Genomic DNA, 288,358 nt, shown 5'->3' with positions numbered 1-288,358 from the left:
ATGAAAGTTAAGGATGCTAAGTAAAGAAGATGGAGATGGAATCGAAGGAAACACAAAAATGCATTGAACACATAATGTATTAATTCCTTAATCACAAAACGTAATACAATACAATAAAAGAAAAGAAGAGAAAATGAAATGACCAACTGGAAGTAATGTTTTGCTTCCAGTAGATGTATGTCAAGGCTGTCGGTGGTGCCAGGATGGGCGGTGGAGCTGATTCTCTCGAGATCTAACTCCAGCGAAGGCTTCGATCGTCACTCGGAATGGATGAGGGAGATGAAGGACTCTCAATCTTTCTTCTAACGCATTTGTCTGGATCACAAGGATCCGCCCGAAGGCCAAAACTTGGATACTTTGAAATTATGCTCGGCGACTTCTATTTATAGAGCTTGATCATCGAAGCATTAATGTACCTACTCTGATTTGACATTAGCGGTGCGTTGGCCTTTTCTGAGTCTCTTTTGCTAACGGCGTGGTAGGTGAAATGTCAACATCATCTTTTGATTTTCTCGAGAGAGATGCGTTGATGCATTCATTCCACCAACCTTGCAGTGATCCCTCTATTATGCGTTATCGTGTAGCCGTAATCGTGTAGTGACCACATTCACTTAATACCCCAACTTCTACACGATGACCCCAATCACTTAACGATCGCAACTCCTATGCGATGGACGCATGCAATTGACTACTGCAACGCCCATACATTGATCGTATGCGTTCGCCTCTGTGATGGAGAGTTTCTCCGCATGCGGTCGTCTATATACTAGTCCGGCTTCCGCGTTTGCGTCCACTTCCTGCGTTAGCTACAAAAATAGACAATTCAATGCATAATGACGCATAATAATGGGTTAGTCGAGATTCTCAATGCTGAACAACGCAACTCATTTTCTCATGAATTCCCAACATAATTGCCACATATTCTGCTTAACAACCCTCATAATTCTAAATAAAAGGCCTAAGATAACATGCATTTCTGCATGTCATCAATATAATTACTTTGAATGTAAACCAATCTATACTTCCTATGACCCTAATGTTAAGTTCTTCAAGAACACTGGTGACAGTGTTAATCAAATTGAGTATGTGAGCATCATAGGCAGTCTCAGATACATTGCTGATTGCACTAGACCTGATATAGCTTATGTTGTAGGATTACTTTGTAGATTTACAAGCAGAGCTAGTATAGAGCATTGGAATTCTATAAAAAAGGGTTATGAGGAACATGAAGAAAAACCAAAACCTAGGATTACATTATTTTAAGTTTCTCGCTGTCCTAGAAAGATTCAGTGATGCGATCTAGAACTCCCTCTTGGATGGTTCAAAGGCTACAAGTAGCTATATCTTTAATATAGCAGGCGGAGCTATCTCTTCGAAGTCCAAGAAATAGACTATTTTAGGTCAATCTACGATGGAGTAAGAAATGATAGCACTAGCAGCAGCTAATGAAGAAGTAGGCTGACTTAGAAGTCTACTATTAGAGATTCCCTCATGGAAAAAGCCGGTACCAGCCATATTGATCCATTACGATAGTACTGCAATAATTATAAAAGTTCAGAACTGTTACTACAACGGAAAGAGACGACAAATACGTTTTAAGCACAGTACCATTAGAGAGTTCCTCACTATTGATGCAGTTAGAATGGATCATATACAAACTGATTAAAACTTGATAGATCCTTTGATGAAAGGACTAGCCAGAAAGAAGGTTTTTAAAACCTCAAAAAGGATGGGACTCATGCTTATAAATAGATGAATCACCTGTAAGAAAAACCCACCTATAGATGGGAGATCCCAAGAAACCAATTCAGTGGGTAATAATTGATCACAAGTTCTATGAAGTGAATCATGCTAAAAAGAAAATAGAGTTCCCTTCTTATGACCTAGAGTCTGAGCATGATATCCTGAAGTGTAAGAAAGGTTTATAGTTCTTAATGAGATTTATACTTGATGTCAAGTGGGGTACTTTGCTACAGAAGTACTCCTGATAAACTCACCTATGTGAATGTGGAAGTAAGGGGCCGCTTCATATGGAGTTTTTGGAAAACTCTCTAGAGCATCCATTAAACCGGAATACACATGTCAGGCCTTAAAGCACAGACTTTTTGAACTACACCCTAATGATGTTGTATGTGAGATGTTGTTAGAGATAGAGTTCAAAACCAAGAGTTTCTCTAGTATATTCTAAATCATCTACACTACATAAAGGTTCAAGTCGTAAGACAACTTTGCTTATGCACAGTATTGTATAGATTGATATTGCTCGATGAAAAATTCTTTTCTTATGATTTTAAATTTTCAAGTGGGGGATTATTAGTGAAAATTTAACTTTTAAATGAAAAAAGGCTTGTTTGAGAATCTCATATTGCTAAGATTGGGAAGTGAGACCTCATTTATATACTCCCACCTTGAATTGTGGATTTGGGCCCCAAGGGGTACCCATGTTTTAGAGGGAGTGAGAAGATAGGCTAATGTGGGTATGGTGGACACCCCACATACATGCTATCACTGTCCATCTGATTGGTTAGGTGTGGCATGGCGTGGCAAAGTGCGTGTGTGCGATTATTTTTTTATAAAAAATAATTATTATTTATTTATTTTTATTTTCTCCCTATTAGTTTTGTGTCGCAGTTAGTCCTCGAGACCTATAAAAAGCACGAGCCTTTCATAAGTTTTCACAACATATTTTCACAGAATTCTTCTTCTCTCTCGATTCTTATTCTTTCATCACATGTAGTTTTCCGAGCATATCAATCTTAAAGAGTGTGAGTTTTTCAATTGGTTACTACCATGCAACTCCGATCGAGATAATTTTTTTTCTAAGCTGTTTTATCCTAGAGACAACGTAGCAATTTTGTAGAATTGCTTGCGTATTTGGGCAAAACCGCAAAAATTCTTAAAAAGAGCGAAATCTGCAACTCAGCTTGTAACAAATTTCTTTTTTGTAGGTTCTAATTTCTGATGACTGTCGTTCGTGACTGTTCGTTGCTATCATATTCTATCCATCAGAGGGTAGCAGTTCCAACAATGCTTGATCTCACTCTCTTTCACACTTGATTTCACTCTCACTCATGCTTCACTTCCTCTCTCGAATTTAAGTTCCAATTAATCTGTGATTTCATCGATCAACTCATTTCTCACTCTACATCCCACTCTCGCTCATACTTAATCTTGCTCTTGCCTAAAACTAGACAAGTTGGGTACTTCTTGATCTGGTTTAAAACTGCACATCAAGTTTATTGTTTTTTAAACAAAAAAGAACATATTATCGAGTATATAGATTTTATACAATTAAAGGTTTTGTTTATATATAAACATCTAAACTTTTAATTACTAAATTAAATAAAAAATGAAAAAGTACAACAAAAAATAACATGACATCATAAAATTAATTAAAAACATAAAAGGATATTCCGGTAATTATTCAAATTTTACTCCTATTACATAGAAAAGTAAATACCATGAAACGTAGTTTGATTACTATTGCAATCCATTCCTTTACAATGCAATCCAATTAGGATTGCACCCTCCAAACAAATTGGTTATAGGACCCCTAAGTTTAAAGGTATTTTGAAACTTTTGAAAGTTGACATTTTTGTAACAAAACACTCATGGTTTCCATTCAAAACCAACCGTAAGAGTATTTTTGAACTATTTGAAAGTGTAACTTTTTTCTAAAAAAAATTTAAGGCTCCATTTGGTAAACATTTCGTTTTTTATTTTTGGTTTTTGAAAATTATATATATTTCCTCCTCATTCTTACAGTGATTTGTATCTTTCATAAATATAATAGTTGAATTTTTAACAAAATTCCAAAAACAAAAATAAATTTTTAAAAACCACTTTTTCAGTCTTCAAATTTTGAGTTTTTTTTTTTTAAAAATAATTGGTAAAAAAGAGATAACAAATGAAGAAATTTGGAGGTACAAAATAGTATCTATAGGTTTAATTTTCAAAAAAAAAAAAAAAAAATGAAATAGTTACCCGAACCTATAATTTCAACTTTTTTTTTTGTTTACATAAACTCCAAAATATAAAGGCATTTTTATAATGTAGCCATTGTTTTACGAAAGAATTGCACAGAAGGCCCCTTTATAGGTGCCCAAATGAAAATTAAACTTAATTTTAAAAACCAATGAATTTTGGCCATTTGTTTATGTTAACACCATCAAAATTGCCACTTTAACCCCTAATGCATGTCTTCTTTCTTCTTCGTATTATAGCTGGTCGATCTGAAGGAAAAAAAATATGCGTTTGTCTTCTCTTTCTCTTCTGCAAGCTTGTTCTTCTGCTTCTTCTTCTTCTTTCTCTTCTGCATTCTTGTTCTTCTTGTTCTTCGTCTTCTTCCTCGTCGTCTTCGTCATCTCCGTCCTTTTTGTCCTCCTCCCCTTCTTCCTCTTCATCCTCCCCTTCTTTCTCTTCTTCTTCCTCATCCTCGTCTTTTTCCTTTCTTCCTCGTCCTCGTCCTTGTTTTCGTCTTTGTCTTCATCGTCGTCATCGTCCTCCTCTTCTTCTTCTTCATTGTCATCTTCGTCTTCCTTTTCCTCTTCCTCTTCCTCGTCCTCATCTTCTTCTTCCTCTTCTTCTTCTTTGTTTCGCCGTCGTCGTCTTCGTTATCTTCGTCTTTATCATCATCATCGTCGTCCTCTTCGTCCCTTCCTCCTCCTCAAAAGAAAAATTACAATTGTGTCTGATGAGGAACAAGAAGATCGAGAAACGAGATGAAAGGGCAATAAGTGAGAGGTAGGAGTGTGAAGCGAGAGGAAGAATATGAACAAAGGAAAAAAAAACCAAAGAAAAAAGTTGCAGTTGTGTTTGATAAGGAACAAAAGGAATGAGTGAAAAGTGAGAGCAAGAAACGAGCCGTTTGAGCACCAGACCCTTGCACACAATTTGGGAACAAGATGATACTTTCACACAAGACTGATTTAAGAAAAATTTCATTTTCGAGTAAATTTGAATCTTGGGCCAAATTCCATTTGGGTCGATCTTCTATAAAAAACGGGTAATACTTGGGTGCATCCCAAACATCACCCATCTTTGTGCATCCTTTCTCACCAACATAAAAAAATATTAAAATATTACAAAAAAGAGAAAAGATAAAATTTGTCATATGATAAGTTATGATTGAATCATTTAGTGAAATGTACAAAGATAGGTATTGTCCGATATAAATATAAGTATTTTTTCAAGGTCCTCATTTTACCCATTCTTTCATGTAATATTGGGCCGAAGTCAAACCGACTCGTCCCTCGCAGAGAAACGACATCGTTTAAGGTAGCTTCAACCAACAGATTGATTGGAGAAAGGAGAATCAAAAAATGGTCAGCGGAACTGCAGGAATGAAAATGGCGGGTCATGTAGCCGAGCCATCATGGAGCAACAATTTCACATACACATTCACTCACGACCCTTGGAACTATCCTAGAGCCAGCCACCATCATCCTCATCCTTCATTTCCCAATAATTTATTCCACTTTCTCGATTTCATTATATAACTACCGCTGTCGCTCTCACCAATTTCCATGTCCTCAGGTTTGCACTCTTCACTGAATCGCGGTTCGAATTTTTCTGATTTATCTTTCATCGCCGATCGCTCTCTGTTTTACACGACCTTTTGTAGTGCGTAGATTCATGATGGCGGCTGCATCGAACTCTATTTCGCTAAAGCACGGGCTTTCTTTCTGCTGCCCGCACTCTGGTTCCTTTTCCGGACATCAGCGGTCTTCTTCTGTTGCGTTCAGAGGGTTCCGGAGAAGCTACGTTGCTGCCTCCACGGATTTCGCCAACGAGAATAGAGAGTCCGTGTTTTTTCATTTCTTTTTCCTTTTAAATTTTGCTGGATCTTGCGGAGTGGATGATGAATTTTTGTGGTTTTTGGTTTCTTAGGTTTGTGATTGTTGGTGGTGGAAATGCTGCTGGTTATGCGGCTCGTACTTTCGTCGAGCACGGCATGGCGGATGGACGGCTTTGTATAGTATCTAAGGAGGTAATTCGGTTTTATAGTTTCTTGGTAGCATAAATTCTATAATTTAGACGATGAAGGTATTGAATTAGATTGTTTTCCCTTTTTCGAATTGTGAACTTATCATTCAGTACCTTCTTCGGACTGATTCTATTGCAGGCATTTGCGCCGTACGAGCGTCCGGCTCTGACAAAAGGTTACTTGTTTCCTCTTGATAAAAAACCAGCTCGCTTGCCTGTAAGATATAATTGCTCTTCGAGATGATTGCAGTTTACATTTGCCGTCATGATTTGCTATTTCATTGTTTCTATATTGTTAGTTTGGTCATTGAGTGAGTTCTGGAATTTATTAAGGGCAGATAGTTAAACTGAACTTTACGCTTCCGTGTTTGGATTATGTAACTTAAATCCAATCTTAAGTGCATTCGATTTTGCTTTCGTTCATAGGGGTTTCATACTTGTGTTGGATCTGGTGGGGAAAGGCAAACTCCAGAATGGTACAAGGATAAAGGTATTGAGGTAATTTTCATTTTCTGTTTTAATGTTTACGTGTCGAGTACCTTTCAATTATATATTTTGTAGATTCCGTTATAAATTTTACAGAAACTCTGGAACAATAGATTTAAATGTTGTCTTGTCACTATATTATTATAGCTAATAATATTATTATAACTGTTGTGAAATATCATTGTGAATGATTTTGTATTGTTTTTGAATGATTAGGTTGTTCTTGACTACCAAAATGAGCTTAGCCCATTATTGTAGCATAGTGGTAATTGACATGTATTATTTCCCTTGAGGTTGGAGGTTCATTGTTTTACTAAAAAAATGGCTGTTGTCGACTTCTATTGCTGTTAATGATATATTGCCAACTGCATTATTCTCTTGCCAGATATGAAATATGGCAGTTGCCAAACTAGGGTTATTATAGAGTTATCTTTAGACTTATTTTCTGGAATTGTAGGAACGAACTGAGTAAAAGTTATACTTGTATATGATTAGCGTATGTTTTTGTTCATATGTAATATGAAGTTTCGGCTGGTTTTTTCAAGTTGCAAAGCTTGCAATTAAAAGTTTTCTTCTCTTTTTAAAATTGCGTCTCCAAGACAGTCCACTGTGTAGTAAATGCTTTGTGTACCCAATCTTATTTGCCTTTCAGACGTTTTATCAAGATCCAGTGACGGGTATTGATATAAAAAACCAAACCCTGAGAACTACTTCAGGCAAACTGCTCAAGTATGGAGCCCTTTTAATAGCAACAGGATGTACAGCCTCAAGGTCCTTCAATTCTTTCCTTTTCAATAACTGCTCTTTTAGAACATATTGTTCTTGATAAGTGCTATTACTATACAAATAGGTAGGTAAAAGCTCCACTATCTCTTCTCTCTTGTTCTCAGATTTCCAGATAAGATCGGCGGTGGGCTACCTGGTGTTCACTACATCCGAGATGTTGCAGATGCAGATTCACTTATTTCCTCGTTGGTAATTCACCTTTTCTACATGCAGTGCCCATTCACTTATACACTGCTCGCTTGTGTAAATTCTTTTCTCCAGAAGTTACAGCTTACTTTTTGCAACACCAATTGACTTCCATTTCCTTTCCAGGAGAAAGCAAAAAAGGTGGCGGTTGTTGGTGGCGGATATATTGGTATGGAGGTCGCTGCAGCAGCTGTTGGTTGGAACCTTGATACAACAGTATGGACTAATTAAATCCTTTATAGCTTGAATTTTTTTGCTCTTCTGGCCAGGGTACCTAATTAGATCCTCATCTGTTGTAGCACCATTCTTTCATTTGATTGAAGTGATATGAGTGATACAGACGTAGGTTATTTTGTTTTGAGACAGAATGATTAGTATTTGACTTACTCTTATCTTATGACTTGTCCGGTTCAAAGTATCATGAGATGCTGCAAAAACTTGAGCCTAAAAATGAGGCGGTGAGGACAAAGATTTGTCTGAATATATACATGATAATCTCAAAGTGAAATATTTGACAATGCCAGATATAGTAGAATTTGTGCATGAGGGCATGAACTTGACAAAAAGCTAAGAGGTCATGAGTTCAATCCATGGGTGCCACCCACCTAAGATTTAACATTCTACGAGTTTTTTGACACTCAAATGTTGTAAGGTCAGATGGTTTTTTTTTTTTAAAAAAAAAAAGAAAAAGAAAAAGAAGAACTATAATTTCTGCATTGAAATTTTTTGAAATCACTTGACAATTAAAACATTCATTAAATAATTTACTAATAAACATAATAATAGCCTAAAATTTTATATGAAATTAACTTCCATAGACTATATCAAATATTCTGAAAATCCCTTGTTTGTAGAAAAGTGGCGTGAAGTAAATAAAAGATATGATGGTACAAAAAAGAAAGAAGTAACCTCAACTACTCCTGTGTCTGGAAATCGAGGCATCAAATAACCTATGTAGGCTTGTTCATAGACACATAGACATCTGTTTCCAGTGAAATATGCTAAACCTTGAGATAAAAACTAAAAAGGGTAGCTGAAATTCACACATTCATTCTAGAAATTTGGTCCAACAATTGGCTCTTCAAGCTTTTTGTAATTGTTTCTCCGAATGGGCAAATACCTTATCTGACATTATACAAATTTGTAAACTATTTTGCTTGATAGTACTTGATCTTAATGTTTAATTGTTATATCCCACAATGTCATACCCTTTGTCTGTGTCTCAAAGTACTCAGGTGGGCATAGAGAACCATGCATGGCCTAAATTTTTGCCAGTGTCCTAGTTGTTATTAGTTTGGAATCGTGCTGACTGTAAAGTTTCAGTCTAGAGTTCTATCTTAGATAGCTCTTTCCTATTTCCCTGCTTAAAACTTCAGATTCTCAATTGGTTAACTTGCTTAACATTTGTCAAGGTATTTTAGTATCTCATTAAGGGTAAAGTATTGATGTATATCATGTAATTACTTGCATTAGAAAATTATTTTCTAACATTTGTAGTTTGGGTTTTTGATGAAAAACTGAAGTTTAATTCACTGGTTCCAATTCAAGCCAGGACCTATACATGTCTTTATTGTCAAGCCAAATATTCCAACAAGATTTTGCCCCCAATACAGTAGCTATACTGGGATTTGAAATGTCCAGCACCATATAATCCTAGTATCTTCTGCATTTCAGTGGAAATGATCACATAACTACGCAACATTGTGAATAATGAAACTATATCAAGAACTGTGAATGAGTTCTCCCCGATGGACATATATATGTTCATGATTTATTTTACTTCTCTTTCTTAAAATTTAATCATCAATCTCTCTTAGGGGGTCAAATTTTTAATATTTTTGATGTCTTCTTTAACCTCTCTCCACCTGGTTTTGAAACACTGTAGATCATATTTCCGGAGAATCATCTATTACAAAGACTTTTTACTCCTTCGTTGGCCAGGAAATATGAAGAATTTTACCAGGAGAATGGTGTCAAATTCGTAAAGGTTTCTATCTCTCTCTCTCATGTATCACTGCTACAACCTTGCAAACTTTAAATAATTTATTGTCTTTATTTCTATATTTAACCATTAATCAGGGGGCCTCCATAAAAAATTTGGAAGCTGGTGCAAATGGTCGGGTCACTTCTGTTAGACTTGAGGATGGATCTTCCATTGAAGCAGACACGGTATTTATGTTTGTTTGATTTTTCTCTTTACTATCTATTCTCAACTTCAAGCGGGGATAGCCTACCACCATTTACCCTATCATTTGCTATGAATCTCTGAGACTCTAGACCTCTACCTTTAAGCAAAATGCTGCAATCAATCTGTTTTCTCATGGTATAAATAAGACGTGGACTTTTTTATTCCTACTTAGCGAGTCATATACGCAATTGGAGAAAATGAAAAGCAGACTACAATGGAAAGATTTCCTCATTATTGAGTTTTCTCCTATCATTTCTAGTAACCAGTAGGCTAGGCTATTCATCCAAAATACTTTAGTGGTATTTATCTCTCAATGTCCACGCGTTAGATTAATTCTGAAAGTTCAGTTTTGCAGCTTTTAACTTCACGTGTTAATTAGGAAACACTGGTGCATTGATATAGTCGTATTTCATTTAACATTTTTTCAGGTAGTAATAGGCATTGGTGCAAAGCCTGCTGTCGGCCCGTTTGAGCAAGTGGGATTGAATAGTACTGTTGGCGGAATACAGGTAAACTCCCCCCTCCACCCTCCCCCAGCATTTTATATTGTACTACGGCAATTGTTACTTAAGTAAGCTAGATTTTGTACCAAATAGAAAATGCCATCCTATGGTGTTAGGAAGGGATGACTTTGTCCCACACTGATTAGAATGGGATGATCAATATGGTACTTAAGTGGCTTGACTCTCCCACTCCAATAGCTAGCTTTTGGGGTGTGGTTCTCCAAGGTGCTTAAGTAACAATGGTATCAGAGCTAGTTGTTGACGTTCTGGAGTGGAACCGGCAGAGGGTTCTGACTGGGTGTGGTCGAGTAAAGTACCGCCGGGATGTTGGCTTTTTGAGGATGGGGTATTGTTAGGAACCAAGGTAGTATGGGATGTTTTTGTCCTACATTGGTTAGAATGCAATGACCAATGTGGTACTTAAGTGGCTTGGCTCTCCCATCCCAATAACTAGCTTTTGGGGTGTGGTTCTCCAAGGTGTTTAAGTACCTAACATATGCTGATTTTGATAGGGTTGGGATAACTATTTTCCCCCTAGGTAAGAGATACTTCCATTAGCACTGTCTCTCGCTAAGCCATTAGGGGCGGGTTAGGGATATCACTTTGGTTTGTATATCATATTCAGCTTTGTTCATTCTTTTACTCTCACGTGAGGTTACGACAACTTTCTAGAACTTAATTGTGGACAATGTTACCCTGTAATCAACAATAACAAATTGTTTCATAATCATGAAAATATCCAAGGAAATGATTTATTTTCCAGGTAAAAAGAAGCTAAGATATTCATTGTTTACTAGGTTGATGGCCTGTTCAGAACAAAAGTTCCAGGAATCTTTGCAGTGGGAGATGTGGCAGCATTTCCATTAAAGGTTGTTTTTGCCTTTTCTTTTTCTTTTCCCCCTCAAGTGTCTTTATTCTTACATCTTTTTAACTGGATAATCACTGTAATTCAAATAAAACAGCTGTATGATCGTGTAGCTCGGGTCGAACATGTGGATCATGCCCGTCGATCGGCTCAGCATTGTGTCAAAACATTACTAACTGCTCAAACTCACACGTAAAGTGGACAATTTTCTCTGACTGGCATTTGATTATTAAACGGTTCCTTTTATTCACTAAGTCATTCAATAATGTTCTCATCCCTTACATTATCTTACAGATATGACTATCTTCCATACTTCTACTCAAGGGTGTTTGAATACGAAGGGAGCCCTAGGAAAATATGGTGGCAATTTTTTGGGGATAATGGTATGATGCTTCCCCCTAAAGTATGGAGTTGTCTTTCCTATATCATTATGTCTTCTGACTTTTAATCCCTCGCTTCACAGTTGGTGAGACAGTTGAAATTGGGAACTTTGATCCTAAGATCGCTACGTTTTGGATTGATTCTGGTAAATTATATTGCATCCATTCTACCTATATACCTTCCTTTTTCCTCTATAATTTGAACATCACGTTGATGACAAGGCTACTCTATCTGGCCCACAGGTAAATTAAAAGGGGTTCTTCTTGAAAGCGGAAGTCCTGAGGTAATTTCACTATGAAGTTTTAACTTCTAGGTTTTATATATTTTCTTTTTTGAATGACCATGTCAGTTTATTTCCTCACCTTCTTATTATTTTTTAAAATTAAGTTTAGCTTTCAACTTTAATTCATATTAAGTTTTGGTCAATGTGATTGAACTATCAAATGTCGTTATAATACAAGTACAAGAAAACAGGTCAATAAAACAAGAGTTGTTACTCGTTAGACCAAAAGACTCGGTTTAAAATGGATTTGTCTACTTACCTTAATGATTTTTATGGCCAAATGTATTCTTATTTTATCTACTCAATATACTTTTTGGTTTCGAGTCAAAACAAATCATATTGGTTAGTTTAATTGACGTGTTGTGTCAAACATTTAATTAATAGAATTAACCTCATGAACCTTTTTTTTTGGATAAAAACTAAAACTAAAACTAAAACTTATTTTAAGCGTGACTGAAAAGTTTCATGGTTCATAGAAACAGAGGAATAACAGAGTTTGAAGAATTTTGTTATACCATCTTGCCTTTGTGTCTTACGCAGAACGTTTTACCTTATCAAAGTAACCTTTAAGCTATATTTTGATTGTAGGAATTTGAACTGCTTCCTAAACTCGCAAGGTTCCAGCCTTCGGTTGATAAAGCTAAACTTCAAAGTGCATCTTCAGTTGAGGAAGCACTGGACATTGCCCGAGCATCTTTGCAGCAGGTTGGAGCTGCGGTTTAATTTTAGAATAAAAGTGTTTCAACTTTGCAGTTCAATCAGCAATAAAACGTTTTCGGTTATTGAATTTTCATTTTTCCATAAGATATTTTGGTTATTCTCTTTCCTTCAATCGATTTTGATCACTATTTTATTTCTCCTAATCGTGTTATTTTCTCAAGATGCTTATTATAAGGCCAAGGGGTAACAACCTCGGGATTTAGTTCCTGGGAAAAGTATAAGCTTATTGCTTTTTTCTATCATCTTTACTAGGGCTGCAAGATTTTGGTTTGAGTTGATTTTTTAAACTAAAACTAGAATATCAAAATTAAGATATCATTCGGTAACCATTTGACTTTGCGACTATTAAAAACTATTTCTCGAACTTCAAAGATTAAAAAAGACCAAATCTCTATTTTACCATAGATTTTTCAAATATAAAAGGCTAAAAATTGTATGATTCACTTTTTTAGAGACATACGTTTGTTAAGGGTGTTCATTGGTTAGTCGACCATCCGCGTCAGTTTTTGGGTTCACACCAATGTCAGATTATCGACTGGTTGGTTTTTGTTGGTTTGTTTTTAACGGTTTTGGAGCTGTAGGGTACACTAACCGACCAATTATGTCGGCGGTTGATTGGTTTTGTGAATGTAGTGATGTAAAAAAAAACTATTTAAATCTTATTTTAGTTCTTGAATTTTATACGATATTCTATTTTGATCCCTATTCTTTAAAAAATGTCCATTTTAGTTCTTGAATTTTTAATAATGTTTATTTTGGTCCTTATATTTTTTAGAATTATTCATTTTAGTCCTTAAACATTTAAAAAATGCTTTTGGTCCCTACTATATTAAGATTTTCTTAACTCTTTAACAAAATGACGAGATGGTTTGTATTTTTAGATGACTAGACTACCAAATAGTTTAGTCACTAAGAAAAATCTAAAGTTTCAATTTTGAATAAGATGACAAAGTGAAAGAATTTAAAAGATATTTTTAGTTCAAGATTTTGGTCCTTCAATATTTTTGTGTTGGTCGTTGACATTTTACATTATCTTCATCTTGCTCAATATATCTAGAACATAGTCATCCAAAAATACAAGCTCTCTCAAATTTCTATTGAATAGATAACATAATTTTAATAGTAGGACTAAAATAAACACTTTTTAAAAGTTTAGGGACTAAAATGAATGTTTTTTAAAGTTTAGAGACTAGAATAAAACAAGATCTAAAGTTCAGGGACTAAAATGGGATTTAAACCTAAAAAACACTAAATTTTTGAAGGAATAAAGAAAAGAAATAGAATAAGACGCAAAACAAGTCCGTCGGATGGATGACCCAAAAATTAGGTTGAAAAATGTGAAATGATCCCCTTTTTAGGAAAAAAAAATTTGAATGACCTTTTGTTAATGTCAAAATTGGGGGAAATTATTACTAAAATATACTCGCGTGTATGCGGAAAAGCAGTCTCGCTCTCACTCTCGCTCGTCTCACTCTCTTTGTTTTCATACTCATAAAATTACTCATCTCTCTTGCTCTTGCCCACTGGAGTTGGTCGTGTCGGAACTGTTTGCGTGGAGTCATCGTGTCGGAGAAGAAGAAGAAGACGTACAGAGCAGAAGAAGAAGACGACGTGTAGAGGAAGATTTCTTACATCGGAGAAGAAGAGGAAAAAGAAAAAAAACGGTAATATGGTAACTTCACCTGATCATGATATCAACAAAAAGACATTTGACATTTGATAATGAAGATATGGCGGCTAACAACCAGTATAGAGATTTCAGAACTGAAACGGACGATGAGTTGGATTTCGATGGTCGTGAACATGAGTTACTTTCAGATACATTCAATAAGTTATTTTGCATACTTTGCCCAATTTCACATAGGTGAGTGGTATCAGGGTGATGAGACAATTCGGTTTTCAACAGGATGTCCTATCGCCTTATAATACTGAACCCCTACGACATGATATCAACTTAAGGACGGTAAATTGATAAAAAAAAGTTGCACTCTAGAGATTTGAGTTTTGTTCCAATTTGATCTCTAAGTTTTAAGATTTTACATTTTTAATCTTAATATTTCATTAAATACTCACTTTCAATCATTAATGTCAATTTCTATTAATTAGTTGAAATTAATTATGAAGTGAAATTTTAAATTTAATTCTAAAAGTGATAAAAATAGTGAAACTTAATTAATTATAATTCTTTTAACGATTGTTAATTGGTTAACATAACTTAACTCTAAAGTTAGAAAGAGTGTATTTAGTGAAAAATCAAGATTAAAATTGTAAATATTGAAACATAGGGATCAAATTGAAGCAAAACTCAAATGTCAAGGGTAAAATTATACCATTTTGAAACTTAGAGACTAAAATAAAATAAAAATCAAACTTAAGGACTAAATGCGTGATATTTTGAAACCTAGAGACTAAATAGAAACTAGACCAAAAACCTAAGAATAAAAAATGTATTTTTCCCTACAATTTATTGAAAGTATAGAGACTAAAATTAGACATTTAAAAATACAATGACTAAAATTAAACAAATATGAAAGTATAGGGATCAAAATGATATTTTTAAGTAATAAATTATTGTTATTATCATTACAGAAGAGATTGAAAATCCATTAAAAATAAAATCAACTCACGCTTTTCCATCCCACTTCCAATTATTGACCCAGAAGAATATTCCACCCAACAAAACTTTTTCAAGAGAGAAGAAGGAAAAGGACTCGAAAGATACCATGGAAGAAAAGTAAACACAAATGAGATGTTTAGGGCATTGAATTATTATAATAATCAATGATTACTATAATACATATGTTATAATAGTCTGTGTTTGAAAAAGAAATGATGAGTAAGAAAAATGAAGACCAAGATGAATTTAAAATAATAATATTGTAGTTAATTAAAGTCTCTATAACAAATGTACTTAAACTACTTAAGTTTTGGGGTCAGACACTCCAAAAACTGTAGAATTTTAGAAGAAAAACTACAGTAGTAGATACTATGGTGTGATAAGTCATAAATGTGTAGCCTTTATTTTGTTTGTTTCAAAGTCTTCATTTTATAATTGAAAAGTTCAAGTCAAAGTCATGGATCTCTTTGATTAATTTTTTTTTTTTTTTTAAAAAAAATAAATCTGTAAAACGGACAAGGCACAGACGTGTATGTAAACGCGGTTTGATCCCTGTTCACTGTTCACATTACTTTTAATTTACCAAATCCATTAATATTCTTTTTAAATTAATTACTCAATGCCTCTGTTTAATAAAGATAAAAAAGAGAATTACTTTGGATAATAATGAGTTTTTTTTTTTTTTTTTTTTTTTTTTTTTTTTTTTTTTTTGTAAAAGATGGAAAATGTTTGATAAAAATTTCTTCTTTCCTTTTCTTTAAAAAATTATAGATTAAAAATGCAAACAATTTTGCATGAAATTAAAATGAGTTTTAAAATTTAAATATCGATTTTGTTTTTAGATATTTTTTACACATTTTAGAATTAAAAAATAGGTTAAAATTCTATTTGGTTGATGTACTTTCAATATTAATATATTTTTTTTAATTCTCAATGTTAGTTCATTTGGGTCTCTTTTCTTAAAACGTGAAAATTATGATCTCTAAAAATTAAAATAAATAAAAATGAAACGTCCAAAATAATTCATTTTGTAAAGTCATTTTATAAGTATAGGATTTAAAATGAACCAAAGAAATATTAAAAATGTATATATATATATATATATATAATTGAGTTGTTAAAATCTTTTTTGAAAAAAGTTTGAATTTCTTTTACTCATTTGTACTCAGAACGAACGTTCATGATTCCCACCAAGATCAAGATAAAAAGTACACTTTTTTGCTTTGTGATGTAATGTAAAGTTCATTGCATTTTCCCAGAAACTAATCTAATTCCAATTCCTAATAGCTCCCTTCTTTTCCTTCTCTATAAATTAAACACTTTCCCTTCCTCTCTCTCTATCTTCCAACTTCCACTTTCTCATTCCTCTTTTGATCTTCAACAATTCTTCACCCACACTGAATATTTACACATCCAAACTCCTAACTAATCCTTCCTTTAACGATAATCGACATATACTTCGTCTTTCGAGATCGAAAGTTTAATCTCCCATTTCTGTGATCGTTGTTTGCAACTCCTCCATAGTTCTTTCAAAACCCTAACCTTTCCCAACAAAAATGATGGTAAGTATTAATTATTTTTTAATGTTAAAATACATGTGGGTTTACCAGGTTTAAAATTAATAACGTTCGGATAATATTAAATTTACCTTTTTAAGTCAATGGTGATTTAACGACTAATGATTAATGGAATTCTTTTTAAATCTGCAGAAAGTTGTGCTGAAAGTTGAAATATGTGATGCAAAGACAAAGAGAAAGGTGATGGGTACTGTTTCTGGACTTTTAGGTAACCTCAACAAACTCCCTCTTCTAAATTTAGTTTCTATGGCTGATTTATTGTCGTTTTTTATTTTACCAATTTAAAATATTTTTCATAAATATTCACCGTCATCAACATTATATCGATATTTCCATCAATATTTTTGTAAATTCAAATTTACATTAATATTTTTTTTCTGAACCATATATTGATTGAACTTGCAGGTATTGTATCAGTGGCAGCAGACACAAAAGAGAACAAAATCACAGTGATTGGAACTGCAGACCCAATTAAAATTGTTAAGAAAGTAAGAAAGGTTTGGCCATCAGCTTACCTTATTAGTGTTGGACCAGAGAAAGAAGAAGCAAAGAAACCAGACCCAAAGAAAGAAGAAGCTCAACCCAAAATTGATCAAATTGATTGGGTTAAGGCTTGCAATGCCTTCCATTCTTACCCCACAACTCATTACTATTATCCATATCAAGAACAATACAACCCAAATACTTGTGTTATCTCTTGAATTTGATAAGTTATTCGAGAAGTCGGATCTTTGATAATTTTCCACCGTTGAAAAATATGACGAGAGAGAAACTGAAGAAGTACTCCGAAGTTGTATCTGGTGGCCAGTGATTGTTAGGAGACAAACAGAGATTTTTAAATATTATATTCCTTTTCAAGATCTTTTTCTTGAATATTTGTGTCTATGTACGTTATGAATTTATTTGAATTAATTAATTGTGAGGTGGTTTTCTTTTGGTATATATATTAAGAGCTATTTGTTTATGTTTAAGTTAATGGTTAATAGAGGATATGAATTAGTATATGTGAAAAAAAAAATCACTTTTAAAATTTTTTAATAAAATATGTGTTACTTTTGAGGGAAAACGAAACAAGCTAATTATTCTATTCAATTGTCAATTTGAGTAAAATATCATAAAAATAGCGAGTAAATAAATAACTAAAAACATTACAAAATTAGTTAATACGTGTGCATATATCTAACATATTATTATACAAAAATAGAATTTAAAATGCCTCCAGACATATATTCACTAAACTCAGTAAATTTGAAAATATAAAACAGAATCCAAATTGTGAACCAAATAGAGTCTTAGATTTTTAATCCTTTAGATTGTGAAATTATGTCATTAAACAAAAAAAAAAAAAAAAAAAAAAAAAAATTAGTGTAGCCCATACTGTACACACCATTAAAAATCTATCAGATTTTTTTTTCTTTTAAAAAATGAATTATTTTTATTCTTTTAATATGCAAGAAAAATGGGATGCATGAACACTGCAGTTAACCATTGCCCCTTAGAAAAAGTACCTTTAAAAATTTGTCCATTAAACCATTGAATGGATTTTCTTTTGTGATATCAGCTTAAAGTTTCTGGTTGATGTGGGGATAAGTATTCCTTCAACCCCAATTACAAATTCTGAAAGTTGAGCATATAACTCGATCGTCATTGGTATGTACTAATATTTTAAAGTATTCAGTATCATAAAAAATTTATAAAATTTCAATTTAAATCACGAATTTATCAATTCTAATCGTAAACTTTCAATATCATTCATTTAAACTTCAAACTTAAATAAATACATCAATTATCTATTACATGTTTTAGATATATATATTAAAAAGGTTGTTGAAAAAACTTATAGTATATCAGCAGTAGTACGATGCTTTTTTCATGTCATCAATTTAGAAATTTTTTATTTTTTGATAAGATTCTACTTGGTCCATTAGTTTTTGGTAGAAGCAAAGTTTTTTTACACCAAATTTTGTTGGATTAAACACTATATCTTTCGGATAAATTATTCCACTCTAATGTGAATCTTACAGAATACTAATCAACTAGAAACAATAATAATAATAAAATAAGGATACAAGAAATTTTAACGTGAAAAATTCCCTCAACGTGAGGAGTAAATAAACATGGACAAAGATCAAAATCTCATATAATCAATAACGTGTTACCATGAGTTCTTCCTAGTCACAACTAGAGGCATACATAAAGTACAACTCAAGATTAACCATCTCGACAACAATAAAGAAGAAATAATTAGAAAGATCTCACTTGATGTTGGCAACCAATTACCAAATATATCTGACTGTAGGTAGCTCCAAACAATATCTTCACCTTCCAGATTGAAGACCCTTGTGTCAAGAACATGTCGTCAAAATTTCAACTCAATCGGACCACGAATCCATCCCCAAATGACTATAAATGTTGCTAGTCCGAATGAACTTTTCTTCAATTTTCTCTTATCGTTTTTACTGTAGTCTTGATCTGCACGTGCATTTCTCTATCCAAAAGCCGGTAGTGGCGAGTTATTTAAATAAAATTAATTTTTTGCCCTAGTGGCCCTTAATGTGGGCCTTTTACTTAAAGTAAAATAAATCCAACGAATCTCCCCCTATTTCACTTTGTGGAGGAATTTGTCATTCACGCGGCGGAACGACAAAATTCAAACTTCGCTCTTGGTATATTTTTCGTCAAATATTTGATCCATTATGATCAATATGTATCTTTTCAAGCTCAAATAATTCATCATTCAAAGCATCTCTCATCCAATGGTACCTCACATCTATATGCTTCGTTCTAGAATGAAATGTAGTATTCTTACCAAGATGAATAACATTCTGATTATCACAGTATATGACATATCTTTGTTGCTTGAAGCCAAGCTCCTGTATAAAGTGCTTTATCTATAACATCTCTTTACAAGCCTCTATTGTTGCAATATACTCTACTTCAGTAGTAGAAAGTGCAACACACTTCTGCAACCTTGACTGCCAAGATACTGCACCACCTACATACGTCATCAAGTAATCGGAAGTAGACTTTCGATTATCTAGATCTCCTGCCATATGTGAATCAATGAAACTGGAAAGTACTGATTTGCCACTGTCAAATGTGAGCTTCAAATTGGAAGTGTCTCTCAAATATCTCATGATGCACTTGATTATCTCCTAATGTTGTTTTCCTGGATTGGATATAAAATGACTAACAACACCAACGACATGAGCAATATCAGGTCTAATACATACCATGACATACATCAAGCTCTCAACTGCTAAAGCATAAAGGATCTTGCTCATATCTTCCTTCTCTTTATATGTAGAAGGACTCTGTTTGCTACTTAGTTTGAAGTGACTAGATAAAGAAGAACTGACCGATTTCTCTTTACTCATATTGAATCGCGGAAGCACCTTCTCTAAGTATTGCTCCTGTGACATATATAACTTCTTAGAAGTTTTGTCTCGAACTATTCGAATTCCAAGAAATTTTTTTGCTGGCTCCAAATCCTTCATGGCAAAGGATTTGCTCAACTTTTCTTCAATCTGTCAATTCTCGAAACACTCCTACCAACAATCAAAATGTCATCAACATAAAGCAATAACATACTAAAATCATTGTCATAATTATTATTTTTTTTTTAACAAAAACGCAATGATCAGGAGTAGTATTTTTGTAGTTTGCTCCTCCATAACTGACTCAAACTTCTTGTACTACTGCCTCGATGTCTGTTTCAACCCATAAAGTCTTTTCTTTAATTTACATACCAGATGGTTTTGGCCTTTCTCCTCAAAACCTTCTGGCTATTCCATGTATATTTCTTTATTTAAATCCTCATGAAGAATGCAGTCTTAACATCCATCTGCTTAACCTCTAAGTCAAGACTAGCTGTCAAACCTAAAACTAACATATAGAAGACATCTTGACAACTGGAGCAAAAATATCATCAAAGTTGACACCTTTCTTCCGATTGAACCATTTGACAACGAATCTCACTTTGTAATGCGGATTTTAGATTTGTTCTTCATGTTTCACTCTATAAACTCACTTATTGTGTCGTTTTTCCATTAGATAATTTCACAAGCTCAAAAGTGTGGTTTTTATGTAAAGACTCCATCTCATCCTTCATTTCATCAATCCACTTTCTTTTATACTCATCTTTTATGGCCTCTTCATAACTCTCAGGTTCTTCCTATTCAGTCAATAATAAACATTCATTAGCTGAATATCTTATTGGCAGTCATCGATTTCTGACAGATCTCCTAAGTGAAACATCTGTACGAACTTCTATTTTCGACAATTGTTCCTGAACACTGTCATCTGCCTCAATCTCTTCAGAACCCTCATTTGTATCAACAAACTGATCATCTTGAACCTTATTTTCTATCTGTTTATAAAGTTGTGTCAAAGAAACTGAACTCAAATTATTTAGATTATCATTATGCTTAGACTTTGTTTTATTTATCTTCTCAATCTCTAGTATTGTTTGGCCTTTTATGAACACAATATCTCGACTTCTTATGAGCTTTTTCTGAACTGGATCAAACAATTTGTAACTAAACTCTTTTGGGCCATAACATACACACGGTCTAATCTTTGTATCAACCTTTGATATCTCATCTTTAGAAACATGAATGAAAGTTTTACAACCAAAGACACGTAGGTGATCATAAGATATATTTTTATTTGACCATATTTTGTTCGAAACTTCTGATCCCAAAGGAACACATGGTGTGATATTCAAAACATGTACAACTATATTTAATGTTTCACATTAGAACGATTGTGATAATTGTGACTTAGAGAGCAAGCATCTCGCTCTATCAACGGGTGTTCCGTTCAATCTCTCAGCTATCCCATTTAACTGAGGAGTCTTAGGAGGTGTCTTTTGATTCGAATACCATGATTTCTGTAATATTCATAAAAAAAGGTCCACAATATTCCCCTTTATTATCAATCCTAATGCATTTCAACTTTTTAGTTTCTTTCTCAATAAGGGCATGAAACTGTTTAAACATTTGTAACACCTGATCTTTAGTCTTCAAAGTATAGATCCATGTTTTCCCTGAATGATCATCAATAAACGTCACAAAATATGATGCACCACCAAGTGTTTTTATTATCATAGGATCACACATATCAGAATGTATCAAGTCTATTACATTTGGTTTCCTTGAATGCTGAGGTGACTTAAAAGTAACTCTTGTTTGCTTTTCTGCCAAACAACGAGGACACCTTTTTAGGGATGCACTCTTTATGTTAGGAATATGATTTTTCTTGGCTAATATCTTCAAACCCTTTTCACTCATGTAATTTAGTATTTTATGCCAAAGCTTAAACTCGTTTCATCATTCACTATATTTATATCACAATTAGTGATCTTAGCCTCCATATAATATAATGAGGAATACTTCCTTCCCTTAACTACCACCATAGAGCCTTTAGTAAACTTCCATTTGCCATTATAGAAGGTATTGTAAAAACTTTCTTCATCAAGCTTACCTGTAGAAATAAAATTCATGCGAATATCAGGAATGTGTTTCAGATTCTTAAAAATGAACCTAGAACAATTCTTGTTCTCCAAGTATACATCTCCGGTGCCAACTACTTTTGTTGATCCGTCATTACCCATCTTAACATTGCTGAAATCACCAGGTATAGGATGCAAAGAAATCCTTCTTTGATGTAGCATGAACTGAGGCAACACTATCACTCAACTGCCCTATTTTGCAACAAGATATATAACATCACCACCGGATAAGATGTAAAAATATTTGATGGCTACAGTAATTATGTCTGCATCACTGCCATTGTCATTCTTCTTTTCCTTGCCTTTATCATTTTCATTGTCCTTTTAAATTCTCGAAAATGCTTCTTTATTTGCCCTTTCACATGGCAATAATGGCACTTAACATTTGCAAACCGATCACTTTTACTTTTGCTTCTATCTTTATCCCTCAAGTCTTTGCTCTTACTCCTCCCCCTTCTTTTAGTAACGAGAACATATGATTATGAAGAAAGCTCTATAACTTTTTTCTCATCTCCCTGTTCAATAAACTACTTTTTACGAAGTCCATACTTAGTACACCATGGGGCTGAGTTCGATAAGAAAGTTCTAGATATCCTCCACGAGTCCAGCAATGTACCAAGGACCCATAATCTATGTATCGCATCTTCAAACTTGATATTCATTCTAGATAACCAATTCATGATACCTTGGAATGTATTCGAGTGATCGAACTATTGGGGTTGAGGCCCTAAATCTCGTGGTCTTGTAGGTTGTAATTGTATTTGTATAAATAATTTATTTATCTAATAAAATAAGAGGTATTTTATTCGACATTTAGTTGCATTAACCCAAAAACTAATTAACTAAGTTCTAAGATTATTTGTTGTAACTTAAACATATATATAGAGACATACAGATGGATCATGTTTAAGTGATAACCTGAACAGTCTATAGTCATTTTTAAGTGATAACCTGAACAATCTATAGTAGATAAATAGATTGGGTACCTTATTCTGGTTGACACTACGAATACGACCCGTTTTCTTGTTGTTACAATTGTTGTAAAGTCTACAAATGATTTGATCCTAATCATTCATGTGGCGACATATGAGCGAGGTATTTTATACAAAGAGTATATATAAGACTAGACTACGAAATTAATAGTCTCTCTACATATGAGCGGGGGTATTTTATATAACGTCGTTGCTAGTAGAGACTTACATTTCCCCAGGATGACCATAGGTAACTCGACCTGAATCCTGAGTGAGTTGTGAACTCCTACCTATGATTTGTATGGGTGAGAGTGGCCAGGTTTGTCAACTTAATATGCCTACTATTTTGGGGATTCGTCTGATTAGGAAGCTGGGAACGCAACTATACAAGAAGAAATTCACTCCTTCCTCAGTGTTAGGTTAAGTAGAGAAATTTTTCCCTTAAGGGTTGATTTTGGGGCTTGAACAATGTGGCGTCACACCCTCTCCTAGCCCGAGAGGGATTCAATTATAGTTGGACTATAACTAATTACCATTAAAAGGATCATTAGGTTAAACTTCTTGAAGTAATGATTATATACGATGGTCTTGAGAATATTTCTGAAAAATTTAAACTGAATGCAGAATGTCCAAATAGAACACATAATCAACAGATAAATTAAAAGCAATAAAGAATAGGACTAACACAAAGATATATAGAGGTCCGACCAATTTGGTCTACATCCACTTTGAGAACCAGTTGGAATCAATTTTATTAAAAGAAATAGAGATTACAAATTAAAGAAAAGTAACAAATATCAACATTTTGTAATTTATGATGGCAAACCACGATTAATCGACCTCTTTATCGATTAATCACTGAGTAAAATAATGCCAAACCCGACTATACTACTGGCCAAAGTACCTACTGATATCGAGAGATTCACAGAAAATATTGCCTCTAAAATCGATACCAACGCGTCGAAAATAGCTCTTAAAATCGAAGCCAACATGCTGGACGAAACCTCCTCAATAAAAAAACCTTGCACGATGAATTCACATGCAGACTGGAAGACCCACGCTAAAACAACCCACTTGTTGAATCAAATGCCTAACGATGAAGATCCACGTGCGTCGAACAGTTACCTCTGACTAACGACCCACTTATGTCTGAAACTTCGACGAACCGGAGACACCTCACGACGACTCTCTCTCTTCACATCGTCTCCCTCCTCTGCAGCAGTCTCTCTCTAAGGTGATGTATATCTTTCTCTCTAATGGCAACCCATTTTTTTCTTCTTCATATGGCTTGCAAGATGGAGCCATAAAAGTGAAGAATATTCATTTAATTTCAGAAATGTCACCAACCCTTAATTACAAGTTTGCCATTGGGCCTTTAATTCCATCAATTTCCTAATAAAAGCTCACTTAAACAATGCTTATTATTTTCTACAAATGTCCTTCATAACAAGAATATTTAAGTGTCAAGCCGATTCTCCAATCTCTCTATCATCCGAGTTTAATATTCAGCTTATCTAACAAGTATTTAAACCTATGAGCTAGAAAAACCTTGGTTAACATATTTGACAAATTCTCAAATGTATGAACCTTGACCACTTTAACATCTTTCTGAGAAACAACTTCTCTGATAAAATGAAATTTGATATCAATATGCTTAAATTGTTCGTGATGAGATGGATTCTTTGCAAGATGAATAGCACTCTGGCTATCACAATAGACGATAAGAACAAACTAGGGTTGACAAAAATCCCTACGGGGTCGGGTCCTCAATCCAATCGAGGCGAAGAATCCCCGAGTTGACCAGGGATGGAATTCAAATCAGGGACAAAAATGGGTCCCTAACCAGGGACGGGGACGGTATCCTCGCCCCGTCCCCGTCCCCAACCACAGCCTGAATATTTTTTTTAAATAATTTTTAATAATAATAACATTAATAAATAAATAAATAAATATGCTACTGTGTTATTCTTTTAACCTATTTTTTTTTTTACATTTTTAAATTTATTTCATAATATAATTATATTAAACTTTTTATTAAATCTACAATGTTTTTAATTATTAATTTAAATAAATAAAATAATAATAATACTACTTTATTATATTAAATATTTAAAATTTGAATATAAATACCAAAATTTAATTGATTTTAAATAAATAAATAATTAAAAATAAAAATATAAAAGGGAAAATTTTTTTCCATGGGGACTCGATCACCGAATGAGGATTCCTCAACCCCGACCCCAACTCTCCAAAATGGGGAATGGAGTGGGAACGATATTATAAATCCCCACGAGGACGGGGACGGGGAGTGATGAAGGATCTCATTGAAGAGAGCCTTGAGCGGAAGCGAGATCGTCCCAAATTCCATTCTTTTAGAGAAACAATTTTTACAGAATAGATAAATAGATTATGAAATTATGAAATTAATTACAATATGCTTAAATAAACAATAATTAGGGTTTAGAAATATACTCTGACTCAGTAGTAGACAAAGTAACAACTAACCATAGAGCAACCTTCTAAATGACTACATTGCCAAACAAACAAAAAATGTGACTTGATAACGATCTTCTTTTGTCAAGGTCAAGGTCTGCAGCATAATCTACATCTGTGAAGTCGTCCAACAATGCTGATTTATCACAATCTCTGCTAAAACACGGTAATTTTGGCCCAACTGTACTTACGAGAAATTTGTGAAGGGTCAACAAATTATTGATTGGTTATATCCAATGGACTCAGAAATATATCTATAATGCGAAGAGTGCAACTGTCGGTTTTTAGTGGAGTGACTGACAGTTAATGAAAATTGATTAATATTATTAAAGAGTTTATTTAATTAATCAAGTACCAGTGAAGCTTTAATCTATAGATTCATAAGACCTCCTTATTAGCTCATTAAGGATTAATGAGAATTGAATTAATTTTTGAATTAATTTGAATTGTTCAAATTAATTAAATGGAATTAATTATATGAGATATAATTAGTATGTGATACATTATCATATAAAGTTATAACGAGAGAAATAAATATTTGAATGATTCAAATATTAATTATATGAATGTGCTTCATATAAAAACAAATTAATATGAATATAATTCATATTAATTCTATACGTTATATGAGAGATAATAAATCATAGGTTATATCATATGTGATATAATATAAACTATAAATTATGTATTATATTTGATATAACATATGGTTTTTAATTATATTTATTTTTTTTCAAATTTTTGAAATTTAAATTATGGAGAGGGAGTTAACTCCCTCAACTCACTCTCATATACCAATGTGAAGTTGGTTTTCAAAAGACAAGAATAATAATCTTCTTAGTTTTTGGATTTCAAGTTTTTGCTCTCTGTGTTCTCTCTGTTTTGCTCTCAAAAGAAAATTCTTCCCTTCCAAAATTATGAGCCCACAACTTTTAGCGATTTTCTACCTAGAATAACGAGGATTTTCTTGTTGTGGTGTCCGATTTCTTGAGTTCCATTGCTGTGTTTGTAAGTTCGAGGAAGAGTTTGAATTTTTTTATGATCGAGAGAGAATTCGTGAAGAATTTGGCAAAAAGGTAAGCGATCCTCTAATCCCTTCATCGTCTTTAATTTTTCTGTGAAATGCTTAATTAGGACTATTTAATCAGCTTTTGTCCTCTACATTATTCATGTCCTTTAAAATTAAAATTAGGACACGATCCTTCCGTTGTGGATAATTACCACTTTCAACCTATATCACGCTTCTCCTTGATTTTTTTCATTTTTAAACGTCAATTATACCCTTCGAAAATCTTCCATAAGAGTTCAACATCTTATTATTCAACTTTCTAAAAGTATCGGGTCAAAGAAGCATGAGTCCCAATTGTGTGTGTATATATATTATATTCATAATCAATTTAAAGCTCTTTAATAGGTACAAAGACAAACAACGAAAGTGACTAGACATTACAAAAAAGAAAGAGGAATCGTGTGGAATTATATATTAGAAAAAATAATTTGGGTGGTCCCTTGGATGCACCTATCTTTATGTATCTCAAGTATTGCTTAATAAAATTTTATCATGTGACATTTTTATTTTTTCAAAAGATAATTTTTTTTTCTAATTCTATTTTTATGTGGCTAATAAATAAGGAATATAAGAATTTTACACCGTTTGTTTTATTTTTTTTTCCACTTATCTTCTTGAGTTCATAAATGAAGTAATATTGGAATGAAATAGTAAAAACATATAGGTATCATGAATTGCTGGCTAAATATATATTCTAGTCCTTGATGTTTTTTTTAAGGTTATAAATTATAAATTTAGTTACTAAACTTTAAAATTCATTTTTTATAAAAACTTTGAAAATTTATGTTTATGTGGTCGCTTGTAAATTATATTTCTTTAATAAAATCTTTTAAATTATAAATTCAGTACATTTTTTTAATTCCTTAATCTACTTAACACAAAATTTAAAATTTAGAATTTTATTAAACATTAAGTTCAAGTTTATACCTTATATATTAATTAATTTTTAAGGATTTTGAATTTGTCAAAAACCAATTAAATATAAAATTAAAACTTTAGAGATTTATCAAATATAAATTGAAAGTTCAAAGACTAAATAGACACAACACCTGATCAAAATTCATTGACAAAATTTGCAATTTTATTTTTTATTTATTACAGTTGGTCCCTTCTATTTAAAAATAAAGTCAGGAGAAAAAAGAAAATGTGGAGAACTTTCGTCACTCATTGATAACTGTTACGTAATTAGAATTTAAAGAACGCAAAAAACGTAAAAGAATCAACACACAGATATATGTATTTTATTAACGATGTGTTAGCTACGTCCACTGGGCAGAGGGAGAATAGTATTATTAGAGAGAATGTTTTCTGAATACATCAACGACGCCTCTAGGGTTAGAGAGTTTATGTCATGCATTACTCTAAAGCCTAGGATCATAATCGAAATAATTACAACGAAGCCAACACGCTGGACGAAACCCCCTCAATCAAAAACCATGCACGACGAATTCACATGCAGACTGGAAGACTCACGTTAAAACAACCCACTAGCTGAATCAAATGCCCAGCGATCTGTTGAGGTAAATGCCCTAAAATCTCGCGTCCGGTAGTTTGTAAATAGTTTGTACGAACGCTTGTGTTGTATAATATATGATATTTACTTCACATCTTGATTTTACTCAGTTGTATGCTTTATTTGTTTTACCACAAACCAATAAACATAAAATCCCTGGTTATCTGTATGTAACTTAAGCATGTATGTGGTGACATACAAGTGGATCATGTCTTGAGTGATAACCAAAATGGTCTGTAGTATATGGATATAGGAGGCAAACCTTATACCGGTAATGCTACGGATGCGGCCCGCTTTCTGGAATGGTCACAAGTGTTGTGACTTGTCACAGATGGTCTGATCCTGATCATTCGTGTAGGGGACATGCGAGCGGGTGCGTCCTATACAAAGAGTTTGTATAAGACCTGACCACGAAGTGTTAACGTCTCGTTATATGACACAGTTTATGATAGAGACTTCACTTCACTAGGAAGACCATAGGTAACATGACCTCAATCCTGAGTGAGTTGGGAACTTCTGCCATTGAGGGTGGTCCTTTGATTTGTATGGATGCGAGTAGCTAGGTCACCGATTCAAACCTACCATTTTAGGGATTCGTCTGATTTGAGAGCTGGGAACTCAGCTACACAAGATGGAATTCACTCCTTCCTCGAAGCAGGGGCAAGTAGATACATATCTCCCTTAAGGGCTGATTCCAGGGCTTGAACGATGTAGTGCCACACACCTTCTTTTGGCTTGAGTTGTGTTCATACATAGTTGGACTATGTTGTATTGTTTATTAGAGAAATTAGTGGTACTTAAGGAGTGAGATGTAACTACAGGGGTAAAATGGTAAATTGGCCAGCTATACTTACGAGCATTTGTGGGGTCATCGTACTCATGATTGGTTATATCTAATGGACACATAAATATATCTGTGGTAAGAAGAGTTCAGTTGTTGGTCTTTAGTGGAATACCTGACAGTTAACGGATGGTGGATCTCGTGGCTAAAGAGTTTAGTTAGCTATTCACGTACCGTTAGAGCTTCGAGCCATAGGTTCATTAGGTCCCCTAGGTAGCTTGGATAAAGTCGAGAATCAGTGTTTGGGTCAGTTTGAAATGTTCAAATTAACAAGAGGGAGTTTGATTATATATGATATAATTGAAATGGTTAATTATATATGATATAATTGGCTAAATGTATGAGATACATTATTTTGGAGGAAATTAGATATAAATATGATTTATATCAAATGGAGGAGAAATTACTATAGTAGATATGTAATATCAAACTATAGGATAAGAATATAATATGATTATATTCATTTATTATTAAATTGGTTAATTATGAGATAATTGGCCGTATTATTCTCCTCAATCGTGCATTAGTGGGAGCAGCCGCATTTGGTTATGGTAACTGACGAATAAAATGAAAATTTGTTTCATTTGGCAAAAAGTTCGAAAATTCGCAATCGGTGTGGAAAAGTAAACGATCACCTAGCTCGAGAGCATATACGATAGTATCTCATTGACTAAACGATCGCATACCAGCATCTAAACGATCACACGCCTTTTCTTAAACGATCGTTTAGCTTTCCTAAACGATCGCATAGCATGCCGCGTTTTCTAAATGATCATCTACCTTTTATCAAACGATCTCTTAGTAAAACCTACACGATCGTGCTGCTTCATTTAAACGATAAACATCCCTGCTATACGATAGCTCTTTCTCTCCCACTTGCTTATCGTCTACACGATCTGTCTTTTCTTCTACCTCTACCAAATTCACCAAAGACCACACTTTGGATTCTCACTCCGAGAATACTAAGGTCTCCAACTGATGGTGTCGTCCCCGTTGTTTACTTGTTTGTGCTTGTTCGAGTTGCTGCTGTTCGTGTAGACAATCGTTCTGCCGTAGCCGACTGATTATTTGGGCGATAAAATTCGCGTAGAGGTTCTTCCGCTGCTTTTGAGTTCGACGTTTGAAGAGAGTCTTCAACTAGTATGAGAACTCTTTCTCTTGTATTTTATTTATCGAAGCATGCCATTAATTGATGTTTATTTGCATAACTATCTGTTGGAATGTATTTGTTGTATATCGGTCACAATGAAATTAGAAAGATCCGAATGCGCTCATGGATGCTCTTCGTTAAGAGTTCCTTCACGATGAAGATCCATGTGCGTCGAAAACTTACCTCTGACTAGCAACCCACCTACGCATGAAACCTCCGCGAACTGGAGACACCTCATGACGACTCCCTCTCTTCACATCGTCTTCCTCCTCTGCAACGTCTCTCTCTAAAGTGGTGTATATCTTTCTCTCTAACGGAAACCCATTTTTTTCTTCTTCATATGGCTTGCAAGATGGAGCCCTAAAAAGTGAAGAATATTCATTTAATTTCAGAAATGTCACCAACCCTTAATTACAAGTTTACCATTGGGCCTTTAATTCCACCAATTTCCTAATAAAAGCCCACTTAAACATTGTTTATTATTTCCTACAAATGTCCTTCATAACAAGAATATTTAAGTGTCAAGCTGATTCTTCAATCTCTCTATCATTCGAATTTAATATTTAGCTCATCTAACAAGTATTTAAACCTATGAGCTAGAAAAACCTTAGTTAACATATTTGACAAATTCTCAACTGTATGAACCTTGACCACTTCAACATTTTTCTAAGAAACAATTTCTTTGATAAAATGAAATTTGACATCGATATGCTTAAACTGTTCGTGATGAGATGGATTCATTGCAAGATGAATAGCACTCTGTCTATCACAATGGACGATAAGAATAAACTAGGGTTGACAAAAATCCCCACGGGGTCGGGTCCTCGCCCCAATCGAGGAGAAGAATCCTCGGGTTGACTAGGGATGGGAGGCAAACCATGGACAAAAAAGGGTCCCCGATTAGGGATGGGGAAGGTATCAAAATTTAATTTATTTTAAATAAATAAATAATTAAAAATATAAATATAAACGGGAAATTTTTCCCCGGGGACTCAATCACCGAATGGGGATTCCTCGTCTTCGATTTCAACTCCCCAAAATGGGGAATGGGGTGGGGACGGGGATCATAAATCCCCACGAGGATAGGGACGAGGAGTGTTGAAGAATCTCATTGAAGAGAGCCTTGAGTGGAAGCGAGATCATCCCAAATTCTATTCTTTTAAAGAAAGCAATTTTTATAGAATAGACAAATAGATTATGAAACTATAAAATTAATTAGAACATACTTAGATAAATAATAATTGAGGTTTTAGAAATATACTCGGACTTAGTAGTAGACAAAGGAACAACTAACTATAGAACAACCTTCCAACTGATCACATTACCAAACAAACAAAAAATTTGATTTGATAACGACCTTCTTTTGTCAAGGTCATGGTCTGCAACATAATCTACACCTGTAAAGTCGTCCAACAGTGCTGATTTATCACAATCACTGCTAAAATATAGTAATTTTAGCCAAATTGTACTTACGAGAAATTTGTGAAGGATCAACAAAGTATTGATTGGTTATATCTAATGAACTCAGAAATATATCTATAGTGCAAACAGTGCAACTGTCGGTCTTTAATGGAGTGACCGACAGTTAATGAAAATTGATTAATTTGATTAAAGAGTTTAATTAATTAATCAAGTATCATTGGAGCTTCAATCTATAGGTCCATAAAATCTCCTTATTAGCTCATTAAGGATTAATGAGAATCAAATTAATCTTTGAATTAATTTGAATTGTTTAAATTAATTAAACGGAATTAATTATATGAGATATAATTAGTATATGATATATTATAATATAAAGTTTTAATGAGGGAAATAAATATTTGAATGATTCAAATATTAATTATATAAATGTGCTTCATATAAAAACAAATTAATATGAATATGATTCATATTAATTCTATAGGTTATATGAGAGATAATAAACTATAGGTTATATTATATGTGATATAATATAAACTATAAGTTATGTATTATATTTGATATAACATATGGTTTTTAATTATATTTATTTTTTTGAATTTTTGAAATTTAAATTATGGATAGGGAGTTATTAACTCCCTCAACCCACTCTCTCATATACCAATTTGGAGTTGGTTTTCAAAAGACAAGAATAATAATCTTCTTAGTTTTTGGATCCCAAGTTTTTGCTTTCTGTGTTCTCTCAGTTTTGCTCTCAAAAGAAAACTCTTCCCATCCAAAATTACGAGCCCACAATTTTTAGCAATTTTCTACCTAGAATAACGAGGATTTTCTTGTGGTGGTATCCGATTTTTTGAGTTTCATCGCTTTGTTCCTAAGTTCGAGGAAGAGTTTGAATTTGTTTGTGACCGAGAGAGGATTCATGAAGAACTTGGCAAAAAGGTAAGTGATCCTCTAATCCCTTCATCCTCTCTAATGTTTCTGTGAAATGCTTAATTAGGACTGTTTAATCCTAGCTTTTATCCTCTACATTATTCATGTCCTTTAAAATTAAAATTACCGCTATGGATAATCACCACTTTCAACTTATATCATGCTTCTCCTTGATTTTTCCGTTTTTAAATGTCAATTATACTCTTCGAAAATCACCCATAAGAGTTCAGCATCTTATTATTCAACTTTCTAAAAGTATTGGGTCAAAGAAGCATGGGTCCCAATTGTGTGTGTATATATATTATATTCATAATCAATTTAAAGCTCTTTAATAGGTACAAAGGCAAACAAGAAAGTGACTAGACATTACAAAAAAGGAAGGAGGAATCGTGTGGAATTATATATCACCCAAAATAATTTGGGTGATCCTTGGATGCACCTATCTTTATGTATCCCAAATATTGTTTAATAAAATTTTATCATGTGGCATTTTTATTTCTTTAAAAGATAATTTTTTTTTCTAATTCTATTTTCATGTGGCTAATAAGGGAGGAATATAAGAGTCTTAGACTGTACCTAATCATTACTCATATACTAGATTGTTTATTTTTTTTTCCACTTATCTTCTTGAGTTCATAAATGAAGCAATATTGTAATGAAATAGTAAAAACACATAGGTATCATGAATTGCTGGCTAAATATATATTTTAGTTCCTGATGTTTTTGTTTTTGTTTTTAGGTTATAAATTATAAATTTAGTTACAAACTTTAAAATTTTTAATTTAATTTTTACAAAAACTTTGAAATTTTATGTTGATGTGGTCGTGTAGCTCGTAATTATATTTCTTTAATAAAATCTTTTCAATTATAAATTCAATGCATTTTTTTAATTCCTTAATCTACTTAACACAAAATTTAGAATTTAGAATTTTATTAAACATCAAGTTCAAGTTTATACTTTATATATTAATTAATTTTTAAGGATTTTGAATTAATCAAAAACCAATTAAATATAAAATTAAGACTTTAGAGACTTATCAAATATAAATTGAAAGTTCAAAGATTAAATAAACACAACACCTGATCAAAATTCATTAACAAAATTTGTAATTTTATTTTTTATTTATTACAATTGGTCCCTTCTATTTAAAAGAGAAAATGTGGAGAACTTTCGTCACTCATTGATAACTGTTACATTATCAGAAATTAAATAATACAAAAAACGTAAAAGAATCAACATCCAGATATATGTGTTTCATTAACGGTGTGTTAGCTATGTCCATGAGGCAGAGGGAGAATAGTATTATTAGAGAGAATGTTTTTTGAATACATCAACGACGTCTCTAGGGTTAGAAGGTTTATATCGTGCACTATTCTAAACCCTAGGATCGTAATCGTAAATAATTACAAATAAATAAATATGCTATATGTGCATTCTGAATAAGTTAACAAATTCAAGGCATTCCAACAATAACTATTGATGTTCTAGCTAGTTATTATTTGTCATGGAAAACTAATGTTTAAAAGTTTTGACACCAGAAAAAACTTCAAAATTCATAGTAGGGGTGGAAACGGTTCGTTTCGGTTTGGTTTGGTGGTCAAATTGAATCGAACCAAATTTTCTAATATGTGAAACAAAACCGCATATATGCGGTTCATTTCGGTTTCAAATTCAGTTTTGGCATTTTTAAAACATCTATTTTATATTTTTTAATTAAAAACGGTTTGGTTTAGTTCGGTTTTAAATTCAGTTTTGTTCTATAAATTAAAAATAGTTCGATTTTAAATTCAATTTTACTCTTTTTTTAATATATATATATATATATTAGTTAAAAATGGTTTGGTTCGGTTTCAAATTCGGTTTTTGAAATTGAAACAGAACCGAACCAAATTAATTCGGTTTCAAAATTTTTTCAAACCTGACCAATTCACATTTTTTGGTTTTACTTAGTTTTGGTTCGATTTGGTTCGATTTTTAAAAACAGTTCAATTTTTGTGATTGAATGACCATCCCTAATTCATAGACCAATCTTGCCTTCAACATTTTTTTAAAAAAATAATTTGATCCCTACTATTTAAAATTAAAATTGGCAAAAACAAAACTTGGGAACTTCCATCTCCCGATTGACATCTGCGAACGTTTCCAACTAGTTATTTCTCATCGAAAGATGCTAATGATATTTTATTCATAAATCGGATGGTTTACATTAATACTATCAATATATTTAATAATAATACTCATAACACATAAAAAAAAGTCACATTGGTTCCTCAACTTTCATTAAAGTAATAATTTAGTCTCTCAATTTCTATTGGTAATGATTTAGCCTTTGTACTTTCAAATTTATAACAATTCAGTTCTTGAATTGTAATGAGTATTGGTCTCTATACTTTGCAATTTATAATGAATTAGTTCTTGAATTGTAATAAGTATCGAGCTCCTAGCTCTACATCCCAAAGAATGCAATCAATGATTTAAACTTTGTATGTTCTTAAATGTATTAAACTTTGAGGCTATTTGAGGTGGAATGTAATCAGGATTACTAAAAATTAAATAAATATTTGAATGAATGAGAGATTGAGGACATAACGGTAATAAGATCGTGAAGCGTGAAAATTGTGAGAAAAAAAGTTGGACTGAGAATGATAGAAATGGAATGAGTTTGATATTATAAATTGGACCCAAAACGCTCAATCCAAACATAGATTTTAGATTACATTACATTACAAACTCATTCCATTACTCCAAAAAACTCCTTTTATGTCCTTGATTCGTTTTAACATGTGCTTTTTATTTATTGTAAGCCAATATTTCTAGTTAATTGTAAACTTCTGATTTGTTTGTGGTGAACTTGTGCTTTAAATTTGTTGATCATATTTATTTGCAATTGGTTGGTTTGAATGTCATTAGATGGAAGACCACCATATTATCCCTGGACCATATGATCTATCTGTGTTGCACCTTCAACTTCAAGCCAATCATAGATCAGAGATGGTCTGGAAGGATGAATATACGGGTGTTATGCTTTGCAGGCGTCGAGAAGTTGTTATACATAGACATATGCGCATCTAGATGACTATATCAAGCCATATTTACATGTGTTTGGATTCTATGTTATATTGTGTATAGGGTTCATTCAAATAGATTGGCATCTAATTACTGTTTTAGTGGAGTGATGATAACTGGAGACACACGCGTTCCATCTACTGCATGGAGAGTGTATTGTAACGTTGCAAGACATAGCCATCCAATTTGGATTACCTGTTGATGGTACAACTTTGACAGGATCAATGGATCATAATTGGAGACAACTCTGTCATGAACTATTAGGAGTTATGCCAAATGATTGAGTTCTAAAATGAGGTCGTCTTAGCCTCATATGGTTAGCTGAACAATTCAACCATTTTGCCCATCTACCAAAGAATGTAGAGAATGAACATATCCAATTCTATGCTAGAGCATATATTCTTATGCTTATTGGAGGCATCGCAATTTTTGATAAGTCGAATATAGTTGGGGTGATGGATGCATATACAACTTTGCAAAGGTAGTGCAAGTAATCAATAACAAGGATTTGGCAGGTCCATTTTTACTGTTACAGATTTGGACATAAGATCGATTTCCCTTTTTGGCACCTAGACAAATGTATCAATACGAGAATGATTTAGGAGATAAACCACTTGCATACGGTATGATCTTTTAACTATATTTTTTTTTTTTAGAAAAAGATCATATTCTCCTTTTTATTGTCTATATATATTTTTTTTAGGTGGAATGATGCTAAATGTATCACCACAACACCTACACATTTGCTTATCCGATTTAGATTCATATTGGATACTGTGACCCGTCATCTATGAAGAAGTTTATTTTATGTTCTTTTATATTACTAAATAATAAACATTTTTTTGTCTCTAAAGTTCAACATAAACTTTGTAGATTATTTGGGCGCCTTATAGTGATTTAGTTAGAAGATTGCTAGCATATTGTCTCAATGGACATGAAATATGGTCAAGTAAAGCTCCCCTAATTTATTGTTGTTTTTTTTTTGTAGTAGAGTGGCAATTTCCAAATCCTTTGACGCTCCAATTTGGTTGGGTGCAACCAATTCCCGCACAGTACTTTATAGATATGCGACTACACTCTTACTACTTACGTGGTAATTATGAACAAGATTGGGTAAGTTGTTTGGATTCTGAAATAGGAATGTGGGAAAATTGACGACATTCTATTATTGAGGGAGAATTTATCAAGGGGATGGAAATGTTGGACCTGGATACAAACAATGGTATTCCATCCATCATCAACAGACGATACTTTACTCACATTGGATTCAAGGATCTCATACCGAGAGTTCCATGAGCGGGTTTAGATTGCTCCGATTTCACAGTGACCGAAATCCAAACGACATACATTCAACACATACAGTTATGCATATAATCTAATTATCGGCATGCTTAGAATACAGTAAAATCATGGAAAGGGTTCATACCAGATGAAGACACTCTTCGAACATCTGAACCCTAAGCAGCGGAAACCTCCAACGGATCTACCAGCACCCGACGAATATGTCGACTGTAACAGCACGATCAGAATGCACATGAACATTGCAGCGGGGACGACATTACCACAAGAGAAACCCGGGTATCCTCGGTGTAAAAAACCCAAAGAGTGGGCTTTGGTGAGTTTGGTAGAGGACGAAGGAGAAGGCGTTGTGTAGACGATAAGAAAGTGGGAGATGAAACTCTACTATCGTATAGCCGAAATGGTTATCGTATAGTAGAGCTACACGATCGTGTAGGAAAGACTGAACGATCGTTTAGGTAAAACGTATATGATTGTTTAGTGAAAATGTGAGATAGACGATCGTTTAGACGAGCAAGCTTCTATCGTATAGGCTCTCATGATTGCTTTCACGGATTCTTTTGGGCGCGGGCGATAATACGAATGCACGAATGATCAAAATGAAAACGATTTTCATTATTTTCATCCGCCGGTTACTATAACCATCACAACCCCACTTCCCACGTCCGAATGTGGATAAATCCATTAATTATCAAATAATTAATCAATTAATTTAATTAATAAATATAATCATATTATATTTATATCCTATAGTTTGATATCATATATCTACTATAGCATTTTCTCCTCTACTTGATTTATAATGTATCTCATACATTTAGCCAATTATATCATATATAATTAACCATATATAATTGAACTTCCTTTTGTTAATTTGAACATTTCAAATTAACTCAAACATTGGTTCTCGACTTTATCCAAGCTACCCAGGTGACCTAATGGACCTATGGCTCGAAGCTCCAATGGTACGTGAATAGCTGACTAAACTCTTTAGCCACGAGATCCACCATCCGTTAACTGTCAGTGATTCCAATAAAGACCAACAGCTGAACTCTTTTTACCACAGATATATTTATGTGTCCATTGGATATAACAAATCATGAGTATGATGACCTTTCACATATGCTTGTAAGTACAGTTGGGCCAATTTACCGTTTTGTCCTTGTAATTACATCTCACTCCTTAAGTGCCACTGATTTCTCTAATGAACAATACAACATAGTCCAACTATGTGTGAACACCTCTCGGGCCAAGAGAAGGTGTGTGGCGCCACATCGTTCAAGCCTCGGAATCAGTTCTTAAGAGAGCCATCTATCTAATTACCTCTGCCTCGGGGAAGGAGTGAATTCCATCATGTGTAGCTGAGTTCCCAGCTCCCAAATTAGACGAATCCCCAAAATGATAGGTTTGAATCAGCGACCTGGCCACTCACACCCATACAAATCAAAAGACCGCCCTCAATGGCAGGAGTTCTTAACTCACTCAGGATTGAGGTCATGTTACCTATGGTCATCCTAGCGAAGTGAAGTCTCTATCATGAACGGTGTTATATAAAAAGACATTAACACTTCGTGGTCAGGTCTTATACAAACTCTTTATATAGGACGCCCCTGCTCACATGTCCCCAACGCGAATGATCAGGATCAGACCATCTATGACAAGTCACAACAGTTGTGACAATTCCACAAAGCGGGCCGCGTCTGTAGCGCTACCAGGATAAGGTTTCCCTCGTTTATCCATTTACTACAGACCATTTTGGTTATCACTCAAGACATGATCCACTTGCATGTCACCACATACATGTTTGAGTCACATACAGATAACAAGGGATTTTATGTTTATTGGTTTGTGGTAAAGCAAATAAAACAAATAATCGAGCAAAACAACAAGATGTGAAGTAAATATCACATATTAACAATCACAGTTGTTCGTATATACTATTTACAAACTACAGGATACGAGACTTTAGGGCATCAACCCCAATAATCTCCCAGTTGTCCTAAAGCGAAGTGGGGTGTACAAAAACTTAGTATAAAACAATAAACTAGGGCATAAAAGCCGAGTACAATAAAATCTTCCACTTGCCCTAGTTCAGCCGTGAGTGATCCTGTAGACCCATGCTCTGTAGGTGACCCTCAAACACTATAGTCGTGAGAGCCTTCGTAAACGGGTTAGAAACATTGTGCTCCGAAGCAATCTGCATGACGATTACGTCCCCTCGATGCACTATCTCGTGGATCAGATGATACTTCCGCTCTATGTGTTTTTCGCGCCGGTGACTCCTTGGCTCTTCTGTGTTTGCCACTGCCCCACTATTATCACAATAAAGGGTAATGGGTCTAGACATATCTGGAACAACTTCTAGGTCTGTCAAGAACTTCTTGAGCTAGATGACCTTCTTAGCAGCTTCGCAAGCCGCTATGTACTTTGCCTCCATAATGGAGTTTACGATGCACCCCTGTTTAGTGCTTCACCACACTACAGCTCCTCCGTTAAAATTAAAGACTGACCCTGATGTGGACTTACGAGAGTCCTTATTAGTCTGACAGTTAGAATTCGTGTATCCTGTAAGGATCAAATCCTTCGAACCATACACGAGCATGTAGTCCCTCATTCTTCGAAGATACTTAAGGATGTTCTTCATTGCGGTCGAGTGACCCTGGCCTGGATTAGACTGATACCTACTAACTATGGCCACAACGTAGACGACATAGAGCATTACGTACATCAAATTGCCAACGACAGATGCATATGGGACCCATCTCATCTTCTCAACCTCTTGAGGCGTCTTAGGACACATTTTCTTAGACAAAGTGACTCCATGCTTGAACGGAAGTAGGCCCTTCTTGGAGTCCTGCATTGAATACTTGAGCAACATCTTGTCAATATACGATGTCTGAGATAGTGCTAGCACTTTATTCTTGTGATCCCGAAAGATCTGTATACATAGAACAAACTGAGTCTCTCCCAAATCTTTCATTTGGAATTGGGTCGCTAGCCAGTTCTTAACTGCAGTCAGTAGACCTACATCATTTCCAATGAGTAGGATATCGTCTACATACAACACTAAGAAGACTACTGAAGCGTTGATGATCTTTTTGTAGACACAAGGTTCATCAACATTTTGGTCAAAGCCATACAACCTGATCGCAGTTCGTATGTTCCAAGATTGAGACGCCTGCTTCAGTCCATAAATGGACCGATTCAGTTTGAAAACCTTTTGCTCTTGATCTTGGGCTATGAATCCCTCAGGCTGCACCATATCAATGGTCTCCTCAAGATTGCCATTCAAAAAGACTGTCTTGACGTCCATTTGCCAGATCTCATAATTATAAAAAGTTGCAATGACCAGGAGGATGCAGATCAACTTTAACATGGCAACAGGCGATAAAGTCTCTTCATAGTCGATTCCCTCTATCTGGGTATAACTCTTTGCCACAAGTCGAGCCTTGAGGATCTGTACCTTCCCATCAGCACCTCGTTTGCGCTTGTAGATTCATTTACAACCTATAGGGTGAACCCTAATAGGCAGATCTACAAGATCCCATACTGAGTTGAAGTATATTGACTCCATCTCGAGATCCATGGCCTTGACCCATTCATCCCAGTAAACATCCTCCACTGCCTTCTTATAAGACAACAGATCCTCAACGTCGCCATCTTCTACCATAGCAAGGATTTCTATGAACCCCAGATAGCGAACGGGTGGGTTCACAACCCTCCCACTACGTCAAGGTTCCCTCAACTCTTGAGGTGGAACCAACTATTGGATGAACTCCCATCAATAAATTTTGTTCATGTAGTAGACTCTTCAACAACTCTTATTGAAGTTTCAACAGTTTCATTGGAAAGCTCACGCAACACGAATTTGCTTCGTGGACTGTGCTCCCTTATATGATCCTCTTCCAGGAGAGTAGTGTTTATTGAAACAAACACCCTATTTTCTGTTGGATCATAAAAATAACCCCCTCGTGTATCTTTGGGTAGCCTATAAAGAGGCATAACCTCGACCGTGGTTTTAACTTCTTGGGATTAGCCTCAAGCACATGTGCAGGGCAAGCCCAAATACGGAAATGATGTAAGCTAGCTTTACGCCCGTTCCACAACTCCAGAGGTGTTCTTACAACACTCTTGGAGGGAACACAGTTGAGTATGTACGCCGCAGTCTCCACTGTGAAACCCCTAAACGAGTTCGGTAAGGAAGCATAACTCATAATCGAGTGAACCATGTCTAACAAGGTCCTATTTCTCCTCTCTGCCACACCATTCTGCTGAGGTGTACCCGACGCTGAGAGTTGGGAAATGATTCCATGTTCTATCAAATAGTCCTGGAATGCGGAGTCCAAAAACTCTCCACCTCGATCTGATCGAAGTATTTAATCTGTCTATCTAATGCATTTTCAACTTCGGCCTTGAACTCTTTGAACTTTTCAAAGGATTCAGACTTCCGTTGCAAAAGATAAACATATTCGTACCTGGAGTAATCATTAGTAAAACTGATAAAATACTCATAGCCACCTCGGACTCGGACATTCATAGGACCACAAAGATCAGAATGTACTAACTCAAGAGTCTCCTTGGCTCTAGAACCTTTTCCAGTAAAAGGTCGTTTAGTCATCTTACCTTCAAGGAAAGATTCGCACACGGGTCAAGAATTTCCTTCTAACTCACTTAGAAGTTCATTCTTCACCAACTCTCAATTCTATTGAGATTTATGTGCTCTAAACGTAGATGCCAAAGTTGGACATTTTCTTTTAGAGAAATTTGTTGACGTTTTAAATGAGTTATGACAGTTCTGAACATTTCAATATTATTGAGGGAATTAATGGCTAACGGCTTTAGCACATATAAATTCAATTCCAGATTTGTTGTGCAAATAAAGACACCATCTTTATGAATAAGCGCTTTATTCAAATTGAAAGAAAGGTGTATTTACATTGCAATAAACACTTTACAGAAATAAGGTTCCTTTTTAGTTCAGGAATAATATATATATCATTTAAAATTAGAAACCTATTCTATAAAGCTAACTGGAGTCCTCCCACTGCCACAGCTGAGACGACGTACTCGGTGCCTACTCGCATCGTCATTTCACCAGGCTTCAACTATCAGAACAAACATGGTTAGTGGCGCCTGAATCAATTATCCAGGCATAATCATCATTCTCCACTAAATAAGTTTCGAGCACAAGTAAATCACATTTACCTTTATCTGCCTTAGCCTTAGCCTTGGCTGCTTTTTTCTCCTTCAGATACCGAGGACAGTTCCTCTTCCAATATCCATCTTGGTTTCAATGGAAACATTTTCCCTTAGGGTTAGCAGGTACCTTCCCTTTGCCTCCTCGGGGCGACAAGCAATGGGTTAGCAGGTGCCTTCCCTTTTCCTTTACCACCATTTTTCTTCTTCCCCTTTGCAGAGTTAGAAGTAGAAGGTGCAGACTTCGTTCCTGAAGTCGAACTTTTATGGAACATCCTTGAGGATGAAGCAATATTGGCCTCACCTTTCTGCCTCTCCTTACTTTTCAGTAAAGATTGGTATGTTTGTAACTCGTTGAGGAGAGTTGTAAGGTTATATTTCACTTTGTTAAGAATCACATTGCTAACAAAGTGTCGGAAGCTCTCTGGTAAAAAATGCAGGATTATGCTAACCTGGCTACCCTTATCGATGGTAGACCCATTCAACTCCGCCACATTGAAGTGGACCATTATGTTTAGCACATGTTAACGAACAGAGGTGCCTTCTTGCATTTTGGAGTTGAATATGTATTTAAGAGCCTCATGCATAAGCTGTTGAGATGGTTGTCCAAACATCCCCTAGAGAGACTCCATGATCTCACGGGCTGAAACCATAAACTCATGCTTTGTAACGACTCGACCCCCTAGGACTTAAGTTAGGCCGTTACTAAATAGATACAGGCATGGAACTCAAAATGACACTCAGTTATGGCAAAATAAATGCTAATTAAATAAGGTAAGTTCAAAAGACTTTCATTAAATTCAAATACTAAAACAATAGTAGGGTACCTATAATCATAAAGGATAGTAAATGAGTCTGAAAAACGATTCTTAAAGTAAGTTTTAAACATCAAAACTAAAAGTTAAGAGAAGCAAGAAAATAACTCTAAATTTCATGATGCAGAAGCGTAAAAACTAGTCCCAGTGGCTCGATCACGAATTTCGCTTGTTCATCGCCAGTGCATCTTTACCATTATCTAAAACAACAATATGAGAAAGAATGAGTATAAAATACTCAGTAAGTAACCCCATTACTGGGGTCAGGCTGGGCATCTATGTCCTCTAAATACCCACCACTAGTAAAACATATAAACTACTCTAGTCGTCATGAGACACATATGCATCTGAAACAAGAAGAAGACTGAGTCCTATCCTACTATAGTTAAGTATGCTCACTACCTCTGGTGAATCCCGAAGGAGACATAAACTGGTGAATCCTGAAGGAGATACAAACTGGTGAATCCCGAAGGAGACACAAACTGGTGAATCCCGAAGGAGACAAAAACTGGTGAATCCTGAAGGAAACACAAACTGGTGAATCCCGAATGAAGCACAAAATCTAATGGGCATCTAACTAATCAGTAAGGACATTTGCATAGTCTCAACATCATAATTATCACGATATGAATCTATGACATACATATATACCTCAACATCATGGCTCTACAACTTACACATATACCTCAACATTATCTGATCAAATATAACCATATGGAATCACATACCATCTCATACTAGCATTCAAGTGTCTATGTGCACAAATAAATATTTCAGATCTCATGCTAGAACATACTTTGGTTATATTATACTATCAGTCTTTCGTGCTGTCATTCTATCATAACATTCATTTATCATGCTAGCATACATCTAATGCCTGCACTGGAAGCAATTCGAGCTTTAATGTCGGTTTTAAACCAACATTAAAGATAGTGTTATTAAAGCCCTTTATCTTTAATGTCAGTTTTAAACCGACATTAAAAGGCTTCAATAACACCAATAACACAACCTTTAATGTTAGTTGCAACCGACATTGAAGACCATTAATGTCGGTTGCAACCGACATTAAAGGTCTTTATTGATTAAAGCCTGTCGGTTGCAACCGACATTAAAGCATTTTTTTTTATTATTATTAACCGACATTGAAGCTCGAATTTGTCCGTTTTATCAACTATTGTCCGTTTTTTAAAGTTCCTTTGCCAAATCCATTTTTTTCGGTAAAAAAGTATAACATGACACATCATCATCGAATGTTGTAAATCTATTACATTTAATCCGTAAATTCTGCTATAGAATTATAATTTAAAAGGCGTAAAATAATTTAGGCCTTGAAAACACAAATTACAAATAATACAAAGATTATGATTTTATAAGGGCAAAAAAATCTTCCGTGTAAGTTTCATTAGCCAAAGCTTTATCTGCTATGAGTTTCTTGTAACTAGAGCTCAAGCCACCCTACTCCAGAATTCATTAAGAAAATTATGGTTATCTGTGTCTCTCAAGGACCCTCTCAGTTCCACATCAGAACCTTGTAAAAGAAACTACAACGTGATTCTAATCAAAATAGATGGTTTAAGAAAGAAGTTTTATAAGACTACCACCTTGAGCACCCCACAAAAGGTTGAAAGAGGGCAATAAATTAGGGTGGCTCTTTGCGTTGAAATATACAACCTTGCCAAAAGAAAAAAAGCATATGATAAGGAAATTCCCAAAGATAGAAACTATTTATCACGTATACTTTATGTTTATGGTACCTAAACAGGCCTCCCTTTCAGCGAGTTGGACATTGTATTCGTCAACCGTGTAGCCATCTTTTGATCTTCCTGAGGTTTGAAATAATAGAAAATTGTTTAACAGCAATAAACAAATACATTTATGTACAAATGCACTTAAATATGTCATGATATGAAAATGTAAGGAATGACGAAACATCCCTACACTTGTTTACAAGCAATTATTCTTTTACAAGAATCAAGAGTACTTTCATTAGATCAAGGAAACCATCTTCCATTATTCTCTTTCTTAGAGAATCAGCACTATTATTCAACTGAATTGGCAAGTGTACCACCACATTCCAAGTTTAAGTATATAACTTACAATAGTTAGATTTTCTCAAAATAAATCCTAAATGCTAAATAACCTCGATGCTATCCTTTCCAAACTAAGAGCACAAGAAATAATCTTCTTTCATCTCACCAGAGTGGTAGGTGTAAAGAATGATGTAGCAGCCTCCACTATAAAATTACACGTGGTAATTTCGTAAGGAGCTCTGAGATTTAGGGGAAATACTCTGAAGCATACATCTGAGAAGAAAGAAAGGTCGAACGTCGTTAGATAGCCAGTTGAGAAGTCTACTAAGGTGACTGCAATCATTAGAACTTTCTCGAGGAGAGGAGAGCAAAGCTTGTGATAAGAATAAGTTACTTCATTTTAAGAGAGTTTTTCCAAACTTATAAGAATAATGATTTTCACCAAATAAGTAAAATAGTGTTTCAAGATGGGTTATAACACTGTGTAAAAGCATAAAAGAATTCCCTTTATTATCATTATTATTTGTTGGGGGCAGTATGTACCATCTAAGAGAAACTACCTGTAATTCTGAACGTTCATTGTCAGTTCCTTGAATGACTAAATGGTCAACTGTTGGGTCAATGACTCGATTCCAAGGTTTCATAGTAAGAATTCCAGCAATCAATGCATAAAGATCTTTCCCAGCACCCAATTTCTTACTGTTTTCCTTTATTGAATCAACATTAGAAAATATTAAAGCCTAACAGTAAGGGAGAGAAATAACATTAAATGGCAAGTGAAGACAGAGACATGCTAGCAATAAGAATACATTGAGACGGTAAAGGACAGACAAGCAAGTGAAGATAGATGGATATCTCAAGAAGTTGTCTATAGGTTTTTTAACAAATAAATCGATCATTTAGTAAGAGTTCACCAAAGAGGCTCCTTCTATTAGAAGGTAAGGGATGGACAAGCAAGTTTGCAGCATAAGGGTCACAGTGCACAAATCCAAGCTTATATATCATCTTAGTAAATGTATGACTAACTTGTATAATAAGTTCGAGGTAATTTTATCAGAAAGTGACGTAAAACACATATCATTGATTCATAATATGGTTAAGCAAGCAATTTAAAAATATTTTAAAATAACATCTCAATGAATTGTCTGAATTCCTAAACTTGTAAAACTTTTTCTGGCTAGTCAGATACAACTGTAAATAAATAAATAAAAGTTTACAAACCACTTGTGCATATAGGACTATCAAGTGGGTAAAGAAAGGAACACTCAATGAACGAAGACAAAATATAAATAATGCTCATAAATAAACCTAATTTTCTTGAACAAACAAAATGTGTGGTCTTACTAATTTTGCAACTTCTGATGGTTGAACCCCAAGTTTCTGAATGGCCTTAACATCATTTATTTGAGCACCATCCATAAACTCCATGGTCAATAACTTTGAGGTACTTAAGTTCCAAAACAGTGACTGAAATACCAATTTTAGGACAGAACCCCTCATTTTCTAACCAAAGTAATTTGTGTTTGTTCGAAACAATTCCAATATTCTCATAGAATCTCTGATATTCTAATATAAAATAAGAGATCACCATGAACAGATAGCTTACAAGTGGAATAGAAAGGGGGGGAAATCCAGTTAAGTTACTAACCTTAAAAAAAACCTTAATAACATGAGCATTGAGGAGAAGAAAATCAGATTCAATGTTGTGCAAAATAGAAAAGGCTCATAATTTCATATTATTTTAAGCCCAGCGAATTTGCCTATTAGAGATCAGTTTATGAAAGAACTTGGGAAAACACGTTGAATAAGATCTCAAGGGTTCTCAAGAATACATCTTCAGAAGGAAATCTACCTGATTTAGAATGAGAAGACTAACATGCAATCTAGCATTAAAGCATAATGGTAAGAGCAATCTGGAACAATCAAATTTTCAGGGGCTTAAATTCATGACCAGAAGCTAGCAAATAGGACATTGAAAATCCCGTAGTTTCTTAAGTATGGAGTTGAAAATCCCATAGCAAATAGGACATTGAAAATCCCATTGTAAAGTCAGCAATTAAACAACTTGGGGAAAAAAGGAGGAAAATTCATTGACATCCATGTGAATATGGAAGAATCGTGAGAGAGAATTTCTCATGACATAAAAAGAGTACATATAATCAAAGCAAAAGAAGTGTAGGAGAAAGGGCATACAAACTGAAAGGAGTGTAGGAGACAGAGAGGAAAACCTACCTTTGGCAAACTTTCACTAACCTCATCAACCAACCACCTAAATCAAAAAAAAAAAAAAACATTCTTCATCGTAAGAGATCATATATCACCAAAAGTCTATGGAACAATATTATTGTTGCAGAACATTTTTCAAGATAGAGCAGAACTTTTCTTCATTCAGAGTATATAGATGCATGATTTATATGGGTTTTATATGGACAGAATGCATTCATCAACAAACCCTTAACAAGGTCATAAGATGTTCTAGAACATTACCTATAATCAACAGAAGGAAAAAATCGATATAGGGTGATCACAATTAATGCAACACCAGCATGATCTGCAGCTGCAGTATCAGACATATGAGTGTGCTGCACCTGAATATAAAGGGACCATAGGTAAACAAAATTGACCCTCAAAAGTCAAATCAATATAAGTACATGTGAATTCAAGTTCAAATTTATTGAGTACAATAAGACCTTTGCAGCAACTTTTTGCGCATCATGGGTATGAGCAACATGCACTTGTGCAAGGGAAGCGCTGGCTATTGGATCAGGATTAAATTCAGAAAAGATCTGCACATGAGAAGGCTTGCTTCATGAGACAAATTTCTTTTACAATAAAATAATGGTATTAAATCAATAACAATGAGATTATACGAAAAAGGATATAGAAAACAGAAGTGCCAACTCATATGCAACAGTAACACAATCAAGATAACCAGCTTCTATCAGATTGCAAAAGTAATCTCCATTCAATAGAATGAATGCATAATCTGATTATATGAAACGGGTTAGCCAAGTAAATATACCTTATCCGATGTCATGCCAAGCTCTCTCTTGAACACTTCACACACTTGGTTGTACGGGGATACTGGATATTTGTTCAACATATATTCTCTCATTATCTGGACATATTCTTAGGGCACCAAATACTCCTGCATGAGAAACAAGGTAAGGCAAATTAAGGACTGCAGGCCCATCTTTTTTTTCATCACATGATCAGAGATGTGGATAGAAGGCATACCAACTGACCAATATGTTGACCAAGCTTGATATATATTCCTCCATTTTTGAAGCATAATTCTTGAATTCTACGTGCAGATCTAAGGTGAAATTCATGCTTAACTTTTTCCCTCTCATCACTCCCTTTGGGCAATCTCCACAGTGAATATTCGTAATCTAAAAAGAGAAGAGTGATGCCGATTTAAAAAAATAGATTCAGGGATCTGGTCATTCGTATAAATCTAAATTTTACGTCTCCGAACACATTGGAATTCAACCCTTGAACAAACTACTCAAATCTCACGAAGTCAATGCCAATAATTGACAGAAATAGCCAATTTCAACATATTCTTCCAAGAAAAACAAATAGATCTCAAGAGTTGATATCAATAAATATAGCCAATTACATATTTCCAGCTCTTCTAACTTCATATAAGCCATCTCTCTTAGTTTTATACTTTGTAATAACTTGAGATTCTCACTTCTTTCCAAACATATTCTTGTAGTGAAACAACAACAATTGTTGAATCATATGGTTTCAATTCCCTCTATTGCATTATTTTCAACCGGAAAAGAGGGGATTTTTTTTAGGGAATTAATACATATTTGGCTTTAGAATGAAAATAAAAAACTCATTAAAAAAAATAAAATAAATAATAAATAAACGCAAAAGATTAGCTTGTAATGATAATCAAGATCTAATCAAAGCCAAAATAACTTACTATTTTCATGTCATCACTGAAACCTCTCTCTGAAACAACTGATCTAACAAAACCATCGAATGTGTGGCGTGAAGGTTGCACTCCGAGTTCATGCATCTTCAAAGACGTGGTTCCTAGTGTCGTTAATACACATGAAACACTAAACTAAATGAAGGTTAAAAATATGAACGAGGTATAATGCATAACATAACACATTATTTCAAGAACATGAAAATCCGAATAACTTAAAGTGGCAACTATTTAAAGCATTTGAAACCCATTATTTAATGAAAAAAAATATTTATAGAATAAAAGTTTTTGGTAATAAGAGATGTCATTTTGAAAAATATTATCTTAACTCAAGATTTCTGGTACCAATTGGCTATATCATTAAATAAAATCGATCTCAAAGGAATGAAATAAAACCTATTGCATTAGCTGCTCTGCAAGACCACAGTTCCTACTACGTGCACATGCTTGTATCACATCATTGAACGACCATCTCAATACCTTCATAACAGAACTGCTTGTGATTGTTTGGCAAAGTCAATGGATAACTTTCAACTTCTCCACATTTCATACCGTTGACAAAATTTTTCCCTACCTCACCACTGTAGGGGACCAATTTCTTATAGAATAACTCATCAGTAGAAGGTCCATTTTCCTCAAAAGTAAAATTGTTACTGTAGGATCTAATGGCAACACTAGAGGGGGGTGAATAGGGTTGACTACTAAATTTTTTTTTTCAAATAATTTTATCTTCAAACAATGCTCAATAGAGTTAACTCACTAATTTGATTAAAGAAAATTTATGCAAGAAAAAACTTAAATCATGCAAGCTATGATAACTTCAAATTTAAAGACAATTTAATCAAGAATAAATTTAAATAACACACTAAAAATTAAATCATGCAATTGGGAAAGATTAAAAAAAAATAACTAAGACAAGAAGTAAAAAATTTGAACACAAGAAATAAAAGAGAGAGAGGAAAAGAAAACACCGAGAATTATAGTGGTTCGACAAATTGCCTACTCCACTCTCCAAGACTCCTTCTTAGGTATTTCACTAAGTGATCCTCTTGCAGGTGAGGACCAAACTGACACACAACCCTATTTTTCCTAGGCTAAAGAGAAACCCAAGATCCTTTTTACTGGTTCAGGATCAAACCAATTCCTTTTTCTCACAACCCAAGGTGTACCCAGACCTTAATACAATTCCCAAAAAAAAAAAAAAAAAAAAGAAAAACCTCACAATATTACCTCTTGAAGGCTAAATACACAAGTTGAGCACTAAAAAAACTCGCAAAAATAACTCTAGGCCAATTTAGGAGCAAGGAGGACAAGAATTTGAGAGGAGAGAGAATTGAGAGCTTGAGACTTGATAGCTTTTAGTATGTCAATGAAGAGTAAAATCAAGTCGAATTTATAGGCGAGAGGGATAAATTTTGGCCATTGGATATGATTGCAAATGAAGGGTGAAGATTGAATAAAAATAGAAAAGGAAAGGATTTGAAAAGAAATTTTGAAAAATTGGAAATATTGAGATTTGGAGAATAAAAAGAATTTGAAGGATGAAAATTTAGGAAGGAAATCAAATTTGAAAAGGCTGAAATTTGGTGCGAATTTGGAGAAAATTGGATCAGGAAATTAAAGGAAAATAAGAAAATAAAAATGAAAATAAAAAATAGCCGGATGATATGAGCACCACGGGCACAGGGGAGGAGATTGAGCATCATGCACCACATTGTGTGAAGAAATCGCAGGCACGTGTAGCACACGCGTGCGTCCGCGGGTGAAGTTAGGGTGACCGCCACTTGTCATTATCTCATTCGTCCACAATCGCCACGTCAGCAGAAAGTGACTGGAGTGAGCGCCATGTCATCCACCACATCAGCTACCACGTCATCCATATTGATCATTTGTATGCCACGTCAGCCGCCACGTCGGATGCCACGTCAGCAAGGTGTCACGTGGTACTGCCACATTGGATTTTCTCTCCAATCTTCTTTTGCTTATAACTTTCTCGTTTGAACTCCGATTTGAACGATTCAAATTGCGTTGGAATCGTCTTTCCGAGCTCTACAAGATAGCGACTCTGAAACACTGAAAATGTTAGTACAAAAAATATGAGTTTGTTATCATCAAAATACTTAGTTTGATTGAAGTTCTAAAGCTAGCATTCTTGAAGGTATAGGAATGTCCAATTTTAAAGAGGGTGACTTTCCTCCTGTGGCTCCAGTGGTCAAAGCCACCATCTTTTGCAGTGCAGTATAAAGTATTGTTTGATGAATCCTATCCATAACTTTAATTACTTAAAATTTTGGCACAGAAGGTTACCTCAGCTACTTGGATTGTTGCTTTTCGCTCCTCTACTTGCATCACTCTTCAACCCAAACAAATACCACAGTCTAGGAGATAACACTTATTATTTTCCAGTATGCTTAGGCTAATAACTACCCACATCCAAATTGCTAGATTTCTCCTAACTACAGCAGCAAACTTCCAGTACACAGTAAAAACACATCCAAATGAGATATACCAAATCAAAGTAAAAATTACCTTCTCAAGTGTCTCCTTAATTGCTTCATCATTCAGTTTCTCACTCCTACCTTTCTTAAGGATGTTATCACAAAATGTAACAAGTAATTATGCACTAGAACTTCAAGTAATTCAACAAATGTATCATATACAACAAAACCACTAATCAAATCAAATTTCAAAGGCCATAGACACATGAAAAGGCCAAAATCAAGGAGCAGAGAGACATATTGGAGTGAAACCATAGCTCACTTTCATTGAGACATTTACACAAACAGTTGAGAGGCAAAAACATAAGAACAAAAATTTTATGCCAAAACACATAAAGTAACAACGTACCTCCAACATTTAGACATTTCTTTACAAGTTCACAAGGTTCTCAACCCCCTTCTCACAAAATATCACCAATGCATGATTTCTACCATATAATCCTAAACCATATCTCATCGTCAGAAAAATCACTTCCAAATGACTTTACCAAAATTTTTCAATAACCAAAATTAATCCACAAGAGGGTAATCAAAACATCAAACTTAACAAAACTGCTAAAACAAACTCCAACTTCACTGAACAACACCTTAATACCTTCACAAACTTGAATCCAAAGTTGAAACACAATGGGTATCAACCAATTGATGCCGAAAGTAAATGAGTATTCAAGAATCAATCGAAAACAAACCCAAACGGCAGAAATCGTACCCAAATTGATAGATCCAGTGACGGAAAAGACGAAATACGCTTGAGCAGTGGTGGACGGAGGTCATGAAAATGAAACTAACGCGGTGGCTTTGAGCGGCATCGGACAGGCTCACGAACATGAGGAAGAAAAGGGGGGTGGGGTTTGACATTTTATAAAAAAAAACAAAAAAGGAAATAAATATAATTACATTTAATTTCTTTTCATTTTATACTATTAAATTCCTTTCCGTTTTCAAAATCAAATTAATTCTTGCCATTAATTTTCAATTTGAATAATTTCACGCCAACAATTAAATTCCCGCACTTACACTTGAAGTCAAAAATTCCAAAAAATGTCCTCCAACTAATAATAATTACTGAAATTCTAAATAATAAAGTTACTGAAATTACATTATTACTAAAAAATGTGTAGGGTGTTACGTTCTTCCTTCCTCAGAGAACTTTCGTCCTTGAAAGTTCATTCTTGAAAAAAAAAAAGCCTCCGGGGGTGTTACATTCTTCCCTCCTCAAAGAACTTTCGTCCTTGAAAGTTCATTCTTGAAAAAAAAAAAAGCCTCCGGGGGTGTTACATTCTTCCCTCCTCAAAGAACTTTCGTCCTCGAAATTTCATTCTTGACAAAGCTCTGGGTACTAGGCCTTCATCTCAACTGCTCGCTCCCAGGTAGCCTCTTTGAACTGGTGATTCTGCCACAGGACTTTCACAAAAGCAATTTCCCGGCGGTGCAATGTTTTTACCTCTCTGACGAGGATCTCTATAGGCTTCTCCTCGTAGCTTAAGTTGTCATTCAACTGTAAGAGCTCGTAGTCAACTACATGGGATGGTTCTGTTATATACTTCTTTATCATCGAAACGTGGAAGACATTATGAACTGAGGACAGTGTTAGGGGCAATTCCAAATGGTAAGCTATGGGGCCAACTCGTTTCAGGACTTCGAAAGGTCTAACTAATCTCAGACTCAACTTTCCCTTCCTGTCAAACCTCAGAATACTTTTCTAGGTGCCACTTTTAAGAACACTTTCACACCAGTCTCAAATTTCAGATCCTTACGACTTACATCGGCGTAACTCTTCTGTCTGCTCTGAGCTGGTTGCATACGAGCTCTGATCTTCTATATTGTCTCATTCGTGGTCTACATTAGCTCAGGACCTAGCAACTTTCTCTCACCAACCTCACCCCGACATACTAGAGACTTGCAACTCTTTCCATATAGGGCCTCAAATGGAAATGTGCCAGTGGCAGTCTGATAGCTATTATTATATACAAATTCCATTAAATGCAGGTGAGAGTCCCAACTCTCTGAAAATTCTAGTGCACAAGTGCACAACATATCTTCTAATATCTGGTTCAGATGTTCTATTTGACCATCAGTTTATGGGTGAAAAATTGTACCAAAATCCAATCGAGTACCCAATGCTAACTGGAGACTCTTAGAAAAAAACTAGATTCAAAATGAGGGTCATCGTTTGACATAGCTAAAACTAGTAACAAAAGAGGTGTAATAACCCCTTCCATAAATAACTATGAAACTTAAGATGTTGAAAATAAGCAACACTTCTACACATCCGAGCTGAGAACTGTGAAAACGGTCATGAAATTAAGAAAGTCTTATATATTAAAAACATATATCTGAGCCTACCATGTCACAGGGAAAACTTTATATGTGCAGTGAAGAAACTGGTCATACTATATAATGCGTCATCTGAAGATACGTATCAGAACAAATCTAGTCAACTGAAAACTGCTTCTACTCTAGAAGCGCCAATTGTGATGTCTTTCCTAGGGTCTACATGTCTGAGAATGACTCTATCTAATTAAGTCTCACATTCATGAGAAACTCATTATGAGGCTCTATGCTGTCATGAGCTATAAAACTTGCTTGAGCTATCCTCATATTATTCTTTAGGCTTGAAACAATCACATATCATTACTTAGACCCCACTGCGAACGACTCTAGAATTCCCCCCCGAAAATGAGGTTTTCAAGTCCCTGGATGCTAAAACATAAGTCAATTGATAACACATTTTCATAACCTCGTAATAACCACAATTGATCCTTGAAGTCATTTTTTTTAACGATAAAACCTTCTTGATTCATAAGTCCTAGCTTGGATTACTTGTACTCCCTAAAGCTAGTTAACTCATTGCCCATGCAAGAGAATACATATTATCTTGTAATGCTCTAAACCCACTTTTAGTAACTTCTTATTATCAACTCAACTTTATTGCCAAGTCTATCCCTTATATCAATATTTATATTGGAAGATCCAACTTACTTACTTTTGTGCATATACCATTATTGTCTACCTCGAGTTTGATTATTTTATTTTCTCAATCAAATTAATGGTCTTGCTAGTTCATGTTTTCAACACTTGCACACAAAGTCACAATCTCTTAAATCTTACTAATGCCCTCAATGTTTTACGTCTTAACTAATGAAGCCTCAATATACCATATCAATAGTTCTCGAACATCTACTATTACTAGTAACTCCATTTTAACTTATCCCTTCTTAACCATCTATTTCGGTAACAGATTCTTGTTTACCAATCACCTACATAAGCTATCTTTCCATCTAACACATACTGTCCTAAAGTTCCACATGATGATGAGGTATTTTTCTTTTACACCAAAACAAATATCTTGTAACCCCTCTTATCAAGCCTTCAAACCATACTTAACTAGGAGTTTCAAACACATTAAATTTCTTTCTCTTTCCAAAAGAGTAAACTTTCTTGGATACTTTTCTCTCATTCACACTTATCTCTGATAAAACCACTAAATTCAAGACACCTCCTTTTTTTTTCCACTTTCCATGTGGAACATAATCTCTTTACTAAAGTATATTTTAATTAACTCCTCCATAAATCTTATCTCTCTCACTAAGAATTTCTATCTTGTAGAGTTCCTCTTTGCCAATTTTCACACGTTTAAACTCCAAAAGACTTTTGTTTCTTCAAATCTGTCTAACTTGGATCTCCTAAACACAATAAGGCTCTGGGTTTAGTCTAGGTATACTAAAATAATCCTTCAACCTAAACAAATAACACCTTACTTTAATCCCTTTAAGTCCAAGGTCATGTCCAACTATTTTAGTTTCTTTAATGATATCTACCTAGCTAGATATTCCAAAAGAATTCTTTATATCATTACACATACTTTACCTAGTTCATCAAGTCATAGTATTACCCAAATGATTATGACTTATGAATTCTTTCTAAAATTCTTCTCGAAATATTAGGTTTTTAATATCTCAAAACCTTTAATAAATCTATAGACTCTTCTTCTTTTCCTCCTTATTCATAAAACAACTTTTAACCTTATACTTGAGTCTGGCCTGTGTATTTATACTACCACCGATTGCACTATCCAACACAAAAATATAACACTAGTCCTTGATCAATTATTGTCTCAACAATTTTATTTATTGGCTTAAACATTTAAATACCTTCATTCCTAAATTGTCATAACTCTACATAGTTTCATCAACCTTTAACATTGCTGAATTGAGGTATATATTTTTTTTGTTTCTAACATAATTTTCATGAGATAAACTAGTGTCAAGTGACCTCATAATTTACTCTATTTTATTTTTCTCCTTTTGTAGTGTCGTACTTGATAATCCTCTTATAATAACTTCTAACGAGTCACTGACCTAGCATTAGAACATAACTGGTGCATTTAAGCTAAACAAATATTTTAATGCACAACTATCATAAAACTTATAATTGATAAGACGTATCTGGCGATGACGAGGAATCCGTTACTGGGCCACAGGGACTATCTAGACTTACATAGTAAGTCAGTGTACAGAACCCAAAACATGAGCTCTGATACCAATTGTAACAACCCTACCCCCAAGGACTTAAGTTAGGCCGTTACTAAATACATGCATGCATGGAACTCAAAACGACACTCGGTTATGACGAAATAAATGCTAATTAAATAAGGTAAGTTCAAAAGACATTCATTAAATTCAAATACTAAAACAATAGTACGGTACCCATAAATCATAAAGGATAGTAAATGAGTCTGAAAAATGATTCTTAAAGTAAGTTTTAAACATCAAAACTAAAAGTTAAGAGAAGCATGAGAAGAACTTTAAATTTCATGATGCGGAAGGTAAAAACTAGTCCCAGTGGCTCGATCACGAATTCCACTTGTCCATTGCCAGTGCATCTCTACCCTTACATGAAACAACAACATGAGAAAGAATGAGTATAAAATACTCAGTAAGTAACCCACTACTGGGGTTAGGCTGGGCATGTATATCCTCTAGATACCCACCTCTGATGAAACATATAAACTGCTCTAGTTCTAATGGGACACATATGCACATGAAACAAGAAGGAGACTGAGTCCTATCCTACTATAGTTAAGTATGCCCACTACCTCTGGTGAATCCCGAAGGAGACACAAACTGGTGAATCCCGAAGGAGATACAAACTGGTGAATCCCGAAGGAAACTCAAACTGGTGAATCCCGAAGGAAATACAAACTAGTGAATCTTGAAGGAAACACAAAATCTAATGGGCATCTAACTAATCAGTAAGGACACTTGCACAGTCTCAACATCATAATTATCACTATATAAATCTATGACATACATATATACCTCAACATCATTGCTCTACAACATACACATATACCTCAACATCATGGCTTTACAACTTACACATATACCTCAACATCATCCGATCAAATATAATCATTTGGAATCACATACCATCTCATACTAGCATTCAAGTGTCTATGTGCCCAAATAAATATTTCAGATCTCGTGTCAGAACATACTTTGGTCATATTGTACTATCAGTCTATCATGCTTTCATTCTGCCATAATATTCATTTATCATGCTAGCATACATCTAATGTCTAGCCCGTGTGCAGTTCCAGTAGTAAGATTACTTACCTTGATATTAGGTCGAACCAAAAAGTAATTGAATCTTTGTGAAATTTTTTAATCCTTAATCAAGCCTAAACATAAACCAGGCTTTAAAATTAAAAGTAAGACCAAATTCCAAACACTCAAATATTACAAAATATTTCCAGATAACCTTGCCCAAGGTGTGGTCCAATTCGAATTCACCTTCCAAACCTCCAATTTTTAGCCGAAATAATTAGCAAACCAAACTCTTCTTCATCTTGAATGAAATTCTTGAATCAACCCCCTAATCATAATTTGAAATTAGGCTTACATGATTAAAGCTTGAATCAAATACATATTTCACTACCAATGTCTCAAATAAATTATCCATATGTAGCTTCGTCAGAAAAATCACTTCCAAATGACTTTATCAAAATTTCTCAACAACCAAAATTAATCCACAAGAGGGTAATCAAAGCATAAAACTTATCAAAACTCGCTAAAACAAACTCCAACTTCACTAAACAATCAATACCTTCACAAACTTGAATCCAAAGTTGAAACACAATGGGTATCAACCAATTGATGCCAAAAGTAAATGAATATTCAAGAATCAACCAAAAACAAACCCAAACGGCAAAAATCTTACCCAAATAGATAGATCCAGTGACGGAAAAAGCGAACGACGCTTGAGCAGTGGTGGACGGAGGTTATGAAGAAGAAACTGACACGGCGACTTTGGGCGGCGTCGAACAGGCTCACGAACGTGAGGAAGAAAAGGGGGGTGGGGTTTGACTTTTTATAAAAATAATAATAATAATAATAAAACAAAAAAGGAAATAAATATAATTACATTTAATTCCTTTCCGTTTTCAAAAGAAAATTAATTCTTGCCATTAATTTCCAATTTGAATAATTTAACGCCAACAATTAAATTCCCGCACTTACACTTGAAGTCCAAAATTCCAAAAAATGCCCTCCAACTAATAACAATTACTGAAATTCCAAATAATAAAGTTACTGAAATTACATTATTACTAAAAAATGTGCGGGGTGTTACATTATTCCCTCCTCAAAGAACTTTCGTCCTCGAAAGTTCATTCTTGAAAAAGCTCTGGATACTGGGCCTTCATTTCAACCTCTTGCTCCCTGGTAGCCTCCTTGAACTGGTGATCTTGCCACAAATCTTTATTAGAATTTGCTAAACCACTTTAAACCCATTTGTTTTGCAAAACAGTTTCAAGTACCCTAAGTTATAGACTACTATTTTGCAATGATGTCCCAGGAAGTTAGGACAAATGCCACCGATGGGGTGATTAGTTGCCCCTTCACTGGGATGAGACATTGCCATTAGGCAAAACTAACTCTTGGAACGGAACCTAACAACCACAATTTTTTCGATCCAGAATCTAACCCTTAACTATTCCGTGTAAGTGTAACCTCTCGTTTCCGATGCCAAAGTCCCGCTTTAATGCGCTTACCATAGGGAAAAGACAGATTACGACAAGAGACTAAGTTACTTTATCCTCTTACAGGAGATCAAATAAAGAAACGCGCAAAACTGCCATCCTTTAGGGGGACACTCCCAAGGTGCCTCGAGGCGATGCGCAGAAACTTTATTCAACCTAACAAAGGAGACTTAGGGATATGTTGTCGCACTTCCCGCTCCCACTTACTATGAACATTCTCTCCATCCACCTTGATATTGACCTACCTAAACACCATCCGTTGGGGGGACACGCAAAAGGTGTCGCGAGGCTGATGATAGATCTCACGGTGTGGACTTTAGGAGAAAAATGAAGGGTTTAAGTGAAACATCTTATACCCCATGTACCTCCCCCTTAATGTTCTACCTAGGGATTCATTAACCTAAACAATCTGGTTACTGATTTTAGTCTAAGTGGTCTTTTTAAAGCCTGCTCAAAAACAACTTTTGTTTATGAAATATAAACAAGTTCAAGTAGTCACATTAAACACTTTAATGGACTGTCCTTAACTTGCATGCATGCATCAAATCTATCTAATTCATCTTTCTAGGTAAGTTCCTAGGTAGGTGTGTTACGTTTCCGTCAACTTAAATACCCCAGCCTAGACAAAACCCGCCTTAGACAAAAGGTACCTTATAGATAGATTTGTTACATTTTAACCTTTTATTAGCCAATTTAATCCTATAATCATATTAGAACCGTGATCTTAGGTCTATATGATCCAAGTTTTAAACATTTTAAAACCATGAATTAAACCTAAGTGAGCATGCATGTCTTGCTGATTTCTTTTAGTTCTAATTTCTCTTTAACTCTTAAAAAGAAACAACTAAAAAACATTGCGTATAACGAGGCGATTATAACAATTATAAAACAACCTATGTATCATGCTTCATGCAATGTCCGGTCATTACTATATAACTTTTATATTACGCGTAATAACCAAGCAAACATGCTATCATTTACCCTTATACTATAACAATTATAATATAAAGATGATGCATGTCAATGCTTTCTAAGCATGCATAAATATAACTCTTATATTATATGATGCATGAGCATGCACTTACATAATTAAAAATCACGCTTCTCTAAATTATAACAATTATAATAAAGAGATGATGCATGATCATTGCATAACCTAAGGTGGGATTTACTATATGTGCATACCATATGACATATAAAACATACATCGCATGTATTAAACAAAGAGATTAATGGACTGGGATAAGCCTTTAAACCAAAAAACCAAAATGAAAACCTTATCTATTACATTTTTCATCGAGCAAACCAGTTCACAGGTGAACCGGGTCTAGAACTGCCAGGAGGGCTTCATCGTGTAGCAAACTCCAGCAGGTAGACAATAGTTCAGTGCGCACTAGAAGATAGGAACATTAGCAAACGATCGCGTAGACGACGACGAGGCTGCGAAGCCTGATTGTCTATGTGATCGTTTAACGTGACGATAGGTAAATGATTTACCTTGAGTTACTAAGCGATGAAGCTTACTGACCTAAACGATCGTCTAGCGTGCTTTAAACGATACGCAAGCGTCTCATCGTCTAACCGATGTGTGAACCTTGGTAAACGATTTACCTTGCGATGCTAAGCGATTTTTTAGTTAGTTACTAAGCGATGAAGCTTGCTGACCTAAACGATCGTCTAGCTCGTATGCGCATTAAACGATACTCAGCGATCGCATGCCCGATCATTAACCCAATACGACTAACTCTTGATTGCATACCCCATCGTTTAACCGATGCGTTCAACCGCAATCACTTACTTCTTCATCTTCACGATGCGATGGATAGCGATCGCATAGAATCTCTTATGCACGATGCGATCAACCCTAGATCATCTCCTTCCTCGAAGAGTCGCAACCTTTTCCCAAAACTTCGACGAACGACTCAATTCAAACATTTTTTAATACAGACTTGATTACGATTATTTATGCCCAAAAATGAAGGGGCCTTTACAAACAACTGCAAATTTAAAAGGAATTAAACAAACCGAGGCAATTCATCTCGAAAACATCCATTAATCCGACACATCCACAGCAGAATTAACATTTAAAACAACGTAGAAATGCACCCACCATGAATGTATATGTTATTTCATTGCAACAAATGAAATCGAAGTATCAGTAACCTGGCTCTTATACCAATTCAAGGATCTCATATCGAGAGTTCCATGAGTGGGTTTAGATCACTCCGATTTCACAGTAACCGAAACACAAACGACATACATTCAACACTTACAGTTATACATATAATCTAATTATCGGCATGCTCAGAATACAGTAAAATCATGGAAAGGGTTCATACCAAATGAAGACACTCTTCGAACGTCTGAACCCTAAGCAGCGGAAACCTCCAATGGATCTACCAACACCCGATGAGTATGTCGACTACAACAGCACGATCAGAATGCAGACAAACACTGCAGCGGGGATGACACTACCACAAGAGAAATCTGGGTATTCTCGGCATAAAAAACCCAAAGAGTGGGCTTTGCTAAGTTTGGTAGAAGACAGAGGAGAAGGTGTCATGTAGACGATAAGCAAGTAGGAGATGAAACTCTAATATCGTACAGTAGAGCTACACGATCGTGTAGGAAAGATTGAACGATCGTTTAGGTAAAATGTATACGATCGTTTAGTGAAAACGTGAGGCAGACAATCGTTTAGACGAACGAGCTTCTATCGTATAGGCTCTCGTGATCGCTTTCACAGATTCTTTTAGGTGCAGGCAATAATATGAGTGCATGAATGATCAAAATAAAAACGATTTTCATTGTTTTAATCCGCCAGTTACCATAACCATCGCAGCTCTACTTTCCACGTCCGAATGTGGATAAATCCGTTAATTTTCAAATAATTAAACAATTAATTTAATTAATAAATATAATCATATTATATTTATATTCTATAGTTTGATATCATATATCTACTATAACATTTTCTCCTCTACTTGATATTAATCATGTTTATATTTAATTTCCTAAAAAAATAATATATCTCATACATTTAGCCAATTATATCATATATAATTAACCAGTCCAATTATATCATATATAATTGAACTTCCTCTTGCTAATTTGAATATTTCAAATTAACCCAAGCACTGGTTCTCGACTTTATCCAAGCTACCCAAGTGACCTAATGCACCTGTGGCCCGAAGCTCCAACGGTACGTGAATAGTTGACTAAACTCTTTAGCCACGAGATCTACCATCCATTAGCTGTTAGTGATTCCACTAAAGACCAACAGCTGAACTCTTCTTACCACAGATATATTTCTGTGTCCATCGGATATAACCAATCATGAGTACGATGACTCTTCACAGATGCTCGTAAGTACAACTGGGCCAATTTACCGTTTTGCCCCGTAGTTATATCTCACTCCTTAAGTACCACTAATTTCTCTAATGAACAGTACAACATAGTCCAACTATATGTGAACACCTCTCGGGTCAAGAGAAGGTGTGTGGTGCCACATCTTCAAGCCCCGGAATCAGCCCTTAAGGGAGTCATTTATCTACTTACCCTTACCTCAGGGAATGAGTAAATTTCATCTTGTGTAGTTGAGTTCTCAGCTCCCAAATCAGACGAATCCCTAAAATGGTAGGTTTGAATCGGCGACCTGGCCACTAGCACCCATAAAAATCAAAGAACCGCCCTCAATGGCAGGAGTTCCCAACTCACTTAGGATTGAGGTCATGTTACCTATGGTCATCCTAGTGAAGTGAAGTCTATGTAATGAACGGTGTTATATAACGAGACATTAACACTTTGTGGTCAGGTCTTATACAAACTCTTTGTATAGGATGCCCCCACTCACATCTCCCCAACACGAATGATCAGGATCAGACCATCTGTGACAAGTCACAACACTTGTGACCATTCCCCAAAGCGGACCGCATCTGTAGCGTTACCAGGATAAGGTTTCAATCCTTTATCAATTTATTACAGACCATTTTGGTTATCACTCAAGACATGATCCACTTGTATGTCACCATATACATGCTTGATCACATATAGATAACCATGGATTTTATTTTTATTGGTTTGTGGTAAAGCAAATAAAACAAATAACCGAGCAAAACAACAAGATGTGAAGTAAATATCATATACTAACAATCACAGGTGTTCGTATATACTGTTTACAAACTACAGAACACGAGACTTTAGGGCATCGACCCCAACAGTTGGAGCATCATATCATCATTTGGTCAGAATTATTTGTTATGTTTGAAATTAAATTTAATTATACATCCTAATTTTGTTTCCATTTTGTTTATAGTACAATTCACCAAACTTGAGTACAGTTGACAAAAGGTGTTTAGAAATCCTCATAGTCATATATACCGAATCCGACATTTAGATTGAGGTCAACCAATTGAATAAGAAGATATGGTCTAGTTCAAGAAAAACAACTATCCTTTTCAGTATCATGATGATTTAGCTGAAAATGCAACTGTAAAATGAAGTTCTAATATTTACTGAACTATGTGTACACTTGATGATGCAAACTCCCACGATGGTTGGTTCATTTCCAATACTTCATTTCACTACAAGAATTTTGGCCTTTAATGTCGGTTGAAAAAAGTGAAATCGGATGTATAATGTCGGTTTTGTTTTTTTTTTTTTAAAGTGGATCTTTAATGTTGGTTTTAAACTGACATTGTAGAGGTACCTTTAATGTCGGTTTTAAACCGACATTAAAGACCCACTTAATTTTTCCTTTTCACTCTCCCCCTATTTTCTTTTTCCTCTCATTCTCACACTTCCCTCTTCAAACCCTCTTCTTTCTCAATTCTCTCTCCCAAACCCTTGCCAATGGGTAGCATAACTCGTGCCACTATGCAACTCGTGCAGGTCTATTCATCGTGCAACCCGCGCCGCACCCAATCACTCGGATGTGAAGTCAGATCTGAAGTCGTCTGGATCTGTGTGCCGTCGTTCGTCATTCGATCTGAAGTTCACCGTTCGTTGTTCCTCTAGATCAGTATGATCTTCTTCTCTTTCCTTTCTTAAATCACAGCAATTTTTGTTCTTATTTTATGCCTCTCAACTGTTTGCGTAAATGTCTCAATGTTTCGCCCCTCAAATTTTCTCTCAACACAAGACGATTGTGTAGATATGCGTGGGCGCAAGACAATCATGTAGGCGGGCGCTGGACGATGTCGATCATGTAGGTGGGTGCTGGACAATCGTATAGCAGATGCGCGGGTGTTGGACGATCGTATAACAGATGCGCGGGCGCTAAGCGATAGACTACATGATGGCGCCACTCGATGGGCATGAGCGCTGGACGATAGCCGTGCTGCGCTAGACGATGAGCAGACACGGTGATCCGTGTGATGCATTTCGTCGTTCGTCAATCGTCCAGATCAATATGCACTTCTCTTTTCTCTCTTAAACTCATGGCAATTTTTGTTCTTATGTTACGCCTCTCAACTTTTTGTGTAAATGTCTCAATGAAAGCCAGTTGCGATTCCACTTCAATATGTCTCTCTGCTCCTAGATTTGGGCCTACTTTTTATGTGTCTATGGCCTTTGAAATTCGTTTGATTAATGGTTTTTTTTTGTATATGATACATTTGTTGATGGCAAGAGGCGTTGCCAAGAGTTGCTCCTGCGTTGGGTATGTGTGAGCAAGAGCAGTGAAAGCGAAATGTTAAGCGCAAGGCGTTGAGTAGACGATTGTGTAGCAAATGGGTAGCGTTACACAATGAGGTAGGTGATTGTGTAGGTGGGCGTTGGACGATCGTGTAGCGATGTGGGGAGCTAAACGATGAGGTAGACGATAGTATAGCAGATGCACGAAACTAAGCGATGTGCGAGACGATCGTGTAGATATACGAGGTTGCTGAACAATTATGTAGGCGGGCGCTGGACAATCATATAGCAGATGCACGGGCGCTGGACGATCGTATAGCAGATGCACAGGCGCTAAGCGATAGACTACACGATGGCGCTACCCGATGTGCATGAGTGCTAGACGATAGTCGTGCTACGCTAAGCGATGAGCAGACGCGCTACACGATAGGCGGAATGCTAAGCGATAGGTGATGACGTTAAGCGATAGGCGAATGCATTAGACGATAAGGCATCAGTGCTAAACGATGGGCGCGGTAGCTAAACGATAGCCTATGCGCGAGATCGTTTAATAAACGATTAAGCTACACGATGGGTCACTGGAGCTAAGCGATAGATGCAGGAACTAAACGATTGATTGGCTTGAGAACATGTGCATTATGCTAATTAAATATACTAAAAGAATATTTGACTCACAGTTTTAATAAATTTTAGTTGATGACTCACAATTCTAAAAAGAAGATTCTCTCATTTATTCAATTATTGAGTTTTCTTGTTTTGCAGGTGCAACAAAGGAAGTATAGATTTGGTATCGCAACCTCTTTATGCTTTTTCTTGGGGAACTCTAGTAAAGAATTTTTCCTTGAATGTACCATTTATACACATTCCAATAAACACAGTTAGTTGAATATGAATTCTGATTACATTTTCACTTTCAGTCATTTGTCTTAAACCTTTTTTATTTGTGATCCTTTGAACAACAGTGGTCAGACAAATATGCCTATAACCAGACACTACTGAAGCTGGGGGGGTCTGTTCAAGAAGAATTATGAAGGGATTCATACTTACCAAGTGGAGAGGGACAGTAAACTCATAATGTTTATAAAATCATAATGTTTGTATTACTTGTAATTTGTGTTTTTAAGAGCTGAATTATTGTACGACCTTTTAAATTATAATTTTATAGCAGAATTTGTAGATTAAATGTAATAGATTTGCAATCCATACATAAATAATATGTCATAGCCACAACGTTCGATGATGATGTGTCATGTTATACTTTTTTACCAAAAAAATGGATTCAGCAACGAAATTTTTAAAAAAAAAAACAGACAGATTCAGGCTTCAATGTCGGTTAAGAATTTTTTTTTAAAAAAACAGTCTTTAATGTCGGTTGGAAATTTCACCTGAAGGCCTTTAATGTCGGTTGCAACCAACATTGAAGGCTGTGTTATTGAAGTCCTTTAATGTTGGTTTAAAACTGATATTAAAGGGCTTTAATAACATTATCTTTAATGTCGGTTTAAAACCGACATTAAAGCCCAAATTTCTTCTAGTTTTGATAATCCATATGAAAATAATTACTATGCATGTATGTCATTCCTCACACACCTTACGTATGCTTAATGCGCTCTACATATGCTCTCTAAATTCTTTAGTTCTTTAAATGTCACTAGCATGATAGCATCAAGATGACAAAATTGAACATCATGAGCTAAAATGCTATGAAATATTTGTAGAGAAATTTGTAATATTCAGGAGACCATGCAGTTGCTTATATAATATAGTTAATCATTTGGATGCAAGCTACCATATATTGTGTGTCTAAGCCTATCATAAACATAGACACGACAAAATTTGAGTGCATACCTCAAAAGGGTTTGACTAGTATATCCTGGTGATCCAAAAGTTCAAATAGATCTTGTGATGGACAGTGTAAAGATGGTTACTTAAAACCAAGCACCTACAAAAAGTACAAGAGAAATTGTTACACAAAGATAGTACTAAATTGAGCTTTATTCAACTCATAACAACCCCAAAAGACTAGAGAAAACAAGTTCAATATGAAAGTGGACACAGGCTTTAATAAATTCCGGACCACCTAATCATTATATATTAATTAGATAATTTAATCCTAACATGTTCAGATTAGGAAAATAAAAACTCATATTCTAATCTTGTGAGAATGAAGATGAACCTCATGACAATGTTACTATAAATACATCATTATATAAATGCATAATTATAGTTCTATACCCGCTTCTGACTTTTCTTTTCATTTTACAACTTTTCAATCAAAGTTGTTTTTTTTTTCTTGCTCTCCAAATCAAATTTATTCTAATCTAAATTTTGGCAAAGTTAACTCAAATTAGCATTAAAAAAATATCTATATTTCAAACCTCCAATTTCCTCTCTCCTCTCTCCTTATTTAAAACTTGTCCACCCATCTTCCATATTCCTCCTCCACAAACAATATTCTCCTTCTTCTGCATAAAATTTCCTCCACCTCTCAACTTCCTTTCACTACCCAACTGAAGCAGCCCATATTGAAATTCTAATTCCAAACTCAAAATGAGAGTGAGTTTTCTTACCTTATATTTTACTATTTACTATTTGATTTCCAATAGCAAAATTAAAGCGATTGTGCAAAAAATTGTACAAGAGAAAAAATTATTCAATGAGAACGAAATAGTCTTCTAATAATCGTTGGATGTATATTTGAAAATCTCCCCTCAAAAGACTTCTTACATATGGGTTGGGAATTAGAATGAGTTTACTTCCTTTTTCTTCTTTTCTTTGCAGCTTTCCTTGGAGGATATTTGATTTTAAGTAACAAAATAATCTTCTGTGTGCAGAAAGTGGTATTGAAATTGGACTTACATGATGATAGAGGAAAGCAAAAGGCTTTGAAAGTAGTATCTGTTCTTCAAGGTAATTAATTACCTATAACCCTCTTACAAATTTTCACCAAAATTTACCCTCCCCTTTGGACAGCGGAGAAATCGATATCTGACTTCGAGATTGATAATACAAGTATCATGTTCAATTTTTTTTTTCGTTCTCTGAAGATGAAGGTAAAAAATTTTCCACCTTTATTTCAATGGCAGGAATTGAATCAATCGCCATGGACATGAAAGACAAAAAGTTGACGGTGATTGGGGATGTAGACCCTGTTGATGTCATCACTAAGATTCGAAAGCATTGGCCGAACGCCGACGTTGTCAGCATCGGCCCTGCAAAGGAAGAGAAGAAGGAAGAGCTGAAGAACCAAAATGAAAAGATGGAAGAGCTGCTTAAATTGTATAAAAACTATGATCATCATAGTTATGCTCATAATTATGATGTGTATGGTGAAGAGGAGAATCCAAACTCTTGTGTCATAAGTTAACATTTCAATTAAGTATAGTTGAACTGGTTACAATATTATATATGTCCTTAATTAAGAGGATTGATACTTTAATCGTCTCAAATTCTACATTGTGGTTGGTTGATTCTATTAGTTGTATTAATAGAATTTAGACTATTTTAAACTTGTATTGATTGATTGGAAATTGTGACTTTGAGAATCAACTTCCATCAGCTTTTGGAGCAATTACGGAAAAGAATGGTTTAATTAATAGTTTCTTTATAATTTTATAAGTTATAACTTAATTCTTAAAGTTAGATCAAACTTTTCTCAATGATTTGACAAAATTTTTATATATTTTTCTACCGTAGATCATTTATGAGGATGATATCAAATTACAGAGACTAAATGCTAATGATAAACCATAGAGACTAAATTTACAATTTAACCAATAAGAATTAACCATAAAATAGGTTGCTTTGGGACACCCTAGACGTGCCAACAATTTTATATGGTTATTTAAGGACAATTAAAACTTACTTAAGTATTAGAGAGACAATTATAAAAAAGAAATTAATCAAGGTTGTTTTGATTAAAGATTTTTTTTTAATACAATCAGAGTAAAAATTCAAATCACAAACCTCGTAGTTTCTAACATATTTGAATGCTAGTTCAACTATGTTCGATTTGATAGTTAAGAGTTAATTAAGGTGTGTATATATATATATAATAGAATATAAACTCAATCATTAAAGTGTGTCTATAGTCTCCAAAGGGATCCATCAACTCAATAATTTTTTATATATAATTTTCTTTGGAGGTCATATTATAAGAAAGACAATTTCGTTACGAAAAAAAAAAGTCGTAAAGAAGACAAAATTTAAGGGGATTTGAGTGTCCAATTGACTAACAAAATAGGACAATTTTTAGAAGATATATAAATATATATATATAGATATTATTAGAACATCAATTATTGAAAAAACAGGGAAATTGGTTGTTTATTCATTCACATATGACATTCTTTCTACACCTTTAAATTATGATAAGGTTTAAAGGTTGTCCTTAAGAGGATAAAGCCAAAACAAAATAAAAATATATTAGCACATCAATTATTGGAAAAATAGTAAAGTGTCTACCACAAAAATATTTTCAAAAGAAAAAAAGGAAGAAAAAAGAAAATAGTGTGCTTTTTTCTATTATTTCTTTTGTGTAGTCCATCATTCTATATGAGTTGACAATAAATTCATCTCACAAACTCCTTTTTAATAACAATAATTATGAATATTATTTTTTTAGTTTAATAGTAGGCAGTATGAGATACTCAAACTTTTACATAGTACATGAACTAAATAGTTTAAAAGTTAATTTTTATAAATTACACATGTCAATATAAAAATGTCATAATTAGGAAAAAAATTTCCTCTTTTCCCTTTCTTTTATGGAAAAAAAAATATATATAGAGCCATTATATTAAAAGCTTTATATCTTTGTTGTCAAAAGTCTAAAGGGAATTTAAAGTGGTGCTTAATCATCGATAAATCAAGTGGAATTCATGGACGTGACATAGATATTTTGCAAATAAAAGGGCTTGTTTGAATTAAGGTGTGAAACAGAGTTTTAAAAAAAAACTCATTTTTTAATATTTTTATAAAAAAAATATTAAAATATATTTAAAAAACTATTTTAAGTGGTTGTCAAACACTCCAATTTCTTTCAAAATAATTTATTTTTTTTAAATTAAATATTTGAAAATGTATTCCAAACACTTATATTCTTTTGGGTATAATCTTTTTTGCCATTTCAAAAGGGATTGGAATTAGAGATGTCCACGGGATGGGACGGGACCGGGGATGCCATTTCCGATCCCCATCTCGTGAAATTTTTCACTGGGATAGGGACGAGAATTCCCCACGGAGAATTCGCGGGGATCGGGTTCCCCGTGGAGAATTTTTTCTCATTACCTTTTTTTTTTTTTTTTTTTTTGTAAAAAATCAATAGATTTAAATTACTAATATGAGAAAATTGTAATTAAATAATTAACTTTATCACTAAATTGGTTATTATGGTTAATTTTATATGACAATTTGAATCTAAAGATAAATTACTCAAATTTTGGCCTAAAAAAACTAATTAAATTTTTTTAGTAGAAAGAAATAAATATAAATCAAATTATTCACATATATAATCTCAATTTAAACATATTCATTATCTTTCCCAATAAATAATCAAATTTGAAATTTAAACGTAGTATTTATATAATAAAAATAATAATAACATAACATTAGATAACTCTACTAAATAAATATATAGAAGCTAATCGGAGTGGGGACGAGAAACGGGGCGGGGACGAGGGCAGGAGCGGAGACGGAGAATGCATTCTCCGTCTTCGTCCCTGTTTAACTCACGGAGAATTTTTTTCCTCATTTCCTGCTTAATCGGGGAATCCCTGCCCCGAACAAAACGGGGCTCCGAATAAATTAGACATCTCTAATTGGAATCCAACTTTTCGTCGTGTTGGCTTTCAGAGGTTTTTCGAAAGTTAATTCCATGCAGTTCTCAAATTTTCCTTCGTAGGTGTTTGGTTGCAAGCAAGATACCCGTATTTTTTTTTTGTTAAGAATTAGGACAAATATCCAAAATTTAGAGGCTTTTTAGAAATTTCTTAAAATATATAGACAAAAAAGAACTCTAAAATTTTTTAGAACCATTAATCAACATTTTAAAGTTCATGCATTAAACATATATAATTGTAAGAGTTTATGTGAAAAATATAAGAGTTAAATAATTAATGTTAGGAATTTATACTTACAATCATAAAATTATCAAATAATAAAGAATAGGAAAAAAGAGAACGACATCGAAAAATATACCAGTTCGCTCCAAACTCGACACTGCGTCCAGCCTTATGCAACTGCAGGTTCTACCCTAAATAGTCCAACACGTACTATTGGACACTCCTATACCACAACTCGGTATCTTAGAATTAATAATAAAAGAGGAATCCAAAAATTAAGAGAACACTATCTCAAAATATCCTCGTTGTCGCACACACAAACGGAAAGGAAATGTGACATCCCAAGTTTTCAAAAAATTTAGGATAATTATCTCGAATTATTGAATTTCAGTTTTCTTTAATTTTAGTAATTCGCAAATTGAGATAATGATAAAGCTTTGATAGTTAATTTAAATTTAATTGATTATAGAACTGAATTGATTATCTTAGAAAAATATTGAGTTTTATCTCTATTAATGTTAGAGATAATTGAATTATTTAGATTTAATTGATATTTTAATTTTGGCTTTTCGTGGATTAAAGATTTGATCTTGAGAAGGAAAAGGAGAAGGATTTGTGTTTTGGAAAAGACTTTAGTTTGGAATTGGAATTTAATAAGGAAAAGGTATACACATATATATGGAGTTTATTTTTCCTCTTGTTCCACCCCTCAGCTAGCCGTTCTCCGCTGGCGCCCAGCTACCGTTAGCCGCCCACCATCACTCATTTGGACCTTCCACGCCAATCTCTGTTCATGCCGAATCCAAGTCGTACGCATGATGAAGTTCATCGTCACTCCAGTCCGCGGACGCTGTGCCACCTGTCGTCGTTTTGCATGTCGTTCATGGAGCTGTCCTGTTGCGCTAGACCCGTTGTCCGCGCTGTCTAGCCACCGCCATCCTGTGCGTCGTCAACCTCTTTTGCTCGTCACATTATTTGGATTCTGGTAAGTAAGGTCTTCTTATTCGAGATTTGATAAATTTCATTGAGATCTAAGTTAGTTTTGAATGCATATCAAGTTTTGGCATGCATTTTGATGTTACCCACAATGTTTTAGAGGTTGGATTGAAATTCTAAGATGTTTAAGTCAAGGGTATAAAAGATGTCTTAGCTGTATTTTCTCTCTTAATCTCAACAATGTGTACATTTTACATTTGTATATATTTGTAACTCACTGGAGTATTAAGACTTGCGATTCTGTTATAAGACTTGCGATCCATAAATCCTGGAAATATATTCTATTTATCAATAAAAATATTATTGAACTGTTTATTCAATAAATTATTATTGATATTGCATTCTGTTACAAAAATCCAACAAACAAATTCATGGCTATAATATGAATACTAAAATCCAATAAACAAATTCATGGCTATAATATGAATACTTTAATTTTATGTGGAGATATAAAAGTGGATCAAATTTTAGTATATAGCCATGGTCTCTAAGTATATGGATGAGATTGAGTACCTCATCTTGGTAACACTATTAGATGCGGTTCACTTTGTATATTGATACAAAATCATTCATGTGGAGACATGCTAGTGGAGGCATCCTATTGAAAGGATGTTTGCATAAGATTGGACCTCGAAATAGTCATTTTTCTTTATAACAACCGTTTACTATTAAAACTGACTGTTTCAAATTCGATGACTTAGGGTATCTCGATTCTTAATCCTGAGCTAACTATGAACTCCTGATTCGGGATTATCCTTTGATCTGCATAGGTGAGGATAGTCCAATAGCACTACTCAATAGGCCTCCCATTTTGGGGATAAGGCTGGATAGATAGCTGGAAACATAGTCCCGCAAGATGAAATTCGCTCTTCCCCGACTTAGGGTTAGCAGATATGTTGTTCTCTTAAGTACTGATACCTAGTCTTGAACAACTGGGTCCCACCCTTTCATGATCAAGAGAGCCATGGTTTATTAGTTGAACTATAAACCAATTATTTAATAAAGGTCCAGTGGGAGTTTAAGGAGCAAAATGTATTTACAGGGATAAAACGGTAATTTTGACATGGCTATAAATATGAACAACCTGTGAATGGTGAAAGTGGATAAAAATTTATCTACGGTGAGGATAGTGCAACTATCAAGCTATAGTGGTTTGTCTCGGTAGTTAACGATTATTGATTAATTCAAAGAGTTTAGCCAATTAATCTCAAATCGTTGAAATTCATGATTTGTAGGTCCATAAGGTCCCTCTACTAGTTCGTAAAATTATATCTTGGATTAGTGAATTGAGATGATTTGAAAGTTCAAATTGAAATTAGGATTTTTGAATTCGAAGTGTTCAAATTCAAACTAGGGTTTGATTAATTTTATTCAATATAATCAAAACGTTTAATTTTTTCAAAATTGAATGAAATCGGAGAGATTAAAATATTTAAATATTGATTTAAATATTGAATTACATGAATATGATTCATGTATAAATTAGGTGTTTGATTAATCTAATATTTGATATTGAATTATTGAATTAATTATTTATTTAAATAAATAATTTATTTAATTTTAAAAAAATCAAATTGAGATTTGATTTTTTATATTTGAATTTAATTTTAATGAAAATTAAATTAAAATTTAGAAAATTGAATGTTTTCATCTTTAATTGAAATGGTTTATTCCTAATTAAACACCTAGCCCACTTTGGATATGTTCTTTGAGGTATCATAGAACTGAAGCTCAATTATTTGCATGTTATTCATGGTTAAATGCTTTAGATTTTCAAAGTGGAAGAGATTCATGCAAGTTTGAAACCTGAAGTTCTAGTTTTTCTTTCCAAAACCCACTACTTTCTCAACCTAATTGACCTCAATTCAGTGTTTCCACCACACAACCCGAGTTAGAAAATAGTAGAGAAGATCTTTATGGTGATTTAATGTGAATTCGAAGATCCAATTCGTAGTGAAGAGCAAGATTTTGAAGAAGATTCATCAAAGGCAATATATTCTTGAAACCCCCTTTTTTTTTAAATCTATGTTCTTGCATGCTTTTAAACTCAAATTAAGTGTGATAAGAGTGCTTATTAATTTTGATTACTTTCGTTGCATGCTTTTATGTTCCATCATTAAGGTCGTAGCCCAACAAGATTGAAGCATTTTGGCACGTTTTTTGTATGTAAGGTTTAAAAACCATTCAATCTCGTCAGTAATTATTGAAATTTGGGGATTTTGATTCTTAGTTTTATTGTTGGTTTAATTTTAATTTTAGGAGATTGAAGTTGAGATTTTGAGACGTTTCTAGCAAGCTGTCCATCACTTTAAGAGTGATTTTGGCAAGATTTGGGCAAGTGATTTGGAGATCATTGGAAAGAATCTCTATGTGTTTTGGAATTGGTCCCAAAAGTTGAAATTGAATGTTGTGTTTTGCATTAGGAATCTTGATCCAAGATTTTCAAGCCAAGAAGGGAATTATCTTTTTGTCTGTTATTTGAGCTTAAGCTTTGAAGTAAGTGATACTATTACTAGTGTCTTCGTGCCAAACGCCTTAGTTTAGAGTTATCACGTTATTTATTGGATTATTGGTAGTGTGAATTGGATTATGTAATACTCATTTGATGCATGAAATTGATGCATGTTGCAATTATGTACTATATTATGTTCTATTTGTGGGACCTCCTATGAGTTTTTGTATATGATGCATGTTAGACTAGAAGGGCTGATAAACCACCTCGCTTGATGCATTTTTTGATATAGGAGACCGATGGGTCTAGTTCCATGTTTATTTGTTGGCGTGCCATTAAGCCACTAGGCATGCGTGAACGGATAGGCTCATTAGCTTGCTACGACTTCATAAATCGACTGTTTCACTATCATGTTTTACTTGATGGTATGTCATAAAGCCACTTGACATGCATGTTAAGGCGAGAGACGTTATCCCCTTAGTTAGCCATTCTGGAACAGTTATAGTATGATTGTCCCACTAATCCAGGCATTCACTATGTACGAAGGCATAGCCTGATCCTGGTAATGGGGTTACTTACTGGGTATTTTATACTCATTCTTTATGTTTACATGTTTTTTAGGTAAGGAAAAGGACACTTGGACAATTGACAAGAGGAATACGTGACAGTGCCAATGGGACTAGAAAATGTTTCCGCATTTGAGTTCATATGTTTTGTCATGTTTAGACAGTCTTCTTTTCGTGAACTTGTTTTTTTTTTTTTTTTTTTACAGAATTTAGATGTTAGAGATTTTCATTTTCAGTTAATTTCCCTTATCTTAAAATTTATGTTTTAGAAGTACCCCGAACTAAACTGTATGGAATCTTGAGATGAAATTTTGTTTAAATTTTTTATTTAATAAAATAGTCCATTTTGTCTTATTTTCAATGTAAATTATTTATGCATGCATATAATAATGGTTCTATGAGATGTATTAGAAAGTCGGATCGTTACAGGAAAAACTTCACGAAATGAAGTTGTTGCCGATCACTTCAATTTGGCACATATGAAAGACTTTATAAATTAATCGATTAGGTTTTAAAAGTTTTATATAGTACATTAAAAAAATTTATATATTACAAATTTACTCTTTCTTCTTCCTAATCAGCGCTTTCTTCCTTCTTTTCTTCTTTTTTTTCTTCTTTTCTTATCTTTTCTTTCTTCCTTCTTCAGTTTCCTTCTTTCTTCTTCTTCTTTTTCCTTTTGATTTCCTCTTAGTTCTCTACTTTCTTATCTCAACATGTGTGAGGTCGAAGGAGAAAGATGTGCGAAGAGAGAAAATAGGGGTTGGGACGGGCAAAGACATTATATGGCAGAACGGTATTAGAGTGTCGGCAATAAGGGTGGACGGCGTGTGTGAAGAGACTGTCAGTTCAACCACCAGTGATGACACTGTTTGCAGAGGGAGAGAGAGCCTGATTGGAGGATGAAGAGAGAGGAAATGTAAAAAATTTGGGGTTGACTTAGGACTAATAATATATTATTGGGACACAAGAATATTGATAAATAATTAGTACTATTAGTGATAGAAGCTATTATTGATAGAAAGACATCAATGATAGACATTATCACTGATAAGAAAGGTTTGAGGAATGATAGAAAAAAAAGTTATCAATGATAGAGGCTCTCACCGATAACATCACATCGATAACAAATAGAATGTTATTATGATAGAAGGTATGTTTTAAAAAATTATCATTAATAGTAGTTGTCACTGATAGCATGTTATCAATGCTTGAAGCTATCATTGATATCATTGATAACCACCATTTTGAAATCAACGATGAAACAAGGTGAAGACATTTTATTGTCTATAATTTCTAAAAGAAAATTTATAACAAACGGCCAAAACTATTAGAGGTAGCACATTTCTCAAATCGAAAGCTATCACTAATAGTCGCCTGAAATAGTGGCTGGGTGTGGGCTTTTTAGTCTTTTGCCAATTTTTGTTCTATATTTGTAATTAATTTTCCCTTATTCTATAAATTTTAATATTTATGGATTGATGGCTATCTATGAGATGTTCAATTTCCCCATGGGGATAGGCCCCATGGGGCTCGCCCCGTCGATTAGGCGGGGAATGGGGAGGGAGTGGGAAAAAAATTCTCCATGAGTTAAACGGGGACGGGGAATGTTCCCCGTCCCCGCCCCTACCCTCGCCCCCGCCCTGAGTAGCTTCTACCTATTTATTTCATATAGTTATCTAATGTTATGCTATTATTATTATATAAATATTACATTTAAATTTCAAATTTGATTATTTATTGGGAAAACTAATGAATATGTATAAATTGAATATTTAAATTTAGATTATATATGTGAATAATTTGATTTATAATTTATTCTTTCTACTAAAAGAATAATTAGTTTTTTTAAGCCAAAAATTGTGTAATTTATCTTTAAATTCAAATTTTCATGTAAAAATAATTATAATAAACAATTTAGTGATAGAGTTAATTATTTAATTAAAATTTACTCACATTAGTGATTTAAGTTAATTGGTTTCTTACAAAAAAAAAAAAAAAAAGAGTAAAAATTTTCCGTGGGGAATCCCCACCCCAATCCCCACGAATTTCCTGCGGGGAATTCCTGCTCCGATCCCCGTGGAAAATTTCACCGAGATGGGGAATGAAATGGGGAGTAGGGATGGGGATGGGGAATAACATCCCGGCCCCGCCCCGCCCCGCGTACATCTCTACAAGCAACCAAAAGAATATAAAGGAAAGTAGGTCCAATAACGTGACATTTAAAAATAACTAGTGTTTTAGTGTTTATATTTAAAAAAAATTAAAATAGTTTTTTTTTTTATAGTTTGGATAAAATATTATTTAGTAGATTTATAGAAATATAGTCATTTTATTCTCTCGCCTAATAATAATAATAACTTTTGATATACCAAAATTTTAATATGTTATATTAAATATAATTAGATAAAAATTTGTTAAATCAATAATTAATTTATTCTAACTTTTTACATTCTATTCATTTAATCTTCCTAGGTTTATTAAAATTATATTAATTTATCTCATACCACATTTTTAGTGGATTTGAGATTACACTTTATTGTTTTTAATGTAAATTTTTTTAAAAAATAGAGGTCTTATCATCATTTTTTAGAAAAACTTATTTCTTCCCAATTCGAAACCATTAATTTTTCTAATCAACCTTTTAAACTCAATGAAATTAATATACTAATTTGATTTATTTAGTATTACTAATTTGATTTTAACTATAAATAAAGCTACTTCTAATAATAACTAAAGAAAAATTCTTTGTAAATGAAGGAATAAAACGTTTTATGTCCTATCCTTTTAATTTTTAATAATTACGACAACTTTTTTTGTTAATATATTATTGATAATCGATTTACTATTTATAATTGATTGAAAAATATGTATAAGGTTACATAATTTTTTATTCAACAAAAAGAACATAAGCATGTGATAGATTAATCTATTGTATTTTAGTTATCATTTGAAATAAAATAGTAATATACAAATTATAAGAAAAAACAACGAAGGACAAGTAACAAAGAAAATTCAAGACCTCAGTTATACACATTCGTCAAAAGAGATAAATCATTTATTTTTTTTATTTTTTCAACAAATATCTAAATCATACAGTGATTATAAAAAAAATTAAAAAAATAGTAACAAAAAAGAGTGCTCATTTCTTCATAACAATGGGTAGACAAAACACTCCTATTCAACTTCATCAAAATTGAAGTGTAACATCACAATCTTAAGATTCAAGTTGTAGATGTAAGACATGTTTTCTTTGCAACTTGAATGTATCGACATCTTGAGATGTTTTGAAAATTGAAAAGACTTGAAAAACAATTTATTGAGAGAACGAAAAGAAGAAGAAGAAGAATGAAGCTTTTAGGTGTTAGTGAAAAAGGTGATCAAGAAAACTCATTTTTACAATAGTAGAAGTTGGAAGTTAGAACTTCTCGAATTTTAAAGTCACTTATTATTTATAATTAATAATTAATTAATTTTGTATTATATTAATATCTAATAATTTATTATCTATTTACTATTTATAGTGAATCTAATTTAATGAAGAAGAAACTTTTTACCTTCTAATCTTTAAATTTATATTACACTTACTATTGATCATTAATAATAAATTAATTATGTATTATATTGATAACTAATAATTTATTATTTATTTACTATTTATAATTAACTTTTAATGGCATATTTGTAAATTAGTAAATTGAAGAAATGACAAAAGTGTTCAAAAAAAGTTTTTCCTACATCCTCACTTTTTAATATACTAGTTTTTTAGCACATGTACTGAGATTTTTTTTAAATAATATTATTTTAATAATTATTAACAAAAATAGAGTTGGATGGATAATATTGACAAAATAGATATTTTAATCGTATACCCAGTACATGATTAGAATTAAATCGTGTACCCAGTACATGAGTCCCTGTGATCTGACACGCGCAGACGGCCAATGTGGCAGTCATGCAGCGTTGATTGAGATAATCGTGGACCCCTGTACACGACTTAGTAGTACCTTAAACGGCTGCAACCCCTTCTTCTTCCCCCATCCAAGATCTTTTTCTCTTTTCTTCCTCCCTATTACCGCTGGTCGCCAAATCCACTATCGTCCGCCGTCTTCATGATTACCTTTTTCTCCTCTCTTGTTGTTATCGTCGTGAGTCAATCTACCACCTGCTGTCTCCAATCTCTGTCTTCGTCCGCCTTAGGTAAAGTTTTTTTCTTTAATTTTTTCCAATATATGTATTTGTTTATAAAAATGAGGATCAAGTTCGAAAATGAAGATTGCTTCATATATATATATATCATTTTGTTTGCATTTGGGTTGAACTAAATGTATAGTTTATGGATCCATGATTTAAATGTATAATTTTTAGATATATGTTAAACTTAGAAATTGGATTTTGTTGGGTAGAAATTGGATTTTGTTGGGCTTTTTTTTGGATGATTTTGTTGGCCTATTTTTTGTGTTAATTTAAGAAAATATATGTATTTGTTTATAAAAATGAATATTGCTTCATATATATATCATTTTGTTTGCATTTGAGTTTGACTTAGTTTATGGATCCATGATTTAAATGTATAATCTTTAGATATATGTTGAACTTAGAAATTGAATTTTGTTGGGCTAATTTTGTTGGCTATTTTTTTGGATGATTTTGTTGGCTTATTTGGTGGGTTGATTTAAGAAAATATATATATTTGTTTATAAAAATGACGATTGCTTCATATATATATCATTTTATATCTACTTGGCTGAACTAGATGTCACTACAAGAAAAAGGAGTTCTCCCGACGCCTAAATAGAGTGTCGAGAGTTAGGTCGTTGAGAGAGACAGTCTCTCTCGACGACGTAAATGCTCGTCGGGAGTTCTCGGGAACTCTCGACGGATCTCCCGTCGCCCGTCGGGCAGCGTCGGGAGAGGGGTTTGGTTTAAACCAGATCCCTTCTTCTTTCCCACTCCCCCATTTTTTCCCCATTTTCCTAAAACCCTAACCCCAATCTCCCCCCTCCCCCAACCAGCGCCGCCCCCATTTTCTTCCTCTCCCTCTGAAATTTTTCCCTCCTTCTCCCATTTTCCTCATTTTTCTTCACCATTCTCCCTCCCTCTCCCCATTTTCCCATTCTTTTACACTTTACCTCCCATTTTCTCCATTTTTCCCATCCAATTTTTCTTTCATTTTTCCCATCCAATTTTTCTTTCATTTTTCCCATCCAATTTTTCTTTCATTTTTCCCATCCTATATTTCTCCCATTTCTCCCTTTACAATATAAAAAGTGTTTTTCCACCAATTCCTTTCCCTCCCTCTCCCATTTTTCTCCCATTTTTCATCCATTTTTCGTCCGCCGCTGCCGCTCCTCCCTTTGGTCAGCAGCTGCAATCAACTGCCTACCGCCACCGTCGTCTCCTCGCTGGTAATTTTCTCATTTTATTTTATCTTGTATATTTATTTAAATCATATGTGAAATGCCCATTAAAATGTGTTTCAATATTGTATTTGCTTTTGTTAATTCTCTGAAATTGTTGTACAAATCATATCCATTAATATCATGCCCATTAAAATGTGTTTCAATATTGTATTCGCTTTTGTTAATTCTCTGAAATTGTTGTACAAATCATGTCCATTAAAATCATGCCCATTAAAATTTTCTCTGAATTTTTTTTTTTTTGTACAAATCATGCCCATTAATATCTCGTCAATTTTGCAGAATATATTTGTTTTACAATTCTCTGAAATTGTTGAGAGTAATTTTATAACAAACATGTCATATGTTGTTGGTTATTTGGAGCCTAAGGATGCATGATTCAACATTTCGAAGATGTTGAATAAATGAAAGGCCTATATTAATCTAAAAAATATAAAATAAATCTTTAAACCTCCAATTTGGTACTTAACACATTTAATATTTTAAAAAAGTTTAAAGAATCTACTAGACATAAAACTAAATTTTGTGTCTAATAGAAAATTGAACTTTAAATTTTGTGTCCAATAGGCTTGTAAATTTTAGAAGATGTTAAATAGATGAAAGGCCTATATTAAACACAAAATTGAAAGCTTGGAGACGTATTAAATAAAACATTTGAAAGTTGTTAAGACAATTTAAACGGTCTAGGGACCTATGCGTTTATTTTTCCTTAAAAAATGAAAATTATGGAACTCAATGCTTAATAATACTTTGTACTTTGTCCTCTAATCCAGGTTATTGTTTTGGATTACAAGTTGATCAGAAAATATTTATTTTTAAGGATGAAAAAAGAATGGATTAAACTAAGGAATAAGTTATCAGTGGAGTATAGAGAAGGAGTATCACAGTTCTTAGATATGGCAAGGTTTCAAGTTAATGATTCCGGACGAATAAGATGTTCATGCAAGAATTGTATGAATTCAATTTGGGAAAAGATAAATATTATGGAACGACATCTATTAACATATGGAATATCTCCCTTTATATTGTGAATGAGTATATCATGGAGAACCAATAAACTTATCTAGAAGTCATACAAGTCATTCAATACAAGATGTTGAAGTAGATAGTATAAAGAGTAATGTTGTCGAAGAAAATGAGATGTTGAATCTTATAAAAGATTTATAAGTTCCAATTGAAAACGAAAATTCAAATGAAGGAAGGATTGAGAATGAAAAGTCCTTTAATGGTCAAGAAAGAGATACCACGAACTTATTCGAGGATTTAATGACCGAAGCATGTAATGAATTATACCCTAGGTGTTCGCAATTTTCATCCTTGAACTTTTTAGTGCAGTTGATGCATATCAAAGTTTTGAACGGCTGGAGTAACAAATCGTTTGACATGTTGCTGGGATTGTTAAAAGCAATGTTTCCAGCTGGCATCTCTATACCTACTTCCTTTTACGAAGCCAAGAAAAAATTACGTGATTTAGGCCTAGCTTATGAGTCTATTCATGCGTGCAAATATGATCGTATACTGTATTGGAAAGAGTTTGCAGATTTGCAACAATGCCCTGTCTGTGGTGAATCTCGGTACAAAGTTAATGATGGCAAGGGTAAAAAAATACCACATAAGGTATTGCATCATTTTCCATTGATACCGAGATTAAAACGATTGTTTGCATCAAAAGAAGGCGCTTCTGACATGAGATGGCATAAAGATAAGCGAGTTGAAACGGATGATGTATTGCGACATCCAGCTGATGCGGAGGGGTGGAAACATTTTGATCGTGAATTCCCTCATTTCGCTTTAGATCCTCGAAATGTTTGTTTGGGATTAGCTTCAGATGGCTTCAATCCGTTTGGAAATATAAGCACTTCTTATAGTATGTGGCCTGTGGTGATAATTCCTTATATTTGCCCCCTTGGAAATGCATGAATGAAACAAACTTCTTCATGTCTTTGCTCATACCTGGTCCAAAATCTCCTGAAAAGGAAATTGATGTTTACTTGTAACCGTTGATTGAAGAGTTGAAAGAGTTGTGAACAATTGGTGTGTGAACTTATGATTCTGTTGCTGGTGAGTTTTTTCAACTATATGCTACCTTATTATGGATGATTAATGACTTCCCTACGTACGGTGACTTATTTGGGTGGAGTACAAAAGTTTATCAAGCATGTCCAATATGTAAAGAAGATAACTCGTCCTTCGAGATAAAAGAAAAAATATCATTTATAGGACATCGACGTTATCTTCCAAAGAATCATAGTTGGCATCGAAGTAGACAACATGATGGAAAAGTTGAACGTAGACCTCCACTAGTCGTAATGAATGGAGAAGAGATATTACAACAAATAAATACGCTAAACTTTTCTGTGCTTAGCAAACATCCATCGAAGCAAGATAAAAAAAAAAAAACGAATTCTAAACTGGACTAAAAAAAGTATTTTTTTCCAACTTCTATATTGGTCCAGACTATTGTTGCGACATAAATTAGATGTAATGCATATTGAAAAAAACATATGCGACAATTTGGTGGGCACATTGTTAAATATTGAAGGAAAGACAAATGATACAACGAACGCTCAAGTAGACTTACAAGATTTGAAGATAAGAAAGGACCTACACTTGATACAAGTCGATAACAGATATGTAAAACCACACGCAGCATACACATTAACAAATGGTGAACGGATTTCGTTTTGTAAGTATTTGAAATCAGTGAAATTCCCTGATGGATTCATATCTAACATATCACGATGTGTCAATGATAAAGATGGAAAAATATCGGGGTTGAAAACACACGACTGTCATGTATTGCTTCACAGACTACTCCCTATTGGTATTTGAGCATACCTACCGAAGAACGTATCCACTGCTATTTTTGAGTTGTGTACATTCTTTCGTGACTTATATACAAAGACAATATGTATAAGTGATTTGAACAGACTACAAGCAGACATCATAGTCATACTTTGTAAATTGGAGAGAATATTCCCACCTACCTTTTTCGATGTAATGGTACACCTTGCAGTTCATCTACCATATGAAACCAAAGTGGTGGGTCCAGTTAGTTACAATTGGATGTATCCTATTGAAAGAAGTTTACGAACATTAGAACAATTTGTACGGAACAAAGCACGTCCCGAGGGGTCTATAGCGGAAGCATATGCAATGAATGAATCATGGAACTTCTGCTCGCGATATATAAGTGGGATTGAAACGAGATTCAATAGAGATGAACGAAATGATGATAACATTCCCGATCACGAGATATTTGGTTGAATTATTTAGGCAGAGGGTACGACCATTAGGGGCGTCAACTTTAGGGACGCTATCAGCGGAGGAAAAGCGTATTGCACATTGGTACATTCTCAACAATTGTAAAGAAATAACAGACTATCGCAAGTACGTTTCAAACTTTTTCCTTTTCTAAATTCTAGGGTATCTCCTTTGATATAACATTTAAATGATCAATTTTGTAGGCAACATTCAAGGTTAATTTGTCGTGAAGCTCAAAGCGCCTCTGACTTATATATAAAACATCAACGCAAATTTTCTGATTGGTTCAAATCTCAGGTATACATAGTCATTTTGTAGACAACAGTTGAGGGATGATTCATTTTTTGTAGTCATTTTTAATGTATAATTAATTATCAGGTTCTACAACGACACGAGAAAGAAGATATCTCCGATGATTTCTTTTCACTTGTAATGGGACTTCGTCTGAGGTGCGCTCTTACAATGGATGCATTGTTAATGGGGTACGATTTCATATTGTAGAGCGTGATAATCGTCGAGCTACACAAAATAGTGGAGTCCTAGTGGCCGGGGAGATCAGTGAGAACACAAGTGTGGATAACAATTTCTACGGTGTTGTAGACAAAGTATTAGATTTCCAATATGCAAATAGAAGACGCGTTTTCTTGTTGAAGTGTAGATGGTTTGACACAGATAACAACAAAAGTAATAGGACACATGTGGATTTAGGATACAAATCGATCAATACATCACACTTTTGGTATGTCGATGAACCTTTCATCTTTGCTATCCAAGCACAATAAGTCTTTTACATTGATGCCATCAAACATGGTAGCAATTGGAAAGTTGTTCAAGTAGTCCAAAATAAACGAATGTGGGATGTACTGAAGTGGATGATGTTGAAAACGCACAACTAGATTTACTAGAAATTGTTGGTGGCGTCCGAGTGGATGAAACCATTGAGGAGGTCACTTTATGCAGAGTAGACGTTGATCCTATAGTTGTGGAAAGACCAATTATTGTACATGGCGATCATGACTTCATAAACGATGATGATGAAGAACAATTATCTCCCAATAACAGTTCAAGTGCTGATGAATAATTTGAATTAGATTACGATGATGAGTAATGATGTATCTACTCAATTCTCTTTTTCTCTAGCTTACACGTATTTATTGTTAATTTAATATTGTTTTCTCTTTTTTCACTAGAAGAAATTCGGGCTTTAATGTCGGTTGGCAACCGATATAAAAGATAGTGTTATTAGAGCCCCTTAATGTCGATTGCCTTTAATGTCAGTTGCAAACGATATTAAAGGTCTTTAGTGATTAAAGCCTGGTGGTTGCAACCGACATTAAAGACATTTAATGTCGGTTGCAAACAACATTAAAGCCTTTTTTTTTTAATTCTTAACCGACATTGAACAAGTCTCATATAATAAATGGTAAGATCCAGAATACCAACTCCTTCAATTCCAAAAGCTAACCTTGAAGTTACCATTTAGCTTACAAATAATTGCAAAGAACAAAAACATATCGACAATTCCAGTATCAAATAATACATACCTCTTTATTTTTTCTTAATCTATCATTAGCTGAAGACAAACTAACAAATGCAATTGCAAGCAAACCCAAGGTGGTAAATTCCAAAGCTTCGATGTATCCCATTGACAGAGCATGAATTGAAAACCGCAAGACATAAATTGGATCATATTGTTCAGGTTCGGAACCATGATAATGACCCTGCATCAGTGCATTAGAGTATTAATTTGGAACAGAAAAGTATGAACAAATTGTAAAAAGAAGCCTGCATCAGTGCATTCGTCTTTTTCTCAAACTTTTCAAATCATAACAGCTCGTAATCTAAATGCTTCAAATACTAAATACGAACCTCTTTACAAACCGGGCATTTAGACTCCTGGCTGGCAGCCTTCGGTCCATCACAAATCATCACTGAAGCAGCTAAACAAACACATGATTTGCAGAAGAGATGCCCACAACCCAAAGCATATGGATCAAATAATGTTTCCTGTAACATCAACATAATTCAAAGTCTTATCCAATAAACTACAAATAGAGTCACTTGAAAACACTTAGAAACTGTGCTTAAAACTGCAAGCATTCAAAAATGCACTTACCAGGAACAATTTTTATGTGAATTCCTTGATGTGCAAGAAATCCATCTCCTCCCCATCCCTTCCAAACACCTAAAAAACACACAAACAACACCATTAAAAGTATATGGTAGAGGAAGAGATTGAGAGAATACAAATATGAGGCAACTTCAATCAACATGATTAAAAAGAAGACAGAAGTAGCAAACTCAAGTTTGTAGGATACTAACTATTTAAATCGGATGTTAAAGAACGCTAGTAGATACTAACTATTTAAATCGGAGAATCTATATGATATTTGATGATATATGCATGAACCTGCTTCCCGAATTCGATAGATTGCAAAGAACAACAAGCATTCAACACGATTTCAAGCGTATAGTTTGTAGGATAAGCTCCCGCTTCCAACATTCTATGAACACTCGAAAAGCAACAAAGATCAAGAAAACTCTGTAATAAATAAGTAATTGGAAGACCTGATGTTTTTGTATGTTCTTATCATTGTGCTTGAGTTCCTGGAAGACAAATCACAATACAAAATGCAGTACAACTTGGTGATTTGAACTGACATGGTTGACGCAATGTTTTTGAGTTGAAGACAAAGATTTAACGATAGATGGAAGCCGAATGGGATAGATATTTCATCCAGTTTACGAGCATCGATTGATAGATATCTCGTTTGACTCTTATATAAGTCAAACGAGAGGGTGCGAGAGTGAGAGTGGAGGTATGAGTGAGAGCTTTCAATACTGTGAAGATTTCAATATCCGGTATGAGCGAGAGTGGAGGTATGAGCAAGAGCGATAGTAGCGAGAATGGAGGGACGAGTGAGAGGGCTGCGCTGCAGAGACTATTAGCGAGAGCGAGAGCGGATGGACTTTATGAGCGAGAGCTAGGGATTTAAGCGAGGGCGAGGGCGAGGGTGAGAGCGAGAGCGAGAGGGCTGCGCTGCAGAGACTATTAGCGAGAGCGAGAGCAGATGGATTTTATGAGCGAGAGCGGATGGACTTTATGAGCGAGAGCTAGGGATTTGGGCGAGAGGGGAGGGATTTGGGCAAGAGCCAAGAGGGGAGGGATTTGGGCGAGAACTTTGTAGTTTTTTTAGCTGGTTTATATTCAAAAACACTAAAATGTAGCCAAATAGCATTACCTCAGAAACAGATTCAAATCCTTCATATTACCTCAAAAACAGATTCAAATCCTTCATGTGACAATCTGCAAGGAAAAAGCTCAAACCTAGATTAAAATTGACGCGAAAAAGATCTAAAAAGGGGGAATGAAATTGCAGATTGAATTACCTCAGAAACAGATTCAAATCCTTCATATCTCTACCGATCTCTCTATTCTTTCTTCAATTTATTTTTTCAATCATCATTGGAATCTTCTCAAAGCATCGACTATGACTCTCGCTGCTTGTTTATCAATGGCATCGGGAGTACGAAAAGATGCAAAATCGATTTCAAATCGGTACTACATGGATCGACATTGTCGACCTATCTATGAGTTCTGCCATTTCTCGTCACATATCTCTTACTTCTCTACCTCAGAAACAAATTCATCGAGTAGGTGTTTGAGGGAGTGATGATCCAAGAGATTGGCTTTTTTGGCATTTTTGGTCGCCATTTTTTTTTATAGCTTTCGGTTTCAGTTCTCTTTGTCGTCTATGAAGGTTTGTCTGAAATCTGAGAGAGAAAGGAGAGAAACAAAATGTAACCTAATATCATTTTCGTAAGAAACAAAAATGGGGGGGACTAAGGAGGAGGTGGTTGATGGGGAAAATAGGGTTTAGAAAAGGGATAGATAGGATAGATAGGGATAGAAGCGGGAAATGAAAAAAATGGGGGGAATGGGTTTTGTTTTTTTAAGGAAAAAAAGAAAACCGGATCTTTAATGTCGGTTTTAAACCGACATTAAATGTATACCTACAATGTCGGTTTAAAATCGACATTAAAGATCCGTTTTTTTTAGAAAAAAAAACCGACATTATACATCCGATTTCACTTTTTCCAACCGATATTAAAGCCCAAAATTCTTGTAGTGTTTGTGTTTGTATAGATACAATGTCAACCCCTAATAGGCAACGAGAGGCTGATGAAGAATTCCAGGAGATATATCTAGGCAACACAGTATCTTCTGTGGGTGATACTTCAGGTTAGTATATTTTGAAATATATTTTGTTACTGAAATACATCATAAACTATTTTAAATTTTTTATTCTTCAGATAGTAGCTCAGCATCCAATCAGAAGAAAGGAGAGCATTCGCGGAACATTGAGTTGGAAAAATACTTCAAAAAACATGGGAGAATTACAATCGTGATAAATGAGAGGGAGACGAAACCGATATCTCAACATTCGGTACGATTTAGTAATGCGATCGGCGTCGCCGTGAGATCTGCATTTCCAGTACGTTGTTGTACTTTTGCTGAGGTTCCAAACGAGTTCATAGAATTGGCTAAAAGTCAATTATTGGTAAGTAATTATAAGTTTATTCTTTTACAGTCATGAACATCATCTATGCTAATTCTTCCCTCCCTCTTTTGTAGGCTCATTTCGAACTTGATCTGTCCAGTCAACGACTTAACCGTTTTATAGAACATCAAATGCAAAACTCCTTCAAAGAATTTAGAGTAGATTTGTATATAATTTACAGAAAATGTGGAGATCCTCAGCAAGCACGTGCTAATTTGCCTAGTTGGCTTAAAAATAGGCCAGAAGATTGGTACTTTTTGTGTGAACGCTTTGAGAGTGAAGCGTTTCAGGTAGAATATTTATGGCGTGTATCACACTATTGACATATTTTTTTTCTTCAAATGTAAGAAATGTGTGACGAACAGGAAAAATAGAGAGAAATTACCATTCGACCACGTAGGTGGATCGAAGTCATTCCTGAAAATTCAGGTAGAGTTGCAGACAAAGGAGGGTTAAGAAATAGGACGTGTTTACCTATTTAGGGAAACACACTATAAAGGTGGCAAGTTTGTGAACGAGACAACTGAAAATGCACATGTAACATTTTTTGCTTTACTATCGTGTTTTGTTTTTCACTTTTAACTTTAATCGCTCGTTCTTACCCATTTAATCATTATGTCTAGCATCAAATATTGGAATTACAATCCAGCCCCACTCTAGAAGGTTCTCAACTACTAACAGGGGATGAAATCTGTGAGACGGTTTTGGGTAGACGACCCGGATATTCAAAAGGCCTAGGTTGGGGCCCTAAGCATAAGTCAAGAAGGAGTAGTATCTCATCAAGCTCGTCATCTACTCAAAGAATGGAGGCGGGAATAGAGGAATTGAGAGCCAATTTCCAACAGTCTCAGTCGAGGATTAAGGAACTTGAAGACGTTAAAAACCTGCAAGAGGATCATGCAAGACAAATGGAAGAAATGAAAAAAATGATTGAAGACGTGGTACGATCACATAAAGGAGACCCATCAAATTAGGTATGATTACTACATTATTTAGTTATCTAATATGTTGCTATCCTGCAGTTATGGTAGCAAAGTATAGTTATGTCTTAAGTAGCTTTATGATAATTAAAGAATTTTGGCTATCCTGCAGTTATGGTAGACAAACAACTGGATTTTGATATGTTTTTTGTTGGCTATCTTATGTATTTATGAATGTTTACAAAGTTTAATGTGGTGGGGGGAGGGGAGGAGATTGAGATTGGGTTAAACTATTTTGGGGACAAATTTGAGTTTTATGTGTGTTGGTCATTATTTACTCATTTTGTACGTTTTTTATGTTCAGGAGGTTCCATGTTTGTCGTGGGGGGTGGGTAGAGTTTCATTACACCCGTCTTGTCCTTGAAATTGGCTATCTTGTGTATTTATGAATGTTTAAGATGTTTAATGTGTTGTGGTGTGTGGAGGGGAGGGGGGATTGGGATAAACCATTTTGGGGACAAATTTGAGTTTTATGTGTGTTGGTCATTATTTACTCGTTTTGTGTGTTTTTGATGTTCGGGAGGTTCCGTGTTTGTCGTGGAGGGTGGGTAGAGTTTCATTACATCCGTCTTGTCCTTGAAATTGGCTATTTTGTGTATTTATGAATGTTTACAAAGTTTAAAGTGTTGTGAGGGAGGGGAGTTGAGATTGGGTTAAACTATTTTGGGGACGAATTTGAGTTTTATGTGTGTTGGTCATTATTTACTCATTTTGTGTATTTTTTATGTTTGGGAGGTTCCATGTTTGTCGTGGGGGGTGGGTAGAGTTTCATTACACCCGTTTTGTCCTTAAACTTAGCTATCTTGTGTATTTATGAATGTTTACGAAGTTTAATGTGTTGTAGTGATGGTGGGAGGGGGGTTGAGATAAACCATTTCGGGGACGAATTTAAGTTTTATGTGTGTTGGTCATTGTTTACTCGTTTTGTGTGTTTTTTATGTTCAGGAGGTTCTATGTTTGTCGTGGGGGGTGGGTAGAGTTTCATTACACCTGTCTTGTCTTTGAACTTGGCTATCTTGTATATTTATGAATGTTTACGAAGTTTAATGTGTTGTGGTGGGGGGATTCAAATAAACCATTTTGGGGACAAATTTGACTTTTATGTGTGTTGGTTATTCTTGAGACTTTTTGTGTGTTTTTTATTTCGGGAGCTTACATGTTTGTCGTGGGGGTGGGTAGAGTTTCATTACCACCAGTATTGAAGTTTGAACGTGTTGTGGATGTTTATCGATATAACATTTCAATGTTTTTGTTTTATTATAGAATGCTGTTCGGAGATGAGCTGGGACAATTGTTGAAGATGCTATGTTCGAGAAGTTTTCTAGATGTTGTTTTGATTTTACTTCTTTTATGTATTTGTGATATGAATGTTTATCGACTTCATTTGGATATTATAATTTTTTATTTACTTGTTATAATATGGACTTCATTTTCGTTTTTTAGTTATGTGAATCTTTATTTGGTTTAATATGTTTTACAGGTTTTCAAATCAAATTTTAAAAAATTACAAACGATATATTAAAATTGACGTTATAGGGGAACTCCCGACGCCTCTAGGGGTCGGGAGTTAGTGGGAACACCCGACGCACGACATGTGCATTGGGAGTTCCCCCATAACTCCCGATGCCGTTTAATAGTGCGTCAAGAGATCCTCTCCCGACGGATTTCTCTCGACCAAACTCCCGACGACCGTTTATGCATTGGGAGAGGCTCTCCTGACGAATTTTTCACACTTTCTCGACGAAATGTGACGTCGGGAGAAGTCAGATTTCTTGTAGTGTGTATGATTCATGGATATACTATTTTGTTTTTATTTGAGCAGATTTAAATGTATAGTTTATGAATCTTAGATTTGGGTTGATTTAAATGTATAATCTTTAGATCTTATATGTTGAACTTATAAATTGAATTTTGTGCACAACGAGAAATAACAAATGGGTCAGTTGTATCAGATGACTACTTTTGTACGATGCAAGAGAATTTATCGCACCTGACAACGCTTACTATTACTGCATGGTAAGAGATCTAAAATCAGAAAATTTTCAAATATATGATATGAATATGGTTTAATATTTATTTATTTTCATCGTACAGAATAATTTTATTGGAGATTTACATCAATATTCTATACAACACAATTTATCATAATTGGATTCAATGTGTCACCAAACATTGGTCAACATAGAAAGTATTATTCAGCAAACAACTGACACTGATGGAAGACTTATTCGCCGTAGACGATAACGACAATAGGGTGAAGCTAATTTAGAGGCACACGAAGACAACTCCATATGGGGTAAGGGTCAGGGGGTCATCTTTAAATTTCATGTAAACTTCTTTTCAAATTAAAGAACTAATTGTATATCTTCTTTAGTATCATGACATTTTTTTTTAATATAAGTGCAGAATAATTATGTTTTCATTGTAGATTAAATATATGATTAAGTTAAATAATGAAGGAATTTGTGAACCTAGTCCACGAATCTTAATATTGTTATACATCTCTAATTAAAAAAATAATAATTAGTCAATCGATCTTTAAAAAAAAAAAAAAAAGAAAAAAAATCGTGGACTCAGTCCACGAGTCTCTCTTCGACCGGTTTCACCAACTGAGTCGATTCAAACTAAGTGAAGAGTCGGGATCGATTTCAAAACATAAAAACTTGTAGAGGCAATTGTAACGTAATAAATTAGTTAATATATGAAGTTATGAAAACTATTTTTTACATCAATTTATAGATTTTTTTTGTTGAACTTGTACATATAGTGCCCCTATATAAAATTCTTCGTTCCACCACGATTTAAGAGAGCACCCAAATTATTCACCAATATGAAAACTTCACAAAATTGTCATTGCAATATTAATTAGTCTTAAAATTTCACAAAATTGTCATTGCAATATTAATTAGTCTTAAAATATTTCACATAACTATCATTTATTCTTTACCCCCACAATAGAATACAACCTACATTTATTTTAAGTTGAATTAATACTATTTTTACTCATTGATTTTTTTTTTCGTTTTTTTATTTACTTTTTAAGAGTATTCTCAAAACACAGGTTAATTTTTTTAAAACTGCAAAAAATAATTTTTAAAAATATAATTTTATTTTTAGAATTTGACTAAAAATTTAAATGTTTACTAATTATAAAAAAATAAAATATAAAAACCATGGCATTACAATAGTAAGAAAACCAACACAATTTTCAAACATAAAAAACCAAATACTAAATGGTTGTTAAACAGGAACTTACTCTTTGAAATTTAGTTTGTAACAATTTAGACCCCGTTTGATAACAATTTGGTTTTTAGTTTTTGTTTTTGAAAATTAAGCTTATTTTATCCACATTTTTTACAATGATTTGCATCATTCTTAAGTAAAATGGTTGAATTCTTAAACAAATTTCAAAAACAAAAACAACTTTTTGAAAGTTAATTTTTTTAGTTCTCAAAATTTTCCTTAGTTTTTTAAACTATTGATGAAAAATAAATAATAAAAAAAGAAATTTAGATGTGAAAATACTGTTCATAGGCTTAATTTTTTTTTTAAAAAAAAAATAATAAATAAAATGATTACCAAATGGAGCCTTTGTTTTTAAAATTTGTAACAATTTAATATTATAATGAAAAATTACACTATATTTTCTTCATAGAATTAAATTATTAACAAATTTTGAAATCTAAAAACTAAATCATGATATATTAAAGTTCAGACTTATTACAAATTTAAAGGCATAAAAAAGTAAAACTAAAATTTAGAAACCAAATTATTTTTAAATAATAAAATAAAGTATGAGAATATAAACCTCTTATCCTAAGAAAAGAAATATATCGATTATGGAAAAATTCTTAACACCAAAAGTGTGCTACTCAATTTGTTCACATATAAATTTCATCGTCATAAAGTTTGTAACCCCATATTAATATCATTGGGTCCTCTATGTTCGAAGTGTATTTTTTAACCTCAAAATCCAAACATATTCCTTTCTTTCTATTTCCTTTCAAAATCCAAACATTCCCCTTTTGCTTTATCTTCTTATTTAAACCATTCTACTTCTTCAACAATCATATTTCTAAGCTTCAAATCATATATACCTCCAAATATTTAAAGAGTTAAAAATACTTCCTCTAATAATGGAGATCGATAATTATTTGACCATTAATTTTAAATTTTGTGAAAATTAAACTTATAAACACTATTTCTATTTATTGGTTTATTTATTTTTTGTTATTTGCTTCTTAAAAGTATTCTCAAAACACAAGAAAAATATTGGAAACTCTAAAAAGCAGTTTCTAAAAACATAAGTTTGCTTTTAAAATTTGGCATTAAATGTATACTAATTATGAAACAATAAATAAAATAAAAAAAAATATGGCAATAAAATTGTAAGAATATCAACACACTTTTCAAAAATGAAAAATAAAAAACTAAAAGATTATTAAACGGAATCTTACTTTTAAAATTTATAACAAATTAGTATTATAGTGGAAACTTACCTGATATATTTTCATAGAATTAAATTGTTTACCAATTTTAAAGTCTAGAAAGTAAAGTGATCATACACTGAATGGCCACAAAGTTAAAATTATAAAAATTCAATTTTTACCAACTAAAGTTTAGAAACAAATTATTTTATAAATACAGTAAATGGAATATGAGAATTTGACAATCCTAAGGAAAAAAAATATATCAATTACAAAAAGAATTCTTAGTACTACACAAATGTACTCCATTCTTTTACACTGTAAATTTGTTTTTCGTAAATTTCAGTATACCTACATTAATTTCGGGGTCCTCATGATTTTGAAAAGTATTTTCTTACCACAAACAATAATAATAATAATAAGTCTTGAAACGACGACTTGGTTAGGGTAGACCTGACTTTTGGTTTGGCTGTGTCATTGAACCGTGGCCTTCAAGGAATCACAATAATGGCGTCCTTTCTATTTCCTATTAAAATCCAAACGTTACCCTTTTGCCTTATTTTCTTATTTAAGCCATTCTTCTTCTTCTTCTTCTTCAACAATTCAAATTCTCAGACCCATCTCAATATGAGGGTGAGTTTCAATTCACTTCACTTTGTTTCTTTTTTGCTCTGTTTTTTCTTGTTTATTCATGGGTTTTCTTTATCTCTCTGTTTTCTTAACTCAATTCCTCTCTTTTGATCTTACTAACAAAACAATTTTCCTTGTGCAGAAAGTTGTGTTGAAGTTGGACATACATGGTGACAAAGGAAAACGAAAGGCTTTGAAAGCAGTCTCTGTTCTTCAAGGTAATCAATTACTCAACAACCCTTTGCGATTTCTTCTATTTTTCTTTTCTTTTCTGAGAGATGATCTGAGCTAAAATGTTTGTTCTTTGAAGGAATTGAATCGATTGCCATGGACATGAAGGAGAAGAAGCTAACAGTAATAGGGGAAGTTGATCCGGTTGACGTAGTTGCAAAGGTTCGAAAGCATTGGCCGAACGCCGATATCGTCAGCGTCGGCCCAGCGAAGGAAGAGAAGCCTGCAGCAAAAGGAGGAGAGAAGCAAACAGGAAAGATTGAAAGTGAAGCAATTGAAGAGATGGTTAAATTGCACCAATGCTATGGTTATACTGGTTATGGAGGTCCTCATTATCGTGTATATAGTGTAGAGGAGAATCCTCATTCTTGTACCATATCTTGAATAGTATCGATTAGTTCTTAGATTGAGTATCAAATTGTTAGTGGCAAATTAAATATGTATACCTCAACTACCATTTATAATATTTTATATAATGTTCTTCTTTGGTCCCATCTCCATTTTCAAAATTTCTCATGATAGAAATGATTTTAGAATGATAGTATTAAAGTTTTCATTCTCCCATTTCAAGATGATTACAATCTTATATCTTCGTTTTGTTAGTTGCTTTTTTTTAATAGAATTAAGTTGTTGTCGTATAGCCATTCACTAGACATTGAAGTCTTGTAGACGATACTCTAAAGTTTTTGAATAGATATAAATATCTAAAATACACAGAAAGGATACACATGTGAACATAATATGGACAATTATTAAAAAAAAATCAAATTATACATAATTAACTATGAAATAGAGTAGAACATTAACTTTAATACTATGGTTGGGGATTAAAAGAAATTTAATTCTACTCTTTTAAAAAAATTGATACATTAATATAAAAGGGGTTATGAGAGATGAAATTCTTTATCTTCCTATTTTATCCTTAATTTTTAAATAAATATGTATTATATCTTCAATTTTAATTGTTTGCATCTTTTCTTCTTATTTATGTGGGCTATTTTACGTTTCATTTTTTACGTGTCTTTTCCTAAGAAAAAATAACGAAAGAGGGATTGTTGGATAGCAGGGAGAGGAGAGAACAATGGGGCATGTGTACATTTTTTTGTATGGTAGATAGTAAATTTAATTATGAACTCATGCACAATTTTTTAAATCAATTTTATAAAACATATTCCCATTTTATTGTCTCTATAAATCAACCTATTTCGAGAAGTGACCAAATAAATATTTATCTACTTTATAATTTTTTCTCTTTCTTTGCTTTTATTGATGTGGAATATTTAAAATTTAAACTTAGTTACAAATACATTCATTCAAAAATCTTATATCTGCATTGAAAATTATGTTTCAAAATTTTCTACCATAGCTTTGTTATTTATATATATTTTTTAAATGATGAAGAAATAGATGTATTTAATTTTCAACAGTTTGATATTTGATTTAAAAAGTGGAATCGTTATCAAATCACGATTGTTATACATATTAGATTATTATGGTTATTTTTACCTTTCAATTTTATTGAGTCAATGATTCAAACTTATATTATTTCTAAATTAAAATAAAAATCTTAGAAAAATTCGAAATTACATAATATAATTTTTAATAAGTTTAAGTACGATAAACAATAAATATATAGTTTTACATTCACAGTAAATATATAATTTATTTGATAACAACTATTTACTAATGGAACTTCACAGAAATATAAAGTCTCAATCAAAATTTAAATTTTATAAAAAAAAAAAAATTGTCATAAACTTTTTAAATCCTGTGTATCTCACACGTGTCTCTATTTAGTTAGTTTAAAAGGAAAGAAAATGGAAAATTGCAAAAATCATCTAGTATGGTGGTAGTTGTGATATACCCTAAAACTTACCCAATTATAGAAATTTTAGTAATTGTATACATTTGAGGGTTCAATTTTTATTAGTTGGGGGTCCAAATTCTATAACCATTGCAAGTTTGTGAGTCCAATTTTAATATGTATAAGTTTGAGGGTTCAGTTTTTACAATTGAAATTTTAAGTGTGTAATTACAATTACTACCATGATGTTATTTTTGCGACTTGTAAAAAAAAAAAAAAAAAAAAAAAAAAACTATTACTAAAATTGAAAATTTGATCTTTAGAGGATGAAAGAAGGACCTTGGTATAATAAAATAGACTTCTTCCATCCAAACAAGGAAGAAGAATAAGGGAGGACACATTTTTTGCTTATAGGAGGAAAGTTCAAATGGCATAAAATGTTAATTTGTTGATCTTCTTCAACTGATTTAATGGTTTTGATAACATTAAAGTAGCTAAGTTTTATACCATTTTAAAAAGTTTCATAGGTACGTGGATATAAAACATTGAAGGATCTCTTACCGAAGAGTTCCATGAGCGTGTTCGGATCACTCTGATCTCACAGTGACCGAAATACAACAATATACATTCAACTGTATAGTTATGCAAACAAATCTTAATTAACGGCATGTTATGAACAACAAAATAACAAGGGAATGAGTTGCCATACTAGTTGAAGACAATCTTCAATCTTCGGAACTCAACGCAGTGGAACCCTCAAAGCAATCTACCAATGCCCAGCAACAGCGTCAACAACAGCAGCACGAACAACCGCACGAACACGAACGTTGTGGGGACGACACCACCAGAAAAGAGCCCTAGGTATTCTCGGAGTGAAAACCCAAAGCGTGGTCTTTGGTGAATTTAGTAGAGGAAGGAGAAAGCACGGATCGTGTAGACGATAAGCAAGTGGGAGGGAAAAAGGCACTATCGCATAGCATGATACTTATCGTTTAGGAGAAGCTACATGATCGTGTAGGTTTACTGAACGATCGTTTAGGAAATGGTATACGATCGTTTAGTAAAATCGCCACACACTACGATCATTTAGAGAAGCTATGCGATCTTGTAGGAACAAGTGTGCGATCGTTTAGGCGCGAGGTAGACGATCGTTTAGGCAGAAAGGTACTATCACATAGGCTCTCGAAATGCTTAAGCGATCGATTAGCTTTTCACCAATGCGTGCCTGTGAATTCTTTTGGACGATCGATTGAACGATTCAAAATTAAACAATTTCATTTTTATTTCATCGGTTACAATAACCAACTCTTTCCCACTAACCACGTCTAAACGTGATTTTTGGATTAGTTATCATATAATTAATCAATTAATTAATAATAAATATAATCATATTATATTTTTATCCTATAGTTTGATATCACATATCTACTATAGTATTTTCTCCTCTACTTGATATAAATCATCTAATTTCCTCCAAAATAATGTATCTCATACATTTAGCCAATTATATCATATATAATTAACCAGTCCAATTATATCAAATATAATCAAACTTCCTCTTATCAATTTGAACATTTCAAATTAAACCAAACATTGATTCTCGACTTTATCTAAGCTACCCAAGGGACCTAATGGACCTGTGGCTCGAAGCTCCAACGGTCCGTGAATAGCTGACTAAACTCTTTAACCACGAGATCCACCGTCCGTTAGCTATTAGACATTCCACTAAAGACCAACAACTGAACTCTTCTTACCACAAATATATTTTTGTGTCCATCGAATATAACCAATCATGAGTAAGATGACCCTTCATAGATGTTCGTAAGTACAGCTGCGCCAAATTACTGTTTTTCCCCTATTGTTACATCTCACTCCTTAAGTACCACATCTTGTTAATTATGATATTTACTTCACATCTTGTTTTTTGCTCGGTTATTTGTTTTATTTGCTTTACCACAAAACAATAAAAATAAAATCCCTGGTTATCTATATGTGACTCAAGCATGTATGTGGTGACAATAAGTGGACCATGTCTTGAGTGATAACCAAAATGGTCTGTAGTATATGGATAAAGGAGGGAAACCTTATCCTGGTAACACTACGAATGCAGCCCGCTTTGTGGAATGGTCATAAGTGTTGTGACTTGTCACAGATGGTCTGATCCTAATCATTCGTGTTGGGGACATGCGAGCAGGGGGCGTCCTATACAAAGAATTTATATAAGACCTGAGCATGAAGTGTTAATGTCTCGTTATATAACACCGTTCATGACAGAGACTTCACTTCACTAGGATGACCATAGGTAATATGATCTCAATCCTGAGTGAGTTGGGAACTCCTACCATTGAGGGTGGTCCTTTGATTTATATAAGTGCAAGTGGCCAGGTCGTCGATTCAAACCTACCATTTTGGGGATTCGTCTGATATGGGAGCTGGGAACTCAACTACACAAGATGGAATTCACTCCTTCCCCGAGGCAGTGGTAAGTAGATAGATGGCTTCCTTAAGGGCTGATTCCGGGGCTTGAACTATGTGGTGCCACACACCTTCTCTTGGCCCGAGAGATGTTCACACATAGTTGGACTATGTTCATTAGAGGAATCGGTGGTACTTAAGGAGCGAGATATAACTACAAGGGTAAAATGGTAAATTGGCCCCGCTGTACTTACGAGCATCTGTGAAGGGTCATCATACTCATGATTGGTTATATTCGATGGACATAGAAATATATCTGTAGTAAGAAGAGTTCAGCTATTAGTCTTTAATGGAATCACTGACAGTTAACGGATGGTGGATTTCGTGGCTAAAGAGTTTAGTCAGCTATTCACGTACCGTTGGAGCTTCGAGCCACAGGTCCATTAGATCACCTGGGTAGCTTGGATAAAGTCGAGAACCAATGTTTGGTTTAATTTGAAATATTCAAATTAACAAGAGAAAGTTGAATTGTATATGATATAATTGGATTGGTTAATTATGTATGATATAATTGGCTAAATGTACGAGATACATTATATTTTGGAGGAAATTAGATATAAATATGATTTATATCAAGTAGAGGAGAAAATACTATAGTAGATATATGATATCAAACTATAGGATATAAATATAATATGATTATATTTATTAATTAAATTAATTGATTAATTATTTGATAATTAACGGGTTAAAACAATGAAAATCGTTTTCATTTTAATCATTCGTGCATTAGTATTATCGCGCGCCCAAAAGAATTCGTGAAAGCGATCGCGAGAGCCTATACAATAGAAGCTCGTTTGTCTAAACAATCGTCTGTCTCACATTTTCTCTAAACGATCATATATATTTTACCTAAACGATCGTTCAGTCTTTCATACACGATCGTGTAGCTCTACTATACGATAAGCATTTCGCTATACGATAGCAGAGTTTCATCTCCCACTTTCTTATCGTTTACACGACACGTTCGCCTCCGTCCTCTACCAAACTCACCAAAGGCCACTCTTTGGGTTTTTTATGCCGAGGATACTCGGGTTTCTCTTGTGGTGGTGTGATCCTCGCTGCAGTGTTCGTGTGCATTCTGATCGTGCTGTTGCAGTCGATATACTTGCTGGGTGCTGGTAGATCTGTAGGAGGTTTTCTGCTACTTAGGGTTCAGACGTTCGAAGAGTATCTTCATCTGGTATGAACCCTTTCCTTGTTACTTATTGTATTCTGAGCATGCCAATAATTAGATTATAAGCATAACTATATGTGTTGAATGTATATTGTTTGTGTTTCAGTCACTGTGAAATCGGAGCGATATAAACCCGCTCATGGAACTCTCGGTATGAGATCCTTCAATTGGTAACAGAGCCAGGTTTCTGATACTCTGATTTCATCTGTTTCAATGAAATAACGTATATATTCATGGTGGGTGCATTTCTATGATGTTTTAAATGTTAATTCTGTTGTGGATGTGCCGGATTAATGGATGTTTTCAGGATGAATTGCCTCGTTTGTTTAATACCTTTTACATTTACGGTTATTTGTAAAGGCCCCTGTGTTTTTGGGCATAAATAATCGTAATCGAGTCTGTATTCAAAATGTTTAAAGTCTTGAGTCGTTCGTCGAACTTTTGGGCAAAGATTGCGGCACTTTCAGGAAGGAGATGATCTAGGGTTGATCGCATCGTGCAGAATAGGTTCTATGCGATCGCTGTCCATCGCATCGTGAAGATGAAGGGGTATGTGATCGCGGTTGAACGCATCGGTTAAACGATAGGGTATGCGATCAAAATTTGGTTGTATCGGGTTGACGATCGGGCACGCGATCGCTGAGTATCATTTAATGCGCGTGCGTGCTAAATGATCGTTTAGGTCAGCAAGCTTCATCGCTTAGTAACTCAAGGTAAATCGTTTATCTATCGTCGCGCTACACGATCGCATGGACAATCAGGCTTCGTAGCCTCATCGTCGTCTACGCGATCGTTTGCAATGTTTCTATCGTCTAGTGCGCATTGAACGATCATCTACCTGCTGGAGTTTGCTACACGATGAAGACCTCCTGGTGGTTCAAGATCCGGTTCGCCCTTGAACCAGTTTGCTCGATGAAAAATGTAATAGATAGGGTTTTCATTCTGGTTTTATGGTTTAAAGGCTCATTACGGTCCATTAATCTCTTTGTTTAATACATGCGATATATGTTTTATATGTCATATGGTATGCACATATAGTAAATCCCACCTAAGGTTATGCATTGATCATGCATCATCTCTTTATTGTAATTGTTATAATTTAGAGAAGCATGATTTTTATTATGTAAGAGCATGCTCATGCATCATATAATATAAGAGTTATATTTATGCATGCATAAAAAACATTGACATGCATCATCTTTATATTATAATTGTTATAGTATAAGGGTGAATGATAACATGTTTGCTTGGTTATTACGTGTTATATAAAAGTTATATAGTAATGGCCGGACATTGCATGAAGCATGACACATAGGTTATTTTATAAATGTTATAAACGCCTCGTTATGCGCAATATTTTTTAGTTGTTTCTTTTTAAGAGTTAAAGAGAAATTAAAACTAAAAGAAATAAGAAAGACATGCATGCTCACTTAGGTTTAATTCATGGTTTCAAAATGTTTAAAACTTGGATCACATAGACTTAAGATCACGGTTCTAATATGATTAGCAACCCTAAGACTTTAATCTTTTAATCAATTTAATAGGATTAAATTGGCTAATAAAAGGTTAAAGTGTAGCAAATCTATTTATAAGGGGCCTTTTGTCTAAGGTGGGTTCTGTCTAGGCTGGGGTATTTAAGTTGACGGAAACGTAACACCCCTACATGGAAACTTACCTGGAAAGGTGAATTAGATAGATTTAATGCATGTATGCAAATTAAGGACAATCGATTAAAATGTTTAAATGTGACAACTTGAACTTGTTTATATTTCATAAATAAACGTTGTTTATGAGCAGGCTTTAAAAAGACCACTTAGACTAAAATCAGTAGTCAGATTGACTAGGTTAATGAATCTCTAGGTAGAACATTCAGTGGGAGGTACTTGGGGCATAAGATGCTTCACTTAAACCTTTCATTTTTCTTCTAAATAGTCCACACCGTGAGATCTATCCTTGGTCTCGCGGCACCTTTGGCGTGTCCTCCCAACGGATGTTGTTTGGGTAGGTTAATATCAAGATGGATGGAGAGAATGTTCATAGTAAGTGGGAGCGAGAAGTGCGACAGGATATCCCTCGGTTTCCCTCGTTAGGTTGAATAAAGTTACTGCGCATCGCCTCGAGGCACCTTGGGAGTGTCCCCCTAAAAGATGACAGTTTTGCGCGTTTTTTTATTTGATCTCCTATAAGAGGATAAGGTAACTTAGTCTCTTGTCCTAATCTGTCTTTTCCCTACGATAAGCACATTAGGGCGGGACTTTGGCACCGAAAACGAGGGGTTACACTTACACGAAAACAGTTAAAGGTTAACAATTCTAGACCGAAAAATGGTGGCTGTTATGTTTAGTTCCAAGAGTTGGTTCTGCCTAATGGTTGAGAATGTCTCATCCCAGTGAAGGGGCAACTGATCACCCCATCGGTGGCGTTTTTCCAGACCTACTGGGGCATCATTGCAAAATAGAAGTCTATAACTTAGGGTACTTGAAACTGTTTTGCAAAAAAAATTGGTTTAAAAGTGGTTTAGCAAAATTAAATAAATATTTGTTCGTATTTTTAGCAACTTTTTCAAATGACTACAACCACCTTATCGTTGTTAAGCGCCAAAAAATTAACTAGCGACAATTTCTCAACATGGAAACACATGATCACGACGATCCTAATTATCGAGGATCTCATATTTGCTCTCACGGAGGCTTGTCCTCTTATTCCAGCTCCAAATGCCGCTCGAAATGTTCGGAAGGCATACAGGCGATGGACAAGGGCGAATGAGAAGACCCGAGCCTATGTCTTGGCAAGTCTTTCTGACGTCTTGGCCAAGAAGCATGAGCCTATGGTCTCAGCCCGTGAGATCATGGAGTCCCTACGGGGGATATTTGGACTACCGTCTGAACAGCTTATACATGAGGCTCTTACATACATATTCAACTCCAAAATGCAAGAAGGCACCTCTGTTCGTGAACATATGCTAAACATGATGGTCCACTTCAATGTGGCGGAGTTGAATGGGTCTACCATTGATGAGGGCAGCCAGGTTAGCATAATTCTGCATTTTTTGTCGGAGAGTTTCCTGCACTTTGTTAGCAATGTGATTCTTAAAAAGTGAAATATAACCTTACAACTCTCCTCAACGAGTTGCAGACATACCAATCTTTACTGAAAAGTAAGGAGAGGCAGAAGGGTGAGGAAAATGTTGCTTCATCCTCAAGGACGTTCCATAGAGGTTCGACCTCAGGAACGAAATCTGCACCTTCTACTTCTAACTCTTAAAAGAAGAAGAAGAAGAAAGGTGGTAAGGGAAAAAGGAAGGCACTTGCTAACCCACCACCTGTTGCCCCGATGAGGCATCCACCAGTTGCTAAGGGAAAGTGTTTCCATTACAACCAAGATGGACATTGGAAGAGGAACTGTCCTCAGTATCTGAAGGAGAAGAAAATAGCCAAGGCGGATAAAGGTAAATGTGATTTACTTGTGCTCGATAATTAATTTAGGTGCCATTAACCATGTTTGTTCTTCTTTTCAGGGGATTAGATCTTGGCGACAGTTGGAGGCTGGTGAGATGAAGATGCGAGTAGGCATCGGGCATGTCGTTTCAGCTGTGGCAGTGGGAGGACTCCAGTTAGCTTTACAGAATAGGTTTCTAATTTTAAATGATGTATATATTGTTCCTAAACTAAAAACGAACCTTATTTCTATAAAGTATTTATTGCAATGTAAATACATTGTTTCTTTCATTTTGAATAAAGTGTTTATTCATAAAGATGGTGTCTTTATTTGCACAGCAAATTTGGAATCGAATTTATATGTGCTAAGGTCGTTAGCCATTAATTCCCTCCATAATACTGAAATATTCAGAACTTCCGTAACTCAATCAAAATGTCAATGAATTTATCCAAAAGAAAATGCCTAACTTTGGCATCTATGTTTAGGGCACATAAATCTCAATAGGATTGAAAGATTGGTGAAGAATGGACTTCTAAGTGAGTTAGAAGAAAATTGTTTACTCGTGTGCGAATCTTGCCTTGAGGGTAAGACGATTAAACGACCTTTTATTGGAAAAGGTTTTAGAGCCAAGGAGCCTCTTGAGTTAGTATATTCTGACCTTTGTGGTCCTATGAATGTGCGAGCCCGAGGTTGCTATGAGTATTTTATCAGTTTTACTGATGATTACTCCAGGTACGGGTATATTTATCTTTTGCAATGGAAGTCTGAATCCTTTGAAAAGTTCAAAGAGTTCGTTGAAAACGCATTAGATAGACGGATTAAAACACTTCGATCAAATCGAGGTGGAGAGTTTTTGGACTCCGCATTCCAAGACTATTTGATAGAACATGGAATCGTTTCCTAACTCTCAGTGCTGAGACACCTCAACAGAATAGTGTAGCAGAGAGGAGAAATAAGACCTTGTTAGACATGGTTCGCTCGATGATGAGTTATGCTTCCTTACCGGACTCGTTTTAGGGTTTTGCAGTGGAGACTGCAGTGTACAAACTGTGTTCCCTCCAAGAGTGTTGCAAGAACACCTTTGGAGTCGTGGAACGGGCGTAAAGCTAGTTTACATCATTTCCGCATTTGGGGTTGCCCTGCACATGTGCTTGAGGCTAATCCCAAGAAGTTGGAACCACGGATTAGGTTATGCCTCTTTGTAGGCTACCCTAAAGGTATACGAGGAAGTTATTTTTATGATCCTACGGAAAATAGGGTGTTTGTTTCAACAAACGCTACTTTCCTTGAGGAGGATCATATAAGAGAGCACAGTCCACGAAGTAAAGTCATGTTGTGTGAGCTTTCCAATGAAACTACTGAAACTTCAACAAAAGTTGTTGAAGAGCCTGCTACATCAACAAGAGTTGTTGATGGGAGTTCATCCAGTAGGTCGGTTCCACCTCAAGAGTTGAGGGAACCTCGACGTAGTGGGAGGGTTGCGAACCCACCCATTTTCTATTTGGGTTTCACGGAAATCCTTGCTATGGTAGCAGATGGTGACGTTGAGGATCCGTTGTCTTACAAGAAGGCAATGGAGAATGTGGATCGGGATGAATGGGTCAAGGCCATGGATCTCGAGATGGAGTCAATATACTTCAACTCAGTATGGGATCTTGTAGATCCGGCTGCTAGGGTTTGCCCTATAGGTTGTAAATGAATCTACAAGCGCAAACGAGGTGCTGATAGGAAGGTACAGACCTTCAAGGCTCGACTTGTGGCAAAGAGTTATACCCAGATAGAGGGAATCGACTATGAAGAGACTTTCTCGCCTGTTGCCATGTTAAAGTCGATCCGCATCCTCCTGTTCATTGCAACTTATTATAATTATGAGATCTGGCAAATGGACGTCAAAACAGTCTTTTTGAATGGCAATCTTAAGGAGACCATTTATATGGTGCAGCCTGAGGGATTCATAGCCCAAGGTCAAGAGAAAAATGTTTGCAAACTGAATCGGTCCATTTATGGACTGAAACAGGCGTCTAGATCTTGGAACATATGATTTGATGCTGCGATCAAGTCATATGGCTTTGACCGAAACGTTGATGAACCTTGTGTCTACAAGAAGATCATCAACGCTTCAGTAGTCTTCTTAGTGTTGTATGTAGACAATATCCTACTCATTGGGAATGATGTAGGTCTACTGACTGCAGTTAAGAACTGGCTAGCGACCCAATTCCAAATGAAAGATTTGGGAGAGGTTTAGTTTTTTCTAGGTATACAGATCTTTCGAGATCGCAAGAACAAAGTGCTAGCACTGTCTTAGGCATCGTACATTGACAAGATGTTGCTCAAGTATTTGATGCAGGACTCCAAGAGGGGCCTACTGCCGTTCTGGCATGAAGTCACTTTGTCTTAAGGAAATGTGTCCTAAGACACCTCAAGAATTTGAGGAGATGAGATGGGTCCCATATGCGTCTGTCGTTGGCAGTTTGATATACCCGATGCTCTGTACTCGTCCAAACATCTGCTACGCTGTGGGCATAGTCAGTAAGTATCAGTCTAACCCAGGCTAGGGTCACTGGACCGTAGTAAAGAACATCTTTAAGTATCTTCGAAGAAGAAGGAATTACAAGCTCGTGTATGGTTCAAGGGATTTGATCCTTACAGGATACACGGATTCTGACTTTCAGACTGATATGAACTCTCGCAAGTCTACATCAGGGTCAGTCTTTACTCTTAACGAAGGAGCTGTAGTGTGGCAAAGCACTAAGAAGGAGTGCATCGCCGACTCCATTATGGAGGTGGAGTACGTAGTGGCTTGCGAAGCTGCTAACGAGGCCGTCTGGCTTAGGAAGTTCTTGACAGACCTGAAAGTTGTTTCAGATATGTCTAGCTCCATTACCCTCTATTGTGATAATAGTGGGGCAGTGGCGAACTCCAAGGAGCCAATGAGTCACCAGCATGGCAAACACATAAAGCGGAAGTATCATCTGATCCGCGAGATAGTGCATCGAGGGGACATGATCGTCACGCAAATCACTTTGGAGCGCAATGTTGCTGACTCGTTTACGAAGGCTCTCATGGCTACAATGTTTGAGGGTCACTACGGAGCATGGGTCTATAGGATCGCCCATGGCTGGACTAGAGCAAGTGGGAGATTTTCTTGTACTCGGCTTTTATGCATTAGTTTATTATTTTGTACTAAGTTTTTTGTACACCCCACTTCTCTTTAGGACAAGTAGAAGATTGTTGGGGTTGATGCCCTAAAGTCTCATGTCCTGTAGTTTGTAAACAGTATATACGAACGCCTGTGTTGTTAATATATGATATTTACTTCACATCTTATTTTTTACTCGGTTATTTTTTTTTTACTTTACCACAAACCAATAAACATAAAATCCCTGGTTATCTGTATGTGACTCAAGCATGTATGTGGTGACATACAAGTGGATCGTCTTGAGTGATAACCAAAATGGTTTGTAGTATATGAATAAAGGAGGGAAACCTTATCCTGGTAACGCTACGGATGTGGCCTGCTTTGTAGAATGGTCACAAGTGTTGTGACTTGTCACAGATGGTCTGATCCTGATCATTCGTGTTGGGGACATGCGAGCGGGGGTGTCCTATACAAAGAGTTTGTATAAGACCTGACCACGAAGTATTAATGTCTCGTTATATAACACCATTCATGATAGAGACTTCACTTCACTAGGATGACCATAGGTAACATGACCTCAATCCTGAGTGAGTTGAGAACTCCTACCATTGAGGGCAATCCTTTGATTTGTATGGGTGCGAATGGCCAGGTCGCTGATTCAAACCTACCATTTTGAGGATTCATCTGATTTGGGAGCTGGGAACTCAGCTACACAAGATGGAATTCACTCTTTCACCGAGGCAGGGGTAAATAGATATATGGTTCCCTTAAGGGCTGATTCCGAGGCTTGAACGATGTGGCGCCACACACCTTCTCTTGGCCCGAGAGGTGTTCATACCTAGTTGGACTATGTTGTATTGTTCATTAGAGGAATCAGTGGTACTTAAGAAGCAAGATGTAACTATAGGGGCAAAACGATAAATTGGCCCAACTGTACTTACGAGCATCTGTGAAGGGTCATCGTACTCATGTTGGTTATATCCGATGGACAGAGAAATATATCTGTGGTAAGAAGAGTTCAGTTGTTGGTCTTTAGTAGAATCACTGACAGTTAACGGATGGTGGATCTCATGGCTAAAGAGTTTAGTCAGCTATTCACGTACCGTTGGAGTTCAAGCCACAGGTCTATAGGTCACCTGGGTAGCTTGGATAAAGTCGAGAACCAGTGTTTGGGTTAATTTGAAATGTTCAAATTGACAAGAGGAAATTCAATTATATATGATATAATTGGATTGGTTAATTATATATGATATAATTGGCTAAATGTATGAGATATATTATATTTTGGAGGAAATTATATATAAATATGATTTATATCAAGTAGAGGAGAAAATACTATAGTAGATATATGCTATCAAACTATAGGATATAAATATAATATGATTATATTTATTAATTAAATTAATTGATTAATTATTTGATAATTAACGGATTTATCCACGTTCGGACATGGGAAGTGGGGCTGCGATGGTTATGGTAACCGGCAGATTAAAACAATAAAAATCGTTTTCATTTTAATCAATCGTGCATTCGTATTATCACGCACCCAAAAGAATCCGTGAAAGCGATCGTAAGAGCTTATACGATAGAAGCTCGTTCGTCTAAACGATCGTCTGCCTCACGTTTTCTCTAAACGGTCATATACATTTTACCTAAACGATCGTTCAGTCTTTCATACACAATCGTGTAGCTCTACTATACGATAAGCATTTCCACTATATGATAACAGAATTTCATCTCTCACTTGCTTATCGTCTACACAACGCGTTCGCCTCCATCCTCTACCAAACTCACCAAAGCCCACTCTTTGGGTCTACGCGAAGGATACCCGGGTTTCTCTTGTGGTGGTGTCGTCCCTGCTGCAGTTTTCGTGTGCATTCTGATCGTGCTGTTGTAGTCGATATACTCGCCGGGTGCTGGTAGATCTATGGGAGGTTTTCCGCTGCTTAGGGTTCAGACATTCGAAGAGTGTCTTCATCTGGTATGAACCCTTTTCCTTGTTAGTTATTGTATTCTGAGCATGCCGATAATTAGATTATATGCATAACTGTATATGTTGAATGTATATTGTTTGTGTTTTGGTCACTGTGAAATCGAAGCGATCTAAATCCACTCATGGAACTCTCGGTATGAGATCCTTCAAATTCGACATTTACTGATTCATATAGTTATTGATTTATTATGAGAATGTATAGACCGTACTATACATTATGAAATCTTGAATACTTGGTTGTTTACATAGTTTAGTACATAAAAGTGATGTACTAGAGTAGATCCATTAACACTAGATTAATTACGTATATTGAGGTTAATTAACATGACCTTGATCAAGAGATTTTAGAGGACTCATGATTATGTGAATGTTATATGTAATATGAAGTTAGATGCAATCTCCTTTCCTTTCTAGACTATGTAACTACATGAAAGTGATGTTGGAAGTGATGCACGTCCAAGGGCGCTAGTACATGAAAGAGATGTACTAGGGCTGGTGTGTATGAAAGTGATACATACCTAGAGGGTATTGGAGTGTACGTAAGAGGTGTACGCTCAGTGGGTTATGTGTATACGAAAGAGGTGTATACATAACCATGTGTACGAAAAAGGTATGCATCCCTACATTTATAGAGAGGATCTGGGGTGTATGAAAGAGGTACACACTCAATGAGTTATGTGTATACGATAGAGGTGTATACATAACTAGGAGTACGAAAGAGGTACATACTCAGTGGGTTAGGTGTATACGAAAGAGGTGTATACTTAACCAGATGTATGAAAGAGGTACACATTCAGTGAGTTATGTATATACAAAAGAGGTGTATACGTAACCATGTGTAGGAAAGAGGTACACATTAAGTGGGTTATATGTATACGAAAGAGGTGTATGCATAACCATATATACGTAAAAGATTGTGTTTCCTTCGGGATTCACCAGAGATTGTGTTTTCTTCTGGATGCACCAGAGATTGTGTTTACTTCTGGATCCGCCAGAGATTGTGTTTCCTTCGGGATTCACCAGAGGTTGTGGATCCTATGAGACTTACTAGAGATAATGGGCATACTTAACTACAGTAGGATAGAAATAAGTTTTTCATGTATGTATGTGTCCCATGAGGATTAGAGCAGTTTATATGTTCCACTAGGGGTAGGCATCTAGAGAACATAGATGCCTAGCCTGACCCCAGTAATGGGGTTATTTACTGAGTATTTTTATACTCACTATTTCTCATGTTTATGTTTCAGGTAAGAGTAGGGACGCACTTGCGAATGACAAGCGGAATCCATGATCGAGCCACTGGGACCAGTTTTATGCTTCCGCTCATGATATTTAGATTTCTTTCCATGTTTTTCAACTTTCAATTTGATATTTGAAACTTAATTAGTTTTTAGACCTATTTATTATCATTTATGATTTATGGGTACCATATCGTCTATTTTTAATATTTGAATTTAATGAAGGTCTTTTGGGTTCAACTTATTTATTTAGCATTTATTTCACTATAAAATGATGTCGTTTTAAGTTCCATACATGCATGTGTTTAGTAATGACCTAACTTGAGTCCTAGGGAGTCGGGTCGTTACAATAAAAATGCAAAAACAAATTTTATAATATTCTTTATTTTGGGCTGCTTCTTAGTTCTATCATTTCTCCATGGTTCAATATTTTATTCTGAGAAGATTTGAATATTGAATGAATTATCATACTATTAATTTCGATCATCCACTCAATTACTATAGATTTAGTATAAACACAAGTGTCAAATTAAAAGACTAAATAAAGAACATACAAAATCAATAATGATATATCATTTCTAAGGTCAATATTATCGCTACCCTATAAATCCAATACGCCTATAACCAATTCTAAAATTTAGGGCAAACCTTCTGACGTGTGGTGGTAGTTACAATTAAGTCTTTAAATTTTTAATTGTAAAAATTGGATTCGTAAACTTATATAAGTATTCAAATTAGATCAAAAATTTTGAGTACTACGTAGTATGAAAAATTTTTCATACTATCTCCATTTATTGTTTGCCACAAAAAGACTTTTTAAGAATTAATTAGGATCCACACAATAAATATTTAATAAATTATTATATCATATAATGATGTGTCAAATAATCAATTGAGGTAGTATGTACTACCGTAACACTAGAAAATTTTCCAAATTGGATCCTCAATCTTATAATAATGGTAGAAATTGAACCTTCAAATGATTAAAAAATGTATTCTCAAACTTATACGATTATTACAAATTTTTACAATTATGTAAATTTGAGGGTCCAAATTTAACACTTGTCTAAGTTTTAAGGTTCGACTTTTATCAGTAAAATTTGAGGGTATAATTACAATTGCTACTCTGAACTTACCCTAAAATGAATATTGAATATAGATATATGAGCTAAGTTGAAGATATTTCAACGGAATGAAATATATATATTTTATCAATAAATTAGATGTTTGGATAATATGGTTATTGAACCAAAAAACTATAGATATTAATGTAAGAACCGGATGCCAGCGATTTTATATCAAAGGGAAAAAATGGTAAGATTTGATGAGAATTTGGTCCAAAAATAAAAGAAAAAGATTTTTTTTTTTTTTTTTTTTACATGCAAGAGCATAATTATACCCACCCATTAAAAGAAATGGTATTACGTCCATGTGGAGAGAGATTTTAACGCCACATTATAAACACATTTTAAAAACACATATGTAGGCTTTAATATACTAATGTTTTGCCACACATAAATGCACGTCTATTTTTTATTAAAAAAAAAAATGAAATAGATCGTTGTTTCTTACTAAGTTAGGAGAGATCTACGTTGTTGAAGTGTTGGTGTGTGTGTGTGTTTTTCTCTTTCATTGGTAGAATAACCCAAATAGTTCATTTCAATCTCTCTTCACTTGAGATAAAGTAAAAGAGATTATTAAAAAACTTAATGTTTAAGCTCAAATAGTTTCTAGGTGCACTTGCATATGGAATTGGATTAATAAGTTGTTTATAGCTTATATTGTAGTTGTTTTAGTTTATGATTTTCGTTACCATATTGAGTTTATTTCTTTTGAAAGTTTATGGTTTCAAAATATTAGCAATACTGAAAGTTACATATTGTACGCACATTAGTTTTCTTGTAAATATGAGTCATTGCACCATAAATTAGTTTACCACTAAATTTGTTATATTGCTAAATTGTTCTGTTTGTTGCTTTATGGGTGTTGAATAGTGTGGAAACTGAGTTTGCCTACCACTTTGCCTTATTCTAATTACTTTTCTTGTTCTAATTACATTGCCTTAAGTACTTTCTTTTCTTGTTAATGTGAATAAGGTTAGGATGGTTCGGTCCTAGGCAGAAAATTTGAAGATTAGAATTCTTGGAGAAAGCTAGCCACTCTGGATGCTATTATCTATACATATAGTTAGGAAAGCCAGTAGGTATTTGTGAGGAAGATTAAAAGTTAACATATTTGTATTTTTAATGTGTGTTAGAGGTAAAGATGTCCACGGGACGGGACAGGGACGGGGAGGGCTTCTCCCTCTCTGCCCCCTATTCCATTCCCCAACCCTGCGAATTTCCCAGCAGAGAACGGGGCGGGGATTCTCTGTGGAGATTTCGCGGGTATTGGGTTCCCCATGAGGAAAATTTTCCTGCCATCATTTTTTTATAACAAATTTTTATTTTCATTAAATATATATTTTTAATAATTCCTTAAACATATCCAATACAACTTTTATTTAAATACAATATTATCAACTTTGGTAACAAAAACAATAATACACATTTAGTTTAAAAATATATAATTAAAATGCTAAATTCTCATAATTTTTATAAATTAAAATTCAACCATTAGAACATCTTATCTTAAATATTAAGATATCTAAAGAATTAAAGTAATAAAGTTATAAACTTAAATAATTAAAACTCCATAATTATCCTAACAAAGTCTACAATAAAAATATATATATATATATATATTTATTTATTTATTTATAATTTATATACAAAAGTGAGGGAGGGACAGGGATACAGGGCAGGACCGAGGTCGGGGAATATATTCCTCGTCCCCGGCCTTGAATTGCAAACGGGAAAAAAAATTCTCCACTTCCCGTGTATTCGGGGATTCCCTGTCCCGTTCGAGGTGGGTCCCTACGCGGCCTCGACTCCATGGATTTTTTGGACATCTCTAATTAGAAGGGTGGAAGATCAGGTAAACTTTAGGGAATGCACTTGAAAGGCTATCTGTAACTAGTATATTTTCTCTTTGCTATTATTGTACAAACTTTATCTCGGCTGGAAGTAACTTCACGAGACAAAAGTTAAAATCTGCAATTTTCCTTAGTAATCCTAATCTAAATGACTTGTGCTAATAGGTTTCTTTTGTTATGTTTATTTATTTTATGTGTCTATGTTTTTTTTTTGTTTAATAGGTGTCCATCAAAAGGTACAAATCAACCTTCAAAAGAAATGTCTATTGGAAGATCAAGAAAATCTTAGGAATTACAAGTAAACAAAGAAGGCTTGCAAAATATTTCATTTTACTTGCAAGAATAAACATGAAAGATACATTACTTTATCTTGTATCATTTGTTTACTTTGTTCTACGAAATGATTACACTATTTTTTTTTTTTTTGTAATATTAATAGATTTATAAATTTTCAATTATGAATGAAAGTCATGGTATTTAATGTGTTATGAAGTATTTAATATGTGTGGGTTGAGCTCGAGTCACGAGTTTATTTTTAACACAAATATGAAGAATGATTATATGAATTATTCTTGTTGAGAAAAAAAAATTGTACCTTTTATAACCATGAGCAAAACTATAACAAAATATATATAGTAAAAAAAAAAGTGCTATCAAAAGATTATTATAGTAATTACTGCTATTAGAAAAGACTAAATAACATTATTATAGCATAAGATTAAAGCTATAAATATTATATTATAGCGTTAAAAATGTGTTATTATAAGTTAAAGAGAGCATATTATTTTAGCTACATACTATAACTTTAATAAGAAACACTATTAAATATTTTTATAGCAAAGTAAATAAGTTATACCTTCATACTTTATTATAGCATCTAATATAGCTCTACAAAAACGCTATAAAAGTTCCAGACTTTTAATAACATGACTGGTAGGACGTTCGAAAAAGGCTATAAAAGATCTTTTATAGTCTTTTTTGTGAGCTAACGTGTCCTTTAGTTCTTGTAATGTGATGATTGGTGATGATGAAGACAGATAGACAGACATTGACAGCGAAGAAGAAGAAGACAAGCAAACCACGAACAGACATTTGAGTATCTTCAATGGTGAAATTTGATAGGGATAGAGAAGAAGATAATTTGTAGAAAAATGGTAAAACAAAAAGCTGTAACACAGACAGAATTTTGAAGTGGTTCAGTTCTAAGAGAGCTTACATCCACTATGCATAGCAGTTCCTTAAATACAGACGTTTTACAAGATAAGTCTTCACTCTCTTTTACCCTCACTTCTATATCTTTGTCAATTTGTAACATAAAGATAGGACTGATTTTACTTTCATTTAAATGGAAAAACTATTAAAACAGGGTTTCCACTTCAAGAGAAAACTTGTCAATTTTCAGGGGAAAAAAAAGTGAGAGAACAAAAATAAAGAAAGAGTGGATGATAAAATTGTGAAGGAATGCTCTTTTTATAATAATAGGTGGTGATAGGTTACAAAACTATACTTGAATTCCAAAAATTTTAATTATATTATTTGTTAGAACCAAATGTCAATTGTTATTTTGACATGGAAGATCCACTATCTTGAAAACAAATTTGGTATGACTAAATTTTTCTCCACAACCAAATGACGGCACATGCATATAAGGAAAGTCTCTATTTCCACCACATTGACAATTTGAAAACTTCTTTGCATGCCTTTTTATTTATAACCCTTTGACATTGCTAAAACTTCCAATGTGGAACAACTCATACCCGTTTGATAACGTTCCCGTTGTCTATTTACTTTTTCTATTTCTCATTTTTTAAGAAACTAACTTGTTTGATAACTATTCATATTTATTGTTCCTAAAATTTGAGAAATATTCCTAAAAATGGAACAAATTTGAGAAACTACAAAAAGTATTTCTCATGTTCTATTTTTATTTATTTAAAATTGTTTCTAAAATGTATTAAAGTGTAGACGTGACTAGTCGATGAGGAAGCATGCTCAAAACACTTTTGAACTATATGGTCTTGAGTAGGGGTATTTGAAAAATCCAATGACTCGGAAAACCCGATCAACCCAATTCAACCCATACGGTTTGGGTTGAGTTATCAACTTATTTGGGTTGGGTTGGATTCAAATAAAAAAAAAATTTATGTGTTAGATTAGTTCATGGATTCACCTAAAATAACTCAAACCAACCCAAACTTATTATTAAGTTTAAATGGTATGTTATTTTTACTTATGATACAACTATTTTTACATATATTTATTTTCATGATTTTTTTTGTTAATTTATTCTTCAACAACTCCTAAAAATAATTTTTTAGTACTTTGGAAGAAAAATTTTATAATATAAATTGAAATTGAATTATTAATCTTAATTTAATATATGAAAATAATTAAATACAATTTTTACATATTGACATATTACTTATTTTTAGAGCAAACATATAAATAAATGACCCGATTAACCCGAACCAACCCAACCCAAATGTTTCATGGTTGGGTTGGTTGGGTTCATTATTTAATAAGGGTTATTTGGGTTGAATAAATTTACAACCCGAACCATTGGATTTGGTCTAAAATATGTTTCAACCCGACCCAATCCAACCCACAAACACCCCTAGTCTTGAGATCAAATCTTAGGTGAGATTTTTTATTTTATTTTTCTTTCTTTTTTTCTCTATATTTCCTTTTTCTCTATATTTTTTTAATATTTTTTTAATAATTATTTCTTTCTTTTATTTATATTTATTTTCTTTATTATTTTTTTTATATCTATATGTTAATTTAATTTTTAATTTTGAATTTTCAAATATTTAAATTTATATATTATATTGATTTTCAAATTTCAAATTTTCAATAGAATTGTTTTCAAATATAGGAAAATGAACCAAAATATTTACAAATATAGCAAAATTTCACTGTCTATCACATATTGACTGAGAAAGTAGATCAGAATGCAAAGGAAAGCTTAGGAAAAGTAAGTTGAAAATCAAATGGACTTCAAGACCAACTAGTGATTGGGTAATCAAAATCAATCCTAACTTATTGTTCAGGACTAGGATGAACACTAGGTCAATTTCCTTATAACTAATATGTTTGACTTCTTCTCTATTTTAAAGTTCTCATTTCTACTTTGGCATGAGAGTTTTTTTTTCTTTGTTTTGCAAGCCTTCTCTTCCCCAAATTACAAATTTATCTTGTTGTCATATGAATGTTAAGTGCATCTTTTCTAGCCATTTTTTGACATCAACAATGTTATAATTTTTTTTAAGAAAAATCTTTTGTCGTTTAGTTAATTAATGGATTTCAATTCAATCATATTAATAATAAAATGCATGTTTTGGTTAAAAATGGAGTATACATGGAGATTTGTACGTCCAACCTTCAAAATTAACCCCAATTTTTAAAAAGCCTTCAAACCACACAGTGAATGCATCTCTACAAATACTTTAAGCGAGCATTTAGATATTACTAAGCGATCGGTAGATATTACTAAGCGATCGGTAGATATTACTAAGCGATCCGAGAGAATACCAAGCGACCGTTTAGCTATCCACTATAGTTTTTATTAAGTGATCATTTAGCTAACTGTTCCCCGATCGTTTAGATATCCATTATGCGATCGTTTGGATTTTGTTACGCCAACATTTAGTTTTTGTTATACGATCGTTTAAGTTTTGTTATGCGATTTTGTAGAGAATGCTAAGTGATCGTTTAGCTATCCACTATAGTTTTTATTAAACGATCGTTTAGCGAATACTAAGCGATCGTTTAGCTAACTGTTCTGTGATCGTTTAGATATCTATTATGTGATTGTTTGGCTAATACTAAACGATCGTTTAAATAATACTAAGCAATCGTTTAGCTAATACTAAGTGATCGTTTAGCTAACTGTTATGCAATTGTTTAGAATCCATTATGCGATCGTGTACTAATTTATAAAGCGATCGTTTGGCTAATATTAAGAGATCGCTTAGGTTTTGTTATGTAATCGTTTAGATAATAATAAGCGATCGTTTAGGTTTTGTTAAGCGATCGTTTAGATAATATTAAGATATCGTTTAGCTAACTATTATGCGATCGTTTAGTTTTCGTTTAGATAAATTTGTGCTAAATTTGTAGAATATAATTGGTGTTGTACATTTAACTAAGCAAATAAATAACTAAGAGATCGTTTAGATAAATTTGTGCTAAAATTACATATTATACAGTACAATTGGTGTTGTATAGAAAAATCGAAGTGAAAGCGAAAATTACATATTGTTTAGTCTAGTCGGGCCAGTGTCAGGTGTTATCAATGTTTGTCTGCATGTTTTCTTGTTATGTCCTGTCTGACCACATCGTGTATACTTGTGTATTTGTTGTGGCTCCTCTCCAATTGAAGGTATCCTGATAGTTTGACATCGACTTACACTTACTACCTTTTCCGGTGGTAGAATTGGTTCAAAATCTCCAACCCATTCTTGACTGTGTCCGACTGGGAAGATTGATTCGGTGTAAGCAGCAAGCACACACTCAAATGTAAACCATTTTTCACATAATGTTTGAACATTAATGTTTCTTAGGGTCGCTGCAGATATTGCATGAGAGCATGGGATCTCGAGGCAATTAAACTCCATACACGTACACGTCCGTGAACGAAGACCAACCAACCCCCCAAAATATTCATCGTCCACATTAATTATATGCATATCCACCGGAGAAACACGATATGTTCTAGATATCAACTTTGATTCCTTAAAAATACTCATTGCGTAATCAGTTACAATGTTTGTGCATATCATTGCGTGTGTATGTCGGATATAGAACCAACCTTGTAGCCACTCACGGATATGCTCTAATAGCTTTGTTAATGGTAGTTCTCGGGCATCTTTCAACACTCCATTGAGGTATTCTCCTATATTTGTCGTTATCTTGTCATACTTACAATAGACTTGATAAACCCTTGCCCACTGTTGTAATCCAACCTCCTCAAGATAGGCCGTCACACCAGAATATTGATGGAGCTTAGCCCAATACATCTGAAATTCAGACATTCTATATACTTTTGCCACTAGGTAGAAATGTGGGATTATGTCCTTATTCTTGAATTTGTCCACCAAATTGTTCCGAATATGGTATATATATAGGGCATGAAATGCATTTGGGAATATTCTTGCAACTGCCTTTGCAATTGAGATGTGACGATATGATATAATCACTAGATTAGGAACGTCTCCTATTGAAGCCTTCAAATGAGTCATGAACGAAGTCCATGATGCATGTTCTCACCATCTACAATATTGAAGGCGATAGGATATATGTTATTATTTCCATCGATACATGTTGCCATTAACAACATAACTTTGTATTTCTCATGAAAATGGGTCTCATCAACAACAATTATTGGACGGATGCAGTTTAGAAAACCCTTGCTACACGAACCAAATGCCATGAAGACATACTTAAAGTATTGTCCGTCTTTTACTTCAACCTCAAATATGGTACCTGGAGTATACCCTAATAACATATGATCCTTCTGGCGACCCTCGTGCATACACCAATCCGTACTCTCTAGCGCGATAAGCCCGTCCATAGGTAATGTTCACTCTATATTCTCGTCATACGTCCTCAATTATATCTCTTGGGCGGTAGGTTCGGCCAACTTGTTCGTATTTGGACTTTATTAGGTATCCAATAACCCAACTTTTTGCTTGTCGATGATTACCAGTTCTCATTTCAAGAGAACATGTATGTTCACTAGGACGTCCTCAATTTCTTCCGGACTCATCCCAATCCCCACCAAATCGTAAAAAGATGTGAAGTAGCGTCATTGATCTACAATTGAATAAACAAATTATTGATAAGTGAACGATCATGTATAAATTACTAAGTGATCGTGTATAAATTACTAATGGATCGTGTATAAATTACTAAGCAATCGTGTATAAATTACTAAACGATCGTTTATAATTTACTAAACGATCGCATAGTGAATTATAAACGATCGCTTAGTAATATATGAAATGAGTATAATTTACTGAACGATCGCATAGTAAATCACTAAACGATCGTTTATAATTTACTAAACGATCACATAGTAAATTACTAAACAATCGTTTATAATTTACTAAATGATCGTGTATAAATTACTACATAATCATTTATAATTTATTAAACGATACTTATTATGAAAGCGATCTGAGAGAAGAAATCGTACATTAAATGAAGGACTGAAGAAACCGTTGAAGGAAGAAGAAATGTGGACAGAATCTGACGATGGAAGCTATGAGAGAAAGCTACCAGAGAATCCGAAGGTGTTGGGCTGAAACTCTGAGAGAAAGCTACGAGATGAGAGAGAAGTTCGACACAGAAAGTGAATAATGAGAGAGACGTTCTGTTCTCTTCAAAATATTAGTTGGGAATAAATGTTTTCGTGGAATGTTGGTGGTGTATTGAATGCACATTGAATGAAGGGCTGAGAAAATCATAGAAGGAAGAAGAAATGTGGTGGTTTGAAGACTTTTTAAAAATTAGGGGTAATTTGAATATTTTGCATAGGGAAATGGTTATTAGTAGAAAAGTTTTTAGAAAGAGGTCATTGGTAGAAAGTTTTTGGATTTTGGGTCATTTTGTGAAAGTTTCCTTTTAAATCTTAGAAAAGTTTTGAAATCTTTTAAAAATTAGTCAAGACGTTAAAATTCAATTTTGAAAGTATAAAATCAATGAGAAGCCTATAAAGTTAAGTAAAAAGGTTAAAAATTGAGCATTATTATAGCTTAAATTGCCATGGAATTACTTAGAGTTTGTTTGATAGAGAATCTGAAAACAGAAATTGAAAATAATAGGTTCAATGAAAATATAGTTGTATTTCATATTTTCAAATATGTGTTTGGTAACAAATTTAGAACTGGATTTTAATTTAAATAATTTTTTAAAATGTTATTGATATTATATTTATAAATCATAAAATTTGTTGAATTTACAAATAAATATTAGATTGACAATAAACTGTTATTAATTTATTTATGAACATATTTTATGTTAAAACTTTTTTGTATAGTTATTATTTTGTTATATCATATAAATTCATAATACCTTACATAATATATATTTTACTTTCCAAAAAATGAATTGAATTTATAATATGACATAATATAGTTCTAAGTATTTTTTTATCTTTATTTAATATTATTCTACACCTTAAAATTCAAAATTCAAAATTTGGATTCAATGAAAACATAAAAATGTTGTTTTCAGAATTTATACTGTTTGGATCACAGAATCCGAAAGCAGTTTTCAGAAACAGAATCCGAATTGTCTATCAAATACATATTTGCTTAACTTAGTCAATCTGAAAATATAAAATAGAATTTGGATTCTCTACCAAACAGGCTCTTAGGATTCCGTTTAGTAGAGAATTCAAATTTTGTTTTATGTTATCAGATTCAATTAATTCATCAAATAGGAGTTTGACAGACAACTCGAATCCTATTTCTGAAAACTGTTTTCGAATTCTACGACCCAAACAGTGCAAATTCTGAAAACAACATTTCAATGTGTTTATTGTATCCAGATTTTGAATTTTAAATTTTAAAATGTAGAATTATATTATAAAGATAGAAATATTTAGAAATACAAGATCTAAGGTTATAAATTCAATTCATGTTTTAAAAATTTATAATATATATTATGTAAAGTATTATAAATTGTATAACATTACACAACAATTATATGATTTGTTTAAACATGAATCATATTAAAAATAAATTAATAATAGTTTATTATCGAATAAATATTAGTGGGTAACTATAACTAATTTTATGATTTATAAATATATAGTATCAGACACATTTTAAACAAAATGTTTAAACTAGAATTCAATTTCTGAATATACTACTAAATACATATCTGAAAACATGAAATACAACTATGTTTTGATTGAATCTCTTATTTTCAAATTTTTATTTTCAAATTTTCTATCAAACAAACCCTTAGCTTCTGATAGAGAAAAATTTCAAATCTTCATCCAGCATCCATTAATTAAATAAATAAATAAAAAAAAAAAAAAAGCTAAAAGCTTATAGGATATAATTTTTGTATCTTATCTTTAAAATTCGTTTTTCTTATTTTTAGAGATATATCGTTCGCAAGGAAATTATCTTTATAAATGAAAAAAGAACATCAAAATCATTTTTATAAATGGGTCTAAAATTTGTAGAAATAACTATACATGTACTAGATTATAACTTTTTTTATTAAAAAAAAAAAAAAGAAAAAAAGATACATCAATTTTTTTGCCAAAAAAAAATTGTCATTCCGGATAGCTTAGCCCTTTCAAATAATAATAATAATAATAATAATAATCCATCTTACCTTCCCGACAAGTTGATAACAACACGATCAAGTTTTATTATATCGTTTCAAAAAAAAGAAAGAAAGAAAAGAATTCTTTACACAACTTGAGAGGAATAACTGGTTACCCATTTAAAAGTTAAGCAACAAAATAGATAATTTAAAAGTGCTAGAACAAAAATGAAACAACCCACAAAGCGAAAATTTAGACAACAAAATGAGATTTAAACTTCAGCTGTACAAAGGCAATCCTCATTGCTGCAGTACTAAAGACCATATCTATAGAGAGTGTAGAAGGGAGTCCTCCTAATTCTCGTGTTATTTATTTGAATGGATCAAAAGTCCAGAGAGAGGATAGGAAAGTTGTTGGAAGTTTTCATTTTGGTGCAAATCTATAAATTCTCAAAACTTCCCTCTCTCATTTCCAATTCATTCCATTGATTTGATGTATAATAAAAGAAAAAACTAAAACTAAAAACCATAACTACAATCTCTAAGACAGATATTATAAGAATTAAACAGTGTAGAACAAACTAAATGATCCAAACCAGGAAGAATAACGAGGAGGATCTTTTGCTTTATAGGAAGGAGGCCTCCAATACTAATTTGTGAAGTGTTGTTTGGAAGCACACTCATATAGTTACAATTCTTCAACTGAGTTTTATAATTTTGAGAACAATTTGATCTGGCTGAGTTTAGGACCAATCTTACTAGGAGTAAAATCTATATACAACATGTAAATGTCGGACCGAGCTTTTTCTTCATCAGTGAGCAGGCAATTCACTCTCATTATACAGGACTCATCTTTCACAACATGAATAGATTATACATTGTTGGAAGAAAATGTCCTCCTAAGCTCAATTTGAAGTGTTGGTACTAGATGCTCTTGGCTGCTTGCTTCCATGCTCGGGTGCAGGATGCTCAGCTGCAGGTCTCTTTGTTCTTGACTGCCATTACAAAGACCAGGATAAGTCCACAAGGAATGTGTGAGTGGTCTCACAAGCTCATCCATGTATAAATTGTATTTCATATATCAAAGCATACCAGATTTCTTTTACTAACCTTCTCTTCTGTATGCTGATAAATGTGTCGTATAAGTATATTTTTGGCCTCTGTATTTATAACTGCAGGAAAAATCAGTGACATGGTATCAAGAACAGAGCTCTTTTGTGGGAAAACAGCAGAAGATGGAAATCAAAGCCAACAGTGGAAAACTACTGACTAAAGGATATTGTTCATCGATCAAGATGAAAAATTATCAGTAGAGTAATGAAGAAACAACTTTTCTAGCTTACCCTGATCTGGTGGGGGAAGGGTCCTACTGTGTGTTGGATGATAGGTTGCAGGAATCATCTTCTACATAAAAATAAAACCAACTTAGCAGAATGATTCCATCATCAACTAATTCATTACAGTGGAAAATAGTTAATTCATCTTCTTGTTATACTTTACTTCTTGCAGCTAGCAAGCAGCAACTACACTAGTAACAATATGTTGCATTATAGTGCAGTTTAAGCTTTTAATGAAAGTATTATAGTTGATCCAGACAGCTCTTCCATTCACTTGTTCACTCAATCCACAGCAAATTAACAAGGGATGGCCACCCGTGAAGTGTCAGATTATTTGAGATCAATTCAAAGATGGGTGATATATCCAAAGCAAGCACAAGTTTGTATACACAATTACAAGGAGAATTTGATTAGATCTTGTTTCAATGTAGAAACTATTTGCTACCTGTCTTATATCCAAAAGGGATACAACGTCTGGTAGCTTTAGTTGAGATGCTTTTAGAATCTCTTCAATCAACAGCTTCTCGGTTCTCACTATTGTGTCTTAGAGTTGTCAATCCTTCTGCATTATCTAAATATTTCCATTCAAGGCAGAAAGACAAAGGAAAAATACTAAGGTGGCTCAAAGGAATATTGTTTTAACAACTTCAAACTTTATATCAAGTTTTTTATTGGGAATTTTAAGTATAAACCCTTGAAAGCACACTGTAAACCACTCAAGAAATCAGAGAAACAAAGAACATAGCATAACTATTTGCAGTATAGAAGTGACTCCTATCACTGCAATTTAAGAACTTTCATTTTGGCCCAATGAATCTAAGTATACTCAAAGGAAGATTCAACTTAAATTGGTTGCAGGCTGCTCCATTCAAAGGCTAAAACCACTGGGCTTTCGAATAGTTAGAAACTAGGAAATGACCTACATATGAGAAGTAAATAGAATCATTTCTCTGGAAGGTCAGTAAGTCAGTGTTATTGTTCCTTCAGATTTTGTCCCATTAGTATCATATTATAGTGAATTCTTCTCGACTGGGATAACGGGATCATTTCTTTTACAGGACTACCTAGACAGAGTGAAAAGAAGAGGTAAAACTTAAGACAAAAACACCATCTGATTCATTGGTTCTAACAGGATGGAGGGGTCAGCAAAGTTCCACTTCCATCTATGAGAAAGAAATTGAAAATTCATAGAATATTACAGAAATGGTAAAGTGGGGAGATAGAAAACTAATGGGAAATGAACTTCATTATAATCTTCCTTTTTCAGGTTTGTGGATCAAAAACATCAATTAGGGAACTCAATTGTAATCCATATCTACAAACTTAGCTAAACTAAGAACGCACATGCCAAAATTCCAAAAATTCAAGAATTTCCAAGTATCACGCTCTGGGGAGCTCCAATTAAGACAACAAGAGAAAACAGATCAATAATGCCAATTATCCCAACCAAAAATTAGAAGAGCCCAAACAATGACAGAGCAAAGAAGATCACGAAAAGGTTGAATTTCATCTGAATTCCATCACAATTCACATCCTACCTCAACTCGAGCTAACTCCCATTCATAGAAACGAAACAAACAATCATGCGAAATGAAGGGAAACACCCAAGATCAATAAAATGAATGAAAGGTATCAACAATTAGATAAAAGAATTAGAAGAAGAGAAAGAAAGGGTGCGATGATTCGGCCATTATTGAGAACTTACAGAAGGAGTTGAAGGATCGGAAGGTCGGAGTTGGCTGAAGTTGTGAGGGTCATATGACGGCAGGTCACCGAGCATAGACCCCATGAAAATGCTGCTGAATATATGTTGATTGTTCGAAATCTACAGAGGAAATGAAGAAGAAGAAGAAGAAGAAGAAAGTAGAGAAATGGTATTTCTAGAAGCGAGTCATTAGGAATCACAGCGCCATTGGATTTACAACTAGTGGATGTGCAGTCTAGAACAATTTTATACTAACTCCCCCCGATAGCGTCATTTTTAGTTTAAATACTTATCCGTTTTTTGAAAAAAAAAAAAAAAAAAAAAAAAAAAAAAAAAGGGTTCTTTTAGAAGCTATTAGATTAGGCATGTGAGGGTGAATAATCCAACATCTGACTTTAAGATTGATATTATGAATACTATGTCAATTGAGTTATATTAATTTTGGCCAAATATTTAAAATTAAGCTTAGAGATACTATCTCTATGTATATATTTGCTATCTAGGTTTTAGGAACTTTTTAAAAAACCTACTTGAAAAAGATCATTTTTAAAAACTTACACTACTACAAAATCTACATTACTTGAACTTGTAGTTTTTAATTACTTGACGTTTCTGTAGAAAAAAAGGTCAAGTAATATGATTTTGGACAAAAAAATGTAAGTAAAAGGGTTAAAAAAGCAGAGATTGACGGAATATTTCAGATATTTTCACGCAAACCTTTACTTGACACGATTTTCGTGTTAAGTAACATAAGGTCTTACTTGACACGTTTCACGTATCAAGTATAAAAAGCTCTTACTTGACTTTTTTTCATGTCAAGTAAAAGGGTTAAAAAAGTGGAGATTGACGGAATATTTTGGATATTTGATAGGCCTCTAATTTGGTAGGTGATCGTATAGCATTTGGTAGGCGATCGTATAGAAACTGGTAAGTGATCGTGTAATGTTTTGTAAGCGATTGTGTAGTTCCAGGTAAGTGATCACGGGGTATTTGTGGGCTATCGTCTAGTGTTACTCAGCGATCGTGTAGCAATTGGTAGGCGATCGTATAGCATTTGGTAGATGATCGTATAGAAACTGGTAAGCGATCGTGTAATGTTTTGTAAGCGATCGTGTAGTTCCGGGTAAGCGATCCGGTGTGTTTGTGGGCTATCGTCTAGTGTTATTCAGCGATCGTGTAGCATTTGGTAGGTGATCGTATAGCATTTGGTAGGCGATCGTATAGAAACTGGTAAGCGGTCGTGTAATGTTTTGTTGTAGTTCCGGGTAAGCGATCGCGGGGTGTTTGTGGGCGATTGTCTAGTGTTACTCAGTGATCGTGTAGTAGAGCTCAGCGATCATGTAGCATTTGGTAGGTGATCGTATAGCATTTGGTAGGCGATCGTATAGAAACTGGTAAGCGATGGTGTAATGTTTTGTAAGTGATCGTGTAGTTCCAGATAAGCGATCGCGGGGTATTTGTGGGCGATTGTTTAGGTTACTCAGCGATCGTATAGTATTTTGTAAATGATTGTTTTGAGTTGTTAAGCGATCGTCTAGTCTCTGTTTGTCTATTATCATTTAATAAAGAGTTCGTTCATCGTTTAATTGCTATTCCAGAAGATTGTACCAACTAGCTGAGGTCCGCTGCCGATGGTGTCGTCTAGTGGGTCGTCCGCAGCCAGTGGTCTTGTCCAGTGGGTCGTCGGTCTGTGATGCTGTTGGGATCGTTCGCTGTGAGTAAGTATTTTTTTTTAATAATTTTTTAATTAAAAAACTGAGTTTACAACTTTAGTTTGCATTTTTATTATGTGTATATTTTTTTTAATTGAAATGTGTATATATTTGTTATGTGTATGTTTTTTTTTTTTTTTTTTTTAGTTTGAGGATGCACTTACGGATGCAGTTTTTTTTTTTTTAGTTTGAGGATGCAGTTTGTGATTAGTTTGTGATTGAGGATGCAGTTTTTTTTCTCTCTCTCTTTTTTTTTTGGTTATGTGTATGCAGTTTGGACTTTTGAGTTTGGTTGGAGTGTTGTGATTAGATTAAATTGGTTGTTTATCATTATTATTGCTGATATGCTTGGTTTTATGGGTTTTTGTAATTTTATTGGAATATAATGTTTGATTATTTGGACCAAATTTTAGTGGGTTGTTTATGTTTTAGATGCTAATTTTATTGATCTGCTTAGTTTTTATGTCTTCAATCACCTTCCACGAATAAAGATTCTTAAGTTCTCTATAAATATCAATTCCATACAAATTTTATAAGTTGTATGAGTTATCTAATTTGAATTATTGTAATATTTTTTTGTAGTTCCAAGATTAGCTTATTATAAGTATGGATAAATCATGGATGACAAAGAGTAGATTATCTAAAGAGTTTGAGTTGGGCGTGGAAAACTTCATCAAATTTGGATTTTCCAATACAAATAATACTACTATACATTGTCCTTGTTTGAAATGTGGAAATTGTTAAAGTCATAATAACAATGATATTAGAGATCATTTATATTTTAATGAGATTGATGAAAGTTATAAGATTTGGTTTTGGCATGGTGAGGAACTTTCTAGTTCATCCTTGCATGGAAAATCCTCTGAGTGTAGGTATGAAGAGAATGATGTTGGAAATATAAAAGAAATGATTGAAATTTCTCATGAGCAATATTCAAAAGATCCCAATGGATTCGAAAAGTTTCTTGATGATGCTGAGAAGCCATTGTATGAAGGATGCAAAAAGTTCACCAAGTTGTCTACATTAGTGAAGTTGTGTAACTTAAAAGTTAAACATGGATGGAGTGACATTAGTTTCTCAAAACTACTAAAAGCATTAAAGGATATCTTACATTCTACTAATGACCTCCTTACATCAATGTATGAAGCAAAGAAAACATTAGGTGCACTAGGAATGGAATATGAAAAGATTCATGCATGCTTTAATGTTGTTGCTTGTATCGAAAGGAATATGCCAATGCAATTGTGTGTCCTGGATGCGGTGAGTTAAGGTGGAAATATGGTAAAGACACAAATAAGAAGAAGAAAACCCCTGCCAAAATAATGTAGTATTTTCCTCCTATACCATATTTTTAGCGGATGTTTAGAAGTGTTGAATGTGCTAAAAACCTGACTTGGCATGCTAATGAGAGACAAATGGATGATAAATTACGTGACCCTGCAGACTCCCCAGCTTAGAAGTTAGTTGACACCATATGGCCGAACTTTAATTCTGAACCTAAGAATCTTCGCTTAGCATTGTCAGCAGATGAAATAAATCCACATAGTGATATGAGCTCTAAGTATAGTTGTTGGCCAGTTGTTATCGTCATTTATAATCTTCCTCCATGGTTGTGTATAAAAAGAAATTTTTGTTGGGGTTTGTGCCCTAAAGTCTCGTGTCCAATAGTTTGTAAACAACTTTGTATGAACACTTGTGATGTATAACATAAATGATATTTACTTCACTACTTGACTTTGCACATTTAGATTTTACCACAAACCAATAAACTTAATATCCCTGGTTATCTGTATGTAACTTAAGCATATATGTGGTGATATACAAGTGGATCATGTCTTGAGTGATAACCAAAATGGTCTGTAGTATATGGATATAGGAGAAAAATCTTATCCTGGTAATGCTATGGATGCGGCCCGCTTTGTGGAATGGTCATAAGTGTTGTGACTTGTCACAGATGGTCTGATCCTAATCACTCGTGTAGGGGACATGCGAACAGGAGTTTCCTATACAAAGAGTTTGTATAAGACCTGACCACGAAGTGTTAACATATCGTTATATAACACCGTTCATAATTGAGACTTCACTTCACTAGGATGACCATAGGTAACATGACCTCAATCTTGAATGAGTTGGGTGCGAGTGGCCAGATACCGACTCAAACCTACCATTTTGGGGATTCGCCTAATTTAGGACTAGGAACTCAGCATCACAAGATGGAATTCACTCCTTCCCCGAGGTAGGGGTAAGTAGATAGATAGCGCCCTTAAGGGTTGATTCTAGAGCTTGAACGATGTGGCACTACGCACCTTCTCATGGCCCGAGAGGTATTCACACATAGTAGGACTATGTTGTATTGTTCATTAGAGAGATCAGTGGTACTTAAGGAGGAAGATGTAATTACAGGGGCAAAACGGTAAATTGGCCTGCTGTAATTACGAGCATGTGTGAATGGTGATCATACTGATGATTGGTTATATCCAATGGACATAGAAATATATCTATGGCAAGAAGAGTTCAATTGTCAGTATTTAGTGGAATGTCTGGCAGTCAACGGATAGTGGATATTGTGACTAAAGAGTTTAGTCAGCTATTCACTTACCATTGGAGCTTCGAGCCATAGGTTCATAAGGTCCCCTTGGTAGCTTGGATACAAATTGAGAGTCAGTTTTTGGGTCAATTTAAAATGTTCAAATTGACAAGAGGGAGTTCAATTATATATGATATAATTGAACGAGTTAATTAAATATGATATAATTAACTTTATGTATGAGATACATTAATTTGGAGGAAATTAGATATAAATATGATTTATATCTAGTAGAGGAAACAATATTATAATTAATATTTGATATTAATTTATAAGTTATGAATGTGATAAGATCACATTCATTGGACGGTTATAAAGGAAATGGGAAGGCGCCTCTTCGTTCTAAATAACGTATGAGTGCATTATAAATAGCAGACGATGTGTTGATCTCGGGGTACGCGGGTATTGTGAAAAAGATAGTGTCATCATTTAGAAAATCAGTGTCTATACGATAAGGACTGCACGATCGCTTATATATACGATATTGTTAAACGATCGCATACCGATTACACCATCGTATGCTACTAAACGATCGTTTACCTTTTTCCTAAGCGATCGCTTAGCTCCCGCTATTTACTAAATGATCGTATAGACGATCGCTTAGTTTTTCCTACGCGATCGTTTGGACGATCTCTCACCTTTTCCTACACAATCGTTTAGACGATCGTTTACTTTTTCCTACATGATCGTTTAGACGATCGCTTACTTTTACTACATGGTCGTATACTTTACATAAACGATCAAGCATATTATCTATACGATAGATGACCGCATCTCCCACTTACTTAATCGTTGTGTACGGTCGCTATTCTTCATTCCCTCTACCAAATTCAAACAAAGCCCACACTTTGGATTCTCACTCCAAGAATACTGAGGACTCTAAGTGGTGTTGTCTTCTCCATTTCTTGTTGTCCGAGTGATGATTGTTCGAAGTAGACAGTTGGGCTTCAGACCCGCTGTGAAGAAGAAATATTCATCTGGTATGATTTCTTGATCCCTTTAGCATTATGAAAGTATATTTGAATGTATATGTGGTAATTCTATCACAATGAATTGGAAAAATCTGCTTCCACTCGTAGGTACTCTTGAATAAAAGTTCTTTCAATTGGTATTAGAGCCAGGTTTTCTGATATTCCAATTCATTGCTACAAAAGAATTGCAAATACGTTCTTGGTGGGTGCATTTCTACACTGTTTAATCATTGAATTATTGTGGATGTGCGGATTTATGGATGTTTTTATGGATGTTCCTCGGTTTGATTTAATACTTTTACATTTGCGGTTGTTTGTAAAGGCCCCTGCGTTTTTGGGCATTAATAATCATTGTCGAGTCTGTATCCAAAGTCTGTTTGAGTTTTGAATCGTTCGCGAAGAAGATGGGAGCAAGCGTTGTGGTTCTTTGAGGAAGGTATGTGATCAAGTGTTGATCGCATCGTGCAGATGATGGGGAATGCAATCAAGTGTTGATCGCATCGTGCAGTCAATGAAGTACGTGATCGCTGCTGATCGCATCGGTTAGATGATAGAGTACGCAATCTCTATTGATTGCATTGGTTAGATGATGGAGTACGCGATCGCTGTTGATCACATCGATTAAACGATAGGGTATGCGATCAAGTGTTGATCGCATCGTGCAGTCGATGGGGTATGCGATCGCTGATGATCGCATTGTGTAGACAATCGGGTAAATGATCAAGGGTTGATCGCATCGTGTCGAAGATCAGTTACGCGATCACTAAGTATCCAGTCGTATAGACTATGTGATGTTCACGTATCGCTTAACGCACACGCGCACTGGACGATCGTTTTGGTCAGTAAGCTTCATCGCTTAGTAACTGACTAAACGATCGCTTAGTAACGCAAGGTAAATTGTTTACCTGACACCGCGTTAAGTGATCGGACTAGATGATCGTTTTCGTCAGCAAGCTTCATCACTTAGTAACTGACTAAACAATCACTTAGTAATGCAAGGTAAATCGTTTACCTGTCACCACGTTAAGCGATCGCATAGATGATCAGGCTTCATTGCCTCGTTATCATATACGAGATCGTTTAATTTTGCTCCTATCGTCTAGTTTGCGTTGGACGATCATCTACATACAGCATTTACTACACGATGAAGTCCTCCTGACGGTTCAAGACCTGGTTCGCCTGTGAACCGGTTTGTTCGATGAAAAATGTAATAGATAGGGTTATTTCTTTCTGGTTTTGTAAAGGCTCATCCCGGTCCATTAATCCTTTATTTATTTATTACATGCGATGTATGTTTTTAATATGTTATATGGTATGCACATATAGTTAAATCCCACCTTAAGTCATGCATATTCTCTTTATTATAAGTGTTATAATTTAGAGAAGCATATTTTAATTTACATAAATGCATGCTCATGCATCACATAATATAAGGGTTATATTTATGTATGCTTTATTTATTTATTTTTTAACGTTATATTTATAAGCGTTATAAATACTTCTTTATGTGGGATGATTGTTTTAGTTTGTTTATTTTATAAATGGTTATAAAATGAAATTATAACTAAAATAATTAGTAAAAGATTAATATGTAGCAAGTCTAGCTATACTAGACCTTTTGTCGAATGCGGGTTCTGTCTAGGCTGGGGTATTTAAGATGACGAAAATGGAACACCCCTACCTGGGAACATACCTGGAAAGGTAATTTAGATAGATTTGATGCATGCATGCAAACTAAGGCTAGTCCATTAAAGAGTTTAATGTGACTACTTGGATTTTTTTTTAAAGACAAAAGTTGTGTTTTAGCAAACTTTATAAATGACTTAGACATAATCAGTAGTTGGATTGTCTAGGTTAATAAATCCCTAGGTAGAACATTCAATGGAAGGTTCTTGGGGCATTTGATGCTTCATTTTCACCTCTCGCATTTCTCCCTCATAGTCCACACTGTGAGATCTACCCTCGGTCTCGAGGCACCTTTGGCGTATCCCTCCAATGGATGGTGTTTGGGTAGGTCAATATCAAGGTGGATGGAGAGAGTGTTCATAGTAAGTAGGAGCGGGAAGTGCGACAACATATCCCTCGGTCTCCCTCGTTAGATTGAATAAAGTTTCTGTGCATTGCCTCATGGCACCCTGGGTGTGTTCCTCTATAGGATGGTTGTTTTGCGCGTTTCTTTATTTGATCTCCTGTAAGAGGATAAGATTACTGATAACTGGCAGAAATTCCAGTTATTATAAGGCTTTTATTTAGAATCATGAGGGCTAATAAGTAGAAAATGCGGTGATAATACATAGAATTTGCGAAAAATTGAGTTTTGTGTCAATTAGAACCTAAATCCTCACTGACCCCAATATTATGCGTTACTCCATGCCAAATTGTCTATTTTTGTAGCTATCATAGGAATCAAACGCATGCATTTGAAATAAGCTATCGCAGACCAACGCATGCGCTGAAGCTAGGCGATCGCAAAGACAAATGCATGAGCTAAGCAATCGCAGACGATAATCACATACGTCCAACGCATGGGAATTGCGATGACCAAATGGAGATTGTGGCCAAGGAGTGATAGCCATAAAAGAAGATAGCAAGATGGGTAGAACACGTTGATAACTTCAGCTGAATCAAGCTCGGACGCATACCTTGGGAGTATCAACAAGATAAGGTGATGTGACAATGCCCATACCGCAACAAAAGTAGCAGTGAGCCATACCGTCATCATTATAGCTGTCGGCGTCCAAACTCTATAAATAGCCCTTGGGACCTTCATTTTAAGACTTCTGAATTTCTGCCTCAAGGCAGAAGTTTATGATCACAGATGAGAGCTTGAAAGAGATTTTCAGTGAGAATTCTTCATCTCCACAACCCAGATCGAGTGACGATCGGAGCATTCGCCGGAGATAGAGCTTGAGAGAGACATCTCTACCATTCAACCATGGCACCACCGGCAGCCTTGACGCAGAGTCCTTCTTTTCTCTTCTAACCTCTATGTTGTATTACATTTTAGCTTAAGTTATTAAGATATTTTGTGATCAATGCAAATCTTAACTCCTTCATTACCGTCTTCTTCATCATCTTCATCTCTATCATAGTTTATCTTCAGCGTTTATTTATCAAAGATAATCGCAAGCTTAATCGTGTAGCCTAGAGATAGAACGCATGAAGCAACCCACTAAGAGGTGTGCGTTGTGCGAGTATAGTGAGTTAATTCTCTTTGCTTGGTGAAAGGCTGTAGCAACGCCTGTCTATGGGATGTTGCATTGTTTGTCTATAAGTTAAATAGTCGCGTCTAATTGCCTGAGAAGGTAAGAGATGGAACACACTAAAGCAAAGTTCGCATTGTTCTTAGAGATAGGCACAATCTTATGCTCGATTCAACCATGCACTATAGAGATATAGTCATGTAGCTGACCTCCGAGAGGTGTGCGACGCGTTAGTACAATGAACTAGGATTACTCGGGCGATTTAAGATAATAAACATTACTATGCATTAATGGTTATCGTGACTCTACTTATTCTCATTGCAAGTCTTCTATTGCTCAATCTATTTAGTTAAGAGTAGGAATAGTGTGTACATCCATTTAACTTCTTTTTTATTTTATTTTCATCGCCTCAAACGCATTGCTTCACAAGAATTATTGAGTGAAAAGTCCCTGTGTTCGACCTCAGATTACCCGAGAAACTTGCGTTTGCATTATACTTGGCGCGAGCTTAAGAAAAATTATGATAGGAACGCGTGGTCATTGCATATTAGTTTAACGCATCTTCATTCCGACGCATGACCTCAGACGCATGGGTGCGAACGCATAAGCCATGTCTAATGCATGAATTCATGTACAGCCCCATCCGTCCTTAATAAATAAAATAAAATAAAGTCGTTCCTAAATTATCAACAATTTTTTAGCGTCGTTGCCGGGGACTTACCAGCTAATGCTTTGTGAAATTTTTGTGTTTTCGCAGGCACCCTTTCAATCTTAGGCGTATTGTAGATTGTGCGACCAAGCTGCAAACAATATTTAAAGTATTGGCGATGCGTCGAAAGTCAAATATTGACCCCGAGATAGAAAGGCTATCTGTCGCATGAGCTGGAATCAATCTTAGACGCATATCAACCGTCATGCGTTCAACAATTGCTAGAAGCTCTAATGGTTAGGGCGAGCCCCCTTGACCCAAGCAGTTGAGAACCATCTCCTGCATGGGAGACTCCTTGCGGTGACAACACTCCAATTTCTCCAGGGACGTCTTCTACTCTATCTTTTACATTGCTTTCTTAGTTTAGTTTATTATTTTTATTTATTGTTATTTTGGATATGCGGCTGCTTCCTTGGTTGTGGTGCGTTTGCTCCTTGTAGGTGTGATAATAACTCTCCTCGGTGCATAGTTACAATGGAAGAATCCTCTACATCCTTCAACGCATGGCTTCATTCGCATGAACTCCAACGCATTGCCGCATGTGTTCTTCTACTTAAGGTTCTTTTCTTGTTATCTTTTAGGCATTATCCTTTTGGAATTCTCCTTATCTGACTGCGGTTCTTTGCAATGCGTCTATAATGGTACAAATAATTCACCGCGTCCTCTAACTAGTATCGCAAGGCACCCCTTACTTTTGATAGCCTCTACAAAGTGTGAAAGCCTATAGTTTTATTGTGTGCAAACCTTTGCTCAAATATTTGTTATCACATTCCTGTTGAGTTTGTTTTTAGCTTGCAATGAGAACGCTGCCACCCTCTAAGTTTAGGGGGTGGCAGCGGTCTCGGAGAATTGCGTTCATCACATTGCTATCATTTTCATAAAAAAAAAAAAAAAAAAACAGAGAGAAAAGAGAGCTTTTGAAAATAACAACTCCACTGCCAAAGCAATGGGGAAACCCATATTGACAAGAGTTGAGTTATGAAAGGCACTTACCCGTAATTAGATCTCCGCATGACACCCGTGGGGGCAAGCCAAAACGAAGGCAAGTTGCCAGAATCAACGCATAAGTGCAATTCTTCTGTCTGGCGCAAGCCAATTAAGCAAGACATAAGTTGAGTTGAATATGGAATGCAACCGAAGTTGAATGCCCACATGACACACGTAGGGATAAGCCAAAATGAAAAGTGTAACCATGTTCAACACCGCATTAGATTAAATAAACGCATAAGCTTGAATTGTTTTGAACGAACACATTCTCATGAGCTAAACGCAAAGTTGCAAAGAATGAATAAAAAGTTCTTGAGCAAGCTTGCTGAATTTAACTTAAAAAAGCTCTCTTTGGAGAAGCAGCCGAAGTAGAGGAGAGCTCTGCGTCCATAATTAAAGGCATGAGTAAATTATATTCTGAGAAGATGGTCATCGCAAAGAGACGTCGGAAGGTGAGTTAAGAATTTCTTAAGTATAACGCATGCTTAAAGACAAGCATGATTCTAAGTTTGGGGGGTGATAACTGACAGAAATGCTAGTTATTATAAGGCTTTTATTTAGAATCATGAGGGTTAATATGTAGAAAATGCGGTGATAATACTTAGAATTTGCGAAAATTGAGTTTTGCGTCAATTAGCACCTAAATCCTCACTGACCCTAATATTATGCGTTACTCCATGCCAAAATGTCTATTTTTGTAGCTATCGCAGGAATCAAACGCATGCGTTTGAAATAAGCTATCGCAGACAAACGCATGTGCTGAAGCCAGACAATCGCAAGGATAAACGCATGAGCTAAGAAATTGCAGACGGTAATCACATGTGTCCAACGCATGGAAGTTGCAGTAATCACATGCGTCCAACGCATGGGAATTGCGGTGACCAAATGGAGATTGTGGCCAAGAAGTGATAGCCATAATAGAAGATCGCAAGATAGGTGAACGCGTTGATAACTTCAGCTGAATCAAGCTCGGACGCATACCTTGGGAGTATCGATAAGATAAGGCGATGTGACAATGCCCATACCGCGACAAAAGTAGCAGTGAGCCATATCGTCATTATTACAGCTGTCGGTGTCCAAACTCTATAACTAGCCCTTGGGAACTTCATTTTAAGACATCCGAATTTCTGCCTCAAGGCAGAAGTTTGTGATCACAGATGAGAGCTTGAAAGAGATTTTCAGTGAGAATTCTTCATCTCCACAACCCAGACTGAGTGACGATCGGAGCATTCACCAGAGATAGAGCTCAAGAAAGACATCTCCACCATTCAACCATGGCACCATCGGCAGCCTTGACGCAGAGTCCTTCCTTTCTCTTCTAATCTCTGTGTTGTATTACAATTTAGCTTAAGTTATTAAGATATTTTGTGATCAATGCAAATCTTAACTTTTTTATTGTCGTCTTCTTCACCATCTTTATATCTATCATAGTTTATCTTCAGCGTTTATTTATCAAAGAAAATCGCATGCTTAATCATGTAGCCTAGAGATAGGACGCATGAAGTAACCCACCGAGAGGTGTGCGTTGTGCGTGTATGGTGAGTTAATCCTCTTTGCGTGGTGAAAGGTTGTAGCAACGCTTGTATATGGGATGTTGCATTGCTTGTCTATAAGTTAAATAACCGCGTCTAACTGCCTGAGAAGCTAAGAGATGGAACGCACTAAAGAAAAGTTCGCATTGTTCCTAGAGGTAGGCACAATCTTATGCTCGACGCAACCATGCACTATAGAGATATAGTCATGCGTCTGACCACCGAGAGTTGTGCGATGCGTTAGTGCAATGAGCTGGGATTACTCAGACGATTTAAGATAATAAACATTACTATGCATTAATGGATGTCGTGACTCTACTTATTCTCATTGCAAGTCTTATATTGCTCAATCTGTTTAGTTAGGAGTAGCAATAGTGTGTATATCCATTTAACTTCTTTTTATTTTTCTTTTCATCACCTCAAACGCATTCCTTCACAAGAATTATTGAGTGACAAGTCCTTGTGTTCAACCTCGGATTACCCGAGAAACTTGCGTTTGCATTATACTTAGTGCGAGCGTAAGAAAACTTGTGATAAGAATGCGTGGTCATTGCATATTAGTCTAACGTATCTTCATTCTGACATATGACCTCAGACGCATGGGTGCGAACGCATAATCCATGTCTAACGCATGAATTCATGTACAGCCCCATCCATCCTTAATAAATAAAATAAAACAAATTTGTTCCTAAATTATCAACAGTTACTTAGTCTCTTGTCCTAATCTGTCTGTTCTCTACGGTAAGTGCATTAGAGGCGACTTTAGGGCCGGAAACGAGGGGTTACACTTATGCAGGATTGTTAAGAGTTAACTATTCTAGACTGAACATATGGTGACTATTAGGTTTAGTTCCAAGAGTTATTTTTGCCTAATGGTTGAGAATGTCTCATCCCAGTGAAGGGCCATCCGATCACCCCACCGGTAATGTTTGTCTTGCCTCATTGAGGCATCATTGCAAAATAGAAGTCTTTTCACTTAGGGTACTTGGAATCTGTTTTGCTAAAAATTAATTGGTTAATTAAAATGTGGTTTTTGCAAAGTCTTATAAAAGGTTATTCGTTTTTTTTAGCAACGGTTTTTATTGGCATCAACCACTATCAATTTGTTAGCGCTGAAAAACTGAATGGCCAAAACTATTCAAGTTGGAAACATATGCTCCTAACGATACTCATCACCGAGGATCTGAAGTTTGTCCTTACAGAGGAATGTCCTCCTATTCCACCTCAGGACGTTACTCGAAATGTTCGGGCAGCGTACGAGCATTGGACACGGGCAAATGAGAAGGCCCGAGCCTATATTCTGGAAAGTCTTAGTAACTTGTTGCCCAAGAAACATGAGTCCAAGGTCTTAGCTCGTGAGATCATGGAATCCCTGCAGGGAATGTTTGGACAGCCGTCTGGACAGCTCAAGCATGAGGCTCTGAAACACATCTTCAATTCCACAATGGAAGAAGGTACCTCTGTTCGTGATCACGTGTTGAATATGATGGTCCACTTTAACGTGGGGGAGTTGAATGGGTCTAAAATCAATGAGGGTAGTCAGCTTAGCATTATCCTACATTCATTGCCGGAGAGCTTCCTCTACTTTTTCAGCAATACGATTCTTAACAAAGTGGAATACTCCTTTACCACTCTCCTCAACGAGTTGCAGACTTACCAATCCTTGCTAAAAAGAAAGAAGAAAAAGGGAGGTGAGGCAAATGTTGTCTCTTCCTCTAAAAGGTTTTATCGAGGTTCGACCTCAGGAACAAAGTCTGTACCTTCCACTTCTAACTCTGGAAAGGGAAAGAAGAAGAATGGTGGTAAAGGGAAAGGGAATGCGCCTGTTAACCCGCCACCTGTCGCCCAAAAGAAGCGTCCACTGCTGGTTGGAAAAGGAAAATGTTTCTACTATAACCAAAATGGATACTAGAAGAAGAATTGTCCTCGTTGTTTGGAGGAAAAGAAAGCTACAAAGGCTAAGGCCAAGGAAGAAAAAGAGGATTAGATCCTAGTGACAGTTGGAGGCTGGTGAGATGACGTTGCAAATAGGTACCGGGCACGTCATCTCAGTTGTGGCAGTGGGAGACATCCAGTTTACTTTACAGAATAGGTTTCTTATATTAAAAGATGTCTTTGTAGTTCCTGAACTATAAAGGAACCTTATTTCTATAAAGTGTCTGTTACAATACAATTACACTATTGAATAAAGCGTTTATTCGTAAGGATGGTGTTGAAATTTGTACAGCTAAACTGGAAAATAACTTGTATGTACTAAGACTTTTAGCCGTAAGTTCCCTCCATAACATAGAGATGTTTAAATCTGCTGTAACTCAATCTAAATGCCAACGAATTTCTCCAGAACCTTGTTGGACATGGTTCGTTCGATGATAAGTTACACTTCCTTACTAGACTCGTTTTAGGGTTTTGCAGTGGGGATTGCGATATACATTCTCAACTGTGTTCCTTCTAAGAGTGTTGCAAGAACACCTCTGAAGTTATGGAACAGGCGTGAAGCTAGTTTACGTCACTTCCGGATATGGGATTGCCCAGCACAGGTGATTAAGTCAAATTTCAAGAAGTTGGAATCACGATCAAGGTTGTGCCTCTTTGTAGGCTACCCCAAAGGTACACGGGAGGTTACTTTTATGATCCGTCCGAAATTAAGGTTTTTGTATCCATAAACGTTACTTTCCTGGAGGAGAATCATATCAGGAAGCACAGTCTACGTAGTAAAGTCGTATTAAGTGAGCTTTCCAAAGAAACTTCTAAAGCTTCAACAAAAATTATTGAAGGATCTGATTCATCAACCAGAATTGTCGATGATAGTTCATCTAGCAGGTCGATTCCACCTCGAGAGTTGAGGGAACCTCAACACAGTGGGAAGGTTACGAACCCGCTTAATCGCTATCTGGGTTTCACAAAAATCCTAGCTATGATGACAGATAGCGACGTTAAGGATCCATTGTTCTATAAAAAGGCAATGGAGGATGTTGACTGGGATGAATGGTTCAAAGCCATGAATCTCGAGATGGAGTCGATATACCTCAACTCGGTATGGGATCTTGTAGATCAGCCTGATGGGATAAGACCCATAGGTTGTAAATGGATCTACAAGTGCAAACGGGGTGCTGATGGGAAGGTGCAAACCTTCAAGACTCAACTTGTGGAAAAGAGTTATACCCAGATGGAGGGAGTCAACTATGAGGAGACTTTCTCACCTGTTGCCATGTTAAAGTCGATTTGCATGATAGTGCATCGAGGTGACGTGATTTTCATGAAGATCGCCTCAGAGAAAAACGTTACTGATTCGTTTACAAAGTCTTCATGACTACAGCGTTTTAGGGTCACATTCATAGCATGGGTCTACGGGACCGCCCGTGGCTAGACTAGGGCAAGTGGGAGATTTTGTTGCACTGGGTTTCTATGCCCTAGTTTATTGTTTTGTGACTATTTACTTGTACTCCCCACTTCTCTTTAGGACAAGTAGAAGATTGTTGGGGTTTGTGCCCTAAAGTCTCGTGTCCAATAGTTTGTAAACAACTTTGTACGAACACTTGTGATGTATAATATAAATGATATTTACTTCACTACTTGACTTTGCACATTTAGATTTTACCACAAACCAATAAACTTAATATCCCTGGTTATCTGTATGTAACTTAAGCATATATGTGGTGATATACAAGTGGATCATGTCTTGAGTGATAACCAAAATGGTCTGTAGTATATAGATATAGGAGGAAAACATTATCTTGGTAACGCTACGGATGCAGCCCGCTTTGTGGAACGATCACAAGTGTTGTGACTTGTCACAGATGATGTGATCCTGATCATTCGTAGGGGACATGCGAGCGAGAGCGTCCTATACAAAGAAAGAGTTTGTGTAAGATCTGACCACGACGTGTTAACGTCTCGTTATATAATACCGTTCATAACTGAGACTTCACTTCACTAAAATGACCATAGGTAACATGACCTCAATCTTGAGTGAGTTGGGGACTCCTACCATTGAGGGCGGTCCTTTGATTTGTATGGGTGCTAGTGGCCAGAACGCCGACTCAAACCTACCATTTTGGGGATTCGTCTGATTTAGGAGCTGGGAACTCAGCTTCACAAGATGGAATTCACTCTTTCCTCGAGGCAGGGGTAAGTAAATAGATAGCACCCTTAAAGGCTGATTCCAGGACTTGAACGATGTGATGCCACACACCTTCTCATGGCTCGAGAGGTGTTCACACATAGTAGGACTATGTTGTATTGTTCATTAGAGGGATCAGTAGTACTTAAGGAGGAAGATGTAATTACAGGGGTAAAACGGTAAATTGGCCTGTTGTAATTACGAACATGTGTGAAGGGTCATCGTACTGATGATTGGTTATATCCAATGGACATAGAAATATATCTATAGAAACAAGAGTTCAACTGTCAGTCTTTAGTGGAATGATTGACAGTTAACGGATGGTGGATATCGTGACTAAAGAGTTTATTCAGCTATTCACGTACCATTGAAGCTTCGAGCTATAGGTCCATAAGGTCCCCTTAATAGCTTGGATACAAGTTGAGAGTCAGTTTTTGGGTCAATTTAAAATGTTCAAATTGACAAGAGGGAGTTCGATTATATATGATTTAATTGAACGAGTTAATTAAATATGATATAATTAACTTTATGTATGAGATATATTAATTTGGAGAAAATTGGATATAAATATGATTTATATCTAGTAGAGGAAAAAAATATTATAATTAATATTTGATATTAATTTATAAGTTATGAATGTGATAAGATCACATTCATTGGATGGTTATAAAGGAAATGGGAAGGCACCTCTTCGTTCTAAATAACGTATGAGTGCATTATAAATAGCAGACGGTTTGTTGATCTTGGGGTGCGCGGGTATTGTGAAAAAGATAGTGTCATCATTTAGAAAATCAATGCCTATACGATAGGGACTACACGATCGCTTACATATACGATATTGTTAAGCGATCGCATACCGATTACATCGTCGCACGCTACTAAATGATCGTTTACCTTTTTCCTAAGCGATCGTTTAGCTCCCGGTATTTACTAAACGATCGTATAGACGATCGCTTAGTTTTTCCTACACGATCGTTCGGACGATCGCTCACCCTTTTCCTACACGATCGTTTAGGCGATCGTTTACCTTTTCCTACACGATCATTTAGACGATCACTTACTTTTACTATACGATCGTATACTTTACTTAAACAATCAAGCATATTGTCTATGCGATAGACGACCGCATCTCCCACTTGCTTGATTGTTGTGTACGGTCGCTATTCCTCCTTCCTTCTACCAAATCCGAACAAAGCCCACACTTTGGATTCTCACTCCAAGAATACTGAGGGCTCTAAGCGGTGTTGTCTTCTCCGTTTCTTGCTATCTGAGTGTTGACTGTTCGAGGTAGATGGTTGGGCTTTAGACTCGCTGTGAAGAAGAAATATTCATCTGGTATGATTTCTTGATCCCTTTAGCATTATGAAAGTATGTTTGAATGTATATGCAGTAACTCTATCACAATTAATTGGAAAGATCCGCTTCCGCTCAAAGGTACTCTTAAATAAGAGTTCCTTCAAGTTTATGATATTATCAATATTGATTTCAGGTCCTAAACAACCACGGGATGACATGGGATATACTTAAAGCCATTGATTGATGATTTAAAACTTCTGTGGGAAAGTGGTGTGCAATGTTATGATACTTATCAAGTGGAACCATTAAACTTAAGAACAGTTCTATTGTAGGCAATTAATGATTTTCCAGCATATGGAAACCTTAGTGCATGTAGTGTCAAAGGTTATAAGTCATGTTCGATTTGCGGATATAACACAACTTCATTAAGACTGAAACATGGAGAAAAACTGGCATACCTTGGCCATCGAAAATTTTTACCACAAAATCATCCTTTTCGACATCAAAAGAAATCATTTGATGGTCAGAGAGAACTTGGAAGTATTCCAGAACCTTTGTTTGGGGAGGTTGTATTTGAAAAAACTAAAGATCTTGATTTTAAAAAAGGAAAAAAAAAAAAGAAAAAAAGAAATATCACAAAAGGAAGTACCAAAGGTTGTTGGAATAGGATGTCTGCTTTTTCCCAACTCCCTTATTGGGAACATCTCTATGTTAGACATTGCTTAGATGTGATGCATATCGAGAAAAATGTTAGCATGAATATCATAGGTACCCTTCTTGATATTCCAGGAAAAACAAAAGACGGATTGAATGCTAGACGTGATTTAGCTGATTTAAAAATTCGACAAAAGCTTACACCTATTAATAGGGATAAAAAAATCTTCCTTCCCCCTGCTTATTATACTCTTACTAAAAAAGAAAAACGTTGTGTTTTGAAGACGATATCAGAAATGAAGGTTCCTAAGGGTTACTCCTCCAATGTTACAAATCATGTGTCAGTGGAAGATTTAAAACTCAATGGTCTAAAATCTCATGATTGTCATGTGCTCTTCCAACAATTGCTCCCATTGCCATTAGATATGTGCTACCAAAACATGTTCAATATGTGATAACTCGTCTGTGTATTTTTTTTCAATTCTATATGTGATGCTGGTATTTATGAAGTGGAAATATGGATGATATGCATTGAAGAAATTGCGTTGTGTACTTAAGTTTTCCCAACGGAATTCAAGTGTAAATTCCTCTGAGTTTCCTAGTAAATCCAGGTTCGAACACAGGGACTTGTAAAAATAGATTGCGTTGATAATTTTGATGAAAACTTTGCGGTAACCAGGAAAATAAATAAAGTGTTGCGTTGATTAAAAATAAATAACAAATGCGGCGGAGTTTGAAAAGAGTTGGTAATCGAAAAATGCGATGAATATGCGGTGAACGGGTTGAGAAAGGTTTCAACTAACTCTCCTAGAATGCGTTCATGCTTACAATCATGCAATATGCATACAACAGCAAACCACCTCTCAGTGCGAATACAACAGCTTCTAAGGCTAGAACGCATCGATATATATGCGATAAGTCTATAGGGTTTACACATAAACCTCTATTCCTATTTATGCGATGACAAAATGACATCCACACAAATATGCGATCACATAATATCCTACCTATTCCTAGGGTCATGCGATGCAGTGTTGACAAACAAAGCTTATCTCTAAGTCCCTATCTCTTGTTTATGCAAGCCTAATCTTGCTCTTTCGAGTCTAGATTCTAACCTAGCTGTTTCGAGACATTAGGTTCTTTCTTTAGACTCTCTCTCGAGTAACTCTAAAGGGTATTTTGCACAGCATAAAACAAGACAATCACAAGCAATGAACTTCCTTGGTCATATTAGCTTAGTTCTTCTCAACCCATTCAACTAGTTTAGCTACTCATGCATATTAAGAGAGTGAGCAAATGTAGAAATAGAACTTCCATTAAATAGATATGAAGATGAAGTACAAATAACAATGTAAGTATAATAAAGAGCCTGGTAGCAATTTCTTGCTGCCAGGCATTTACGCTGTTTCTACTCGTGCTCTAAAGATAATCTCGCTCTCGCGAGAGTCAACCCGCTCTCTGCTCTTACGCCCCAAGTTTCTCTCTCAAGTTGCTCTAAGCGATCTCCGGCGCCACCACTCTTCTCTTGCTCCGCCTTAAAATGGAAAGGAAATTTATGAACAAAAGCAACTGGTTAACTCGTCAACTAGTTGTAAGAATGGTGAACCCCTTTTCTGAAGAATGCACTTGGTATTTATAGAGCATCCATGGTGAAAGGAGGCTTCTCTCTCCCGGTTGTATAGATGGGACAGCTTTAATTCTTGATTGACGTGTCGAATGATTGTTACCGATAAAGCTGAATGTATTTTGTGACCGTTATCGACTGTCAACTTAATTTGGATTCGACTGTCATCAGCTTTCTGTCCCATCGCTCTTAATTGGCCTTTCACCCAGATGCGTCCACCATATTACGCTAACCAAGTTGCGATGATCCTTCTCGGGCGAATGTTTACGAGCACGATCAACGCAAAGCCTTGCAATGAATTTGCGCTCGAATAATGAATTCCTATGATCGCAATCTTTGCATTGCGTTAACGCATATTCTGCACAAAAATACAAAAATCAATAGTTCTAATGCGCTGAACGCATGCGACCGCAATATTATAGAATTTATGCTTAATGGACGCAAAGTAATATATTTCATCACCGCAATCCAACATTGTTTAAGAACTTAGCACCATGATAACATGCATTTCTACCCGTTATCACACCCCCAAATTTAAACAATGCTTGTCCTCAAGCATAAGCTAAAGATTCCTTTAGCAAGTTAGCCGCAAAGTTCTTTTCCTAGACTTCTCAAGGATACCTCATTCAAATCCTATATACCATAATTTCCTTAAATCTTATTCAAGTTTCTTCTTAAAATATTTCTAAGACTAGGGACTGCAAGTTTAACTTTCAAAAGGACTTTACTAAATTTCGGAACATTGCATGATTTATTTCAAAAAAAGAAAATTTTCTACCGGGGTGTCACATGATTTTATCTTTGCACAAAAAATTTCTTCATTGCTTATTTTTTTTCGACCTTGCGCTGACCCAAATGCCTTGCCTTCGTTTTGGCTTTCCCCCACATGTGTCATGCGGACATCCAACTACGAGCAATGCACTCTTTCTCAGACTAGACTCATACCTATTTGGCAGTAGAGTTGCGGTCATTGATTTATGCATTGATCCTGGTGACTTACTTTCGTTTTGGCTTGCCCCCACGTGTGTCATGCGGACATCCAACTACGGGTAAGTGCCTTTCACAACTTAACTCTTATCAACATGGGTTTCCCATTGCATTGACAGTGGAGTTGTTATTCTCAAAATATTTTTTTTGTATAATTTTATTATTATTTTTTTATAGAGAAATAGCAAGGTCGAAAACAAATACCCCACCCCCAAATTTAAAATGCGGCAATGTCCTCATTACCAAAAGATTAAAATAAGTCATGTGATGGTCATAGAATGCATTGTAAAGAGAGTTTGAAAGAAAGTTAGCAAACCCCTAACTTCTAGAAATATTTCATGAGGTGACTATCATAAGATTAAGTTGACTCTAATATATACGAAAGAAATAGAAGCATATTTTTCATAATTGAAATCATACTCTGCAAAGAAACAGAATGCGGTAACTCACTAAATTTATCTATGTCAAATGATTGCGGTGATTAAAGAGGATGCGGTGATAAAACTTGTAAAACTAACATGCGATGTGATAGCGTAAAATTTGAAATAAAGATAAGGAAGAGTATACCCCCAAATTTTGCGCTATCGCCTGCATTGTATTGACGCATCCATCTTTGCGACGATCTCTCTTCTTTGGGTTACGGTGATGGAATAAAATAAATGCTTCTTCGCGTAACATCTCTACAATCCAGCACCTCGAACATTGTAACAAAAACAAAGAGAGGGTTAAATTATTTTAAACAAAATAAAACTCGTTATCGCATTTTTTTAAAAAAATTACAAAAAGGATCGATAAGGATTGAAAGGATAAAGTGAAAATTTTAAATAGTGGCAAAGAGTTGAAGAATTAATGTTTCCCAAAACCAAAACTTGCATCCCTGATAGGTTGCGATCATTTGATAACGCAAGGACCACTTATTTCTTGCTGGTTTGTTCACGTCCATGGTGGCTTTTCTCTCTTTTCTTTGTCCTCTGGAATCTTTACTACCTTAATTCGGAGTTTTTTCCCATGAATATTTATTACAATTTCCCCCTTTCGCACATCGATTTGAGCGCGATCGGTTGAAAGGAATGGTCGTCCTAATATGATAGGCGCATCTTCGTCTGCTTTATAATCCAAAATGAGGAAGTCTGCCGGCAGGATGAATTTATCGATTGAGATTGTGGCATTTTTAACTCTCCTTCAGGATGTATTCGAGATCTGTCCACGAGCAGAAGAGTTTCCTTTGTGGGCGTAAGTGTGCGGCATTCAATTGTTTGAAGATTGATTGCGACATTATGTTTATACTTGCCCCAAGATCACATAGTGTTTGGCCACTGAAGGTCCCTCCGATAGAGCATGAGATTGTGAAGATTCCTAGGTCGCCCATTTTAGGTGGGATCATAACATTTTGTACTGCAGCCATTATTGCGATATTTTCTTCCTCAATTTGTTCCTCTTTCAGTCTTTGCGGAGTCACTAATGGTTGAACTTCTTCGGTCTCAAGATCTAAAGGCTTAAGGGTGGACGCAACTTCAGGGTCTATTTTTTTGGGCTTCTCTAAACTACAGGTCAGCGGGTCTTCGGTTATCACCGCATTCAAGTTGGTCGCAATGCGCTTCTCCCTTACTTCCGTAGTCATGTCGTCACTTAGCAAGGAGACTGCTAAGCATTGTTCCTTCCTGTTACCCCTAGCATTGCGAAGGAGCTCAGTTGAGCTTGGCAACGCTTCTTGCGGTCTATTTTTCAACTCACTCGCAATCTGGCCTATCTGTAATTCAAGATTGCATATGAACGTGGCCTGACTTTGAAGCACTGTCTCGTTTTTCTCTATATATTACTTCAATAGGCTCTCCAAAGAAGAGGATTGCGGTGGTTGTTGTGAGCTACTTGCTTGATTGCTCGGTTAACCGTTGTTGCGTTGAAAGAATCTTGGTGGCCCTTCTTTTTGCGCCACAGGTTAAAAATTTTGTTGTTGATTCTTCCAAGCAAAATTGAGGTTGTTTCTCCACCCAAGGTTGTAGGTATTGGAATAGGGGTTATCTCTCATGAAGCATACCGACTGCGCGTTTGTTGGACATTCTTCCATCGGGTGAGCATCACCGCAAATGACACAACTTGCGGCCGTTTGAGTGATTGCGCTGACCTGCCCTTTCTTTGCTCCCGTATTATTACTTGTGATGCCTTGTATTAAACTCATCATCGCAATCATTTGATTTTGCAGGGATGTGATGGCTCCATTGTTTGCGTCATTTTCTTTGATTCTTAATCTCTAATCGCTTTCCCTCCAATCCTCATGCTGTTTGGAAATGCGATTAAGTATACTCTTTGCCTCCTCATATGTTTTGTCGAGTAAACCACCAACAGCTGCCGTATTGGCAGAGGTCTTTGAAGAGGGATTCAATCCTTGGGAGAAATTTTCCATTTGCAGACAATCTAGTAAGCCATTGTGTGGACAATCTTTTACCAGTCGCTTAAACCTCGCCCAAGCATCATTGAGCGATTCGTCATCTTCTTGTTCAAAATTTGTTATTAATTTCCTTCTCCTAGTGTTCTCAGTTGGTAGGAAGTACTTCTTCATAAATTTCTCCACCATCTATTCCCACGAAGATATCTCTACCAGTTCGAGAGAATATGCTCATTTCCTCGCCTGATCACACAAAGAAAAGGGAAACAGAGTTAGTCGAACTTTCTCTGTTGAGATATTCGGGAACACAAAGTGTTGCAGATTTCTATAAAGCTCCAGAGGTGGGCGTGTGGGTCTTCGCCACGCCTTCCTCCAAACTGCACAGTAGCCTGGATCATCTGAACATTACCGGCTTCATTTCAAATCTCGATCCGTCTAGCATCGGCCTCATGATTCCTAGAGAGAAATCGTAGAGGTTAGGTGACGCATATCCCGGTTGGGTCTATTGCGGTCATTCGCCAGAAGGATGGGGTTGGCCATTATATTATTCGCGTTAGCGGCCCTTACGTCCGGTTGCTCCGCCATTCTTGGTGTTTCTTCTTGGTATTTCTTCTCGTTGTTGTTGGCAGTCTCTTAATCTTCTTCTAAAAGTTCTCTCAATCTCCGGGTCGTAATTCGCCAGAGATTGAGAGTTCTGTAAAAAAATTTTAAAAAAAAATTACCATTAGCAAACTATTTTGCCGAAGTCCCCAGCAACGGCGCTAAAAACTTGATGTTGGTATTTATGAAATGGAAATATGGATGATATGCGTTGATGAAATTGCGTTGTGCACTCAATTTCCCCAACGGAATTCAAGTGTAAATTCCTCTGAGTTTTCTGGTAAGTCCAGGGTCGAACATAGGGACTTGTGAAAATAGATTGTGTTGATAATTTTGATGAAAACTTTGCGGTAACGGGGAAAATAAATAAAGTGTTTGGTTTGTTGATTGCATTGATTAAAAATAAATAAAAAAAAAGCGACAGAGTTTAAAAAGAGTTGGTAAATAGGAAATGCGGTGAACGAGTTGAGAAAGGTTTCGGCTAACACTCCCTAGAATGCGTTCATGCTTGCGATCACGCAACATAAATACAACAGTAAACTACCTCTCGGTGCGAATACAATGGCTTCTAAGGCTAGAACGCATGCGATATATATGCGATAAGTCTACAGGTTTTACATATAAACCTCTATTCCTATTTATGCGATGACAAAATGACATCCACACAAATATGCGACCACATAATATCATACATATTCCTAGGGTGCATGCGATGTAGTGTTGACAAACAGAGTTTATCTCTAAGTCCCTATCTCTTGTTTATGCAAGCTTAATCTTGCTCTTTCGAGTCTAAATTCTAACCTAGATCTCTCGAGACATTAGGTTCTTTCTTTAGACTCTCTCTCGAGTAACTCTAAAGGGTATTTTGCACAGCATAAAACAAGACAATCGTAAGCAATGAACTTCCTTGGTCATATTAGCTTAGTTCTTCTCAACCCATTCAACTAGTTTAGCTAATCATGCGTATTAAGAGGGTGAGCATATGTAGAAATAGAACTTCCATTGAATAGATATGAAGATGAAGCACAAATAACAATGCAAGTATAATAAAGAGCCTGGTAGCAATTTCTTGCTGTCAGGCATTTACACTATTTCTACTCGTGCTTTAAAGATAATCTCGCTCTTGCGAGAGTCGACCCGCTCTCTACTCTTACGGCCCAAGGTTCTCTCTCGAGTTGCCCTAAGCGATCTCTGGCACCACCACTCTTCTCTTACTCTGCCTTAAAATGGAAAGGAAATTATGAACAGAAGCAACTGGTTAACTCGTCAACTAGTTGTAAAAATGGTGAACCCCTTTTCTGAAGAATGCATTTGGTATTTATAGAGCATCCATGGTGAAAGGCAGCTTCTCTCTCCCGATTGTACAGATGGGACAACTTTAATTCCTGATTGACGCGCCGAATGATTGTTACCGATAAAGCTGAACGTACTTTGTGACCGTTATCGGCTGTCAACTTAATTTGGATTCAACTATCATCAGCTTTCTGTCCCATCGCTCTTAATTGGCCTTTCACCCGGATGCGCCCACCATGTTGTGCTGACCAAGTTGCGACGATCCTTCTTGAGCGAATGTTTGTGAGCACGATCAATGCAAAGCCTTGCAGTGAAGTTCCGCTCGACTAATGAATTCCTATGATTTCAATCTTTGCATTGCATTAACGCATATTCTACACAAAATACAAAAATCAATAGTTCTAATGCGCTAAACGCATGCGACCGCAATATTATAGAATATATACTTAATGGACACAAATTAATATATTTCATCAATGCAATCTAACATTGTTTAAAACTTAGCACCATGATAACGGGCCGATGTAACAAAGTCTTAGATGTTATACAATTAGAGAAGCTCCAGAAAGACATTGTGATTACATTATGTTTATTAGAGAAGTATTTTCCTCCCTCATTCTTCACAATAATGGTGCATCTCACAGTACACATTGTTAGAGAAGTCCAACTTTATGGGCATATATATTTGCGATGGATGTATCCCTTTGAAAGGTTCATGAAAGTGAATAAAAACTCTGTGAGGAATAGGCATTATCTAGAAGGTTGTATTGCTGAAAGTTATATATTAGAAGAAGCTGTTGAATTTTGTTCGGATTTTTTATGTGGAGTAGATCCTATTGGACTTGGGTGTCAAAAGTTAAGAGACAATTCAAGCAATTCAGAAATTGGTAGACCATTGTCAAGTGGAGTTCCTTACATACTTGAATGAGATCTTTTATATCAAGCTCATCGATATGTCTTAGAGAATACAATGGATGTGCAATCATATATAGAGTAAATTATTGTGACTTGGATCCATTTATTTCATTAAATACATGAATTTGAAAATAATTATATTTGAACATTTTTCTTTTTCTTCATAAGGAAACATATGATGACGTTAGAATTACAGCTCTCAAGTTGATCAAAAAACCATAAACGAATTCAAGATGAACATAATCAAAATTTCATATATCTTGGTTACGAGAAAAGGTAAATCATTTAATATACTATTTAACATAACTTTTTGTCACTTATATTTTAATTATGTAACCTTTTGGTGCCTAGTTTGGAAATGAACTTGAAATGGGAGACGTGAAGGTATCAGATAACTTGAGGTAGATTGCCCATGGTCCCCATCTAATTGTGACTATATACAATAGCTATGTTATTAATGGATGTCATTATCACACAAAGTCATATGACAAAAATAAAAGTGTACAAAATAGTGGGGTTAGTTTAATTGCAAAAACAATGCAAGTATCTAGCTCAAAAGATAAAAATCCTATAATTGGAGACATGTCCTTTTATGGGGTGATTTGGGAACTAAATTATAATACATTTAAGGTTGCAATTTTTAAATATGATTGGGTTGAGAATAGTGGTGGCATAAAAACTGATGAGCTTGGTTTTATGTTAGTTAACTTAAATAGAATAGGCCATAAGAATGATTCTTTCATACTGGCATCCCAAGTAAGACAAGTATTTTATGTTGAGGATCCAAGTGATGGTCAATGGTTTATTGTTCTTAATCCATGGTGACTAGAATTAGTGAACGTAATATTTGTGATGCATGTCTTAGGTTATGCGTTGGTTCTCATGCATCGATGGCCATGCGTTAGAATGGAATGTCTGCATTAATCTCTTATGTAATGATCATGCATTCCTGTCACAAGTTTTCTTGCACTTTCGCCAAATATAACGAGAACGCAAGTTTCTCGGATGATCCGAGGTCGAACTCAAGGACTTGTAGTTAAATGGTATGCGGTGATGTATATGCGGCGAATAAATAAAAGAATCATGAAGGTGATGGGCTAAGCTCTACGCCTACTCCTAACTATCAGACAAAGCAGTGGAAGTATGGATGAGAGGTAGAGACACAACAACTGTTAACGCATAGTAAAATGCATGGAAAAATAGATAAAATGTGAGGATGTCTTCACTGCAACACTAAGCTTGACCGCAAGGGCAACCCCAGCCAACGCAAGCTATGCGATCATGCTATACACACTTAACGTAGACACATGTGATGTATATGCGATACTGTCGAGAAGCCTATTTCTAAGCCTCCATATGCTCGCTTACATGCTCTCACACATAAGCGAGATGATCGCATACCACCATAACCTACTTAAAGGGTGCATGCGTTGTGTAGTAGCAAACGGAGCTTATTCCTAAGTTCCCGATTTTTATTTATGCGATCCAATCCGCTCTCCCGAGACTTAGATTTGGTTTTTAGACTACTCTCCCAAGTATGCCTAAATGATGAATGATGCGCTCATAAGACAAGGTAATCACATAAACCTGGCTGACGTAAGATTATTCCTATCCCTAGTGAATACTTGCTTATATTGCTTAATACGACCAACCACTTACCTTCCCGAGCAGTTAGTTGCTGCTGATTTTACTCATAGACAAGCATTGTGTCCGCTTATAGACAAGCGTTGCTACAGCTTCACACTAAGCAAATAAGGTTTTCTCACAATACTCGCACAATGCACACCTCCTGGTGGTTTGCTACATGCTTCATATTCCTATGTCACATGATTAAGTATGCAATACTCTAGTAGTCTTATTTAGTGATACAATGAAAGTAAAGGATACTAAGTAAATAAAGATGGAGATGGAATCGAAGGAAAATATAGAAAAGTATTGATCACAAAATGTATTAATTCCTTAAGCCAAAATGTAATACAATACAAAGAAAGAAGAAAAATGGAGGGCCAGCTAGAAGCAATGTCTTGCTTCCAACAGATGTGTGTTAAGGCTGCCGGTGGTGCTATGGATGGACGATAGAGTCGACTCTCTCGAGCTCTAACTCCAGTGAAGGTTTTGGTCGTCACTCGGAATGATTGAAGGGGATGAAGAACTCTCAAGCTATCTTCTCACGCTTTGGTCTAGATCACAAAGATCCACCCTAAAGCAGGGAGCCTCAGGCGAGAAACCTTGGATGATCTAAATTCTGCTCAACGGCTTCTATTTATAGAGCTTGATCGCCGACAACATTTATAGGTCTGCTCTGAATCTGACACTCGCAGCGCGATAGTCCTTTTCTGAATCTCTGCTACTAATGGCATGGTAGGTGAAATGTCAACATCATCTTTTGATGATCCCAATGTATGTGTTCATGTTTGCATTCCACCAACCTTGCAGTCATCCCCCTATTATGGTCATTATTCTGTAGCCGCAATCTCTCTGCGATGACCGCATTCGCTTGAGGATCGCAAATTCTATGCAATGGACGCATGCGGTTGACGGCCGCAACATCCATGCGATGGACGCATGCAGTAGATGGGTGCAACATCCGTGCGTCGAGTGTATGCGATCGCGCATATGATCGTCTCTACGATAGCCTGGCTCCCACATATGCGATCACTTTCTGTGGTTGCTACAAAAATAAATAATTGAATGTATAATAATGCATAATAGTGGGTTAGTCGAGATTCTTAATGTTGATGGACGCAAACTCATTTTCTCATGAATTCCTAACATATTCGCCACATATTCTACTTAACAGCCCTCGTAATTCTAAATAGAAGGCCTATAATGACGTGCATTTCTGCCCGTCATCAATCCACCACAAAGAGATTTTGAGGATTAATACAATGGCGATGAACTTGGAGATACTGCTCTACATTGTCAATGAATTCCTAAAACCATGTTAGATATTGAATCTAGAATTGATTTAGATGAGAACACTTCAACATATGTAAGAGTTTATTGTGAAAGCACATGAATTCCTAAAGAGTAAATGTATGGGTGGGTTTTCACTTACTAATTAATTTTTATAATTTTGTTGTATCTGACACCTAACTAAACTCTTTTCTATTTTTCAAGATAATTCTTACACCATGGAGATGGCAAGTGATGAGGACTTGCAGCTTGGTTTGGATAATGTCAATGAAAATATGGAACCAAAGCAAGATGAAATACCAAACAAAAAAAAAATGTGAATGCGAGGACCGACTATTATGCATGAGGTAACAAAAATTAGGAGTGTAAGGGAGAAAAAGTTGGTTGAATATAATGATGATGGAGTGCCTATTGGAGATAATGGATATAAGTTAAAATCTTTCATTGAATCTACTGTGCATCATCATATCCCGATTATATATATATCTTGGAAGTGTGTATCGACTAACTTAAAGGAAAAACTGTTTAATATTATTGAGGTAAGTATATTTTCCTTTATTGATGTATTATATTAATATTATACTTGAAAAGTAATAATCAAGTTTTTTAAATGTTTAGGGTGCTTTCATAATTCATGGTAGAAGTAAGAGGGTTATTCTCAAAACTGTGGGCATTGCATTTCGTCAGTTCAAGTCTCGGTTAACGACACATTATATTATCCCTTTTAAGGATGAACCCCAACTTTTTTTACACCCACCTTCGATGTACTCCCACATAATTGAAACACATCATTGGCAAGAGTTTGTCAAATCGAGATTATCTCCGGAGTTCAAGGTATTAAACTTTTCATTAAGAACATCAATATTTGTCACTTTCTTGTCATTTTTATTTTGAACTATTAAATTTATATAGAAAGTGAGAAATCAATAACAAGCACAAAGAAAGAAGAACAAGTATAATCATCAGATGCCCAGAAGAGATCATGCGAATCTTATCGAGGAAATAGTATGAATATTCTTAAGTTTAACTATTTTACAAATATTCTTATATCTAACAACATGTTTATTATGTAGAAAAAATTACCTTCCTCCAGGGAATGTGATTTTGGATGAGCTAATATGTGGAAAAAAGTTCGGATAAACAAAAAAAAGAGAGTATGACAATGGGGATGTCCAACAAGTCGCCAACCGAATAGTAAGATTACCAATATTACGTTTGCATGAAATCATTGTAATATTTTATATGTGTTATTGAATATATATAATTTCCATTTAGGATGAGATCATAAAGAATGAAGATCCACTTTCCAAAAAAAATGATTCACCAAATGATGTTTTGACTCAAGCCTTGGGTACTCCGGAATATGGTGGATGCGTACGTGGGGTGGGTGGTTTCATTACAAATACCTTTTACTTCCATACAGCGAAAAGAGAGGATACACACAAAAAAAATTGTTGATGAAAATGAAGCACTTCGTAAGCACATTAAAGAGTTAGAAGATAAAATTCAAAACAACCTAAGATCTGAGCATTGTAGTTGCTCCAAGAAAAAAATCTGAAAGATTAAGGAAGGGAAGAAGGTGAAGGAGATACATTAAGGTTACAACTATTAGTTATGATAATTTTTAACTTGTTTAATTTGTACTGTTATATTTATATCGTAGGAGAAGGAAATTGTTAGTACATCAACCACACATGAGGAAGGGATGAAGGTGAAGGAGATGGAAGCTATTACTGTACAACCGATCTTGAAGGTGAATTGTATTATGAGGTAAATTTACTATTAGTTACTTCTAAAATTATAACTTGGTTGTTTTAGGAGAAAGTTTCGGACAATGCGGGAAAGGATAAGGAAGTGATTACTATTAGTGTACCACCGATCTTGATGGTGAATTGTATAAGTCCCATGGTCTTCTATCTTATTTAGGAATGAACATTTTACTCATGTTTTATCTTCATTATGCTAGGAAAAAGCTTCAAAGACGATGCCGAAAGAGAACGAAGTTACCAATGCACCATCCAATTTATCAATATCCTTGAAGTCTATTCTTAGGTACGCTGAAAAGGTAATGGTTGATGGGACTAGTATTTCCTTCCAACTACCTGTTGAGCTCTTTGGTTTTGGTCAAAAGAGTTATGTCCTGCGAAAAGATGTGATCGAGTTTTGTATCATGCAAAAAGTGAAGATTTTAACAATGGTGGCTTATATCGCGTAAGTAAATGTTATTTGTTTATGATATATTATCACTTTATTAATTAGTAGTAAGTTAATGTGTTCGATCTATTATTGTAGGTACCTACACTCGTTCATTGTTGATTCAAATAAAGGATCGAAGTATATTTTTGTAGATCCATCTCTTATATCGCCAAAATACTCGAGAAATTAGAGCTCGGAACCTTTGTAGTAGATTAATGGCTTCTGAACACGGTCAATTAGTTATTTCTCCTTATAATCCCGGGTAAGTATAATTAGTTATACTCATGTTTAGAACCATATACTCATGTTCTACCTTTTCCTGTTTTGTTTCAATGTAGAATTGTGTTGGGATCATTGTACTTGAAAGTTTTTTGTACTCCGTTCTCCCTTAATATAAGAAGTTACCTTCATGTTTCATACTAATTAGTTGTGTATATTTATTTAGTGATCATTGGTCGTTAATTGTTATCAATGTGTATGATGACGTGGTGTACTATCTTAACTCATTGAGAACAAGTTCACGAGAAGATATCAAATACATAACAAATATGCTAACTTTGCTTGAGTTTTTTTTTTCGATGTAAAGTTTATTTCATTCTGAATATTATACTATACTCTTTGACGAATGTAGGACAATGACCATTTTTCAGTCTCAAAAAAATTTGTAAAGGACTCGAAAAACCACATTCTGGAAAACAATAAAGGTAAGTATAAGAGCATTGAAAAAATTAATAGAATGATGTTTATTTAATGCATATGTATGATATGTGTATTAATTATTGGCTTTGTATTGTAGTGTTCTTTACAAGTGGGAATTGTAGAATGTGGGTATTACGTTATGAGATATATACGAGACATTGTGACTAAAAAGAAGAATATTATAATAGATGTGGTATGTCTTTAAACTACTTATATATAGGGTTAGTTGCATAAATAGAATCAAGCCCAAAATAATAGAATATGTAGTACAAGGATAAAATAATTGCATATATAGATCAAAAAATAGTAAAAGACTAAAAAAACTCATACCTAGCCACCATTTTGTTTGCTTCTTCCCGGTTTTCTCAAATTAAAAGTTATCACTAATAGAAGCTATCGGTAATAACCACTGATAGCTTCTATCAATTGCTACCGATGATAGTTGCTATCAGCGATAACTTTCAAGAAAAATTAATACAATCTTGAAATATTAGCTTTTAATTTGTTGTCAATTATTAGTAGCTATCATTGATTCACTTTCATCAATTGGAATCAATGTTGAAATATTACTACTTAAGGCTATCAGTGGCTATCAATGATAGATTTATAAATAGCGATCAACTTTGAAAGAAGACCAACAACTTTGATTACCATAGTAGTTATCACTAATAATCTTTTATCATGGTTATCACTTATAGCAGCTATTAGTCGTTATCACTAATAGAATTTCATCAATTAGAATCAACCTTGAAATATTAACACTAAAGGCTATCAATGATAGACTTCTATAATTGGTTATCACCTTTAAAAGAAACTCGATATATTGATATCACCTAAGTTTTATCACCGATATCACTAACATTCCTCATATGTAGTTATCAGTGATAGCTTCTTTCACTGATAACATCACTAATAAAATGCTATCATTGATCTCACTGATATCATGTTATCAGTGATAGTTCTCTATCACCGATAACATGCTATCGAGTAGCTTCTATCATCGATAACACGTTATTAGTATTAGCTTCTATTACTGGTAACATGTTATCAGTAGTAGCTTCTATCAATCATAGCCACTAAACACTTTTTTGCCCATTTCTTGTCCTTTCCAAACATTTATAAGTCCTTTTTTTTTTCGATGATAGCTTCTACCACTGATAAACATGCTATTAGTGATAACTTCTAGGCATTCCACTTACATTTTAGTTCGAGATTCAACTTTATTAATTAAATTCACTAAGTTGGCTATCAATGATAGATTTCTATAAGTAGCTATTAACTACGAAAATATAATCAAAGATTAAGCTATCAATGATAGAAAATATTAGTGGCTATCACTGATAGACTTTCATTTGTTATTTATATTTATTATTTGTTATAATAATCAAACTTGATAATTGACTTGTTGGTATTAAGTCACTTATGAATCGAGTACTTTCAAGTCCTGCGTACGGAACTCAGCTTTATAATTCTTGTGAAAAAAAAAAGAGAGAGAGAAGAAGAAAAAATTCAAATAAAGGAAAGAAAAATTTTAAAAATAAGAGAAAGAGAAGAAGCATAAACTGAAAAAAGGAAAGAAAATTAAATAGAAAAAAAAAGAAGCAAAAAACCAGACAAATGAAAGAAAAACTAAAAAAAAAAAAAAAAAAAAAAAAGGGAAGAAGCAAAAAAAATCGGAGAAAGAAAAGAAAATAAAATAATGAAAAGAGATAAGGAAAGAAGCAAAAATCAGAGAAAGAGAAGGAAAAAAAGAATAAGCAAGAACTGAAAAAAGAAAATTAAAAATTAAAAAAAAAAAAGAATAAGCAAGAACTAGAGAAAGAAAAGGAAATTAAAATAAAAAAAAGAAAGGAAAAGAAAGGAAAAAAGAAAGAAATGAAAGAAAAGAAAAAGTAAGGAAAAAGAAAAAGAAGGAAATAAAAGAAAATAAAAATAAAAGAAATAAGCAAAAATCGGATAAAGGAAAGAATAAAATTAAAAAAAAAAAAAAGAAGAAGAAGAAGAAGAAGCAAAAACTGAAAAAGAAAATAAAATGAAAAAGTGAAAAATGGGAAGGAAGAAGCAAAAATCGAAGAAGAGAGAAAATAAAAAGACTAAAAAAATGTGTACAACAAGATAAAACAAGAGAGGGCGAAATTGAAAATTAAAAAAAATTCAAAAATTGACTAGTCAACTCATCTATATTTGTAAATATTTTAAAGATATATATTTTTAGATTTTTGCTCTTATTCTACTACGTATTACAAATATCCTTATATATATTGTAACATTATAGATAGTGTAAATAGTAAATAAATATGTATATCTCACTTTCTATGTTCTATAGATTGATACAAGGAGCTTATACTTGCAACTTGAATTGGATGAAGTACACGTGGAATGGGGTGAATATTTAGATCGCTATATCTGATGAATTTCCTATAAATTGTGTATGTGGCTACATGGAAATGCCCAAAAAAAAATTTTATGTAAATGTTTTGTTCAGCCATTATAGGTTATATACTCCAAAGAAATGTGTGGTGGAGGATAAAATTTTAGTCTTGTGATTTTTGGAATACATAGCACATATATATTGGTCTTCCAATTGTGGAATTATCATATATTGGGGCGGGTTGATAGAGTAATGTAAATTTTTGGAATTATCGTACTGTTGTACGATTCGTCTTGTAAATTTTGGAACCGCTCATGTAGACATGAGTAATAGAAGAATAGAATTGTTTATTTTAGTATTCTCAATTGTTATGTTGGATGTATTGGGCTGATATGTAGACCTGAAATATATGTGCAACTGTTTAGTTGATGGAATTGTCTTATTGGAACAAATGTAATGCAGGAAATGAGAAATGGAAATTAAATTTGAATGTTTAATTTGAAAAAAAAAACATAGATGACATTGGAAATGTGTCCAGAACTAGATTACTTGACCATTATTTCGTGTTAAGATAAAAATATATTTGACAAATAAAAAATGTCAAGAGTAATCACAATAATAAGTGTTAAGAATTAATACACCATGTCATTAGTGTCAAGTGTATTATATTTCTTGACACGGAAATTGTGAAGAATTATTTCTCTTGACGCTTTTATAGTGTCAAGTTATGTCATTATACTTGACAGTCGAATAGACGCCGCTTTTATTAGCATCAAATATACTCTCTACTTAAATTGGAAAAACGTCAAGTAATCCAATTTTTGTAGTATTGTTATTTTTAGAATTTAAAAAAGAATTTAGGGCCACATTTACCAAACTTAATGAAAACTGGTGTAATTAAAATGAGATTTCATTGATGGATGAATCGTAATATAGGCCGTAATCACAAACATAATTTGATCGTTTTTCATCGCATTTACCTAGAATTATGAATTTATCGCATTTTTTATCATTATTGTTACTGTTTGACCCTAACGGTAACAATAGCAATCAGGTAATGGTAATGATAGCAATAAATGTAACAAATTCAAGGCGGGCTCCATATCTCATTATGATTACGGAAAGCAAGTAAATTACAATAAAAATAATCAACTAAAGCCCACTTTTCATATTATCATTGATAGATTACCTTTCAACTATCTAAACGTAACCTTAAGTGTTTAGTTAGGAAATAAAAACACCGGTAAAAAAAAGTATAGGAAAAACAAACGTAATTAAAATAATAATAAAAATAATTTATGGTTAGCAAAACAGCAGTAAAAGTTTTGTTTTTCCTTTTAATTTTCCTTTATTGAATGTTAATGTTGCTTTTTTCCCCTTATTTTTACTATTGTTTAGTGAATTAGTATTAATAGTCATTTTATGCTAAATTATAGTTTCCTTATACCGTTGGCATAATTTTAATTTGGTCCCTATAATTTTATAAATTTCAATTTAGTTTCTACTGATTTAGCTTAGTTTTAATTTGATCTCTACAATTTGAGTTTAGCTTTAATTAGGGGTGTTCAAAAAATTCGATGATCTGGAAAAAACCAATCAACCCAACCCAATCCGCGTGGTTTGGGTTGGATTATCAACTCATTTGAATTGAGTTGGATTCAAATAAATGAAAATTTTATGGGTTGGGTTGGTTCATGGGTTCACCTAATATAACTCAAACTAATCCGAACCAACCCGAATTTATTATTAACTTTAAAATATATTCTTTTTATTACTTCTAACACAATTATTTATACGTATATTAATTTTAATTTTATTTAATTTTAATATTTTTTTAATAATTTATTTTTCAACAACTCTTAAAAGTAGTTTCTTTATATTATAGAAAGAAAATTTTCACTATATAAATTGAAATTGAGTCGTTAATCTTAATTCAATATATGAAAATAATTAAATTAGATCTTTACATATTTACATTTGCTTCTTTTTAGAACAATATTTTAAATAAATGACTCGATTAACCCGAACTAACCCAACCCAAATATTTCATGGTTGGGTTGGGTTGGGTTGGATTCATTTTTTAATAAGGGTTATTTGGGTTAAAAAAATTTACAACTCGAATAATTGGATTGGGTCTAAAAAGTCTTTCAACCTAATACAACTCAACTCATGAACACCCCTAGCTTCAGTTTAGATTTTATTATTTTAAATGTTTCAATTTATTTTCTTTTTTCAACAATTTACAAGTTTTAAATCAATTTATATGATTGTTGAGAATACTGCCTAGCTTATTGCAATTGTAGGAGTCATGTTCTAATCTTGAGTTTCTAGTTATTACTAGTGGCATTCTCTATCTTTAGTTTTTAGTTCATCTTAGTACTATAAAATACGGTCGCTCAATTTTATTTAGAAAATCGAATCAAGAGAGGAGAATCCAACGGTTATAAATCATCAAATAAAATTAATGAGGGAAAATCTACATGATAAAGGTTCTAAAGAAATATATATTTTTTTCAATTTATTACGAGAATAAGTCCTACTAATTCTAACTCTCAACTTCCCCTAAGATTGCTAATTAACTATCAATATTTCTATCTAATTTCAATAACATGGGAATTTATAAATGAGAGAATGACTATATTACTCCCCTAAAATAAGAAATTTGGCTACTCATAAATTTGGCTATATATGCAAGAATACTTCAAATTGTATCATTTCCACAATCTGAAATAGTGTTGAGATGTTGCCTCTACACAATTTTTTATTTGAATACAACTTGAGGATCTTCAAATAGTGTCTCAACATTATTCTTTCAAATATTTAACACCAATAGACTTTATTAGCGGCTTGGTTGTTAATAATGTATGCATTTTTTAATATATGTCATTAATTTCTTTGATTTATTTAAATTTTTCGATTCCTACAAAATGACTACATATGTACGTGAAAATAGTTCGAATCACATAGACCAACAATATTTAACATATAAAGTGTTCTAATCAATGATTTAGTTAAGTAATATAAATCATCATTTTCTTGGTGGTAAAGAACTAATCTTTTACTTAAATTACAAGTTTAATAAATGATTTTGAGGTTTGCATTTGGTCTCGACCTTTCGAAAGTGTCTAATAAATCCTTAAACTTTCAATTGTGAATCTAATAAATCCCTCACAAAATAATTATTTTTCGAATTAGTTAATCTATTAGATATAAATTTGAATTTCATGTTTAATGAAATCCTAAACTTTCAAATTTATTTCTAGTAGATCTGTGAAATGGAACAATTTGAAAATTCAAATTATTACAAAAGATAAATAGTTTTGAAAGTTTAGAGACAAAATAGACATAAATATTAAAAGTTCATAAACTAAATATGCAATTTAACCTAATATTCCTATCCCCCATTTTCTTCAATAGGTGAATGTGTTTGTTCAGTTTTAATCCATGTATTTTCAATTATCTAATTTTAGTTATTATATTTTTAATAAATCTTAGATTTATTTCCCCAAAGTTAATTCTTACTAAAATTGTTTACATAATGATGACAATAATAATAATTTTCATGCAAAGAAATATAATATGTGAATATATTTTCAAATTTTATAATAAAAATCCTAATCGATAACAAAAAGTTTATTGAAAATACATAGACTATTAGTCTAATGCAAGCATAAATGCTCATGACTTTACTTTTTTCTGTTTCACCCCAAAGGTCACATACTATTGGTGATAGTTGTTCTCTCTTGTATACTCATGGTGATTCCTTTATCTAGCCAATGTAGAACTTTGATTGTATTCTCAATACCAACATGCATGCATAATAAACTTTAACCTACAATTTGACAAAGATGCCATCACAAGCCCTAAACCATTAATGTCCGTACATATTACACATACATTCCACTAATATGAAAGTACATTGTATTTTGGTTGTTTATAAGAAACAAGAGTATTTTATCTACCTCAAGTATAATAGTTACATGTATAAAATTATAAAATATATGTGAATATTTTAAGTTGACATCTCAATTGAACGTTAAAAATTTGGAAAAATATATGTGCAATTGAAGGATTAAACAAAAAGTTAAGCAAACATAAATAACCACCGAAAAATCACATTTTTTTATATTACAATAGATATCACTGAATTAGTAATTGAACGGTAAACTCCAACTTCCTAATTCAAACTAAATAGTTTTATACCTCAAACATAAACATATTAACTTTAGACTTTAGAGCTCAACTCATTGCTCCAAACAGTCTCATAGAGTTGGTCGTGAATCTTCTTCACGGACAAGCCATGGCTGCTTCTGCAGTTCCTCTCTACTACATCAACGTGGCTAGACAATCCGCAGCTTTTCGCCTCATGAAGCAGATGGTTGCTTCTTTATTTCCTTCCTTCTCTTTCACATGGATTCTTCGTTATTGTACAATGTTAAATTAATTGTGTTTTGAATTTCTGGTTTTTTGGGGATGAGAAGAAGGAGAAGAGTTTGGCAACGACAAGCCAGGGATCAAATGCCATGTTAAAGTTAAAAATAAACAAGACATTGCTGGTTTGTCCCTTCTTCTCGATTTCTTTTTTGTTTCCTTAATTCAAGTTTTTTCTACTCGATCAAATGGAAGAATTTTTATATTTGTCATTACATTGAAGAGCTTATAAATGCTCGTAAAACATTGTTAAAAAAATCATCTATTTAATCCAATATTTCTTACTAACTAAATAATCAAAGTAAATATTAAGGTGAACTATATAGGCATTTTAAATAGGTTAGTGCTTAGTGTTGGTAAATGATGATAACATATTGGCATGTGTTGGATACATTGACTTAAATGAGAAACCTAGATTACCTTGAAAATAAATGAAAGAATTGAAGGGAGCCAAACTAATATATTAAGGGGATTCAATCAAGCTGCAAATGAAACCTAAAGGACATTTACAAAAAGCAGAGGTGTGAAATCTAACAAGGGAGAACGCCTCAATTGAGATACTTGTTTGACACTTCTACCATGATGTTAAATCTTATTCAATTATAATTGTACAAAAAAAAAAATAATGGAGAAAGAAATTGAATTGGAAAATAATAATATTTGACACTTGACAGTGAAAAATATCTTACTTGGATTTTACTTTTTAATCATATAATTAATTGATGAAATAAATTATAAGATGTTGAATTAGGTAGGAAAATGTTTATTCCAAAAAAGTTGGTCATCCCAACTAAAATGTTTGGGTTGTTTGGCTGAGTTACAGAATTGTTTGGGAGATATAGTGGAATATAAGAATTCAGTGAATAATATTGAAGTTCAATGGAGAAACAAGTCTTTCTGTTCATGGATCATGCATTTCTTTCAGAGATGGTACCAAATAATTTTTTTACTTTGGAACTTTACAGGATAAATCCACAACTGGAAAGCAAGGACTGGATATTAAGACTAGACCAAACAAAATAGTTGGCTGCTACTTTCAAGGGAAAAAAGATTGACTTTGATGAAAGTGACAATGAAGCACCACAGTATGACGACTCCAGCACAGTAACAGTAAAATCCGACGGGTAGCAGAACGTGAAGTTCAAATGATTCTTGGCCAAGAATGTTACCAATTGTTGGGTCTTGTTTATATGTTTCTCTAAAGGCACTAGTGATCTTGTTATTGCATAGGTACCTGGGGAATCTTTAAAGCTGAAGCAGCTGAAACCTTTGATTGATGAACGTGCCTCTTCAGTTTGTGCCAATGCCAACTATTCTTCTAAGAAAGATGCATCTGCTTGCTTGAAACAGAAAGTATGGTTTTTTAGCAAACAGCCCTTTATTCACTCTAGGCAGTTGTCCCTACTTCTCTAGGTTGAATGTCAGATGTAACTAAATTGAATAATCTTTTTGACTATGTACTTCTCCAAATAATCAAATCCATTGTGGTACAAAGCTTCAAGTTCGGCCTTTTGCCCTATCTCAACCATTAAGGTTAGTTCTTGTCGATACTTCTCCTGTTGGTTTGATATATTCTTAGGATTTTGATAGTCTAAAATACCAAAGCATCAAAAAGTGTAGAATATTGCACGATACCTGTAATATTTTTGAGGACATCAAGCTTTTGGCAATTTGTAGGTCCCGTGGCTTGAGTGGAACCAAAGATTCTTGTGGTATCAGTTGTAAATCGTCTCCTCGTACTCCCAACCATTTAACATTGCAAGCTGGTAATGTAAAGAGATTCTTCAGTTTTATGGTCTGTAATTAGAAATGGATCAAACAAAAGAATGAATGAGACACACCATATCTGTATGCCTCCAAGCCCATCCCTATACTTCCGTATTTGAAGGTGCATAATATAGCCAATCCCGCAGGGTTCCTTTAGAACCCAGAAGCATGAAAGTGAAAAGACAATTCTACAGTTTGTCGAGTTGATGTAAGAGAGGATCATACCAATCGACAAGGCCGAATATTGGCAGATGAGGAAACGTTTTGCTAATTCTGTGAAGAAAAAACCTGAGAAGGCAGTTCGTATGTTTAAGTTATGAGTCATGACTGCCAAGAAGGCAACAAGGAACAGTAATTTCAAGAACTGTTGAACATACTTACCTTGTGGCTAAGTCTGGATATCCTTTGGCTGTGATAAGAATACTGGGAATGTGATTGAAAATGCGATCCTCTGCCAGCCGTTGGAATATCGCATGCTGTATAGCGAATAATATTTGACATATGTACACAAATTATGGTAGACTACATTTTTCAAAATATTGTTTTCACAAAAGTATAAGTAAGGAGCAGGTCATAACTTAAGAAAAAAATACCTTTTCAATTACAATTATGTACCGAGCGTCAGTCTTCAGAGTCAACTTCTGCAGCAAATCCAAGTCACCTGAAATGGCATATCCAGAAGACCCACAGGCAGTGCAGTCCACAACTTCTTGCTCTGGCTCCTACAGGAATTGAAATTGTTCAGGAAGACCATAACGTCCAAGAATTTGGTTCAGTAGAAGTTACCTTAAAAATGCATGTTCAGGCCAGAAACCAAGAAACAACGTATAATCAAATCAATAGCCTGATTTCAAGGATTTCACGATGTAATTGTCATGCGAAAGTAGATCGATAGGGCTCAATACAAGCCGATTATCACTTCATGACTATATATGTGATGCGCAACGTAAATAACCAAACTGATAAGAAAGACAGCGCAATGTGCCTGCAACAGTAGACGGCCAGCAACAAGTCCCCTGCTAGATGCCATAATTCCAAGGCTGCAACGGCTACATTGAAGTAAGGCTACAACATCTGCAATAAAACACTACTCCACTTTGATCACTATGCTTAAATAAAGTTTTATGTTCTACACTAGGAAATCTTTCTTCGTCGAACAAAATCACCTTGAATTGTCCTATTGACATGCAACTGAGTCGGAAAATAAGCAGGTGAATCACAGAGCAGCTTGTAGAAGAGCTCCCTCTGCGTCACTCGCTTGTCCTGAATCAGAATCTGAGAGCACATCTCCATCAGCTTCCACACTACATCACAAAATAGGGAAAAATCGAAAGAGGATAAAAACATAGACTAAGAAATTAATTATTCGAAAAATCTGACTGTCGAAGATTAGGCTCCATTTACAATACCTCTAACAAAGGCCTTAGCAGCATTGGATCTCATCAATGACCTCGTACAAAAGGAATGTGAAAGGAAAATCCATAAATCATCCGTCAAAATTCCTTGATTCACTCGGCTATTGCTCGATCTTCGATCTATCTGTCCAATCGGTAACACTAATACCATCTTAGAAGTGTATCTAGAATTTGAAGTTCATATATTGTATATCATTTCATTTCTTAGTTAGGAAGCTCGCCAAAGGAAGATTTGAGATGGCTGGAGTGGAGGAGGTGAGAATTCTGAGGAAATTGAGGACAGCTATTTGAATTCTGGCCACGACCTGTTCAAAATTAATGCTTGAGAGATAAAGGAACATGCATCAGAAATTAGAGAAGAGGATGATGAAGCAAATATAATACCTCTTGAGGAGTGAGGATATCGGCATAGCAAAGTTCTTGATCGGAGAAAAATCTCATGGAGGATTTGAATAAACCCGTCGGCTCCATTCTACTTGAATTTTGAAGCTTTTGCTTTCCTTTTGTGGCCTCTTAGACAAATGACAAAAAGAGGACGTTGCATATTAGTAAAAATATCATGTCATTACCCTTCTAAGTTAAGCAAAATCTTTTTTCTTCTAAAAAATGCTTTAAACAACGAGTTTATTTATCAGTAGAGTAATGAAGAAACAACTTTTCTTGCATACCCTGATATGGTGGGGGAAGGGTCCTACTGTGGGTTGGATGATAGGTTGCACATTGCAGGTATCATCTTCTACATAAAAGTAAAACCAACTTAGCAGAGTAATTCCATCATCAACTAATTCATTACATTGGAAAATAGTTAATTCATTTTCTTGTTCTGCTTTACCTCTTGCAGCTAGCAACTACACTAGTAAAACTACGTTGCACTATAGTGCAGTTTAAGCTTTTAATGAAAAAAATTTTGTTGATCCAGACAGCTCTTCCATTCACATGTTCACTCAATCCATGGAAAATTAACAAGGGATGGTGACCCCTGGAGCGTTTGAGATCAATTCAAAGATGGGCGATAAATCCAAAGCAAGCACAAGTTTGTACACACAATTACAAGGAGAATTTGATTTGATCTGGCTTCAATGTAGAAACTATTTGCTACCCGTCTTATATTCTAAAGGGATACAACGTCTGGTAGCTTTAGTTGAGATGCTCTTAGAATCTCTTCAATAACAGCTTCTCAGTTCTCACTAATGTTTCTTAGAGTTGTCAACCCTTCTGCATTATCTATATGTTTCCATTTAAGGCAGAAAGACAAAGGCAAAATACTCAAGTGTCTCAATGGAGTATTGTATTAACATATTCAAACTTTATATCAAGTATTTGGTCAGGACTTTTAAGTTGAAAGCCTTGGAAGCAAACTGTAAACCACTCAAGAAATCAGAGAAACCAAGAAGACAGCATAACTATTTGCAGTAAAGAAGAGATTCGTATCACTCCAGTTTAAGGATATTTCATTGCAACGTGACTTTTCATTCTGGTCCAATGAATCTAAGTATATTCAAAGGAAGAGGCAACTTAAATTGGTTGCAGGCTGCTCCATTCAAAGGCTAAAATACAGAGCAAAGAAGGACTTCCATCAGTATTCACACCTTACCTCAACTCAAGAACAAGTCGAGCAAATTGCCATTCATAGAAACAAAATAAACAGTGATGACAAATGGAGGAAAACACTAAAGATCAAGAAAACGAAAGAAAGGTTTCAACAATTAGATAAATGAATTAGAAGAAGAGAAAGAAAGGGTGTGAAGATTCCGCCATGATTACACTTACAGAAGGAGTTGAAGGACCGGAGGGTTGGAGTTGGCCGAAGTTGTTAAGGTCATGTGACGGCAGTTCACCGGGCGTAGACGCCATCAAAATGCCGCTGATTATATGTTGATTGTTCGAAATCTACAGAGGGAAAGAAGAAGAAGGAAGTAGAAAAGTGGTTTTTCTAGAGGCGAGTCGTTAGGAATCATAGCGCCATTGCATTTTACAACTACTGGATTCCCGGTGTATAACAGTTCTATACCCACTCGGGCGTTCACCCGATAGAGTCGTTTTTAGGCCTCGCAATTTGAAAAGTGGCCCCATTTTTATATTGTAATAAAAAATACAAATTGATTGACTAAAGGTATGAATTACAAAAAAAGAAAAAAAGTCCCATGAAACCTCGATCTGATCGGATCGAAAAATTTTCAATTTGATCGAAGATAGGGGTCAAATCAAGGACTCTTTTTGGATCCCTAATGGAGAACATGGTGGGAACGGGGAGGGGATCCCCACCCCGATCCTCGACCCTGTCCCAAAATTATATTTTTTAATTATAAAACTATATATTTTTTTTTTTTTTTTTTTTTTTGAGAATGGATAAAGTTGAGATAAGAATGGAGTTCTTAATATTAACTAATATCAAATTTAATGGAAGATTATTCAAATTATTCTCAACCCTAGCAAAAATAGAGAAAAAAAACTCCATAATTATAATATACCAAGAGTAGATATTAAAACAATCTATCAAGTAGGAAAATTTGATTTTTTTTCAAGATTATAGAATCAAAACCACACAACAATTAGTTCCAATCAATAAACTCTCATCAACTCTTTGTTTATTTTCAATACAATCAATTATTCAACACCAAGAAAAATATAAATTTCTTCATATAGGATTAGTTCAAATTGTCATAAAACCACCTTATAGAATAGGATTAGATACTCCAATTCTTTTACTATTACGTGATAAAAGACATAGAAACTTTTCAAACTCAATACTTTCTGTAGTCGAATCAAATTTAAAACGAGGACCAGTCTATTTCAATTGTTATCCAAACTTTTCAGTTTCATTAAGTGATCCAAATATACTTAGATCTTTAATGCTTAATATTAAAATTCAAAACATGGATTTGGAACCACAAACTGAATCTATTGTAGGAATATTTCGGATACATTATAAACTAATGCATACAAATTTATCCCCCAAATCTCTTAAGACTTCTCCCAAAGACCAAACTCTTCTAATGGAAGCCAATATAAAACACTCAAATACTTTTACTCCAAAAATGTTATCTTGGAATCAAATCACTCATAATCCTAGGTGGAATTTAGAAAGCGTAAACACTTTTAAACCTTCAATTGAAGATCCAAAATTAAAATGTATTATGGAAAATGAGGATGGAAGTGTAGAAATACAGTTTCAATCTTCAAGATATGAACCTCCTAGATTTTCTACTACATATGAACCTCCTAGATTTTCCACTACGTATGAACCTCCTCAATCAAATACTTCTATAAATCTTCCAGGAGTACGGTTTGATAATACAATACCACAACCTTTTTATACAAAAGATAAGGAATCAACCTTATCCCCAACTCAATATGCAAAATGTTAACCAGTTAAATGTTATTTCCAAACCCTTTACAATTAACAAAACAGAATTAGATAAAGAATTTTGGTCGGACAAAAATAAACTTTTAAGGAATAGATTTTTTGAATCCTTTACGAAATAATGGAAAAACTTAAATTAAATATATATTTCTTCCATTGGATGAAATATAGAACCTATTATCAAAACCTTACATCTCCTTCATATAAAACTATTAATACTAATATCTCTTCTCCCACCTAGGAAACTACAAATCCTAAAAGATGTGTAACTTCTCCACGTCCTCCCTTAGAAGAAATTGAATTTCAAAATAATAATGATCAAGAAGTGATAGCTTCACCTTTCAAGATGATAGATGTACTTGAAATTGGAACAAAAGTATCGACATTAAAAGATATTAAAAATATACAATTTCAGAATAATTATTCTAATAAAATTTTACATACAATATCCAACAAAGTAGAAAGAATAGAATCCAAACTTGAATCTCAACATCACCATATAAAATCACAACCTCAACTAATCGATAAAACGAAACCATTGTTTAAACCTTTTGAAATATTAGATAAAGATTTAAAATTAATTAATTTTTCAAGTAAAGAATCTAATAATATTTTAGACAAAATTAACCTTCAATTACAAAACATGAATTTAAATTCCACAAAAGAATTTAATACATCAACATCAAAAATTAATACTATAATGAAACTTCTAATCAAAATCATTCTGACATACAAGATAATCCCGTTGACTTACAAAATAACTTGGAAGAACAATTTCAAAATTTAGTAACTATTATTCCAGATCATCTCTCCCTGACATGTAATAACTCAGACTCAGGAAATGACATCTATGAATAGAACATAGATGGCATGACTGAACATCAAATCCTAAATTTAATGCATGAAATGACCTTAGCAGCCACTGCTTACAAAATAACCACCAAATTGCTCAAATACTAATTTCCGATTTCACTGACAATTTGAAAGGATGGTGGGATAATTGTGTATCTTCAAATGACAAAACAAAAAAACTAACTGCCATTAAAGCTGAACCCAGTGGTTCAGGAATAAGTCAAACACAAGACACTGTTGCAACTTTGATTTACACTATTACCAAAAACTTTATAGAGAACCTGTTCAACTCCAAAGAACGAAGTTCTGAAATTGGAAAACTTTAAGATTTCAGATGGTATAAAAATGTTTTCTTGAGTAAAGTTTATACCCGCACAGATTGCAATAATCAATTTTGGAAAGAAAGATTCCTCTCAAGATTGCCAAAATTATTTACTAAAAAAGTACGCCAAACAATAAGATAAACTTATCACGGTACAATTCCTTTTGATAATCTAACCTACGGAGAATTAATTAACTTTATCAACAATGAAGGTTTAGTTTTATGCACAGACCTTAAATTGTAAGCAAAAATGAAAAATGAATTTCATAAGCAAAAACAAGAACTTGGATCTATTTGTGTTCAATACGGTTATGAGAAACTACAAGCTCCCTCAGCAAGAAAACAACCCAAGCAATTTAAAAAGAAATTTTATAAAAAAACCTTATAGAACCCAAGGATATTTTCAAAATAATCAAAACAAAACTTATAAATCAAAAAGAAGATTTAAAAATTACAAAACTACTAAAAGAAAAGAAATTACTTGTTATAAATGTAGACAAAAGGGACACATAACTCCAAATTGTCTTATGAAAGGAAAAATTAATAATTTAGAAATACATGAAGATTTAAAAATTCAATTATTAGATTTGTTAACAGATTCAGACTCCTCCTAATCAGATGGCAATAAAGAATCCTCCTATGAACAAATTTTTGAAATTCAAGAAAATACTGATAATTCTAATTCTGAAATATCAATATCCTCTAATGATAATCAAATTGAGACATGTGCATGCAAACTATAAATGTTATTTCAAGAGACCAATAAATTCTTTTTGAAGCAATTCGCCAAATTGACGACCCCGAAATTAAAAGAGAATATTTTGGAAAACTTAAAGATCTTATTATAGAAGAACCTCAACAACAAAGTTTCCAACATTACAAATAATGTTTCGCTTCGAACCAAAAACAAAATCAGTAACTATTCCCGATCTTCAAAGAGAAATAAATACAATAAAGGAAGAAATTTCTAACATTAAAAAAGAAAATTCTCAAATAAAATTTGAACTCTTATCACTTCAAATTCAACAAATAATTGATCAGCCTTCCAATTCTGAAAATCCTGAAAACATAGAAATTGATAACGAAGCCGATAAAATTCCACATGAATCGTTTATCAATTTTATTAATAAAATTTAAATACAAAAATGGTACTCTATATTGATTTTGTCATAAATAAGGAATACCATTTAACCTCTAAGGTTTTAATTGACTCAAGAGCCGATCAAAACTGTATACGAGAAGACTTAACACTTACCAAATACTTTGAAAAAATCTCTGAAAAATTACATGGTGCTAATGGTCAACAATTAAAAATTCGTTACAAACTTTCAAATGCCCATATATGCAATCAAGGATATTGTTTAAAAAATACCTTCATATTAGTTAAAGACTTAAATGAAGAAATAATATTAGGAACCTTATTCCTATCTCAAATTTATCTATTCTCAGTAAATGAGAAAGGAATAAATTCAAAAATCTTAAATCAAAACATTACTTTCAAAATTGTAAATCCAATATCTACTAAATTAATAAATTCAATTCAAAATTCCTCAATATTTAAAACTATTAATTCCATTAAAAGAAAGACCCAACAAATCCAACACACATGCATCATTAAAATCATCAAAGATCTAGTCAAAAGTCTTCCATGTTTATCTATCATCAATCTACATGCATTCTCAAACAGTCCATCAATGGTAATGAGCAACTAGTTAGAATCATTCGAGTATCTGGCTAGGATCTCAAAAAAATTATTCAACCATTAAAAAAGAGATTTTATCAATTATTTTATGTACTAACAAATTCCAAAGCGATTTAATCAACAAAATTTTTTTAATACGCGTGGATTGCAAAGCAGCTACAGATGTTTTACAAAAGGATGTTAAAAACCTGGTTTCTCGACAAATTTTTGCCAGATGGCAAGCAATACTTTATTGTTTTGATTTCAAAATTGAAGCTATAAAAGGAAGTGCAAACTCCCTTACTGATTACTTCACTCGAGAATTCCTTCAAGGCAAGACTAAAGAAGAGAGTGAAAGAGAGAAAGAAAAGAATGAATGAAGTCCACTTGCAAGAAAGAAGAAAAGAATGATCATGATCAAGAACATCAACAATGATCAACACCTCCTCAAACCAAAGTATCGTATTCTCAATCGTATCAATTTATCAAAGGCGAATCATCATCGGTAATGGAGGATCGAAAAGAAAAAACTCCTCAAGCATTGTCGTTATCAAATAAATTTCAAATTTTGGGATCTTCCATCCCTTCAAGGCCTTCTTCCTTAACAATCAACTCTTCCCCTATCAAAATTGAGGAGTCATCTACCCCTCCAACCACCTATATCCAAGTCAATACAAATTCAAACTCTCAAAATTCAGAAATTATACCCTCAAACAAAACTTTTAATTATCGATCAACTTCATCTACTTCTTACCATAATAAAACCTATACCTCATACATTACAACCCTTGAACCAGAATTCATAGGTAAATCTATGAATGAAACAATTCAAAAATCATTTCCGTCAAATTTCCATTATATTCCAAACCATCTTCAAAAAACTCGTTTATTCTATGAATTAATTCTTGTTGACACCGACTTAATTGAAATCACCCATAACAAGAATAAGGATGATCCAAATAGAATTGCCTTTTCAAAAGTTAGAATTCTTCATGTTCTAACTTCAACAAAATGGAATCAAAGTATTTATACTGAAAAAAGATTTTCTCATCAATTTTCTCCACAAACCTATTCGTGCATCGATTATCAAAATGCTTGGTACAATATGTTTTGGTTAACAAATTTAATCATTCTTGGCTCATAATGTTTGACAAAACATGTATTCAAAATTTTTCATTATGGTTTAATGATTGGTGTGATATTCTTGGCCATAATGAGGCTATCATACCATATCCAATTCTTGAAAGTTTTATATACTTTTCAAATAATATTTTCTCAAATTCTTTTGACTTAACTCTATGCATTTCAAATTACTTTCATCTAGCATTGATCTTTTGTTGGAATTATTCTATTTCAGAATTAAATGGCATCTCCCGCCTATCTCGATCATATCGAATCAAGTAGTGGGACAAATTCAACACAATCGTTGCTTCAAAAAATGTAGTGGAAAAATGGTTTTCCATTTATCCCCACAATATGAAACCAAACCTACAAAAGAATCAACAATTTTTTACTCAAAAATCAAGACTGGTGGCTGCAATGGCACAAGTATCAAATAAAAAAGAGCTCTATTATTTTTCAACAAATTTCATTTCTATCCACTACTAGTCAAGAAGCAAATACATCAAACATTCCAGAAGAAGAGGATGACAACGAATTTGCAAATTTTATTCATCACATCCACATGCTAACTCAATCAAATAAGTAGACGACAAACTCCAATTGAAGACAAAACGTGTTAAACTTAAGTGTCAATGTATTGTACAAATATTTAGTTTTTAGATTTTAGGTGTCATGTGTCTTGTACAAATGTTTGGTTTTTAGATTTTAAGTGTCATGTGTCTTAGAACGTGTCCACTCAATGTAATGCATTATAAGCTTCCTAACTCTATAAAGAAAGTTTAGTATGAATCGAGGGACACAAGTTATGTTTTCCACAAGTGTAGTTTTTTCCAACAAGTTAAGTTTTAGCTAGACAAGTTTAGTTTTTCCCTTGAGAGAAAAGAGAGAGAACGTGTACCTTATATTGAAAAATAAAGAAGTTTTTCATTTTCTCCTCCCAAAAGTTCTTCACTTCTCCTAAACAATTCAAGTAAGTTAATATTTCCTACATCAATCTTTCTTTATCAATTTCAAGTTCATATTTCCTACATCAATCTTTTTTTATTCCTACACCAAATCTTTCTTTATCAATTTCTTACATCAATCTTTGTTTATCAATTCCAACAATTAATTTAGTCCTATTTTATTAAACTTTCAGTTTACACCAACTTTTCATCATCATTCCATACCAACATACTCATTTCATTCCATAAAACATCATAATTTTCCATTCATTAAAATATCATAATTTTCAATTTTCCACTCCATTTTCCATTTCTTTTCCATTCCATAATTTTCCATTTTCCATTTCATCTCCCTTTGCCACGTGTCCTCCATGCATCCTTCCACCAACACCATTTTCTCCATGCCACACACACACCACATGTCCACTTCTTCCATATTTTCCATGCATCCTTCCATGCTCCATGCAATAAATGTGTGTGTAAATATATATATTATTTACTTATTTATTTAGTCCAACCCATATCTATTTTATCTAATATTTATTTGGTCACTTTTATTTTATACTTATTTTGACCCAAAACTTAAGACATTGGTTGTTATGTCTGTTGTATAAGACATTGGTTGTTATGTCTGTTGTATAAGACATTTGAATTTATTTTATTTCAAACTTCTATTCGAACTTTATTAAATATGTGAACTTGTAGAACTAGAATTTGAATTGTGAATTTGTGAGTTTGTGAATGTGTAAAATTTGTAGAATTAAACTCATGGATTTGTGAGCTTGAGAATTTGTAGAATTTGTTCATTTTATTTCATGAATTTGTGTCTATTAAATTTTATTTATTTTTTATGACTCAAAATTTTAATAAAATGAAATATATGAGATTTAAAAGAAAAAGATATAACAATTTAAACGGGGAATTCCCGCGGAGATTAATAGGGGAAACGGGGAATAGTCCCCGTGAGGATCCGTTTTCCCAATGGTAAATCCCCACCCCCGTCCTTGCCTTTTGAAGGCAAGGATGGGGGCAGGGACAGAGGTAAATTCCCCTCGAGGACGGGGAACCCTCCCCGGCCCGTTTGCCAACCTTAACTAGTGGAGCGAAGGATACTCAATCCCATTGCATTTAAAAATTATATTGATATTATTATAGTTATTGTTACTGTTACAATATAAGAATTATAAATTTGTCACATTTACTCTTACTGTTTGATCATAAACGTTAACGATAACAATAAATATGATAGATTCTTATTTCTAAGTAATGATAAAAATAATTCAATTATATTTGTGATTTGACCCATTACAATTAATCTATTAATGAAATCTCATTTCAATTACACCAATGTTCATTATGAATTTGTAAACGTGAACTTAATATACTAGTGTTTTGAGCAGAGAAAGAGAGTAAGATGGAATTACTCGATAAATGTGCAAATTAGAGAAAGAGAGAAATTTACTCGATAAATGTGTAAATTTCAATAATATTTATTATAGAATTTGAGTTATTTAACATAACTTATGAAGTTTATGAATCAAACATCCCGCATTATTTTTAGTTTTTTGAAATTAAGCTTAAAACAAATACTGTCTATCTATTAGTTTTGTGTGTTATCTACTTTTTAAGAATGTTTTAAAAAAATTAAATCAAGTTTTAGAAAATAAAAATTTTTAAAAATAGTTTTAAGCTTTAGAAAATAGTTTTTGTAATTTAGTTAAATATTCTAGTGTTTTTGTTAGGAAAGATTAAAATCTTTTTTAAAAAATGGTAAGAAAACTATAGTAATTTTAAGAATAAAAAATCAAATTATTACGACATGAGGCATTAGTAAAACTTTTGTTTTTTTATTTTAATTTTTTTTATTTGGATGTTAATATTGTTATTTTCTTTTTTTTTTTTCTTCCTAGAGTTGCTACTATTGTTTAATGAATTAGTATTAATAATTATTTTAGGCTAAATTGTAATTTTACAGGTTTCAATTTACCGCTTAAGGTTAGTTTCAATATTGATCCCTATAATTTGAAAATAAATATTTCAGTTTATTTTTTTCAATAACTCACAAGCTTTAAATTGTTCTACATGATTTCCTAAAAGAAAAAATCTACACGATTGTAAAGAACAATACTTATTGCAATTGTAGGGTCAAGTTTTAATACTATATTTCAGTTAGGTTAAAATTTTATTTTTGGTCCCATAATTGTGAACAATGTTCTATTCTACTACTTAAACTTTTAAAAATGTTTATTTTAGTTTTTGAACTTTAAATATTGTCTTATTTTGGTCCCTAGACATTTAAAATTGTTCGTTTTAGTTCTTGAACTTTTAAAAATTGTTTATTTTAGTTCCTACTATATTAAGATTTTGTTAACCCTTTAATAAAATGGCGAGGTGATTTATATTTTTTGATGACTAGGCTAGCTATCAAATAAGTTAACTATGTGCTACAAAATCTAGAGTTTCAATTTTAAATAAGGTGGCAACGAGGGAGAATTTAAAAGACTGGTTGTTGGCATTTTACTTCAACTTCATCTTGCTCAATACATCTAGAGCATAGTCATACAAAAATACAAGCCCCCTCGCATTTCTATTGAAGATTTAACATAATTTTACTAGTAGGAACTAAAATAAATACTTTTTAAAAGTTTAAGGACTAAAACATACATTTTTCTAAAATTTAGGGACCAAAACAGAATAAGATTCAAAATTCAATGACTAAAATAGAATTTAAACATTCTAATGATTAGGAGTGTCATTCTCTAAATTGAGTTTTGAATCTTTGTTAATTAAAACAACCAATATATCTATCTAATTTCAATGACTTAGAAATGTATAAATGAGAAAATATTTTAACTACATTCAAAGGAGGTGAATTATTTCAAATGGTAAAACTGTTAGAAAATATTTACAAGATATAGCAAAATTTTCTATTATTATCTATCAATATCTTTGATAGACACTGATAGAAATTTATTAGTGTCTATTAGCGTCTATCATTGATAGTTCTAAAATTTTACTATATTTTGTAAATATTTTGATTTATTTTTCTATATTTAAAAACAACCCTTCAAAGGAATTATAAATTACTATAACTTAAAAACTCCTTCAGCTATGCATCTCAGTTCTAACTTTAAACTACATCTCCCATGCATAAGATTTAAAGTGTAAATGAGCAACAGATTAAAAATCATGAAGAAAATAAACATAATGAAAACATTCAAACTTGTTGAACAAAGTTCAATGAGACAAAAATCACTTCATGAATTAGTGCTATGTTACTCCCCAAAAAATGAGAAATTTGGCCACTCATAAATTTGGTTAAAGTGTTTCATTTTCACCATGTGAAATAGTTTTAAGATGTTGCATCTTCAAAATTTCTTACTTAAAACACAATTGCAGGCATTGAGATGCTCCAAATAATGGTCTCAATATTATTTTTTCAAATATTTAGCTTCAATGAACTTCATTAGTGATTTGGTTCTTGATGGAGTGGTCTGAAATGTATGCATTTTTTAATACTAGAAACAAAAACGTGCATTACATGTAGAAAACTTGTTATTATATAGGAGAATTCTTATAAATAGAAAAATCTAAAAAATATTTACACTTTATATCAAAAAGTTTCAAAAGTGTTTGTACTTTTGGAATTTTTTTGCTCTATAGTGTAAATATTTTTATTTTTTTTTTATATTAAAAAGATCCTTATTATATATTTATTTAAAAATGAATAAATTAATAAGTAATATTAACTTAAGAAATAACAATATTGAATACAATTAATAAAATATATTGGTAAATAAATTATTTCTCATGTCCCTCTTTCTAGCTAATTTTTATTCTCTCCATATCTCAATTGCCACATTTTATTTCCTAATCTAAACTCACAATCTACTCTTACCCATAATTACAAGTGTATATTTTCATTTGCATGTCCAATCGCACAAGGTATTTATTTTAAAAAATTCATAAAAGATGTCAAAATTCCTTTGCTTTGCATCCGGTACCATTTTTTTTTTTTTTTCTAAATGTTGTCTTTCTCATTTTCTCTTAGAACTCAAAATTGCTGTTAAAACTCTCTAAGTTATTATCTATAAGGAAATAATATATTGGAATTACAATTATTAAAGGTATAAAACAAATCTTAGTTATTGCTATTTATTTCTATGTTTTAGTGTTCTGGTCGAAAACGTTGAATGGAATGTGGGTACTATGTGATGAAGTTCATGATATAGGTTTTACATCATTTATATATGTCTATTAATTTCCTTGTATGTCATTGTTCGAACATCTTACGCATTGTGAACTTAGTAATAATAAATTTATTGTAATATTTGTTATTTGTTTGCTTTGATGTAGTTTATACTAAGAACCTTTTTACCCAAGAAGAACTCGATGATGTCTTAGTTGAGTGGGCGGAGCATGTATTAAACTATACTTGATCAAATTGCATGGTGCCACAATATATATTTATTTGATTTCTGCTATGAACTTTTGGTATTCTTTAGGCATTTTGTGTAACTTTGTTTAGTTGTAAAGTTGTTAAAGAGTTTTCTGAAATTTTAGTAGATCATAGGCATTGTGTAATTTTGAAACATATTGTGTAACATTATTTGGTTGTCAAGCTATTGGAGATGTTTTTTGAAAATTTGATAGATCTTATACATTTTGTAGAGGTTTGAAATATGTTGTATAGCTCTATATTGACATTCAATTATAAATGATCATCAATATTGAAATAAAATGACAAATTGTGTCTTCTAAAAGTTTATCTCTCTTTTTTTTTTTTGCTAAATATTTGTATGGACAAATTAACCGAAACAGATGATGAGAATTATTAGTTTTATAAAAATTGTTTATGCAGGATTTGGGTTCCGTATCTTGCTAATAATTTGTTGCAAGTTATAACAGTAAACTGACATCGTAGTATACAATAATAACAGCTATTAAACGTTATCTAAACAAAACAACTTTGATTAGAATCAATGTCAGTTCCCAATTGCCATCCATGACCCTTATTATGTCAGTTACAAACTGACATCATAGCTAACTGTCATTGTATTATGTATGATGGCATGGGTGTGATGTCAGTTCTTAACCGCTATCAAATGTCTATGATAAAATGATAGTTCACAATCGTCATCCTAAACAACCGCCATTGTATATATACGATGACAAAAATGTTTAATGGTAGTTCAAAACTGCCGTCAAAGATAATCTGCCATCGTATTCTACGATGACACTGGATACAATGGCGATTTGCAAATCCTATGTATATGATAGCAGTTCAGAACTGACATCTAAAGTCAAAATTATTGTAGTGAAACTATTGTATTCTTTTTTAACTATTATATGATGATTGAGTTCATAAGTCATCGATAAATATTTATAAAAATAATCTAATCTTTTTTCATAAAAACAAAATTACAAACACATTTTTGTACCTTAGTGTATGAATACAATAAACATAATTATTTTTTTTTTAGAAATTATTATATATTTTAGCTAGTTACATCGAAATATTCTTTTAAATAATAACTTGTATTGTAAATTAAGACTAGTGCAAGAACAAAACAAGGACAAACAAGGCAAATTAGAGACAAAGGTAAAAAGAAGAAAGTAGAGAGAACAATTGAACTCAATTATGGTGTGCCTTACAAAGATACCATACATTAGTATTTATAGGATATGGGATGGTGCATGTTATAATATAAAATTCAATGGAGGGTGTAGTCGTGGCCACAACTATTTATTATAGTTGGTAAGGCTTGGAAGCAAGCTACCAGTGCCTACGAGAACTAGGCTTAGCTTGGTTAGTAGTGCCCGCCCCCTTGTCCTGGAGGCTCACCGACCCATGAATTCTTTAGAGCGGGTCGATAGATCAACCAGATGGGGACCGTCGAAGAGAGAAGTTGTTTCTGTTGATGAATGGTTATACATGGTGGTCCTTATGAGCTAATTGTTCTACACTTCTGACTTGGTGTAGCATCATGTTACATAGGTTGAGAGTGGGAACTGAGTTTCCGTCTGGGTATGCGTCCTTAGATTGTTGTTGCATATTCAGCTCTTATTGTAGCAACTACTGCTAGTTTATTGATCAACCCAATTGGTCAAGGAAGCTTTTCTAACGGTATGCCTCTAGGAATCTTTGGGAGGTTTATGATATTTGATAAACTATATAGGTTATGGATTTATAACTAAATAATACGATTATAATATATATTATATTTTTAATACTCCCCCTTAGATATCCATATTGTATAAAAAAATGCCCCGTTAAAATCTTAATAGGAAAAAACTCAATGGAAAAAATCCTAAGGAAGGGAAAAGAGTACATTATTTTATATACTTTAATGACTGCCTCATTAAAAACCTTGTTAAGAAAACCGGAAAAAATAGTGCAGTATTTCTACTCCTCTTCATGAATACATCATATCACTTGAGTTCTCTGAGTCGTCAAATTCCAATGTTGTGCACCAGCTTTTTTAATGTTAGTATGGGTAATGTCTGTTGGGATTGGTATCCTAAATCTTTTATATTCTCGTAGTTTTTAAACATCTATAAACAAATTGTTATTAATAAAATAATTATTATTTTATGTGCACTAACTCAATTAAATAAACTAAGATCTTAGGTTATTTTTGTAACTTAAGCATGTGCGTTTAAACATACTGATGGATCATGTTTAAGTAATAATCTAAACAGTTTGTAGTAGATGGATAAGGCTAGGTACCTTATTCTGGTGACACTACAGATACGACCCACTTTGTAATTGTTACAATTGTTGCAAAGTGTTACAAATGATCCAATCCTGATGATTCATGTGGAGACATGTGAGCGAGGGTATCCTATATAAAGATTTTCTATAAGACTAGACCACGAAATGATTAGTTTCTTTTTATAACACCGTTGCTAGAAGAGACTTACATTTCATTAGGATGACCATAGGTGACTTGACCTTAATCCTGAGTGGGTTGCGAACTCCTGCTTATGAAGGTGGTCCTTTGCTTCATATGGATGAGAGTGGCCAGATTCGTCGACTCAATAAGCCTACCATTTTAGAGATTTGTCTCAGTGGAGAGCTGAGAACTCAACTACACAAGATAGAATTCAAACTTTCCCTTTTTTAGGGCAAGTAGATGAATTGTTCCCTTAAAAACTGATTCTGGATCTTGAACAATGAAGACCCTCACCCTCTCACAGGTCAGAGAAGGGTTTAATTATAGTAGAACTATGACTGGTTGTTCATTAGAAGGATCAGTGGTACTTGATGAGGTAGATGTAACTACAGGGGTAAAATGGTAATTTTGACCCAGCTGCACTTACGAGCAATTCGTGAAGGGTCAACGCGATGTTGATTGGTTATATCTAATAGACATAGAAATATATCTACAGTATGAAGAGTGTAACTATCGATCTTTAGTAGAGTGACCGACAGTTAATGAATGTTAATTAATTTGATTAAAGAATTCAATCAATTAATCTCATATCATTTGAGCTTCAATATGTAGGTCCATTAAGTCCTTTTGTTAGCTCATAAAGGATAATATGAGAGTCGGTTGTTTTTTTGATCAATTTGAATTGTTCAAATTAAATTAGGGAATTAAATGTATAAGATACACTTAAATAATGAATGTCCATACATTATAATTTAAAGTTAATTTTGTATAAGTTACAAAATTATGCTTTATTATATGGGAGGAAAATATTTGAATGGGATTCAAATAATTATTCTATGAATAAGATTCATAGGTTAAAATCAATATAAATGAGATTCATATTAAACTATAGGTTATGTGAGAGAACTCTATTTGAATATGATTCAAATATATGATATTTTATTTAATTAATTAATTATTAATTAATTATTAATATATATTAAATGAGATTTAATATATTAGTTTAATTTTAATTATAAATTAAATTAAATTTATTTGATAACTCCCATTGGGAGTTATCACGTGCAGTAGAGGGAGTTATTCTGATAACTCCCCCCAAAACTCACGCTCTCACACATGAACAAATGGGTTCTTCTTTTTGGCAAAAATTGGAAAAATTGGAAGAGACTCTCCCTCTCTTAAGTTTTACTTAGAATTTTTTTTCTTTCTTTGCAAAAATTCCTTCTCCCTCACAAATAATTCTTCCCTACCAAAATCAATTCGAAGCCACACATCCGAGACTTGAGATCCTTGATAATGGCGAGAAATCCCTGGTGGTATTGTCCGGAGAAGTGTCCATTGTTGTGTTCGTGACTATCAGAGAGGAGTATGTGAAGAATGATTTTCTACAAGGGTGAGTACTATCTTCTTCTCTTCCATCTCCTCTTTAAAGCTTGCTAATTATGTGAATGTTGATCCTGTGAAATACTATTTCATGTTCTTCTCTATATCTTTATATTTATTTCGAATTGAAGTTAAAATCGTAACGTTCACATGCTTCCATTGGAAAATCGATTTCCTTCATTGCCTTTGTAAATAAGTCTATCAAGTTGTCTTTTGAAGAAATTTGTTAAACATCGATGTCATCATTTTCTTCAAGATCATGTGTGTAGAAGAGTTCTGGTAAGATATGCTTTGTTCTATTTTCTTTTATATACCCTCCTTTGATTTGGGCTATACATACGATATTGTCTTCAAAATAATATTTTTGGTATATTTTTACCGGAAAACAAGCCACATGTTTTACAAATATGATGAGTCGTTCACCTCAACCATACATATTCTCTACTAACTTCATGAATTGCAAGAATTTCTGTGTGATTTGAGGAAGTAATTGTAATGGTTTGCTTTACAAATCGTCAAGATATAGCAGTTCCTCCACATATAAATAGATAACCTATTTGAGATATTGCTTTGTGTGGATCAGATAAATATTCAACATTTGCATAACCAACTAGATCAAAGTTTGATTTGTTTGAATAAAACAAACTCATATCAATCATTCCTAAAAAATAATGGAGTACATGCTTAACTTCATTTCAATGTCTTTTTGTTGGAGAAAAACTATATCTTGCTAATAAATTTACTGAGAATGCTATATCTGGTCTTGTGTAATTAGCAAGATACATTAATGCACATATTGCACTAAGATATGATACTTTAGGACCAAGTAGTTCTTCATTATCTTCTTGAGGTCGAAAAATATCTTTATTTCACATCTAGTGATCGAACAATCATTATGTCCAATGGGTTTGTTTTGCTCATGTAAAACATTTAAAAATATTTTCTGTACATATCAATTGATGAATGAAAATTGCATCGGCTAAATGCTTGATTTTCAAGCCAAGGCATAATTTTGTTTTGCCAAGATCTTTCATCCCAAATTCTTTGTTGAGATATTTTATTGCTTTTGAAAGCTCTTCGGGAGTACCAATTATATTTAAATCATCAATATATACAACTATAATAGAAAACCTTAACTTTGATTTCTTAATAAAGACACATGGACAAATTGGATTATTTTGATAATCTTCTTTCAATAAATATTCACTTAGACGATTGTATCACATTCGTCCTGATTGTTTCAATCCATATAATGATCTTGATAATTTGATCGAATATTATTCTCTAAAATTTGAATTATATGGTTCAAGTATCTTAAATCCTTCAGGGATTTTCACGTAGATTTCATTTTCCAAAACTCCATATAGATGTCGTGACAACATTCATAAGATGCATATCAAACTTTTCATATACAGTCAAGTTAATTAAATATCTTAATGTAATAGCATCCACCACAAGAGAATATGCTTCCTCATAATCAATGTCTGGTCTTGAGAAAATCCTTGTGCAACAAGTCGTGCTTTATATCTTGTGATCTCATTATTTTTATTTCCTTTACGTACAAATACCCATTTGTATCCCACAGGTTTTACACCCTTAGGTGTATGAATTTCAGGTCCAAAAACTTCACATTTTGAAAGTGAATTTAATTATACTTGGATGACTTCTTTTCACTTGAGCCAATCCTTTCTATGACGACATTCTTCAATAGACCTAGGTTCAAAATCCTCATTTTCATGAATGATATCATGGACAACATTATAGGCAAAAATGTTGTCTATAACAACATCAGTTCTATTCCGTCTCTTTCCTGTCATGACATAATTTATCGATATCTCATTGTTATCTTCATATACTCGAGTCTCTTCAATATTTTAATCATTAGTCATGTCCAAGGCTGCTTTTTGAATGTTCCCATTTTCAATTGAGTCATTTCAACTATTGGTAACCTTTCTTTTTCGAGGATTTTTATCCTTTGAACCTATTGGTCTATCATGCTTCTAGCGTATAGTCGACCCATTAGTTGTAAAAACTTGCTGAGTTGGGATTTCAATTCTAGATGGAGCATTTACAGCTAGAGTATATGCCATGGTCACTTTTTTAGTATTTTGTAAATGCATCCGACAATTGATTTGCTATGTTTTCTAAATGAATTATCTTTCAAACTTCCAATTTCCATTGATATGTATGAGGATCTAAATGATATAATAATGATGTGTTTCAGTCAATTTCATTTTTCAACTTCTTAATTCCTCCGTTTAATATTGAAAAATTTGTCTTATTAAAATGACAATTAGAAAATCGTTCAGTAAATACATCATCCGTCAAGGGTTCAAGATATATACATGGGGAATCAAATCCGACACATATTCCTAACCTCCTTTGAGGTCCCATTTTAGTACGTTGTGGTGAGGCAATTAGAACATATCCTGCACAACAAAAAATTCACAAATGAAAAATATTTAGCTCCTGGCCATAAACTAATTGTACTGAGGAATACTTATGATAAGATGTCGGTTCTTATGTGTATAAGTGACGTTGCACGCCCACACATGCACACACACACGCACCCACACACATGCACACGTTGCTTTCCCCAAGCCATCGCCTCCCCCTCATCATCTCATGTCAAGCCTTTGGCTATTACATAACACCTAGCTAGCACCCAAGCCATCGCCTCATCATGCTCATGCCCAAGGCTTTGCCTTGCCATCACATCTCTTAGTTCCTTAACCTCGCAAGGCTTGATCATCGCATACCCCTATCAACGCATGACAATTTCTTGACTATCGTTCAACAACCAGCTTAGCGTCCATTCCAACGCCTCAAACCATGACTTGCTTAGCATCACATAGCCTGTAGTCGCACACCTCAACACACACCCAGCGCCTTACGCTCACACTCACACAACCCCTTTGGCCGCATGCCCCTCTCGGTCATCGCATGCCTTGGCATGCCTTGCCTAAGGTCAACGCCTTACAACCTCTCGCCTAAGGCCTTGCTTTGCAACATGCGTAAGCTTGCACGCTAACCTCTCTTGGCCTTTGACTAGTGCATCATCCATGCTAACACATGGCACCCTACTCGATCAACACTTAGCTTAAAAATCAACCTCTTCTTCCTCGCTTACCATGCGATCTACTAACCTCCATTGAGCATGGCTTCTACCCACAAGGCCTTATGCACCTACGCATTATCTTTCTAAATGCAAGGCTCATTATGGCTTCCATACTTAGCTATTATTTCACTTCCGTCACTCTTCTTATCTTTTTAATTTTTCTCTACAACCTTATCTTAACAATACCTTAATCTTAGTTAACATACTTATTATCTACTTAAGTAGGGAGACTTAGGGTTTGGGGGATTGTTGAGGATAATGTCCTAAAGTCTCGTATCCTGTAGTTTGTAAACAGTTTGTACGAATGCTTGTGATGTATAATATATGATATCTACTTCACTTCTTGACTTTGCACATTGGATGTTTTATTTGCTTTACCACAAACCAATAAACTAAAATAACTGGTTGTTATTATGTAACTTAAGCCAGGTGAAAGTAGATAGATTGCTCCTTTGGGGCTTGAACGATATGGCGTCACACACCTTCTCATGGCCCGAAAGGTGTTTACACATAGTAGGACTATGTTGTATTGTTCATTAGAGGGATCAATGGTACTTAAGGAGTAAGATGTAATTATAAGGGCAAAATGGTAAATTGGTCAAACTATATTTACGAGTATCTGTGAAGGGTACTGATGATTGGTTATATCTGATGGACACAGAAATATATTTGTGGTAAAAAGAGTTCAGCTGTCCTCTTTAGTGGAATGTCTGGCAGTTAATGGATAGTGGATCTCGTGGCTAAAGAGTTTAGTCAGCTATTCACGTACCTTTGAAGCTTTGAGTCATAGGTCTATAAGGTCCCCTTGGTAGCTTGGATACAAGTTGAGAATCAGTTTTCGGTCAGTTTGAAATGTTCAAATTGACAAGAGAGAGTTTGATTATATATGATATAATTGAACTAGTTAATTATATATTATATAATTGACTTTATGTATGAGTTACATTAATTTGGAGAAAATTGGATATAAATATGATTTATATCTAGTGGAGGAGAAAACATTATGGTTAATATATGATATTAAACTATAGGTTATGAATATAATATGATTATATTTATAATTTTATTAATTGGACAGTTATGGGATAATTGCCCAACGTTTTCTCCGTAACCATACGTTAGTGGGAAGCTCCATTCGATTTTCGTAACTGAAGAATAAAACGAAAATTATTTTCATTTTGAAATGAACACGGTTATTAGCTCACGAGGTGTTTGCATTCTATCGCTTGTAAATTGAGAGCCTATACGATAGCTCACGTTTGCTAAACGACCGCTTACACGTGCGCGCACAGTTACTAAACCATCACGCACATTTTATTAAACGATCGCTTAGCGCCCGAGCTTTACTAAACGATCGTATAGACGATCGCCTAACTTTTCCAACACGATCGTGTACCTCACCTACGATCAAGCATCTTGACTATACGATAGTCGTTGCCTTCTCCCACTTGCTTGATCGTGTATACGATCTCTTTTCCTTCTCCCCTCTACCAAATCTGAACAGAGCCCACTCTTTGGATTCTCACTCTGAGAATACTAAGGGTTTCAAGTGGTGGTGTCGTCTCCATCTTCCTGCTGTTCGTGTGAAGCCGTTTGTGGTAGACGACCGAGGTGTTGCTGAATGAAAGCTTGTTGTTCTAGCAAGAGCGCAAGGAGTTCGTTCATGGAGAGAGCGACGATAAGAGAGTCTTCAACTGGTAAGTTTCTTGTTCTCTTGTTTAATTTATCTTTAAGCATGTCGGTAATTAGTAGTTTAATGCATATGTGTATGTGGTAATGTAAATGTGGAAATTCTGTCATAATGATTTGGAAAGATCCACTTTCGCTCAGAGGTACTCTTGTATAAAAGTTCCTTCAGTTTACACACTGGATCAACTATGTAGATTTCTTGACAACAATTTGGCGACATGCTTCATCTCTTTTTCCATCATTGTCTAATAATCTTACTTAAAGAATAATATTTCTTTGTTTTTTTGGCCAAACCCTAGTTCGTGTAATATTCACATTCTTCCATTTAATTTTTTCAACCTCATATTATATATCAACTACTTTGAAAATTTTCATAATATAATCATTCGATAAACTTAATTTAAAAGGTTATACTTACTTAAGACCATTGAAATATGTGATGTAGGCTTTTAGATCTTGAAAAGGAATAAAAAATAAGAATTAAACAATTAAACAATCAAATTTAAGAAATAAGAAATGTATGATTACCTTTTCATCTATGACAATAAATTTCAATATCTCTAACAACTCTCCCTTCTTGTTTGATATTTTTCAACAAAAATTTTACGAATAACACTTCCTTTGAAGCTCCAACTATTTCGGAGAGGTTTCAAATTTCATATTATTAGCTCATGCTCCATTATATCTGCAATTTTAAGAAATTAAAAATATGAAAATATAAACTAATGGAATACAACAAAATTTAAATATTAGCATGTACTTGAAATCAATCCACTTTTAATTTGGCATAAAAAAAAGGAGAGGAAGAAAATAACAATGAACTTTGAATAGCAATTGCATATCAAGTGATGCAACTATTTATACTACAATTGGACCATTAATTTTTGTGGTTATGGAATTTGAAAAAGTAACATCTTTTATTATAATACTTATATCTATTTATTTCCTACAAAATGTTACAAATTATAGTTTTGAAACCTCATTGGAAAAAAGAATAGAAAGAAGAACACCCACTATTACAAATGGCTACAAATGATTGAACTTACCAAATACTTTTTTTTCCGGACAAATTGAAGAGGCATAATAGAAATGTCTTAATTTATAAAACAAAAAAAAACAACAAATTGTAATATAACACATAATTTAGAAATTTAATAAAAAAGAAGATGAGAAAAAAAATGGAAATGTACTTAACCTTTTTAATTGAAGTCTAACCACATAAATGTCCACGTAGTTAGCAAACAATGGCCACCTAGTTGTTGTTAATGGTTGATTAAATTTAAATAATTATCCACATAAACAATGCCAATGGTATTTTTTTTTTGTCCAAGTAGTTGTAATTTATGTTAATTAACCTAATTAGTGAAGGGGTATAATGGGAATAATGGAATTATCATTTGGACAAAATAGTTCAAAAATAATTCTCTCCATTAGCCTTCTTTATTTCACTATTTTTTTTTTAATTTATTTGAATTTCTCGATTCCTTCAAAATGGATATATATGTACGTGAAAATAGTTTGAATCACAAAGACCTGCAATAAGTGTTCTATTAATGATTTAGTCAAAATTTATAAATCATCATTTTTCTAGATGGTAGGAAACTACAACTTTTGTTAAATTACACGTTTAATCCACGATCTTGAGGTTTGAGTCTATTTAGTCCCAATCTTTCAAAAGTGTCTAATAGATTTATAAACTTTCGATTATCTATCTAATAGATCCCTCACAAATTATTTTTTCCTCAAATTAATTAATCTATTAGATGTAAATTTAAACTTGATGTTTAATGAAACTCTAAGACCTTATTTGGTAACCATTTTGTTTTTGTTTTTGAAAATTAAGTCTATGATCATTACTTCCACCTCTAAATTTCTTCCTTTGTCATATACTTTTCATTAATGGTTTTTAAAACCAAGCCAAATTTTGAGAACAAAAAAAAGTAAATTTCAAAAAGTTGTTTTGTTTTTGGAATTTGAGTAAAAATTCAACCATGATATTTAAGAAAGATGCAAATCATGGTAAGAAATATGGATGATATAAACTTAGAATTCAAAAACAAAAACTAAAAACAAAATGATTATCAAACGGGACTTAAACTTTTAATTTTATTTCTAGTAGATCCACAAATTAAAAAATTCTAAAAGCTCAGATTATTTAAAAAAAATGAATAATTTTGACGGTCCAGAGACCAAATAGACATAAACATCATATTTCATAAACTAAATATGCAACTAAAACCTAATATTTCTTTCATTAAGAAAAAAACCTAATATTTCTTTAACCTGTCCCCTGTTTTATTTTTTAGTTACTATCCAGTGGGTGAATGTATATATTCTAACCAATATGTACTTCATTAGTGATTGACATATACTTCTTACCTTATTTTAGAGGTTCAAATTTCTATACCCTACATTTTTATTTTATTTTTGTAACCATCTATAACACACCTTTGTTCTACTAAAAAAACCAAAAAAGAGGATAAAAACTATTTTGTTTGATTTAGAAGGTATGTACTTTCAATAATCCAATTTTAGTCTTTATACTTTTAATAAATCTTAAATTTATTTCTTCAAAGTTATTTTTACCTAAAATTGGTTAAATAATAATAATAACAATAATTTTCATCCTAGGAAATACAAGATGTGAATATGTTTTCACAATTTATAATAAAAATCCTAATGGATAACAAAAAGTTTAGGATCCGTAAGATGGATAACCCAAAAATTAGGCAAAAAAACGTGGAATGGCTCGTTTAAAAAAAAATGTTGAATGATCCTTTGCGGACGTCAAATTTGGATGAGATTACCAAAATATACTTGTGCGCACACGGATAAGCAGTCTCACTCTCACTCGTTTCGTTCTCTCTTCTTTTTTCACTCACAAATCACTATGTCTCTTGCTCTCGCTTGTCTCGCTCACTCTTTTTTTTACTCATAACTCACTATGTCTCGCTCTCACTCGTCTCGCTCTCGTTTCGTTTCCTCATTCACAAAATCACTTCTCTCTCTCGTCTCTTGCTCACTAGAGTTGATCGCATCAGAACTGCTTGGGTGAACTCGTCGTGCTGAAGGCAAAAAGCCGAAAACGAACAAAGAGAAGATGCAAGCTCGAGCTCGCTATGGGGAACTCTCTCAACATTTATCAGTAGAGCTATCGCTAAGCTTTCTTTCAGTCTGTTTGTGCCAGAGAAGAAAAAGACGTATATAAGAGAATAAACCGAAGAAGAAGAGGATGATGTGCAAAAGAAGATCTCTCGCACCGGAGAAGAAGAGAAAAAAGAAAAAAGAAGGACAGTATTGTAATATCATGTGGTCATGACATCAACAAATAAGCATTTGATATTTTTTTAAAAAAATGGGTCATTTATCATCTTGGACCTTTGAAATGGGCTTTTGGCGATTATCACAGAAATTTATTGAAAATAAGTGGACTATAGTTTGTACTAAAATCCAACCAACTTCGAAGTATAAAAAATATAATATTTAGTCTAATATCAGCATAAAAATAACTGACATATTTAAATAATAATAATAATAATAAAGTAAAAAAATAAACACCCAGCAACTATAAATTCTGAAAAATATAAATAAAAAAAAAGCCAGCGGTTTTTTTCTCGCTCCTGTTCTAGGTTTGGGAGTGCTTAGATCAAACTCTTCTCTTCCACAACCTCAGGAGGCAAACACAGCGTCGGCCGTGGATCTTCTTCACCGACAACCAACCAGAAGCCATGGCTGCTCCCGAAGCTCCTCTCTGCTATGTCGGCGTCGCTAGACAATCCGCAGCTTTTCGCCTAATGAAGCAGATGGTTACTTCTTCCTTTCCTTCCGCCTCTTTCAACCAATCTTTTCACATGGATTCTTCGTCATTCTACAACTTTGAATTAATTGTGTTTTGAATTGCTGTTTTCTAGGGATGGGAAGAAGGAGAAGGACTTGGCAAGGACAAGCAAGGGATCAAAGGCCATGTTAGAGTTAAAAATAAACAAGATACTGCCGGTTTGTCTCCTCATCTCCTTTTTTGTTTCGTTAATTCAATTTTTTTAATTGTTCTACTCGATCAAATGGTAGATTTTGTACATTTGTCTCTAATTTTGAGGTAACGAATTTAAATTTCTGTTAGATTTTCGGATTTAGTTCATTGTTAGTGAACAATCAATCAGCTAAAATGGTTTGATAATATTCATGTTTTTGTTTTTGTTTTTTTGTCTTCAAGAAATAAAGTTGCATTCTAGTAGTTTCATTGTTTTTTTTTTTCTTCGTTTAGAAAACATTTTGAACTGAAATAGTAGTTTGGTTCTTTTGATTAACGAGTTTGTTATTTGGAAATGGAGAGTTGAAAAGAAAAGGGTTATCAAATGGCTCTAACGGCTTCGTATTACATGATAAAGCTTTGAAATCCTGCTTTTGAATCAACTGATAAGATTATATTTTGCATATCAAAACTAACTCTAGAAGTTAAGTTTAAACCATCCAAGGTACTAGTGTAGTTTGCATCATGTGGGGTATTTGTGTAACACCTACCATTCGGGTGAGCTTCATAAGGCAAACCCTAGATGTCTTCATAGTCTAGGCCTTTGGGGTGGGCTTGGATGTTTTATGAATGCGTTTTAGATTGTTTTGACTTGTTCTTTGCCCTTAGGCATCGGCACTGAGAAGCAGAACAATTGGGCTTTTGATACCACACAATTTGATAACATCTTGAAGAGACTGAAAGTGGTATTTCCCTCTCCCCATTCTATAATTTATCCTATCTTGTATTAATTTTGTGTATATTTTGAGAATTGAATAGCTTAAAGTTCTTTTTTTTTTCTTTGCAGCAAGCAGTAAAAAACAGTGAGGAAGGTAATAACTTTGGGAATTAGCTTGCGTCAGTATTTCAAGAGTTTGCATATCCTGATGTTTATGATTTGATGATTTTCAGCTGCAGAGAAGGATGCCACTGCGGTGGAGACTGTGGATGATGCAACCAATGATCAGGATCTGGTTACTAAGGCAACACGACCACAAGGAAGGTTGGTCCGGTTGTATTTGGCCCACTTATGAGTTGTTTAACATTATTTTTTTTTTCCAATTCTCCTCCTGATCATTTAATTACTTGGAGATACATGTTTTTCTTTTTTGCCAGATACAAGAGAAGAGAGAGAGGAAAACTTGTCAATGCATATTCTTCTAAGGATCTTGAAGGGATCCTTGTAAGTCTTGAAGTTTCAACTCTGAAATCCTCATATTATCTTTCCGGGGTGCTATCATGTCCAAGGAGATGAAAATATCTGTCGACATGTCGATATATTCGTTAATCGAAGTGTTTGACGTTGATATTAAATATTCATTGATATCTCCAATATTTTTTATAAATGCTGGTAGAACATAAGAAATGTCATATATTTCATCTGATCTGAATAGGAATACTAATAACAATATCCATAATTTAGTGTAGGAGTAAAAACAACTTAATTATTAATCTAAATAAATTTTATAAATTTCGTGACTTACATAAATATCCAACAACATATCCGTAAAATTGGAATCTTGATATTGGTATCGACATCGATATTTTAATCCCTGATCATGATTCATGTCAACTAAAAGATGTAATGAAATGCTTGTTTCTTGTTTTGAAATAAAGTAAAGATTCAATGAAATACAAATGATGAATTTTCTAAATGTTCTTCCGCACCATCGTTCTAAGTTTTACTGGATCTCTCTTTTCATTGTGGCATTTCTATTACAGGTGCTTAGTAATATGTAGACCAATTGTTTCTTCTAGCTTTATCAGGCTGATCAAATTATTTGTAGTGTAGCTTCTCTATATATGAATGTCAGAATGTAGTGTGCCAATTCTCAAAGTAGATCTACGATGCAGGTAAAAAAGGTGGAGGAGTTACCACAAACATGTTCTTACGCAGATACCGAACCGGAGTCATCTGAGGAATCTGAAATTGATGTTCCTGCCATTGGAGGTACTTTAAATTTTCTGAAGTGACTATTCTGGCCTGGTCTTCTAATTGTATTTTCTTTATTTAAAACTTGTATCTCCATATATTGAAATGTCATAGTTATTTCCCCCTTCTATGTTATCTTTATTCTCTTTTTTCTCTTTGCAAAAGTGGTCAGAGAGTTCAACACTGGGTAAACCCCATTAAATTTCTTAAAATGCTCACATCGAATCCTAAACTAATTTCTAACGAAATTATTTGCGGCTGGGCTAGGTTTGGAGATATTAAATGCAGTTGGTATGGAACTAATATTTTTCTTTTATCTCCCGTCTTGGAGAAAATCAAATCATATTCTGAATGGACTTGCTGCATCTTACAGAAAACAGAGTTGGTGTTTCTTCTGAATGGTGGGGCTACAAATATGGATTTATTTCTGGAGGATATTTGGGTGCCGAATCTAAACGAAGAAAAGGCCTTCAAACCAAAAGCAATGAGAATGTGCATGAGAGAACCACCTTTCATGAAGATGATCAAGAGAATCTATACAAGCTTGTCCAAGTATGTCATCTTCAAATTTTATTTTATGAATTTTTGGTATAGTAAGATTACACTATAGTGGGATATAATATTTCAGAGAATAATGTTGGAGTTCTATGGTGCAACAATATTTGTCATCTGTTCACGGATCATGTATTTCTTTCACAGATGGTGCCTGATAATTTTTCTATTTTGAAACTTTATAGGATAAATCCACAACTGGAAAGCAAGGACTGGGTATTAAGAGTAGACCAAAGAAAATAGCTGGCTGCTACTTTCAAGGAAAAAAGACTTCCTTCGATGAAAGTGACGATGAAGACTCTGGTGATGCCGCACCCCCCTTGAAACGGAAGTATGACGACTCCTTCAGCACAGTAACAGTGAAATCTGATGGGCAGCAGAAAGTGAAGTTGAGAAAATTGTGTAAAACGATTCTTGGCCAAGTATGTTACCAATTGTTGGGGGAGATTCTTTTTTTGTTTATTTGTTTCTCTAAGGCATCAATGACATTGGTTCGCATCTTGTTATTTTAGGTACCTGGGGAATCTTTAAAGCTGAAGCAGCTAAAAGCTTTGATTGATGAACGTGCCACTTCAGTTTTTGCCAACTATTCTTCTAAGAAAGATGCACTTGCTTATTTGAAACAGAAGGTACGGTTTTTTAGCCTCTCGGACGTGTATAGCACACATTTTCTAAGCATTTCAACCAAACTTGATTTTTGGGGAAAATATCTCTTGATCTCTAAGTTTTTAATTATAGTTTCTATTTGGTCTATTAGTTTCAAAATGTTATTCCTTTACCTTTGAGTTTTGAGTTCCGTTTTTCATTGGATCTTTAGGTTCCAAGATTATCCATGGATAGTTAACACTAAGAACCAAGTGATGCTCTCACTGAAAACTCGGTAAAATCTTGAAACCTAGGGATCAAGTGGAAATTATTCTCATCACTGAAAGGGTAAAATTATAACATTTTGGAACTTAGGGGACCTATTGGAAATTAAACTCAAAGGGGGGTAACATTTTGAAACTTAGGGACCAAATGGAATTTGAGGATCTAATAGGTATTTTTCTCTGGACTTTTCATGGAATTGCTTGATGGCAATTGATGTTCTTTTTCATGTTCGTGGTTGCAGCTTGAGAGCAGTGGGAAGTTTTTGGTAGAGGGGAAAAGAGTGGCTCTGCGGTCAAGGAGTGGTTGACAATTTTGTAGTGTAGTCTTAAATACCTGTGGCGATCTGTATATTACAGAGAGGTTAGAGGACAAATACACATATATATGGAGCTCTCTTGTGGTATTTTCTTTAAACCGAATTTTGGCCCATCAACTATTCATTTCTTCTGCCTCATCCTACCCCTGATTATATGTAGGCAGAGGCTATGTTAGAAAGAGCTTTGATTATTTGTATTAGTGATGTTCTTTGAATTATGGTATTGGATTCTAATTTATATACAAGATTGTTACAAGTTACAATTAAACTTTTTATCCATCTTGAAAAGGCACATAACAGAACGGCTTATAGAAGCATTTTCCAAAAGCAAACCCATTATTCACTCTACTTCTCTAGGTTGAAAATAATGTCAGATGTAATTAAATTGAATAATCTTTTTGACTTTGTACTTCTCCAAATAATCAAATCCATTGTGGTACAAAGCTTAAAGTTCAGCCTTTTGCACTCTCTCAACCATCAAGGTCAGCTCTTGTCGATAATTCTCCTGTTGGTTTGATATATTCTCAGGATTTTGATAGCCTAAAATGCCAGAGCATCAAAGGTATAGAATATGGCCAATCCTTCAGGGTTCCTTTAAAACCCAGAAAGCTGAAAGTGAGAAGACAATTATACAGTTTGTCGAGTCGATGTACAAGAGAATCATACCAATCAACAAGGCCGAAGATTGGTAGATGAGGAAAAGTTCTGCTAATTCTGTGAAGGAAGTACTTGAGAAGACAGTTTATATGTTTTAAGTTATGACCAAGAAAGCGATCTCATATTCGATAAAAACAAGGGGTTCACACTTATAATGATTTTGAGATGAAACCCCATGTTATCCAATATGGTATTAGAGCTCATAAAGTTCAAACAGAGATTCGGTCCAATAAAAAGAAGGTGAATTGTGAATCCAAAAGAGGACTATCTTGAGGGGTGTGTGTTAGGAACCTAGAGTTTTTCCTAAGCTGTTTTTGCAAATATTTCCCTCCGATAGAAACAAAGAAAAGAATTACACCAATGAAAAAAAGAGATTCTCATAACAAAACTCATTACCAGTTGAAATGTAGTAGTATTCTCATTCAATATGGAATATATTTGAAAACAGAGTAACATGTAAAGCATCTTGAATAAGAAGAAAGAAACAAAATGGAAAAACGATGGTAGTAACTCTTCATTCAAGAGAGCTCGGAAGCCCCTCCTCTAGGAAACTCTTCCTTATTTTTCTACCTGCCTCCTGATTTTCCCTTTCCTTTCCTTTTAATCTCAAGCTGAGGGGTCCCACCTTAACCATTTTCAATCCTTACTATCTCTTCTGCCCTCTCATTTGTCGATTCAGCCTCATTTCTAACCGTATCCCCTCCATCTTTTCCAATTTTACCCTTCCTCTTATATGTATAAACGATTGGGGGTTTTGCAATTCCTCCCCTCTCGAAACACACCTTGTCCTCAAGGTGGAATGCAGGGAATTGTTGTCTCATTGCAGGTGCTGCCTCCTAAGTTACTTCACTTTCGGGCAAACCCTTCCATTTTACTAACCATTATTGCACTGTTGTTTCACCATTCCATCTTACTCCCAGTACCACCTTCGGACTAACTTGAAGTTCAAACTCCTCGGTTAAAATGGGGGGAATGTGTTGGACTTGCTGAGTTTGGCCTAACTTTTTTTTGAGTTGTGAAACATGGAACACGTTATGTATGGCTGCCTCGATTGGTAAGTTCAGAGGTAGGCCACTTCTCCAATCCTCTCCGCTACTGTGAAGGGTCCGTAAAACTTGGGAGATAACTTCTCATTTCTTCTTTTGGCTAGAGTCCGCTGTCTGTATGGCTTTAATTTGAGGAATACCTCATCCCCTATCTCGAACTTTAGTTCTCGACGATGCAAATCAGCTTGCTTCTTCATTCGATTCTGAGCAAGTTTTCCTTGAGAGCATTCAGAGCTAAATCTCTGTCTTTCAACGCTGTCATTAGTGGATTTTCGATCTCCATAGTGTACTATAGGGGGAGGAGGGCGACCAAAAACTGCTTGGAAAAGGGTGGTGATAGATTGATGAAATGTAGTGTTGTACTATAATTCTGCCCATGCTAACCATTTGTTCCAGCGAGTAGGTTGTTCATTGTAAGTTTTCAAGCAACGGTTGACTCTCTCAGTTTGTCCGTCGGTTTGTGGATGGAATGTCATGCTCCTTTAAGTTTCATTCTTAAGGATGTGAACATCTCCCTCCAGAAATTACTTAGAGAAATCTCGTCCCTATCTGTCGTGATCGATTTAGGAACGCCATGGAGTTTCACTACCTCCTGTATGAAGAGATCCGCCACTTGCTTCGCTGTAAAGGGATGTGTTAAGGGTACAAAGTGGCCATACTTGCTTAGTCGGTCTACTACTACAAGAATAGAATCGAAACCTCCAGCCCTCAGTAGCCCCTCTATGAAATCCATGGTCCATTCTTCCAATGACAGCTCGGGAATTGGTAGCGGTTGTAATAACCCAGCCGACGATAAAGACTCTGTTTTGTTCCGCTAGCAGATCTCGCACCCCTCCACATATCTCTGAATATCAGACTTCATCCCTGGCCAATGTAGCCCCCCATTCATTTGCTTATATGTCCTCAGAAAACCCGAGTGGCCTCCCAACACTGAATCATGGAAGGTATGTAATAGTGATAAAATCAAGGATGAAAAGCATGGAAGCACCAGCCTTCCTTTGTACAACAATCTTTGATTCTTCCACTGATAATGTGGTTTCCCTTAAGTATAGCTATGATCTTTTGGAGTTCTTCGTCAGCTTCCACTTCCTTAAGGATCAGATCTACATCCACTACTGCAGAGGACATTAAGCTCTATATTTCAGGAACATCTTGCACCCTTGAAAGAGCATCTACCGCCTTATTCGCAAGCCCAGGTTGGTATAGGATTTCAAAATTGTACCCTAGCAACTTGGCTAGCTAGCGGTGAAACTGAGGCTGGACCTCCTTTTGTTCAATGAGGAACTTCAATGCCTTCTGATCAGATATGACTGTGAACCTCCCCTCAAGTAAATAATGTCTCCATTTCTGGACTGCCAACACCACGACCATTAATTCCCTTTCATAAACTGACTTGGCCTGCACCCTTGAAGAGAGTTTTTGGCTGAAGTAAGCTATTGGTCTATCCCCTTAAGTAAACACTGCTCCTAATCTCATGCCTGATGCATCAGTCTCGATGATGAACGGTTTGTTGAATTCAGGTAAGGCTAGCACTGAGTAGGATATCATCTGCCTCTTTAAGTTCTCGAAGGCTTTGGTGGCTTCCTCATTCCATTTAAACCCGTTCTTTTGAAGTAATTTGGTGAGTGGGGCAGCTCGGGTACTATAATACCCCTTCACGAACCTGCGGTAGTATCCTGTGAGTCCTAGAAACCCACGCAATTCGATTGTATTCTTTGGTTGTGGCCAGTTGACCATAGCCTTTATCTTATCACCATTAACCTCTACCCCTTGTGAAGAGATCAAATACCCCAAGTAATGAATTCGTTCTTGACAACAGTTGATGATCCCTTAGTACATTGAACACCACCCCCAAATTTGTTTCATGTGTAGATACATCAAGGCTATAAACCAAAATATCATAAAAATAAAACAAGGATAAATCGACGTAAAAATGGTCTAAAAACCTGGTTCATAAGAGATTGAAACGTGGCTGAAGCGTCATGACAAGAAATTCATAGTGTCCCTCGTGTGTGCAAAAGGCAGTTTTTTCGATGTCCCATTCTTTCATTCTGATTTGATGGTAACCAGACTTTAAGTCCAACTTGGAAAATACCGTTGCACCGTGTAACTCATCCAATAGTTCTTCTATCACGGGTATAGGAAACTTATCAGCTACCGTGGCCTGATTCAATTTCCTCTAATCAACACAAAAACGCCACTCTCCATCCTTCTTTTTTACCAAGAGTACAAGGCTTGGGTAGGGACTTCTGCTAGGTCGTATAAAACCAGCCTACAACATTTCTTGTACTAACCTCTCTATTTCTTCCTTTTATGCGTGATCGTATTTGTAAGGTCTCACATTGATGGGATTAGTCCCTTCTTTGATGAGGATGTGATGGTTTATTGATCTTTGTAGAGGCAGGGTTGATGGCAGTTTGAATATGTCCTAGTTCTGTTCCAGAAGCACTCGAATCATTAAGGGTAGTTGTGTAGAATCAGTTTCTTCTTGCACTCTAGTCTCTGCCTCCTGCTCAATCTCTAACTGCTTGAAGTCTATTAAAAACCCCAAGTCATCTTCTTCCCATTGCTTACTCAACATCTTGAATGACACTTTTGCCTTTGTTAATGAGGGATCCCCTTGCAATGTTATATGGGAGCCTTCGGCCCAAAAATCCATGGTTAGGGACGACCAATGAATACCCATGAAGCCCGTAGTGCAAAGCCATGGAATTCCTAAAACTACATTCATACGACCTAACTCTATTGCCAAAAAATATTCCTTCACCTTCAACCCGGGTAGGCTGAGTTCTACCCTTTTACAGATTCCTTTTCCTTCAATTTCACTGTCATTCCCAATCACTACTCCAAATCTCGTGCGTTTTTCTGTAGGGATGTTCAGCTCTCTGACCGTGTCCTAGTGAATGAAATTGTGTGTCGCCCTTGAATCGATGAGGACGAGCACCTCCTTCCCTCTAATTACTCCCTTCAACTTCATGGTACCTTTTGCTGAGAAGCCTAGCAACGAATTCAGTGCCAATTCTGCCTTTTCTCCCACTTTTGCGTTATTCAGCTTCAACTTTTCTTCCTCCTCCTCGCTTACTTCTTCCCCCGGATCCTCATCTTCGTTAGCTATGAACAACATTAGTTGGCGATTTTCTCTGACTTTGCATCTATGACCAGACGAGTATTTCTTACTACATCTGAAACATAAACCTTTGTCGAGCCAATCTCTGAACTCAGTATCGGACAACCTTTTCACGGGTGCTTCTCTCTTCGCAGAAAGAGTCTTGACAGGTATCGCAACCTGTTTCATCGATGGTATCTCGTTTCCCTTAGTTTGGGCCTTCTCGGCAAGTTCTCTCCTTCCCTGATGGGCCTCACGACTGCAAAGCCCACTAACTCCCAAATCCTTGAGAGCGATTTTTAAAGCCAAGTTCCTATTGTTTACCAGCTAAGCCTCTCTCATACAATCGTCTAGTGTTTTAGGGTTGCAGTTGATAATTTCGGCTTGCACGGTTGGCTCCAGCCCATTCATGAAGGTCTTGCAATACTTCTTCAGACAACTCCAGCAATGGTGCGGAATAGGTTACGAACTTCTTAACATAGTCCAAATATATTCCCTCTTGTTTGATTTTGAGCAATCGAGCGCATAGGCTTCCTTCCCCCACATTCCAATAATGATCGAACAACCTCCTTTTTAATTCTTCCCAGGTTGTTATCGCCCTGCGGTTGTTACTCCAGCGAAACCAATTCACCTCATCAAGAGCAAAGCTGATAATGGCCACCTCACATCAGTCAATTCGTGGATTTCAAAATAATGTTCTGCTCGGTATACCTAGGACTTGGGATTTTCACCTGTGAACATAGGCATTTCAAGGCGTTTGTACTTACCTTTGTCTGCTCCGATTGTAACTCCCGCGTGGGACGGCTCTGCCTCATCCGCCTTACCCTTCTCCTTGGTCACACTACCTTCAGTGAGCATTGATTCCTCCTTCTTCCTGGCTGTGTTGCTCTCCCGCACTTCATCGGCTATTCTTTCAAGATTTTTGCATAATCCACTTATCAGTTCTCGTAAGCCGGCCATCTCCTTCTCTGTCGACTCTAGTCTTTCTTCAATTTGTTTTTGAGCCATGCCTCGCATCTTCCCCAGGATTGTGGCTCTAATACCACGTTGTTAAGAACCTAGAGTTTTTCCTAAGCTATTTCTGCAAATATTTCCCTCCAATAGAAACAAAGAAAAGAATTACACCAATAAGAAAAAGAGATTCTCAGAACAAAACTCACTACCAGTTGAAATGTAGCAGTGTTTTTATTCAATATGGAATATATTTGAAAACAGAGTAACATGTAAAGCAGTCTTGAATAAGAAGAAGAAAGAAACAAAATGGAAAAACGATGGTAGTAACTCTGCAGCCATTCAAGAGAGCTCGGAAGCGCCTCCTCTAGGAAACTTTTCCTTATTTTCTTACCTGCCTCCTGATTTTCCATTTCCTTTCCTTTTAATCTCAAGCTGAGGGGTCCCACCTTAACCGTTGTCAATCCTCAGTGTCTCTTCTGCCCTCTCATTTGTCGATTCAGCCTCATTTCTAACCGTATCCCCTCCATCTTTTCCTATTTTACCCTTCCTCTTATATGTATAAACGATTGGGGGCTTTACAGTATGTTAAGGATCTTACGTTAGAACAATCTTGAAGTTCATATATCACACCGTTTTATCTCCTAGTTGGAAAGTGATAATTTTGAGGAAATTCAAGTCAGAGATGAGGATAATGAAATGGATATCATACCTCTTGAGGAATGAGGATATGGGCATAGTAGAGTTCTTGATCAGAAATCTTTTGGAGGAATTGGATAAACCCCCACTCCATTCAACTTGATGAAGCTTTTGCATCAAGTCATTACCCTTAAGCACATTTTTCTCTTCTTAAAATAGAAAAACGTATAAAGTATAAAATAATATAAATATTATATACAAATATTGGATGCCTATGTTTAATGTTCGGAAGAAACAAGTGTTATTCGTCTATTACCTCATGTATTGTCCATATGTCACATCCTAGTATCCATATAATTTCACCTCCTACTTGTCAAATTGTCTATAAATAGTCACATTCAGTGGATCTGAAAAAGAGCATCCGTAGTTGAGAATTAAAGAAGGGATTTTCATATTTTTCCTATTTTCTATAATTTTTTTATTTCAATTTTAGTTATTTATAATTTTAATTATCTATTTTATTTATTTATTATTATATTCTATTTCATTGGTATTCATGTTTATTTGGTGCCTTATTTTGCTCCTAAAATTTATAATATAAAGGAGTTTTTTTAAGTTGAGTAATGGTTCCAGTGAGAATCAAACAATAACCTTTGAGATATAATCATGAACGAGAAGTTGCGGTGAGACTTTTCTTGTATTAAATTTTTGGGGGAAGGGGTTGCTTAATAGGGTTTGATTTTTATCATTAAGCATTTTAGAAGAAATTGTATTATTTACTATTTTCATCCGTGATTTTGTGCAATGTGTCCTCTTAAATATGGAAATATAACTTTTTAGAAAAACATTTTCTTATATCTCATGAATAATTTTGAATTTTTTTACAAACCAATCAATCGCCATAACATAATTTATATTCACAACTAATTTGACAATAATATTTTTCAATCTTGGGACTATGCCACACAATAAATCTTTATTTCATAATGTTATTAATACATGACAAGTCTATAACATAACAACCACATGACAACATTCCACAATAAAATTTAAGGTCTTTGTGCCATATACACAATCAAATACAAATATTCAAATATATCTTACAAAGTCAATGCTTGCTAATCTTTAAAATATTAGGATCCAATGTGTTAGTAATCTCTTTTTCCTGATGCAACTAAGGCAGCCACTGAATCAATAAAAGTAGCATTCATATAAGTTGTAGGCTTAGAATAAGAGTAGTCCGACCTCATATCAGTGAATTGATCGTTTGAATTAGGACCTCCTACTATGGCACCGATGTGTATGTTCGGATTTGGATTATTTGAATAAAAATAGTTCGAGTAACCGTCATTACAACCAACTTTTGTAGAGTGCACTTTTATTGAAGGGATGGATGAGGCTCTATGATGCAATTGTAAGGGATAGTTGTTGCCAAATCCTACCATGTATGACATTTTCAAGGGATTTTTCCCCAATATGTAATCCACCTACATTGAAGATAAAATTGACTTAGCTTTTGAGTGTCCTTTCTTGAACATCATAATTTCAAAATGTGTTTATGTACTCAAACTTAGAATATCTTAAGAAATTAGATACTAATAATATTTTAACGGGTTGAAAAGTTGATATTTAACTTCATGATGTTAGGGCGTCAGACAAATTTAAACATTTAATTGACTCTTTCAAACACAAGTAAATATTAGTCAAAATCACTATTCTCACATTCGTCATTCAGTGGTTAACTAGGTCATGCTAATTTTTTTTTTATACGCGTGAGTGTCCGAGCCAGCTTACGTGTACCTTGACTAATCTCATGGGACAACTCGTTCGATCCTACAACATTTGGGTGTCAAAAAAACTCGTAGATATATTAAATTCTAGGTAGTTGGCCACCATAGATTGAATCCATGATCTCTTAGTCCATCATCAAAATGATGTTCCTTTTTTATCACTAGATCGTGCTAAATTAATCACATCATACTATACACATTACAATATTGTCATAATTCTTTTAGCAATTATTGAAAAAGCATCATATGAGAATCTCCATATAACTTACCTGTGATTTGGCAAAGGTTTTGATTTGAGAAGAGGAGAAATATTTGGATCCACAATGAACTCCATCAACATGAGCTTGGTTTAAAATTCTAGAATACATGAAAAGCACCATGGAAGAGCTCGATGCATACTGCAAATTACTATTATCTCTTAGGAAAAGAAGCCCACCTACAAATAAGAAACCTTTCATTTATTGGTCATTTTCCACAAAGTTTATGTAGCATCCAGAGTAGTAAGTTATAGTTTGTTTGACAGTACTTTTGAAATGGCTAAAATTATTATTATTTTTTTTTTTTAAATCGCTTTTGAAATACCTTTCAATCACTTAAAATCAATTTTCAATTTTTCGCTTTTAACGTTTTCGAAGTGATTTTAAAAATTATAAAAGTGACCATATACATGTCATCAAAGGAAACTCTCAATTCTTTTGAATGGAGTGGTACCTGGCGTCATTGGAATCTGAGAAGAGTCGCCACCGGGCATCATCGTGCAGGTGAAAGATTCTGCATCGTTATTAAACTTGCTCAAATTTTTCTTTCCTTTATAGAATTCCTGTTGAGTTGAAGCCTTCAGGATAAAAGTGATCATCTAATTTATATATAGTTAAGAAAATGAATTTTGCATTTTTAACCTCAAATTGACCTCTATATTTTCTAAAATTTGGGCTATATCCTTTTAAAATCCCGAATTAATATTTGTATAAATTAAATACTAAAATTTTAAATTAATTTAAATTCTCAATTAAAATTTTCATTTTCAAATCACTAAGGCATAATTTCTTCGTATACAAGATTTTTTAAAATATATGGATACGTATTGGAGAGAAACACTAAAATCATGATTTTATTAACTTAGGTCTCTTTTGGTAACCATTTTGTTTTTTGTTTTAGTTTTTAAAAATTAAGCCTATAAACACTATTTCTACCTCCAAATTTTTTACTTTCTTATCTACTTTTTACCAATTGTTTAACAAACCAAGCTAAATTTTGAAAATTGAAAAAAAGTAGTTTTAGTTTTTAAAATTTGGCCAAGAATTAAATTATTGTACTTACGAAAGATGCACATCAATGTAAGAAATTGAGAGAAAATATGCTTAATTTTCAAAAATCAAAAACAAAAAATAAAATAGTTACAAAATGGGGTCTATTTTTTTTAGTTTAAAAATTTTGCCTTAGTTTTTTAAACTATTGGTAAAAAGTAGATAACAAATGAAGAAAATTGAAAGGTGGAAGTAATGTCTATTTACTTAATTTTGAAATACAAAAATTAAAAATCAAATGATTATCAAACGGAGTCTTAAGTGTATCATTTGATTTATTCTCAAATTTTTTTTATTAGAGTTTTTTTAAATAAAATTATTTAATTACACACCTTTGCTAATAGTATCTGAGCTCCAACAAATTTATTGTCCCAACTAAACTCGGGTGTGGGTTGACTCCACCCTTGGTTGGTTAAAACATAGCTCAAGTATTTGCTATTTCCACTTGCTTTGTATAACCAAGTCGCTGCCCACAACAACCCATCCTAAACAATAAAAGAAAAATGAACAAAGGGATCAAGGATAGTACTATGTTGTTTATTTATTCCTTAAAACTTTACAAATATTGTATGATGTCTTAGATTTTTAATCATGTTTATCTTCAATCTGTTCAAAACATAGACGAATCGTATACGAATATCATTATTTGACGTGACATGAAAACATATATCTAATAAAAAAAAATATATTATTACATTCGTATTTAAATTTTGGATAAATTATAAAAACCACTCCTAGAATAAGGAGGTAGTTGCATTTATATCCTTATATTTTCAGTTTAAAAAAGCATGCTCTTAAACTTATATGAGTATTAAAATTTGGTCAGATTAGACATTAAAATTTACATAATTGTATGAATTGTAACATTTTTATATGTTTGACGGTTCAATTTTTATCATTTGTGGGTCCAATTTCAATAATTATTGTAATTTTGGGTTCAATTTAGGGACTCAACTTTTACAATAGAAAGTTTGATGGTATAATTACAACTACCACCATATTTGAAATGTGATTTTTGCAATTTGCCTTTAAGTTTTTAATTAATTAAAAGTTACAAACAAAAATATAAGAAAGATTTGTAATGTTGTAAACTACGATTGAATACTAGAGTGTGATGCACAAAGATATAATGCACTCAAGTATTTTTCTTTCATTCTTTTTTAATCTTTTCTTTTCTTTTTTTTGAATCATAGTATTTTTCTTTTGATATAATACATGTTTGACTTTGATTTACATATTATGTAATTTTTTTCCTGATCTATATTTGATAATATATCTTATGTATATGATTTTTTTAGTACAATAAAAGTGAGGATAGGGAAATCGAATCTTTAAAACTCCAATTTGATTATGTCAATTGTTGAGCTAAGCTAATTTTGATATATGATTTATTTTTCTAAAAAAAGGTTAAGTTGAAAAATAATATTTTAGTTATTAATGCTCAAATGTCTAAATTTAATATTTGTAATTTTTAAATAATACTAATAACTTCAATTTAAATTCTAATGCTTTAGAATATACACTTTAAAAGCTTTTTTTTTTATGTGAGATGGGAAGCTTATAGACTTTTTTTTTCTCCTAAATTAACAATAAACTAGCGGCAAAAACTAATTTTAAGATTTATTGAAAATATATAGACTAAACTTGTACATTTAAACATGTTGAAACTAAATTAACAAGTTGGGAGAATACCTTACCAGTAATAATTAACGGTTTTTTTTAATTGAATGAAAAGTTATTGTCCTAAATCTCGATCCCCTTGTACTAAAAAAAAAAATCGACCCCATGAGAAAATCATAGCACAGAAATAATGTTGTCGATTTCACTTATTACTTGGTATCCAGAATAAGAACGGTAGAATGGACAAGCAGAATAAGATCCTCTAAACTGGTTCAGCAAACTAAAAGAGCTGGACATTTAAAAAAAACGACAACGTTTCAATACAAAATTAAAACTAGATTCATATAGCTAGGGTGGCAGTTAAATAAATGAGGTAACAATTAACTGAATTAAATTCTCACAAATTTGGATTGTTGAAGAAGGATTCTTGAATAATTGGCATCCACACGGTTGAACACGATGGAAGCGGCGGCAAGCGCGGCTGCTTCGGTGCCGGGAGAATTAGGCGTTATCTTGTAAACCGTTCGAGGGATGTCCATGTCCTCTGGCCGCTCCCAGCACTTATGATCGCCATTTCCATCCCCTACCTGTGAGTTTTCGTGGAATATTTTAGATCCTTTTGATAATCATTTTATTTTTAACTTTTGTCGTTTGTAAGCCGTACTTTCACTTATACTAATATTATTAAAAAAACCAACCCAAATTTTGCAAACAAAAAAAGAAAAGTAGTTTGTAAACTTTTGTTTTTGTTTTTAAATTTGACTAGGAATTTAAATATGTCCTTAAAATGTGAAAATCATAATTGAAAAATTAGAAAAAAAAATTAATATAAATTATATCATGAAAATGAATATTTAGAAAATTTAAAACATAAACGATAGATATTCATAAAGATTATTGTTGACCTAGGCATAATTTATTTGGTTGGAGGACATATGCCGTCGATCAAAGAAATGAGAGATTGGAGTCTACACTCTCACATGTTGAATATTTTTTAAATCAAGATATTAACAACTCCATTAAAGTGTTTAGGCTAAATTCCTCACTTCAAGTTTGAATTTACGAATGGTTAAAAAAACATGGTAGAGATTTAACTTAAAGGTTATATCATTGACCATGAATATATAACTTTTTGTTTTGTTTAGCATACTATACTTTCAAAGCCGGTAATTACATGATACCAAAATTGACAAAGTGAGAAGGTATTTTTTTCTATATATATATATATATATATATCAGAGAGAACACAACTCAATTGAAACGTATACTGTCGATCAAAAAGTTTAAGAAATGAAATCTTTCCACCTTCCATATTGTACTAAGAAAAATGATGTATCAAAGATTCAAGGTTATGGATGTCTTCGCCAATGCTTTCTTTCTTTCTTTTTTTGGTAATATACCAATAAATGATTCTTTAACTTCTTTATTTTCTACGTAAACAAGTATGAAGTTTTAAAGACAGGCAGGGAAATCTTAAAACCAATACTATATATATAAAAAAGATGAAAATCAGGGATTCATTACTTTAATCAATATAAAATAAAAATAAACAAAAAGGATACAATTAATTATACAAACCTGAGTATAGAGTGTGGTGGGTGAAGCATGAGCCCGCAAAATGAAGTCGGCGCCCCACCGGACGGAGCTCCGGAGGTGTTCCAGCTGCATCACTGATGCTATCTCTTTTTCATATTCCACGGCGGTCCAACTCAACAATGTCACCGTAAACGCCATCGGCCAACCGAACTTCACGTTGTCGCCAGCGTCGTAGTAGCCTCCCACCAAATTCACCTACCAAAAGACCACATTCCAAAACCTTAAAAAAAAAAAAAAAAAAAAAAAAAGACATTTTTACCTATCACAGCTTAAGCTAATGAGCTATGGTTATAGTTTATCTCACATATTGTTAATTATTCAGATATTTAGTTTAGAAAGAAATGACATCATTACACCACATTTGGGACTAGGGTTTGAGCTAAACTTAGGTAGGTTTAACCTTAAGAAGACGAACTTTGTTTGTGAGGGGATCAATAACATCTTATGAAACATACATTAATACCTCAACCTAAACTTCGAGTAACTTGATAGGTTTAAAATTGTTATGAAACATACTTTTAAATTTTGGTTTTAAATGATTATGGGTATAGTTGGGAGTAGGATTTTGAACAAGAAAATGAGTTATTTTGACTATTTCAAAAACCACTCCTAAACATGTCATAGGACTTTTAAAACTCAAATTGTAACATTCTCAAACATGGAATGTGCACTATGCATTATCCGAGTAAAGTTCAAACACAAGACTTCTACTATGATACTCTTATTAAAGAATATTGAGTTCAAAATTTTAATAATTTGTGTATACTCGTACTTAACAACACAAAAAATACTCGCATTTTTCTCAAACATTTTCATAGCTTCCATCGGAGAGTGCAGAGTCACCTCGCCACTTAACTCGCTGCGTCACATGCAACTTTTCTGATCGTTGTCCTTCAAAGAACAAAACGGCTTTGCCAACGCGTCACTATAGTTGAAGGTTTGATCTACAATCCAATTATCGGAGGTGACAAAGACAACGTTGTAGAGAACCCAAATATCCCAAATTACTAGTCGATCTAATTTCATTGGTTTTGGAGATAAGTTTCAATGGAGAAAGAAAGTCGAAAGAGATATAGAAGGAAGAAGAGTATTTATAGAAGATAAGAGATGAGAAATAATGGAGAAAGTGTGGGGAAGGGCATGGCGGGTTGGATGGGAATGATGAAGATATGTTTGAATTTAGAGAGAGTGCATATTTTCAAAGCCATTTCCTTAACGTCATTTAGATACATTTCCAATTTCTATATGCAAAAACCTAATTTTCTATTTGTACTTTGAAAGTTGTTCTATTTCAATCTTCATACTTTAAATTGTCTAAATATATATATATATATAAAAAAAACCTTAAAATTTAGTTTAAGGTCAGTGTTTTTTTTTTTTTTTAAAAAAAAATCACTATTTGTCTTCTTTCTGGAAAATCTTTTCGGAATGGATGCACATTACTTTACCAAGTTTAATAAAAATTAACTTCAATCTATCCATGATAATTAATTTTAAGATTTTATTTGGAAATGCAACTAAATCCTCCACATTTACTGGATAAAGAAAAGATCAAGGATTTATAAAAGTGGACAACCATTTCTAATGATATGAGACATTTTGAGTAAAATCAAGAACAAAAATATGAGGGCTTCTACCTAAAGTAGACAATATCATATCATTGTAAAGATATCTAGAGATCTAATATTATCTCTAACAAGTGATATCAAAGTAGGCCTTGACGTATCCATGTTGATAGAATCTCCGAGTGTCTTAACAAAGAATTGGAGAGCCTCAGAAGATGTAATCATGATGGTATCTATCCATGGTTGAGCTTTCGAACCTGCGTTGTGCTCAAGTGTAATAATTCTGATAGATATGACTATTCTTGATTTAGCTAGATGAGGAAAAGATCATGAATTTTTAAGGGAGGACAACTACCTCCAATATTATTTCAAACGACAAAAATAATATTTTAACTATATATATATATATTAATTGTCTTTCATTTTAAAAGTAAGAATAATAATGCTTCTAAAATAAAACATGTGAGTATATGCAAACTTTTCTCTCTCTTTTTTTTCCTCTTTATTGAGAGAAGCGACATAAATGTAATCCTTAATTATTTAGATTATAATTTTTTTATAATCATTGATTATTCAGATTTTTATATCTTTTTGTCTCTACACTTCTCATTATTTGTCTATTTTAGTTTGTAGTTTCAGTTATTTACTATATTGGTCCATATATACCTTTAGAATCATCCATTTTAAGTCAGGTATTTTTCAAACGTCTGTTTTGTTTTGTACTCGTATAAATTGATTTGGTTCATGTTTACAAAATTTCCAGCACAATGTCCAAACACAATTGAAAACTTTTTTTTATTAAAAAAGAAAAGAAAGGGGAAAAAAAAGAGATAAGAAAAAAAGACATATTTTTATATATAAAAACTAATTACACCTCTTAAACTTAAAAAATTCCCCTTAACTTTAACAGAACATAATAATTTGACTATGTTGCTATTTTACGGTTAATGGTTTAATTAAACAGATGGTGCTATTGCAAATATGTGTATTAATGTGTTAAGCATGAGCACATATTGGAATCACGTAGGTTATTGATGGAGTAGATATTAATATTAAAATATAAGAATCAAAGTAGTAATTAAATTTTTAAAAAACTACTAAAATAGACATATCTGTTAAGTTATTGAGTTGTTTTTATTAGGTTAGAATAAAATTCTTTGAATTAGCAACTTGATTATTTAGATTTCTTTTTCTGGTTTACATCACTCCTTAGATTAGTATTTTTCTATTAGTTTGATTCCTTTATATTGGCTATATAAGCCTAGTTTTACTCTTCAATAAAACATAGAGCATTCATCCAATTTGCTCAGAGTTCTACATTTGTATTATGCACAAATTGGTATCAGAGCTCCCATTATGGTCTAAGAATAAAAACTGCACTGCAGTTTTTTTTTTTTTTTTTTTTAGTGATTTTTTAGTGAGGATGAGTGAGGATAACCATTTTATGCAACCAACTATTCCAGTTTTTTATGGTCACTATGACCATTGGAGCATGCTTATGAAGAACCTACTAAAATCCAAAGGGTATTGACACCTAATTGAAACTGATTACAAAGAATCAAAAAATGGAGAGACATTGTCTAAGATGCAACAAAAGGAATACGAAGATTTGATGTTGAAGGATCTCAAAGCTAAGAATTATCTATTACAAGCTAGAGACATAATCACTCTTGAGAAAATTTTGGAGAAACGCATAGCAAAACAAATATTGGATTCCATAAAGAAAAACTGTGAAGGAAATGCAAAGGTTAAACGCTCAATTCTCCAAGTATTGAAATGTAATTTTGAGATTCTAGAAATGAAATCAAATGAAAGTATCGTAGAATATTTTGCTCGTATTATGAGTGTTGCAAACAAAATGAGGACCAATGGAGAATAGGTAAATGACATTATGGTTGTTGAAAAAATTCTTAGAATTTTAGCTAAGAAATTCAACTAAGTGATAGTCTCAATTGAAGAATCTAAAAATATTGATACACTTTCAATTGATGAACTACAAAGTTCTCTCGTTGTACATGAGCAAATGTTTCATAGAAACAAAGTTTAGGAGCAAGCTTTCAAAGTGACCATTGATGATCAAAATAGAAATGAAGGTCGAGGTTGAGGACGAGGAGGCTATAGAGGTAGAGGCAAAGATCGAGGACGACAACCTTTCAGTAAGGCAATCATTGAGTGTTACAGATGTCATAAGCTTGGTCATTTTCAGAATGAATGCCCAACACTAGAGGAGCCCAACTATGTTGAATTGAATAAAGAAAGAAATGTTGTTGATGTTCTATGTAGATGTGATCATGCTTCACAGAAGGACATATGGTTTCTTGATTCAGGTTGCTCAAATCATATGAGTGGTAATAAAGCTACATTCCATGAGTTAGATAAAGCTTACCGAGATTCAATAAAATTGGGCAATGATACCAAAATGAGTGTACTTGGAAAAGGAAAGGTGAGATTATATAGGAATAATAATTATCATATGGTCACTGATGTTTTTTATGTTCCAGAGCTAAAGAACAGTCTTTTAAGCATTGGACAACTCCAAGAACGAGGTCTTTTTGTTCTAATTCAAGCTGGAAAATGCAATATTTATCACCCAAAAAAGGGTTAATTATTGAATCGGAGATGACAACCAATAGAATGTTCGTTGTAAAGGTGAAATTGCAACTCAACAAGGGGAAGGGTGTTTGCTTCCACACTGCCTCAACAAATCTAACTCATCTTTGGCATTGTCGATATGATCACTTAAGCCAAAAAGGCTTGAGAACACGTTATACTAAAGATATGGTCTGTGGACTTTCACAACTAAGTGTTGAAACTATTACTTGTAGTGGTTGTATGGTTAGAAAGCAACATAGAGACTCAATACCAAAAAGAAGCTCATGGAGAGCAACTCAAAAATTACAGTTGATACATGTAGATATTTGTGGTCCAATATTTCCAATATCAAATAGTAAGAAAAGGTATTTTTATGCTTCATAGATAACTTTGCAAGAAAATTTTGGGTATATTTTTTAACGAAAATCCGGAAGCATTCGACATGTTTAAATAATTTAAGAAATTTGTTGAAAAAGAAATGGCTTGCCCATTGTATGTTTACGAATTGATAAGGGAGGAGAATTTAACTCACGAGATTTTAATGAGTTTTGTAAGCAACATGGTATTAGAAGACAGTTAACCACAATCTACACTTCCTAGCAGAACGACATAACAGAATAGAAAAATCGAATCATGATGAACCTAGTGAGATGCATGTTGTCTGAAAAGAAAATGCCAAAAGTACTTTGGCTTGAAGCAGTTAACTGGGTAGTTTATGTGTTGAATAGAAGTCCAACATTAGCAATAAAATATCTTACACCACAAGAAGCATGTAGCGAAGAAAAACCCACTGTGAAGCATTTCAGAATATTTGGGTGCATTGTCCATGTGCACATACCTGATAAAAAACAAGAGAGAAATTAAGAAACAAAAGCTTTCCTTGTGTCCTTCTAGGCATCAGTGAAGAATCAAAAGCGTATAAAAAGGTTTGTAGTAAGTTGAGACGTTATTTTTGACGAAGAGAAACAATGGGATTGGGATAAAACCCTAATCTAACAAAGTTTGGTGAACCCTGAATGGCAAGATGGTGAGAGCGATGTTGAGGTGATTGAAGACAATGTTCTCGACCATGAAGAAGGTGAAGCCAATACAAACATGGAGAATTGTGATCAATGCCTATAATCAACATCCTTTTCAAATGTGTCATCATCAGCAAACGAAGGAGGAAGAATACAACGAGTTCCAACTTACTTGAATGATTAGGTTACTAGAGAAGGACTTTCAGGCGATGACAACATTGAAGCTCACATGCCTCAGACTGATATAGATCCAGTCAAATTTGAGGAAGCATTAAAATGTCCTAAATGGAAGTTGACAATGGACGTTGAGATGGCCGTAATTGAGAAAAATGAATTGCCATTAGGGGCAAGGAAGTTTAGGGTGAAATGGATTTACAAAACAAAATTCAGTGAACATAGAGAGGTGGATAAATACAAAGCTAGGTTAGTGGCTAAGGATTATTCACAACGACAAGGAATTGATTATTCTGAAGTTTATGCACCATTTTCAAGAATGGATACAACCCGTATAACATTATCTTTGACAGCACAGAAAATGTGGAAAATTTTTCAACTTGTTGTAAAGTTTGCTTTTCTTCATAGAAAATTAAATGAAGATGTGTATGTAGAGTAACCAATGGGTCATGTGTAGAGAGGAAATGAGCATAAAGTATATAAGCTAAAAAAGGCATTGTATGGCCTAAAACAAGCTCCTAGAGCTTGGTTTAGTAGATTGGAAGCACACTTTGAGGAGAAGATTTTCTGAGATGCTACAGTGAACGAACATTGTTCATTAAATATATACAAGCGATGATGAAGATGAAGATTTTCTTATTGTGAGTGTTTATGTCGATGATTTAATATATACGAGCGTTGATGAAGATTTGATGAAGAAATTTAAAGAATCCATTTTGATTTGATATGTTAAATTTAGGGAGAATGAGATTTTTTTTGGGCATTGAAGTTTTGCATAAAAGAGATGGTATATATATTTGTAAAAAAAAATGCATTTTAAAAAGATTTGGAATGTAAAATAGCAATATTATGTGAAATCCCATTGTACCAGGTTCTAAGTTACATAGCGATGAAGGAGGGGATCTAGTTGATGAAACATATTTTAAGCAAATAGTTGGCAATCTCATATATCTAACTACTACTTGGCCAGACATGATGTTCATTGTCAGCTTAATCAGCCGTTTTATGTCGAAGCCTACAGAATTATACTTATAAGTAACTAAAAGAGTATTTCAGTACTTGAAAGAGACCATTAATTTTGGGATATTTTATGCACAAGATAAAGGTAAAGAAGTTCTTGCTTTCATTGATTCTAATTATGCTGGAGACATCGAAGATAGAAAAAGCACATATGGATATGTATTCTTAATGAACTCGGGAGCTATCTCATGGCCTTCTAAAAAGCAACCATTGGTTACTTTATCAATCATTGAGACCGAATTTGTAGCTACAACAGCATGTGCTTGCCAAGCTGTGTGGATGAAGAGAATTTTGGAAAAGCTAGAACTTAAGCAAGACGGATGTACAACAATTATGTGTGACAACAACTCTGAAATTAAACTCTCCAAAAATCCAACCATGTATGGGAGAAGCAAACATATAGGTATACGATCTCATTTTATTCAAGATTTAGTTAAACATGATGTGATCAAATTGAAATTTTGTGGGACTGAAGACCAAGTTGCTTATGTGATGACTAAGCCCCTGAAATTAGAAGTTTTTCAAAAACTTCAAAACTTGTTGGGAGTACATGAAATACTAAATGAACTCCACACTTGACAGTGTCTAGTTCAAGAGATAGATTGTTAAGTTATTTTGTTATTATGTTACTTTTATTCTGTCAGAACAAAATTCCTTTGGATTAGCAACTTAGGTATTTAGATTTTTTTTTCACCATTTCTTTAGTGGGTTAGTATTTTTCTTTTAGTTTGATTCTTTTGTATTGGCTATATAAGCCTCATTTTACTCTTTAATAAAACACAGAACATTCATCTAATTTGCTCAGAATTTTGCATTTATATTATGCAAAATATCTATAAACCAAACTTTTAGAAATTTAAAGATAAAAATATGAACGAGTTTTGCATACTTTAGTTTAAAAACTAAAGAGGCTAAAAATAAAAATAAAATCTTAAAGCACCTTCACTTTTTAAAAATATTTAAATTAAAACATTCATGTTTGATTACATACTTTTAAAGTGATTTTAATTGCATGTGTTGTTTGGTTACATTACATCTAAAAATGATTATATAAGTGTATAAGAGTAATACTTAGGTGCAGTTTATGATACACTCATCTCCGTACATAATTTTCAATTAAAAATATTTTTAAAAAAAAAAAAAAATTGTCACATGACAACTTGTGATTGGACACTTAAAAGAATTGCACAAAGATTTATGCAGCTCATGATACATCTAAATATTTTTCAATACATAAATTAGCACAATAATTTTCAGTTAATAACCTTAAAAAATCACTTTATGAATAATCAACTTTAAAGTGTTCTGAAAAATGTTTTTAAATGGATTTGTTTGAAAGTGAAAATTACTTTTAGCACTCCAAAATTACCTAAAAGTTAGGCCAAACATGCCGTAAAAATAAAAAAATAAGACCTTTAACTTTCTTTGCCAAATTCCTGAGATTGGAATGGCAAATTCAAACTGGTAATTTCCAAAATAATTTTGAGTAAACAAATCAAACAGGTAACTTGGAGACAGAGTTGACAGTTCATTTTGCACTGAGTTATTTTGTTTTTCATTGTATTATATTTCTATCACATGAAAATATTTGTTTACTTCCATTACTGGAAGGTTGGTATGTTAATTTTACTTTTTGTTTGAATGAACAATGCTAAAATGATGTGGATTTGAGAGAGTGGCATGATATGCTTGCATGAAGCCATGAAGGCATGAATGATGGAGTAAGTAGAAGTTAAATAAATTATCAACTTCAAGAGCACAATTGAAAAGTCGTAAAACTTATAAATTAAATAGATGTGATAATCAAAATTTAGAGACTAGATATGAAAATCAAATCTAATTAACAAAGAATACACAAATATTAAATTTCAAAAAACTTCCAAACTTTAGGCTCCATTTGAAATTGCTCTAGTTTTAAAAATAATTGTTGGTAACTGTACTTTTAAAAAAAAAATCAACTATTATAAAAAAACAAATTGGCATTTGGTAAATTTCAATTTTAAACATAAAAAAACAGATGACAACGTTTGACAAGTACAAATAAGATTTGCTCTAGTTTAGCTATAATGATCGAACCGGACATTATTTAATTATTTAATTATTATTTTTTGATATATTAAATTGTTATGAGTTATTTATTTAGAATTTTGTATTTTAAATTACCAATTATATTTTACCTAAAAAAAGTACAAACTACATCTTGCCATTTTCTTATATTATATGAAAAAAATTAAAAATAATTGTTGTATAAAATAATTGTAATGAACAAATTTTATTTGAATTTAAGTAAAAAAAAAGAGTGAAATCCATAGGAAAAGAGAAATATTATAGGAAAAAATCATTTATTGTTAAAAAGTGTCAAATTATTCGGAAATCTAAAAGAGAAAGCTAGTTTTAAGCCGATTTTGAAAACCATAAGATTTAAAAACCAATTTTATATAAATTTTTAAAAAATGTAAATTACCAAACGGGTAAAACAGATTAAATAGATTTTTGACACAACTAACTCAATGTTAAACGCAACTTTAGCCTATTTGATGACAATTAGAAGATGATTTAGAGTATTATCTTTAGACCCAAATATGAATTCTATTTTATGATTTTAAATTTACAAAGTTGAAACAAATGTGTTTGGTAAATTTGCCTTTTAAAAATTGTTTCTAGATGCTGTATTCTAAATAGTGAAAACTCTGGTAAGAACAATTTTATATTTTAAACATATCCTCATTTTGAATATGTTAAGAAGATAAAAACTTTGACAAATATAGGTTTTCACATTTTTATGACATCATGGTCATTGACACAATTTTATATCAATTGAATTAAATTTAATTTTCCTATTACATATGTTCATATATTAATTAATAATAGTTTATATTTAACATAAAATTTAGTTGGTAATAAATATATTATCAATTACATTGTGAACAATTATTTAAATTTGAATCTAATTTCTAAACATGCTACATACATTTAAACTTAAAAACATTAAATACAATTATATTTTCATTGATTTTCTAGTTCTCAAATTTCTATTTTTAGAACACTAACGAATAACCCTTAATATCTAGTGGCTTAAAAAAGCACAGCTAAATCCTTTAAATATCTTGTAAAATATTGTAAGTTATGATATTTAGTTTTGTAGGTACAATTTTATATTATATATTGAGTTGAAGATTCGAACCGCAATTTTTTTTTGTTGAAGTTATGTTTGAATCTCCCACCCCACGGTTGATCTCTAAATAAATAATAATAATAAACAAATATGTCCAATCTCATCATGGTTTCTATTCAAATTGGTCAAAAATGCAGGTAAACATCAAGAAAAGAAAGAAAACAACGATATCTAACAAATAGATGGTTTTCATTCTTTAAAAATGTACAGCCTATAGATAGTTAAAAGAGGCAAACTAATCTCAACAGAGACTAGGAAGCAAAATGAATATGGGTCCGGTAGATTACAATTTTAAGTTTATAATGGTGTTAGAAAAACATAGATTACCAGCAGCTTCCAAGATAGCGGGATTAGAAATTTCAACTAAACCTTCTAGTTAGAGATCAGAGTTCTATATTTTTCATTGTGCAACTATTCATGCAAAGCGTCTCCATGACCCAATTTCCCTGTTAAAAATTTCTTTCACGGATTCAGAGCTAAAATTTGTTTGCAACGATGCGGGGGGAAACTTAACAAACCTATTTGAAGTTCACCACACAGGACAGGTTGTATAAAACAAGGGTACCTACTAGCTAATTACAAGGAAAACTTTACAACTGACCTGCAGTGGACAAAATTTGGCATGGTATAATGAATAAATACCTCAGGTAGAAGTTTTTTACTAACTTGATAAAAGGAGCCATAGGAAACGGAAGAGCACCTGTACATCCAGTCAATGTTTGTAAGAGCAAGAAATTCTTCAACATGTAATATTATGTTCTTGGAACGTGTGTATCCAATCCATTGGACCTTTGGGCCTGCGTGGATGGAGTATTGGGTTGAGTAGGTGTCAAATGAGATGGCGGTCGAGCAGACTGTGCAGCTTGAGTTGGCTGAATAATTACACCATAAGTATCAGAATAAGCTCGACCGGAAATACTGCCACGCATTCGACCTGCGGGCTGCCAGTTCTGTTCTGCTGACAGATCTACCGAACCCGCAGCCATGGCAACAGACTGAGACATTCCTCCAACATTTCTCAGCTCCCCAGCTGGTCTCCTAAGCCCATCAGGAGTAGTTTGGAGAGAATGGGGGGATCTGGAAGTTTGATTTTGAAATGACATGCCTGAAGATTGTCTCATCATCTCAGCTCGCTGGGAAGCAGCCATCATTCTTGCATGTTGACTATTAGGTGTTACTGCTGTATAAGCAGATCCACCATATCCACCTCCTACTTGACTCATAGGTCTTGAGAATGGCAAAGATGGACGGACAATGCTTGAGTTCTGATTCCGGAGGTGGGACATCCTCAAATTGAGAGCTTGCTGAAGGTGAGAATTTTGGAAATCTGTTAATAGCCCCGTGGATGACCTTAGACCAGTCGATGCTTGAACAGATTGAACAGAAGTGAAAGAACGATCTTGAGGATCGCGGTTCTGTCAGTTTAAGTAGAAAATTAAAGGTTAATGTACATAGTAAAATAATAGAGTATGCATATAATATCATCTCGAAGATCTGTAGAACACAAATGATGAATGAAAAACAAAAAGTGGGCCCTCTCCGTAGGCCATTGATCAAATAATTTCAATCAATTGCCCTGAACTATAAAAGTAAACTGATATTCCCAAGGAGTTGGTCCAATGAGAAAGGCCTAATACTTTAAAAATGTGTTGCTTTTCATGTAATTCTTGAGGTCACTCAATGAGGAAAACAAATATTTCATCCTAAATCGTGTTAGAAAACTTATGTTCACCTGGCACAGATCTCCAAGATTTAAACGTAATAAAAGTAAACACATCCAAGAGTCGCGTTCATTGGAAAGAAAAACATCAAATAGATTACCACACGAAGACCATGGAAACAAAATAAAATAGTACCTGCATGGTTTGTGGGTGGTGAAATGAAGCTAGGTTTGTTGCATGATGTGAATCTCCATGATGTCTCGAAAATTGTTGTCTCCTTTCTAAATCACGAGATACCGTATTTAAACCATCTCTGATATTCGGAATGCTTTGTCCAACTTGAGGAGCAGAGGAAATGATTGGAGTTCTTGAACTAAACTGCTGGCCTGCTGCTTGGGACTGAGCAGGAAGGGCTTGAACTGCAATTGGCGTCCTGCTTACAGGTCTTGATATTGATGTTATCCTCCCATACTGATTATTTTCATTTGAATTCGAAACTTGAATCTGCAAATTATTTTGATCGAAGAATGCAGGAGATGAAAAGTTGGCATGCGCTGGAACCCCCACACCATGATTAAGAACAGGTGGGACAACATCAGTCAAGACTGTAGATTGCATAACACCAGCAAAACCAGGTGGATGCGTGCTATTACCCATTGGAGCATCTGGCCCAGAACTTGAGGTCAAAATCCCATCGGTAACTATTCCAGACCAAAAGTCATCATCCAAGACAGCAGCAAGATTTTGATTCAAGCTATTCATGTTCATTCCAGATGATATATCTACACTCGAAGAAACCGGTTGGTTTTTATTACTAAGACAAGGTTTCATGTCTTCAGTCTCCAAATTGCAGATGTCCATATCATCATCAACCTCAGTAAGATCTAACACATCAGGAGGGGCAGTAGACTCTTCTTGTGCCCTTTCGTTCTGATGGGTAAGAGCATCATCCAATGGCCGACCATCCCCATAATCATTTTCAAGGATGGCCTTCCATGATCCATCTGCCGAGATAATCACTTCAGTAACGTTCTCACCCACTTCTCTAATGACCTAACGGAAATACAATGGATTAATTGAATGGAATAAAGCAACAAAAATTTGCAAATACACAATAAAATTAGAAAAGGCCGATCACTGCACTTGCCTTCAACATATTTTGATCAACACGAATATCCAAAAAGCAAATATACTGATTACAATGTGGACAGCGCCAGGATGGTCGTCTTGAATTTATGTCAATGAAGTTGCCGAAATCAAAGCACTGCAGCAGACACAAAGAAGACACTGATATTAAACCTAAAGAAAACTTACTAAGATGTCATATAACATACAGTAAATTTATATGAACTACAAGACTGTCTAACTATATATAAAAATAAATAAATAAGAGTACACATGTCAAGGGCCAAGGCGCATGCTACAGTTGCCTTGGCACAAAATATTGGTGCCCCGTTTTCTTGACAGAAAAGATAAGTATCTGAAAAAGATTTGTAATGATCATGCTAGATTCGAGGTACATCAACACCTTTCAGATGCCATGACTGGGAATGCTCACCTGAAGATGTTTACAAGAACGACCTTTCACAGGAACCTTGATTCGGGTATAGCTGTTTTATATTGAGGACAGGATGAAACAATCACCAAGTCAATAATTGAGTAACATAAAAACTGAAAATTATCATAAACTTCATCTGGTGTTTGACATGTGTAAGAGAGAAGTGGCTTATATATAAATGTATGTATATATTCAAGTAACAAGAAACTAGTACTTTGTCATACATAAGATATGATAGCGTCTGAGACCTCGTCCTTTTTATTTTTTTTATAAGAAACAGATAAATGCATTAAACCAAGAAAGAAAGGAACAGCCTAAGGGTGGGGGTTGAGGAAACCCCCCACAAAAATGAAATCAAACAAGAAGAGCCCTCCAATTGTTTAAAATCATAAGGAGGCTATAATTACAAAAGAATTTGGTGTACACAAGAGGCCGTGTTCTGAACCTGGCCCAAAAAGAATCAAAAGAGGTAAACTTATCATCAAACAACCTACTCCGCTCCTCCTTATAACCAATCTAAGATTTGAATTTCCCTTGAGTTGATGGATGGGGGGAAATTGGTTGATGTGGAGAAGAAAAAAAAACATGCAAGCAGTAAACAAATTCAATACTGATGATCCAAGTGGATGCCTTACTGTTAAAGAAAACATGTACTAGTTATGACAGATTCTCCCAACCAGGCCTAGGGAATCGCATATTCATCAAGTCCTTGGTCTCTACTTTCCGAAACTCAGTTCTATTCTTAGTTCTATGCCTGTGTAAATGGAAATGCCCATTTTCAAATTATATGCTATCAGATCTTTTGGCCAAAAGGAGGTTATTTTGCAATCCACCTTTGGCTTCGGGGTCTGCCCCTCTTTTATATATTTCATTCATCAATGAAATATCTTTTTCTTTTTAAAAGAAAAGAAAATCAAATAATGAACTAGTAAATCAAATCATGTAATTTATTAAAATCAGATTGTATATCATGGTAAATTAAGGTCATAAAATATATTTAACTTTCATTTTGAATTATTTATCCACCATAAGGTTCAAATTTAATCTGATTAACATTTTAAGTCATATATCAATTAATATTACACAATCATTCCCACATGTAGTCGAGGTGTTAAATTCTTTTTTTAATAGATTATGATGGTTCCTTTCATTTGGTTCATAATTTAGATTTTTTAGCTATATATATATATATATTAGTGATATATAATTTAATTTACCTCTACTCATTAGCTTAAGTTTTTGGGTCAATTGGTGATTTAACATGGTATCAGAACAGATGGTCCAAGGAGGTCTTGTATTCAAGCCCTTGCATTGTTCTTGTAAACATCTTAACTCAGTTTAATACAAAGATCGCACACTAGCCGCTCGTGTCCATGCAAATCTCACGCTCACCGTTTGCTATTGCTTCCAAATCGACAGCCGCACGTCCTCCCGAGCCAGTCTCGCACCAGTCAGCCGCCAATCCTTCCGCCGGCACAGTACCTGGCCGTGTAGCTTCGAGCAGCAATGCCAAGGTGTTTGGGCAGTACCCGGTTGAATCTTCTGAGCGGTTTTTTGGTTCCTTCCAGCAACAAGGGTCTATCCCAAACGTGTATCCGGTTCAGCCTCGGTATCGAGTGGGTGACTCTATGGGTGACAGTTCTATTCCCGGTTCCTATGAAAAGAAACAGTCAAGATCAGAGACCCATGGGGAACTCCAACAGCAATTGGCAAGCCTTCAACAACAAATGGCAGTTCTTGGTTCAAAACTGAAGGGCCATGAGTCTTCCAGTCTTCCAATCTATTCAGAAAACCCGATAACAGTGTTCCCTACTCTACCTACTGCTAATTTGTTAACTAGTACTTTGGGAAACTCTGCAGGAATGATCATAGGTGAGAAGTTGAATGGCCAAAACTACTTCTCTTGGTCTCAAACGATTAAAATGGTCCTTGAAGGGCGCCATAGATTTGGGTACTTAACTAGAGAAATACTGCAACCGAGCCCTGGAGATCCCCAAGAGCGGGTCTGGAAGACAGAAGATTCTTTACTTCGGTCAATGCTGATAAGCAGCATGGACCTCAAATTGGGAAACTCCTGTTATATTCAGCCACTGCACGGGATATCTGGGATGCGGTCCGTAGGTTATATTCTAGAAGACAGAATGCATCTCGCCTATATACTTTACGTAAACAGGTTCATGAGTGCAAGCAAGGGAGCATGGATGTAACATCCTATTTCAACAAAATGTCTTTGTTATGCAAGAAATGGATCTATGTCAGGAGATCATCTGGAACTGCCCGCATGACGGTATTCAGTACTCAGAAGATAGAAGAGGTTGATCGTGTGTATGATTTTCTTGCAGGATTGCACCCCAAATTTGATACGGTTCGGAGTCAAATACTAGGGTAGAAACCAATACCGTCCCTCATAGAGGTCTGTTCAGAGGTTCGATTGGAAGAGGATAGATCGAGTGCAATGAATGAGTCTGGGGTTACCACTGTAGAGTCAGCTGCCTTCACCCTTTGGATCTGATGGTGACAAACAAAATAGCAAAACACCCCCAGTATGTGAGCATTGCAAAAAACAGTGGCACACGAATGATCAGTGTTGGAAATTGCATGGCCGACCTCCCAATGGTAAACGTCGCCCCCCAAATGACAAGTCAAAATCTAGGCGTGCTATGATGAGTGAATCAGTTGAGGGGGCCACACAACCTCAGGTACAACCTCAGACACAATCTCCAGTAACCAACCCAGGTGATTCAGGTACCATAGGGATCGGAACAGTTGCTCAATCAGTTAACCCTCAATCTTTTAGTTTCCTCGTTGAAGGGAATGAGTTATGGATTCTGGATTCAGGAGCGACCAATCACTTGACTGGCTCATTGGATCGATTCCTCTCGTATTATTCGAGTGCTGGAAATGAGAGGATTTTTCGTATTGCGGATGGGTCCTTCGTTCATGTTGCTGGAAAATGCAGATTGTCACCATTTCAGGAATTAGTTCTACAAAATGTCCTAGTCCTACATATGCCAAAAATTTCTTACAATTTGTTATCAATAAGTAAAATAACAAAATATTTGAATTGTAGAGTTTTCTTCTCACCAAATACTGCTTTGTTTCAGGACTTGAGCTCGGGGAAGACGATTGGCACTGCCCGATATGACAGGGGCCTCTATTTCCTTTCTAAAGATGCTTCCTCCAGGAATTTGTTTAGGACTAGTTTTTTATCTTCATTTACTATGTCTGAAAAAGATTATTTGTTGTGGCATTTTCGTCTTGGACATCCAAGTTTTCAATATATGAGATATTTGTTTCCCCATTTATTCCATAATGTGAATATTTCTTCTTTGTCTTGTGATGTCTGTATACGTATTAAACAGCCTCGTGTTTCTTTTGTCTCTCAGCCTTATAAACCTACCCAGCCTTTCCACTTGATCCACAGTGATGTTTGGGATCCTTCAAACGTCTCTACCCTGTCTGGTAAACGATGGTTTGTCACTTTCATCGATGATCATACCCGACTTACATGGGCATACCTCCTTGCCGATAAATCCGAGGTCCTGTCTACCTTCCAACAATTCTATACCACCATCTTAACTCAGTTTAATACGAAGATTGTCATTCTTCGAAGTGACAATGGGCGTGAGTTTGTCAATCACACCCTTCGGGAATTCCTAACGTCAAAAGGGATCATCCATCAAAACTCTTGTGCTTATACTCCACAAAAAAACGGGGTGGTTGAACAAAAAAATCGCCATCTTATTGAAGTTGCTAGTTCCTTGATAATCCCTACGTCTCTCCCATCATAGCTATGAGGAGACACAGTCCTCACTGCAGCCAATCTCATTGATAGGATACCTTCACGTGTTCTAAAGTTCCAAACACCCCTTGAGTGCTTTAAAGAATCCTGCCAGTCTACGCGTCTTATTCCTGAAGTTTCTCTGCTTGTGTTTAGGTGTCCAACTTTTGTTCACACTCATGGCCCTCACCGAACTAAGTTTGCCCCACGTGCTCAAAAGTGTGTGTTTATCGGGTATCCCCTTCATCAGCGAGGATAAATGTTTTCACCCACCTTCCAGAAAGTACTTTGTCACTATGGATGTCACATTCCTTGAAGATGAACCATTCTTTCCCGTTAGTCGTCTTCAGAGGGAGACCACGAGTGAAGAGACTAACAGTTCCACATACTCCGTACCTATTAGCTTCAATCTTGAGACTAGTTCTACTATTCCTGAACCCATTCCTGAATCCAGCCTACCTAGTCCCGAACCTGTCACTGATATTCCAGTGTCTATCCTCCCCACTAGACAAATGCCCTGGATAACATACTATAGGAAGAATCTCAGAAAGGAAACCCAGGAAATTCTTGTTGTTCCATCGGAAAGTGTCCAAGCATCGGAACCAGCTCAGGTTCAAGATCCTGCTATTTTAAAGAAGATTCTTGAAGAGAAACCTGGGTGCATAGAAGGTGGTGAGACAGACTCAGAGAAGGCTGAAATTACAGGAGGTAATGAAGTGCTGGAAGACTCTCAGGAAGGTAAAAAATTGCCTCAAAAGTTTGTGGAGAGAGGCCGACAAAGACTGGCAATTATGATACCACTCTTGATATGCCAATCGCTCTAAAGGAACCAGGTCATGTACAAAGTACCCTATGCACAGTTTTCTGACCTACAATAACTTGTCTCCTGTTTTTAAGGCTTTCACTACTCAACTGGATGCCCTAGCAATACCTACCAATGTGCATGCAGCCATGGAGGCTCCCGAGTGGAGAGCAACACTAATGGAAGCAATGAGAGCTCTCAAGGCGAACCAAACTTGGGATTTAGTGACTTTCCCTAGAGGTCACAAGACAGTTGGCTGCAAATAGGTGTTCATGGTGAAGTATAAGTCTAACGGAACGCTCAAAAGATATAAGGCCTAGTTAGTTGCTAAAGGGTTTACTCAAACGTATGGGATTGATTATTCAGTAACTTTTTCTCCAGTGGCTAAGCTCAACACGATCCGAGTTCTTCTGTCTGTTACAGTGAATAAGGATTGACCTCTACATCAACTGGATGATAAAAATGTCTTCCTTAATGGTGAGTTAGAAGAAGAGGTTTACATGAGTCCCCCTCCAGGTTTCGAAGCTAAATTTGGAAACCATGTCTGCAGACTCAGAAAGTCCTTATATGGGTTGAAACAGTCTCCGAGAGCGTGGTTTGATAGGTTCACAGTGTTTGTTAAATTCCAAAGGTTTGTTCATGGGCATTCTGATCATACATTGTTCACCAAAAGATCACTTTCAGGGAAGATTGCTGTTTTGGTAGTGTATGTCGATGATAACATTTTATCAGGGGATGATACGATAGAAATTGTTAAACTAAAATAGAGGATAGCAGGCGAATTTAAGATCAAAGATCTTGGTAGTTTGAGGTATTTTCTCGGGATGGAAATGGCAAGATCGAAAGCAAGAATATCAGTGTCTAAACGGAAGTACACTCTGGACCTGTTAAAGGAAACAGGAATGACTAGATGCAAACCCATTGACACTCCTATTGAGGTTAATGGCAAACTGAAAAACATTACGGAAAGAGTGCCTATAAATAAGGAGAGGTATCAACACCTTGTAGGAAAACTGATTTATCTGTCTCATAGTAGGCCCAACATCTCCTATGCTGTAAGTGTGGTAAGCCAGTTCATGCAGAATCCGTATGAGGAACACATGGAAGTAGTGACTTGAATTTTGAGATATCTGAAGCCTACTCCAGGGAAGAGCTTGGTTTTTAGAAAATATGACATACGGAGCATCGAAGCATATACTGACTCAGATTGGGCAGGTTCAATGATAGATAGAAAGTCAACCTCGGGATATTGTACTTTTGTATGGGAAAATTTAGTGACCTGGCGGAGTAAAAAACAAGGTGTAGTTGCCAGAAGCAGTGTTGAGGCAGAGTATAGAGCTATGAGCCAGGGAGTGTGTGAAGAAATATGGTTACATAAAGTTTTGGCTGATCTTCACCAAGACAATCTGGGTCCCATGAAGCTGTATTGTGATAATAAGGTTGTCATCAGTATTGCCAACAATCCAATACAACATGATACAACCAAGCATGTTGAAATTGACAGACACTTTATTAAAGAGAAGTTAGACCACGGGGTTATCTATATTCCCTATGTTCCTTCAGTCCAACAGGTTGCAAATGTTCTTACCAAAGGATTACCGAGACAAACGTTTGAAGCTTGTGTTAGCAAGTTGGGTCTTGCTAATATCTACACCACAACTTGAGGGGGAGTGTTGAAATATGGTGCATTAGCCCTAGGGGCATATTTTTCTTTTCCTTTATGCCTACTAAAATTAAGGTTTCCCTCATTCTATTTAATCTGAGTTTGGGGTCTCTTGTATGTATGACATTAAAATAATAAAAACTTCTCTATCGTGGTTTTTTCTCCCTGAATTAGGGTTTTCCACGTAAACCTTGTGTTACTTCTTTTCCCTTTCACTTTCAATAAACAGAAATGGAGAAAACAAAAGAACACGGAACACACTCCCAGGGCTGGTACTCTCTCGCAGCTTATGTGTTAGGGACGATGGAAATGTAGATCATTTGTTTCTTCGGTGTCCTTTCTCCTTGAGGGAGTGGAACCTTTTGCTCAAAGCCGTTGGTTTAGCTATATGTTTATCCAAATTTTTATTGGAGTGGCTTACTGAAAGCTTTAAACGGGTGGAATCTCAGTGGTAAAGCAAAGGTGTCATGGAGATGTTCAGCTCAGGCTATGTTGGAGGGCAAAAAAAAAAACACTATTCAATTACAAAATGAAAAGCTCTATCTCACATAGTAGAGAATTCCCTTTAAGCTTAGTACTCACTCCCACGCTCCATCTGCATGTCACCTTCCACTAACTAACGGTAGTGGCAATTTCCCTTTGAACCCCTCCTATAGTATGTATCCACAATTGGAGGCCTCACAACCTTACATGACTATTTCAACTACCCCTTTCCATTTATCCTACCGGTACGCAGTACCTTATCCCATGATGTAGTAGGATTAGGGTAAATTAGAATATCTTAGTCAAATTCTTAATAGATTAGGATTAGGATTAATTTCCATGATTGATTAGGATTAGTATTAGTTTCTTTTATTAATTAGGATTATGATTAGTTTGCTTTCCAATTCACTGTAAATAGAGGGACTGTCTTCTTGTATTGATAACTTTTGATTGATAATAAAGGCTAATTTTATTATTGGAAAATTTCCTCTTTTCGTCCTTTAGGCTATATCAATTTGATATCAGAGCCATGCTCCAAACTTAGTCATGTTGATAGAATCCTCAGATGTCGAATAAAGATGTAGTGGAGCCTCAGAAGTAGTCATGGTGTGATCTGTGGTTGAACTCTATCGGATAGGCAGTGTGCTCGAGTAAAAAGGAGTTAGCCTAGAGAAGAGTTAAGACAGATAGATGACTATTTAAGAGGAGGCTCGATGGTTGACTATTTAAGAGGAGGTAGACCGAGGGGAGGATTGTCAAGAATGCGACTCATTGACTAAATAATGGAATGGTCATGGATATATAAGTGAGAACGACTATCTACATTGGTACAAGGCCTTATGGTGTGGTACCAAAAAGCAATGCTATGAAGATTATGTCCAAAGTGGACAATATCATATCATTGTGGAGATAGGTGGAAGTTTTGATGTTCTTATCAAGTGGTACAAGAGCAACTTAAGTCTTATCAAAGGCTTTATTATCAATCAAAAGTTTTTTTTTTTTCAAAAGGAAACAAGTCTCTTCATTAATAAGATTAAATAAGATTGAATGAGACTAATGCTCAAAATACAAGAGAGTTATACAAAGAGCACAAAGCATAAGGCCTATGGATCAGGAGGCCCACTCAGGCATCTCAACTAGGTTGACAATCCCTTAGCGCCCTCATCATTTCCTACAAACTAATCTCAATATGAAATGGTCCGAGGTTAAAACACAACCCTTACAAAGAAGGAACAAAGAAACAAGGATGACAGCATTAAGGCGAAAACAATATAAAATACCACAAAATACCATAAACAGAGCAACGAAAGTGCGACTTAAACCGATACAAGAAGCAAATATTATGCTGGCAAAGTTACGCTCGCCAATTTAAGCAAAATTCTTGAATGGTATAGTGTTAGGATCCCTCCTAACAAGAATAAACTCAAGAACAATTCAATATAGAAATATATTGGAAAATGAACCAGATAACTCCTAGCCTTTCGAGAGGGCTAGACTCTCCTAAAATCACTAATTAGGAAATCCTACTAAATTCTTCACACTTCCCTCCAACCTCTTTCCTTCTATTTTTATTTTTTTTTTTTTGAACAAAAACAAGCCACTTCATTAAGATAATGAAAGCTGATACAAGTGAAAGAAAGGAAACAAATGTTAAAGCAAAACTCTAAAACATAACATAACAAGGATCAGCAAGTGCACCAAGACATCTCATCAACTAGGTTGACACCTCCATAGCACTCTCATCATCTCCTAACTCTTAAAGCAACGAGGCTTAAACTTAGAACTAAGCTGAAAGAAATCATGCCTGATACATAGGCTTACATCAGATGCGGAACTGAAAGATAAACTTAAAGCCAAAAACTAAGCTATTACAAAATCATGAAAGCGGGATAATGAAGGCATTCCAATTGAGATTGATGTCTTGAATGGAGAAATCTTTAAATTCTTTTGCAAGGGAGCACCAAGAAGAGGTGTTGAGATGAGCGATATCAAATTTGAGGGGGCTAAGAGATACTTTATCATGAAACACTCTTTGATTCCTTTCAAACCCTTTCCTTCTATTTAAAATTCCTAACAAATGTCATATCTAATTACTCATATGTCCCTTTTAATCGCCCTACTAATATTCCACTAATTATCCCAATATATTCCTAACTAGAGGCCTTACATGTAGCCTTCAAATTGCTTGGACATGGAGCATCACGAAGAGGCATTCCTACGAGCAAATTCAAACTGATCCATCCAGCCAAAGGGTTGATCATGAAACACCCTTTGATTTCTTTCAAAACACAACTCAAACAGCAATGCCTTGACTGCGTTGATCCAGATCAATCAAATTTCTATTGAAATGTGGTCTTATAAAGAGCTGTTGCACATTTCCTCTAAAATAATTACTAATCACCCCTGAAATGTTGAAGATAGTGAATAATTTCCACCAGCAGTTTACGGAATATGGGCAAGTGGAGAAGAGATATTGTAGATCTTCTCTGTGCTGTTTACACAAAGGGCAAATGGAGGGGGATAAACAACTAGAAGGCAACTTATGTTGCATTATTTAGGAAACATTTAGGTGACCAAAAACCATTATCCACATGCGAATGTTGATACACATTGGGCAATTGGACTTCCATAACGCTTAATAAGACAACTTGTCCAAAGGGGAAGAGGGAGATAAATGTGCCAAGAGAGATTTTACTGAAAAAATTCCACTTCCTTCTAATGACCACGATCTTCTATCAAAGGCTTCTATCACTTTCCTAGCTGAAATTTTGCAAGCAATCCCTGATACTCAAAAATTTCCTCCTCCTTAAGCAGGTGATTGACCAAGAAGCCAAAGAACTTCCCAATAATCAGCTACCGATCCTTTTAGAAGTCAAGCTACTTTATAGAGTCTTGGGTACCAAATATTAAAAGGGACCACACCTTCCCATGTATCTAACCAAAAAGCAATCGGATTGCCATTTCCAAGTTTAAATGTAGCCAAAACATCCATCTTCTGCCAAGTTCTAGAGATACTTATCCAAGGACTTCTCAAGCTTCTTCCAACTTTACCCGCATGCCAATTGAAGGAGTCTTTACCATGGATGCTTCTAACTACCTGACACCCTAGTGAATTTTCTTCTTCAATTTATCTCCAACCCCACTTGGCTAAGAGAGCCAAGTTCTTTGCCTTAAAGCCCCCCCAAACCGAGGCCTCCATCAGCTTGAGACCTTGTGACAAGATCCCACTTCACCAAATGGTTAATCTAGCTACCATTATGGCCTTCCCAAAAGAAATTACGTAATATTCTTTCCAAGGTCGATATGACAGTTTCTGGCATTAAGAAAGTTGACATGTAATAAGTGGGAAGGTTGGATAACACTGATTTACACAAGGTAGCTCTCCCTCCTCTAGATAGATTGAATCTCCTCCATTTGTCTAGTTTAGCATGAATTCTATCTACTAAAAGTTGAATCTCCTCCATTTGTCTAGTTTAGCGTACAGGTTGCCAAAAAGAAACCTGTTTAGGGCATCCCCCAATGGTAAACCAAGGTAAAGGAGAGGTAGATGATCAGCTTTGCAATTGAAACTTGCAGCATTGGGCAGTAACTCATTCTCATCCACATTCACAACACACAAGGCTGATTTTTTCCGGTTCACTTTCTGACTTGAACACCATTCAAACAAATTCAGTTTACTTTAGTTTTGCAAGCATATTACAGTAAATTTGCAAAATATCGATGTGTCGTATGCGAATTGAAGGACAAAAACATGCGTCTTCTCTTTTCCCACCACAAACCCTTCGAATAGTCCATTTTGATGAAGTTTATCCACAAAGAGCCCCCAAGACTTCGCTAACTAGAAGAAATAGGAAAGGCGAGAGGGGATCACCTTGCCTAATTCCCCTTGATGCAAAAATTCTTCCTCTCAGTCTACCGTTAATGAAAATTGAATATCTAGGGTTCTTGACACAACCCATTATCCACTTGATCCATTTCTGATCAAACTTTTTATTCAACAAAATCTTCTCTAAAAAGTCTCAATCTACGTGGTCAAAAGCTTTGTCAAGATCTAGTTTGAGAATAATCCTTTCTTCTTTTTAACTCAATACTCCATTACTTCATTAGCTATTAAAATTGGATCCAAGATTTGTCTCCCCTCTATAAAGACATTTTAGGTTGGAGCAATAATAGAAGGCATGACTTTTTTTAATCTTTCAGCAAGAACCTTGCAAGTTAAGTTAGTGAGGCCGATTGGCCGGAAATCCTTAACAGCAATGGCATTCTCCTTCTTTTGAGCTAAACAAATGAAGTTTTCCTAGATACATGCATTTAGTCTTCCATTCTTGTAGAAACCTTCAAATAAAGATTGGAAATTCTGCTTCACTAAATCCCAAAACTTTAGGAGAAATTCTACTGTGCAACCATCTGAAACTGGAGCTTTACTCTTACCAAGTGCCTTCAAAGCCGACTTAGTTTCTACCTCTGAAAATCTAGCTGTAAGAATAGCATTCTGGTTTGAGGTAATACATGGCCACTCAAAGTTCAATGGGATGTGACGAGATCCGGGCATTCGAGCGTATAAGTGCTCATAGAATCCCAAAATTAAACTTTCGGTCTCTCCAAATGATTTGGTTGGCACTCCTTGGTCATTCACCAATTCAGTAATTAAATTTCTTCTCTTTTTAGCTGCAAGAAACCAATGAAAAAAGCTGGTATTTTTGTCTCCCAACCTTATCCAATTTAGCTTGCTTTTTTTGCATTAAACTTAATTCCTCCCGTCTGTATAAAGACATCAATTCAGCCTTCAAAGATGTTCTAAAATCATTTTCAAGGTCAGAAAAGTGGACTGATTCAGCCAAGGCATCCCATTTTTCAATTTCTTTCAACTCCTCTTCCTTTCCTTTTTGCAACTCCCGGAAATCAGCAAACCAAGCTTTATTTGCAATTTTCACCTTTCTCATTTTAGCACTAAGAACAAAACCAGCCCACTCAATAGAATGACAACTTCTCCAAGCTCTTTCAATGGCTTGGAGCATTCCTTATTTAGCAACCAGCTATTGCAAATCAAATAGGGGAGGGACCCCAACGAAAAGAACCAGCTTCGAGTACAAGAGGGAAATGATCTGAAAATAAGCGAGCTTGCCGGTTGTCTCTAGTGTTTCAAACTCTTCATCCCAACCTTCAGTAAAGAAAAACCGATCAATTAGTGACCTTGCAATAGAGCTGCCTTCTCAGGACCAAGTAAACCTGCCATTGGAAAGAGGAATTTTCAATAGTTTAGCTTGATCAATAAAATTGTTAAACTTTCACATATCTTTGGTGATTCTTCCAATAGGAAAACGTTCATGAGCCCATCTAGTGATGTTGAAATCTCCTCCAATGCATCGTGCTTCTAAACAATACTATAAAGGGATACTAGCTCAGGCCATACATATTTTCTCTCCTTCCTTTAAGGGTTTCAGTGACCATAAGCTTGCTCTTGTTCCATATTATCAATCAAAAGTTATCAATACAAGAAGACAATCCCTCTATTTATAGAGAATTGGAAAACAAATTGATCCTAATCTTAATTAATTAAAGAAACTAATCCAAATCCTAATCAATCAAGGAAACTAATCATAATCCTCATCATTGATTTGACCAAGATACCTTGATTTACCCTTAATCTACTACATCATTCTATCCCTTCCAAAAAAACTTGTCATCGAGTTTTAAAAAGAAATGCATATTATTAAAAAAATAATAATAATAAATAAAGACCCTCAACATTAAAATATACTAAAAACATAAAATAAATAAAAAAAGTAATCATCTTCCAAGCCAATTGAGTCCAAATAATAGTGTGCCTTGAGGAGAAAATTGCTAACTTGAATAAAAGAAGCTCCCAGACGTCCAAAATTGAAAATGGATTGAGTTTATTGTTTAAATGGCCTTTGTTGATTTGTAGTCGGGCTTAGTTGAATTAAGGAAAAAAGTGATAAGACCCAAAGTTGGGTCCGATTGCATGGGTCATGAGGTCAAAATGAAGGGAGTTGGGTTGGAATGTGTAGATTACGAGTAAAAAAAAATACCAAAATAAAACGATTCAGGTTGGATGGGTATTGTGTCGAAAAAGGCGCATATTTTTCCTTCTCGTCTTCTTCTTCTTCGCAAGCAACAACACTACCTTGGATCGCAACTTTTTCTTTTGCCTTGTCGAGGACTACAAATAGGGTTTTAGGTGTCATCATCCCATCTTCTTGTTTCTTGCTCGTGATTTCGTCAATACATAGGTTGTGCAACCTTGAGTTAGGATTTTCTTTTTCAATTGACTTTTCTTCTTCGTCGCCCACGGCGTCCTTCACACTCGAGTCCTAGATCTCAACATATTTTCTTACCACTCTCACACTCAAGTCTCAAATCTTCTAGATTTTCTGTTTCATTTGTTTCTTGCTTGGTTTCATAGCTTCGGCTAGGCTCTTGAATTTCATGTTACTCTCAATATTTGCAATTCTAGCCTTTTCGAATTCCTTGTCGTCTTCTTGAAGATTGTTCCAAATTTTGCGATCATTGTTTTCAAGATACCACGAACATTGGTCATTCACTCTTTTTCTAATTTCTTCAAGTGCTCCAAGATTGACGTAGGATACACGCAACTACTTTGTTAGGTTCAAGATAATTGTAATAGGAAGTGTCAGGTGTTCTTGAATAGGCTTCCACCTTTCTTGGTCATTTTTCATAACTGTGAAAGTACTTTCTAGATTTGGACATTCTTCTAGCATCGTAGAACGTCATTCTTGGACCATTCTTCAAATTTCTTTTTGTTCTTGAATTTATAGGGTTCCTCTTAATTAGGTGTGTATCGTTCAGCAACGAACACAGCCCACAAAGCTCCCTCTTATGATTTGCACTGCCAAGAGTTTCTCGATCTTCCACCAATGGCAGCCAAGGTTGGCCCAAGCATTCTCTCTAATACCAAATTCATGTAGCCTAAAGGATAAAGAAGAAAAATCAAAGTATTAATCTAAGAAGACAATTCCTCTATTTATAAAGAATTAAGACGGAAACTAATCCTAATCCTAATTAATCAAAGAAACTAATCCATTCCTGATCTTAATCAATCAAGGAAACTAAGCCTAATTTTAAAATTTGACCAAGATGCCCTAATTTACCCTTATCCAACTAATCACTCCATCACTCCACACTCTTTATACGATATAGCATATCCATGAACATTTAAATCGATGCTTCCACAACGATGAAAATCAATAAATTTTATATGTAACAGATCAGTGACGGAACAGTTAAAGCCTGTACTAATTATCTCACACATCATATCAGAAGGAATATATAAATTAATGCACTAATAAATTATATAATTAGCAGAATTATAAAAATAGCATACTAATAAATTATGAAAATAGCATACTAATAAATTAAAGCACTGCAGTTGCTGGAAGTATCAGAATTGTATGCAGAAACTGTCTATAGAACCTTATGGGGCAATTAAGGGATATTCGTGATGGACCCTCGATTATGTCAGAATCTGTAAACAAAAATAGAATTATATTATACAAAGCACTAGGTTACTAACATTCAGAACTATAGCATAAAGAAATGTGAATATATTTAGGCCAGACCATCCTAACTGAATAACGAATTATAATGATAAATAAATAGAATACACAACAAAGAACAAAAGAAGTTTCCACCTGCCCTTCATGATTGTAGCTGTACCTGAATCCACAGTAGAAACAACTGGCTGTATATAATCTTGCAGAACAGAGGACTCAGGTGATGGTGCGGTACCCATGGTGGCAACTGCTATAACATAATGACCTAAACAAAGATTAAAGGCCCTTTTAGGGGTATATTCTAAAGACTAAAATAATAAATACAAGATGCTTAACTTTGGGATTAGACCTCAACTTACCATTGAAGCTACCAATTGCTTGGAGAAGATTTGATCCTAATTTAAGCATATGAGTTATATTTGTTGGAAGTTGTGGTCCAGTATCCTTTATTAAAAAAAGAAAGGATGCTGGTAAGAAGATACAATTAATAGAAGTCTTGTACAAATCGTTTTTTGAGTGCATCTAAACTAACCATGTAGACATTTGTCCTTCCGTTGACTCCCTTCCCATTGACAAGGAAGCTATACATAAAACAAATGATAATTAAAAAAAAGGAATTAATTTAGCATAGAGATAATTGAAGTTAATTCCATCTTAAAGGGAGGGATTTACGTATTAGACATACTTAACTTGTGGAGGACTGATTATGCATGCAGACGTCTCAGTATTATCTTTTTGAGCAACAAACAGTCGCTGCAATGGGAGATCAATTAGCAAACACAGAATTTGAGATAAAGAATACCGGTTTAACTACATTTATCAATAAGAATAAGAAATATTTGAAGTTTGATGGAGTTATCACTGACGTACTATAAACAAGCAATATTGGCCAATAAGCTTCTCTATTCTCATTCTACTAAAGGGTAATACATTGGTTACATCCATTTGAATCCCAAAAACTCCAGTATATGTTATTCGGCTCAAAGGTATATCCCATTCCACAATTCACACAAATAAGGTGCCTCTTCATGTAGACCAACAGTCAAATGAAAGAACACAAGCTACTAAATACGTAGTTTAAAAAAACTTGTTACAAAAATTTCCCAGTTCCACTAGTCTCTGAAATACATAGGAACTTACTATTTTCTCCTGCGGTTCATATTGGATTGTCTTTACAATATTGAAATCAATAGCAAATACTCCATATCCAGGCTAGCACAGGGAAAACGTAATGTCATTGGGTATCCAAGAAATAAATTTAATAGTCAAAAAGAACTCTTTTAAAGGAAAGAGTTCAGCAGAGAGACAAGTACCCACCTTAACTTCTACAGATGCAAGAATCTGACCCAGCTTCAAGCGAGGAAAATATCTGGGTGCACATGCAAATAAAAAGAAACATTTCAAAATAATCAACTCAAATTTAGCATTCCCAAGAAACTGCTGGGATTAATGCCAGCTGGGGGTATATTAGTGATTAAACGGTATGTCTGTTGGTGATTGATGGTAATAAATAATTTGAGTTATAAAAAGTGGGGGAGGCATATTTTGGAATAGTCTCTTTTGGAGAGAACTAAGGCTCTAGTGTCTAGTAAGCATTTTTATTCTCTTTTGACAGTACAATACATCTGAACCCCTATATAATTCATTGATGATTTTCTTTTAAGTTTGGGTTCCTAAAAATTGGTACCAGAATAATTATTTCTTGAGAACTGATTCTACGTTTGGAAGAATATTTTAAGAAATGAGAAATATTCTGCAGAAGATCATGAATGAGTTCGTAGCAATTATATTGAAGAAAAAAACGAGACCATATTGAAACTCAAGGCTACGGAAAAGGGGCAAAGGCAGTGGGAAGCCATCCAACTGTATACTACTTGCCTAACGACAAGTTCGGAAGAAATTTTCCTACTGACCACCATTAAAGAATAAAGAATTGACAGTTATTTATTCTTTTCAAAGTAAAGAAAGGAAAAGGAAAAAACTTTCTTCACTCTCCTTTTTGTAATCTTCTCACCTAGTTGTCAAAAACATAATGGTCTGTAGAAAATTCTCACTCACTGGGAGAAGGTATGTATTACTTCATCCAAGTTCATCAAAAAGAATGATTAAACAGGAAATCGAGCAAAGGAGACCATCGGGACGTTCCGGATGTTATTTGGGTCAAAACAGAGCATTTAGCAGCAACCGAGAGGCGAAAAGAAAAGACTGAGCTCAAGGCAGCCTGGCACCAGGCACGGCACATTTCCAGTAGGCACCCAAATGGTGCAGCGCCGCGGCACTCTCCTATGGCTGCGGCAAGGCCGATTCATGGGCAAAGGATCATGGAGTGCCGCAACACTCACTAGGCGTTGCAGCACTGCACTCCGGCAAGGGGACATAGCATCGCGGCGCCAGCACGTCTTTTTTATAAATATCAGCCTCGATTTTAGGGTTGAGAGACTGGAAAATCAGAGGAGGTAGCCACCAGCTTGTTTTTCTTCTTTCTTTTTCATCTTATAGCTTAGGATTTCATTATTTTGGGTTGTAGTTTATGGATTGGATGGTCCCTGTCATCTCAATCTTGTCTATGGACCGAAGAGGCAAGTTTTTCTAGTTTTTGGGAGCAAGAACTTATGTAACTTTTGTGAGACTTCTTTTAAATGGTTATGCATTTAGATTTATGGCTCTTTGAATCTCGAATAATCTAGATGTATGTTCTTGAATGGATTGACACTCCTCCCCTTGAATGTATGTCTTAGCTAAAGATTTTTAGCTTGTGTGTCCTTTCTTGTTCATCTAGCTAAAATCTCGTAAGTAGCAAGGGTTAATTGTGTGAATGATAAGGAATGTAGGCTATCCATAGACCTTTAGTTGTATGCTTAACCTAGATTCAAAGATAACTTGATTAATCAATTAGGCAATCCAATTGACTTAATCACAAATAGAACCCTAGAACTTAATGCAAATGGTTTTAATTCTATATGGACGCTATCGAACCCAATAGGACCAAATCATTTAGTTTGATTAGGGCTTAGCTTTAATTAATAACTAGGGCATTTGCTTGGTTAAAACCAACAAAATGGCTGCTTGTAGCATTGATAAGTTGGTCAAGTCAAGTAGATCGTGGTGCAACCATAAATCAATTGTATGTTCAACTAAGAGAGGTCAATCAAAAATTGCATAAGAATGCCTCTTGCTCCTAGAACTAGAATCTCCAGTCATGGATTACATTTACCCACATTGCTTTTATTTTCATGCACGATATCACTCTATTCACACACAACAACCCCCCCCCCCCCCCACCCAGGAAATTGGCTTTACAAAACTTATTCTTTGCTTCCCTGCGGATTGACTTGAACTTGCCACTATTCTAATAGTAGTAGAATTCAATGATCATAAATGTATTTGGTTAGAGGTTTGCAAGCGACGGTAAATCTTTATATCAAAAGGCAATTAAGTGGAGAGGTGAAACAAAAAGAAATTCTACACAAGATTGATGAGGAAAAAAAAGGGAAGAAGATGAAGTAGTTGAATTCAAACCCCATATAAATCTAGGCAACACATCATAACCAAGGCAGGAGGACTGTGCGACGTCAAAAAGGCTAGAAAACAATGGCAAAGATAAAGTAAAAAATGGGGAGAATCAACTAAGATCTAAGTCATAATAATAACAAACCATAATGCCAGTATAAATAAATTAAAGAAAAAAAAATCCAAACTCATACAGATGCAACCGAAGGCTCACAAACCATACAATTATTGAAGAATCATGAGTTGAAGGATGTGAATGAGAGAGGCCAGCAGCCTACGACTGATTCCTCATTGAGGAGACAAAGTAAAGATGTAGAAGAAAAGGGAGAAGAGTGGAGCACTTGATAAAAAGGGGATAGAAAGTGTGCTCCTCACCATTGCCTCTCCGGATATTTTTGGAAGTGCATTTAATCCCCTCAAGATCCATTCAAAAGGGAGCGAGCCATATATGATCTGAACCATAAGATATCAATCTCTTGATGAAACTGCCAAATCCAATTCGCCAAAAGAGCCTCGTTACAAGTTCTCAAATTGCCTAAGCCTAAACCCGCAAGGTCCATTTGCAAGCCACCATGTCTTACTTGACTAAATTTGACCTTTTCTCATCTTCAACCCCCCTCCAAAAGGAAATTTCTCATAAGTTTTTCTTAAATTTTACTCATCGATCGAGGGATCTTAAAAAAGGATAAACAAGTAAACATAAATCCCAATCAAATGAGGGTAAGTCTACCACTTTCGGGAAATAACAAGTCTACCATCTCTTGAGAAAAAACTCTCAACAACAAATCTTACAAAAAGAAAGGCTTCCTCGAGCTAAAGGTAACAAACCAAGGGCATGAACTCATTCGCGTTTCCTTTTGCTTTGAAAGAGACATCCTCCATCCACGAGACCTCCTCCCCCCCCCCCCCCCCCCCCCCCCCCACACACACACACACACACAAGCAACCATCTCTTTCTCATCTGTTCTTCCAGTGTGTTTTTGCAGAAAATTGTTGGCTACGTTTACTTAATTGCTTCAATGCCAGCTAGGATTTTTATAATGATTTTAAGGCAAACGTGTTCCAACTTCTGATTGGTCCCAAATTGAAGAAGAAGCCAAGGTTACTTTAGGTCAATGCAGTCAAACCTTTGTTATCAGAATTAGGGTTTGAAAGGAATCAAATAGTGTTTCATGACAAAGCATCTCTTTACTCCATCAAATTTGATACCGCTCATATCAATGCCTCTTCATGGTGCTCTCTCTCCAAAGATTTTAAAGATTTCTCTATTCAAGACATCAGTCTCAATTGGAACGCCTTCATTTTTTCCACTTTCTTGATTTTCGTAACTTCCATGCTGAAATTCAAACTCAGTTTAGTGGTGCTCTTAAAATCCTATGGAGTGATAATGCTAAGGAATATCTCTCTCATACACTCAAGTCTTATTTAGATGCCCATGGCATTCTTCATCGATCTTCTTGTGTCGATACTCCATCTTAAAATGGGGTTGCAGAACGAAAGAATCGTCATCTCCTTGAGACAACCAGAGCTTTGATGTTTCAAATACATGTTCCAAAATCCTTTCGGGCTGATACGGTTTCCACAGCTTGTTTCTTAATAAATCGCATGCCCTCTTCCATTCTTAAGGGTGAGATACCTTTTCATACTTTATGCCCCAAGCAACATTTGTTTCCCATTCCACCCAAAATATTTGGTTGTACCTACTTTGTTCGAGATGTTCGGCCTCAGCATAGCAAGTTGGATCCAAAGTCCTTAAAATGTATTTTCCTTGGTTATTCCGTGTTCAAAAGGGGTACTGTTGTTATTGTCCTAGTCTAAATAAATATTTCGTCTATCTTGATATCACGTTTTTTGAACATACCTCATTTTTTTCATCACCGTCTTTCTCTTCGAATAAGAGTCAGGGAGAGCATAAGGAATTAGAGGATGATTTCCTTGTCTACACAGTTATTTCTCCTTCCGATCCTCTTCTTGATTCATCTCTACCTGTGGCTACCTCTACTCTTCCACCCATCGTTAAGGTCTACACTCAACGACAACCTCATTCATTTCCATGCCCTGTACCAGAGTCTTCTTCGTCATTGGATCCAGAAACGAGTGATGATCTTCCTAAAGGTAAACGTACATGTGCTCATTCTATTTCCTCTTTTGTTTCATATAACCATTTGTCGCCTTCCACATGTTCATTCATTGCATCCTTAGAGTCTGTATCCATCCCTAAAACTATTCATGGGGCTTTATCTCATCCTGGTTGGTGTGTCGCAATGGTGGAGGAGATGACTGCCTTAGATGATAATTGCACTTGGGATTTAGTTTCTCTCCCTGCAGGAAAGAAGGCTATCGGTTGCAAATGGGTGTTTGCAGTTAAAGTCAATCCTGATGGTTCTGTTGCTCGGTTAAAAGTGCGCCTTGTAGCGAAAGGCTACGCACAAATTTATGGCGTTGACCATGCTGATACTTTTTCTCCTGTAGCAAGCATGGCATCTGTAAGGTTGTTTATTTCATTAGCTTCAATCAATCATTGGCCTTTACTTCAGCTTGATATTAAAAATGTATTTCTTCATGTTGATCTTCAAGAAGAGGTATATATGGAGCAACCACCAGGGTTTGTTGCTCAAGGGGAGAATGGAATGGTGTGTCGCCTTCGTAAATCCTTGTATGGATTAAAGCAGAGCCCACGAGCTTGGTTTGAAAAATTTAGTCAAGTGATTGAAAGCTTTGGAATGTGGAAGAGCACGTCAGATCATTTGGTCTTTTTTAAGAGATCTGAGGGTGGTGTCATTTTGTTAGTAATATATGTGGATGATATTGTGATTACTGGTGATGATGCTTTAGGTATCCAATCTCTAAAGACCTTTCTTTATAGTCAATTCCATATAAAAGATTTGGGCATGTTAAAATACTTCTTAGGAATTGAGGTAATAAGCAAGAAAGGAATTCTATTATCATAGAGAAAATATGTACTTGACTTGTTGACTGAAACAAGAAAGCTAGGGGCTAAGCCATGTAGTACCCCAATGATGCCCAACTTTCAGCTCACAAAAGATGGAGAATTGCTAAAAGATCCTGAAAGATATAGGAGGTTAGTGGGAAAACTTAATTACCTTACAGTGACTCGACCCAACATAGCCTATTCAGTAAGTATTGTGAGTCAGTACATGTCATGCCCTACAGTTGATCATTGGGCTGCATTGGAACAGATTCTTTGTTATCTGAAGGCTGCTCCCGGGCGTGATTTATTATATAAGGATTATGGTCATACTAATATTGAATGTTTCTCAGACGCCGATTAGGCAGGATATAAATAAGACAGAAGATCAACCTCAGGGTATTGTGTTTTTGTTGGTGGTAATTTGATTTATTGGAAGAGTAAGAAGCAAAATGTGGTGTCATGTTCAAGTGCGGAATCAGAATATAGAGCAATGGCACAATCTGTGTGTAAATTGATTTGGATATATGAACTTCTTGTTGAGTTGGGATTTGAAATCACAACACCGACAAAGTTGTGGTGTGATAATCAAATAGCACTTCATATTGCGTCTAATCCAGTATTTCATGAAAGGACTAAACATATTGAAGTTGATTGCCATTTTGTACGTGAGAAAATTCAACAAGGGTTGGTATCTACAGGATATGTAAAGACTAGAGAACAATTAGAAGATATCTTCACGAAAGCATTGGATGGAAGACGTATAGATTATCTATGTAACAACTTGGGCATGATTAACATATATGCTCCAACTTGAGGGGGGAGTGTTATAATTCTATAGTAGGGTTTTCCATTCTTGTAAATTTTGTGATATTTTCCTTTTCTATGCTTTGTACACTTGTATATATTCATATATTTGGTGAATGAATAGAGTATTATGATTCTTTCACAAACCTAAGAGTTTTATAGTGCACAAACTCGAAAGAGTGACCTGAATAAGAGTGTGTCTGTCACCCTTGGAAATAAGCATACTTCCAATTATGAGGTTTCATTTTTTTTTTTTTTTTTGAAAAGGAAAAGGCCTTTATTAATCAATAAGATTCAGTACAAGAGATGTGTACCTGGAAATAAAGGCAAATACAAAGAACCAAGCAAAAAACTAAAGAATCAGCAGGCGCACCCGGGCATCTCAACTAGGTTGACACCCCCATAGCACCCTCATCACATCCAACAAAAATGATGAGCCAATTATGAGGTTTTTACTGAAATCTCTCCACCACCGAATTCCAAAAAATTAATAGACTTTGAGTTTCCACCCAAAGGGAATCCCAAATAAGTAGTTGGCCAAAAACCCCTCCTACAATGGAAAGAACTCATCAGCCATTCAAAATCAGAGTCAAGAATATGAATCCCAAAAAGCTCACTCTTCGAAAAATTAATCTTAAGACCAGAGAGACATTCAAAGATACATATAATATCAAACAAATTCTGCAAGGCCGAGCGATCTGCTATAGAGAACAAAAGAGTATCATTAGCAAATTGAAGATGGTTAATAGAAAAAGATGAGCTACCAATAGGATGGGCAGCAATAAGGCCCCTGGAAAAACTGTGGTCCATAAGACGGCCCAGGTAAAATATTTAGTTCTTAAACTAATGGATAATGAAAATGTTTTGGAAAGGGGATCATGCTCTACAATTTAAAAAGAAACACATTCAAAAAAAGGTTAAATCTTTGGAGGGGGCAGCATACCTTGAGAGTCTTACATTGATTAGAATTCATGTCCAACTTGGATGATAAATCCTTTTCAATGCACCTAGTATCTAAAGGAGAGTGAAGATTTCAATAATCTTTCCATTTCATGTTAAGTGAGCAGAAAAAAATGGCTTTGTTACAAGGTTTTTGGATCTCATGGATTTTCATAGTTAATTAAAAGCAAATGTGGCACAATTGCTTTGTCGAAATATGTTCAAATGAAGACTTAGGCACCCATGGGCTAGTTAATGTTGTAAAATTTTTTCTATGGAATATTTGGTTGGAAAGGAATGATACTCTATTTAATGAGGTTTCGAGGAATTGGGTCGATGATGTAGCCTAGTACTAAGAGGAGAGAAATCTCTAAGAATCAAATCAAGAGCCTTTTATTAATTGAGAATATATTTCTAATACAAGGGGGGACTCTCTATTTATAAGGAATTAAAAGAATCCTAAAAGGATAATTAAAAATGGTTACAGACTAATTTGGTAACTCAAATGTAATTAATCAAGAATTAACCAAGATTAACTTGATTTTACCAAAATATCCCTATCCTATTACATCATATTTTGTCCCTCTCAAAAGAAACTTGTCCTCGAGTTCTAAAAAATTTTGGAATGAAACTATTGATTGAGCCAACTTGTTGCAAAAATACTTCTTTCGATGATTGCAAAATACTCCCACCGAAAATTGCCTTTTAAGGTCATGAACATGCCAAATCTCCCAAATTAAAGACACTTCCAAAGATGTTGAAAATTGGCATAAAAGAACCCAAAAATTAGTATCCTCTTCCTTTAAAAACACAAAGTTGAACTGATAAACTAGTGTAGCCGAATGTCCTCAGGTCAATTCTTTGAAATAGATGGGTTGGTTAGTAGATCTCAATAAAAGGGAATGGGGTCCAAATTGGAATTGGGAATGGGGTTGTTTTTGGGCTAGAATGTACGGGTCATTAGTTGAAAAGCGCAAAATTTCAAAAGGAGTGTATTGGATCTTCTGGGTCGGGTCAAGAGGAAGAAAAGGGGTGGGAGAAGTGTGAAACCGGTTCAGGAACCGGTTTTAGTGTGGTGTAATTCGGGTCGAGTCAAAATTGCAAAAGGGATTCAGAATTTGGGTGAAACTTCCACAAAAACCCTCATCTCGCAAAGCTGATTTGTCTTCTCCTTTCTGGTGTGTGACTGTGAAAGAGGTGTGCATCTTGTCTCCAACTGTAACTGGTTTGCAAATGAGATTCCAGCGATTTTCTCCATCAATCACAAGGTCTCCTTCTCCTTCCTCTTTATAGGAACTTTCTGTTCGGTCATACGATCTCCTTCTTCTTCCTTCTTCGTTGGAATGTTTGAATCGATCTCCTCTTTGTTGCTGGCGGTTCTATTTGGGTACCCAAAATTTTCTTATTTGACATACACAATCAAATTTTCCAATTCCACTTTGACGTTTTTTAGTTCAACCAAGTCTACTTCACCGGTGAAAAACCCAAAATTTTTTAATTCGAGACATTTCATCTTCCATTTTTCTTCGCAATCGATTGTAACATCACCGATTTCACCTTTTTCCTCCAGCATTGGCAATTCAATTGCTCACTTTTTTATGTTGTCGATGATTTTCACTTCAACGCTTAGAATTTTGGTCAATTTTTTTTTTTTTTGAAATTTTGCATGGGTTCCCCAATTTTTGTTCATCACTTTCTTCTTCGCAATGATTTTCTCCTATGTTCATTTCTTGCACATAAAAAAGGGAGCAATTCGGTGCTCCTTTTTTTATGTTGTCGACGATTTTCACTTCAACACTTAGAATTTCGATCATAGTTTTTTCGTTTTTGAAATTTTGTGTGGGTTCCCCAATTTTTTTTCATCACTTTCTTCGCAATGATTTTCTCCTATGTTCATTTCTTGCACGGTTTCACAGCCCACTTGGTTGAATTAATGATTTTCTTGCATTATTTCTTTCTTAAGCTCTTGCCACCCACTTCACATTTTGAGTCATTTTTCCCAAGAAACATTGGATTTTCTTGACTCTCTTCTTCATTTCTACCAATACTTCAGGATTAACGTAGAAATTGGGTGTTCTTGAATAAGCTTCTTCGTCATAATTGTTGTAGGACCAATTCTTGAATTTGCTCGAACATGTTATGATCTTTCTTGATCATTCTTCATAGCACGAAGAATAATTTCAATCCCACATTGTAGTAGTTCTTTTATAGAATTCCATTCTTGGATGATTCTTCAAACTTCTTCTCGATTTTCTTGAATTTCAAGGTTTCCCCTAATTAGATGTGTGTTGTTTGGCAACGAGCACAACTCACGAAACTCCCTCTTGCAATCGACGACGCCAAGTGTTTCCCGGTCTTCCACCGGCGGTAGTCAACATTGGCCCAGATGGATGCTCTAATACCAAATTGATGTAGCCTAGTACTAAGAGGAGAGAAATCTCCAAGAATCAAATCAAGAGTCTTTAATTAATGAGAGTATATCTCCAATACAAAAGGGGACTCTATTTATAGGGAATTATAAGGATCCTAAAAGGATAACTAAAAATGGTTACAAACTAATTTGATAACTAAAATGTAATTAATCAAGGATTAATCAAGATTAACTTGATTTTACCAAAATATCTCTATCCTATTACATCATAAAAATATCCCTATTCTATTACATCAATCGAGGTTACTTCAATGAAAGCTTTTTAAAGTAAATTGTTCACATTAGGTATATTTAGAAAAAGGTCCCTTTGTTATTCATTTACCATAGTTAGTTCCAGTTAGAAATTATTTTTTTGAGGATTCTGTTTTGAGACTGTGAGATAAATGGGAGGTTTAGAGTGGACAGGGTTCTGGTGCTGTTTTTTGTAATGTGGATTATTGAACATTGTAACTTCTCATTGATGTGCTTCCTTTTACTGAAAGAAGATTAAAGACGACGGAATGCAAATAAACCAAGAATGAAATTCAGACCTTTCAATAACTGTAGTAATCGTGGTAAGGGAATTGCTTTGTCCAATATTCGTATCTCCAAAGAAATCATTACCAATCTACATAAAACAATAATTTATCAGCAAATAAAATATTAAAAATCCATAAATGTGCATAAACATTTACCATGAGGACGAGTCAACACTAATTTTAGACCAAATAATAATAATAATAATAAATAATAAAAAATAAAAACCTCATTAGCTAGACTGTAGAGTTCCTCTGCATCCTTTTCTGAAAACCATCTCGCCTTGCAAGCATTCTACCATTAAGAATATAGAAGAAACATAAGATATTTGTTACCGCCAGATAAAATTTCATAATGATTTCTACTCAACAGAAAAAGAAGTCGAGTGACTTAAATCAGTATTGGGGAAAAAAATATCGTGGGTAAAAGGTCTTTCAAGCCGGAGAGAAACAAACCTGTGTATCGTATGCGATTCTGCATCAGTGTTACAAAGATTTCCAAGTAATATATTAAAGAAGATTATTTCAATTGAACTTAACATTTATAATACCCAGAGAGGTGGATAGTTGAATTTACAAAGATTATTTATTGATTCAAAAGTGTATATAGAATGGAGAATACCCACCTGCGTAAATAGATAAGGCTTAAAGAAGAGAAGATAAATTACATAAGTTACCGCCAAGGGGAAAAAAATAACCACTCTAGGGACTTAACAAAAGTAAGACAATTACAAGTTTGACACCAATGCCTATATCACAGAGACAGTATGACCCCAAAGATGGAAAAGTCTCATATTTTATAAGCAGTAAACCATTCCCAGTATTTTAGTTTTTTGAGTTTCAATTATACCTTTAAATGAAATGACAATTAAATCCAATCAAATAGTAGGACTGTCCAAAATTGTATTGCATGATTACCTTATGTGATAAAGTAAACTCTTGACCAGAAGGTAAAGATTTATAAACTTAGGTTCATTTGTCAATGAACTTTCATTTATTTCCAAACATATATATAACTTAAACATCTCATCATGCCAGCACATACTATCCTGAAGTTCATTTAGGCACATGAAGGAGATTTTTGGTAATTTTAGGCACGTGAAGGAGATTATGTATGTGGAAAGTTCATTTTTGATCAAGCATAGAAAGAGTTGAAGAACCAAAATGGCTAGTAGACACTGCTTGCAGCCTGGATATGGCCTCCATTTTGATAAGGGTGCTCAATGAAATTTTTAAAAAATATCCGTCACGTGGTTCTGCGGATACCAATTTGTATCTACCAGATTTGGAGATTGTTGAAATATGGTGCATTAGTCCTGAGGGCATATTAGTCTTTTTCTTTATGCCTACTAAAATTAGGGTTTCCCTCATTCTATTTATATCTGAGGTTGGGGTCTCTTGTATGTATGACATTAAATAATAAAAAATTTCTATCGTGATTTTTTCTCCCTGGATTAGGGTTTTCCACGTAAACCTAGTCTTGTCTCTTTTCCTCCTATCTTTCAATATAGTATCAGAGCAAGGTGATGAAACCCTAGTCCTGATAGAAGAAATTCAATCATCAAACTTGGTAAATGAGGGAACATTGGCAGACACGACTAATGTGGCTGTGATTCAAGCAGTCGTGGATTGATATCTCCGAACCATCTTGAACCCGATGCAACCACGACCAGTCCCTGGAGTCGCGCCATTGGATTTCATCAACCCATCATCTGGAATTGCACGGCCAAACATTATCAATCCAACCGGCACGTATCTCAGACCACAGCTTAAACTCAGATCGCGTTTTACACAAGGATCTGGTGGGTTTGCTCCAGCCAGAGCGCCGAACACCTCCTAACTCTAGCAGTCCGGTTCGTTCCAGCCGAACGCCGCCCACGGGGTTGCTTCGACTTCGCAGCCGATCAGGTTTGTTCCAAACAGCCATGGTTTTGCTCCAGCCACCCAGTCGGGTCAGATCGGCACATTTGCTTCAACCTCACAGCCGATCGCCGAGCCCTTCATTCACCACCCACCTTCGTAGCCGTCTGGGAGCAGCGCCGATCATGGGCAGTTCTCCTTTGCCACCGTTGGAATTCCGACAGCAACTTCCTCCTCACAATACCATGGTGGACAGCCCCTCCCTCACATGTACCCGGTTCAACCTCAGTTTCGAATGGGAGATTATATTGGAGAAAATTCCATTCCCTATGGACAGAAACATCCCAAATCTGAATCCCATGGGGAACTCCAACAGCAATTGGCCAGTCTCCAACAACAAATGGCCGCTCTCAGGGCCAAACTGAATGGCCATGATTCTTCCAATGTCACAATCTACTCACAAAATTCGGTAACAATGTTTTCTACTATTCCTACTACTAATCTTTTATCTGGGACTATAGGATATTCTGCAGAGATGATCACGGGAGAGAAGCTGAATGGACAGAATTACTTCTCCTGGTCTTAAACAATTAAAATGGTTCTTGAGGGGCGCCATAAGTTTGGGTACTTGACCGGAGAGATACCACGACCAAGCCCTGGGGATCCTCAAGAGCATGTCTGGAAGGGAGAGGATTCATTGCTCCACTCGATGTTGATCGGTAGCATGGAACCACAAATTGGGAAACCTTTACTCTATTCAGTCACCGCACGAGATATTTGGGATGCGGTCCGACAGTTATATTCGAGACATCAGAACGCATCTCGCCTGTATACTCTACGTAAACAGGTTCATGAGTGCAAACAAGGGAGCATGGATGTAACGTCATACTTTAACAGGATGTCTTTGTTATGGCAAGAAATGGATCTATGTAGGGAGATCATCTGGAACTGTCCACATGACAGAATTCAGTACTCGTAGATAGAAGAGGTTGATCATGTGTATGATTTTCTTGTGGGGTTGCACCCCAAATTTGATACGGTTCGAAGTCGAAACTAGGGCAAAAACCGATACTATCTCTCATGGAGGTCTGTTCAGAGGTTCGATTGGAAGAGGATAGATCGAGTGCAATGAATGGGTCTGGGGTTACCACTGTAGAGTCAGCTGCCTATGGGGTGAAATCCTCTAGATCTAATGGTGACAAGCAGAATAGCAAAACACCCCCAGTATGTGAGCATTGCAAAAACAGTGGCACACGAAGGATCAGTGTTGGAAACTGCATGGTCGACCTCCTAATGGTAAACGTCATCCCTCAAATGACAAGTCAAAATCTGGACATGCTCTGGTGAGTGAATCGGTTAAGGGGGCCACACAACCTCAGACACAACCTCCGGTGACCAACCGAGGCGATTCAAGTACCATACGGATCGGAACAGTTGCTCAATCAGGTAACCCTCAATCTTTTAGTTTCCTTGTTGAAGGCAATGAGTTATGGATTCTAGATTCAGGAGCAACCGATCACTTAACTGGCTCATCTGATCGATTCCTCTCATACTATCTGAGTGCTAGAAATGAAAGGATTTGTGTTGCAGATGGGTCTTTCGCTCCTATTGCTGGAAAAGGCAGATTGTCACCATTTCAGGAATTAGTTCTACAAAATGTCCTAGTCCTACATATGCCAAAAATTTCTTACAATTTGTTATCAATAAGTAAAATAACAAAATATTTGAATTGTAGAGTTTTCTTCTCACCAAATACTGCTTTGTTTCAGGACTTGAGCTCGGGGAAGACGATTGGCACTGCCCGATATGACAGGGGCCTCTATTTCCTTTCTAAAGATGCTTCCTCCAGGAATTTGTTTAGGACTAGTTTTTTATCTTCATTTACTATGTCTAAAAAAGATTATTTGTTGTGGCATTTTCGTCTTGGACATCCAAGTTTTCAATATATGAGATATTTGTTTCCCCATTTATTCCATAATGTGAATATTTCTTCTTTGTCTTGTGATGTCTGTATACGTATTAAACAGCCTCGTGTTTCTTTTGTCTCTCAGCCTTATAAACCTACCCAGCCTTTCCACTTGATCCACAGTGATGTTTGGGATCCTTCAAACGTCTCTACCCTGTCTGGTAAACGATGGTTTGTCACTTTCATCGATGATCATACCCGACTTACATGGGCATACCTCCTTGCTGATAAATCCGAGGTCCTGTCTACCTTCCAACAATTCCATACCACTATCTTAACTTAGTTTAATATGAAGATTGTCATCCTTCGAAGTGACAATAGGCGTGAGTTTGTCAATCACACCCTCCAGGAATTCCTAACGTCAAAAGGGATCATCCATCAAAACTCTTGTGCTTATACTCCACAACAAAACGAAATGGTTGAACGGAAAAATCACCATCTCATTGAAGTTGCTCGTTCCTTGATGATTCTGACGTCTCTCCCACCGTACCTATAAGGAGACGCGGTCCTCGCTACAACCCATTTCATTAATAGAATGCCTTCATGTGTTCTAAAGTTTCAAACACCCCTTGAGTGCTTTAAAGAGTCCTGCCAGTCTAAATGTCTTATCCCTAAAGTTCCTCTACTTGTGTGTTGGATGTACAACTTTTGTTCACACTCATGGTCCTCACCAAACTAAGTTTGCCCCACAAGTTCAGAAGTGTGTGTTTGTCGGGAATCCCCTTCATCAGCGAGGCTATAAATGTTTTCACCCACCTTCCAGAAAGTACTTTGTCACTATGGATGTCACATTCCTTGAAGATGAACCATTCTTTCCCGTTAGTCGTCTTCAGGGGGAGACCACGAGTGAAGAAACTAACAGTTCCACATGCTCCGTACCTATTAGTTTCAATCTTGAACCTAGTCCTACCGTTCCTGAACCCAATCTACCTAGTCTTGAACCTGGTCCTGATATTCCAGTGCCTGGTCCCGAACTTGGTCCTGATATTTCAGGGTTTGTCCTCCCTGATATTCCAGTGTCTATCCTCCCTACTAACAAATGCCTCGGATAACATACTATAGGAAGAATCTCATAAAGGAAACCTAGGAAATTCCTGTTGTTCCATCAAAAAGTGTCCAAGCATCGGAACCAGCTCAGGTTCAAGAACCTGTTGTTTCAAAAAAGGTCCTTCAAGAGAAGTCTAGGCACATAGAAGACAGTAAGACGAACTCAGAGAAGGTTGAAATTACAGGAGGTAATGAGGTGCTAGAAGACTCTCAGGAAGGTGAAAAATTGTCTCAGAAGGTTGATACTAGAGAGAGGCCGACGAAAACTGGCAATTATGATATCACTCTTGATATGCCAATTGCTCTGAGGAAAGGAACCAGGTCATGTACAAAGTATCCTATGCACAGCTTTCTGACCTATAGTAACTTGTCTCCTGTTTTTACTGGAAAGTGTTGTTTAGTTGTTTCAACTGGGTCGATTTGTCGTAATCCTTGTGGGTCAAATCGTGTTAAGTCGCGGGTCTGGAGTAAACGAAATCGGGTCTGGAGTCGGTCTGGAGCCTGGAGTCGTGTCTGCACCTTGTGGGTCGGATCGTGTTAAGTCGCGGGTCTGGAGTAAACAAATCAGGTCTAGAGTCGGGTCTGGAGCCTAGAGTTGGGTCTGGAGTAATTTTTTTTTGTCCGAAGTAATTTTTGGGTCTGGAGCCGAGTCTAGAGTAATTTTTTTATGTTTTTTTTCCTTTTCTTATTTCTTTCTTAATTTATTGTTTTGCCAATCAACGATTTTTTATGGCATCCGTAAATTCTAACAATATTGAAGAGACCATACTTCCAATTACTAATCACAAATTAAATGGAAGGAATTATCTACATTGGTCACAATCAGTTATGATGTTCATATGTGGAAAAGGAAAGGAAGATTACCTATCAAGCAAAAATCTTATCCCAGACCAAGCTGATCAAAGATACAAGACATGGAAAGCGGAAAATAATATGGTTATGTCATGGCTAATCAACTCCATGACGACAAAGATTGGTGAAGGTTTTTTACTCTTCTCAACTGCAAGCGAAATCTGGGAAGCAGCTCGTGAAACTTATTCTGACCAAGAAAATACTGCAGAGTCATTTGAAATTGAAGGCAAAATTCATGAGCTACGACAAGGGGATATGCAAGTCACTCACTATTTCGCTCAACTATCTCACCTTTGGCAGCACCTGGATGTATTTGAAAGCCATAAGTGGGAATGCACTGCAGATGAAGCTAATTCAAAAAGATAGTTGAAAAGAAACGAGTGTTCAAATTTCTGCTTGGCCTTAATAAAGAACTCGATGAGGTACGTGGTAAAATCTTAGCTATTAAACCATTACCTAACATCAGAGAAGTTTTTGCAGAAGTAAGAAGAGAAAAAATTAGGAAGAAACTAGTGTTAAGAGTGACTACCAGTTCTGAATCTGAAGGATCGGCCTTACTTGCTCGAAACCTTGGTAATGAGGTACGTATACAGGAACTGAGAATCGACAACGAAAACCAAGACCGTGGTGTGAACACTGTAAAGAACCAAGATACACTAAAGAAGTGTGTTGGGATATTCATGGTAAACCTCTAGATTGGAAGCCCAACAAAGGTGTAGGAGACAGACGTGGAAAGGCCTATCAAGCAAGTACATCATCAAAAGGTAACTTCAACCCTAAACAGAATGTGTTTACTAAGGAGCAGTTGAACCTTCTCCAAAAACTATTTGGCCAACCGAAACCTACTCAAAAAACATCAGAAACCAGCCTAGCAACAATGGCACAATCAGGCAACTTTCTTTGGGCCCTTAATGCGACCAAAGAAAATTATAGTACTTGGATTATTGATTCTGGTGCATCAGATCACATGACAAGTGACATTTCACTTTTAACTAACTACACACACTATAACAGTCAAATTACTGTAAAGATTGTTGATGATACCTATTCTAGAGTAATGGGAATTGGCAATGTGTTTGTATCTAAAGATCTAGTGTTAAAGAATGTGTTGCATGTCTCAAATCTTAGATGCAATCTCCTTTCCATAAGCAAACTAACGTTTATGAAAAACTGCAGTGCAACTTTCTACTCACATAATTGCATATTTCAGGATTTGAATTCGGGGAAGATGATTGACAATGCTAAGGAAACCTCGAATCTCTACATACTAAATGCTCTTAAGCCACAAGTCAAGGAGTTAGGTCTTAGCAAATCCATTTTTATTTCTAAAGACAATTATGACTATACATCTACTTTTGTTGCTTCTAAAGATAATTATGTTAGTACATCTACTTTTGTTGCTTCTAAAGACAATTATGATAGTACAATAATGTTATGGCATAATCGTTTAGGACATCCCAATTTTCTATATTTGAAACGAATGTTTCCAGATATTTTTAATAAAAGTTCTCAGGTGTTTCAATGTAAGTTTTGTGAAATGGCAAAGTTGGCTCAATCTTCATATCCAGTAAGCGCATATAAACCCTCTTATCCCTTTTCTATGATGCATAGATCATTGGGGACCTAGTAGAGTTCAAAATGTAACAGGAGTTAAATGGTTTGTTTCCTTTATCGATGATCACACTAGACTTACTTGGGTATTTTTAATGAAAGAAAAATCTGAAGTCACTTCCATATTCCAGAACTTGTTTGCCATGATTCTCAATCTCTTTAACACCAAAATCCAAATCCTTCACAGTGACAATGCTAAGGATTATTTTAACACTTCCTTGAAAAATTTTCTAAACGAAAAAGGTATTGTCCACCTAAGTACCTGGCCTAACACTCCCCAGCAAAATAGAATTGCAGAGAGAAAAAACAGACATCTCCTAGAAGTTACTAGAGCTTTAATGTGTCACGCTAACACCCTCCACCTTTTTTGGGGAGAAGCTGTTCCAACAGCCTCCTACCTTATTAATAGAATGCCCTCTCGAATATTAGGCTTCAAAACTCCCTTACAAAAACTTAACAAAGTATTTCCACATAATAGATTATTTTCTCAAGTTCCTTTAAAAATATTTGGTTGCACAGTTTTCGTCCAAGATCATAAACCCAATAGGAGTAAGTTAGATCCTAAGGCAATAAAATGAATCTTTCTCAGTTATGCTCCAAGCCAAAAGGGATACAAATGCTACTCATCAACTACTAAAAGGTTCTATACATCCATGGATGTAACCTTCTTTGGAACTCAACCTTACTTCCAAAAGCAAGACACCACTGAACCTTCCACTCTCATAGAAAACGAAAACTTCTGGAAAACGAAGGAAACCAAAAACTAGATCTCATTGAAGAGAGTGCTCCGCCTGTTCCTTATATACATGAAATCGATGTTCCCAATCAAGGCCCACCGGAAAGTAGGAAGGATCCTATAGTCTAAACTAGAAGGAAGAACACCTTGAACGTGAACCAGTACTCAATCAAAACCCAACCAAAATACAGGAAAATCATGTCTCCAACTCCAGAGCAGAAACACTTATTGAAGACATTGATCTTCCCATTGCAAAACGGAAAGGGGTAAGAACCTATATGATGCATCCCATCCAAAACTACCTATCCTACAAAAATCTCTCTCCCAAGTTCAAAGCATTCACAACTACATTATCCCAAGTACACATTCCAAACAATGTCTATGAAGCCTTCAAGGACATTAATTGGATGCAAGCTATATTAAACGAAATATAGGCCTTGGAAAAGAACAACACATGGGAAATAACAGACCTACCTCCAGGAAAGAAAACAGTAGGATGTAAATGAATTTTCACCACCAAATACAAAGCTAATGGAGAAATAGATAGGTTCAAAGTTAGACTTGTTGCCAAAGGGTTCACCCAGTCTTGTGGCATTGACTATCAAGAAACATTTTTCCTGGTGGCAAAATTAAATACTATCCGTGTACTTTTTTCCCTAGCTGTGAATAATGATTGGATTATTCACCAATTAGACATGAAAAATGTCTTCCTTAATGGAGACTTAGAAGAAGAAGTGTATATGGATATACCTGCTGGTGTAGAATCTACTCAAACCATAAATAACATATGCAAACTCAAAAAATCCCTTTATGGCCTAACAATCCCCAGGGTGTAGTTTGATAAATTCTCAAGAGTGGTAAAGGAGAACGAATACTCACAATGTCAATCTGACCATACTCTCTTCGTCAAACATTCTTGCACGGGTAAAATAGCAATTATCATTGTCTATGTCGATGACATTATCCTTACAGGAGACCATGAGAATAAATAAGAAATCTAAAACTTCTTTTAGCCAAGGAATTCGAAGTAAAAGACTTAGGCAACCTTAAATACTTCCTAAGAATGGAAGTGGCCCGCTCAAAAACAGCCTTGAGCATTTCTCAAAGAAAATATGTCCTTGACCTATTAAAGGAAACTGGAATGCTTGGATGCAAGCCCGCTAATACCCCAATTGACACAAACAATCACATAATCAAAGAAAACAATCACAAAATGGTTAACAAAGATCAGTTTTTCAAAGGCTAGTTGGAAAATGGATTTACCTAACTCACAAGACCTGATATCTATTTTGCAGTTAGCTTTGTTAGTCAATTTATGAATAGTCCAACAGAAGACAATATGCAAGTTGTATACAAAATACTCAGGTACTTGAAAGGAACTCCAGGAGAGGGATTATACTTCAAGAAATCTAAGAGAAGAAACATCAAAATCTTCACAGATGCCGATTGGGCAAGCTCAAAAATAGATAGAAGATCAACTTCCGAATATTGCACCTTTGTTTGGGGAAATTTAGTCACCTGGCGATGTAAGAAACAATCTGTAGTATACAAGAGTAGTGCCAAAGCTGAACTAAGAGCTCTAGCTCAAGGAATATATGAAGGAATGTGGCTCAAAAGCATTCTATTTGAACTTAAAATCAAATCAGAAGAACCAATGGAGGTACACTGGATAATCAAGCTACTATAAGTATCGCCAAAGACCCAGTCCATCATGATCGCATAAAACATGTGGACATTGATCGGCACTTTATTAAAGAAAAAATTGAAAACAAAAGCATCTCACTCAACTACATACCTATCAAGAGGTAAATTGCTGACATACTAACAACGGCCCTATTCAAGAATATGTTTGAAGACTTAAAAACCAAGCTGGACTTAATCAACATATACTACCCAGCTTGAGGGGGAGTGTTGAATATGGAAACCCTCTTCTTACCTTGTCCATATGAAATTTATTCCCTGTAATTTGCATTTATTCTTATTCTTACCATATATACAATTTTTTTACTGTTATAAGTTTTTCCATAATTGGCTATCACAGTTGTATATATAAGGGATGTTCCCTCCTATGGAAGAAATGAGAGCTCTCGAGGCGAACCAGACTTCGGATTTAGTCGCTCTCCCTAGAGGTCACAAGACAGTTGGTTGCAAATGGGTGTTCACAGTGAAGTATAAGTCTGACGGAACGCTCAAGAGATATAAGGCCAGGTTAGTTGCTAAAGGGTTTACTTAAACGTATGGGATTGATTATTTAGAAACGTTTTCCCCAATGGCTAAGCTCAACACGATCCGAGTTCTTCTATTTGTTGCTGTGAATAAGGATTGGCCTATACATCAACTGGATGTAAAAAATGTCTTCCTGAATGGTGAGTTAGAAAAGGAGGTTTACATGAGTCCTCCTCCAGGTTTCGAAGCTAAATTTGGGAACCATGTTTGCAGACTCAAAAAGTCCTTATATGAGTTGAAACAGTCTCTGAGAGCGTGGCTCGATAGGTTCACAATGTTTGTTAAATCCCAAGGGTTTGTTCAAGGGCATTCTGATCATACATTGTTCACCAAAAAATCACTTTCAATGAAGATTGTTGTTTTGGTGGTTTATGTCAATGATATCATTTTATCAGGGGATGATACGACAGAAATTGTTAAATTAAAACAAAGGATGACAGGCAAATTTGAGATCAAAGTTCTTGGTAGTCTGAGGTATTTTATCGGGATGGAAGTGGCGAGATTGAAAGTAGGAATATCAGTGTCTCAACGAAAGTACACTCTGGACCTATTAAAGGAAACGGGAATGACTGGATGCAAATCCATTGACACTCCTATTGAGGTCAATGACAAACTGAAAAACATTATGGAAGGAGTTCTTGTAAAGAAGGAAAGGTATCAACGCCTTGTAGGAAACTGATTTACCTATCTCATACTAGACCCAACATCTCCTATGCTATGAGTGTGGTAAGTCAGTTCATGCAAAATCCGTATGAGGAACACATGGAAGCAGTGACTCAAATTCTGAGATATCTGAAGTCTACCCCAGGGAAGCACTTAGTTTTCAAAAATATGACACACGGAGCATCAAAGCATATACTGACTCAGATTGGGCAGGTTCACTGCCAGATAAAAAGTCAACCTCGGGATATTGTACCTTTGTATGGGGAAATTTGGTGACCTGGCGGAGAAAAAACAAGGTACAGTTGCTAGAAGCAATGTTGAGGCAGAGTATAGAGCTATGAGCCTGGGAGTGTGAAGAAATATGGTTACAGAAAGTTTTGGCTGATCTTCACTAGGACAATCTGGGTCCCATGAAGCTGTATTGTGATAATAAGGTTGTGTAAGGCCCCTTGTATAGAAATAGTAGGACTATTAGAAGAATATTGGTATTGGTATTAGTAAGGGGTATAAGAGTAATTAGAAAGGAAGTTAGTTAGTGAATATGGCTAAAAATAGAAGGAGTGGGAGTGGTAGCAGTGTGAAGAATTTGGTGGGAATTTCCATTTGGGAATTTGGGAGAGACTAACCCTCTCGAAAGGCTAGGGTTTATCTTGTTAGTTTGTGAGTTTATAGCATATTTTAATACATTTTCCTATATTTCTATAATTGAATTGTCCTTTAGTTTTTCTATATCTTTTAGTACCGTTCTTGTTAGGAGGGTTCCTAACAAATTGGTATCAGAGCCTATTCATTCCGGGCATATTGCTATAGATTCAGATACAATGTGTGATAGGCTACATGAGGTGTTCAAGATCTTGGAATCAATGCAACAAACATTGAAGGATTACCTGCAAAGATGTGAAGACAGAGAGAGAGAGAAAAAAGACTAACAACCATCAAAGAAGAAAAGGAAAACCTTGTTCGAAAACTATCCAGACGAGTTCGAAAAGTGGCTGGAAGACGAAGATCCTACCCTAGGGCACTTCTAGAAAAACGAGGGGGAATGAATCGATCAGGCCAAAAGAAAAGGAAGGAGAAGCCCCGATGAAACCTGAGGCAGAACAAGAATGGCGTGAAAAGAAGAACATCACGACAAACCTGTGTTCAGAGAGGCGAAGGAGTGTGCAGAAGAAGAAGCGTGAGAAAAGGAGATATCCGTCGAGCAAATGGCCGGAAAACCAAGGACGTAGGCATAAGAAAAGGCGACGACGACCGAAGGGCTTGCTAACGATTGCACGAGTCGAAGATATTGGGAGAACGACGAGATCGGAGGCACTAAACATCGAAGACAGGGTCAAGCTATGGTGGTCGGATAAGGAGACATAACAGGGGAGGCCGATGGCAAGAGGAAACGGTTAGGATTCTGTGCGACGGAGTTGAACGACCATCTGAACTACCAAACATCGACGATTATCGGCGTATGAAAGAGTGGTTGACGACGGCAGAAGGAGGCGTGCAGTTAGAGATGAAGAAAAAGAAGAGGGTGAAATTGCTGAAATGTGCAGAGGAAGGTTGTCGGCAATGGAGGGAGATGAAGGCTTGGGACTGCTGCAGTTTTCTTGAGGTGGTGGGAAAATTAATCCCTGCCCACGTGAAGTGTCAGGTGATGAAAAGAAGTTGCAGCATTATCCAGGAGTCTAGTTCATGGGCTGAAGTACAAGGAGAAGCCCATTATCCTTCCAAGGCTGAAGAAAAGGTGTGGGTTAATGTGCTAGTAAGAGAAGCCCAATATTTTTGCAAGCCAGCAAGGGCTTTTGGGCCCATTTCGTTTTATGCAACCAATATTTTTTGTCAGGCGATGGGCCAGTAGTTGGAGCAAAAGGCAGCATTAATTTTGGTTGGGATTATGGGCTGGGAATTGGGAAAGAAGCCCAATTCTTGCTTTGCTCTAGAAGTAATTTAGGGCAGATTTTTTATGCTGCTGAAGTGGAACAATTTTCTTCTAAATGTGGGGCTCAGCACATGTCAAAAGCTGAGAGCTTCTTCTCTTGGGCTGCTCTATGGGCTGAAGGATGATTTTGGGCTATGGGCTGAAGTTAAGGGAACTAATTGGATCCAATAGCTTTCCAAAGCTGAAGAGAAGAATTCCTCTTTCAAGATTGAAGAGCACACTACTGGAGTTATGGGTTTTTTTTTTAATAAAAAAAAAAAAAAAAAAATTGTTGCCCAATTTTGTGATTGTGTTTTGTAAGCACACCTTGAGGACAAGGTATCTTCGAAGGGCGAGTATTGTAAGGCCCCTTGTATAGAAATAGTAGGACTATTAGGAGAATATTGGTATTGGTATTGGTATTAGTAAAGGGGTATAAAGTAATTAGAAAGGAAGTTAGTTAGTGAATATGGCTATAAATAGGAGTGGGAGTGGTAGGAGTGTGAAGAATTTGGTGGGAATTTCCATTTGGGAATTTGGGAGAGACTAGCGCTCTCGAAAGGCTAGGATTTATCTTGTTAGTTTGTGAGTTTATAGCATATTTCAATACATTTTCCTATATTTCTATAATTGAATTGTCCTTTAGTTTTTCTATATCTTTTAGTACCGTTCTTGTTAGGAGGGTTCCTAACAGGTTGCCACCAGTATTGTCAACAATCCAGTACAACATGATAGAACCAAGCACGTTGAAATTGACAGACACTTTATTAAAGAGAAGTTAGACCATGGGGTTATCTGTATTCCCTATGTCCCTTCAATCCAACAGGTTGCAGATGTTCTTACCAAAGGATTACCAAGACAGACGTTTGAAACTTGTGTTAGCAAGTTGAGTCTTGCTGATATCTATGCCCCAATTTGAGGAGGAGTGTTGAAATATGGTGCATTAGCCCTAAGGGCATATTTGTCTTTTCCTTTATACCTACTAAAATTAGGGTTTCCCTCCTTCTATTTATATATGAGGTTGGGGTCTCTTGTATGTATGACATTAAATAATGAAACTTTACTATCGTGATTTTTTCTCCCTGGATTAGGATTTTCCACGTAAACCTTGTCTTGTCTCTTTTCTTCCTATCTTTCAATAAAGATAACACAATGGCTTGCACTTGGGAATTATGTTAAGTGGTCTGAGCCTACGGATAATTTTTGTTATTCCCATTGTAACCTCCATTTTAATTACCAATTTAATGAAATGAAGGATGAGATCGAAAATAATATTTTAAAATTGTATGCTCACACTTGATACACAAATGACACCGTGGTTTTTTTACAATTATTCCAGCTCCATCATCCTCTTTTATTCTGAGAATGTCATCCTCTCCCTCTACTATTCTGAAATTTTTTATTTCCTTTTTGTTGGTCAGTAAAGATATTCCTCTTGGATGAATCTTGAGTGCCAAGATTGATGGAAGCTAAGGAACCTTCAGCATTAATAGTATGTTCTTCAGTCCTTGTTTCTTGTGCAAGAAGAAGATACTTCTTTGAGTGAGTTGTCTAGATTTGGTAGCGATGACATTAGTGAGAGTCATATTCTGCTCCTTGACCAGAAAGAAAACTACATGGTTAAAAAAAAAAAAAATATTCCGGTAGTCATGAATGTCTGGACTAGTTTATGTGCACTTCGACTAATCTCACAAGACAGCCCGCCTGAACCTACAATATTTGGGTGTCAAGGAAACTCGTAGGATATTAAATCCTTTGGTAGGTGGTTACATGGATTGAACTCATGACCTCTTAGCCCTAAAAACTTTCCTTTAAAAAAACAAAAAAACAAAACGTAATTTGAAACTGAGAATCTGCAACTTTCTCACCCATTTGAGTATAGAAAATCTATAGGAATCTTTTTTTTAAGTGAAGGAACAAGAAAAGAACTTCCACGACATGAACACTAATCAGAACTCCCGTCCACGGCAACAGACTTTTGCTCCCCTCCGACTCCAAAAATTGAAAAGAAGTAAGTCAAACAAGTCTCTCACTTCAATTAAAAGAAAGTCGTTCGGGCTTCAGCCCTTCCCCAGGCACTTTATCAGAAAGCACACTTCCTTTCAAAACCCCTGGTCTGCCATCTCCAACCCCGATCTTCTTGAAGTAAGATGTGCCAAGTGCAAGATTATTGAAAGATGAAGAGATCACTGAATTTCAAGAGTTGTTAAGCCTAATCTCACATCTAAAAATGCAAGATCATCCTGACTCACGGACTTGGTCATTGGAATTCAATGGAATTTTTTCGGTTAAATCCTTAGCCAAGCACCTTCGCAAAGCCCCTCGAATTGATACTCTCTTAAGTCAAGCTCTTTGGAAGTCCAAAAGTCCGAGGAGAGTAAATATAGTCCTTTGGATAATGATTTATGGAACTCTAAACTACTCAAGTGTGCTGCAAAAGAAGCTTGCCTCCCATTACATCTCTCCCAAAAGATGTGCTTTGTGTAAAAGGGATTAGGAGGATCTCCAACACCTTCTTTTCGATTGCATTTATGCACAAAACTGTTGGTTATCACTCTTCAATGTCTTTAAATTAAGTTGGGTTTTTGGGGCAGATTTTAGAGTTAATGTTCAGCAGCTGTTGATAGGTCCAAATCTCAAGAAATCTCATCAAATATTGTGGGTCAATGCTGTAAAGGCTGTGTTAGCTGAGTTGTGGTTTGAACGGAACCAAAGAGTCTTCCAAGACAAGGAAACTCCATGGTTTTCAAGATATGAAGCAGCCAAGCTTAAAGCCTCTCTTTGGTGCTCCCTCACAAGCTCCTTTGCAGCCTACTCTAGTCAGGAAATCAGTCTAAATTGGCATGCATTTCTTTCTCCGGCATTCTGAAGTCCCTGCTACAAAGAGCTTTTAGCTTTCATGGCCGTGTTTTCTTTTTCTTAGTTTTTCCAGCTCTGTTTTTTGCTCTTGTTTTTAAGTTTTGTATCCCATTGTATTACATTAAATTTAGAGGATTTCCTTTTACTTCTAGTGTTCGGATGTGATGATGGGTGCTAAGGGGGTGTCAACCTAGTTGAGATATCCAGGTGCACCTGCTGATCCTTTTGGTTTTCTTGTAATTTGAGCATTAGTCTCACTTCATTTTCTTAATGAATAAAGAGACTTGTTTCCTTTAAAAAAAAAAAGACAGAAGGCTACGTTCTGAAAGCTAGTAAATAACAACTAACTACCAACCCAAAAAAAAAAAAAAAAAACTATCAAACATAACAAATAAAACAGCTTTTTTTTTATTTTTGGATTAGAGCAAATGAAACAATAATGACAAAAGCTTCAACAACAATATCTAATGGTTTTCCTTGACAAAGGATAGTCCTCCTCTTTGTTTCCTCATTTATACCATCTGTCCTCTATGAAAAATCATTTGGTAGCTTTTGTCCTAAATTCAAGAAGCACACCCTCTTTTTCTCTTGGGATGTGTCATCCATTGTCCAATAGGAAAAAGACGGATATTGTTGCTCTCTTGTCCTTGATTGGAGAGTTCCAGATTGGTCATGATGGAAGAGACCTTCGTCCTTGGGGTCCTAATCCTTCCAAAGAGTTTTCTTTTACCTCCTTTCAATGTTTGATGGATTCTTCTTTCTAGTTACACTGTGTTTTCCTCGTTGTGAAAGGTGAAAATTTTCAATATAGTTAAATTTTTTATGCGGCAGATTCTTCACTAAAGTATTGATACCTTGAATCATGTTTCAACAAAGGTACCTTGTCTGATAAGGTTGCAGTGTTATATTTTGTATAGAAATGCAGATGTATGGAATTGCTTAGGTGTTTGATTTTCAGTTAGCCCAGTCGGAGAGTTCCAGTTCCATGATCGAAGAGTTCCTTTATTTTTTTTGAAAAGCAAACGATTCATTATATTAAGAAAATTATGAGCTAGAGCTCAAAGTACAAGAGGATTATACAATGAGCAAAGCAAAGACCAAAAGGATCAGCAAGCGCACCCGGGCATCTCAACTAGGTTGACACCCCCTTAGCACCCTCATCACATCCAAGAAAAGAAAATTAAAACTAATAATAAGAGAATAAAAACAAACAGCACTACTAAGCCCAAACAATGGCCAAAAAAGGGGGAGAACTCAAAACAAGATAGACTGAAATAACCAAGGAAGAACAAACAGCTGACGAAGCTAAGATCCACCGTTGGGATGGGAGATAAAAGCTCTCCAGTTGAGATTGAAATCTGTTAAACTGTAGCTATTAAAAGGCTTGGAAGGATACTCCAAGAAGAAGCATGACGACGGGAAAATTCGAGGCGATCTTGGCACCCAAGAGATTTATCATGAAACACCCGTTGATTTCTCTCAAACCATAGATCTACCAAAAGAGCTTTGACCGCGTTAATCCAAAGTAATCGGCTGGAACTATGGAGGCTTGTTCCAACTAAAAGCTGCAGCACGTTTCCCCTGAAATCATTACTCATAACCCATGAGAGATTGAAGATGGACAGCAACTTCTCCCAGCACAAAACTAAATAAGAGCATGCAAAGAAGAGGTGGAGACGATCTTCGTTAGAATGTAGGCACAATGGGCAGATTGAAGGGGGGAGAGAGTTGGATGGCAACTTGCTTTGTAAAACCGAGGCTACATTCTGCTGACCATAAAGCATTATCCAGACGAGAATGCTAATTCTTCGAGGGCTATTAGTCTTCCACAAGGCCGAGAAGAGAGAGTTATCCAAAGGGGAGGAGGGAGAAAGGTGGATTTTAAGAGAGTTGATCGTGAAAAGACCCGAGGCTGAAATGGACCACTCCCTTTTATCAAACTCAACTGAGGCCGATCGAAGAGTTCCTTCTTCATCCCTTTAGTGACATGAGGGCCCTTCTATTTTAGTCAACGTTTGAGAAATTTTAGGAAGTCTTTAGAGTGAAAGATCTGTCAATGATGATTGATCCCTTGTTTGATTCCATGTATCTTTTTTGGGACTAGAGCCTCAATATCAAAGTCTTTTTGCAATTATCTAGCAAATCATATTTTACTTGATTAGAGTCATTTCTTATAGCTCTACTCCTTTAATTTAGAATTTGTATGCCTTATAGTCTTTCCTTTTTTCTCTCTCAATTATTCATTAAGAAAAAATAAAAATAAAAACAAGTTTAAAATAACATTTCTTGCATTTAAAGTACCAGGGATCACTTGAGCATTTTCTGTCATGACTTCTTATTTTACCTTCTATAGAAGATACAAAAAGATCGATCAAATTGACAGTTTCTGAAACACATTAGATGAGGCCTTCACGCTTCAAAGATATCTTTCGTCCATAACATCAAATGTATGAAACTTTAATCTACCTATCCATCATAGCTAGGAATTGCATCTCGTTTTCCATGCTTTTTGACATTCCACATTTCAAATTTAGAATAAAGAATTCCAACTTTTGTCCACCAGACAAATTGGACAACCCATCAGCTTCCTCATGTTTCTACAATTAAAAAGGCTTATCTCCACATGACTAGATTAAGCCCACTTTATGAATTAACTTTGTTCCTCAAGGCTCCAACAATTACAATCCAATCATTACAAAGATTTCGTCTAGTGATCACAAAGGCATGTTTCAGTAAGATTCACTTCCTTCCATACACAAAACTCCTTTTGCGCCCTTTTATAACTTTAAGAAAAGAATCCATGTTCCTAATCCGGAAGCAACTTAGTGGACACGGCACCAATTATTATCCCTAAGGCCTAAGGTAGACAAAGAATTTCCACATTGAATATGTTGAAATTAGGATTTTGCACTCTAGGAGCAATTTTGTCTTTTTCATTGTACCGTAGGGTTTCCCTATTCTCTATTTAAGCTGTTGGTCTGTCGTATTTCTTTGTATCGGTTTTCTAATAAGAATCCTCTTATCTCGTGGTTTTTCTCCCTAATTAAGGTTTTCCACGTAAATTCTTGGTGTGCTATTTTCTTTTCCCTACTCTATTTTTCATCATGGTATCAGAGCATGGAGACGAAACCCTGGCCACCATTGAGGAAAATCCAACAGGAGAATCCCAAACCAATAACCCAGATATAACCAGTATTATCCAAAAACACCATTGACAGGTACTTCCAAACCCTTCTTCCCCACTTCCGTGAAGACCAGCCGCCACCGCCCTACCCACCGCCGGTCGCCTCCTTCGCAGACCCAACAACCGCCGCTAGACCCAGCAACCGGCAACCAGCGAACCAGCTGCTACCCATTTGATCCAACCGCGCGCAGATGAAGACGGTCATCCGGTTCGGACGTGCGCAGACGAGGGTGACCAGCGACCGGCCACTCGAAACCTGTTCGGCCGATCTTAGACGCCGCCGACCGACGACTTGGAGCCCCGATCTACTATACCCAGCGCCAATCAGTCTAGATCCGTGATGCCCAGCGCCAATCAGTCCAGTTGCCACCGGCCTTCTCCTCTCAGATCAGTGTCTCATCTCAACCTCTGCCGCGCCAAAGGACAGATGGAAGAAGTATGGGTATTTTCCAATCGGGTATGAGCAACCGAATGGGGCAGTTTTCACCGATCATGGATGAGTTTGGAGGGGATGAATCTTCATCATACCACTAGGACCAAGGAAATATAATCCAAGATCAACTTACCCAGTTGCAGTTGCAGATTAAACAACAGAACGAGATATTTCAGCAGCAGCTTGCTGCTATTGGGGAACCCCTAGGATCGACATCCAAGATCAAATCAAATCAAAACCCATACCCTGAAAACTCAGTAACTTCGTTCCCTATTTACCCCTCGAATTTACGATCTGGAACTATAGGCAATTCTTCTGGAATTATTATAGGAGAAAAGTTGAATGGTGATAATTACTTCTCTTGGTCCCAATCTATTAAAATGACCCTTGAGGGCCGTCACAAATTTGGATATCTGACAGGTGAAATACCAAAACCAAGGATCGGTGATCCCCAAGAGCGAATGTGGAAAGGAGAGGATTCTTTGTTGAGATCGATTTTGATTGGACGTATGGAACCTCAGGTTGGAAAACCTTTATTGTATACAGCTACAGCCCGTGATATTTGGGAGGCAGACCAAAAACTCTATTCCAGGAGACAGAATGCGTCACGTTTATATACTCTACGTAAGCAGGTCCATTAATGCAAACAGGGAACGATGGACGTTACTGCTTACTTTAACAAGCTATCTCTATTGTGGTAAGAGATGGATTTGTGCCATGAAATGATTTGGAACTGTCCTTGTGGAGGAGTGTTACATTATCAGTCTAAAGAAACGGATCGCGTGTATGACTTTCTTGCAGGACTCAACTCTAAATTTGATACAGTACGAAGTCCTATATTGGGGACCAGACCTATACCATCCCTAATGGAAGTCTGTTCTGAAGTTCGCCTGGAGGAAGATAGGTCGAGGGCCATGAACAGTACACTCGTAACACCAACAGATTCCGTTGTTTTCAAAACATCAGGCCCTGTAAAAGATAAATAGAACAGTAAGCCGCCCCAGTGTGTGAACATTGCAAAAAACCCTGGCACACTAAAGATCAGTGCTGGAAACTTCACGGCCGACCGCCAAATGGTAAGAAACGACAACCAAGTCGGGCTTTTGTAGGTGAATCTGTTACTGGAGATACTCAGACTCAGAATCAGGAAACTACTCAGAGTACTACTACTACAGTTGGTGTAAGTGCAATCGCCCATACAGGTACTTTTCACTCCTTTGGCCTTGTGAGTATAACTGGTAATAAACCGTGGATATTAGACTCGGAAGCCACAGATCACTTAACTGGCTCTTCTGATCAATTTTTATCTTATCAACCTAGTGCTGGAAATGAAAGAATCAGAATTGCAGATGGGTCCTTTGTCCCCATTGCTGGAAAAGGACGGGTGTCACCCTTTGTCGGCTTAATACTCCAAGATGTGTTGCATGTGCCAAAAGTGTCTTACAATCTGTTATCTATTAGTAAACTTACAAGAGATTTGTAGTGTCGTGTTATCTTCTCACCTGATGATGTTGTTTTTCAGGATCTGAACTCAGGGATGACGATTGGCACTACCCGGCATGACAGGGGACTATTTCCTCACTGAAGAAGCTTCCTTTAGGATATGTGATAGGACTAGTTTGTTTTCTTCACATTTTTCTATTTCTGAAACTGATTATATGTTATGGCATTATCGCCTTGGCCATCCTAATTTCCAGTATATGAATTATTTGTTTCCTCATCTTTTTCGCAACATTAATATTTCTAAATTGAAATGTGATGTGTGTCCAGGCCAAACAGCCTCGTGTTTCTTTCTCTTCCCAGCCCTATATGCCCTCTAAACCGTTTACTCTGTTCCATGCGATGTTTGGGGTCCTTCACCAGTCACTACCATAACTAGGAAGCGTTGGTTTGTAACCTTTATTGACGATCATACTCAACTAACCTGGGTTTTCCTTCTGACAGATAAATCAGAAGTCACTTCAATTTTCCAACAATTTTACAATTCTATAGAAACCCAGTTCAACACTAAAATCGCTATTCTCAGAGTGATAATGATTGAGAATACCTTAGTAACGCCTTACGTGAATTCCTTGTCTCCAAAGGTGTTGTCCATTAGAGTTCCTGTGCGTACACTCCTCAACAAAATGGAGTGGCCGAACGGAAAAACCATCACCTCGTTGAAGTTGCCCGCTCTCTTATGTTGTTAACTTCTCTTCCCTCTTATTTGTGGGGTGATGCTATCTTGATAGCAGCCCATTTAATAAACCGCATGTCATCCCGGGTCCTAAAATTCCAAATCCCCTTAGATTTCTTCAAAGAGTCTTACCCAAATTCCAGACTTCTTTCTAATGTACCCCTTCGTGTCTTTGGCTGTGTGGTGTTCATCCATACACACGGACCTCGTACCAAGTTTATCCCTCGGGCACAAAAATGCGTTTTTGATTCTTTCTCAATGGTTCTCTTCAGGGGGAGCATTCCAGTGAAGAAACTAATTGGGGTCCCAGCCTTTCTGCCTTACCCGAACCTGAACCCATCCTTGATGTCAGTATCAGTTCCAACGCACCTATCCTCCCAACCAAACAAGTCCCTTGGATCACATACTATAGAAAGAATCTCAGGAAGGAAATAGCGCCGCCTATTATCTCTCCGGCTCCAGTTCATGAGTCTGAACAGAGATCAGTTCCAGGTACTAGTAATCCTATCCCTGATCATGATAATAAATGTGATAAAACTGATGCTTGTGTTGAAAATGTTGAGAGCAAAAGCAGGGAAGATAATGACAGCAAGGATGTGATTGAGGTCGATGATGGTGCAGAGACAGATGATTGTGTGACTCTTAAGGACATGGTAGAACCTGGAAAAGAAGCATCTCTTATTCCCGCTGAAAAAAATGTTGAGAGTGGGAAAATAACAGAACCGGAGGGAAAATGCAGTATGTCAGAAAAAAGTAATGATAGAGATGAATCCCTTGATCTTCCGATTGCCCTATAGAAAGGTACGAGATCATGTACTAAATATCCGTTGTGGAGTTACTTGTCCTATAGTAATTTATCTCCTGAGTTTAAGGCCTTCACTACAAACCTAGATACAGTGGTGATACCAAATAGTATACACACAGCGTTGGAAAGTCCTGAATGGAAAGCCGCAGTTATGGAAGAAATGAGAGCTCTCGAGAAAAATCATACGTGGGATCAAGTCAATCTTCCAAATGGTCATAAAGCAGTCGGATGTAAATGGGTGTTCACAATAAAGTATAGGCCCGATGGAACTGTTGACAGATACAAAGCCAGATTAATTGCCAGAGGTTTTACTCAGACTTTTGGGGTTGATTATTCCGAGACCTTTTCGCCAGTTGCAAAGCTAAACACAGTTCGGGTCCTCCTTTCTGTTGCAGTTAATAAGGATTGGCCCCTTCACCAGCTTGATGTGAAGAATGCCTTTCTCAATGGAGAACTGGAGGAAGAAGTCTATATGAGTCCTTCCCCAGGATACGAGAAACAATTTAATCACTGAGTTTGCAGATTGAGAAAGTCCTTATATGGGCTAAAACAGTCACCAAGGGCTTGGTTTGGCAGATTTACTATGTTTGTAAAGTCCCAAGAATATAAACAGGGTCATTCTGATCATACTCTGTTTACTAAAAGGTCTGTATCCAAGAAAATTGCAGTTTTGATTGTCTATGTTGATGACATTGTTATTTCAGGCGATGATACCTCAGAGATTGACCGATTGAAGGCAAAGATGACTGAAGAATTCGAGATCAAGAACCTTGGAAAACTAAGATACTTCCTTGGAATGGAAGTAGCTCGATCAAGAGAAGGAATTTTCGTTTCCCAACGGAAGTATACTCTGGACTTGCTTAAGGAAATAGGTATGACGGGTTGCAAACCAGTTGATACCCCTATAGAAGCAAATGCAAAGTTAAGTAATATGAGTAAAAGTATTCCAGTGAGCAAAGAAAGATATCGATGACTTGTTGGGAAATTAATATATTTATCTCATACTAGACCCGACATCTCTTATGCAGTGAGTATGATAAGTCAGTTCATGCAGTCTCCATACGAAGAACACATGAGGGCAGTAGAGCGCATTTTGAGATATCTGGAAACCTCTCCAAGGAAAGGCTTGATGTTCAGGAAAACTGAAAAGCGATGCATCGAAGCTTACACTGATGTTGATTGGGCAGGATCTGTAGTAGACAGAAAATCAACATCAGGGTATTGTACCTTTGTGTGGGGCAACCTTGTTACATGGAGAAGCAAAAAGCAAGGTGTCGTTGCCAGAAGTAGTGCCGAGGCAGAATACAGGGCCATGAGTCTGGGAATCTATGAAGAGATCTGGCTTGAAAAAGTTTTGAAAGACCTTGATCAAGAGCATACCGGTCCAATAAAAATCTACTGTGATAATAAAGCAATCATAAGCATAGCAAATAACCCTATTCAACATGACAGAACAAAGCATGTGGAGATTGACCAGTATTTTATCAAGGAAAGACTTGATATTGGCAACATTTGTGTTCCTTGTATTCCTTCCAATCAACAGATTGCAGATGTCCTAACAAAGGGACTACCCAGACAGTTGTTTGACGCATGTGTGAGCAAGTTGGGTCTTATTGACATCTACGTCCCAACTTGAAGGGGAGTGTTGAAATTAGGGTTTTGCACTCTAGGGGCAATTTTGTCTTTTTCATTGTACCCTAGAGTTTCCCTGTTCTCTATTTAAGCTGTTGGTCTGTTGTATTTCTTTGTATCAGTTTTCTAATAAGAATCCCCTTATCCCGTGGTTTTTCTCCCTAATTATGGTTTTCCACGTAAATTCTTGGTGTGCTATTTTCTTTTCCCTACTCTATTTTTCATCAGAATATTTCAACTCCTTTCTCCAAGACACTAGCGTACCGCTCAACATCAAATTTCTTCCAAACTATTCATTCATTTAACAGTAGAAATTTTAACCCACCACAATGGGTTTTCCCAGTCAAATCACTCCTTTTTCGAAACAAGCCTTGTACGCATACTCGCAAAGTTGCAGTCCACTATAAAAAAACAAGCTTCATGATGATAAAGATTTTATAGAAGTTAAAATTTTTTTCGAAGATGGCCATTGTTCTTAGTTTGATGATGAGAAATCCGTACTTGAGGCCCCTCATTAAATCCTTTCCTCTTCTATGCGGTTAAGGGGCCATTGCTACCTGGTCTAAAAGAATGAAACTTCCTTTTCTCCTCCAAATTAAACTTAACGCCGCATGACTCAAGAGATAAACCGAGTGGAAAAATCATACTTTCTCCATAGATAAACATCATTTGCAAGCTACTCACCTAAATATAACCTGGTCTAGAAAGAATGAAACTTCCTTTTCTCCTCCAATTTAAACTTAAAGCAGCATGACTCAAAGAGATAAACCGAGTGGAAAAAAATCATACTTTCTCCATAGATAAACATCATCCGCAAGCTACTCACCTAAATACTGTCCAACTTTCATCCCTTGGAGGTGCTGTTGAAGTTTACTTATTTTTAACAGATTACTACTCATCTCAAACAAATTTTGATTCAATAACACAAATATTTAATCAAACCTTGAGTTTTATAAAAAGAAAACATTGTATCATAAACAAATATGAAGTAAAAGACAAGAAAAACATACCTTGACGGTTATCATGAGCACCATGAGTGCTGCTTTTAAGCGATGAGAATGTTTCATCTGACATAACTGGACAAATAAATATTCTATGTGAACTAGTGCTCAAGCAAACTTATAATAGAAAAGACATTGCAACCGGATACAAAATTCTGAATAAAGAACTGATATAAGATCATTTAACATGAGGCCACAACCCAATCTACATATTATACAGATAGGATAACGACGCATCTTACAAATCCAAATACAAGCCTTTGCCCCAACATCTTTATCCCACAAACGCTAAGGTTTCAACTAATTAATAGGCATTGCAATCTCAACCTATTGAATGTCCTTCCAAGATCTCTAAGGCATAGCTTAGAACCAAAACAAGAATTGCAAAATAATTTGAAGATGAACAGTCAAACTATTTAGGAAGCTGTACCATTGTGTGATTGTACAAGAACAAGGAATGAAACCTAACAGGTGATGCGACAGAAATTGGACATTCTAGGGCAAGAAAATTAATCACATAATGTAAATTATGCCCAAAAAGCCTTCAATTGGCCAGAGTCATATCATGACACCATCCTAAATTGCTGCTAAAAAAAAGGTACTTTTTTTTCTAACAGAAATGGGAAGTGACATAATTGCCTTTCAAAACGAGTGACTTGAGGGGAAAATATATTGAAAACATCAGAAATCCATGTACATCTAGAATAAAAGACATTACCTGTTTGAAGAGAATGGGTAAACCGTGAGCTTTAGATGGAAAAAGATTGTTCGCAATTGCAACGTCGATACTTCTGTATTATCAACGTTAACCAAGTAAAGGAAGATGATAATTGATAAATTGATGCTCATGGGCAGAAGCTAAAGCACGTACATAAAAAGAATTTAAAGGAGGAAAAAAAAACTGATTTTCTTCACTCTAGTAAGAATTAATGATCACAGTAGTAACCTTGCACTGCGGGAAACTAAAAATTAACACGAAACTTGTGTAGTCAAACACATGAAATGATATTAGAATAGAACAAGAGATCAGATTGTTAAAGAATAATGGGAAAATCCATTTTAAGTAGTCCCAACCCAAAAATCCTCGATGAGAAATTTGACTTGGGGATATGAGCATACAATAATAGTACAAAGCTGGTAGAACAATTGAGAGCAATATTCTAATAGTCTGCTATGAGACAAAACAATAAAGCACAAATAAGCACGCAACATTCAAGATGTCTACTCTTACATAAACATAATACACGACACATGGTAATTCCTACGGACTACACTCCTAAGTCCTATCATATGCTAGCATAACTGAACAATGGCCACTGGTCCCTCTATACACATTTTTTTTTAAAAAAAAAAAAAGAGCTCAGCTCCTACTCTAACTCGACATTTATCCTATGCACCTTTGCCTACATGCAAAAATACGGGAGGTTTGAATCTATCAAGCATGGCTGTGAAACACAACCACAACCAGTGTTTTGTAGAGCTCGAGGCACAATAAAGCGCAATAGTCTTCTGGGGCTTAAGCGTGGGATTTTTTTTTTTTTTGTGAGGCGCACTGATGTAGGGGTATTTTAGTCAAATTATGTGATTTTTCCAATTGTATTACTTTATAATTTTAGTTTGTTTTAGTTTAGGTGTGAAAACACCCTTTCCCTTTAGGTCTATTTAAAGGGTACGTAGGTTGAGATCTAGTTAGGTAGTTAGGTGTGTAACAACCCTTTCCCTTTTGGTCTATTTAAAGGGATCTTTTGTTAACACTTAACACATTAGTAATACTCCTACTCTTCAAGATTTTTCCAAGATTTTGGACTACTTCAAGACTGGTATCAGAGCATCCTACGTGATAGGGCCTCATGGTGGTAAAGGGCAATAACCCTCCTTCTTCGTCAGATGCAGAAGCATCAACTTCTCCATGCTCACTCAACAGAAGGTTCAGCACAATCGAGCAATCCATAGAGCTTTTCAATGAAATTTATGCATCAATGCGTACGTCCATGGTAGATATGCACAAAATAATGGAACAATTGACAAGATAGGTCAAGAAAGTCTCAAGCAATAAGGGTAAAGCAGAAGAAACAAATGTCGGTAATCAAGAAGTTCAAGAAACCAAAGTGCAACCGTTCCAAGAGGCTAGGCGAACTGAAAAACCTCTATTCAGTGTCAAAATTCAAAAACATATAAGATCCCCTCCAAGAAACCAACCAAGATCCACCAATACACAGTTTCTTGAGGTTAGACATGGTCCAAGGGGTGCACCGAATTATCAGCAAGCTCACAATAGACGAATCCCTCATAATTTGTTGGGGTATGACTCTGAATCTTCTAAAGAAGGCGACCAACCGTGGCAAAATAACCACCATTTCCAACGAGATTATCAAGAACGGTTTCAAGAATATCCAAATTATGGATACTACGGACAGGGAACACATCAAGACTGGCAAGATTAGACATAACCAACGAGGACCACCATGGAAACAAGATTCAGACTACAAATTGAACATTGATCTACCGACCTACAATGGAAGAATGAACATCAAAATTTTCATGGATTGGGTTAAAGAGGTTAAATTTTTCTTTTTTTTAGTACATGGGTACCCCAAAGAACAAGAAGGTCAAATTGGCGTCCTTCAAGGTAAAAAGTGAGCCATCCGCGTGGTGGGATCAATTGCAATCCAACCGGAATTATATAGGAAGCAACCGATTACAAGTCGGCCCAAGATGTCGCGCCTTATGGAAAAGAGGTTTCTATCGATTCATCACGAACAACTGTTTTACAATCAATTTCAACACTGCAAACAAGAAGGTTTTTAGTACATGGGTACCCCTGAGAACAAGAAGGTCAAATTGGTGTCCTTTAATACTTTTCCTTTGTATCATCATTATATTTTGAGCTTTAACCACTTAAACTCGAGGACGAGTTTCTTTTAGGGAGGGAGGAATATGATGTATCAGTTTGTAGTATGTTTATAGTGAATTAGTTTGTTTTTAGTTTTTTTTTTTTTTTTTTTTTGTTGACCGATTACCTATTAATAACTGATAGTTTGTAAGTCAGCTGTGTCACTAACCCTTGCCTATAAATAAGGGGTTAGGTTCTTCATTTTGAGAATAATACAGATCATTTGAGTTTTTAATCTTTGGTGTTACACCAACTGGATTAAAAAGGGAGGTGAGTCCATGGTCAACAAAATTTGTACATTGCCCCTCTCCATCAACAGCCACTACAAAGATCAAATCATATGCAATGTTATTGACATGGATGCTTGACATGTTCTCCTTGGCCGCCCATGGCAATTTGACAACCAACTTTACACAAGGGACATGACAACACATTAACTTGATTGGATGGGAAAGAAAGTACTACTTCTACCTTTACCTACCAATACTTCACACCATAATTCGAGCAATTCTACCAAGCCAATAGGAAAATTGTTTTCCTTGGTTCCCTCCAAACATGCTATCAATCAAGCATCCACGCTTACTTTAGCCCTTCTGGTTAAAGAGGCCAAGAAACTCAAATTTTCCCTAACACAGTAGACCCTGGACTGACCGAAATGTTAGAACAGTTCCCCGACCTCAAAAAAAGACCTGGGGACCTACCACCTTTAAGGGATATCCAATATAACATAGATTTCATTCTGGGCACCGCCCTTCCTCACCTTGCCCATTACAGAATGAGTCACGAGTACCAAGCCCTACATGACATTATTCAAGATTTGTTGCACAGACAACACATCCAACCAAGCCTCAGTCCATGCGTTGTCCCAACCCGTCTTGCTCCTAAAAAAATGGCAGTTGGTGGTTATGTACAGATAGCAGAGCAATCAACAGGATAACCATCAAATACCGCTTCCCAATACCTCGAACCAGCGACCTATTAGATCAATTAGTTGGATTGGATCAAAAGTTTTCTTCAAAATAGACCTTCACAGTGGCTATCATCAAATAAGGATGACGGAAGGAGATGAGTGGAAGACAATTTTCAAGACCAATGAAGGGCTATTCGAATTGTTGGTGATGTCGTTTGGCCTCTTCAACGCCCAAGCACCTTCATGTGACTAATGAATCAAATTTTCCTACCATACATTAACAAATTTGTGATCGTGTACTTCGATGATATCCTCATCTATAGCAAAACAACAGACGACCACTTCATTTACCTACAGGAAGTTTTCTCTACTTTAGCTACTAATAATCTAGTTATTAATACTAAGAAATGTGTTTTCCTCACTAATCAAATATCATTCTTAGGATTCGTGATTAATGCAAGGGGAATACAAACAGATCCAACAAAAATTGAAGCTATCAAAAGCTGGCCAACACTATCCATAGTTAAAGAGGTCCAATCATTTTTAGGTCTTGCATCTTTTTATAGAAAATTTATCAAGAACTTTAATTCTATTGCAGCCCTCCTCACGAATTGCCTAAAGAAAGGACAATTTAATTGGTCAAAAGAAGCAAATAATAGCTTCAATACACTAAAACTCAAGCTCATCTCTCCACCTTACTTAGCCATACCCGATTTCTCCAAACCTTTCCAAATATTTGTTGATGCTTGTTGCATTGGAACAGGGGTCGTATTGGCCCAAGAATCTCACCCAATTGAATACTTAACAATTATAGGAGATGAAATGTTTACGCTTCTTACTTCAATTTTTTATGTTCGTTTAAAAAAAAAAGTGGGCTTTCCTTTTGTTTTTTATCTTTGTTTGACATATAATTGATTTGGGTTTTAAATTCAGGTCCAACATAAAGGGATAGAGTGGACCATTTTCTCTTTAAACAAATTTTCCAAGCATGTCTAGGAAGTGGCCTAATTGTATCACCACGTGTCTAAAACTAAAAATAAATAAATAAAAATAGGACATGAAAATTTGCTTGTTGGACACATGTCCAACACGGACACTCCTCCTAAAATGGAGTATTCGTGCATCATAGACCTTCCTTAGGATGATCTTCATGGAACACTTCTTTAGCAAAGAAAAAGAAGTTTTATGGATCTCTTTCATCAAAATTTCACCCGATTGACTTGGTTGGAGCATATCCACTGCATCTTCGAGAATAAAGCTATGGACTTTGTCTCTTTATTGAGTACTTAAGCTACATTGCTCTCTCTTGGTTTGAATTCTCCCTGTATCTTTTGATTCTCCCCCAAAACTTATCTCGTCATTTATATTTTGCAAAACCAACATCATAACTCTCACTGACAGGAGTTGTCATCATATGTCCATCATCAAATTCTCTATTAAAATAATAAATCTAACAGTCTCAGTCTCCAATGTTGATCAGGGCCTCGTCTTTCTCTTTTTCCTTTTTTTTTTTCCACCTCAAAAATTCCCTTACAGTTTAAATGAATATATCTTCCACTATTCACGCTAATATTGGAACTTTCTGGATCAACATAGAAGAACTCATCAATAGAACCTTCCTTTAGCCAATTTCCCAGTATACTTTGCTACCCCTTTAAAGATCTAGTGAAAGCTGAAAGTCCCTTTGCATATAGAGGGGCTCCCTCCTATACTCCTTAAACAATCAGTGTTATTATTGATGGGCTCCCTTAGGATGTTACTTTGGCTCCTCTTGTTTGCAACTATTGAGTTTTCAAAACAAAAATACAGGAGGTGTGCAAAAGTTTTGGAACCACTTATTTAAACGTTCATACTCCATAGGAAGAAACTGACTAGCGAAATGTGTAGGCATCTCTTCTTACGAGAAGAAGTACTTTCAGAATCATCTTCTTCACTCTGAAAAACCATGTGAATCTTCAATTATTTTTTGACACTATTACAGTGAAGTAAAAATCTCAAATGAACCCACCCCACATTCAATCCGCCCATCCCACCTCCATCAGGGCATAAACACAGGACAAATCAAACAGAACAATCTGAACAAACGCTGAAACACAATACTTCCTTTCCAACCACACAAATGCCTTCTTCCAAACAAACTACTCAACTCTCCATTTTCTACCAACTATCTCAACAGTAGGTATTCGTATTACCAGTCGCAAATCATCTCAACTAACAACATTTCAAGAGAAACATGCAAAGCGAAGTTCTACAACAAGAACAATTAACAGACTTGGAAACCCTAAATGATTTGTAACTAAATCCAAACCTGGCAATGGAAAAGCAGATACTGCATAATTGGGATTGGTCCATTTGGCCGATACGGTTGACGTGCAATGTTAAGCTATCGATGTATGAGAGAATTCTATTCAAGTTCATCTCATATGGCGACGATGCACCCATTTTTTGCTGCCGCTCGCCGGAGCAAAGGCCCGTTTCCTCCGGCTGTATGAACGAAGCTTTTGCTAATTGTGGAGATGACCGCGAGCAAGCTTTGGAGTAGTGGGGGGAAAATCTGTAATCGACCCGTTTGTTTCCCGGGTTCCTTTATTCTAAGCTTTTTGGCTTTTGCAGAGAAATTGAATTAAATGGTGGGAAAGAGACCATATTAACTGTTTATTTAATCTCTAATTAATTAAATTTTGATTAATTGTGATTAACGGTTAATTAATCCCTCGAAGAAACTAACCTACTATTAAAACCTATTTCTTAGGTCATATAGAAATAGGGTTGCAAAAATTTCAGCCGGGATCGAGTACCCACCTCGATCAAGATAGGAAATCTTCGATTTGACTGGAGATATGGTCAAACTAGGGATACAAAACAGGTCCTCGACCAGAGACGAAGAGAGTATCCCGTCCTCATCCCGACCCCACTTCGAATATTTTTAATTAATATTTTTAATATATATATATATATATATAATAGTAGCAGATCTACTATTTCTATTGTTTTTTTAACTTTTTTAATTTCATTTAGAATATAACTAACTTTTAGTATATATACATATATATTACTTTTAATTATTTTTTAATATATATAACGTAATTAACTTTATATATATAACAGTAGTTAGTCTCTATTTTTTAAACTTTTTTTTTTATTTTTCATTTAAATAAAATAATAAAATAATAATAATTTGTTATCTAAAATATATACGATTTCAATATAAATATCAAATTTTAATTGATTTTAAATAAACGAACAATTTAAAATTAAAATGTAAACGGGAAATTTTTCCCCACGGAGACCCGATCCCCGAACGGGATTCCTCGACCCTGACCCCAACTCCCCAAAATGGGAAATGGGGTGAGGATGGAGATTACAAATCCCGATGGGGTGGGAACGAAGGTGCATCTCTGCCCACCCTGCCCGTTGCCAACCATATATAGAAAACCAACTTGAAGACTGGCAATCTAACCCAAGTTATTTTTAACTTGAGTTAGATTTAGTTGGTTTTTATAAGTAAATCGATTCACATTTTTGTTAAAAGTGGGCATAGCTCAACAATAATTGATATGTTTACAATATACAAATGTTTGGTTTAAGTTTAAAAGGTCTATATATTAGGTATAGGGTTGTTTATTTTATAAAATATATGTCTAAGATGCAGGGTTGCTAAGTTTAGAAAAATTGTGTTTGGGATACAAAATTGTTGTTTAATTGTGTGTCTTTTTTTTTTTTCATTTTAGTAAATGAAGTATGTGTTTATGTTGGTTTTTCTTTTTAACCCTTTTTTTGAGTTATACTTCTCTTTGTTGTGAACATGATGAGCACAACGGGAAGACATATATCAATAGAATATAATATTAAAATAAATATGATATAATATGATAATAAGATAAATAAATATTAAAATAGATTAAACATAATATATAAATATGTAAAAAAAATAAATAACAAAAGTAAAAAAAATAAAAATGATGGATTTCTCCACTTTCTCCAATCTTTTTGGATTTTACTCAATGTGCGTGTCTTTCAAAACCCACCAAATATCACTATTTATAGACAATTTAGCAAGTAGGAGGTAGATTATATAGACATGAAGCACGGAATGGTTAATAGACAACACTTTGGGAAATGAGAGCATGGCATGGTCAATGAACACTAAGCACAAACATCTAATGGACATTTGTATCATAATATTTATAATACTTCCCCTTAGATGTCCATTATACATTTATGAAACATGTCTCGTTAAAACCTTACAAGGAAAAAAATCCTAGTGAAGGAAAATGAGTACATATTTCATATCATCTAATACTCTTAAAAAGAATACAGTACATCTACTCCCCTTCATGGAAACATCAATTGAGATGTCTGAGTCGCCGCATTCCAATATTATGCACTCATGTCTCAAATGTTGCCGTTGGTAATGATTTTGTAAATAAATCTGCTAAGTTATCCTTCGAACAAATTTGTTCGACAGTGATGTCCCTATTTTCTTCAATATCAGTGTAGAAAAGCTTTGGTGAAATAAGTTTTGTTTTATCTCCTTTAATATATTTTATTTGATTTGGGATGTGCATGTTGTGTTGTCTTCGTATAATATTGCTAAAGGATTTTTACTAGAAGACAAACCACATGTTTTATGAATGTGCTGAGTCATTGATTTTAGCCATATACATTCTCGACTAACCTCGTGAATTGCAATAATTTCAGCATGATTTGAGGGAGTATCCGTTATGGCTTGTTTCACTGATCGTCATGATGTAAAAATTATTCTTCATGTACTAAGTAACCTGTTTAAGATCTAGCTTATATGGGTTAGATAACTAATCTGCATCTTCGCAATCAATTAGATCATAATTAGATTTATTGGAATAAAATAAATCAATGTAAATCAATTCTCAAATAAAACGTACCATATGTTTAAACTATACTCCAATATCCTCCTCTTGGAGGAATATCATATATATGTAACAAAATTATTGAAAAGTACTACAAAGTGTAATGTATAAATTAGTCAAATTATATAAGTGCATTTATTTCTCAAAATTTATGGTTTTTCAGGACCTAACATTCTTCATCATCTTTTTTAGATCAGATGATATATCATTTTCACATCGAGTGAATAAACCGCCATGGGAATATTCAATGATGTACATAATACCAAAAGATCTTTAGTGTATAATTTGATGCAATTCCATTTGCTTTATACTTTATTTGCCAACTAAGGCAAAATTTATCATCTCAATTTCTTTCTTCGAAAATTCTATTGTATTTGAAATTTCTTCAGGAGTTTCTGCTCAAATCATCAACATATAGTAAATCTCATGATGTGATTTCTTAATAAAAGGATATGGACAAGTAGGCCTATTTTTGTACTCTTATACCAACAAATATTGAATTAAATGATTATATTACATCTATCATAAATATTTTATAAGAATCTCCATAATATGATTCTCTAATATTTGAAATATAAGATTATGGTACCTTTAATTCTTCAAGAATTTTCATAAATAAATACCATTATCAAGAGATTCGTATAAATGTGGTATGACTGCATCCATGAGATGTATGATAAACTTTTCATACACAATCAGATAAGTTGAATTTATCATGGTATTGTATATTGATCATTAGAGAATATATTTTCTCATAATTAATACCAGTCTATTACGAGAATTATCGTGGGATCTGTTCCGCTTTATATTTTGTAATTTCACTCTATTTGTTTTACAAATCTCCACTTTTATCCCACATATTTGACATTCTTTGATATCTAGACTACTAGTCCTCACGATTTGAAAATTGAGTTTATTTATATTATATTGTTTCTTTCCACATAAGTCAATCATTTCTATATCGATATTTTTCATACTCACTTTCATAAATAATATCGTGAGTAACATTGTATGCAAAAATGTTTCCAATTTATTGTTAGGTTATATGTCCTAAAACTCGCAATTTATAAACTTTAAACATATTTCTATTTACAATAAATATGCTATTGAGATTGTTTCAAGAAATTTGTTATTGAATATTGTTCGTTCACTTCGTGATGTGAGCTTAAGAATGTATTGTATGAGGAAATTAGAAAAATAGGGTGCAAATGTGATTGATGCATTGATGATGCGTTAGTGATGCGTGAAGGGACGTGTGACACTCCTCTTTATGCGTTCAAGTTTTCTTGAATTAAATTCAAGTATAAATCTAATCAAGGTTCCTGGTAAGTCCAGGGTCGAACTCAAGGATTTAGATTAAAGCTAACGCAAAACTTGCGTTGTAGCTAATGTAGAAGTATCTTAAGTGAATGTTAAATAAGTTATCTACACTAAGTTTACTGTGTGCGAGCAAAAAGATACAAAAAGGTCAAGTGGAAAACAAGGGGTCGTGTGAAACTGGTGTTCAGTGCAAGTAGTATGCATTGATCTAAGTGAAATGTACACGTACAAGAATGTGATGCAGATGGAAATGACTTTGCTTGTTTATAACTCTCTAAATGCGTTAGGTTTCCGCTTACTTTCTATTCAGCACTTCTCAATGCGGATACCATAAAAATTCCTATCTCTAGGATGCATGCGTTGATCACATAATATAATAAAACAACAGTACCTTCATCTCTAGATGTACCGAGCGCTTTTAACTTAATGCTTGCTTGCTTATTCTCTCGAATAATTCAAGCTAAATTAGCTTTTACTAAGTGATTATGTTGGCTTAAGCGTTTAGAAATGGACTTTGCATGAAGTTATAGATGCATCTAACGTAAGGCAAGAAATAAACAGTAGCAAAGTGTAGTTGATCAAATATGTGAATTCATAAAGAACCATATTGTCTTTACAAGATCAATACTTAATCGAATGAGATGAAGAGAATAAAATTGAGATGAAAAAGAAAAGAGTCAAGCCGCAGAGTACAATCTTTTATCCTCTTTGGCTCAATTTAAATTCGTGTACAACCAACTTGTAGAAGAAATGGAAGAAAATTCTCTCGAGCTAAGTTTTCTCCACTCCTTGATCAACGGTGGGGGTGGATCTTTTCCTTTTTGTGTTCTTCTTGTCACAACAGCACAACTCTAAGTCTCTGAATTTTGGAATTATACAAAATGAGATGATCTTCTTTCTTCTGGTGGGATTTCTTCTATTTATAAGCGTTGTTCTTCATCAGCCTGATGATGGGGCAACATTAAATTTCATACCCTGGTCAGCCGTCTGATACTCAGACATTTTTCAGGCGTGGCTAGCTACAGATACCCATGCTTGCAAGTGGTGATTTGACACAAACAGCCTGAGTCAATAAACCTTTGTTGCGTTGAAATCCCTCCAACGCATGTCCATGCGTTAACGTTGCCTGCGACACTTAGAATCTTTGTTGAAATCCTGCAATATTATGCGTTAGTGACACAGCTTTCAACAATAAATACTCTTTTGTATGAGTTTGATAATGTTTAAGTAATTCCATGTGTTTTCTCTAAGAATGATGAGATTTTATCATTAAAAACCCTAATTGTTCCAACTTTTGAGAGACAATAACTTGTATTTTCTACAAGTTATCAAATATATAATCTGTATCTATAGATTCATAGATCCAATAAACTAACGAACCCATGACTATTAGATGAATACTTAAACTTTATGTAGAGACATAAAAGTGGATTAAGTTTTAGTTATAGCCAAAACGGTATATATAAGTATATGGATAGGGTTGGGTACCTTATTCTTGGGACACTATGGATGCTGCTCACTTTATATATTGATACAAATGATGTGATCTCAAGATCGTTCATGTGGAGACGTGCGAGTGGGGCATCCTATGCAAAATATGTTTACATAAGACTAGACCATGAAATAGTTGTTTTCTTTATAACGATTGTTTACTGTTAAAACCAACAATTTTAATTCGATGACCTAAGGTAACTCGATCTCAGTCCTAAGATAACTATGAACTCTTATTTATTTGGGATTATCCTTTAATCTGCATAGATGAGAATGGCTTAACATCGCCGCTCAATAAGCCTTCCATTTTAAGGATAAGACTGGAAAGATAGCCGAGGACATAATCTTGCAAGACGGAATTCACTCCTACCCATCTTAGGGTTAGTAGATAGATTATTCTCTCAAATATTGACTCCTGATCTTGGACAAAGGACCCCCACACTCTCTATGGCTTAGAGGGACTTGGTTTATTGGTAGAACCATAAACCAATTGTTCATTAGAGGATCAACGGAGACTTAAGGAGCAATATGTATTATAGAGGTAAAATGGTAATTTTGACCTAGCTATAAATATGAACAATCTATGAATAATCGACTTACTAATTATGCTTAAATCAAGTGGATAAAAATATATTTACAGTGAGGAGAGTGCAACCATTGAGTTATAGTGGAGTGTCTCGATAGTTAACAAATATTGATTAATTCGGTTTAAAGAGTTTGATTAATCTCAAATCGTTGGAGCTCATGAATTGTAGGTGTTGGACCGAATACATGTACAACAGAAGAAATAATGGATCTAAAGTACTCTAATTAAGTTAATTTCAGAGAATAAGCATGCAAGTAAATTAAGAGTAAAGGGTAAAAATATGTACAACATTTGTATACTCAAATCTTCTCCAAAACAGCTCCAATCTCCTCACAAATGGTTCGTAGACCTCCACGAGAGTTTTTCCGACTATTCTCCAGCCTTGGAACGGGATGGTGGGATTCGGTGAGTGACTAATTTGAAGAAGAAAAAGTTAAGGTTTTGAGAGAAAATAAGTTTGAGATTATAAAATAATCTCATAAAAATTCACTTTAGCCATGTGTTTTAAAATTCATAAAACTCTTCTTTTTAAAGGTCATTTCATGCAAAAATATGCAACTTTAAGTTTGATAAGAATTTGATACTAAAAAATCCACTGACTCAGAGTGGGATTAGTTGGGCAAGTGTCTTCAATTGAAGACAACACTTAGCAATGCAAATGTTGGAATTTTCCACACAAAATTGTTGGATCTTTTCACTCACTCGATCAAAGGTCAAAGTTTGACTCTCAAAGTCCAAAGTCAACATTTTGACTTTCATTACATTTTCTACATAGTCAACAATTTTGACCTAGTCAACTATTTTGACTTTTGATGCAATTTTGACCTAGTCAACTATTTTGACTTTTATGGCAATTTTGACCAATTTCATTTAATTTCAAAATTAAATTATATTAAATAATTTATTTATTTATTTTAATATTAAATCCAACACTCATCCCAATCAATATAAATCCCTATTCATAGTCTTGATATTTAAATCTTATTTAAATATCTTTTATTTTCTCTCTCTTTATGTTTAATTCACAATTAAACATTAGGTTAAATATATCGTATATATTTAACGCTTTGCTCCAAAAACCGAATTCGAATACTTCGAATTCATTCGCCACACCGTTCTAAGGTTTAGTCCAATATGAGCTAGTAGGGGGACCTTATGGACCTACAGATCATGGGCTCCAACAATCCGAGATTAACCGACTAAACTCTTTAACCTAATTAACCACCATTCGTTAACTACTGGGTCACCCCACTAAAGCCCAATAATTGCTCCCTCACTATAGATATATTGTGTCCACTTGATATAACCGTGATTAGTAAATTAACCCTTCACAGGTTGTTCGTAATAACAGCTGAGTTAAATGTTGTTTTACCCCCGAGATTACATTTTGTTCCTTAAGTCCCACTGATCTTCTAATGAATAATTGGTTTGTGATTCACTCACTAAACCGAGTCTCTCTCAGGTCAATGAGAGGGTGGGACCCTTTATTCAAGACTCGAAGTCAACACTTAAGAGAACAATCTCTCTACTATCCCTAAAAGTGGGTAGGAATGAATTTCGTCTTGCACCCTATGTCCCCAGTTATCTATCAGATCTTACCCTTGAAATGTGAGGTTTATTGAGTCGTCGTTGTTGAGCAACCCCCACTCATGCAAATATAAGGATAATCTTGAATAAACAGGAGTTCTAAGTTAGATCAGGATTAAGGTTAAGTTACCTAGGTCATCGCTTTGAAATAGTTAGTCTTAAACAGTAAAAAAAACGTTATAAAGTAAGAATGACTAATTTTTTGGTCCGATCTTATGCAAACTCATTGCATAGGATACTCCCGCTCCTCATGTCACTACATGAACGAAACAAAATCACTTCGTTTGTAGCACTTTATAACAAATTGTAACAACTACAGAGCGAGCTGCATCCAATAGTGTTACTAGAATAAGGCACCCAACCTTATTCATATACAATAGACCGTTTTGGCTATTTACTCGAACTTGATCCATCTTTATATCGCCACGTAAAGTTCAAATATTCATATAATAACTCTATATATTTAGTTTATTAGATTTAGTATTTACAAATGCAATTTACATATTCAACAACAGTTTTATTGAATAAATGTCAATAATATCTTTATTGATAATAGAATATGTTTAACATTACAAACTACGAGTTTTAATACAACCCCCAATAGGCCCTTCTACTAGCTCGTAAAAGGATTAAATCTTAGAATAGCATGTTGAGAGAATTTGAAATGTTCAGATTTGGTTTAGGGTGTAGATTATTATATTCGACATAATTAACATTTAATTATCGAATTAGACGATGTTTGGAGAATTAAGAATATTTAAATATGATTTAAATATCAAATACATGAATAATGATTAATGTTTGAGTTTGGTGTTTTATTAATTTAATTTTTATTTAAATTAACTAATCAATTAATAATTTATTTATTTAAAATTGAATTTGTGAAATTCAAAAACATAAAATTAATTATAAATAAATAAATTAAATTCCAATTATATTTTTTAAGAAATATTTTGATTAAATGTAAATATAAATGAAAATAGTGGGAAAAGTTGGATTTTCCTAATTGTTACACCTGTTCTATTTAATTAGTGGATGATCGAGTGTCAATCTCCACTTTAATTAAGATTTCATGTTTATTTTACATAAATACAAGATTTATCACAGAGAAATAAACATGCAATCTGTATTTCTAAAGAAAAAAAATCTCTAAAATTTCTTTTCTCTCTTCAACTATTAAAATCCTCCCAAATCCTTCTCAATTTGGTTCCACCACCCAATCCAAACACTTGAGAATAATAGAGAAGATCATTGTGGTAGTTCACGACAAATTCTTGAAGAGATTTCATGGGTAGATTGCATCAATTGGAGGATTCAACAAAGGTTGTATTCTACAAACCCTATTCTTGATATTTTCTCGTACTTGAATGCTAATCCACTAAAATTAATGTAATCAGAGTGTTTAAGATCCAAATCTCTTCCATATATTTAATGTCAACTCCATCACTTATGTGGTTCCATAATTTATTGAGATCTCATTATTATCCTTATTTACTTCAATATCCTTATGAGTACTCATAACTAGAATTTCTTCTAGAACATCCATATTCTTAATTGAGTCATTTATTGACTATTTATTTTTCGAGGATTTTTATCTTTAGAACCGAATGGTTTATCACACTTCTGGCATGTTCCAGACTCATTAGTGATAACTTACTGCATTTCATGAAACATCTGTAGTTGGTATATGTGACTTAGTCACTCTCTTAGCATTTACAAATGCATCTGGTAACTAATTTGCTATATTTTTCAAATGAATTATTTTCTGAATTTTAGGTTCACATTGATCTATACAGGGATCTAAATGAGACAATAACAATACATTTCATGTACTTTCTTTTTCCACTTTTTAATTCCTCCCCCTAATGCTAGAAATTTTGTCTCATTAAAATGACAATTAGCAAATCGTGCAGTAAATACATCATCCGGAGGGGGGGGGGGGGGGGGGGAGGGGGAGGTTTCAAGATATTCAATAATTGATGGGAAATCATAACCAATATATATTTCTAACTTCCTTTGAGAACTCATCTTAGTACGTTGTGGCGGAGCAATTGGAACATATACTGCACATCCAAAAATTCTCAGATGGGAACTATTTGACTGATGGCCATAAGCTAATTGTAATGATGAATACTTATGATAAGCTACTAGACTAATGCGTACAAGTGATGTTGCATGCAAAATAGCATGTTCTCATACAGATGAAGGAAGCTTAACTCTTATAAGCAATGGTCTAGCAATTAGCTACAAACATTTTATGAATGATTATGTTGAACCATTTTGTGTATGAACATGAGCTTCAAGATGTTCAATACTTATCCCAATTCATATACAATAATTATCAAAAGCTTAGGATGTAAATTCACCAACATTATCAAGACAAAAGGTCATAATTGTATAATCAGGAAATTGTGCTCTTAACTTAATTATTTGAGCAAGTAATCTTGCAAATATAAGATTTCAACTTAATAATAAGCACACTGTTGGGTTATATGTCTTAAAACTTGCAGTTTGTAATGTTAAACAAATTATATTATCAATAAAGATGTTATTGACATCTATTCAATAAAACTATTGTTGAATATATAAATTGGACTTGTTTCAATAAACTAAAGATCCATGACCATTATATGAATACTTGAACTTTATGTGGCGACATAAAGATAGATTAAGTTTGAGTAAATAGCCAAAACGGTCTATAGTATATGAATAATGTTAGGTTCCTTATTATGGTAACACTATTGGATGCAACCCACTCTGTAGTTGTTACAATTTGTTGTAAAGTGTTACAAATGAAGTGATCCTGATTCATTCGTGTAGCGACATGAGGAGTGTTCTATGCAACGAGTTTGCATAAATTGGACCAAAAAATAAGTCATTCTTACTTTATAACGTTGCTTACTATTTAAGACTGACTTTTTCAAAGCGATGACCTAGGTAACTTGACCTTAATTCTAAGCTAACTATGAACTCCTGTTTATTCGGGATTATCCTTAGATTTTCATAGGTGAGGGTTGACTCAACAGTATTGACTCAATAAACCTCCGATCTCAAAGTAGATAGCTGAAGACATAGAATGCAAGATGGAATTCACTTCTTACCCGCTTTTAAGGATAGTAGAGAGGTTATTCCCTTAAGTGCTGACTCCGGGACTTGAATAAGGGGTCCCACCCTCTCATTGGCTCGAGAAGGACTCAGTTTAGTGATTGGATTATAAACCAATTATTCATTAGAGGATCAGTGGAACTTAAGGGACAAGATGTAATCTCGGAGGTAAAACAACTTTTGATCTAGCCGTTATTACAAACAACCCTTGAAGGGTTAACTTACTAATCATGGTTATATCGAGTGGACACGATATATCTACGGTGAGGGGAATGAAACTACCGGACTTTAGTGGAGTAACCCGATAATTAACGAATGGTTGTTAATTAAGTTAAATAGTTTAGTTGGTTAATCTCAGATTTATAGAGTCCATGATCTGTAGGTCCATGAGGTCCCCCTACTAATTCATATCGGACTAAACCTTAGAACAAAGTGACAAACGAATTTGAAGTTTTCGAATTCGATTTTTGGAGCAAGGCGTAATTTAATGTTTAATTGTGAATTAAACATAAAGAGAGATAAAATAGGAGATATTTAAATAAGATTTAAATATCAAGATTATGAATAGGGATTCATATTGATTGAGATTAGTGTTGGGTTTAATATTAAATTAAATTAATTAAATTTCTTAATTAATTATTTAATACTAATTTAATTCTAAAACTAATTATTATAATTAATTTTGAAATTAAATGGAATTAGTCACAATTACAATATAAGTCAAAATAGTTGACTAGATCAAAATTGCATCAAAAGTCAAAATTATTGACTAGATAAAAAATGCAATGTTTGAAAGTCAAAAAGTCAAAATTGTTGACTTTTGACTTTGAGAGTCAAACTTTGACCTTTGACCAAGTTAGTGGAAAAATCCAACAATTTTGAGTGAGAAATTTCAACATTTGCGTTGCTAGATGCTGTCTTCAATTGAAGACACTTGCCCAACTAATCCCACTCTGAGTTAATGGATTTTTTACTGTTGAATTTTCATCAAACTCAAAGTTGCATGTTTTGCATGAAATAACCTTTGAAAATAAGAGATTTAGGAATTTTAAAACTCTTGGCCAAAGTGGTTTTTTATAAGATTATTTGATAATCTCAAACTTATTTTCTCTAAGATCCATAACTTTTTCTTCTCCAAATTAGTCATTCATTGGATCTCACCATCCTGTTCTAAGGCCCAAGAATAGTCGAGAAGACTCTTGTGGTGGTTTACGAACCGTTCGTGAGGAGATTTGAGCTAATTTGAAGAATATTTGAGACTACAAAAGTTGTATATCTTCTATTCCTTTGTTCTTAATTTAATTGCATGCCTATTCTTTGAAATTAACCTAATTAGAGTACTTTAGATAAGTTTTCCCTTTCGATGCGCATGTGTTCGTTTCATTACACACATGTGACCATCTGCTAGATGCATTTATAATTTATTAATACCATAAAATATCTAAATGGTCCACTTGGTGGGTTAATAGGTTCACATATATAAACATTAATTCGTTCTAAAAATGCAGGTGATTTAGATCTCACTTTGATTGGTGATGGTCTAATGATTAATTTGCCTTGAGAACAAGCATGACTTGATAATTCATTAGATTGAAGAATCATCTGACTCTTCAATGAGCATTCATTTGAATTCTCAATAATTATTCTCATCATTATAGATTCTAGATGATCCAACGGTTATGGTAAATTGTAATTATGTCTGGATTCATGAACTTCAGGTTCATTGTTACATATGTTTCAACTTGTATATGAGTATAATATAATCCATAAGATAGAGTATGTAACTCTTCCAGTATACTTTTTTCATATGAGACAGTAGATATGATATAAAGATACTCCACATTATTATTTCTATCAGTCTCAATATGATAACCATTACAACATATATTTTTAAAACTAAGTAGATTTCTCTTTGATTGACTAGAGAACAATCCATTGTCAATTGTAAATTTCTTTCTTCTAGACAAAATAATATTTGTTTTTCAAAATCTTCCAATCAACTTCGTAGAACCTGATATTATATTGACTTTTACTTCAAACATCGTCCGTTTGGAAAAATATCTTCTACTTGTAAGTATCGTATGTGTAATTGCACTGTCCGACAAACATAGATCTTCATTATTCATTTTTTAGTCACCTAACATATGAAAATGATCCATGTTTCTTCAT

General features: G+C 34.8%; 12 protein-coding genes, 1 non-coding gene and 3 pseudogenes across 21 annotated transcripts; 8 read left to right on the top strand and 8 right to left on the bottom strand.

The window, feature by feature from the left end:
* The first annotated feature begins 5,247 nt into the window (after nt 1-5,247).
* Nucleotides 5,248-12,526, top strand: MDAR6 (monodehydroascorbate reductase 6). Its single transcript, XM_039020051.2, has 17 exons — nt 5,248-5,535; nt 5,624-5,801; nt 5,890-5,989; nt 6,125-6,202; nt 6,412-6,483; nt 7,124-7,242; nt 7,362-7,446; nt 7,570-7,659; nt 9,329-9,430; nt 9,523-9,612; nt 10,060-10,140; nt 10,932-11,003; nt 11,097-11,191; nt 11,294-11,382; nt 11,463-11,525; nt 11,623-11,663; nt 12,252-12,526. Exons 1-17 carry the CDS (start codon nt 5,526-5,528, stop codon nt 12,384-12,386), a joined length of 1,500 nt encoding a protein of 499 aa, XP_038875979.1. The 5' UTR covers nt 5,248-5,525; the 3' UTR covers nt 12,387-12,526.
* Nucleotides 12,527-16,339: 3,813 nt separating this feature from the next.
* On the top strand, nt 16,340-17,519 carry LOC120067745 (heavy metal-associated isoprenylated plant protein 39-like). Its single transcript, XM_039019308.2, has 3 exons — nt 16,340-16,562; nt 16,710-16,785; nt 16,983-17,519. The coding sequence occupies exons 1-3, from the start codon at nt 16,557-16,559 to the stop codon at nt 17,276-17,278; spliced, it is 378 nt and encodes a 125-aa protein (XP_038875236.1). The 5' UTR covers nt 16,340-16,556; the 3' UTR covers nt 17,279-17,519.
* A 27,570-nt stretch (nt 17,520-45,089) lies between these two features.
* On the bottom strand, nt 45,090-49,381 carry LOC120068261 (putative ABC1 protein At2g40090; annotated as a pseudogene).
* Nucleotides 49,382-52,668: 3,287 nt separating this feature from the next.
* LOC150031720 (uncharacterized) lies at nt 52,669-53,161 on the bottom strand. The gene is made up of 2 exons (XM_090308256.1): nt 53,094-53,161; nt 52,669-53,008 (listed from the first exon to the last, which is right to left on the bottom strand). The coding sequence occupies exons 1-2, from the start codon at nt 53,159-53,161 to the stop codon at nt 52,669-52,671; spliced, it is 408 nt and encodes a 135-aa protein (XP_090164382.1).
* A 12,968-nt stretch (nt 53,162-66,129) lies between these two features.
* LOC120067841 (heavy metal-associated isoprenylated plant protein 39-like) lies at nt 66,130-67,454 on the top strand. Its single transcript, XM_039019436.2, has 3 exons — nt 66,130-66,561; nt 66,840-66,915; nt 67,092-67,454. The coding sequence occupies exons 1-3, from the start codon at nt 66,556-66,558 to the stop codon at nt 67,370-67,372; spliced, it is 363 nt and encodes a 120-aa protein (XP_038875364.1). The 5' UTR covers nt 66,130-66,555; the 3' UTR covers nt 67,373-67,454.
* Nucleotides 67,455-80,319: 12,865 nt separating this feature from the next.
* On the top strand, nt 80,320-83,843 carry LOC150031719 (uncharacterized; annotated as a pseudogene).
* A 9,338-nt stretch (nt 83,844-93,181) lies between these two features.
* LOC120068116 (heavy metal-associated isoprenylated plant protein 39-like) lies at nt 93,182-94,086 on the top strand. Its single transcript, XM_039019813.2, has 3 exons — nt 93,182-93,364; nt 93,504-93,579; nt 93,672-94,086. The coding sequence occupies exons 1-3, from the start codon at nt 93,239-93,241 to the stop codon at nt 93,974-93,976; spliced, it is 507 nt and encodes a 168-aa protein (XP_038875741.1). The 5' UTR covers nt 93,182-93,238; the 3' UTR covers nt 93,977-94,086.
* A 21,994-nt stretch (nt 94,087-116,080) lies between these two features.
* LOC120067378 (uncharacterized) lies at nt 116,081-117,070 on the bottom strand. Its single transcript, XM_039018949.1, has one exon. The coding sequence runs from the start codon at nt 117,068-117,070 to the stop codon at nt 116,081-116,083; it is 990 nt and encodes a 329-aa protein (XP_038874877.1).
* Nucleotides 117,071-120,699: 3,629 nt separating this feature from the next.
* On the bottom strand, nt 120,700-123,418 carry LOC120092728 (DET1 complexing ubiquitin ligase). Of its 2 annotated transcripts, none has more exons than XM_039050884.2 (4): nt 123,156-123,418; nt 121,457-121,517; nt 121,224-121,285; nt 120,700-121,108 (listed from the first exon to the last, which is right to left on the bottom strand). In XM_039050884.2, exons 1-4 carry the CDS (start codon nt 123,237-123,239, stop codon nt 121,019-121,021), a joined length of 297 nt encoding a protein of 98 aa, XP_038906812.1. In that variant the 5' UTR covers nt 123,240-123,418; the 3' UTR covers nt 120,700-121,018. The 2 variants fall into 2 exon arrangements, with proteins under 2 accessions (XP_038906812.1, XP_038906813.1); XM_039050885.2 differs by having other exon boundaries at nt 121,457-121,514; nt 123,156-123,417.
* Nucleotides 123,419-145,957: 22,539 nt separating this feature from the next.
* Nucleotides 145,958-146,064, top strand: LOC120068614 (small nucleolar RNA R71). The gene has a single exon (XR_005479252.1). It is a non-coding gene; the product is annotated as a small nucleolar RNA R71 (small nucleolar RNA).
* A 5,903-nt stretch (nt 146,065-151,967) lies between these two features.
* Nucleotides 151,968-153,862, top strand: LOC150031718 (uncharacterized; annotated as a pseudogene).
* An 8,324-nt stretch (nt 153,863-162,186) lies between these two features.
* SPO11-2 (sporulation 11-2) lies at nt 162,187-166,582 on the bottom strand. 8 transcript variants are annotated; one of them, XM_039050544.2, is made up of 13 exons: nt 166,297-166,582; nt 165,195-165,262; nt 164,911-165,038; nt 164,748-164,831; nt 164,521-164,650; nt 164,278-164,415; nt 164,097-164,185; nt 163,705-163,833; nt 163,493-163,587; nt 163,337-163,399; nt 163,186-163,262; nt 162,980-163,107; nt 162,187-162,900 (listed from the first exon to the last, which is right to left on the bottom strand). In XM_039050544.2, exons 3-13 carry the CDS (start codon nt 164,995-164,997, stop codon nt 162,766-162,768), a joined length of 1,155 nt encoding a protein of 384 aa, XP_038906472.1. In that variant the 5' UTR covers nt 164,998-165,038; nt 165,195-165,262; nt 166,297-166,582; the 3' UTR covers nt 162,187-162,765. The 8 variants fall into 8 exon arrangements, with proteins under 8 accessions (XP_038906472.1, XP_038906476.1, XP_090164633.1 ...); XM_039050548.2 differs by having other exon boundaries at nt 165,195-165,259; nt 166,297-166,536; XM_090308507.1 differs by lacking the exon at nt 166,297-166,582 and adding an exon at nt 165,572-165,690.
* A 22,893-nt stretch (nt 166,583-189,475) lies between these two features.
* On the top strand, nt 189,476-193,845 carry LOC120092507 (D111/G-patch domain-containing protein). The gene is made up of 11 exons (XM_039050603.2): nt 189,476-189,703; nt 189,809-189,893; nt 190,537-190,613; nt 190,715-190,739; nt 190,819-190,909; nt 191,023-191,089; nt 191,761-191,857; nt 192,213-192,391; nt 192,577-192,813; nt 192,904-193,020; nt 193,503-193,845. The coding sequence occupies exons 1-11, from the start codon at nt 189,626-189,628 to the stop codon at nt 193,566-193,568; spliced, it is 1,119 nt and encodes a 372-aa protein (XP_038906531.1). The 5' UTR covers nt 189,476-189,625; the 3' UTR covers nt 193,569-193,845.
* Nucleotides 193,846-195,294: 1,449 nt separating this feature from the next.
* On the bottom strand, nt 195,295-196,013 carry LOC150031717 (uncharacterized). Its single transcript, XM_090308255.1, has 2 exons — nt 195,809-196,013; nt 195,295-195,596 (listed from the first exon to the last, which is right to left on the bottom strand). The coding sequence occupies exons 1-2, from the start codon at nt 196,011-196,013 to the stop codon at nt 195,295-195,297; spliced, it is 507 nt and encodes a 168-aa protein (XP_090164381.1).
* Nucleotides 196,014-201,124: 5,111 nt separating this feature from the next.
* LOC120067379 (endoglucanase-like) lies at nt 201,125-207,315 on the bottom strand. Its single transcript, XM_039018950.1, is given in 9 exon segments — nt 201,125-201,463; nt 202,036-202,202; nt 202,478-202,586; nt 203,406-203,558; nt 204,907-204,984; nt 205,098-205,280; nt 206,272-206,484; nt 207,098-207,207; nt 207,210-207,315. Coding segments are annotated over 9 exon segments (1,458 nt in total).
* An 8,876-nt stretch (nt 207,316-216,191) lies between these two features.
* Nucleotides 216,192-275,843, bottom strand: LOC120069093 (RING/U-box superfamily protein). Its single transcript, XM_090308653.1, has 16 exons — nt 275,520-275,843; nt 270,127-270,199; nt 269,418-269,483; nt 244,678-244,743; nt 244,464-244,540; nt 234,635-234,686; nt 234,458-234,529; nt 234,003-234,070; nt 233,850-233,898; nt 233,677-233,761; nt 233,481-233,582; nt 233,238-233,289; nt 219,054-219,105; nt 218,643-218,759; nt 217,691-218,548; nt 216,192-217,249 (listed from the first exon to the last, which is right to left on the bottom strand). The coding sequence occupies exons 1-16, from the start codon at nt 275,651-275,653 to the stop codon at nt 216,587-216,589; spliced, it is 2,586 nt and encodes an 861-aa protein (XP_090164779.1). The 5' UTR covers nt 275,654-275,843; the 3' UTR covers nt 216,192-216,586.
* Between the last annotated feature and the right edge of the window lie 12,515 nt (nt 275,844-288,358).

The sequence above is a fragment of the Benincasa hispida genome, chromosome 12, assembly GCF_027475165.1.
Source record: "Benincasa hispida cultivar pf3 chromosome 12, pf3_genome.v1.1, whole genome shotgun sequence".
NCBI lineage: Eukaryota > Viridiplantae > Streptophyta > Magnoliopsida > Cucurbitales > Cucurbitaceae > Benincasa > Benincasa hispida.
This window is presented reverse-complemented; position numbering and strand designations above follow the sequence as displayed.

Bases quoted from the DNA above. Each gene is read 5' to 3' on its own strand.
- LOC120092728 (XM_039050884.2), bottom strand. From the start codon at position 123,239: ATGGGGTCTATGCTCGGTGACCTGCCGTCATATGACCCTCACAACTTC. The intron at 121,518-123,155 runs GTAAGTTCTCAA...ATTTTTATGTAG, and splicing joins CCGATCCTTCAACTCCTTCT to AAGATGATTCCTGCAACCTA. The intron at 121,109-121,223 runs GTTAGTAAAAGA...TTGTAATGGCAG, and splicing joins ATCAGCATACAGAAGAGAAG to TCAAGAACAAAGAGACCTGC.
- LOC120067745 (XM_039019308.2), top strand. The intron at 16,786-16,982 runs GTAACCTCAACA...TTGAACTTGCAG, and splicing joins TACTGTTTCTGGACTTTTAG to GTATTGTATCAGTGGCAGCA.
- LOC120067841 (XM_039019436.2), top strand. The intron at 66,916-67,091 runs GTAATTAATTAC...TTTCAATGGCAG, and splicing joins AGTAGTATCTGTTCTTCAAG to GAATTGAATCAATCGCCATG.
- LOC150031720 (XM_090308256.1), bottom strand. From the start codon at position 53,161: ATGAGACAATATAGAAGATCAGAGCTCGTATGCAACCAGCTCAGAGCA. The intron at 53,009-53,093 runs GTAAGTCGTAAG...GAGGTTTGACAG, and splicing joins GACAGAAGAGTTACGCCGAT to GAAGGGAAAGTTGAGTCTGA.
- LOC120069093 (XM_090308653.1), bottom strand. From the start codon at position 275,653: ATGGGTGCATCGTCGCCATATGAGATGAACTTGAATAGAATTCTCTCA. The intron at 270,200-275,519 runs GTTTGGATTTAG...TTGATAATACAG, and splicing joins ATCTGCTTTTCCATTGCCAG to AAGTATCGACGTTGCAATTG. The intron at 218,549-218,642 runs GCAAGTGCAGTG...TATTTCCGTTAG, and splicing joins TTGATCAAAATATGTTGAAG to GTCATTAGAGAAGTGGGTGA.
- MDAR6 (XM_039020051.2), top strand. The intron at 6,484-7,123 runs GTAATTTTCATT...TTTGCCTTTCAG, and splicing joins ACAAGGATAAAGGTATTGAG to ACGTTTTATCAAGATCCAGT. The intron at 11,526-11,622 runs GTAAATTATATT...TCTGGCCCACAG, and splicing joins TACGTTTTGGATTGATTCTG to GTAAATTAAAAGGGGTTCTT.
- LOC150031717 (XM_090308255.1), bottom strand. From the start codon at position 196,013: ATGGATTTCATAGAGGGGCTACTGAGGGCTGGAGGTTTCGATTCTATT. The intron at 195,597-195,808 runs GTAATTTCTGGA...TTTTCCAAGCAG, and splicing joins TAGGGACGAGATTTCTCTAA to TTTTTGGTCGCCCTCCTCCC.
- LOC120092507 (XM_039050603.2), top strand. From the start codon at position 189,626: ATGGCTGCTCCCGAAGCTCCTCTCTGCTATGTCGGCGTCGCTAGACAA. The intron at 191,090-191,760 runs GTAAGTCTTGAA...TCTACGATGCAG, and splicing joins AGGATCTTGAAGGGATCCTT to GTAAAAAAGGTGGAGGAGTT. The intron at 193,021-193,502 runs GTACGGTTTTTT...TCGTGGTTGCAG, and splicing joins TTGCTTATTTGAAACAGAAG to CTTGAGAGCAGTGGGAAGTT.
- LOC120068116 (XM_039019813.2), top strand. From the start codon at position 93,239: ATGGCGTCCTTTCTATTTCCTATTAAAATCCAAACGTTACCCTTTTGC. The intron at 93,365-93,503 runs GTGAGTTTCAAT...TTCCTTGTGCAG, and splicing joins AGACCCATCTCAATATGAGG to AAAGTTGTGTTGAAGTTGGA. The intron at 93,580-93,671 runs GTAATCAATTAC...TGTTCTTTGAAG, and splicing joins AGCAGTCTCTGTTCTTCAAG to GAATTGAATCGATTGCCATG.
- SPO11-2 (XM_039050544.2), bottom strand. From the start codon at position 164,997: ATGGAGCCGACGGGTTTATTCAAATCCTCCATGAGATTTTTCTCCGAT. The intron at 163,108-163,185 runs GTGTGTCTCATT...TTACATTACCAG, and splicing joins CTTGGAGGCATACAGATATG to CTTGCAATGTTAAATGGTTG. The intron at 162,901-162,979 runs GTATCGTGCAAT...TCAAACCAACAG, and splicing joins TGTCCTCAAAAATATTACAG to GAGAAGTATCGACAAGAACT.
- LOC120067378 (XM_039018949.1), bottom strand. From the start codon at position 117,070: ATGACTCATTTGAAGGCTTCAATAGGAGACGTTCCTAATCTAGTGATT.